Source organism: Geotrypetes seraphini, chromosome 19 (assembly GCF_902459505.1).
Source record: "Geotrypetes seraphini chromosome 19, aGeoSer1.1, whole genome shotgun sequence".
Lineage (NCBI taxonomy): Eukaryota > Metazoa > Chordata > Amphibia > Gymnophiona > Dermophiidae > Geotrypetes > Geotrypetes seraphini.
The window spans coordinates 9,818,792-10,082,722 of record NC_047102.1 but is presented as its reverse complement, the minus strand read 5'-3'; the positions used below and the strand labels follow the sequence as shown (position 1 = coordinate 10,082,722).

Genomic DNA, 263,931 nt, shown 5'->3' with positions numbered 1-263,931 from the left:
AGATTTCCCTGTACAGGTGGTTCGCGATTGTAGCGCTCTCTCTAGTTCCGGGAGCAGCTTGTTTCTGTGTTGTAACTCCAGGAAAGACTAGTCTATTCCAAAGAGTGGAATTTCTCTTTGCCTAGATGTTGCAGACTTCGATGGGTTCATAATTGCCAGGGCGGGAGGTCGGTTTATTACTAAGAAAGTGAAAACGGCACTTAGATTATTATTTTTATTTTAATGCTATTAATTCCTCTTCCCCACACCAAATCAAACATACATTTTACACCCTCTTGTATTTCCTTAGATTGCCTGATCGTGCAAATAAAGACCCCCCCCCCAAAAAAAAATAATAAAAAAAAATCAGTCACTAGAGAAAGTAAGATAAGCAGTACCCTCTGGAAGCTGAGCTGCTCAGATATAATCAAATGCAGTGAATCCTCCAGGTATCAAAACTACCCAAGACATTCACCCAGCCCCGGGATTTATGAACTTCGCAAAATAAAAAATGGGGAATCCCCAGAAAAGAAAAGCATTCAAGACCAGAAAATAGGATGTCGCCTACCTTCCGCCAAGCTGCTTCGCGTTTGATCGGGGCTGCCAGCCTCTCGTTTTGCTTTCATTGTGGAGGAGTTTGGGAGGAGTGAAGAAGGGAGCGTAAAACGTTTGAAATGCACCAGCTCAAATAAGGGGGAGGGGGGGGTCATCGGTGCACCTCACATAAGTGTGTGTGGGGGGGGGAACCTCATCGCTGGTGGTGTCTGCTAGACTAAGAGGCAAGAGAACCCAGCAGAGAAATATGGTCAGGACTTACGAACGTTTGCAAGTAAATTACAATGCTGGGTTTCTCCCCCCACCTCCCCGGAGGAGCTATTTTTAGAGCGATCCTAATGCTGCGCCCTGCATTTTCGCCTATAACGTGTGTGCATGGATTATATACGGTTCTTTTGACAAGGTATGAAGATTTGGGGGGGGGGGGGTTTGCTTGCACAGAGACAGACTGCAGTGCGTCTTTATTGTCTCCCCGCTTCTAAAAACGCCGTGCATCCTACGGCGGGGTGTTTATGGCGTCCTTAGATGGCTGCTGCCTCCTTCTTTCTTTCTGCAGAGCTGCTCGAGCTCTTTGAACACGGTCCAACCTCTGCCTCTCAGTTCCCCCCGTGTGCGATTGACCTGCATTGACGTCATTGCGTCATTAGGGTCTCCCTTAGAAACACTGACTTTCAAAAATAGCATCAAATTAATTCAGCTGGCAAAGAAAGGCTGGCGAGTTGCTGGAATCAGCCATAAAAACTGTCGACTTTTCATCCTCAGACCCTGCTTTTTGCTTTTCTAGGAGCCAAATCGAAATCAGATGCTATGGAAAAGACCAGATTAGATTGTGAAACCCAGACGTGCCTCTCCCTTCCCCCCCCCCCCTTCGGATCTAAAAATAACCTCTGCTTTAGCTGACTGCGGTATCTTTGCTGGTGCATCTTTCTGTTTTTAGCTGCATGAGCCACTGAATGATGGCGCAGGGGCATCAGAAATAGAACATAGCGAGCTAATGAAACCTTGAATTCGATAGCGCACCTTTGAAGTGGGGCATTGGGGTGATTTTAGGTTACCACTCCTATCCTGAGATTAATTCCCTGGCTCTTTATTGGGGGATTATTCTTTTTTGTTGTTGTTGTTGTTATTCTTCTTCTTGATTCATTTTTTAAACCACCATAATTCCCTGCCCACGTGACTCACGTGTCCTGTGTACAGCACATGCAGCTCCATTCACAGAAACCCAGTGCAAAGGGCCATTAATAATCTGCAGTGACACGCATAAACAAGCAGTCTGCATCCGCAGATTGCCTTCACTGCATGTTTATTTGACAGCACACAGAAACTGGATTAGCTGGAGTCTGAAGGATGTTAATGTGCAATCTGCTATTGTTCATCCTGGCATGCATGTGACTTGCAAGAAAAACAAACAAACCCCAGTATATTTTCTCCCAGATCACAATAGGAAAATACCTATATTTAGGAAAGGTGATGGGTACACTTGCCAAGCTGTGCAACCAGGGTAGGACAAGGGTAAAGATAAGTCATGGTTTAGCGGCCTCTTCACCCAGAATACAAATCCAGCTATCGAAATACTAGGGAAATTCATTGAACCTAATGAAATGTTTCTTTTTTTTTCAAAATAACAATTAGACCAGGGGCGTCAAAATCCCTCCTCAAGGGCCGCAATCCAGTCGGGTTTTCAGGATTCCCCCCCCCCCAACGAATATGCATGAGATATATTTGCATGCGCTGCTTTCATTGTATGCTAAAAGATCTCATGCATATTCATTGGGGAAATCCTGAAAACTCGACTGGATTGCAGCCCTCGAGGAGGGACTTTGATACCCCTGAATTAGACAATAATTAGCGCCCTTAAAAGGTATATTATTGCTTGTCAGTACGCTCATCTAGCGGCAGAAGGTACTGGTGTAAGGAAAATTCATAGAGAAAATACTGTAGTTTCATACTAGACCGATATCTCCATCAGTGGAAGAATGGTTATTATATAAGTATACCAGCTATGTTTGACCATTCTGCATTGCAGGCCTCTTGGTCTCAAGAGTTGCACCTGGGCTTGCCAGAGGATGTGGTTTTAAAAGCTAGCAAGAGTTTACCTTCTTTGCGAAAATACACTTCTCTCTCCATATTCACAGTTTCAGCATTCGTGGTTTCGATTATTCCCAGTTTTTAGCTTACTGGCTCCCCCCCCCCCCCCCCCCCCCAATTGTGTCAGCTTGCATAGAGAAATTGCTGATTCCAAGCGTTTACAGAGAAAATCGCAGATTCCCAGCATTTTCTTCACCGTGTTTTGCCTCTCCTTCAGGAACAGGCCAGGTCTCCCACCATGTTATTTGCGGTTTCACCACATTCACAATGGTTTTTAATAGAAAACAGTGAATAACATATGAAAAAGTTATTTGCGGTTTTTCTGTATTCGCGGGTCTGTTAATCCCCTAACACAGCGAATACGGAGGGAGAAATGTACATGCATTTTTTTGGAATTGTATCATAACTTAGGTTTTTGTATATTTCTCCCAGAAGAGCTTACCTTGCCAAGTTTCGCCTCACTTCAGCCTGTCCCAAGTGTGGTCAACTGGATGCGTATTTGGGCCATATGTTTTGGACTTGTACACTTAGTACACAGCCTTTTGGGAAGGTATTTTCACATTTATTGGAACTCTATGGAGGGCAACCATTCGACACTCTCCTCAAGTACTTTTTGGTTTGATACCTTCCCATCATCCCAAGCAGAAGGGCTCGGGTTCCTTTTTCAAGTGGTGCACCTTGGTGGCGTTGAAATGCATTTTGATTAAGTGATGTATATGCGCCTGCCTTATCTTTGTGGGAGACACAGTTGATTTACCTCTTTGTCTTGGGAACGACGTGGCATTACTGACTTCTTTTCTGCCAAGGGCCTGCATTTCATAGCGACCTGGAAGCCATTTTGGAATACTAGGACTCCGTTGGCGAGGAGTCATATTCTGAATTGTTGACTGGCTCTCCTTTTTTGGGTTGTACCATTGCTTTAGTGTTATGCTAGTACTTTCTCATCTTTACACATGAGTTAATATACTGGTCCTGGGACTCCGGAGGAAAGGAAGGCTAACTTGATATGAGAGGATTTATGCCTCTTTCTTCCCTTTACTATGAGCATAAGGACCAGTTTGGAAAAAAAGTGCTCCCAACCTATCATATCCTCTTATTGGTGGAGGCAAAATGGGTGAGGCAGAGGGTGTCAGTAGGGGAATTGTACAGGGTGTAGCTGTAGCTTGATATGGTCCTGTGGTAGAGTTTTCAGAACCAGGGCTGCCTAGAGTGGCAGAATTTGGAGAGCAGTTGTGAAACAGTGACAGAACAGCTTGAAAGCCACTTTCAGCATGGCGGTGAACCATTGAATACACGCATGCTCAAGATATATTGCATCCTGTACTTCCTACAGGAAGTTGAGTTGTAAGCAGCAGGGCACTGCAAGCCTTGAAGGTGTGCAGGTGGAGGAAAGATGCAAAGTGAGGGTGACACAGCAGCCAAGATGGGGAAGAGAAGGAGGGTGATAATGGACACCTTGGAATGGATGTAGGGAAGGAGAGATGGTATCACAGGAGGGGTTTGCTGGTGATGCTGCACCATGGGTAAGGAATGGGTGATGATTGGCTGTGGGGGGAGGGGGAACATGCTTGAACATCTGTCTAGGGTATCAGATATCTTTGGGTTGACTCTATCCAGGATCCTCTCTATGCACCCCACAAAAGGGCTTTCCAAAAGCATCTGAAACTAATGCAATCTTAGGACAGTTTGTTTTTCACTTTCAACTACTTTCAAACAATAAGCACATTAAAAATTGCAAACTGCAATAGAAACAATACAGTGAGGAGGCCTGGTATATAGAGCTGGGTTTATGCATATTGTGGCTTCTATGCTGTAACATTTAAGAGGCCTCTTCCCTCCCTTGGTTAAGTAAGAAGTAAATTTTAGGCTTAATAGGTTTCCATGCTTTTGAAAGTCTAGGCATAAAATGCTAAGTACATCCCAGATAAGGCGGTCCCTTGTAACGTGAAGCTCTAACTCAGTGGTGGTCAACATTGGTCCTCGAGGGCCGCAGCCCAGTTGGGTTTTCATGATTTCCCCAATGAATATGCAGTGGAGCCAACTTTCTCAATGATTGGGGGTGCCAAAGCTGATGGAAAATACTTCTCCCTGGACACAAAAACACCTGAAGAGCTGACTCCTACCTGCCAAGGTCTTACATTATAGCACAATCAGTGGGATAATAAGGGAGGGTGGAGGGGTGGACTGCCCCAGGTGCCATCATGGTAGGGGTGCTGGCACCTCTCTGCCCCCCTTATGCCATGCTCGTGCCCTCCCTTCCTCCTGCTATACCTCTTTAAACCTTCATCAGTGCAAGCAACTTCTCTGGCCTGCTACTTACGCTGTCCTGGCTCCCTTCTGAAATCAGCTGATATGCACGGACAGGGAGAGGGACCTTGGGGTGATAGTGTCTGAAGATCTAAAGGCGAAAAAGCAGTGTGACAAGGCAGTGGCTGCTGCCAGAAGGATGCTGGGCTGTATAAAGAGAGGCGTAGTCAGTAGAAGGAAGAAGATGTTGATGCCCCTGTACCGGTCATTGGTAAGGCCCCATTTGGAGTATTGTGTTCAGTTTTGGAGACCGTATCTGGCGAAAGACGTAAGAAGACTTGAGGAGGTCCAGAGGAGGGCGATGAAAATGATAGGAGGCTTGCGCCAGAAGACGTATGAGGAGAGACTGGAAGCCCTGAATATGTATAACCTAGAGGAAAGGAGAGATAGGGGAGATATGATTCAGACGTTCAAATACTTGAAGGGTATTAACGTAGAACAAAATCTTTTCCAGAGAAAGGAAAATGGTAAAACCAGAGGACATAATTTGAGGTTGAGGGGTGGTAGATTCAGGGGCAGTGTTAGGAAATTCTACTTTACGGAGAGGGTAGTGGATGCCTGGAATGCGCTCCCGAGAGAGGTGGTGGAGAGTAAAACTGTGACTGAGTTCAAAGAAGCGTGGGATGAACACAGAGGATTTAGAATCAGAAAATAATATTAAATATTGAACTAAGGCCAGTACTGGGCAGACTTGCACGGTCTGTGTCTGTATATGGCCGTTTGGTGGAGGATGGGCTGGGGAGGGCTTCAATGGCTGGGAGGGTGTAGATGGGCTGGAGTAAGTCTTAACAGAGATTTCGGCAGTTGGAACCCAAGCACAGTACAGGGTAAAGCTTTGGATTCTTGCCCAGAAATAGCTAAGAAGAAAAAATTAAAAAATTTAAATTGAATCAAGTTGGGCAGACTGGATGGACCATTTGGGTCTTTATCTGCTGTCATCTACTATGTTACTATGTATTTCCGGGTTGCAGGACCCAGGAAGTGACATCAGAGGGAAAGTCAATGCTGGTGTGAGCAACAGTCTGGTGAAGCTGCTCGCACTGGCGAAGATTTAAAGAGATACAGGAAAAGGGAGGACATGACATGGGGGGTGGGGAAGGAATGGGGTGGCAAGGAGGGTGTGGGGGCACTTCCTACCCCACTACGCCATTGCACACAGTGCCCTACTTGACTGGTAAATTCATGACACCAGCACTGGAACCCAGGGCTAAGATTGCCATTCTCTGTGAGCTTCCCCATCTCGGGGAGGGGGGGTGTTGGAATGGAAAGCCCTGGAAAGGGTTTCTGCTGCCCTCTGCTTTGTCTGAGAAATCTCACAGCAGCTTTCCTCTCTTCCAGCCTTGCTGCCTGCTCAGAGGTGGGCTGGGGGCTTCGAAGAGGGGGTCAATCTACAAGAGCAGTGGCCGGGGCTGGCAGAGAGGCAGTCTGTGACCTGAAGTCACTCTCTCTCTCTCTCGCCTTGCAGGAGAGAAGCTTCTGCTGTCCTGAACTGACTGCACAGCCTCAGTGCGGGGGCTGCTTATTACTCACGCTGATGCCACAGCAACTCAGAATAGAAGGGAAAACACTGAAAGGTAGAAAGAATATCACAGAGACAGGGGAAAAGATGACCTCAAAAAACCTTGGCAAGCAAATCTGAAGGTGTGGGGGTGTGGGGGGGAGCCCGTCAACCTTGCACTGCGTTCTTTGTTAACTCGAGCCAGGAGGCTTTCATTCATTCATGCTTTCAAATTCTGGGTGCAGTCGCTACGGCTTCGATGCAATCAAACGCATGGAAGAGAAATCCCCGATTCATTTTTTCCGAAAGCCCCGTGCCAGTTATTGTTTAATGTAAACATCAGTCAGGCCTAAAGGCCAGCTTAGCTCAGATGCTCCCCCCGTCTATTTCTGTTTTTGATGAACAATGCAGACTACATATTATATCTGGCATTTTCACACTGCTGGAAGTTAGAGCTGTGAAGCTCAGGAGGAGAGAAGAGGTGAAGGGAGAGCAGAGGAGAAAGTCAGTGACTCAAGGAAAAATGTTTCTATAATTTGCAACTCTGCTTTCAGCTTCTGTAACCAAAAGAAAACTATTTGCTAATTCTCTCTATTATATGAGTCTTCCTAGTAACTCCTGTACAAGCTGAAATGATTTGTGGTCTTATTACGAGGCAGAGTACACGTCAGCACTGGACAATAAAAACAGCGTCACCGGTACACAGTCATAAAAGCGGAACCTCACTTCTGTAGGTAATAAGAGAAGAAAAGTTCACAGTTGAACGACCACTGAAGAACTTGCCTCACCACCCAACGCACACCGCGAAAAGGGCTCTAAGCCCTCTGGCGCTAATACGATCTCGTCAACCGAACACGACAAAATCCTTTAAATAATTATAAATAAAGAATTCAAAAAAAAAAAAAAAATCCTTTAAATAGCAGTGGCAGGTGTAAGCTGAATGTGCGGAGTGCACACGACTGACGAAACTCACACCCTTTCATAACGCCAATGCTACTTCGACTTCCACTCGGAGAGGGAGACCTCTTGTTACAATTTCCATCCATTTCCTCGCATACCATCTGATGGGCCAAATGTTACGAGGGCCTGAACAAGAGCTGGATATTAAGAGTGTGCAGGCAGCCCTTTTTCATTTTATTTCAATTTGGGGGGGGGGTTGTTTCATTTGTTCCTAGTTTGAATCTATCTCAGCAGCAGCAACACAAGTTCCCTCCAGTACAAAGGCGCTCGGGCCCTGTTGCTCTAAGCTTACTGTGCCTTTAATGATCAACGGTAAAGGGACGGGGCCTTAGGAGTTAGAGCAAATCAGAGCCTTCCAGATATCCACTTATGTAAAGGGTTCCCATAATCATATGTAAACCTTACCCTAACACTAGATAGCAAGTGAATGTCTCCACCCCACTCAAAAAATAGGGTTACTTTGGAACCCTCAAAAAGACAAAGGAGTATCCACCATCAGGGTGCATTTGACGAGTCACCTCAAATCCCAGCGCTGTTCATAAGAACATAAGTAATGCCTCTGCTAGGTCCATCATGCCCAGCAGTCCGTTCACGCGGCGGCCCATCAGGTCCAGGACCTGTATAGTAATCCTCTATCTGTACCCTTCTATCCCCTTTTCCTTCAGGAAATCATCCAATCCCTTCTTGAACCCCAAAACCGTACTCTGTCCTATCACGCCCTCTGGAAGCGCATTGCAGGTGTCCACCACCCTCTGGGTGAAGAACTTCCTAGCATTGGTTTTGAATCTGTCCCCTTTTAATTTTTCCAAATGCCCTCTCGTTCTTATAGTCTTCGAATGGCACAGGGATAGAATTTTGCCCTGTTCCCGCAGTTAACCATGGGAAGCCACCCATTCTTTAACCATTTATTTGGCATTGTTGCTCAGAAGCAACATATGTTTTCTATGGTCATTTCTCCAGATGATGACAAATCATATCCCAACCTATTGGGTCTTCCCTTTTCCCTCTCCCCGTTTCTCTCTCTCTCTTTTTTTTTTTTTAATTTCGATGTAATTTAGTTCTCCTTTCGGTTCTGTGTCAGTCAAGCTCAGTCTGTGAACCTCTGAGGTCACAGGAAGGGCTCTCAACTGAGGCCAGCCCCAGAAATCGACCTCCACTGAGGCCTACATAATAGGGTGATGTCCCCTCCTAGGCTTAAGCCACCAGAATCTTTTTTTCTTTTAAACTGAGGCCTAAAGCCCTAGGAACATTTCACGCCAGAGGCCTAAAGCCCTAGGAACATTTCACACCAGAGGCCTAAAGCCCCAGGAACATTTCTCTCTACTGAGGCCTAAGCCATAGGAACATGTCTCTTTACTGAGGCCTAAGCCACAGGAACATGTCTCTCTACTGAGGCCTAAGCCACAGGAACATGTCTCTCTACTGAGGCCTAAGCCACAGGAACATGTCTCTCTACTGAGGCCTAAGCCACAGGAACATGTCTCTCTACTGAGGCCTAAGCCACAGGAACATGTCTCTCTACTGAGGCCTAAGCCACAGGAACATGTCTCTCTACTGAGGCCTAAGTCAAGTACTCACTGTTCCTGTACTACCGGAAGGCAAATGGAGAGGTGTTAGTGCTGCAGCGCACAGGGAACTGTGCTGGCACCCATGGTCGGGCTATTCTTCATATGGGAAAGGACCCTCCGACCACATCAGCTTCTTTTCTTCTTCTTCTCTCCACTGGCTGGGAGGGTGGGGAAGGGCCCTGGGTGCGCCCAGGTGTTGCCCCTAAAGTTGGCTCAATATGTCCAACACCCCTAGGCTCTACTGAAGCCGCAGCAACAGGAGCAAATAGCCTTTCGTCTTCAGGAGCTGAAACCAGGAACCAGAACGATAGCAGCCATTTTTCAGATCTAGGAAACTGGTGCTGGTAGCTGCAGCCAAGCCTGGCTGAAATCCACTGCAGAATCCAGGAGCTGTAAGAAACCCATCCTCAACCTGATGGAGATAGAGTATACTGACTGGCCAGGAGGATGTGTTGTGCATCCAAGATATACTTGAGATCAATTCAGTGCTCTCTATCGCTCCCCTGCTGGTTGGTGGACGTAATCCCACTAGTCTCTGGATTCATCTGCTGCTGATGACAAGGAAGGGGTATGATTTTTATGTTAGCTTGTTTAATGTGTTTTAATTATATATTTTGTGTGTTATTGTAATCTGCATAGACGTATATGGACTAGAAGTTTTTTTAAAATAAATAACTAAAAATAGTGGAATCAAATCCCACAGCTGAGAAGTGCATACTCTAACCATTGTATAAAGACATGTATCACTGATAGCTTTGTGTGTGTGGTGGGAGGGGGAGGAGGGATATGAGTGTTGATGGAGGCTGAGTGATTAAGGAAATCAATGGGATTAAATTAGCACTGGAATAAATTTAGTTGATTTGGGCTGAGGTATCAACCCTGAATTTACCCTTCCCTGTGGTCCATCTGCTCTTTGCAGGAGATGCATTACACAAATGTAAATGAAGGTTTTTATGCCAGCTTGGACTCGGTGCTTCCCTCCCAATTCATCTTAGTATTCTAGCTTCAGAAACCATGCTATTGTGGTGAAAGAAGACTGGACCTTTGGTCTATCCCAGTATGGCAAGTCTTATGTGAACCAAGCACAGGACAATCAAACCATTGTGACATTAACGATGAGGTTGGCTCTTAGACATTGGTGGAATGAGACATTATGACATCACAATCTCAGCTCTGTAATGTTGCTACTCTTTGGATTTCTGCCAGGTACTTGTGACCTGGGTTGGCCACTGTTGGAAACAGGATACAGGGCTTGATGGACCTTTGTCTGTTCGAGTATGGCAATTCTTATGTTCTTATGAGAATGTCACCCACTGCTCTCAGCCTAACCATCTGAAAGTCCACTCAGGCACTCTCTAGTCTTCCAGTCTCCAGGTTTTCTATCAAGATAAACTTAACAGGGTTAAACAGTTATTCCAACAGTCTCGTAAAACATCTGACCAGGACCTTCCTGACAACTCCTGGCCATCCTGAGGTTCTCTCTGGGCTCCTTATTCTTCCTTGGCCATCACTTGCCCTCTAGATCTTCATCTGGGTCCTCCCTTACCATCATTGACCCTCCAATTGCCAGGCAGCTTTAAATGTGTGGAATAGTCTCTTGGTAGAGGTGGTGAAGACAAAACTGTATCTGAATTCAAGAAAGCATGGGAGAAGCATGTGGGATCTCTTAGGGGAGAGTAGGAGATGGTGGATGGGCATTTGGTCTTTATCTGCTATCATGTTTCTATGTAAAGGAAGGAAGAAATATGTTCTTTTATTTTTGCATGATGCTATAGCTTTACCACTGTTTGTAATCATTTCACCAAAAATTTGCATATGACTTGTACAGTGAGTTGCAGTAGTCCATGTGACTTAAAACTAATGCATGTGTTTGAGGGTACATATAGGCTTCTGAAGAGGTCAGTGGAACGATTTGAGCCCCACATGCCTATCATCTTCATGTGCCATACTTGATAGACCTGAAGTTTCTTTATAACAGGAGAGCCGTCTACAATTTCAGGTGATGAGAAACCTGTACCCAGACAGAGAAAGATGAGGGGAGGAGGACATACAAAGATCATTGCTCTGGTTTCACACAGCCTTTCCTGGATTTATTCTAACAGAGTCACATGTACTGGGAGAAGGTCTGGTGATCCTACTGCTGCTTGCATGTCCATAAGTAGAGGATAGAAAAGTAAGCCTGAATTTGTCCTCTGTACTAGAGTTTCTCCTAGTCTTGAATTACCAGGTCTCGTGTTTGGCATGTGGACATCTGCCCAGTTCATGTGATCAGTGTTTTTATCCAAGGATCCCTTCTTCCTATCAAATTTCTCTTCTCTTACTTCCTTTATCTCCCAAGTTCCTTCTTTATTTTCATCCTTCAATTCCTCTTATTTTTTCTTCGCTATGAGTCCTGAGTTTGCACAGAGAAGTGGACACCAGGAAACCCACCCTCCTAGATTGATTTACATTAGTAATTATACACCACTTGTAGCCTAAGCAGTTTACATTCAGATCTTTCATTAGGTAGTGGGAGCATGTCTACTTTCTTAAAAAAAATCCATGATTTCCGTTCCAAATGTCTGAGATCTGAGGGAGGGATGTTGCTCCTCCGTTAAAAAGAAAATGGGGTTTGCTATGTAAAATCTAGAATATCTATTTTCTCAATTGCCGGTAAGAATCTCTGGAATTCAATTCCAGGTATAATGAGATTATGCAAAGATCACATGTCTTTCAAGAAATTGTTAAAAGCACAAGTGTTTGTGGACGCCTTTCTCTAACTCTGGTTATTATTTGTTATAGATTTAAAGAATTCTGTACTAAGGAAATTTTATGGGGGAAGATTGACTTATTTGTGTACTGCATTTTATAATGTTTGTTTGTGCCTGAAATTGTGGATGTAAATGTTTTGTACATCGCTTAGATTTAAGCGATTCATAAATTTTTTGAATGAATGAATGAATAAATATTATTGATATTATGCTTTCCACCATGGGTGACCTTTATGTATTTTCTGCCTGTCATTAGGAGTCATTTTAACCATTTGTGTGGCAGAAAAGGAATATCCTGTGTGACTCTGCAAATTCTGCATTGCGCAGTCTCACAGAACTCTGCCAGCAGTAACCCTGGGTTACTGTATACTCAGCCTAATTGACCCAGACTGAAACCTGATCAAACCCTCCTCAGAAGGCCTTTTCAATAATCCCCGACAGTGCATCAGACATTAGTCATAACAGAAATGTTACCCTAAACTAGAATGTGGTGTGGGCTATACTCTATAAAAGAATTTAATTTGGACAAGAGGATAACATAGGGGTCCTTTTACTAAGGGCGGGTTAGCATTTAGCCTGCCTTGGTAAAAGGACCCCATAGTTCCTTCTGCAAAAAACAACATAGTGGATGGAGTTCAACCTTTCTTTCCAATGCACGTGTTGTCAGTTTCCTATGGTTTTGGTGCAAGCAGAAACGGATCGCCCATCCTTTTTTTTTTTTTTTTTGATGGTGAAAGTTTTCCAAGTTTTATTTAAGATCTGATTCAAGCGCTTATTTCTAAGCAATGTACAATAAAAAAAAAGGGCTATCCCAAAACTGACCACAAACAATGGTAAGTTCAACTGTTACTTGAAAACTTTGGTGTTTACAAAACTATTTATGAAATAATTTATACTAAAGGGTACTAATCCCATGAATTTAAAATATTTATAAGTTTTAAATATCTTAGATTAGATCCTGTGATGAAGTGAAAAGTTAATCACTGGGGAAATGATTGCTTTGACCCCAGTGTGTTGTCTCTGAGGATCGGGAACTCAACGTTTGAGATTGGGTCCTTAGGGATGGTGATTTGACACTATATATATTTCAATAAAAAAAGGGGACACAATAATATACATGCTCAAACTCACATGAACTAAAACCGAATAATTGATTAACCCAAAAGCTACAAGGGGAAGGGCTACAACATGTATAGGACAGAGTACATTTAAAGTATGAACATAAAGTAAAGATTTGCTTTGAGTGGTTAGTATATTCCACAGATGCAAAGAATCAGACCTGCTCCTTCACCTCCCAGAATATTCTTGTTCTCAGACATCTTCTCTTATCTTCCCCCCCCCCAATATGATCTCAGCAATCTAGCCTACAAGCATCAATTGGACTTTCTTGTTACACATGTCCTGAGGATACAAGGCTCATTCATTCACACCAGGCTGCCTGCTCTGCTTCTGGCCCTGCCCAGCTGCTCCTATAACTGTGGTTCTTACCGTGGAACATCACTATTAATTTCCCAACCAATGTAGAAAGGGGTTAAAAATAGCCTTGTGGCTCTGCTTCTGTTGATACCATTTGGACATGAGCATGGAAAAACAAACAGAGGAAAATCAGTCCGAGACAGAAATTGAAATAATGGTTAAATCTTCACGCAATGCAACAACGGATTTCTGAGAATCTGATTTTATGCTTATGGGAGACTGTGCACACAACTGTGTGTGTGTTAGTTAAGACGGATCTAAACAAGCTATGCACAGCAACTCATCTGTAAATATTTAGGTTCAGTTCAGTTCACTGACTGCACTACCTGGACACACATAACTATATTGACACTGGTTAGATAACATGTATTTTTAATACTGAAGGATCTGGATTGCTATTATTAACCCAGCAATACGTTATAGGAAGGAAACAATCTTCACTGGGACCTACAAACTGTCAGAGCTGATGTTGTGCTCATGATGGATGACCACCCCACAGATAAGGGGCAGGTCTAGGAATACAAATATTTTGAAAGCTAGAAGTGATTGCTTGTATTGGCAATCGTGTTTTGCTTCCCCTGCTTTTAGGTTCAACTTTTAGATTATCTACAGTTTTCCAAATGGAGGTGGGGTAGATAAGAGGGGAGAGGTAGCACTTTTCAACTTCAGCTGAAAAGAGGAAAGGGGATTGGGACTTGTATACCACCTTTTTGTAGGTTTACAACCACACTCAAAGCAGTTTACATACAGGTACAAGCATTTTCCCTATATGGTGGGCTCACTCTAATGTACCTGGGGCAATTTAAGTGATTTGCCCAGGGTCACAAGGAGCAGCATGGGGTTTGAACCACAACCTCAGGGTGCTGAGGCGGTAGCTCTAACCACTGCGCCACACTCTCCTCCAATACAATATCAAAAGTGAGCCAAGTATAGAACAATGAAGCCATTGTGACATCACTGATGACGTTGGCTCTTAGGCATTGGTGGAATGAGGCATTGTGATGTCACAGTACCAGTGAGAATAAACTGCCTGCTTGTCCTGGGATAAGGCTGATATTCTCACAACCCTCCCACCTCCCCTTCTTGGCTTCTTAGCTTTGTTACGGAACTGATGGTCCCGTGAGCTGGCAGCAGGCGGGAAGGCACCCGCACAGATTGAACAGTCTTTTGATTTTTAAAGTGACAGTTCATTTTGGACGGTCTGTGCTGGGTTCCGTGTGCCTGCTGTCCTTGGATAACACCTGTTACAGGTAAGTAACCGTGCTATACTCCTATGGCTGCCATGTAAATATGAACAGAAACATTGTACGGTATGTGGATAATCATGAGCAGTGCAAGAATGCATCTCTTCTAGCTAGTTGTCTTTATTCGTACTCTAAGCATACGACTCATTTGGGCTTATGGCCACACGCCATGAATTTGCATCTATTGTCATGGATTCAGTTTCTATTTCTTGTTGTTCATTCTTTTTCAATTTAATTACATCAGTAGGTAGCAGCATTGGTTCATATGAAAAAGCTCAAAATCAGCAAGACTTTAGAAATAAGAGCATGATGATCAAAATGCCTGTATTCATAAAGCGAAAGGAAGCTCTTGTTCATAGGTGGCTAATGAAATGGGATAGAGACCCCACTGGGGACACAATTGTAATGTCAATGAATCTCGATGACTACTGTAGCATGGAACTCAAGGGAGTAAGAGGGATACTATCATCTGTCCAGGTTCAAAACTAAACCATATAAAAGGCACCACTTCAAAAGGAAACCTTACACCAGGTGCTTATAAAATTGGTCAGTGCCAGAATTTGGCCAGAAAGCTACTTTCATTGTATCTTGTAAAAGAAAAAAAAAAATGTCCTTCCCTCTACTGTGCTTCTACCAGATTGTAAGACTCATTCACCTTTCTTAAATGTCCCATGCTTTTTTGGGGAGATAATATGATGGCGAATCAAAAATTAAAGGAATTGTTAAATTACACGATAACCAGAACAGAGCTAGCAAAATGCAGCATATGTACTCATACATTGCCTATTGGATAGTTTGTCCACTCTTGGCCTTTAATCATGTGGCAGCCAAAAGGTCAGAAACATGGATGCTCCATTACAAGATTGTACCATTGAAGAACAATGTGAAGTAGTGCGCTATCATTGGGCAGAGGAAGTGAAACCTGTGGAAATTCATCGTTGGATATTGACTCAGTATGGACAAAGCACCATGAACCAATGAAAGGTTTATGAGTGGGTAAAAAGGTTTAAAGTGGGAAGAACAGATGTAACTGACGAAGGTCGTTCTGGTCACCCATCGACATTGCGAACACAAGAGCATATTGACAGGGCAGATGCCTTGATTAGAGAAGACCGATGGATAACTGTGTCTCAATTACCTGCAGATTTGGATATCAGCTATGGATCTGCATTTGCTATAATGCATGACAACTTGGGATACAGGCAAGTCTGTGTACGATGAGTTCCCAGACAGCTTACTGATCTGCATAAGCAACAGCGTATGGAGGCTGTGACCCAGTTCCTAAGACTGTATGAAGAAGATATGCTGGAGAATTATCACCAGTGACAAGACATGGGTGCATGACTGCGACCCAGAAAGCAAAAGACAAATCATGATGAAGTAAAGGAAGCCGTGCTCACCTGGCTTCAGGAGTAGCCGAAAAACATTTTTCTCTGCAGGAATGCAGAAGCTAGTTGAATGATACAAGAAATACATCATCTTGCATGGGGACCATGTGGAAAGTGATATGTTCAATTGTTCACAATTACTTCTATTAAAGCCTGATGACTTATTATCCGATGCTGCTTATTCACGTTGGCACTAATGATACTGCCAGGTACCCTGCGAATGTATAAAAGTGACTTTGTGGTTCTGGGAGAGGTGAAGCAGACAGGTGTGCAGGTGGTATTCTTGTCCATCCTCCCTGTTGAGGGTAAAGGCCAAGGCAGAGAAGTTTGCATCCATGAGATGAATGCGTGGCTACATGGATGGTGTCATTGAGAGCGTGCTGGTTTCCTGGACCATGGAATGATTGCCCTAGGGCTGCTGAGCAGGGATGGTGTGCATTTATCAAAGAAGGGAAGAAGTGTCTTTGGCAGCAGGCTGGCTAATCTACTGAAGAGGGCTTTAAATTAGAAGTGATGGGGCAGGGTGATCAAAGTCCCTAGGTGAGTATAAGCCCTCAGGTAAGTCAATCACTGAATACCTCTACATGGATGGGAAAAGGGGCAATGTCTGGAAAGTAGTATATACTAATATTCGAAGTATGGGAAACAAGATTCTGGATCTAGAAGCTGTGATGGAAGATGAATTGGATATAGTGGCGATCACGGAGATGTGGTTCACGGAGAACCATGACTAGAAATAGTGTTATAGTATATGTTAAAGATCATATTAAATTATATTTCAATTTTTCACAGCTATAAATCATTTAAAATCCAAACTTATTGTGATTATAAAAATTAATTCTATAAATAATTTGTGAAGTGCTCAGACCTGATAACCCATATAGTAGTGATGTCACCACAATGAGGTTAACTAGGGGACCATCATTGCCTTCACTTGTCCCCTACCCTCCCTGAATATTGAATACTAAATCCTATCTAATGATGGTACTTATCTTCGTTCAGGGGCAATTCATGTTGAAGATGTTAACTCTCATTGGTGACTGGTGCTAATTAAAGTGCTCGTGCTTCTTTAAAATCTTGTTAGTTCTTTCTTAGGAAAACTCCCGTCCCCCCGACCCGGATTTCATCTCTTCGTCAGGGAGGGACACTAAGAAAAATCGAACAGCAAGCTGATATCGGCTCACTGAGTCCACTTTGAACTTCTCTGACTATAGTGAGCCGATATCAGCTTGCTGTTCGATTTTTCTTAGTGTCCCTCCCTGACGAAGAGATGAAATCCGGGTCGGGGGGACGGGAGTTTTCCTAAGAAAGAACTAACAAGATTTTAAAGAAGCACGAGCACTTTAATTAGCACCAGTCACCAATGAGAGTTAACATCTTCAACATGAATTGCCCCTGAACGAAGATAAGTACCATCATTAGATAGGATTTAGTATTCAATATTCAGGGAGGGTAGGGGACAAGTGAAGGCAATGATGGTCCCCTAGTTAACCTCATTGTGGTGACATCACTACTATATGGGTTATCAGGTCTGAGCACTTCACAAATTATTTATAGAATTAATTTTTATAATCACAATAAGTTTGGATTTTAAATGATTTATAGCTGTGAAAAATTGAAATATAGTTCCTGTTAGCCACAGATTACTAAGTAATTTATCTCTCTATTAAGTAGTTAAAAAAGATCATATTAAAGCCACACAATTGCAGGATCTGCAGGGCAAGGAAGAGGCACTGTGGATCAATTTGGAAAGAGGGAATGGTAAATATATTTACATTGGTGTGAAATACAGGCCTCCTTCACAGACGGAAGAAGTAGATAGAGATTTAATAGTAGACACTCGGAATATATCTAAAAAAGGGGAAGTTTTACTAATAAGTGATTTTAATATGCTGGATATTGAGTGGGGTATCCCTATTGCAGGATCTTCTAGAAGTAGGGAAATCCTAGATTGTCTACAAAGAGAACTGTTCCAGCAATTGGTAATAGAACCCACGTGGGATGATCTCATACTGGACATAGTGTTTACAAATGGGGAAAGTGTTTCTGATGTTACAGTGAGTGATCATCTGGCATCCAGTGATCACTGCATGATACAGTTTAATATTAAGACAGACAGAGAGGGCTCATTCAAAAGTAAACGTTATAGACTTTAAAAAAAAAAAACACCTTTGTTCGGATGGGGGATTACATCAAAGAATTGATGTCTGGATGGGAACATCTGGAAGGAGTAGAAATGCAATGGGCACAACTGAAAGGAGTTATTGTAAGGATGACAAAACTTTTTGTGAGGAAAAGAAAGCCGCATTAGTTCTCAAAAGTAGTAGCTGAGAAAGTAAGGAATAAGGAGTTAGCTTTCATAAATTACAAAAGATCACAGAAAGAGGAAGACAGGCAAAAATACTTGAAAAAGTTAAGAGAAGCTAGTCTTGCAGTCAGGAAAGCAAAGCTGCAAATGGAAGAAAAAAATAGCTGACACAGAAAAACGGGGAGACAAGACATTTTTTAGATATATCACTGATAGGAAGAAGTGCAAAAGTGGCATTGTGAGACTCAAAGGTGAAAGGGAGAAATATGTAGAAGCTGATAAAGAAAAGGCTGAATTGCTTAAATATTTCTGTTCTGTGTTCACAGCTGAAGCGTTGGGAGTGGGACTGTAGAAGACAAACACAAATAGGGATGGTGGAGTGGTAGACCCTGATTGATTTTCAGAGGGTTGTGTTTGTGATGAGCTAAACTAAAGGTAGACAAAGCAACGGGGCCGGATGATGGTACATAGGGAAGGTACATAGGGAAGTTCTGGTGGCTCCGCAGACTGACCTTTTCAATGCTTCTCTAGAGTTGGGAGTGGTACCGGAGGCCTGGAGAAGGGGCAGATGTGGTCCCTCTCCACAAAAGTGGAAGGAAGAAGTAGGGAATTACAGGTCAGTAAGTCTGACTTCTGTGTTAAGCACATTAATGGAAATACTTTTAAAACAGAGAATGGTGAAGTTTCTGGAATCCGGTGGTTTACAGGACTGGAGGTAACATGGATTCAGTAGAGGTAGGTCTTGTCAGACAAATCAGATCAATTTCTTTGACTGGGTGAACAGAGATTTGGATAGAGGGAGTGCTCTCAGGATGGGTCCCAAAGTGATGGGCTTGGTCAGAAACTGGTTGAATGGACGGAATTCTGTTATACTGGGGTCAGAGTCAGAAATTAGCCAGGTTTTGATGAGGAATAGGCATCCTAGCTTCTCGTTCGCTATCCAGTCCTTTATAAGGTCAACATTTGGGCCTAGCGCTCTGATGTTCAATTATGCACAGGCTATTAGGGCATATTTCATACACGTGTTGTTGACCCTATTTGGGTAAAGATTATTTGGCCGGGGATGAGGATTGGAAGGTGGTTTGAATGATGGGTTTCTCTCCCATGTTGGAGGGATGCTTTTATGCACATAGGACGAGCAGTCTACCAGGTTTCTGTCTATATAACTTTTCCTGGCTGGATGGTGAGATCTATAGGTTGCTGGAACTACTGGGATTGAGGATATGTAGTTCCCTGCCACTTGCCAGTTTTGTTAGGAGCACGGAGAGCAGCAGGATGATGTACATTTGTTGTGCCATGGGAGGCTTCATTGTGTGTTGGGGAGGGGGAAGGGTTGTAAGGATGTGTTTCAAAAAGTAAATTCAATAATGTTTCTCCACTTTTGCTAAAACTTCATGGGCTCCAAATTATTTCTAGAGTCTATTTCAAATATGCCGGCTTTACATTTAAGATCTTGCATGGCATCTTTTCTTCCTCTATTTTGGAATTCTACATCTGAGATTACCAGACCTACTCAAAAACTTAAATTGATTATCTTTTCCTAAGCTGAAAGGCCTCATCTATACTGGTAAATTAGGGAAGTCTCTTCGTTTCAAAATTACTGAGCTCTGGAATAATTTTCCTGTCCAATTGTGTGATCTGGGCTCTCCAATTCTGAAAATATCTGAAAGCTTGGCTTTTTTGAAAATTGTACACTTCGCTTCCCTCCATATTATCCCTATTCCTATTGTATTTATTCTTTTTAATTTTCTGTAAACCATGCCAAGCTCTATCTTTACAGAGAAGATGCAGTATATAAGCCTAAGGTTTAGTTTAATTTGGTGAAAGAGAGCCATTTAAACTGAATCCAGGCTACAGTGCTTAGGCTTTTGGTTTGCTGAAGTCCAGAATGAAAGAACTACACACTGCATTTCTTTTTCATTGCATCTTTAATGATATTCATGGACATTCTGTATCATGGATTGTATTGTTTGCTGCTCTGCAAGTTGTTCTTGTGTTTTTAATAAAAAGATTCAACTACATTTGCAGATGACACAAAACTATTCCAACGCATGCAGACTGACAAATTATAGGAAGACCTTAGGAAACTGGAAGACTGGGCAGCCAGGTGGCAGGTGAAATTTAAGATGGACAAATGAAAAATGATACACATGGGGAGGAAGGGAATAAGATCATGGTTACCTGATTTAGGTTCAGAGTTCGTTGCAAAGTGGACAGTTTGAATATTGCTGCTTTAATATGAGAACTGGATATTTGAAAATACCAATTGCTGGAGACAATGATTTAAAACAGAAGAGCAGTTGAATGAAGGCACTCTTGGAAGTAGTGTCCTCCATCCGGATGCTGGGTCCTTGGTTCTGTACAGATTTCCTTGTAAATCTCCCATGTACGTTCCTTGCAAATCTCCAATGTACGTAGGTAGGCCAGACCCTGCTCAGCTTCTCAGATTTTGCAGAATCGGAGGTCAGGTTAATATGGTGACAGAACCCCACCCCCCAAAAAAATATATATAAATAAGTATGCTATAAAGTAAAAAATGAAATGAAACCAATGATGTGAACAGCATAGATCCATGAAAGCAGCAAAGCCAACCTAGTTATCTCTTGGCAGCATTCAGAAGGCGACACTTAAATCGTTGAGACCAACTGATCTGATTTTGAACTATCAGTATGGATGTGACACAATAATAAGTAGTTTTGGAAACCCAAAGCACAACTTTAAAATCCTCTGCTAAACTGACTCTGTGGTTCAGAAGACTAAACACACACCCAGTACAAGGATTTGAAATATCAAACTGGTGTAATAGCATAATGGAATTATTTCATGGAATATATTTGTTGAAAAGCCTAGAATCAAAATGATTTGAAGTCCTGTGAATGAAGAGGATTACTAGGTAATTAGTCAAAAAATGTAAACACAAAGGCATTTCACCTAAGTAGAAGTGGGATTTAAAAGTCAGAGACCGGTCATTTTGATGTGTGGCTGCCCCCTGCAGTATATAGCCAGTACTGCCCTATTCATCTACTACATCAACATTGCCAATATGCAAATAAGTTTTCCACTCTAGTTCATTGGAGGATTTGCTTAAATGTATTAGTTTGTTTCAATATAATCTTACAATGGATAACTAATAATCCCATCAGATTTAAATATTGAGAAGACTATATTGCTTTACATTGATAGTAAAACATATGCTCCCACAACAGGCAAACTTAACTTGAACTCTTGTAATTTCTTTCCCAAAATGTAGCTCAGAGCTTCGGCATTTCCCTTGAATTAAAATATTAAGTCTATAATTTAGTATTTGGGGGTGTTAAAAAAACTACACTTTCTTCTTTCTCCCTCGATTCACAGAAATTAGTTCACACATTTGTGTTCTGACATTTGGACTACTGTAATTCTTTTTACGTGGGGATTTCTACATTTTTGCTTTCTAGACTGCAATTACTGCAGAATACAGTGACTAAAGTAATATTATATAGACCAAAGTTTGACAGTGTGACTTCACTTTTGAAATCATTTCACTAGTTGCTAGTAGAAGCCAAACTTAATTCAAAACTCTTTGTTTAGATTTCAAATTCAAACAGATGTATGGAGAGTGATAATCTCATTTCTACTCATTCAGTACATTTACATAAGTTTGATCTTCCACCAGTCTCTTTTACTAAGTTAGTTTCTTCTCTGAAATTCTTTAATGTAGTTACTCTAAGTCTTTGGTATTCCTTACACACACAATTAGATTCACCTCTAATTTCTAAGATTTTGAAAGCTTAGCTATTTGTTAAATACTCATACTATCAATCACTATGGGACTAATTTTCAAAAAGGAGAAACATTGCATTCTACTTTCTTTAGCAAAGCCTAGAATCAAAATGATTTGAAGTCCTTCTCAACTTAAAATGATCAGATACTTTGAAAGTAACAAAATCACATTATCGTAAAATTCCACTGCTTTGTCACCTTCAGTCATATGTTCATCTAGCCAAGTAGGTATTGGTGGTGTATAAATAAAAATTGTATTTTATCTATCCCTCCCCAGCTTTTTGCCTAGACTCACCGTTATCCAAATACTTTCAGGACTCACTTATAGATTCTAGTAGTGTTGTCTTGAGCTCACTCTGCTCTGAACTGAGGAAGGGGGTTTTACCTCCTGAATGTTATTCCAAAAAATGTATTAAGGGGTTCTTTTACCAAGCTGTAGTATGCACTTATGCATACTTATCACAGCTTTAAAATGGTGTACCACAGAGTGCACTGATGTGCTCACAAGGGAGTGGTTGCACTACTTAGCACAGCTACATTCCTGCACACTGATTAGCACGTAAACTTTTACCACCTACAAAATAGGTGGCAGTAACAGCTCATAATACAAAAAAATTAGAAATGTGGCTATTGTATGGCTGTGTGTGGGAATGACCTGCAGGGTCACACTAAAGCCACTTTTTAACTTTATATTGTTCTGCCATGTACATATGAGCCAATAGAGTGATGAGCTGGATCCAGAGGATAACAAAGAAAGAAAGATAGACTTTCAGATTTTTATTTACACAATTTTTGTTAAAAGTTACATTCATCTTTCCCCTGTTGTATTTCCAAACATTCCCTTATTTATGGAAAGAACATTTCTTTAAACAGTAAATGTCAGGTTACAGTTTCTTGATTAGCCTCTGGTATCTCGGTACGCCTGTTTAAAAATACATTGTCCAACAGTGATTCTATTGGGGGAAAATGCGCACAAGCCCTCCCAGGAAATAGAATAAGGTAGCATCTGCTTAGGGGGATTGTCGTTCCTTCTTCAGTAACAAGTGACACTGGATAGTGCGGATTCGATCCTTAGCTGGTGCAAACTCTGGCTGCAGCTTCAACGTTGACTCGTACCATTTCATAGCTTTTTCAAACTCCTCCTGACAACAAAATGGATTTTAAACGTGAGGCATGCGTACGGAAAACCCAGAAATGCAGAGCTCTGTGTTCTGCTGCAGTCCTACATTCTGAACTCCATTGTAAATCAAGTTATGAGCAGAGAAGATCAGAAAGTGGTTCCTGTGGTCGAGTAGTTCTAGCAAGGAGTCACATGTGATCCTGGAATTCATGTTCTCCCCACCCCAACTCAGTGCATGATCTTAGGCAAATTATTGAATGGACACAGTTATGTAGATAAAGAACTAAAACGGATGGCCATACTGCCCACTACAGAGGGATGTTTTTTTAATGCCTGGTAGTGCTGCATGATTCAGGGAAAAATTTTTTCCTAATTGGGAGTTTTGAATTTTGGGTTTTTTTCCAAAACATCCTGGCAGAAAAAACTAGTTTTTCTAGCCAGTCCCAATGACAAAATTACAGACACGATACTTGATCTTAATGGGCAGAAATATCCAACAGCTCCCTCTATTAAAATTTTGTGAGTTTCATCTTATGGAAGTTGAGGACCATCAGAAAATATTTTGACTCTACATCTTTTACAGTGTTAGTCCAAGCGACAATTTTGTCTATTCTTGATTACTGTAATATAATTTATCTGGGATCCTACAAGAAAATATTAAGAAGGCTGCAGTTAGTTCAAAACACAGCTGTATGATTAATTTTTGGTCTGAAAAAGCATGACTATATGTCAGCCCTTTTTATCAGCAACTACATTGGCTACCGGTTGAGGCAAGAGTTTTGTTTAAATCTGCTTGTATCTGCTTTAAAAGTGACATTCAGATTGGCTCCAATTTGCCTTTCTTCTCAGTACTTATAGGAGCCAGCTGCATTCACCCTCTGGTGAGAACACACCAAATATTTCTTCAAGCGCTTGCTATTCATATTGCCATCAAAATGAAAGAGAAAGTGACAATTCAACTGTGCCAAACCAAAGGAGGGGGGGGGGGGAAGGAAGCAAAAAGTAACCTCGGCAATGGTGATCTGTGCTTAAGCAACTGCGGCATCGCTCTAACTCCTGCTTTTTTTTTTCTTTTAACTTTTCACAATAGGGCTCTCAAGGCGGATGTCTGACAGGCAGAGCAAAAAATGAGGAGGTGGGGGAGTGTAGCACTCCCGAGGCCAAAGGGGACTGAAAACCTCTGCTTCCATCCAGTAGAAGAAAGATGGGAATGGCAAGAGGTTTCTTTTATTTTTTATCTTTTATTGTCTAAATACTATCCAAATGCCTACAACTATTCAGAACCTGAGGCTGGAAGGAAGGGACAGCAGGTCCCATTTTCTGCCCCCCTCCCCGATAGATGCATTCTAGGGAAGGCACAGGCTTACCACCTCCACCTGCTGGAGACTGAGAATAGACTAACTCTAAAGGGGATGGCACAACTAACTTAAAAGTCAAGAATTCTCAGTCTCCATCTGCTGGTAGAGGTGCACAGCCCATTTGTCTGTGCCGGTCTGGAGGGACACTAGAGAAAACACCTATTTAAGATTAAGGTTTATTTCAATTTCATTTAATATGATGCAGTAAATAGAGTCCTAAATTTGTACCTGCAATGGAGGGTAATGTCACAAGGAGCTGCAGTGGGATCTGAATTGGGTTCCATGGTTCTTAGTTCACTGCTTTTAAGTGCTATACTACTCTTCAACTCCTAATTATTCCTATGGTATGTAGGTTTTTCCTTTTCATTTGGGGATGGCTTTTCTCCATAGGTTTATCCCTAGGACAGTAGTTCATAAACCTGGTCCTGGAAGCACCCTAGCTAGTTGGGTTTTTAAAACACCCACACTGAATATTCATGAGAGAGATTTGCATGCAATGGAGGCAGTGCATGCAAATATCTCTCTCATGAATATTCATAGGTCACAGTACTTTATTAAATTGTATGTAGGCTGCACAGTTTTGTACTGGAGCAAAAAAGAAAGTAGTCCTGAATCTTATAATTTGGAACCCAGTGGGCACTCTGTAAAGTTCATTTTCAAAGTGGAGCAACCAGAAGTGTCAGCAGTGTTTACTAAACAGGTAAGTCTAGTGAGTGTTGTGTACAGGATCATCTCAAGCTTCTTCTTTGCTCTCTACTCATCCCTGAAGTACAAACGGAGGGATGTGAACTAAAGCCAAATACATCCATACATAGTAAGCATAAGCCCAGGCTCATATACCACAATTTCATGCTGTGTCTCTACACACATGAGCTTGCTTCCATGTACTCACCATGGCTACATAGACATTGGCCAGTGTGAAATGATTGACAACAAAGTGTGGTGCAATTTCCATGGCCATGGTGGCAACAATAATAGCATCATTCCAGAGCTTGGCATTGTGGAAAATATTTGCCAGGCTTATTAGTGGCACATCCTGGAAAAGTGAGAAAAGAGGTATTGTTTCAAAAGTGATTTTTATTTCTTTGCTTGTCTACACTTCTTAGACCGCTCCTAAGCTTCCACCTCAGTCTTGCATATATTTACCATGGATAGGGTTACCAGATTTTACTTGAGTAAAATCTGGACCCCTAGACCTGTCCCAGACCCACTCAATTCCACCCATCCTCACCCCAGTCCCACCTCCAATCCCATCCCAGTCCCGCTGCTTGCTCTTGCTGGGCAGGAGGGCATCCGCGCATGTCCTCCTGCCCGATGCAATTTCGAGGAAGCTTTTCAAAACCCGGATAAAGTGCCAGGTTTTGAAAAGCCGTCTGGACCCCTGGACATGTCCGGGGAAATCCAGACATCTGGTAACCCTAACCACGGAGAGGGATTAAGCAGCAGAGGAACTTTAGGTCTAGGACTTTGAGACAGTTCGACCTACCATGTTCCCTCTATAACCCAGATAGAGCTTAGACTAGAGGCACAGATTTTTTCAATCCACTTACAAATAAGCTAAAGATTATAATAAAGCAATACACCTAGCTTATATAGTTACAGTAATGAATTTCATCAGATATCTAATATTTTAGAGTATCTTGGAACGTCAGAGGTTGACACTCGTAGGACCAGATAGGTTTTTGAGTGATCTTCCACTGTGTCTTTTCACTAGTTCCGTTTTGTTGTATTTTTTGGGGGTATATTTTTAAAGTGCTTTAGAGTGCCTTCAAGTGCTTAAATATTCACAATATGCACAATTAAATTGCTATTTGCAAAGCCATAGTAGTTTGAAACTTTGTAGCAAAAACTTATAGTCGCGCCAGGGAGGGAAAAATAATGCCGACACAATCATGTTTTGCCGGGTAGGCTGTTTCGAAGCGCACTCCCCCCCTGTTTTGTTACAGCTTGTTAAAGTCTTTAACAAGGAAGTCTCAGGCGTGGAAGCCTTTTCAGCATTGGTGCGCTCAGGAATCGGCGGAGAGGGCACCCGCTCAAACTCAGGGGCGGAAAATTTCATGGCGACATCAGAAAGTATTTCTTCACAGAGAGAGTAGTTGATCATTGGAACAAGCTTCCAGTGCAGGTGATCGAGGCAGACAGCGTGCCAGACTTTAAGAATAAATGGGATACCCATGTGGGATCCCTACGAGGGTCAAGATAAGGAAATTGGGTCATTAGGGCATAGACAGGTGGTGGGTAAGCAGAGTGGGCAGACTTGATGGGCTGTAGCCCTTTTCTGCCGTCATCTTCTATGTTTCTATGATTTCGGTGGTACTCGCCTTTCTCCAGGCCTCACTGTGGCATCCCTTTGGGTCCAAGTGGCTAGGCTCTCTTGTTTTAGAGCTCGGAGTCGTCATTCCTTTTTGGCGTTTCTTCCTGACTTTGCCAGATTTCTAAAAAGGGACTCTTTGCATCAGACCATCGATTCCTCAGCCGTTCCTTTGTGGGACCTGTACCTGGTGCTGACAAGTCTCATCCAGGCTCCCTTTGAGCCCCTTTCTGGGCGCTGTTACATCTCAGATCTCCAGGCTCTTTCTTGCAGGAAACTGTTCCTCTGGCTCTCAGAGACTGGGGTTTCCTTGAGAATGGTTCCTTCCTTGGCGACGGTGGTTTAGGCTTTCCCAGTTAATCATGAAGTCCATTTGCCTGTTTTTCAGTTCAAAGGCACAGAATCGTGTTTTAAGAAACCTAGATGTGCGCAGAGTGCTTCTTCACTATCTGGAAGTCATAAATGAGTTTCAATTTTTTGCCCTTCTGTTTGTGCTGAATCATTCTGTTCAGCGGGGCGCTCCTGCGTCTAAGGCCACGATGTCCAGATGGATCCGTAGGGTCATTTCGTCAGCCTACATTCTTTCTGGGAAATAGTCTCCTGTTTCTGGTGAGGCGCATTCTACCAGAGGTGTGGCTTCTTCATGGGCTGAAGCTAGATTAGTCTGTCCTGTGTATTCAAGGGCCTGGTAATGGCCTACAAAGTCTTCCACAACATGGTATTACATGGCCTCCAAACTAACACCTTACATCCCAACCTGACAATTTCGCTCCAAAAAAAAAAAAAAAAAGACTACGCATATCTTTAGGAGGTTCCCTCTGCCTTGAAAATGCCCTGAAAAGACCCTACTTGCACTACCTACCACACCTCTGGAACTATCAGCTCACATCAGATCACTAGAAATACTACTGAACTTCAGGAAGGCAATAAAAACTCACCTTTTTCTCTAATCTTCTATGAAATAGCTCTAGTCTGAATACCACTGTCTAAGCAACAGGATCCACCATCACTCATACTACCGTGCCTTGCCGTACATTCCATGCATGTCATACTTAACACATTATCATGCGCTGTTATGTACTATCATGCACGGTAGCAGAATATTACATTACATTACATTAGTGATTTCTATTCCGCCAATACCTTGCGGTTCAAGGCGGATTACATAAAAGTTTTCAGAGATTACATAAAAAGTTTATAAGTTGGGCAGCAGCATTTTGAACAGATTGAAGGGGAGAGAAGTAGTTTAATGGGAGACCAGTGAGAGGCAGGTTGCAGTAGTTTAGGTGAAAGGTGATAAAGATGTAGATAAAAGAGTTTTGATGGTGTGGTCAGAGAGGAAGGGTTGGATTTTGGTGATATTACGGAGAAAGAAATGTAAGAAGCGGATTGTAGGGGGCAGCCAGGGTTGGGATTTGGTATGCCTTACAGAACCTGAGGGGCAAGGGTATTTAGGGCAGAGGAGATAGTATTATAGGAAGAGACAGCGACAGACTTACATAGCATAGTATTCGAGAGGAGGGGTGATATAATAGTGGAAAAAGTGCAAGGGTCAATAGACTGAAGATTTCTAAATGTCTTGGTGAAGATTGGCCTGGGGGAGGTGATGGGTTGTGAAGGTTATCAGGTGATGGTCAGAAAGGGGAAGAACTGAGGTGGAGAGATTAGTGATCAAGCAATTGCAGGGGAAGAGAGGACAAGATTGAGGCAATGGCCATTCCATTCCAATGTGTAGGGTTTGTGGAGCACAGCTGAAGTGGTGAGAGTAGTAACCCACCACCTCCATGACCAGTTGGGCGAGAAGGTAACCTCCATGATATAGGGCAGGAGCCAGTTTTCGGTTCGTGCAAGCAGATGGAGAGACAAAGAAGACATGGGCTAGCAAGACTTCCCTGCCCCTACCCTTCTAGAATCCTCCTCCCATATCTTTTACAGATGGACTTGTTTTTCTCTCATTTCTCCTCCCCTTCCTGGAATCTTGGAGGCCATAACTCTTGTACTCTTCTTTGCTTTGCTTTACACTTAGTTTCAATCTCTATTAAATCAACTATTTGGACTGGGGATTCTTGTATTGTTCTGGAAGTTGTTGTTGTTCCTCCTCTTTTAATGTAATATACACTAATGCTTTGGTAACATAGTGGAATAAGTTTGTCTATTGTATTGTATTTGATTTGGCTCACGCATTTAGATTTTTAATGTCTATTGACGTCTGTTTACTGAAACCTGCAGAGAAATATAAAGATAGTGGAGTATAACTAAAGTTAAATAAAAACTTAATAAACTCTCCCCAATATTTGCTCAGCAGGCTTATGGATTTTGTTTTTCCACAAACATTTGGTCTAAAAATTAAAATAAATAAAAGAACATCAATCTCTTTGAATAGGGTGCTTGGTGATGAGGGCAGCTGATCTCCCTGGCAAAACCCCCAAGATTTAAAACTTGTTTGCTGCCTCCCATCCTCTCGCCCCTCATTTTAAGAGGTGCACACAAGCAGTTGTTGAAAAAGTCAGCTCGGCAGGAAGGAAACAGCCTAGTGGGCAGCCTCCAGATTCATATCACATACCTTCATGTGATGTGGAGCGTAGTGCAAAGCTTGTCGTAGGCAGTCTATGGCTTTCCTTCCTTGACCTTTCACCCTCCAGTAAAGAGCTGCCACACTAGACAATACCCAGGATGTCTGGTTCTAAAAGGCAGAAATAATAAAACAAGTTTGAAATACAGATATAGAGCAGAGAAAATGTTTATGAACTCCTGGGGATAGTCTATATTAGCAAATTTATGCTCAAAACATAATTAAATCTAAATCTAAACCTTCATAAAATAACCCAAGGCATGGAGGAGGAGTTTAAATGATAGAGCACTAGGCTGAAACCAGGGAAGTTCGGTTTAAATCTCCCTGCAGCTCCCTGTTATCTTGGGAAAACCTTCTATTACTTTAGGTACAGACTTGTGTGATTCAAGAACTTCCAATTCCTAACGTAGGGGAAGGGATTTCCTTTATTGGAACTTAGAAATCTGTGCAACAAAATTATTCTACTAAAAGAAATTGTTCCTAGCCAGAAATCATGAATTTCAGGCTGTGAAAACTTTTTTTCTCAAGCCTCCCTTTCAACTTGTTTTGTTGGGCTTCTAATTTAAAAAGACCACTCACTTCCCTATATCTCGGCATGGCTGCTTAAAGATGTACATAAAATAAACTGCCAGTGCAGTATAGCGCAGAGATGTGAATTGTTCGTGTTGACCTCACCACACTGGCATTTATTGCATTGACACTCATACACATACCTTTTCCAAAACTTTGGCTATGCGGGTTCCAACTTGTTCAAAGGATTGTGGGGGGTGTTTATCTTTTCCAAGATTCTGTAAGACCTGAAGAAAAAATAAATACGTCAAACAAACTTAGTGGAATTGGATTTATTTTCCTCCCTCTATTTAATTTTGTGGCTGGTAAGTGTCCTTTAAAAAGGAAGAGCCAGATGTGACCTGTATGGCTAGCATGGGCCATATTGGTAGAGTCCTTAAAAGGGGAAGCGGCATAGAGAAAGCAGTTACTTACCTGTCACAGGTGTTATCCAGGGACAGTAGGCAGATATTCTCACAGATGGGGTGATGTCATCCACGGAGCCTAGTACGGACAGGGCTAAAGTGTACTGAAATTCTAGGAGGTTGAATTGATGGTTGAATGAGCAGTATGAAGTGATGACGCCTTGACTAACCAGTCGTCAAGATAAGGGAATACATGGAAGCCTTAGGAGCAGAGCGTTGCAGCTAATACAGCTAAACATTTTGTGAACACTCTGGGTGCTGATGGTGGCGTCGGCTTCAATGCAGATACCCTGTTATGGGCTTCCGATACAGCGGATATCTTTGATGATCTGGATAAGGACCCAAAAAGTTTCTCGTGCTGGAGCTGTCTGGCCTTCAAAGATCTTTTGCTTGCAGGACTCAACCTGGTGGTTAAGTCCCAGATACTGGAGGCACCAACTGTGCACATCAGTGCCTGAGATAGTCCTGCTGCACCGGGTGCACTGCTTGAACCCACTAGAAATCTTAGACACTGAAGGAAAAACCATCAATGGCAAGTCAAAGGACTCAGTGGTCCTGGGGAGGTCGAGAAGGTGAAAATCCAAAAATGGGTCGACTTTCCCACCCTGAAAACAGGCTGAATGGCGCCAAAAGGCCTAAAATATCGACAGTTGAATAAATTGAATAAAATTTAATAAAGAAAAAATGAACAATATACTGAGGAAAATAAAAACGGGAACGCACAAAAGAAAAAAGCTGACGTGCTTTGAAGAAGACTGAAAAAAACATTCCTTCTTAGCTCCACAGAAAACAAAGAACTGACGTTGGGTGGGAAGGCATCGGCGCATATGTGGTACGGACAGTCTCGAGACTTTTGAAGAAGTTTAAAGTGACAGCAAACTTTTGCACTGTCCATCCTGGGTTCTATGGATGACGTCGCCCCATCTGTAAGAATATTCTGTCTCCTTGTCCATGGATAATATACGGCTTCATTATTTATTTCATTTGATAGCATGCTTTGAACTAAGTTCAAACTTAGATACAATACCAAATCAACAAATATATATATATATCTTTCTTAAATCCCTCACAGCAATGAATGATCTTACCTACCTACCTGCTCACCAACCCCTTCCCTTCTTAAGCACAAATCATCCGAACAATCTCAAGCTTGAATTTCAGGCTTCGGTCTGCCACTCCCCATTATGGAGTTATAGAAAGCTGTCAAGAAGCTGTGACATTATTTTGGAAAGCAAGATTTAATAAAAAAACATGCACACCTCTTTCAGTTGGCTCTCCCCAGTGTAGTGTATATTAGCCCGGTTGGACACTCCATGCAGGTGGTCTAGAGTGTGCATACTGGCAGCTAAGTTGGCATTACACAGAGGTTCTATACTTGGTTCCTGTAGCTGTGTCTCAAAATCTATGTGCTCTGTAATACTAGAAAGTAAACAAAATAAGACATTTTTAGTATAAGGAGACAAGGTTTTTATAGTTTGAAAAAGCTTGTTTCTGAAACATTATGGATTTTATTCCCAAATGAGTACAGAAAAGAAATCTTTATTGAATAAGGCCCAATAAATTCCACTTAAATTTTCTTTGTAGATGAGGCAAAATCATGAAAGCTTGCTTTAGTTAGATATGTATGTGGTTAGATATGGATATGGTTTGTTACTCATCATTAACATCAAAAAAGAAACCATTTCACCCTCTCTTTATTTTTACAGTCTTGAATCGACACTGCAGTTATCCTAACATTCACTCAAATATCCTCTCTGGAGGGCTCTGAGGCTGTTTTCACCACAGGAACTACAATGCTATAATCAGATCAATTTTCAAATGATGAACCTTGTGTGATAGAAAACGAGCTAGATATGACATCAACTGGAAGCAGTGGTAATTTTAGTGCTGGCGATACCATGTGTGTAAGATTTCCACAACAGCATTCCACAGGAAAAGCCACACTGGTGCTACTGAGGTTCAAACACCACTCACAGGGGTGGCAGCGATGCTGCTCAGGATGGCAATGCTGGTGGTGTGTGCATGCAACTGTCCCAGTGCAGCAGTATTAGTGATATGTGCAGAGAAAGTTCTTTGCATTTCCTCTGAAATTGAATGACTATAAAAAAGAATATAACTAAATATGGATGCCACAAATTAAAATAAACCTATTCCTCAAACCAAGAAGTTCCCTTTTCTCTTAGTAGCAAAAGCAAAAGAAAGAAACAAAATATAATACATTGAGCAATAAATTATGGATCAATACTTTGTTTTCTGTGAAATTTTTCTTCTCATGATTGAGCATCTCCCCCCCCCTATTTTTTTTTTTTTTTTAAAGACTCACTCCTTGTAGAGTTCAACTACATCATCTAGAATGCCTATAGGAGAAGTGCAGAAGGTACCTATTTTATAAAAGCTTGTTCCAAATCTCATCAAATATAAATATTTAATTCATTAATGGACTTCAATGGCTAACCCCAGGTAACAATGTTAATTATGAGGATTAAACTAGCCAATCTCTTCATCAGTCCAAACTACTTATGTGCAAATTCAGTATTTCATTTTCATAGTTTCCATGTTTGACAATAAAATTATTATTCAACTACTCATCTTATTGCAGCTTCAGTCTTAAATGGAAACTCCCGCCATATCACGTTTCGCCAAAGGCTGTCTCAAGGGATTTGCCCTTAGCAAGTGCACACGCCACTTCGAATACACATATTTTTCAAAAATAAAAACAACATAAATCCAGTCCTTACGCTGCAAAAATTCACATGCACAAATTTCACCTGCTCTACAGAAAGGGGAAAGACCCTGCCTAAGCGCCACCTCTGAGAATGCCTATGTGCAGATAAAAGATGGCATAGTTTCCCTGCACGTGCTTTCAACTGGCATATGCGCTGGCACAATTTCATAAAAGCCCCTTTCTGTGTGTAAAACAGGCTTTACAGTGGGAAAAGCCTTATAAAATTACCTTTGTAAGCCTCCAAAGAAACCACCTAGAATCCAAAGTAGCGTAGAGCACTACCCAGCAGCAGCCCATTCCTCTGCATATCATACAACCATGAGACCCCACCAGGTGAGAGTACCAGGGAGACCTGGGAATTACTGCGTTGCTTTTCAATTGCTGAACCCTGGTATGGTCTAAATCACCGGGGAAGTATACTATAGGTAAATGAGCTTCTGAGAGGTTAGTGTAATAAAACAAATTCAAAAGCAACTAATTTCCATTCAGGTTCAATTCTCTATGCAAATGAGATCTTCCATTCTGTAGGGCAGTTTTAGCAGTTGAAATAATCCAGATCTGAAGAAGGTGCCTCACTCTCTCCATCCTCTTTCCTGTTGGGGCCATAAAGGTGTAAAGGATACTTACTCAATATTCTTAGCAGATACGCCAAGCCAGGTGCTGGCCACTGTAGAGAGCTCTACCCTGCGGAGCTTTAAACATTCATCAGGGCTGGGCCAGCCTAGGCTGTGGTAGTTGGGCTTTATACCTGCAAAGGAAAACTGCAGTGATCAAGCTGTCTCCTTTTATGCAAAATTAGTCTGATCATTAGATCTGTCCTTTTTACATCTCCTCTCCCTCCCCAGGAGATAATTCAAATACTGTAAGTCACTCGCACCAGAAGGACCTATTATTGCCAAGCAGTCTTTCAGATGATGCCCGCTTACAAAACTTGCCCCTGGAAAGGACCTTAACTCAAGCTGATCCTGCTCCCTTTCAAAGGATACCTACTTACCCTCAGCTATAATCATGTTTAGAGTGGAACATAAAAACATTAGAACCAGTGTAATTAAATTACAATTATTTCTCATCATGGAAGAAGACCTTTGCTAACTAGTGATGTCATATGACCTAATGAAATCTCATTTCATGTAGAAGTTTACTTTAATGACATTTAACTTTCTCCTTCCTCTAGCACATGTCTGCAGCAGGCTTGCATTTCAAAGCAAATACGAATAAACAGCTGTATTGAAGTGAAATATTTAAAAGGTTAAGCCTACCATTTTGTAAAGAGAGATCGTCCTTATGTTATGCTTTCTAGAGTGCAAGGGCTACTCAGAGGCATTGGGAGATGTCCCATCATATGATTTGCTTTGGAGAGGGTGTGGTTAGGGATATTCCTGGGGAAAAACCTTAATATTCTTGGAAGTGCATAGAACTTAAGTAATATTTTCTCTTGTTTTGGGGGTCAAGAAAATATTTGAAAAAAAAGAAACCCCCATTTTAAGGGCAATTTCTAAAGGACCTAAATTGCCAAACGTACTATTACACAATTCAAACTAGAATTACATATCAAAATCAAAAATCAGAGGTCACTGGGGCATTTACTTTGAGCACTGCAATCTGCAAAACCTGGCTCCAAATTCTCACTCAAGATGGCAACCATGAGGGACCCACATATAATGCAGAGCTTGTAAAGCTACTACAACTGCCCCCCTACCCCTTTCAAATCTAGAAACAGCATTCTATACAGAAACTGCTGGAATTCTTTCCATAGCGAAACGAGCAAAGAGAGACCAATGTTCCACACAGATTCCGATACAAACAGAAACAAAAACAGTGGAATAGAAGATCCTGGATGTACAGGAGATTTCAAGTGCAAATGTTTATTGTTCTCAAAATATCACTGATAATTTCACAAAAACTCCCTTGAATTTAGAACTTCTGTATCAAAATTGTAATTGTACCATATACTCTTGTCTCACGGGTTATACTGTGAGCACAGGACCCTACATGGGCCGTGTTTTGGTGGTACTTTGCTTTCCTCAGGGGTCCTATGGTGACATGGAGATCAAAGTAAAAGATACAAAAACAGAGTAAGATTAGAATAATACACACATTAAATGTAAGGAGTAAAAAGCTAAAATAACGGCAAAGATAATGTGTGTATTATTCTAATCTTACTCTGTTTTTGTATCTTTTACGTTGATTTCCAAGTCACCTTAGGACCCCTGAGGAAGGCAAAATACCACTGAAACATGGCCCGTGAGCCAAGAGTATATGGTACAATTACTGTTTCAATTTTGACACAGAAGTTCTGCTTTCAAGGGTGTGTTTGTTAAATTATCGATGATATTTTGAAAACAAACATTTGCACTGAAATCTCCTGTACATCTGTTCCACTGGTTTTGTTGCTGTTTGTTTTGAAATTCTTTCCATACCGCAACCCAGAAGGAAGAATTGACAAGAAAGTGTGCTGTAGGATGGCTAAGAGTACCATGACACAGCTTACAGGTGGAAGCCATTGACTTTATATACAATCCCTGCTTGTATAGCATAATTATTGTGGGAAGTAAGAGAAAGCATGTTTCCTTTCTAAACTGCTGCACAAACTCAAAAGGAGAGGCTTTAAAACATTTGGAAAGTGTTTTTTCCCCTTATTTGTCTCATACTGACTGTAGCTTCTGCATTCCCATTCTTCTGAAGAAAAGAGGATAACCAAGCAAACATGAGTACCAAAGGAATTTAGCAAAAACTTCAACCCTACCGAGTGGTCCAGGAGACGGAATCTTTGGGCCACTGATTTCTAGGGCAGTATGAAAATGGGTTTCAGTTTCTGAATTAGCCGCTTCCTCTCCAGTCTTCACTGCTGGCTCCTGAGGATCCTGACTGTTGGTTTTTGGTTTCTTTAAACGTTTCACCTGGAATGTTATCTACAGAACAACATTGTGAGTGAGGAATCCTGAAGACAGAGTAGCTCTGAAAGCAGCGGCCTGTCTAAAATCTAAGCATTCTGGAATGTCAGAGGTATAATAAGTTACCTATATGCCTATATTTACCACATCATAAGGGGTGCGTGTAAATCTAGCAATCTACTCAACTACATGGCAAGTAAACATTTCATCCCGGTTTTCCTGCACATACATTCACTTACTGTAAATCATGCCTGTGAAGACATTAATAGTGGGAATGAAAAGTGGGACAGGAAAAAGACATTGCAATAAAAAATTGCCTATAATTCTGGTATTTACTTTGAGAGTTTCTTCTAGTGAACTGTATCACATAACAATGACCTATGAAGAGGATTAAAATAACTTCTCTGATCTCCATGACACCTATTACTGTGATCAGAAACCCCAGCCCAAAGGGGGAAAAATCCAAATTTTTAGCAGAGTTTACAATCATGCACAGCAATGTTTTTTCAGCAGTGTCTATTTCAGGGGGCAATTTTCAGAAGCCACTAACCAGAGTAAATGCCATGTATTTTGCATTTTCAAACTATGTGTGTTCTTTGAGGGGAAAAAAGAACCTGCAAATATCTAAGAACAATTTTCCCTTTGAAAGCTGGTACAATATCTTCAGCTCTTAAGATGGTTTTGAAAATTGTCTTAGATTTAATGTCCAGTATCTGAAAATCTCTTCTGTGGTGGCAAGAGGTCCACATTATCCCTCATATCATGACAAAGTATAATATATTCTAGGTTGCCAATTCAAATAATGCTCAGGTTGGTAACAACTCAAAAGCAATCTGCCAGGCTATGTCAGGCAGGAATAAATCATTTCAATTGCTAATTGTTAGTTGACACATCGCTGAAATCCGATCTCATGCATAATCATTACAAATGAAATTGTTAGATTTAACAGAGGGGCAAAAGACCAAAGCCAGACTATCTCTTACAGGTCATTTTTCAAGTTACAGAGGCAGGACATGGTCTGTGCTTTGCATTACAAGGGCACTCAGAAGTTCCGTTTTCCTAGGACTGTTAATCTGACCATCTAGTTTGGAAAAAGCACAAAATCAAAGAGGAAAAAATTAAATCAATACAATTGGTAATAACTGATGTTTGAATTGGCTCTTACCCATTCAGCCTCCTCATCATCTTCACAGTCTCCAAAACAGGAGCCCGACATGCCATCCTGGGAACTTTTCTTCAGAACTCTTATGCCTTGCAAATCCATCCGACAGCCTTTTGCCTCTAGTGCTCCCTCAAATGCTTCAAGAGGCCATGTGTTTTCAAACTCATCTACCAGAGCCAGCATTTCTTCAGACATTTGAGTGTCACCCACATCTTCCTGCCCATCACTGGCATTGCTTTCTGCAACAACTGTGTCTGATAATAGAGGATCGAATACCACTTCATTTAGTTTAAACCAAGTTTGTCCACTTTTTTTTTTAAACAGGGGAGGGGAGTCAACATTTTATATTTTGTAACATCCAGAGGGCTCACGTTCATTTGCACTCTTGTTCTCTCATGCCCCTCAGCCTCTCTCTCTCCCCCAATGTACTCTCCACAGCCTTCATTAAAAGAGAATCGGTGGGATTACTGTTTCCCCACTTCAACTTGGCTCCCCTCGGTTAAAGGTTGCAAACGCAAAAAGTATCATGACCATCTGATCTCATTTCAAGCAGCTGCTCATAATAAGGCCTTTCACTCACTGCTACTATCATCTTATTCTTACGAACATTTCAGAAAGCAACTTAAAGCCTTTCTTTTTTCTAAATATCTGATTGACTAGCTGTTCTCGATCTTTTCCTTGTAATTATGCAACTTTTGTAAACTGCATTGAACTTACGGTTATGCGGTATAGAAGCATGCTGTAACATAACATAAGTGAGCCATCCCTGGATATTCATAGGCACTTAACCATAAATGGGGTTGACTTACAAAACACTGCTCGCCATGGGCTGAATATTGACTTGTTATTTCCTAGTAACAAACCTAGGTAGCCATTTGAAACAACACTAACTATACACACACAAAAAAATATTACCTTCTTCCAAGAAATGAAGAACAGGGAGTGAGAGATAATGGTTACTGCAGATGGGCAAACTAGATAGGCCATTTGGCCTTTATCTGCCATCATGTTTCTATGAGGTGGAGAAGTATTTTCTGGAACATAACAGCTCAGAAAAAAAACACACGCACACACACATAGATGCTCACAATTTGAGCTGGCTTCTTAAAATAGCAACTAGAATAGACAATAGAAATATCAAGGTTCCAGCTTAGAAAAGAAAGCAAGAAACAAGGATAAAGATCAAAAAGAGAAAAAAAATGGATGCAGCAGCTCCCAAAACTGCAAATATGACCTACTTCCAAGTCTTAATGAGGAAGACTTCTCTATGACATCATGACTGATAGCTGTGCCTCTCTCCAAGGAGACCTCCTCTACTGCTGTTACCACCAGCTCCTCAGGGATTTGGAAATACTTCTGCTGTTCAAGGTTCCCTTCTAGAGGTGTCCTCTGGCAGTGACCTTGCAGAAACAGAAATGTTAAGATTGGATGATTTAGCGTCCTCTGACTCAAGTCCCTTCTGCAAGAGACATTTGTTTGCAAAAAAGAGGCTCTAACCACCTTAACTGACTAATTGAATGGTTCCACAGTCACTAGGTTATCACCCCATCATTGGAATTGCCTGAAAGCTCAACTTGCCAATTGTATTAAACTCAGGTTACCAAGGGTGGAATGAAGGTAAAAGTGCTCACAGGCAATAACATATATGTCCACTAAAACCATCTGCAATGCCAAGAAATTGTTCCAACAGCCCGACAAAGGCTACTATATCAATTCTGATCTTTGTGGTCCCTACTCATTATTCCTTGTATAACTGTAAAATACATATGTTTATTCCAAGTTCATTTGATACAGCTATTTGTGCAGTTAATAATCTAACCATTTTCTAAGTATTTCCCTCTATCTGTCCCAGCGGGATTACAATCTAGCTATGGTACTTGGGGCAATGGAGGGTTAAAGAGGCTTGTCCAGGGTCACAAGTTGCGGTGCTGGGATCAAAGCCATAACCTCAAGGGTTGGAGGAATCCTGAAAGCCTGACTAACTGGGTGTGTCCATAAGAATAGCCTTATTAGGTCAGACCAATGGTCCATCTAGCCCAGTAGCTCATCCTCATGGTGGCCAATCTGGGTCACTAGTACCTAGCAAAAAGCCAAAAAGGAGCAAAATTCCATTCCATCGATCCAGGGCATCCTCCACATCTCCCCTCAGCCGATTAGCCTTTCTTCACAGGGAAGTCAACCGTCCCCTTTGCCCTTTTCATTGACCTTCTCTGTACCTTTCCTAAGTTCGCTATAACTTTTTTGAAACATAAATACATGACACTTTCCAAGAAGTACAGCCACTGCACTAAATTCAAGAGACATAACAAAACATAATGAGAGATGATGTCCCAAAAGCCCAGGCACTTTGGAGAGTGCTCGATATGGAATGGGATTCAGGAGCATCAGCAAAGAAAGCTGGCAGTGTATGAAACCTTATATTTATTAGTACACTTATATTCCACCTAAGGCTCAGGCTGCTTACAAGGAACATATACAACTGACACAAAAATTAACAGAACAAAATTAAACTGAAATATGCCATCTATCATGGAGATATTACAGCTAAGCCACCGGTGGATGATGGAAGATAAAGAAAAAAATTTTTCTAACCTCATTTTCTCCTAAAAGTCTTCTTAAGCCATACTCGAAATTGTAGAACTCAAAAAAATTGAATGTTTAAGCTTCTACATATCCATTCAGCAGTTTCCCGCTCATTTTCACACTTGGCTACCTCCACCCATGATGCCCTCGCCTGCATTTTTCCTCCTCCCTTCCCTTTTCTCACTTCAATGAAAATTTAATTGATTTTCTGCTTTTAAAAACCTCCTGCTACATGCTAACAGCTTTGTGTGCAATTTATAAGACTTAGTGACGTACAGATAGTACGCAGGCTGCTTTTGATAAAACAGTTTCACGTACTCAAAGGCAAAGGGTGGGGGGGGGAACTACACTGCCTTTGCCCTTGAGTGGGAGCTGTTATGCTTGGACAATTTGCTATCCTGATGAATGTGATGAGCAGAAAAAAGTAGTGGTAAAAAAAATTCTGCAAGAGGGACAAAAATGTTATTTCTTACAAAACAAAAGTATGGCACCAAGGACTAACATGCAAATAGTATGAAGATAATATTAACTTACAACTAGAACAAGAAATTATCCTTCTTGAAATGGAACAGTTACATAGAAACACGATGGCCAAATGGCCCATCCGCAACATTTACTATCTTCTCTTCTCCCTATAGACTAAGGCTCTTTACACCTGTATTATGAGGTCATAGAGCATTATTGTTATAAGCTAAGGCTCTTAACAGTTGCATTGTGAAATCTTAGAGCTTTATGGTTATAGAAGAAGCATCCACTATCTCTTCCTCTCCCTAAGAGGTCCCTCACTTTCTTGAATTCAGACACAGTTTTTGTCTCCACCACCTCTACCAGGAGGCTATTCCACGCATCTACCACCCTTTTATTAAATATGGAAGGCAAGTGTCAAAAATCAGAAGATATGCTTCCCCCCTCAATGATGAGGCTTTAGATGCAGGTGATTGACACCTTTGTTAAGTGTGCAGGAGTCTAAGAGCGATGGTCGGTGGTATCTCACGTACCTTGCTTGGCTCCGGTCAAGGCTAGGGGTGTGCTGGCAGGATTTAGCTCAGTGTGCAACTGCAGTAGCCTGGCTAACCAATTCCACAGCAGCATTTTCAGTACATATAGTGCCTGTTGGCGGCACAGAATGCGCTTGCTCCTGAAGAGATAGCGCTTGTGCGGTACGCAGCACAATTTGCACTTGTTGCTGCACAGATACTGGTACTTTTCACAGAATGCGCCTCTGCAGAGGCATCTGATCTTTGCTTCTTCACTGGAGAAGATGCTTGCGTTGCAGCAGCATTGGAGGGGGAAGTATGCTTGAGCTTCTTAGCTTTCTTATTCGGTTCCCCCAACGGCGGCAGCACCGAAGTAGCTGAAGTAGAGCTGGAGTAGGCTGTGAAGAGGAGACTGTGCCCTGGAGTTGGCCATCCTCAATATTGCTTCAAAATTAATTGGGGGGAGAACGACCCTGAGAGAAAAGCCACCGACACGAAGTTCCTCAGAGAGGAGAAAGAAGCTAGTAGGCCCAGGTCTAAAAGCACTCCTTTTGTTGAAACTGGCAAATAAAATTAATATAGGAAAGCACAAAATATTGGCATTCAGCCTGTGCTTAAGCCTCTGAAAAGTTCAGAAGACAAGCTTGCTCCTATATTTACGGACCCTGAGCTCTGAGGTGGCATACAGCAGTCCAGCATCTCCCTTCTCTCTATCTCCCATCAATCCATCAACTCACCTCTGTCTCCTCCTGTCAGCCACTGCCGTTCGCCATGTGGTCGATCCGCTGCTGACAGGCGGGGTCCAGCTCCGGCGCGTCGCTCGCGCACAGCAGCGGGAGCAGCGCCACCAGCAGCAGCGCCGCCATCGGGAGCCCTTCTCGAGGGGGGCAGGACAGTCTGCTGAGGAGCTTCGGGGGCTGCTGAGGCAGCAGAGACGGACCAGCCGAGCTGAACTGGCATCCCCCCCCCTCCCCGGTGCCAGTGCCGCTCTCCCTCTCAGCAGGCCGGGCCGGAAAAAGAGGAGACTGTTGTGTGGTGACATATAAGCGTGCATGCGCACTCTTGTGGCCACATCGTGACGGATCAGGGAACACGGCTTTAGAGTACACATGCGCGCTTACCATTTTATTATTATAGATGAATTAGATAATACTCTTGCTGCTGCATTCTGTGCAATTTGAAGCATTCCTAGATATTTTTGGATACTCCCACTAAAAAGTCTGTTACAATAATCAAAGACTGGAAAAGCCACTGCATGTCTTTCAGACAAAATGAAAACCCAGAAAAAACAAGATATGCAAGATATGCAAGTCTTAAACTTTTCATATACTTGTATGTAAATGTGCTCAAAGGTGTTCTTGGAGAGACCAAACTGTGGAATAAACCCCCATGAGTAATAATCTCAACTACTTCTCAATCATTGCACATAATGATATGCCCAACAGTGCAAATCTGTTTACGATTTTAAAAAATGTGCACTTATCTCTTATAATGAACTCTTGGGTCCTGACGTGTTTTGCCAGCAGCTGATGGAGGCAGTCAAAAAGACTAAGCTAGTTTTTGAGGAACAGAAGCCTGAGGTTTTGTGATTTCTGCCTCGTCTGTGGTGGGAGTTTTGAAGAGGACGAGGTTGTTGGATAACGCCTCTTGTATGAATAGGAAGCAGGTTTCTGGGAAGATTTAGATGGCTGAAACTTAGCCTTGGATCCCGTTAAGGTGGTTCAGCTTTGTTCATGCTGGGTAAGTCTTTGGATGGCATCCTCTACTTTGTTCCTAAAGACAAGGAATGTTTGCTAAATGATCCTGAATATTAATGTCCATGTCAGAGACTCGCAGCCATGCAAAATGTCTCATAGTAATAGATAGCCGATGCTCTGGATGTCGCATCAAAAACTGTTCTTGCTATACACTTTCTGGTTTGAAGGAGGTTATGAGTAGTCTCCTGAAATTCTGGAAGCCTGTCAGATGGAATATATTGTTGAAACTTAATGAGTTGTTTAAGGTAAAATGACATAGTAGTTATAACTGAGAACCCTATTGGCCAACACAGAATTTTGGAAGAGGCAGAGTCTAAACTTGTTCATAGTGTGACCTTCTCGTCTTGGTGGAGAAGTAGCATATACTCTGGTACTGGAAGATTTTTTTAAGAGTAGATTCCACCAAGAGACTGATGTGCCAGTTGTGGCTTATCAAAGCCAGTACAGGATTGTATTCTATATCAAGAATCTATCTTCCTTGGAACTATAGGAAGAGTGAGAGGAGTCTCCCAATTCTAAAAAAGAGCCTCCTTAAGGAGATTATGTAGAGGCAATTTAAGGAGCTCTGCTCTGGGTTCAATATCAGATTCCAGCTTAACAGGCAAAGCTTTTTCCAACTGCCTGATTAATTTAGTAAAAGAAAGTCCTTCGGGAGGAGATCTATGGTGAAGGAGACAGATCTTATGGAATGCCATACGACTCTATAGCAGATAAGGTGGGTTCAAGATCAGAGTCAGTGTCCCGTTGAGAAAGATCAGAATCAACATCTGCAACTCCAGGAGGTTCTCTATATGAAGGAACTCTAGGAGATTCTCTATACGAAGCAGAAGAAGAATGCTTCCTTGTCTGAGAAGTGTGACAACTATGAGAACGTCAAGAAGGGCTCTATCGACAACGTCAGTACTGGTCAGATAAAGAGGAAGATGAAGTGCATCTATGAGACTATATCTTGATCTGCATCGAGAGGAATGGAAATCGGTACTGTGTGATGCACGCTTAGATTTAGAGGTGCCACGAAGACACCCACTCCCTCCCCCTGTGAAAAAAAGGCAGGAGGGATGCCACTCCTGCCATAAAGGCCTCCAGGCCCCCCTGCCCCGTACCTTAAAAGTTGGAAGTGTGAGGTACCGAAAAAACCTCCAGCTCCTCCTCTCTCAATGACAACACTGGGCCTTAGGCCCCTCCCCGATGTCATTGAGGGAGGAGGAGCAGGAGGTTTTTTTCAGTACCTCCTGGTTTTTCAGTACCTCCTGGTTTTAAGGTATGGGGCAGGGGGGCCTGAAGGGGGAGTGGGCGCCTTTGTGGCAGGAAGGAATGGGAATCCCTCTTGCTGTGGTGGCAGGAGTGAGTGAGCATCCCTCCTGCCTTTTTTTCAGGCATGGGGGAGGGAGTTCTTTCCTGGAAGGAGGGAGTTTGGCATCCATCCTGTCTTTTTTTCATGGAGGGGGGAAGGTCCATCGTGGCAGGAAGGAGTGGGCATCCCTCTTACCATTTGTTTTAGGTTGGGGGGGTGCACGATTGTCAGGGGTTGTTGGGGATGGACGGCGGCGGTGGGGGATTTTTTCATTTTATTTTTAATGGGATAGATATTTTGTGTGTGTAATACATGCAAAGTATCTGTGCCATCGAAAAAAAACCCAAAAAACTGGCAGACCCGTCGGTAACACCAGATGCTAAATAGCCAAGTGATGTTTGTGCATCAGTCACTTGGCTATTTTGTATGGGGTTTTACAAATTTGCATGGGTTGGATCAGATCAGATCAGATCGTTAAATGGGCAATCGAGGGGGAAAAACACGCGGTGGGCAGTTTTGTGCATTGGGGAATCTGATCCAATCAATCGCTAAACTGGTCAAACCGGTTTAGCGACGATTGGGACATGATCGGTAAGTTCTGTGCATCCCCCAATAAGCCTTGGCATTGTCCACTAGATATGCAGAAATAGTACTCCTAACTGCACTTAAAAGGAAGGTCTGAAAACATTCTGTACAGATATTGACTTTACAGGTTTAGGGTTCTAAATCCTTGCATATGCAGAAGCAGATTAAAGAACAAAGACTTCCCCCCCACTGGCTCCTACACCGATTTAAAAATACATAACAAAGCTTGGTTAAAAATAATCTGCAATAATTAATAGAGGATCTGCTTATTTTCAACTACTCCTTTCCCTCCTCCTCCCTGCCATGGGTTGCAGCTGGACCTTGACCATAATGACGTACACTAATCAGCCACAGCACACTCCCAGTGCCACCTGGGAGTGGGGCCCAAACACAGAGGAAAGGCATCTAAATTTAACTCACCAATCGCGTCAGCAGATAAGAGAGACTAGAGAACACAATTAGTGATGCCTCTCACATGCTGCTTTGCTGCTACATATAGAGCAAGAGGGGAAGCAGAAATGTGGCCGGAATTTCAATTATGGCCTCAAATAACTTTATTTTCTTTGGAGAGTGAGAGAGAAGAGAGGTATATACCAGCCTGGAATACTGATTGCTTTCTCTTGGCAGGCTTATATTGAGCATTTGAATGGCATTAACGGCATAATACCAATAATGTCTTTCAGCATTATTTATGACTTCTATTTATTTAAATGTTATTAGCTAATAAGAAAATACAGATGTTTGCCAGCCCTATAGCTTCCATTCTGAATGTGTTAAAACGGAATTTCCTATCCTTGTAAGATGGCAGCAAAATAGACAACATTCAAACCCATAAAAGAAGAACTAGTAGGCAAGACAAATAATTCTGATACCAAATGATGGAGCCATATAACTACAGCAGGTGCGATTTTATAATTTTATTTTTTAGCCTGGAGCATTGTTTTATGAACCAACCCCCTCCTTTACTAACTCATAGCGTGGGTTTTAGCGTCAGCAGCGACAGTAACTGTTCCAACGCTCATAGAATTCCTGCTGGCGCTAAAATCCGCGCTACATGTTAGTAAAGAAGGGGGTAATGCAGGTACTTATAAAAGCATACCTTTACACAATACAAGTGTAGGTGTTTTTTTTTTTGGGGGGGGGGGGACAAAGAATGAGTAGATTAGCACTTATGCCTGCATCTTCTAAAATACAGAAGAGCCTAAATTGTGCAGGAGCTTTTGAAGGTATTTTACAAGAGACACATAACTGCAAATATTGACTTTACAAACAGATACAAGATACAATGCCTTGAAAAAGCTTCAATACTGTTAATATTTTTTTCATATTCTTCTATCTAAAAAATAAAATTCAAACTGCACTGAAGTAAGAATTAGCTTACATACTCTTCACGTCTAATCCGAAAGAACTACAGAAATAATAAAAAATTAAGAAGTCATAAAGTTTTGGTTACACAAGTCTTTATGCCATTTATTGTAAGCTCGGTAGCCATAACTGGCCTTCACAAGGCCCAAAATAAGTCTCTTCCACTCCATGACCAACCACAATTCTTGTCACAATCAAGGCAGCTACCCATACTAGCATGACTATTGTCCAAGTATGTGGGATTGAACGATGGTTAGGTCTTTCTATCAGACTACTGGAGGTCTGTTTTTATGTTTAAGGATTTAGAGTGTGAACCGCTTTGTTCCTACATAGTAACATAGTAAATGATGGCAGATAAAGACCTGAATGGTACATCCAATCTGCCCAACAGTTACTTTCACCATAAATTCAAGATTAAACTAATCATCTTTTTTCTTTGATATTACTGGGTTGATATGACCACTGAAGTCCACCCGTTGAAGTAACCACTGGAGTTACTGTTGAAGTTTGGTACCTTAGGTTCCAACTACTGGAGTTGCAGTTGAAGCTCACGCCAGCTATCTGAACCCTCTCATCATTTGTGGGACACAGACCTTAAAATTCTGTCCAGCACCGTCCTCATGTTCCAAATGACAGGATTTTCCGTCGAAGCCCTCCCCAGCCCATCTTAAACCAAGATGCCATACTTGGGACACAGACTAGTCCTTCAATTTATACTATTTTGTAATTAGAGATCCACTGTGTTCATCCCATGTTTTTTGAATTCTGTCACCGTTTTCATCTCCACCACCTCTCTCAGGAAGCATCCGTCACCTTCTCCATGAAAAATAATTTCCTAACATTACTCTTATGTCTACCACCTTGCAACCTCAATTTATGCCTTCTAGTTTTATCATTCTTCCTTCTCTGGAAGAAATTTGGTTCAATATTAATACCTTTTAAGTACTTAATCGTCTGGTATCATATCATCCCTATTCCTCCTCTAGAGTATACATATTTAGGTCTTCCAGTCTCTTGTCTTTTGGCGCAAACCCCATATCATTTTTATAACATTCCTCTGGACCGCTTCAAGTCTTTTTATATACTTAAGACAGATACGGCCTCCAAAACTGAACACAAGTGGGGCCTCACCAATGACTTGTACAGGGGCATCAATACCTCCTTTCTTCTGCTGGTTACACCTCTCTTTATACAGCCTATCATCCTTCTGGCTACAGCCATTGCTTTGTCACATTGTTCGCCACCTTCAGATCCTCTCACCTCCCAGCAAATAACCACTGGTTGGCGCCTCAAACTAGAAGTGCCAGATGAAGGTCATACTCTCCCTTCTTACCAAAGCACTGGAAATCAGCTACCTCCTAACATCAATTGGACCTGAAACCGCCAAAATCGGAGTTCCTGTGGTCTGCTGTGTATGAAAAACCTGGGACTTTCCTGACGCTGAGGCTGAGGAACCAACCAACACGAAAAGGGAATCCCCAGCCATTCCGGTGGCAAGGGAATCCTTTTCTCCCTGACCGTCAGCGGCTGGGGAACCGTCCGTGTGAGAGTCGGAGGAAGCCCAGGCTTCCCCACGATCCGAAGCCAACTCATGAGGTATATGTGGCGGGGTGCCCTAGCTGCCGGCATCTGCTGCTGACGAGGCTACCCCACCGCTCCGGCTTGCACAGGCCGGCCACGAGTACCTCACGCCTGGAGCACAATGAGCATTTTTTCCCTTTAAAAGTGCTCATTATGCTGAAAACCACCCTAGCTGAAAGAAAAGTGCCAGTTAGATGAGAAAATACAGTAAAAAGGCAGTTTTAAAGGGAAATGAGCCCTTTAGACCGGCACACCTCAGGATTTTGTCTTTTTTTTTTTTTTTTTTTACAGAACAGACTCCACGGCTCTAAAAGATCGAGGGCTGACCAACCAGGGGGCCAGACCACCGGCTGAGGCACCTCTACAAAAATATGGGGAGGTGGAGGAAGGTGGGGAGAGGGACCAAAAACGAGATACGCCGAGTTTAACACCTGAGGTCAGATGGATCCCTAAACAGGACCCGTCCAAGCTCTATCCGGCACAAAAGGGGAACCCAGGAATCCAAAAAAAAATTCCAACACTACTAAGAGGGGAACCGAACTAGTCTTACCACCTGCTTTAATGGAGACTGAGGAAGACTGAGTTGCTAGGCAGATTCTAGCCTGACATACAACTTTGTGCTCAGTCTCCACCTGCTGGTAGCAGTGAGGCATATAACCCATTCGTAAGGACTATACCAGTCTACCAAACGATACAGAAGTTCACAGTTATAAAAGGAAGATTAAGGAAAAGTGTAGACTCTCTTACTCTGCTAAAGTAGAGCATAATACTGTTAACACCAAAGAATTATTTAAAGTGGTAAGTTTAATTTTTGATAATTCTTCCTTTCAACGAACAATTCAAGACACTCCTCCGACAGACAACGAATTAGCTTTTCACTTTAATTCTAAAATAATTAAATTCCGTCGGTTTTGTCAAAAAACATCAAATTTTCTGACTTTATCAATATCTGAATCCAATGAAAATTGTTTAGTAGATTTAAGTTGGAGCGCTTTCAAAAACCCAGAATGGACCGACTTCATGAAACTGTATTAAAAAATGTTGATTCTTACTATTTCTTCAATACGTGTCCCCCCACATGTTCTAAAAGCATCACCACCATCTTTTCAAAAACAATTGTTCAAATGGATGAGTCACATGCTTTATAATGGAGATTTCCTACAGATAAAGGGCATATAATAATAATCACTCCAATAATTAAAAATAGGAAAGAATCTGTTACCCTATCATCAAATTACAGACCTGTTGCTTCAATTCCATTCTTTGTTAAACTATTGGAAGGTCTGGTACATTTGCAACTAATGGACCATTTCTCAACCTGGTTTTCACCTTCTGCATAGTATCGAGACAGTTTTATCATCTATATTAAACTATTTACTCTGTTTGCAAAAGGCTCTTGTACCACAGTTTGATCTAAGTAGTGCTTTTGATTTGGTAATCATTCTATATTGTTGGATTGTCTTGACTGCATGGGTATTTCTGGAAAGGTAATGAAATGGTTTCAAGACTTCTTAAAATCCCAAACCTACCAAGTTTATTTTGAAAACACTCATTCAGGTACATGGGACAACTCCTGTGGTGTTCCACAGGGCTCCCCCTCTTTCACAATTGTTGTTCGCTATACTCTTTAATTCGTCGTATGTACAGTTTCCCTTTATTGTATTTACAGTTTCTCTTATTGTAAACCGCCTAGAAGTCGCAAGATTGCTGGCGGTATATAAGAATAAAGTTATTATTATTATTATTATTATTGTTCAATATATATCTAGCATCTTTGGGGACAAGATTGGCAAATCTAGGAATTCAACTATGCTGATGATATAAACATCATAATTCCTTTAACCTCCCAATTATTTGTAATCACTCAGTTCATATCTTCAGTGATTCTAATAATTGATAAATGGATGAGTGATTTCAAATTGAAGTTAAATCCAGATAAAACTAAATGTTTTCTGGCCTCTCCACATAATTGTGAAGAAAATAGTATAATTTTAAATGGAATCACTTATCCCGTTCTATCCACCATCAAAATATTAGGTGTCTATTTGGACAGGAATTTATCTATGATTACTCAAGTTGATTCATTGGTGAAAAAAAATAATAAAATGCTTCATTATGCTTTGGAAACTCACTGATTAGATCATATTTTGATGACAAATTGTTTAGACTATTGGGGTTCAGACTTTTTTTTCCCGGAGTACTCTGGACTATTGCAATATTGTGCAACTGATAGTCAACCTAAAAAAACCTGGCTTGACTTAGATTAATACAGAATAAAACAATTTGTCTGATTTTTTTAAATTAAAAAAAAAAAATCAGACCACATAACGCCTTATTCCAGGGAGCTGCATTGGCTCCCCATAGAAGCTAGAGTGCAGTTTAAGTTTGGTTGCCCGTGTTATAATGTAATATCTAGTATGACTCCAATCTATTTAGTTGATCAATTTTTTTTTCCCATCATAAGACGTTCTACTCAGATAGCTTCCCTTTTTGATTTCCCATCGCCAAAAAAGTTGCCGCTATAAAAGATATCATAATCCACTACTGTCATTTCAAGCAACTACAATTGTTCTTTATATCCACATCATAATCAAAATTTTAGAAAAATAATAAAAACTTATTTATTTAGGAAATTTTTGAAAGACATGCTTACCATTAGATGTGCCCACCACTAGACGTGCCATGTACCCTGTCCCAGCCTACTACTAGACCACCAGAGGGGGAACAGGGTACAGGGCACACCATTTGGTTCAGAATTATTTTTCTTGTTTTTTCCACCTCTACAGGTGAATACGTCTTATGGTCAGGTGCGTCTTATGGAGCGAAAAATACGGTATTTCCTGACATTACATCTCAGTCTACTACAAGGCAATGAGCAGATTTCATTTTGGGAAAAGGAAGTTTATGGATTCTTTTGTTTTTTAAATTTTATTATTTTGATTTGTGTATGTAACCCACCTAGATCTTTGGATGGTGCAGGCTATAAGTACTGTAAATCAATAAACCTGGTCAACATGAGGCACGAGTAGCTTTCCAGACAAACATAGCTGCATTAGCCTCTGCAGGGACAATATTCAGCTATATAAAGATAGGCAAATGACTTATCTATATGCCTGATCTCCAACAGTACTAAGCTTAAAGAAGATACAGTGCTGAGAGAGTCTGTGAACCCCTAGAACTGTCTGTATTATATTTATATTCCAAACATAGTTAGATCCTAAGCTAAGCGCATGATGAGAAAAACAACCCTATTAAATAAATAACTTGGACATAGGCAGCACACTACTTGCAGACCCACATAAAACTGAAAACAATAAATATCTGAAGACAAAACTAAAACGAGTTTGAAAAATAAGATTAGCAGAGGCAATGCTTATGTGCTTATCAATAGAGAAACACAGCTAAAAATAGTTTGAAGAATGCACACTGTAGGAGTGTTGGAAATGGAAAAATCTGGTCTTACCTGCTAATTTCTTTCCTTCAGTTCTACCAGACCAGTTCAGAACTGGTGGGTTATATCCCTCTGATTTCTATAGGAAGGAGGGGGATCCAGGGCTCCAAAAATATAAACAACCCCTCATTTGAGACCTTCTAATACAGGCCCTTGGTAACTTTCCAATCAAACATATCTACAATCTCTCTTGTAAAGATTTGGTTCAAGAGATTGCAGGCTCAAGAAATCTACTTGCACATTCAGAGATCCTACAATTTGCACTACTGAAATCACTTGTAGGTAAACCTTGGCCTCCTTGGCCACTGGTGTACTCTTCATACCACCCTGATGCTTTGCATAGGCTATTGCAGCGTTCTAGGAGAAAATTCTTACTATCTTGCTTGCTTATAGGAAGTTCTCTATATTACTGTTACATCAGCTGAGCTCACTCTGGCTACTTACCAAAGCAAGTGGATGTGGTGATGTTGTACAGGAGTGGGTAAAGCTGCATACAGCGGATCAGCTTCAGGCTGCTCTCACAATCTGGGCACATTGTAGTCAAAGACAGGCCCTGCCTGAAGGCATGCAGTGCCCCGCTGATGTTCTTCAGAGCCAGGTAGGCATTCCCCAGACTTAGAAATGTCAATGGCTAAAAACAAGTAAAGTAACCACTTATATCAGACAATTTCAACACTGCCAAAAGTTTTGGCATGTTTCAATTAAGAGATTGAATTTTTAAAATTTAAATGTGTTTAATGTGGAAACAAATGAAGCACCATTTTGACATCCATATGTTAAAAATTGTTTTGGAGGTTATAATATTAATAAAACACAAGGAGCAAAAGGGTTTCTGCCAAAGGGTACTCAGCAAACTAATTAAGTAAGCACTTGATCAATATAAAGCATACTCAGATACACATTCAACAGATGAGACAGAATCTTTAGTTTAAATCGTCAGACTAAATTTTTTTTTTCCATAGAAACAAAACAGGCAAACCCTTTACTACATCTGGCCCTTAGAGCCGAATTGCATCTCCTGGGTAGATATTTGCAAGTTGAGAAGATGCATATTTGAAAAAAATTGCTGCTCGGCTCTGCCATTCCAGGAGCATAAATCTTTGCTGCAGAAGCCTGATACAGGTTTTAAAAGTCTCTGCTGAATTATAAGTTGTTTTTACATTTTGACCTTGACTCACCTAAACTATATGAACACTAATATTTTTCTAAAATGTCATGTTAAAATGGATTTACATAGGATTTTTTTATCCAAACACATCAGTAAACACCCAGAACATGATCGTACTTAGAGGGGGTTATGGCCTACAGCATTTTCCCTCTAAGCAGAGCACGTGAGCAATTGCTCATATATTTTACACAATCGCTCAAGAAAACACTCACCCTACACTACTTTCAAATAAAATTATAAACACATTTGTACCCAAAAGCCTTCCTATTAGTAGATGAAGCATCTCAAGACTGAAAGAATCTATGCAAAGATATGTTAAAGCTATAAAATGAATTTGTGCTGCTCCTTGTTTTTCTTTACTGTGCATGCGGGTTATAAATGTGAAAAATAAATAAATATATATTTAAAAAATGAATTAAACTAAACTAAATCAAATTACCAAGTGTGTGATGTTCTTTTGTGCTATATACAGAAATGTATTGCTAATACTGAGATCAAAAATTGTTGGTTCTTAGAACTTGTTGCTCACATGAAGAAAAATGTACATGCAGCTGGCCACTCCTCAGGTAGAGCATTGATTAGACCTTGCCATCATAGTTTGTATGAAAAGGAAAGGCTTATGTGTACTGGGAGTAAACAAAAAGCAGAGGCCAAGTGCAGTGGCTAAACCAAGGCAACAGATCCAGCTATACCAGCACATACGAACAGGACTCAATTGCAAAACTAACCCGGTAACTGAAAACTAATTTATACATTACTTAACCACTACTGAACTATAGAAACTGTATGAGAAAAGACAAATAACATGTTAGCTGGTTGCTAGTTGACCTGCAATGGAAAGCCACCAGTTTAATACTGCCACCACCGATTCCCTTGTTCTTATTCTTGAAAAGTTACAGGTCAATACTCAGCTGGAGATGGCGAGCCAAGAATCTCGGCGAGAGGGAGAATTAGAAGTCCTTGAGCATGCGCAGATGCATGCTCAAGGCAGGCAGAAGCCGAAAGATCTTCTAGGCACCGGCACGATCTGTGCCTGCGTGCCGGTGCCAGACGGGGGGGGGGGGGGAGGGTGTGCCAGTTAGAGCGAGGGGGCCTTTGAGAGCGGGGGGGGGAGCAATGCCGGTTATCGGGGGGTGCTCGCAAATTGAGTCAACACTCAGTTTGCGAGTCAAAAGTTTGCTGAGTGTTTTGCTCGTCTTGCAAAACACTCGCAACCGGGTTCCTCGCAAACCGAGGTTTGACTGTATATGTATATATATATATATATATATTTAAAACCACCTGTAGTTGGTTAAAGTAAGATCTGGATATTCAATGCCAGGTCATGTCTGAGCACTGGCACTGAATATTTTGGGTCAGCAGCGATATACCTGCAAGGCTAACTGAGTAAATGCTATTTAAGCTGTTTCACTTACCTGGTTAGTTATGTGGACACTGGTACCAATTACTTCCAGTACCTGCATAACTTCCGGATTACTCTGGCTCTATTCTGACAGCGCCTCAGTAATCAGAGGGAATATTAACTGGGCAGTACTGCTGAACATCCCCTCCTGAGGCACTTAGTGCTCTGTTAAATCCCTCTGCTTACCAGGCCCTTAAATTATTTGCTCTTCAAAACCTAAATAAAAAAAAGACATTAAACTTGTCTTTGGATCCCCTTTCGGCATCTTCAATTGAATATTTTGATGATGGTGCTACTTAGCAGGCCCAAGTTCCTTTGCCTGGATGTACTCTGGTTTTTATTCTCTCAAAACAGCAAGCAGAGCTCAGTGACAACAAACTGAAAATTACCTAAGGAACACAGAGTTTATTCTATTTTGTTGCTGCCTGACAATGAAGAATGAAAGATGGTGGCTCACCTCAGAGCTATTAATGGCCAAGGCCCTTAGCAGCAGCCTGCTGGCATCCAGAGGAAAGCCATAGTGGATCAGAAGGTTGGCCAAGTTCACAAGTGGGATATCTTGATGTTCTTGAGGAGCCAAACTCAATGACCCTCTTAGACAGGTGACAGCACTCGTGCTGTTCCCCACTGCTCGCCAGTAGAGTCCAGCTTCATTCAACATTAACCAAAGTGGTTTGCTTGACTGAAAAAAAGAAAAGAAATTTAAAAAAAAAACGTTTTCCTTTGACAACAGAGAAAGTTACCTATATATCTGCTTAGTTTATTGATCTGATATATTGCCATTTATTAAAAAAACAAGAAAAATCAAAGTAGTCTACGAATATAAAATAAAAAGCAATGGAGGAGATAGGACAGTCTCCAGTAGCAGGAGTGACACTTGGGCAAGTATGTGGGGCAAAAGAGAAAGAAAATGTTACAATCAGTAAAAAAGTAAATAAAATAGAATAAAACATCAGAGAGCAGCAAATGTCTGCATTCAAACAACTATTCTAAGAATTGAAGTAAAACAGCATAAGTAGCTAGAATTTTAACCCACATTTAAATATGGAGTATGAGCTCTCATCCCTCAGTTCCTAGGGGAAAGCAGTTCCGCAAAGAACTCCAACTAGTGGACTCAAGTCTTACTTTTGGTGGAGGAAGTATATAGAGCACATTCTGCTGGCAGGATCCCAGTGGATAGTAACAGGTGATAGATACAATGGCAGAATAAGATGAATCGTGCCAGAAGAAATCACTGAGAATCTTGAATTTGATCTGAGCCTGAATAGGAAGCCAATGTTCTTTGAGAATGAAAGTGACATGAGCATTCTTTTTAGCCCCACACAGAAGTTTCACTGCAGTAATTTTGGAGAGGAGCAAACGGTTTTGCAATACTTGAAGTGATTTATAATTAAGGCGTGGATAAGAATGCACAAAAATCATTTGATCAAACGCAGATTTTTGACTAGAGATGAAATTTGAGTGCTAAACAAAAGACAATCATCTATGAATTCTAAAATACAGTGCAAGGTCTCTGGACCAGACCGCCACGTGAGCTTAAGCGGAGTGTGTGCTTAATAGGAGTACCACTTTTTAGTCAGGTGGTCGTTTAGCCATTATCGGCAGCTACCTGGGGTGATGGTGGCAACAACAAGCAGTGCTGAGAGGAAGGTGCTGGTGAGTGCACGGCGCTGCCTAGGACGGCTCATGATGCTGTGACATTCCGGGGAGGAGGGTGGGGGGATAGTAAATGTGGTGCAATAAATACAGAGGACCCGTGATTGCATTTAACAGGAGTGAATGTAACATGAAAAAATAGAGGTGGGACCTATGACATCAGTGCGCATAAGCGGATCGTGTGCTTATCAGAAGTGCAAATATCTGGAGTTTACGTCCATTGACTAATGTTAAAAAAAACGGGACCATGGTGGTAGGGTGCGGATAACTGGAGCATGCGCTTATCCGACGTGCACTTAGGTGGAGTCGACTGTAGTGCAAAGCTGTATTTAATGGAATCTGAGTGCCACCAGGTGATTGGGTGAAGGATGGAGACATTTTCCTCCTGGAAAGCAACCAGCTAGTGACTAGTTCTGAAGATGTTTCAGAGTCTATGTAGCAGGCTCGTATTACTTTCAAGGTGTGCACATTAATTTTTAGATTCATTTTTTGGACAGTTGCCTAAATATGTTAGCTACCATATATTTTTACCATGGAGAGTAAGGTTTTTGCATTTTAATTGCAATTTGATTTTAAATTTTCCCTCTCAGCAAGACGTATTAAGTATAAATGCTATGCTAATATTAGATTACCTTACCAAGCTGCTTTAATATGGAACTCTCACTATTGTACATTAGAGCAGAAATGAATTACTTAGGTTTTAGGCCTTCCCCGACTTGCAGGCACAATGTCCCAAAGCTTCCTGGCAGACCCCATAGCGAGAGCATTGCTTCACTGACTCTACAAGAGCCAACATCATGCCGAGCCAAATGGGCACTGTCCCAGCCCAGCGGGAGTCTCTGTGCATGAAACGTACTCAAGCCCAACATGCTGCTTCCAACAGAAGCAGGCACCAGCTGCACATACTCCCCCATACTGCACACTGCCTTGCAGAAGCCCTGGCCCTAAATGGCTTCTCTCTCTCTCTCTCTCTCTCTCTCGTTTTTTACCTATAAAGCAGCAGCTTTTATTTATAATTGGGGAACCAGTCCAGAAGGAGATGCTAAGCCTTGCTTCTCAAAAGGGAGTGGGGAAGGGGGGCTGCAGGCCTCAGGAGACAGAAACCAGATCCCACTAGACAAGTGCCCGCAGAGCTCAGTTGAGCGTCAGTTGACAAACTGAACCAGAAGTGACCTATCCAGGGCTCAGAACTGGAAGAAATGACAATTCATCTGCTGGAGATAGAAAATACTGAAGGGCTGTGTTACCAGACAGGAGTTATACAGCTCACTTCCGTGTTCTCTATTTCCACCTGCTAGTCAATGGACATGATTATCCCATAAGGATGCTATGGAAACTCCTTTTACAACATTATATTATGAGTATTCTGTTATGGAGTTATTATTTTAATTGTATTCCTTAGAAAAGGCTAGTCTTTTTATTGTGATTTGCAAAGAACTAGCTTGGTATTTGGCAAAATATCACAATAAATACTGTATTATATTGCGCTGCACATCAATAGTAAGTTTATTTCACAGCCTTGGATTAAAGCAGCAAGGTAACACAAAGAAATAAAAGAGGGCTGGGGCAACAATGAATCCTTGTTGGGGCAGCATAGGTCAGAGTATAGAGCAGATAGGCAGGAGTTGAAGCCACTCATTGAATGGGTTAACTTAGAAAGAATGGAATCGTTTTAATGCTAATTCATTTACATCAATCTCCGAGTCTGGCTAAAAAAAGCAAAATGCCCAAATTAAAAGCTGCTCTCCATGTCGAGGAAAATTAGAACAATTTTGCTTCCAAAATGCTGTGTGGATTTCATTCAATGTAGACATTATGGCTTTCTCAGTGTTGCATCTTCTACAACCAGACTATTTTGGAAGGTTTTTATTGAGTAGTTGTGAGACATAGCTTTCTCAATAAATTTATCAATGAATAGAACTAGGTGTAATATATTACAAGGTAATATTAATTGTAATATATTACTTTTACAAGTAATACATTATTTTTCCCAGTAACCTACTTATACTAATAATATAACATATTCCCGTTTCCTAATGAAACTGGTGATTGTTTTTTATATTACTTTTGGAAAGAAATTTACTCAACAGTAGTTACTCGTACTTTTAAAAGTATTATATTACTAGTGATATGTTGCCAGTTTGCTCGTGTATTACAAGTAATATATTACTGCTACTATTACATTTCTTACCTTTTTGTTTAATGTGACAATTGGAATTCTTTCCTCTCAGATTTAGATTTGTTTATTGTTCACAGTTTTGTCATCTCCTCAGAAAAGATGGTATATTAAACCATATGATATAACTTAGTAATATATTACTTGCCCAACTCTGCCAATGAATGTCACAGTAGAAACTAAACAGCAATACAATATGTACAATACAACATTTATTTATATACCACAAATACCTTAAAGTTCATTGCAGTTTACAAATGATAAGACACGGAGACAATATCCATAAATACAAAATTAAAATCCATATTAAATTCACTATTCCTCTAACACATATTCATTAAACAAAGAAGTTTTCAGAATGCTTTTAAGAAAACTTTTATAATTACTCACTGAAGTTACATGATCTGGTAAAATTTTTCCAAGATTTTGCAGCTTGATAACGCAACTATGGAAGTGAACAATCTAAAATATTTCATTCCCCTCACTTCTAGAAATCGAAATGGAGAGTTTTGTCTTAAGCCATTAAATTCTGTTTCAGAATAGCATGGCAAAAAGCAGTTACTTACCATAACAGGTGTAATCTGGGGACAGTAGGCAGATATTCTCACATGTGGGTGACGTCATCCACAGAGCCCGGTATGGACGATCTTAAAAGTGAACTGTCACTTTAGGTTTTAGGAAACTTTGCAACTGCCCACACTGCACATACGCAAGTGCCTTCCCACCAGATGTAGGCTTGCGGTTCCTCAGTTCTATACGCAAGCTTAAGAAGCCAACCAGGGGAGGTGGGAGGCATGTGAGAATATCTGCCTGCTGTCCCTGGATAACACTTGTTACGGTAAGTAACTGTGCTTTATCCTAAGACAAGCAGGCAGCAAATGCTCGCATGTGGAACTCCCTAGCTAAACATAATGTTATGGAGGGAGAGTTGGCCATTAAGAAGAAAATAAATTCTGTAATACTGCTTGGGCAAAATGACCATCTCATCTGGAATAGGATTCTAAACAGTAGTGAGATGTGAATGTGTGAATCGAGGACCAAGTAGCTGCTTTGCAAATTTCATCAATGGGAGTAGAACGTAAGAAAGCTGCTGATGCTGCCACAGCTCAGACTTTGAGTGCTGTTACACAACTCTCAAACTGCAGCCCAGCCTGAGCATAGCCGAAAGAAATACAGGCCGCTAGCCATGTGGAAATAGTTCTTTTGGTTATAGGCTTGCCCAATCTGTTAGGGTCAAAGGAGATGAACAGTTGAGGCAAAGTCCTGTGTGATTTAGTTTGTTGTATGTAGTAAGTCAAGGCACATTTACAGTCCAAGGCGTGAAGAGCTGTTTCTCCAGGATAATCATAAAGCTTTGGGAAGAAAACTGTTAGCACAATGGATGAAACTCCGTGACCGCTTTGGGGAGGAATTTAGGATGGGTACGGAGAACCACCTAATCATGATGGAACACTGTGAGGTGCCAAGCTGTGAGGTGTGATTTCAGATTGGGATTTGCAAGGGAATTGGATCCCTGGCACTCAACTGAAGTAGAAGGGAGGACCAAGGTTGTCTGGGCCACTGAGGAGCTATCAGGATCATAATGGCTGACTCTCACTTGAGTTTAACTGACGTCTTGAGAATGAGAGGGATTGGTGGAAATGCACATAGGAACATGTCTATCTAGAGAGCATAGCCATTCGTTTCATTCTAGAAGAGGGTATAGAGTCCCCAAAGATAACCTGCAAAACTTTTCTTTGACTAGATATTTGTTTCAAGTCTCGGAGGTTGAAAATTGGTCAAAGACCTCACATTTTCTTTGGAATTAGAAAATACCTGGAGTAGAACCACTTTTTAAAGCCCATCAACGGTTTTGACATGGACAGAAAAATTCTGGCAGCAAAATTAAACTTAATGATGAAATAGAGGAGAAAACCAACCGAAAAATAATACAAAGGCTGAAAAGTCCCACACGAAGGCTGAAAGGTCCAAGTGAGGAAAATATATATTTTTTTTAATAAGAAAAGAAAATGAGTAAAATAAGGAAAAAAAACAACAGCCAAAGGCATGATTAGAAAACGATATGGGTTGAAGGCAACACCAACTGGACAAAGTCCAGAAAAAAAGCACTTCTTCACTCCATGGAAAATGAAGAACTGAGGAACCTCGAGCCTACGTCGGACGGGAAGGCACTTGCACATGCACAGTGTGGGCAGTCATAAAGTTTTTTAAAAAACTTAAAGTGATAGTTTACTTTTAACACTGTCCATACCGGGCTCCGTGGATAACGTCACCCACATAGGAGAATATTCTGCCTGCTTGACCTAGGATAAATGGCATATAAAGTGGTGCTTCTCCTTGGTAAATTTTAAACAGCATACAAAAAAACAAACCATATTCTGGCTTCCATTGGAAGCCAATGAAACTTTATCAAACATGGTGTAATTTTATCTTATTTATTTTCAATCCAAAAATAAACTGAATCACAGTATTTTGTAGAGTTGAGAGTTCAAATAGATGATGTTACAACAGTCTATCATTGACAAAAGCAAAGACTGAACAATTGAAAATGATGTTCAAAATACTAATTTTTCTTAACTTCCAGAAAAGCCCAAAAAAAGCAGTATCAATAAATTAATATGAGATTCCAAAGATAAAATACTTTAAGGCTCCTTTTACAAAGCCACATAGGCTTTTTTTTTGTCACCGGCCACAGCAGTATTAGCTCAGACGCTCAAAGAATTCCTATGAGTGTCAGAGTTAATACCACAGCGGCCGGATAAAAAAGCCTAATGCAGCTTTGTAAAAGGAGGGGGGGTAGTTTTTTCTTGGTTTAATTTCAGTTGAAATTCAGCCATCCAATGGTCTAATATATTTATGCAATAACTTGTATCATACTACAAAAAACTCCACTTAGGTAAAGCTGAGAGCCTGCTCTAATGGAAGAAAAGCCTCAGGTTTCATCGGCAGAGCTCAAGCTCAAACCACCACCACCACATCATTGGCAAAACACTTCCATAGAGTGACTATCGCTAAGGTTTAAAATTGGTTGAGGACAGAGATTTTTGTGCAAACTGAAACCACTGTGATTAAATTAAAGCAGTATGTAATTCTGCCGACGTTTCACGGCACTAAGCCGTTTCTTCAGGGCTATTCTGACCTTGCTTAGATTTTCACAGAGTGACAGCATTGTACTCACGATCTCACCAGTGTCCTACCACTGGTCACTGTGAAAATCTACGCAAGGTCAGAATAGCCCTGAAGAAACGGCTTAGTGCCGTGAAACGTCGGCAGAATTACATACTGTTTTAATTTAATTACAGTGGTTTCAGTTTGCACAAAAATCTCTGTCCTCAACCAATTTTAAACCTGAGTAGATTGTCACTCTATGGAAGTGTTTTGCCAATGATGTGGTGGTGGTGGTTTGAGCTTGAGCTCTGCCGATAAAACCTGAGGCTTTTCTTCCATTAGAGCAGGCTCTCAGCTTTACTTAAGTGGAGTTTTTTGTAGTATTATATTTATATTTCCCCACTTCACCTTTTGCTGTACAGTGCTCCCCTGCGAATTCGCGGTCCCAGTCATTCGTGGTATTTTCCAACCGCGAATGAGCGGGCAGGAGAGGGCAGCCGGAGAGTGCAGCCGAAGAGGCAGAAGAGGGCAGCCAGAGTGCCAGCGAGTGAGTTCCAATAAAGTATAGTTTCTCTAGACAGCTAGGGCTGTCGTCTATGCTTGTTGAGCATTTGAGGCTGGTCTGAGTAATATTTTCCTATCTATGTGGTGTTTCTGCGGCAGGAAAGCTACTGCTATAATATCTTTACTGTGTTCACACTAAATTTTTTATACTGTATAGGGAGTGTGATCCTCTTTCTTTAAAGTGTTGTTAACAAGCCCTCCGTAATCCTTATCAAGAATGGGATAGAAGCCACTGGCATAGTTGGAAACTTGATCTAATTTTCCCACTGGATCTTTCAGTATTGATGCCCAAACAATTTCTCTCAAATCATTAAGGAAAAGACCCTTTAGTAACATCTCATTTATCCATTCAAAGAATAATGGAGTCTCTTTCAAAATATGTCGGACAGAAATCAAGATGACAATATACTTTAAACATATCTATTATACATCTTGTAAAGGATTTCAATCTCCTGGGCTCTTTTGTAAACAAAGAAGCAACTAGCAGGGAAGAAATACGCCGCAGAATAGCACTGGGTCACTCCTCAATGAAGGATCTTGATAAAGTATTCAAAGACAAGGAGGTAACACTCCAAACGAAGATCAGACTTGTCCACGCACTCATTTTCTCAGTAGTCATTTACGGATGCGAAATCTGGACACTACGGAAACAAGACAGAAAGAAGATTGACTCATTCGAGCTTTGGTGCTGGAGAAGGATTTTATGCGTGCCGTGGATTGCCAGAAGAACTAACAAATTGATTCTGGAAAAGATCACACTGGCTATGTCACTCGAAGCCCAAATGATGAAGTTACGACTCTCTTATTTTGGTCACACCATCAGAAGAGAAAGATCATTGGATGAGGACACATTATGTTTGGGAAGATTGAAGGAACCAGGCGAAGAGGACGACCTGCAATCAGATGGCTGGACATGTTGAAAACAACCATAGGGATGATGCTGGGGAGGACCTTACTGGACTAGTACAAAACCGATCTCTTTTTAGATCTGTAATTCATCAAGGACTTGAGCACGAATTGATGGCACTTAATGTAACAATATATACCTTTAAGAGCTCCTTCTAATCTACTCTTTCAAACTTTGTCCAAATTAAATCTACAGAGACATCTTTGTTTCTGTCTCTAAATATACCCAAAATAATCCAACTTACTCGAAAACTGAGATTACTCATACTTTTGCTTGAAAATAATTAGCCAAGTGGTCTGCTGTTGGAGATTGTTCACTAGAAGTATTAGTAAATTTATCTGTTTTTACTAAAGAATTAAGTAAATTAAATAATCTACTAGTATCGGAAACATCTAATCCAATTAGAATAATTAATTCTTTCTTGTTTCTATCAATTTCTGTTTAGAAATAGCTTTTCTCCAATCGGTTTTGAACTCGTCATTTGGGAGTTTTTTCCACTTCCTTCCTTTCGAGTTTCCTGCTTAAGATCTAAGCTGTGCTGAAAAGCATTTTACACTATTCTTTTGTTTCCTTATTTTCCTCTTTCTCTTTTGTAATAGAGCCCGCTTGTCCAAGACATTTTAACTGTTGTATTCCAATTTAAAAACAAAACAAAACCCACCTTATTATATTATCTACACCCTCCAATTCAATCTGATTCCAAAACTGAGATGGTTCAATTTGTTTTCTAAACTCATTATATTGTCCAACAGTCAAATTAACTCTATTACTCTTTTTACAACAATTAATTATAAAATTCAACATATGATTGAACCATATTCAGTTCACCAAACTCCAGAAAACAAAATAACAGCATCTAAAATTTGTGTAAACGAGACCAAATCTAATTGATAGCCTTTAGAATGTGTCACCTGAGGGTAAAATACAAAAATTCTAAATGAAGATTAACATCACCTAATAATAGATTATATTGAGAATAAAGAGAATTTCTTAAAATAAATTATTGTAAATCATCTTTAACATGATTCCATCTACATTAACACACAGGTTAATGATTCCTCTATCTGACATTCTAATATTTCTAGATCAGAGGTATTAACAAATTCCCAAACCTTAACCACAAAATTATTTTTATAAAGAATAGTACCACCACCATCTTTTTTTCCCCTTTCTACATAATGGTATTATTTTATAACGTCCGGACATAATTCATTTAATACAGGATCTTCATTAGATTTTATCCACCTCTAACCTGGCTGATTATCCTCTAACCAATCCCTAATTAAATGAGTTTTATTTCCTACTGACCTAATATTCAGATAAATTTGGACATCTTCTATGGCTGTCATTTTTAATTCCGAAATAGATCTTATTTCTACTTATAGCTGATTGTTTAGTGATAAAATTTTCCTTCTCTCTTTTCCTTGGTTTCAACAAGACCTCTATATTCCACGGTAATAATTCACTGCAATCTAACCAGAACAGAGGTCCTCCAATAATTATAGTCCACAAGCTTTGGCAAATAACCCTCAAATTCTGATCTTTCTAGACATTGAACATAATATCTCACCATCAGAAAATACCAAACTAAAGATTAATGAGGTAAGGGTCAATTTTTGGAAAACAAATTATAGTTTCCTTTCATGCATACGGAGTAAGCCCCTGTGAAAAGTAAGCCCCTGAAACCTCTCAGCACCATAAAGAGCTAAACACTCTCACAGCAGCTTGTCAAACACAGCCACCATAGCACACAACTTACCTTCTCCATAGCCTGGAAGAGGAGTTCCCCTATTTGATTGTCTGTCAGAGCGCTGCTGGTGATTCGTGAGAACAAAACCTGGAAAGACAAATTTAATTAGCAAGAACATCCCAAGGATCTTTACAAAGAATGCATCTTGCCTGGCTGTGATTGGATCTTCCAATAAAATTTCAAAATTATTTGTATTGTATTTAAAAAATTAGCTATATGCATTTGTACTATTTATATTTTGATTAACTTCACTTACATATTCCTTGATGAGTAGATTATAAAAATTTGTTAAATAGCCAAGTTTTCTTTGGCTATTCCCAGGGGCATCCTTGGGGCAGAATTGTGATGTATATGCAGAATTTATAAATTATGTCTTCCACTTCTAGGCCTACCTTAGAAGTCTTGGTGATCTAATGCTGTTTTCCACTATCAAAATAGCTGCCAAGACCTTCAGGCTCTATCGAGTTGTGGGGAGAGGAGCGAGTGCTGTTTTAGGAGGGGGGGCAGGCCAGCTAGGCTATTCTGTTTTGTCTTTGGCTGAAACCAAGGGAGAATTTTGGACACATATTTGATTTCAGTTGACACTGAAAAACCTGATTTTGGTCGGCCTCTAGAGGAAACCTCATAAATTTTAACAAGTTCTCTACATATAATTAGAGAATGACACGGGAACAAATTTTTCCCCATCCCCACAGGAATTCATTTTCCCGTCCTTACTCCATCCTCATCTGCACAAGCCTCAAACACTTTAAAATCAGCTCTATCCAGACAGCAAAATGGACCAGAAAAATTCCCTAACCAGATCCCAACACAATCTTACCACTCCACCTGCTGGAGACTGAGAAAAGACTGAGTGTAATAGGGACTGCACAGCCCACTTGTACTGTAGCCAAAAGTCAATGTCTCAGTCTCCACCTGCTGGCAGAGGAGCATAAACCCATTCGTTTCTGTGCTGGTCTGGAGGGACGCTAAAGAATATATATTTTTTATACTAGCGTACAAGGCTCATTTCTAATTACAGCCATAATCTTTAAAATCCATACTTTAGCCATTTCTGCTCCACTGCAATGTACTCTTTGTAACAACCATCACATGGAAAACAATCAGCATAGTTTTGTTTACATGGTTGGGGAGCTTTCTGGAGTGAAGTATGACCGAGAACAAATCTTTAAGAATCTCTAAATACAAAGACCTAGTAAGAGGCCAAGTAACTTACACCTTTCGCATGACCATCTGGCATTTTCAGCTTCAAGTTCATCTTATTATCCAAGTCTTTGACTAGCTGATATAGTGTTTCATTGCTATGGACACTGGGAATGGAGCAGTCTGGTGTACGTGGTTCTCCAGCAGCCTCTCCCATCTTGGTCATAACTGGGCCACTACTGAGAAAAATAAAAGAGCTACTTAATAACTAACTGCAGGGACACACAGAACAATTTTCAAATTGGCCATCTGCTGCCAAGTCTGTGGGTATTTTTATCCTGAAAATTTTGCAACAAATTCAAAGGGAAGATACATAGGCACTTTTCCTCTGGTCTTTGAGCCTGCTTTTTTGCGGGTAGATTTTTCATGTAAAGTACCGTGCAAATGTCTGAAAATCCAATCTAAAGCTGGACTTTTACTAAACTGCGGTAGAGCTTCTTACCGTGGGCTGGCGAGGTAAATGCTCCAGATTGAATGAGTGTCAGAGAATTTACCTTGCCAGTCCACAGTAAAAAAGCTCTACTGTGGTTTAGTAAGATGAGCCCCAAATATGCTGTTGGAAGCACCTTCCCATGCAATATTAGAAACATAGAAACATAGAAATAGACGGCAGATAAGGGCCCACGGCCCATCTAGTCTGCCCACCTTAATGTCCCTCCCCTACCTTTGCCCTGTGAATAGATCCCATGTGCCGATCCCATTTGGCCTTAAAATCAGGCACGCTGCTGGCCTCAATCACCTGTTGGCCCAATATTAAAAAAAAAAAAAAAAAAAAAGTTCACCAACTACCAATATTGGTGACCATGCTAATTTAATACTGACCCCCCCCCCATGAGTACTGCCAATGGATTATAAGTCACTTATTGCTGTAGACTGAATCAAATACCCATATTCAAAACTGGGCCATGAAAATGCTTGAATATTTATTGTCCACTTTAGGTTTCCTTTGTTATTTTAGTCTGTACACCACTTTTTATTTTATTTATTCAATTTTCTATACCGTTCTCCTAGGAGAGCTCAGAACAGTTTACATGAGCTTATTCAGGTACTCAAAGCATTTTTCCCTGTCTGTCCCGGCGGGTTCACACTCTATCTAATGTACCTGGGGCAATGAGGGGATTAAGTGACTTGCCCAGGGTCACAAGGAGCAGCGTGGGATTTGAACCCACAACCCCAGGGTGCTGAGGCTGTAGCTTTAACCACTGCGCCACATTCTCCCCTGCCTGGACCTGCTTGCCGAAATGGACAGCAGAGAAAGTTTTAAATACTATACTAAGGTATGTTTAGCCACTCCTACCCTAGCTGAGAATTCTCAAGCACCATTCTAACCTCATAAGCAATTTCTTTAAATTAGTCCTCTTATTTTCTTACTCCTGCTACTCCATCTTATCTACCTATATTTTCCATATTTTGATTACACCCTATGCTGTCTACTAGAATGTTATATTGCATGCTTTGTTAGTAACATAGTAGATAACAGCAGATAAAGACCCGAATGGTCCATCCAGTCTGCCCAACCCTATCCACTCTTTGAATTACTGACTTAATTTAAATTTTCCTTCTTCTTAGCTATTGCTGGGCCAGAACCTAAAGCTCTGCCGGGTTCTATGCTTAGGTTCCAACTATTGAAGTCTCCATCAAAGCTTACTCCAGCCCATCTAAACTATCCCAGCCATCGAAGCCCTCCCCAGCCCATCCTCAACCAAATGGCCATATATGGACATAGACCGTACAAGTCTGCCCAGTACTGGCCTTAAATTCTGTTGACATTGTAATGTAGCATATTATACCATACCTTGTGTTATTTGAATATTTTTACTGCTGTAATTGTTTTTTGCTTATGTTTGACTGTACACTGCCTTGAGTGAATTCCTTCAAAAAATCAGTAAATACATAAATCCTAATAAATAAATAAATATAAATAGGTCTGGGCTCCATTATATGTAGTCACAGGCTGATATTCTGTTAGCTCGGCAGATAAAAAGTAGGGCAGCAATATTTACATCACCATGGGTTAGGTAGTAATGAGATGCAAAGCACGCATATGAATACAAAACAGCTCATTACTTTATAAAAACTAGAGTTCATCCAGAACACTGCCATTAAAATTATATACAAGAAAAAAAGGTTTGATCATATTATGCCGTTATTTATAGACGCTCATTGGCTACCTATAACCCACTAGATATCTTATAAAACCCTCCTTCTCACTTTTAAAGCAAGATCCAAACACACTCCAGCATTCATCGACCAACTGCTAGTACCATCAACTGCCCCCCTACATCACTTTGTTTGACCCAACACAATCTCCTGGGTTTGCCAAATCGTATATGATACCACCCAGAAAACTATCTTCTCAGTCACTGCACCAACCCTATGGAACACCCTTACCTAATCACCTACGACAAGAAGACTGCTTAGCAAAATTCAAATCCAATCTTAAAACATTTCTGTTTAAAGATGCCTTCGTCGCATAATTCCAACCATCAAGACTTACTCCTAATATCTCTTCCCTACTGTGTTGCCCTTCTTTTTATTTTTAAATATAATGGAATTATTTTCCCTTCTTCCCTCTTGTAGTGAGTATTGGTTTAATGTTTGTGCCTATTTTTTGTCAACTATTATTTTTTAACTTAATATTATTAGTATTTTTTTTAGTATTTATATACCACTTATAGTCCAAGTGGTTTACATTCAGGTACTCAAGTATTTTTCCCTGTCTGTCCTGGTGGGCTCACAATCTATCTAATGTACCTGTGGCAATGGGGGGATTAAGTGACTTGCCCAGGGTCACAAGGAGCAGCGTGGGTTTGAACCCACAACCTCAGGGTGCTCTAACCACTCCGCCACACACTCCCATAACTTTGTATGTACACCGCTTAGACTATTAGGTAGGCTGTATATCAAATTAAAACTAAACTTGAAACTTAAATGCCTCATATGAGGAGTACTAATTGTAATAAATAAGCTAAGCTTATGGGGGATACATGATGAAAACTTTGGACAGCCACATGCCGGGCTTAGCATGGATACTGCATAAGACTGCTTCAGCATCCCCTCCATTTGATGGTCCTGCAGATCCTTAAGCACTGCACCACTTTCAACCAAAATGGTCATCTCGGTCATATTTAATAGCAAGGCATCCATCCTAGGCAAAATACAATGTCTCCTGTTCAGCAACTGGTCTCTAGTACAGTCTTGTGATGACCTCTCCACCTTGAAACCAGCATCATGGACCACTGGTCTGACCCAGCAGCGGCAATTCTTATGTTCATTCCTCTGCAGTCATGTCCTTGATCACACTATGAATGGGAAAAGCTCTGGTAGGCTTCTGAATCCCTTTCAGCAACAGATCCTATGCCGCCACAGATTTTGGCAGGCGCTCCTCAAGTTCTGGTGGTTTTGAAGATTTTAATTTGATCCTTTTAAATATTCATACTGCTGCTGTCTGCTGCTGGAACTTCCCCGTCTTCAAGAGGATTATCAGGAAACTCAAGACAGATCCCCAAAGAGCCCTCCAGGCTCTCTCGAGGCTAGGGATCTCCCCTTACCAAGATTATTTACTGAGTCCTTCCTGTGACTCTTTAGACCGTCAAAGAATGCAAAAAGAGAGAAGACCCCCCTTGGTATTCCTAGCTTCTTTTGTTTTGGAGCTCTAAGTGCAGCTTTCTCTAAAAAAACTTTCTAGCCTCCTCCCAAGAGCTGGATAGGGGGAAAGAAACAAGCACAAGGCCCCCAAAGTAGCTCCAGCACTAGAGGGAGATGTGAAAGAGGGAAGGTGAACCCACCACCTCTGAGGTTTGTACCACTGAACCTCTAAATGGCCTTAGCTGAACCAAGCTCTCTTATGTTCTACCAAAAGGGTAGAACAAAGCTTAAATTCTTGACTGTGCCAGAAAACTATCCAGGTCAGACATAAACTGCACAGGTCCCATCTGCTGGAGAGTGAGAAATAACTGGTTAACTGAGGGCTGTAATGTACCTTATATATGGTGATGTCATTAAACGAATGGTTCTTTGTCTCCATCTGTTGGCAGGAGAGTATAAACCAATGCATTTGGACTGGGCTGCAGATATGATAGAGTACTTATGATCCTTCTGTACACAGTCATTAACTTTTCTGTAGAATCAATGTCGAGAGATTTGCAGAAGTTTTGCATTTCAGCAGACACTGCTGCTGTTCCCTTCTCAGAGGTTAGCACTAATATTGCAATATGAGATCTAATTATCCGATGTAGACAAAAATCTTAAGCAGTAGCTGCTCCTGGATTCTGCTATCCAAACCTACAATATCACTATGCTGTCTCTAGATGTTCTGCACTTAAACTACAGTATGTGCCAGGATTACCTGAGGCCTCGGTTTTCTGGAGGTAAGAAATATGTTGGAAGCTCTTCATGGGCAGGGATTGTAGGATAGGTTTTAGCGCAGTCTGGTCTCCTGGGCCACAACATATCTTGTTGATTCTGATGATAAAAGTCAAACACAGAAGCAGCTAATTTAAATAGGTATTTAAGACAGGGGACCAGCAAGACTTCTTGCACAAGACATTTTTGCAAATTTATTTTTAAGTTTCCAATTTGGCAGACAATCGGTACTGTTGTATTTCCTCAAGCATGGAGGTGAATTTCAAAGTAAAAATCATGATGAAAAACAGCATTGCATATTTCTGAGTAGAGGATAAACATTATAATTAAAACATCTTTCAACAAGTATACCTTAAATTCTCAGATGAAGGGAAATACCTACTGTACATGAAAGTAATGTGCTGATAAAGAAGATGCACCAGGTACTAGGACTCTTCATGTGAAATCTATATTATTTTACCAGTACTGCGGGAGATGCAAGGTGTAGGGGTACTTTTATCTGTGGACTTTAACTCAATTTTCAAAAAAATGTGCATGATTTTCCTTTAAAAAATATCTCAGGAAAACCATCCAGATGCATTTATCCACGCATACATATGGGTAGTTTTCAGGGAACCCCCTCCCCCCCAAAAAAAAATAAGCCACACACATGTTCATTTGAGATTTCAAAAGTGTGCATATAAGTGGAAGTTCTTTCTCAGTCCTAATTCCAAGGATGACCCTTCTGTTGGTAAAGTTATGCAAGCAGTGGTAGCAAGCATGCAAACTTACCTAAGCACAAACAGGATAGCTTTCTTAAAGCCCATTTCCATGGGTAAAATAGTTGTTTCACTAACATAGAAACCTAGAAGATGACGGCAGATAAGGGCCATAGCCCATCAGGTCTGCCCACTCTACTGACCCACCCCCAAGTCTACTATCCTAGGGATCCCACTCCTGGTGACAGGTTCCCTTGGCTTAACCCTCTAAGGGATCCCACATGGGCATCCCATTTGCTCTTAAATTCTTGCACGCTGTTTTCCTCGATCACCTGCACCGGGAGCTCGTTCCAAGGATCACCCACTCTCTTGGCGAAGAAATATTTCCTGGTGTCGCCATGAAACAGAAACATCTAGAACTGGGGAATGTCATTGTCATCTAAAACAGGCTTCAGCAGTACTGCTGTCCCCAACCCCCTCTAAAAAGGACCACAGATCTCAGAATAGAGTGGTATCTTGGTTTGTGAGCATAATTCGTTCCAGAAGCATGCTCGCAATCCAAAGCAAATTTTCCCATAGGAAATAATGGAAACTCGGACGATTCATTCCACATCCCAAAAACTTTAATAGAAAATACAGTACTGTATGTATTTGTATTGCAAGATCTCGCTCGTTTCGAACAGTCACTACACTGCGGGTGAATTGGGCGTGATGCTTTTATTACGTTCAGCTGCGCTTAGCGCGAGACGTGCATATGTTGTGCGCACTTGAACTAAGGGGGCATGTACGCGATCAGCGATGCGACACGCATATATTGTGTGTATTTGATGTGACGCACGTATATGTGCTCGTACCGTAAGACAACGCTCGTTTATCAAGTTACAATTTAAGAAAATATTTTGCTCATCTTGCAAAACACTCGTAAACCACGTCACTCGCTATCCAAGGTTTGATTGTACTTGGAAAGCTGGACAAAATAGTTACAGAGTGTGGTGCAGTGATTAGAGCACAACCGAGTCATGAGGATGAGATGTCAATAATTCAGCCACGGGTGTACAGCTCAAAGATCACTTTATCGACAGTAGCACTGCGAAGACTCGACACTGGCAGTGCTTAGAGCTACTGCCTCAGCACTCTGAAGTTGGGGGTTCAAACCCCGCACTGCTCCTTGTGACCCTGGGCAAGTCATTTAATCTTCCAGTGCCTCAGGCACATCAGATAGATTGTGAGCCCACCAGGGCAGACAGGCAAAATGCTTGAGTTCCTGCATGTGAACCACTTTGAATGTGGTTGTGTAACTACAAAAAGGTGGTATACGAGTCCCTATTCCTTATCCCAGTCTTACACACACTGAATTAGTATAACATTACAAACATCAAACAAAACTTACCATAAAAGTCTCTGATTCACGGCCCCACACCTTCAGGATGGAGTGTGGTATTGGCGGTGACTGGACAGCTTCATTATGATCACTCTGATTTGTGGAAATATCCAGGTTCACTGAGGACATTCCAGAAATCGATGAGTCTTCTCCAAACTGAAAATGACAGAACAGAAGTTGAACAAGCCAATGAGATCTATAAAGACACTGCAGTTCTGATGGGATCGTTCTAAGCATGAACAATGTTCTCCCCTATCCCCTCTCTCTAGTATTAGGGCAATAATATTTATTTCAATGAACCTGACATACTGTCATAATTCACAGAGAGCAGATGAAATGTATAGGTAAACCTGGGGAAGACTGGGAGATGTAGTCCCTAAGGGAAATCTAATAGGAAAAGTGCTCCAAATACTGTATGAATTTAAAAGGCAGCCTGGCTGGTAAAGGAAGAGGACCAAGAAAGAGACAGGAGAAAGCAGCTTGGGTCAGAGGAAGTCCAGCCAGCTAGTAGAGTGGGAAATGCTTGTGGCTAAAGATCAGACCCTAAAAGCAAGGGTAAGATCCTAAGGGCACTTCCAAATTGATGTTTGAGAAACTGCGAAGTTGGCAGGGTTCTGCTATGTTGGCATGAGACAATGTGGGGTACTATGCGAGAAGCAAAGTTGCCCAGGGGGAATTAGCTGACAATCCCCCAAATAGGCTAACATAGTAAGACAACTGGAACAGAGCTGGAAAGACAAACTTAAAGAGGCTTCAAATTTGTTGTAAAAGATAGTGTAGAAAACAGCTGATGAGAGCCCCTCCCTGAAATATGTTAAAACTCAGTCTGCAGTTAGGACCAGAAAAAGGGTCCAACAAACATTAGGGTTGAAGGGAAGCATTCAAGGCTGGCTCAACCTATGGATTAGATGAAGCACTGGTTTGGCATGCCAGTGATTACAGGCATAAAATCCCAGTCTGGCATCTCTTCCCCCACCCCTTCCACAATTTGAGGTGGGGGAGGAGGGAGAGAAGAGATGCAATGAACTGTGAGGGGTATAATGCTCTGGCTGTCATAGTCCCTTGAGTCAGCCCTGCAAGCTATTGTAGACTGAGCTACTTAACTAATTATGTAATGTCTGTTCATGGACTTGTAAATAAAAACATGTTTATTTCCACAAACTAGGAGACAACTCTCTAAAGCAGTGGTTCTCGATCCTGTCCTAGGGGACCCCCCAGCCAGTCGGGTTTTCAAAATATCCTTAATGAATATGCATGAGAAAGATTTGCATATAATGGAAGTGACAGGTATGCAAATCTCTCTCATGCATAGTCATTAAGGATATCTTGAAAACCCGACTGGTTGGGGGGGTCCCCTAGGACAGGATTGAGAACCACTGCTTTAAAGGATCTTCAAACAATATCAATAAATACTCAAAAAAAATCCCTCTCTAAATATAAAAACCAGAAAAGATTTTTCAATAAATGAATAACAGTGCTCAGTCATATTAACAATAATTAGCAGCAGCAATGGTGAAGCAACTCAGGAGTTATTAGATACATCATAACACTCCCTTCCTACCTCCTATAATGTGTAACACATAAGCACATAAGCACATAAGCATGGCCTCTGCCGAGTCAGACCATAGGTCCATCGTGCCCAGCAGTCCGCTCCCGCGGCGGCCCCCCAGGTCAATGACCTGTATTGATCTATTACTCAAGAGCATTTTGTCTTGTATAGTGACCCTCTAATTGTACCCCTGGATTCCCTTACCCCTCAGGAATTCGTCCAATCCCTTTTTGAAACCCAAAACCGTACTCTGCTCAACCACCCCCTCTGGAAGCGCATTCCAGGTGTCCACCACCCTCTGGGTAAAGAAGAACTTCCTAGCATTTGTTCTAAAACTATCTCCCTTCAATTTTTTTGAGTGTCCTCTAGTTCTTGTTGCCCCCGCCAGTCTGAAAAATCTGTCTCTCTCTACCTTCACTATACCCTTCATGATCTTATAAGTTTCTATCATATCCCCTCTAAGTCTCCTCTTTTCTAGGGAAAAGAGCCCCAACTTCTCCAGCCTCTCAGCATACGAGAGGTTTTCCATGCCCTTTATCATTTTTGTCGCTCTTCTCTGGACCCTCTCGAGTATCGCCATATCTTTCTTTAGGTACGGCGACCAGTACTGGACGCAGTACTCCAGATGCGGTCGCACCATTGCCCTGTACAGCGGGAGGATAACTTCCTTGGTTCTGGTAGTGATACCTTTTTTGATAATGCCCAACATTCTGTTCGCCTTTTTTGAGGCCGCTGCGCATTGTGCTGCCGGTTTCATTGTTTTATCCACCAAAACCCCCAAGTCCTTTTCTAGGTTGCCTTTTCCCAATGTCATCCCCCCCATCATGTAGTTGTACATCAGGTTCCCTTTCCCTATGTGCATAACTTTACATTTCTCCACATTAAAACTCATCTGCCATTTATCTGCCCACTCACTCAGTTTGTCCAGATCCCTTTGGAGTTTTTTACATTCCTCTACAGATCTAACCTTACCGGAGAGTTTTGTGTCATCCGCAAATTTTATAACTTCACACTTTGTCCCTGTTTCCAAGTCATTAATAAATATATTGAATAGCAGCGGTCCCAGCACTGACCCTTGTGGGACGCCACTTGTGACCCCTTTCCAGTCAGAATAGTGTCCCTTTACTCCTACCCTCTGTTTCCTGTTTGCCAACCAGTTTTTGATCCATCTGTGTATGTCCCCTTCCACCCCGTGGTTCCACAGTTTCCTTAGAAGGCGCTCATGAGGTACCTTGTCGAAGGCTTTCTGGAAGTCTAGGTATACTATATCTATGGGGTCACCTTTGTCCAAATGTCCGCTTATCCCCTCGAAGAAGTGCAGTAGGTTCGTTTGGCAGGATCTTCCAGTACAGAAACCATGCTGGCTTGTTCTCATCAGCTTATTTTTCTCTATGTGCTCACTGATACTGTTCTTGATCAATGATTCGGCCATCTTCCCCGGAACCGAGGTCAAGCTGACCGGTCTATAATTCCCCGGGTCGCCTCTGGTTCCCTTCTTGAAGATAGGTGTAACATTTGCTATCCACAAATCGCTTAAACATCAAAATGAAGGCACTTATCTTATTACAATCTTTTTATGTAGTTCAATCCAAGTGCAGATTTCATGAACATACAGCTAGTATGCAAACTTCACAAGGGTAGTGTTATCATAAACAGCTGACTCCGTTGGTGGAGCGTCACCAGAAAGAGAAACTCAGTGTCCAAACTCAAACAGTTCACAATTCAAAAATCAAAACTTCAAGCCACATCTTGATGTTCTCTTCTTCTCAAAAGATTCTTCTCAAAAAAATTGAAGGGAGACAGGTTCAGAACAAATGCTAGGAAGTTCTTCTTCACTCAGAGGGTGGTGGACACCTGGAATGCGCTTCCAGAGGAGGTGGTAGAGCAGAGTACGATTTTGGGTTTCAAAATGGGATTGGACGAGTTCCTGAAGGAAAAGGGGATTGAGGGATACTATACAGTACAAAATGCTTTAGAGTAATAGATCACTTACAGGTCATTGACCTGGGGGGCCGCCGTGGGAGCGGACTGCTGGGCATGATGGACCTATGGTCTGACTCAGCAGAGGCGATGCTTATCTTCTTATGTTCTCAAAAGAAGAGAAGAATTAGCACAATGTGGCTTGAAGTTTTGATTTTTGAATTGTGAACAGTTTTGTTTTTCAGTTAAAAAATGTTTTTCCATTGTTTGCTTATTTTTCATCTGTGTTCTCTTGTTGTCTCCCAATAAAAATGATTTAAAAAAAAAAAAATGTTTTTATTAAAGTTTTACAAAACCAGAACATAATGAACAAAACTTATGAACTGTTTTGAAGAACCTGCACTGATACCCGAGACTGAGCAGGTATCAATGGTGCGGTAAGATGGCGAGGGGTGGGAGACACTGAGGAGGATGCACGCCCTGAAGGAGACACAGCCTGCACAGAAGGAGATCGTTAGTGTCGGCGTTTGGCCTGCAAAGAACTCGATGCTCTAGAGGCCTGTGGCACTGGCTGGGAAGCAGTTGGCTTCTTAGTAGGCTTCCCCAAAGCAGGGATGTCCGATGTCAATGTAGGTATCGGTGGTACCGAAGATTGAGATTTTTCTAGCAAATCCATGGTGCAGGGGCTTTTCCAAACAATTTTGTAGGGTAGAGAAACGGATTAAGGTATCCACTTGATGTTCAGGGCCGAGGCACTGAATACACCAGCTGTGCGGGTTGGTGAAAGAGATGTGGCGCTGACACCGACAGCACTTTTTACACCCGTTCGGTGTCTTAGACATGGACAGGAAGATTTGAGCGGCGAAGTCGAACTCAATGTTAACTGAGGAAAAGTCACCGAAAGGAAAAAAAAGAGACCTAAAGGCCTTGAATAAGGCACGATGGGAATGGGATAAAAAATAACTATTTTTCTTTTTTTTAATCAAAAGAAAGTTTAGACTAAAATGAAACAAAAGAATATGAGACAAAGCTCAAAATTTTATTGCGCTGAAGGAAAGGCAACATAGCACATGAAAACACAGCTTCTTCACCCCACGGAAAACAAAGAATTGAGGTCGGGCGGGAAGGCACTCGCACATGCGCAGTGAAGGCAGTCTGAAAGCTTTTAAGCTCTTAAAGTGCACTTTTCATTGTCCATGCCGGGCTCCGTGGATAACGTCATTCACATGTGAGAATATGCTGCCTGCTTGTCCTGGGATAAAGTCATTTCTAAGATTTTTCTCTGGGTCCTTCTGCAGGCAAGGCAATATAACCCACTGGTCTGGCCTAGAATGGACAATAAGGAATCTGGCTTTTAAATACCTGTGTCAAAGAATACTTGTATTCTCTCAATAAGAAAAACTGTGACACTGTCTCTTCTGTATGAGAGAGAAAAATTCAAGAGAGAAAGCCTCCTCTCCAGTTAAAATTTCACCTACCTCAGCCATTCTCTATGAGGACAAGACTACTTTTACCTTCCTTTGAGGCAGAATGGGGAGCTGAAAACTAGGAGCAAGAGGAGAGAAAATGGCTGCCTCTCTCATGCTTTCATGTCCCATCATGCACTCCTGTGAAGAACCTCAGGAGCACCTTCCTTTCTCACTAGCAGTCTGTATGATGTCTCCTCTCATGGCTCCGATGCAATTGAGATCCAATCTGAGGGCACCTTCTTGGTAAGAACCGCACTGCCCAAAGCTGCTCCAATGACCTCCACACTGGGACCTGCTCTTAACTCAAGACAGCGCTACCATGGCTCTGCACACCAGAATGGCTGAGAAAAAACAACCACACCGCAACACTGCAAACCACTTTGCGGAGACTGTTTTCATGCTATTTTCAATGTGCATTTTCACACCGCGTACATCCATTAGCTTTATACAAATGATAAGCAGGAGAGCCAAGCTAAGTACAGAAGACAAACCTGCACATATTCCACATTTTCAAAGATATCCCCCCTGTAATAGCGAATGGGCAGGTCCCACTGGCAGTGCAAGCTGTGCTGCTGGTTGCCCAGCCGGCAGATCTGGTGGTTTCCTAGAACATAAGAAGAGAGACAGAGTCAGTATTATGTAAATAGAAGACCGTCCTGGTTATTATTGCTTGCAGTGTGTTTCAAAATTTGCATTATTAAACCTTACAATTTAAACAAAGCCTCTTTCAAGATAAACCAACTGATTTTTGTTTGGATATGGTATACTAGACCTATTACCTAAATCTTTCATTAATTGGGGGGTGGGGAGGTCCACAAGACAAAGACAACGGTAAAGGTTAAGGTGAGGCTGGACTCATTTTAGAGCACTGGTCTGACCCAGCAGCGGCAATTCTTATGTTCTTACATCAGTCATACTGATTATAAAAGTAGTGAAGGATCTTTAGAACATAGAAAACAAATAAGAGAGCAAGGAAATTATAAGAGTTTCAAAAAGATTTGGGGGCCATTGATTGCATATTCTAATGATTGGACACCTTTTTATTACATAGGACTATATTTAATGTGGGGATGAGGAGGGATGTTATGTGATTTAATGGGTTTATTCCTGATGAATGGGATGGGTGGGGGAGGGGTCTTTTTTATATGCATTTGACAATAATTGTTAGAATGTCAAGTGATTTGTATGAATTATCTGATTGAATTTTGTACACTTGTTGCAAGAGTTAAAACTGAATAAAGAATTAAAAAAAAAAAAATCATGACACAAATTAGAATAATATTGCTTTTCACTTTCTCCGATCTCTAACAGTGACAAGTTTTACCATTACTATGGCTTCCTAGTTTGCTCTGCTGAACACCCTGCACTAGTATCACAACTGTTTCATTAGAACAAGGGGCTTCCTGCCTTTTCTCCCAAGAATCACAAATCAAAGCACCTGCTAATCAAATCCCTCCCCTTTCCAAAAGTCACAAAGTGACAAACAGCTGCCCTTTATTTAGTACCAACGGCAGAAGAAACGGCCGCTCTGAAAATGAATCAGCAGTCGCCCTCTAGCGCCAAGGGTAGAAGGAAGAGCTCTTAGAACATCTGTTGAACCAGACAGCCGGTTGACTCACCTAGCTGGGCCTCCTTTGCCATCTGGGTCTCATGGATGATGTTTCTCAGTATCTGTTCCTCCTGGATCAGTTTGTGCTTCTCCAAGATCTCCTGTTGTCTCAGGTAATGATCATGCTGCTTCTGATACTCTTTCAATTCATTTAGTGTTCGCTGAAGAGATCTGGGAAACAGTTAAAACAGTAAATAATGCATTTTTTTGACAGTTCAAGTTCCTCAATGTATTTTTTTTTTACTCAAAAAAAATGGTTGCTTCTAGTTGACATGCGCTGCATGACTTAATATTTAAGCTGGGTGAACCCCCATGCTTGTATCAATCAGGGGCAGTAGAACATAGCTTTGGTTGGAAGGGCCAAACAAACCGATCTCCTGTTCCAATCCCAGACTCTCTAGTTACTCATGCTATATCAGACAAAAGACTGGTGAGGCCATAGTCCTTGTGGCCTACCCCATTCCATTACCCAGTAAAACCACTCAGCACTCTCCTGCCTGGAGTGTCCTGTGCTATATATGTCCTTTTGGGCTGCTTCATTATTCTCCAGCACTAGATCCACCCCCCCCCCCCCCCTCCTGGGTCTCCTTTCTGCAGCGTCTTTTGGTATAAGCTCTCCCGGAGCTCCTGCCCATGTTTACCTGTGCTGTGCCTCCAGCTTTTGCTCCAGTTTTTGTTGGCACAGCACTGCATGCTTTCTTTTCACAGCCTGCTCAAACCCTGGCTTGGCTTGCAGAGCATGGTCATAGCACAGGACAGAGTGATTGTATTCCCCAAGCATCTGAACAGAAGTGGAGATGAAAAAGTTAGTACAACGGCACAGTTCTAAAAAACTAAGTGGTATAAAGCAAATAAAAATGTCAACATTAGTTTAAAGGGCAGGGACAAAAGGATCCAAAGATTTGAAACCATATGTTTATTAAATCTCATGCAAGCTCATTCTACCCAATACGTCCAATGTTTCGACACCACAGAGGTGTCTTCTTCAGGAATCGCCATGTATTCCTCTGCTGTGTTTGTACCGTCTATTTCATTACCACCCATAGACATGGATGTGGAGTGGGTCAGCCCGGTGACGTGACAAAAGCGCGCTGGACAAAGCCGCGCTGACATTTCGGCCCAGACAATTGCGTGCAAGACTCCAGCATGCCGCTGTAAAAGTTAATTTTAAAGAGCTTCGACAGGGGGTGTGGGGGGGACCCCCCCCCCACTTTACTTAATACTGTTTGTGCTGCTGTTGGGGGGGGGTGCAATTCCCCACATTATACAAAAAAACTTAACTTTTTCCTAAAAAAAAAAAAAAGGGAAAAAATGTTAAGTTTCCTCTATAATGGGGGTTCCAACCCCCCAAACCCCCCTCCCCAATGGCAGTGCGAACACTATTAAGTAAACTGGTTCCCCGCGAATGACTGTGAACCGGTCAGCCCAGGTGGTAATGAAATAGACGGTACAAACGCAGCAGAGGAATACATGGAGATTCCTGAAGAAGACACCTCTACGGTACTGGAACACTGGACGTGTTGGGTAGAATGGGCTTGCATGAAATTTAATAATCATATGGTTTCCAACCTTTGGAGTCCCGAGTGAGGGCATCCTTTCGTCCCTATTCTTTATGTGTGGTGTTTATAACATAGGGAACAAGACTTCTCTTTTGTTCAATAACATTAGTCTAAAAACAAATTAGCAAACTGGGAATGGAAATGCAACAAAAGAGCTAGAAAGAGTTAATTTAACAATATATAGGATAAAGTGTCATGAACTCAGATCTAATGTTGTTTTTGCAGAGTGAAAAGCTCTTCATAGCTCCACTATGCTCAAGGTGTCACTGCGCAGATAACTTTATAAAACACTTATCGTAAGTAAAAGGAGTTTTACCTGTGGAAAATGACCCTTATAAAATTGCACGAGTGTCTGTGTGTATAAATGGGTCCATTTTATAACAGGGAGCCTAGCTCAACTGGGCAGGAAGTAACTCTTCTATAAAGGCTCACAGGCACCTGAAACAGCAGCATAAATCACGTCTACATTGAAGGCTTGGACATTTCACCTGTTTGAGAGCCGGCATAAATATTAGCATGCATTTTACACGTATATGCATGTATTTTGTAAAATATGTGCATAAATCATGACTCCATCCGTGCTCCACCTTAAGCATGCCTATTGTACGCGTCTATGCAGGTGTGTCAGCCTGCAATTTGCACACTTTTATAACTACCCATTTACGTGTGTAACAGGGTTTTATATATAAAAACAGTTAATAAAATTATCCCTAAAATGTAGTCATGCAAAAACATAGCATCCACTTTTAGAACAGTGGTTCTTAAACCTGCCCTGGGGAACCTCCTGCCAGTCGTGTTTTCAAGATATCCATAAGGAATATGCATGAGGCAGATTTGTCACCTCTATTAGATGCAAATCGGTATATAAGAAAATAAATTATTATTATTATGTATGCTCAAGAGCAGTATATCTCAAACTGTGTGCCACGAAACACTGGTGGGCCATGAGAGATTCCAGAATTTTACTTTATTTTTAAAAAATTCCCTTCATAAGTATACACTAGAATAGATGACATGTACGTCATGTATCCAAGAGTCTGTTATGAACGTCTGTATGTATAAGGATCAACCGCCCAGACAAGCATCATTCTTTGACGTGATTGGTCCTTGAAAAAATAAGATCAAGTAATTTTAGTTTTTATGCAGTAGTTATCCTAACTTGAGCAATAAAGCAAATCAAGGCTTTGTTACCATTTGGATCTTCTTACCTTTGCAAACTTGGATTTTCAGCTCAGACAGAAATTAAATCGAAAAAAAGAGAACGATTGCAGATGGTGGATGATGAAATATTTGTCGACTATCAAGCTGTATTCTGAGTTAATTTGCACTCAAAAACAAGCACATCCATCGCATTGATTAGCAATTCTATTCTAACAACTTTAGTTTCACCGTTGTTATAATTACCCATACACAGCTTAAAGAACTTTACATAAATAACTCTCAAATTTAATTTTTTGTTGGTTTTGCAATTTTTTAATTTCAATTATAATGTGCCACAAAAAACATTTGCTCCGTTTACTGTGCCAGAGCTAAAAAAGTTTGAGAGACACTGCTCAAGAGATACTGGGTCTCTTCTCCCATTGTGAGCAGCAGAGTCCTATGGCTCCAGTCTAGGTATGGGCTCCATATAGTCATTATTCCAACACAGACCACCACATCCCTTGCTTATCAGAGTAGATAAAGCTGACAATTTTAGAAGTAAATATAAAAGAGATCTGGAGTCATCTTGATGCACAGAAAGCTATGCACTCACCGCATATATATTCCCTAGAGTATAATGATTGGCCAAGAAGTCGCTGGTAACATCCAGAGCTGCATGAGCTAAGATAGCTGCATCTGCGGAGAAATGGGCTCGATGTAAGACATTTGCCATGTTCACGAGAGCCACACCTTTGTTCTGCCTGTATAGAGAGACAATGCACATATTTTTGTCTCTTGCTTACACAGTGTCTTTTGAAGAAACATGCCTACTCCACGTGAGAAAAGCGATTCTGGATATACTACCATTTGAAGATAGCTCTCGCTCCTTTCTCCTATGACTGCTTCTGAATCCTCTCACAGTTTAGAATTTTCAGCATTTAAAACAAACCTTTATCCAAATCATTCTGTCTGAGCAACAGTAGAAACATAGAAAAATGATGGCAGAAAAGGGTGTACTAACAATTCCTTCATTAAAAATAATTAATACACGTCGACAATACATCTTTTCAGTTACAGCGCCCCAAACCTGGAATTCTCTCCCTATTTATTTACGTGAAGAAACAAACTTGGACAAACTCAAAAGTAATCTTAAAACTTTTTTATTTAACGACGCTTTTATCATTTAAATTTATTCAGTTTTTTCTTTTATATCTTTACAAGTTTCAGAATCGATTCATTTTATGCTAGAATAAATTTTTTTAATCTTTTCCCCTTTTATCCCACCTATATGTGTTTTCCCTTATTTGTTTTTTATTCTGCTCAAATATATTGTAATTTCTCCCCCTACTTACCCTAATGTTTCCGATTTGTCCAGTAATGAAATTGTTCTGTCGTGTTTGTTTGTTTTTTTGTAAATCTCATATACTGTAATTTTAAACTTGTGTTAATCGCTTTGAAATTGATAAAGCGATCAATCAAATATATATTAAACTTGGAAACTTGGAAACTTGGAAGTCTGCCCATACCAAAATACCCGCCCCCTGACTTTACTCCCCTAGAGATCCCACGTGAATATCCCATTTTCTCTTAAAATCTGATACGCTGCTGGCCTCAATCACCTGCAGTGGGAAATAAAAACTCTGAAGGCACTCTGGCTGTGACAATACAGCTTTAATGTACTCCTCCCTGATAAAAACCCTCTTTGTAATGAGATTCTTTGTACGTACGTACAGGTAACTCACTAGACTTATTTGGATTAAGGTCCCTTTCCAAAGCAATCCTATGGGACTGCATCACAAAGCACATGGTAGTGCAGATCAGCAACCTCTCTCTTCCCCCACCCCCCCAGTATGCATGTCCTACTCTGGAGGCAAAGACATTTCTTGGTATGTAGAGGTAACATAGAAACATAGAAATAGACGGCAGATAAGGGCCACGGCCCATCTAGTCTGCCCACCCTAATGACCCTCCCCTACCTTTGCCTAGTGAATAGAGCCCACGTGTCGATCCCATTTGGCCTTAAAATCAGGCACGCTGCTGGCCTCAATCACCTGCAGTGGAAGACTATTCCAGCGATCAACCACCCTTTCAGTGAAAAAGAATTTCCTGGTGTCACCTCGTAGTTTCCCGCCTCTGATTTTCCACGGATGCCCTCTTGTTGCCGTGGGTCCCTTGAAAAAGAAGATATCTTCTTCCGCTACGATGCGGCCTGTGAGATACTTGAACGTCTCGATCATGTCCCCCCTCTCTCTGCGCTCCTCAAGCGAGTATAGCCGCAGTTTGTCTAACCTCTCTTCGTACGGGAGATCTTTGAGTCCCGAGACCATCCGGGTGGCCAGACTTCGACGGTGCAGGTTCTTGGCATCCACATACTGAGCATTTCTCATCCCCGATACACCCAGCACAGTTTCTATTCTCCTCCCTTTCTCCTCTGCACTCACATTTCTCTCTTTGATCTGACAGCATGGAAATGTTTTATACCTAGTTGCTTCTGTTGCCTCTTTCAAGTGGTATATCATTCTGCTGAACTAAAAACTAAGATTTTCTGTAAAAAACTTCACAATATGGTTCAAACTGAGGCACTGGGAGCTACCTGGAGAGACAGCAGCGGCCCACCAGACACAAAGTGCTCAGCGCCGACTGGGTTGCCCAGGAAGAGAATCATGGATATGGGCTTGGGGGAAGCAAGGATAGGGGAGGTAGAATTCAAGTTTCTAAGCAGTTTGTACATAATAAAAATAGTAAAATAGGGTAACATACATTAAAACATACCCGACCTACTGGAAAGATAGGATTAAGGTAAAGAAGTACATTATAAAATAGGAAAGAGAGCCATATAGGGGAATACAAAAGGAAGGAAGATCCCAAAGAAATACAGCAGGAAGAGAGAAGATGCTGCAAAGCAAGGAAGTGAAAAAGAAGCCTCATGGTTAGAGCAGTGGGAAGCCAGGATCAAAATCCCTAACTGCTCCTTGTAACCTTGGGCAAGTCAATTAACCCTCAGATACAATTTTAGATTGCAAACCCTCCAGGGACAAGGAAGACACCTCTTGTATTTGAACCTAATTTGCCTTGAACTAGTATTGAAAAAAAGGGTGTCGGGGTGCTGGGAGGAAAAGAAAGAGCTATGTGGTGTCTAGGGCTAAACACAAGAGGGAGTGAGGTACTAGGATAAACTGTGAAATATTATACGTCTCTTTCCTTCCTACTTTAATGCAGCAAAAAAAAAATCTTGTGAAAGACTAGCCAAGCCTCTCTTCTGCCTGGCTGGCACTCCAATATCTTGCAGGTAGATGTTGCAATTTTTGGCAGTCTACCTAAAAGCTTTTCCAAACCCTATACTAGCCCAATTTTCTATCAAATTACTTTGCTGGCTTCTTGCTAGTTAGAATAGAAAGTACCTTGTGTTTTCCAAATCTGGAGAGACAGTATCTTACAGAAGAAATATTGATCTGCTGTTGCTTATAACACAGTATCAGGAAGAATGCAGACCGATGTGCAGGAACATTTCTGAAAAACCAGCCACATACTGAAAACAGAACTGGTCTATGAATTATGGACCTGCCTGCTTTACGACAACAAACTGTGTGATCACCGCTGGATTTCTGCCATGCTGTTCTGAAATAAGAGCCCTGATGTTCCCTCAAGAGCTCTCCTTGTTGCTAACCTGCTCTATTTTTGCAGCATAGGCTGATTGAGTCCCGATCTCAGACTACAACAGAAATGGATTAGTGCTTATAATTGTCGTAGGAAATGCAAAAGCACAAATCCATGAAGACAATGGATCAAAATCCAGGACTAGATCACCCTGCCTGAAGAAATCCTAGGGGGAAAACCCATTAAAGACCACAGACTCACATGCATTAAAAAAAAAAATGTGCATCTACTGACAGACTCTGCAGTAAACAGACCTTTTCCTCACAACTTAAGGGGTCTTTTACTGCTTCTATTTTTCTAGATACATGTTTATACAGAAGCACTTTACATTCTCTGTTCCAACCCAGGGGTGAGAAATCGCAGTCGGGTTTTCAGGAATTTCTCTAATGAATAGAAAGGAGTTCAATTTGCATGCCCTACCAGAACACACAAATGGGTTGCTTACCCCTGCGCTAACATTTCAGATTGCTCACCTGGAAGAGAAATGCAGAGCTCGCATGGCGCATTCCACCACTTGGTAGGGATTGTTCTTTATTCTCCAATAAAAGGAAGCCATATTATACAGGACCCAGGAAGACGTATTCTGTTCGCAAAAGAAAGGGAAGACAAGATTTGAAAAAAACAACAACCCAAACAAAACAAAGCACCTCTTGGCAAACTTTGGACCATCTAAAAAAATAACAGTATGGCCAGACAAGGAGGATCACTACCAGATGCATAATGCTGGTAGTGCAATAAACTTTTTGATTTCTCCCCAGCTGAGGCAACTCAGTCCTGATGCAGAGTCTTATTTTCATCATAGGGTCCTAAATGCTAATGCATGCATTATATTCTATGGATGTGTAAGCATTTAGCTCGCCTTAGAAAAAGAGGAGGGGTGTTAGAAACAGTTCCCTCTCCCCCTACAAAATATAAACCAATACATTTTTATTGGATTAAATTAATCATTCTTTGTATTCTGGTACTTCAGTGAAACCTATGAGGAAACTTTGATTCAGAACACTGCTGGCTAGGCAGATATTTAAGAAAGCAAGGTTTGGTCATGTCACCTCTATGCGAGTCTTCACTGACTTCCTGTTGAGGCCTGTATTTTATTTATACTTTGTTGTTTGGTTTTTAAAACTTTGAATGGTGATACACCCGAGAGGTTTTCTTTTATACTTCAACTTTTAGGTGGTAGTGCTCTGTACAAGCATACCTAAAAACCCTTAATTTAAAACTATAAAAGCAGCAAACCAAAACCCGCCCCTCAAAAAAAACTAGCAGAGTTGTGCTTTTTGGGTCCAACCACTGTGTTTCAGGGATTCTTTCTATCCCAGCAGGCTCGTCTATGAGTTCTTGGATTCAGTAAAGTAATTCTATTCATACTGCCTCTCATTTTTATTCCTTATGTGGTACATGACCACAGATAAGACTAATGTGGTCCAACTAGTCTGCCTAGTAAAATGACTACATTTACCAGTAGCTCACGTTGACAACTATACCCCTCAATGTCAATTGTTCCCTATACATCACGTTGAAGGTTAACTGCCAATACATAATAAATAATCCAGGAGCCTGTGTTACCTCAGGACAAAAGACCAGAAATCATATTTTCAAGACAAGGCAATGAAGTGAAGCACTTTGATTACTGATAAAAACAATGCAGAGGCTTCTTACTCCTCTCATCAAACAAATATAAGCATGCTAACCTTCAGCAAACTTTCATGGATCCTATGACCTATGTCGTCTATGCTTTTTCCCAACTGCTTGGATAAGGAAGATAAGATGGGATCTTCTTTAGGTAACAGGGGGGCAGAGAGATTTATTCTCTCTTGTATACCCTAGGGAAAGAGGAAGAAATCTTACACATCACATGTTATAGGCATGCAAGACCTCAGCTAAGAGAAAACCAAGCAGCGGCATGCAGAAAATGATATACTTCAATGATCAAATTCCAGATTAACATATCACAAATTCACCATAGAATAAGCCCTAGGGTCACAAATGTTTATACACAATCAAGTCAGGGAACTGTAGCAAGCACTGTTACCACTTTACGGAAGATATAGTCGATGCAGCTTTTTACAGTTTAGGGCTTCCCACTTGGGGAATCGGTTTAATTTGTTTCATACTTGTAGCTCACCTACGACATTTCAATTTTGTCTTTTAGTTTTATCCAAACTGGGTAAACAAAATGAGGAAATGTTGGGTTGCAAGTAAGCTCAGATTCTTTTGACCAGATGGAAAAACCAAATCTGCAAAGATTTTTGGACTGAATTAGGCAAGGTGGGACATAACGTTCAGTAAATAAGTAGCTATGGCTAAAACACTAGTGGTCTCCAACTCAAACCCTTTGCAGGGCCACATTTTGGATCTGTAGGTACTTGGAGGGCCTCAGAAAAAAATAGTTAATGTCTTATTAAAGAAATGAGGTAAAACTCTTCATAGTTTATAAATCTTTCCTTTTGGCCAAGTCTTAATAATAATATTGTCATTTATAGCTAAAGAGACATATGATCAAGAAACTGTTTTAGTTTACTTTTGTGATTATGATAAACATACCGAGGGCCTCAAAATAGTACCTGGCGGGCCGCGAGTTTGAGACCACTGGTTTAACTTGTCCTCAAGATATTCACTTTGAATCTTATAGTTGAGGGGAGGGGTAACTGGAGTTTCACTGCATTTAACCACCGGCCTTTATGTTTGATATTATTCAGTCACTTGAAAACTAACTGTGAATCGTATATACTATCCCCATTTTAAGCTCAGTTTGGAACTGCAAGTACATTTTTGCTAATCCAATCAAGAAACCGACTAAAGAACTATGATTATATGAAAGAATAAAAAAGTATCGGATTACTGACCCGTAAGTGCTGAAAAGCGTGTACACTGTAGGAAAGCTCTACAATCTTTGTGCAGTCTGGTTTCTCCAGATCAGGTGGCAAGAGTGACTTGGTATCTAAATAGTCTTCAGGGCTGAAACACAAGATCAAAGAAATAGAGCAAAGCACTTTTCATGCGCCTTTATTCCCAAGAGACCTATACTAGAAACATTGCCGTAATCCGAAATGATACTATCCAACACACACAACTGTAGTAATAGCACTGGTCCAGTAGAAGACTATGGGGATAATTATTACCAAATGTGACCAGATATAAAATGGTAAATGCACTTTGGCAACGGAGCCTGCCTTTGTGTGTGCTACTGACTGAAAGACTATAAACACCTACTGGAAATGAACCGCAAAACCTCCAATTAGCCTTTTAAAATAAAATAATGAACAGTAATGACAAGGAAAGAAAACATGTTTGTCAAGTACTTAAAACAAATGATGATATTTGGGAGTCTGTAGCAGAAGGAGCCATTAACACGCTCCATTCTGCTCATATTTATTGCAGACTGAGAAGGAAGATTAGTTTCTTACCTCAATAATCTTCTTTCTTCTAGATGTGCAAAACTCTGCTGCACGACTCATCTTCTATCAACCTCGCTACGCTCATGTCACCCTTCTCCTTAAATCCCTTCACTGGCTCCCTATCCATCTTCGCATACAGTTCAAGCTCCTATTGCTGACCCACAAGTGTGTTCATTCTGCTGCCCCCTCAACATCTCTCCTCATACACCTTCCAGAGAGCTCCTTTCCTCAGATAAGCCACTCTTAGCGGTACCTTTCTCCTCCACTGCCAATTCCAGACTTTGTTCCTTTCATCTAGCTGCTCCCTATGCCTGGAATAAATTACCTGAGTTTGTCCGCCAAGCCCCTCCCTTTACCCTGTTCAAAAGCAGACTGAAAATCCACCTTTTTGATACCTTCAATCCATAACCCTACTCTCCACTGTCATCCGACTCCAGAAATTTAGTGAGCAAAAGATCTGGAGTCGGATGACGGCGGCGACCTCGAGAGACCCTTGAGAAAGCACGATTCACGTGCGAAACATGTCGGGTCTGGCTCCCCTGGTTGGCTGAGATAAGTACCATTTGCACTTTTGATTATTATCTACTAATATAGCAGAAAGCTGAGGCACTGCAGGAAAGCAAAAAAAAGGCTAAAGCAAACTAATGTTAGTAACAACACTATAGTATGAAAAGACAGCCAATGATGAAGCACCACACTATGCTTCCCGCGAGATAAAAATTATTTTTGCGGTGGAGTGGTGGGGCTGAGGCGTCTTGTACACCAACATAAGATTACATTCTTCAAATAATATCCAGACTGTGTATATTGAAGGGGATGCTATTGTTTATTCATGAGGCTGGATCAATATAAGTAATAACAAGTGGTCATCACAGTAGTGGCTTAAAGTGTATAAAAACAGCAGCAACACTAGCACACAGTGGTAGGGAAAGCTCCAAAACAGTAAGTTGCTGGAATCTTTCCTTACCTGAGATTTTTGCTCTCCAGGGAGATGTATGTGCCATCATATAAGTCCAAGTCCCCTAAGGGCACCTTGGCTTTAAGACAGTCTACATCTTCTTTATAATGCCTCTGCTCCAGGCCAGTGTCTCTGTCCTCATTCTCCTCTATATGAATCTTCTGAGCAACCAACTGTTTCTGTAAGAAGCCAGAAAAAAATCCAGGTTTTATTTTTTTTAAGAAAAAAAAAAGGGGGACATCCAGCAAATAACCAGATTCTTATTTAGATTTAATCTTTGTTTTTGAATAGTTTAATACAATTTGATATTTCACCCTTCATAACATGTCAAAGGTGAATTACAATAAAAACATCTAGTAGAGAAGTGTGTGAAGTTCATTATTAAAATGCTATACTGTACATCTAATTAGGATGGATTTAATTTAAATCACTAGTCAGAAAGACTTGATTTAAAACATAGTTTTCTACAGTCTCATTCTTGCTGGTATGTATAATCTTAATATTTACAACCAGATGTCATCAGAATAGGCCAGTTCTTGATATACTGTCAAAACAGTCCACTACAGAGCTCCATCTAACATCTTGTGGAAGCATTAACTTGATTCCACCCATTCGTTTCAAGAGCTGCAGCAGCAAAATGATTGTTACATAAATATTTAGCAATTTCAACATTAGTCTTTATTTTTGGGACACTGAAAACTTTGGCTAGGAGGTGAGGCAAATGAGCACTGCATCCCTATACTTATTAGCTTGGTATTCTCTTCCAGATTTCTTCTCATCTAGGATACATTTGTAGCATTGTCGTGACTAAATTGCATACTACACATTTGAATTTTTGTTCACATTATAGCTTTTGCTGCTTTTTCCTGTAAGTATTCTGCTGTATGTACATTTCCTGATGTATCAATTGTTTCTGCAAGAAAAAAAAAATTCCCTTCTTCTGATATACAAGAACATACAACAGGATCATTGTGGACATGACTCCACCAATCAAGACTTACCAAAACTTTTATTAAACATTGCATGCTACATAATTAAAAACGAATCCTTATTTCATGATAACTTTTGGACTATAATGTATCTTAAACATAAACTATCTTTAGATGAAGGGTTTTTTTTTTCTAATAAAATTCTTTCTTGAAGAAAAATCTAATTTACATTAAAAAAATCTGATTTAAAAAAAAGAAATCTGATTTTTTTAATTTTAAAAATTTCTTGGTTTTTATCCACCCTGCACCTAATATCCCCAAAACTTAGCAAAGTAAAAAGAGATAGCCCTGAAACTACCTACAGCAATTCTTTCACCGATGAATGAAGTGGGTAGTTATATGTATAGGCATTTGTACGGAGGAAGGTTCTACAGGGGGAAATTCTATATAGAATGCTGGTCTCAGCAGCTGCCTAAGAAGCAGCTGAGAATTGCAAACTGGCAATCTATACAGAATAACGTCTGCCCTAACAGACAGATGCCTAACTAAACCGATTCCCTAACCGACGCCCATGTTACAGGCGCTGGTTAAAGAATCGAGCCTGATCCCTTGCCATTAGCTGATCACAGCAAGGGAATCCCCCTGCTGCCATCAGATGAGTGGCTGTGGCAGGGAATCTCCCTACCCCCCCCCCCCCCCATGAAGTCCCTGGCAGGAGGGATGAACCGAGCTCATAATTGGTATCATTCAAGATTATATATGGAAGATAACCCCTCCCACCCCTTAAAATAAACAGTGGGGAGAGCGTTTTGATAGTCTTCTATAGAGAGCCATCTCTTTGCCAAATCTCTTCTTTCTCCATCTGTAGTTGCATCACCAAAGCTTATCATTGCTAGAGAGTAAAGAAAAGCACACAGAACCAACTGGATGGTACAGGTCTTCACCAAGAACTTACCAGGGCCCTAAAGAGTGATTAAGAAAAGAACCTAATACACAGAGGGTTTATTTGTTAAAGTGCAACAAGATTTTGCAATTACCATAGGTTAAACAGCCAAAATTAATGTGCAGTAACTACAAAGCCTCTATATTAACTGTTCAAGACATTCTCAACATTCAGTTAGGTCAGAGAAAAGTTGACTGCATTGTATTTCTGCCATTATATTAATGCACAGTAAGCTATGTCACTTCAGGTGGTAATAACGACACTATCTGCTATGTTAACTGTTAATATTCAGTAACTGGCCTTGTGGCTAATTATAAGACACATTCTCCACCCCATTTAATGGAGAAATTGCTGTGCATTAACTGCTAAGCTGCCATATTATCTGTTAAAAGCTAATGTAATTTAGTAAATAAGCCATAATATTATGAATTGGGCTTCTATAAACTTCTCAGTGTGATGGTTAAAAGCCTACATGAACTACATCATCTTTCCTTACCTCCAGTTCTTTGAGGTAGTTGACTGTTGTTTCTTGTCGCATCAGTATGACCAGATCATGAGGGTTTTTCAAATTCACTGGCGAATCCACCTGTGACAAACAGTTTAAAAGTCCGTTTGATAAATAATAATTGCTGATACTTAGGTGCTCTAATACATTTTAGATTGGATTTTGTTGAGTAAGAGTCCTCCACTATAAAAAGGGGATCATTTGTTATTTTACATCCGTTACATCCCTGAAATATTTATTTCATGAAGTTGCACTAAGATCTCTAATACATGCTTTATTGATCGCCTCTTGGTTTATGCAAAAATCTGCATTGGTAACATCAGGCGCTTTCAGATGTTGCAAACTACAGCCAAGAGGGTGTTGGGAAATGTACATAAATATGATCACACTATCCATTATATCTGAGTGCTCTAGCCATCCCTTATGTGCCATCCAAGTTTCAAGACCATAGGCTATGATGAAGACCACACGTGAAAGTGCATTCTTTTAGTAGCTCCTATGCTGTGGAATAAGCTGCCAGTATCAGCTCAAGCAGAAAGATATTTGAAAACATTTAAATCTTTCATCGGGACATTTGGTGATCAATCAGATGGTGAGGGAGAAGACACTGATGATATCTACATGATGTAATATTATGATGATTGAATGTGGATGTATTAGGTCTTTCCTATCTTTTAGATTGAGTTTTTGTTTTATTTTATTGAACACTGAATACCTCTGAGATCTGATTTTTTTAAATTTGGCTTAAACCATAAAAGTCAAAAAGGTAAATTCTCAGCACAACATTTTATTGGAATTTCTTTTAGATCTTTATGACAGGAGAACTGAAGCCTATACAAGGCTTGTATGACAAGGCTTGTAAGAGGAAAACAACCTGAGAAGTCTGAAGGCTTCTCACAAACATTTCACATTTTTTTTTCCATATATTTTCTGTTTATCTCTTGGCTTCCACCCACAAAAATGGCTGAGCAAGGAATCCTTCATGAAAGCAACTGCTATCAAGATGATGGCTATTCTATAAAGAGTTGTGCCAAGTGAACATCTCCTATCTTTTTTCCTTATTGTGGAATAGTGTCTTTGAGGTGCTCGGACATAAGAACATAAGCAATGCCTCTGCTGGGTCAGGCCTGAGGTCCATCGTGCCCAGCAGTCCGCTCACACGGCAGCCCAACAGGTCCAGGACCTGTACAGTAATCCTCTATCTATACCCCTCTATCCCCTTTTCCAGCAGGAAATTGTCCAATCCTTTCTTAAACCTCAGTACCGTACTCTGCCCTATTACGCCCTCTGGAAGCGCATTCCAGGTGTCCACCACATGTTGGATAAAGAAGAACTTCCTAGCATTCGTTTTGAACCTGTCCCCTTTCAACTTTTCCGAATGCCCTCTTGTTCTTTTATTTTTCGAAAGTTTGAAGAATCTGTCCCTCTCTACTCTCTCTTTGCTCTTCATGATCTTGTAAGTCTCTATCATATCCCCTCTAAGTCTCCTCTTCTCCAGAGAAAAGAGTCCCAGTTATTCCAATCTCTCAGCGTATGAAAGGTTTTCCATACCTTTTATCAGACGTGTCACTCTCCTCTGGACCCTCTCGAGTATCGCCATATCCTTCTTAAGGTACGGCAACCAATATTGGACGCAGTACTCCAGATGCGGACGCACCATTGCCCAATACAACGGCAGGATAACTTCTTTCGTCCTGGTTGTAATACCCTTCTTGATTATGCCTAGCATTCTATTTGCCTTCTTAGCGGCCGCTGCACACTGTGCCATTTCTTATGCTATTCCTGTAAACTTTTATGTAATCTGCCTTGAACCGCAAGGTATTGGCAGAATAGAAATCACTAATGTAATGTAAGTTGCCTCCATACCTTGGAATTCCAGATGATTTCTGTATTCTCCATAATCCTTATATACAAAGAACTGAATACTCAGAAACTCCCCACAGCCTCGTGGACCCATTAGATTGTGGATTTTGGTCTATCTAGAGCTCATCATTTTTTGAGTGTTGAATCCTATGTACTTATCCTAAACTTTCTTGCAAAAAGACTGGAATTAGTATCAAGATCTGCTGTCTCCTGGAACCTGTATTTTGGGTTTGTTTTTTTAAAATACTTCCTTCACTGAGAACATAAGAATTGCCGCTGCTGGGTCAGACAAGTGTTCCATCGCACCCAACAGTCTGCTCACACGGCGGCCCCCAGGTCGAAGACCAGTGCCCTAACCGAGACCAGCCTCACCTGTGTACATTCTGGTTCAGCAGAAACTTGTCTAGCCTTGTCTTGAATCCCTGGAGGGTGTTTTTCCCTATAACAGACTCCAGAAGAGTGATCCAGTTTTCTACCACTCTCTGGGTGAAGAAGAACTTCCTAACGTTTGTACGGAATCTATCCCCTTTCAACTTTAGAGAGTGAGCTCTTGTTCTCCCTACCTTGGAGAGGGTGAACAACTTGTCATTATCTACTGAGTCTATTCCCTTCGTTATCTTGAATGCCTCGATCATATCCCCTCTCAATCTCCTCTTTTCAAGGGAGAAGAGGCCCAGTTTCTCTAATCTCTCATTGTACGGCAACTCTTCCAGCCCCTTAACCATTTTAGTCACTCTTCTCTGGCCTCTGAGGGGGTAGAAAGATAAAGGAATTAACAGCCAAGGTTATATCAGCAGGAGTGAGAAAAAGAAGGTTTAATATAGGATACTGCTAGCTATGATAACTAAACACAGAAACAGAAAATGAAGGTAGATACAGACTATATGGTGTATTCAATCTGCTCATCCATGCCATCTATTATCCGTTCCTCTACCATAGAGATCTTATGTACTTATCTCAAAGTTCCAAAAGTCTATCAATGACAACAAACTCACTTTTTTTTTATCAAGAGGACATCAGAAACCACTACTACAGACTTTACAAATTTATACTGTATCCGTTAGTAACTGATGTTCCCTTTCATTCATCAGTCCTCAAAGCCTCATGATTTTCAGATTATATATGATGAACATTTTGAGGACTGAAGAATGAAACAGAAACCACAGTTACTACCAGATATAAACGGTAGTCTGTAGTAGTGGTTTCTGACGTCCTCTTTCTTCGGTAAAAAAATGAGTTTGTTATTGAAAGACTTTTGGGACTTTGAGATTGTGGATTTTGGTCTATTTAGATCTCATCATTTTTTTGAGTGTTGAATCATATGTACTTATTCCAAGCGTTCTTAAATTCAGATACAGACTTCATGTATCGGAAGGCTATTCCACGCATTCATCACCTTAGGATACTCCTGAGTCTGTCCCCCCCCCGTTTACCTTCATTCTATGCCTGATCATTCCAGAGCTTTCTTTCACGTGAAAGACGCTCATCTCCTGTGCATTTATTTATGCCATGGGAGTATTTAAAAGTTTCTATTGTCTCTCTCCTATCCTGCCATACTGAGCTCTTAAAATCTGCCCCATATGCTTTATGATGAAGACTACTGGCCATTTTAGTAGCTGCCCTCTGGACTAACTCCATCTTGTTATCTTTTGAAAAGGTGCACTCTCCAGAAATGTACAAGGTATCTAAATAAGGTCTCAGAGACTTGTACAGTAGCCCTATAACCTCATTTTTTTCCCCTGCTGACCACTCCTCTCGCTGTGGATCCAAACATCCTTCTGGCTTTTGAGTGACGGGACTTTTTACTTTAGTACCAACTCTTGTAATAACAAACTTTTTTTTTTTTAGAATCTCATTATCAACTATCTCATTATCAATTAAAGTTTAAGAAATACTGTCTTCTAATAAACAGTTCTCTGTTGTATTTATTGTCTAGAAAAACCTTGAATATCAGAAATTAAGAGCCACGAGTCATATGGCTATTGTACGTAGAACTTCTGATTTTAAGGTTTTACCAATAAAACAAGTGTTTATTGAACAGATATTGTAAAATCCCACTTCCATTAGTACTCACTCACAGTCCTCCAGTCAGTTTTTATGCCCCATCCATTAGATGACTAGACAGTCTTTGGAACTTCAGAAAAGCCGTGAAAACCTTTCTCTTTACAAACCCAGCTCCTTAACAACCCGCGTCTACACCCCGGACGGATGGATCTCAAAGGCACATCTCTAAACTCTCAGGCCACCGCAAATATAACCTGAATTACCACCACATTCTCCGACAAAAAAGATACACCCGTCGCTAGGAAAGCTATGTTACCTCTCTGTTATACCCATACTGTAAACGCTGCAATTTAATCCACCCTATGCCTACTAAGTCTGTATGTTATGTCTTTACTGTAAATGCTGTAAAGTCTGTATTTCTCACTAAAGTTTGTCCTACCCATACTATGAATGTATTCCTGTAACCCATTCTGGGCTCCTTTGGGAGGACGGGCTAAATAAAGAAATGAATGAATAAATAAACATACAAGTTTGATTCTACTAGAAAAAGTACCCAGCAATAGCACCTGTGGTATGAGACTACTCCAATTACCTGAACAATAAAACACCGAAATGTACAATTTATAAACACCTTACAGAAACCCTACTTATAAGTCAATGTTTCAGCAACATGCAGTATTTTCTCTCCAATTCATATTCACAGCACTTCTGTCCCAGGGATGAGAGGCTGGGCAAAGGACCTACATTGCGTGCATCATTCTTCCTTCTTTGTGGCAGTAGTGAATACAGCAAAACAAAAGCCAAATGTCCCTTAAGCTCTTGCTTGGAATATCACACATCAGCCCAAGAATGAAAGGAAGAGATGTGCTATCCAGACAGAAGATAGAGCTGTTTAAAAAAATAAACACACACATAAAATAACAAAGAAAACTTTGGGAAATACCTGCAAAAATATGGAGTTGGGAAACGACAGCTTACAACACAGGTTTTATCTGAGCATGACTATACTGGGATTGAAAACGTGATACAGGCCTATATGAATAGTTCCACCTGCATTGCAATGAAGATGTGTCTACGTCACGGCCTTTATTGACAGAGGTGACTTAAGTTTTGCGACACACAAGCAGAAATGGAAAACAGAAGGCGATTACCTGAGTGGCCAGCTTCATAGTGGTGGAAAGCTATCTACAGATCATGAGGCTGCAAAGTATGGAGACAATTTTGCTCAGGTGGTATTTTATAATTGGGTTCTTCTCATGCAAGCCTACAGTTCGGTTTCCAAGTGGATTGTACTAGAGATGTTTGCCAAGCAACATCTTTTGTCTTCTGCAATGGGGGATTTGTAAGAGAGTGAAGAGAAATAAGGAGAGGCTGTTGCAATGCAGATGGCTCACCTAAGTACAAATTACTGAGAAAAGTGCCCATCCACAAGCTTTTAAGAATGGGAATATGTTTGCCGTTATTTAACGGTTCATCAAGAAAACACCAGTGGAATAATTCTTGGCAGAGTGGCTGGTGCATGTAAAAGAGCAATGTCAGTGATGCAGTATTCTGTATGTATATGACTAGATGGTGCATACTTTGCATGTTGGCATTCAAATAAGCAGAGCGCTCAATTACATACCTTGATTATAAAATATTATCATTTACATACGGTCTTTTGCAATCTAGGCTCTATGACTAGGGTTAAGTGTTTAAACAGATCTGCTGCAAGGGTAGTGGGCACCCCAGGGGAACTCTCACCCCTGCACTCCCCTCCCCCACTAACTCACACATCTCTAGCTTGATCATTGCACAGAAATCCTATAAAAATGCAGATTATGATATCTGCTGATGGCTCTTCGAGTTTAAATGGTTATCAGGATCTATAGTTTGCCTTCAATGGCTGCTGCTCTTTGCTCTCCTTTGATCTAGTGCTTCACTTTTCGGAAATGTAAATGATTTACCTGCTCTGTCTGAGGCTGGGAGCCGCATATGCACCTCCTCAGAGGCCTCACTGAGACTAACAACAGCACAAAGCGTGATGGACAAAGAACTAAAATCATAAGAATGATGTAAAATACTGGTCCAGCTATGCTAGATTGTTGATATAACTCAGTATCTTGCAAACTTTGTGAGCCATGGCACACTAAACGGCAACTTGAGGGCACCTGTAAGTGCGCGGACGTCGACGCGATGATGTCACACCCATACACCCATCATCACGTCAACATTCGCGGAGGTTGTTCAGCTGGAGCCCTGAGCCACCAGTAGGGTGCTGCAAAACAAGACGCGTAGAAAGGAGGAGAGGCACTGATGACGGATGACTATCTATAGGATGTGACTCTTGATGCGAGCAGCAGGTCATGTAGGCAGCCAGTCAGCACTGGCGCCTCTCTACACGCCCTCTTTTGCACACTAGTGGTATAACTCTTTTGCATAGCCCTACATTCTTAGACCTCTTAATAATATAAAAATACAAGAAAAGGGCTCCTGTAAAAGTCTATTTTAACAACAATTCACCAGTGCCCGAAGAAGTGAAAACAAATAAACCGATGACATTTTCCTTCTGACAACAAATAAATCGGCCAATATAGGCCTCCTTTTATCAAGTTGCAGTAGAGTGTTTTAGTGCTAGTCAGCGAGGTAAACGCTCCGATGCTCATTCAATTCCTATGAGCGTCGGAGCATTTTGCTCACCGGCCAGCGCTAAAACGCTCTACCGTGGCTTGATAAAATGGGGCAACGAACATGGTAAGCTCAGCACTGCAGTTTTCCTCCCGGTTAGTGCCCGAGTCTCCCTGCGCTAGGATCATGTTCCACGTAGCAGGGGCTTTACTGTACAAAATCTGTGCCATCCGGGAAGTAACAGCGTGCATTAAAGTTAACACTACAAGCATGGAAGTAGATGCAAATGACTCTGCATAAGGAATCATTACTGATGCAGCAAATTACAATTTTGCACTTCACCTGCAAGGGTGAAGGTGTTGTAAGAGGTCAAGTATGAAGATACAGTCAATTGCTGTACTCTGCATCCATTCCACTTAAGAAGGGACAGATGCCCTGTTATGTTACCAGAGGCCACAAATGCTGCTCTAAGGAAGGCATTCGTGATTGAACAGTTTTGCTTTTCAAGTTTTCCCCCTGACTCAAGACATAAACCAAAAGGGCATCAATCCCTGCCCTCGTTCTGAGACACACGTTCATTTTTGTTATTTGTGGTATCCAGGTTATCTGCGGCAGCTCTAGAAGTCACCCCAAAAGCCACGGATGCCTTGAAAAGTAGAAGGAGCCAAGCATCAAAAAAAACCAAACAAGAAACAGGCATTTCTACTTAACAAAAAAAAACATTTGAACTGAAATGTTTTTCTATTTGCACATTTGGGTTAAAGTCCAGAGTCCATTTGTACAAGTTTGGTAATTACAGTTCCAGTTAACAACCATGGATTTTTACAATCACTGGTATCCATTGTGAGCAACAGAAACCCCAGGAGTGAGTGATGGGGAAGAAAACCAGCTTCTTAGGCATCTGTGATGACGAACAGCATACACAACCAGAGCCTATGGAGGTAGAAGCTCTGGAGAGAGAAATGGTAAGCTAGACTAGTTCCCCAAGCTGAGGGCGAGCCAGACAACCTCCCACTGGATTTTGAATAAAGGGGATTAATCTACACAGGGAAGCTGTTAGTATCAAAGTTTCCTGACTTTTGTTTGTAAGCAGTGGGAGAAACAGAAACACTGCTAAAACAGTAGAGGGGAAAAAGTCTCTTGGCTTTTGTTTGTGAGTAATGTGAGAAACAAGACTCTGCCAAGCCAGCTGATAAATCCATTGGTATGTTTCAATTCAAGTTAAGAAGATTTTTTTGGGGGGGTTTGACACTGCTGGAATTTTGAAAGAAATCAGCTACCAGATAGAACTGGGGGGGGGGGGGGTCTAGTAATTACCAGAGTTGGGTGGGTTCTCTGGAATTGACTGGAATTGGGGTGAAGTTAAAGGTAGCAAAACATTAGAAACTGAATATTCCCAATATAAATTCTGAAGCCAGAGGAAAAAACATGACCTGTGAACTTTATTATTAATATTTGCTAAAGTGACTTGAAGGAAAGACCAAGGGCTCCTTTTACTAAGCTGCGTTAGGGCTTTAACACATGGAATAGCGCGCACTACAATGCCGTGCGCGCTAGACGCTAATGCCAGCATTGAGCTGGCGTTAGTCCTAGCCGCGTAGCGTGGGGATAGCGCGCGCTAAAAACACTAGCGCACCTTAGTAAAAGGAGCCCTAAATTGTTTATTGGGGGGGGGGGGAACAGTGCTCTGTCTCTCTCTTTGCCAGTACAGAAAGATTAAAAAAAAAAAAAAAGAGCCAAGGCTGCCAACTGCAAGGCAACTACAATTGGAAATAATTGTGTTTTGTTGGTTTTTTTTTTAAATTAAATGAGGGAGGGGAATTGTCCCCCGTTTGCACTAAATAAAGCAGAGAGCTAAGAAGTTTTTCTTTGAAGAGTTTTTAAGAAACGACATGTTGGTGCTAATCCTTGGAACGGGTTAAAGTATAATTCTCGTATCTCATGGACCTAAAGGAATTCATTTATGGCCAACTAGTTTCAAGTTTAATAAAGATTTGATTGATCGCTTAATCAGAATTCTAAGCGATGTGCATATTCCTAAAATTACAAAATTTAGGGAATAATTCAACAAATGACAAAACTAAGTCTTACAAGACCAACGAGTAACACTACAGACCCATGAAACACAAGGAGATGAAGGGGAAGGAAATAGAAACTGTTTGATAGTAAATAAGACGTTCAAGGGAAAATCAGAGAAGCTATACAGTGTAGTTAAAATGTGGCCACAAGACTGGCTTACTGATTATTAAATGCATCATTAAAAAGAAAGCTTTTTATCCAAGTTGCGTTCTTCCCTTAAGTGAATAGGAAGTGAGTTCCATGTTTGAGGGGCTGTGACTGAAAAAATGAATTGCCGTCGTGTATTAATAATTTTTAGTGAAGGAATCATCAATAGATGTTGTTCATTCGATCTCAATAATCTATTTGAGGTGTAGGGAATCGGTAGTTTATAAATAAAGGCAGGAGTTTCATAAAGTAAAGATTTGAGTGTAAGCAAACTTAGTTTATAAGTTATCCGGTTTACCTAGTTTCTTTTCCCCTATATAACAATATATCAGTTGTTCTGTATTACATGAGCCAAACTTATTAAAGGGTCATTGAGGAACAATGTACACTTCTATTGGAATAAATTACATTTAGCTAGTGTCTCGTTTATTCAATATCGCAATATTGTTTATAGATACAGCACTTAGACATACCGCTATAGTGCCAGCTCAGTCTACTGATCAGGCAACTGATCTTTAAGACTGCTCAACTCTTCTATTACCCTCCAGGTACTTTAGTTAGATTGTGAGCCTTCGGGACAGTAAGGGAATTTTTCAAGTACCTTTCTTATTTCTAATCTTAATGTATATTTTCTGTAAACCGCTTAGAACCTAACGGATGTAGCGGTATATAAGAAATAAATTACATTACATTACATTTTTTAATACAGGTACAAGATCCTTTATCTGAAATCATTGGGAGCAGACCAGTCAGCCGTTGTACAGATACACCATGCTCAAGTTTCAATACCTCAATTTTCTGTGCTATTGACAGAGATGAACGCTTCTTTTTCCGCTTCTTGCTGCCACCCTGAGTGGAATCTGCAGCTCTCTGCCATTTTTCCAGCACTCCGACATGAATTGCACAGAGAACAGGCGAAACACATGCACCTGTGCTGGTTTCAGCGTGTTGCGTGAGGGAAATTTACTACTTCCAGTTTGTGTCAAATTTTGGTTTTCAGAATTTTGGAGAAAGGATCTTGAACCTGTACTAGCAAATGAGAATTGGATAAACAGCTAGTGAGCAAGAATTAACTGGCCAGGAGAGATGCGAATGATCAACTGTACTAAGATGAAGGAAGGCCTTTAGTTTGTTTGGCCCAAAATGACTTCAAGCCGTCAAAACAGAATCAGAAACAAAAGCAGATGCACAAATTCCAGGAGTACAGCCAATTTCAGGATGCTTTCCTAGAACCAGAAGATTGTACCTCACCAAGAAGGCTGTAGACACAATAATCTCGGATCATCAGAAGCCCCTTTCAATGCCAGCAAGAACAAATTCCACACTCTAACCATCCTTAGGATTTCATATCAAAAACTGAGCTAAAGACATTCAAACAGATACCGGTAGCTTTCAATCATGCAGAATACCAATGAACCATCTCTGGACTCCCATTGCATGATTATATTCTCTAAATAATACAAACTGTCTTTTTATGGCATACATATTATATACAAGTACTTTCTCTGTTTCTTGTGGGCTCACCATATAACATTTTGTATATGGAGCAATGGAGGGTCAAGACTTGATCCCTGTCCCTCTGGTTCCCAGCCTGCTACACTAACCACCCCTAATAATCAGGATTAATATTTTAGGGTTAACAAATAAACAGAGAGGCACTGGAGATGTTAAATCCAACCTTTATTGACTGAAAAGGTAGCTGCAACATAATGTGGTCAGAAAGGATGTAGGGTAGGGAGCAAATAACAATGAATTTGCTCCCTTCAGATACTTAGACAAATACAAATCTAAAAGTGATCTATGAAATATATGCCATTATGCCAAATGTCAAAGGCTTTCAGAACTATTTTAGTAATGTTGGCTGGATTCTCAGCTGAATCATTTACCATGAAACTACATCAGTAAAGGTTTTTAAACACACCCATGTTGTGTCTGAGAAAAAAACAACAACCAACTTTGTAAAATCTGACGCTAAATGCATTACAGTTCACAAGCAGCTTCATCATATCAAATCAAAGCCATATCATGCAAAAAGCTAACACATGAAAGAAAATAAATGCAGATATCCCATGGGTTTAAAGAATCAAGAAATACTGCAGTTCTAAATCTCTAGCTAGGGAAGCTGAGGCATTTTGCAAACTCAAATATGTCACCTTCTCTCAGCATACATTTTTATAAACCATTACACCCAAAAATAGACTTTTATAAATTAGGTCACACTTAAAAAAGCATGAGCAGTAAAAGCCATTACATACGTGTGAAAAGGATATGATCAGTGAAGGGGAGGGCAGAATCTGTGTGCTACAGGTGTATTTTAAGAAATTTATGTAATTATGTATGTAATCTAGATGTGTAATCTAGGTCTGATTTCTGCAGGATTTGTATTAGTATTTTAAAGGCACATAAGTGTCTTTATAAAGCAGGCTTATTAACCTCATACTGTTAAATCTGAATGCTGTTTAGCTTCTGTGTTGCCTATGTGGGAGAACCCTATTGTTAGTCCTATTCTGCTCCCTTGGTCAGTAACTTGGTGGACTATTCTGCTCCCAGATCCCATAAATTTGTGAATCCTGTCAATAATTTTCCTCTTATATCCCATGAGGAAGGACCTGGCAAAGCTTGAAGAATGGTTTGGAATTTGGCAGCTAAAATTTAATGCTAAGAAATGCAGGGTAATATATTTAGGCAGTAAAAACACAAGGGAATGGTACAATTTAGAGGGTGAAGAACTTTTGTGCATGAAAGAGCAGAACTTGGGTTTGATTGATTATGATCTTCCCGCAGGGGCAAAGGGGATGAAGATCTTAAGGTGGCCAAACAGGTAGAAAATGTGACAGCAAAAGCTAGAAGGATGTTTGGGTGCAAAGGAGGCGAGATCTCATTTAAAACATTGTGTACAATTCTGGAGACAGCACTTTTCAAAAAATAATGTTAACTGGATGGAGTAAGTTCAGAGAAAGTCTACTAAAATGGTCAGTGGTCTTCATCATAGAGCACATGAGGGCAGACTAGAAGGATCTTAATATGCATACTTTGGAGGAAAGGCAGGAGAGCAGACATACCACGGAGATGTTTAAATACCTACATGGCATAAACGTGCATGAGGCCAGGCGGGATGCGGAGCTAAACCCGCACGTCCCGAGGTCCGTGCCACTTTTAGTCTCGGCATAGGTTGTGGCTCCGACAGGCCTCTAGGACAATTTAGCTCTGACGGATCCTAATGCTTTCCCTTCCCTATGCCGAGAGTAAAAGTGGCCCGATTAATAATAACAGCTTATATACCGCAATACCGTGAAGTTCTACGCGGTTTACAAAAGATTAAGCAAAGGTACAAATTGACTGACTTCAAGAGGGGAAGAAGAAAGAGAAGTAATTGGACAGGAAATTCATTGCTGAGGAGAAAAGTGATCAAAAGCTATTGAGAGGAAAGAGATAAGTGGACCAGTTGTCAAGATGTTTTAGGAACAGGTGTGTTTCTAGACGTTTCCTAAATTCCTCATAAGTAGAGGGCGAAAGTAATTGTTCTAGGTCTTTACCCCATGATGCTGCTTGGTGTGAGAGAAGGAATTCATGGTGTTTTTTCAGTTTGCAACCTCTCACTGGGGGGGGAACAAAGTGGGAATGTGAATTTCTCTTGTGTCTGCGGTTAGATCCGCCAGGTCCGTCTTTTACCCCCCTTCCCAGGCCCTTTAAACTGAAAGGAAGCTCTAGGGCAGGGGTGTCAAAGTCAGTCCTCCAGGGCCGGCAATCCAGTCGGGTTTTCAGGATGTCCCCAATGAATCTGCATGAGGTCTATGCGCGCGCGCACTGCTTTCAATGCCTATTCATGGGGGAAATCCTGAAAACCCCGACCGGACTGCGGCCCTCCAGGAGGGACTTTGAGATGCCTGCGATCTAGGGTGAAGGGGAAAAAAAAAAAAAGTGAATCTGAAAGGAAGAGAGCTCGGGACAAGTACGTTGGATCTCTAAGGGAGAGGCCTCGCGCTGCTCTTCCGCTACTTTGGCCCGTGACGTTAGCGCGAGCCTGTCAACGTTCAATGGGTGGCGGCGCTGCGCGCGTCTTCGGAGGAAGGGTCCCGTGCCGACCCTGAGAGCGCGCGCGCGCGCGGGAGGGAGGGGAGGGGGGGCTCACCTGCTGCTGGATCTTGCCGTCCTCCGTCACCATCCAGTGCGTGGTGGCCCTGCCGGCCGGCGCCAGGCTGAGGAGCAGCCACGCGCCCAGGAGGCAGCTGCCGCCGCCCCGCGGCTTCCGCCTCGTCGCCATTTCTCCTGACGGCTGAGGGAGAGAGCAACTCACGGGCATTAGGAAGGGGTGACACGCGCGAGCTGGCCCCCCCCCCCTCTCGCCTCGTCTTCGAGGTGGCCCGCGACCGGCCACGCCCCTCTCTGACGCAACTTCATTCCTCGGCCGCGACGTCTCTTCCCGTTTCCGGCAGGGTGATGGAACGCCGCTGGGCGGGTCGGAGGGAACCCCCGCGTGGCCGCACCTTTGACGTTTCACTCGCGCGCGGCCACTAGTGCCTGAGAAGCGTCTCGCGCGCATGGCCTTTAAATGCAGAACTTTAAAACCGCGGGAGCGGCGTCGATCTGCGCTAAAACCCACTAAAGTAATGACTATTTTACTGTGTTAGATTGAGAGATATAAAAATTTAGTTTGAAGGAATGATAAACATTTATTAGAAGTTAATATGGTCAATTTAAATGTAATGACTATTTTACTGTGTTATATTATTATGTATTTATTGCATTTCTTCAATAAAATGTTATAAAGTAAAACCGCTAAAGTAATAAGGGGGATATAGGAAAAAATAATTTAGATATTAAAATATATTTTGGAGGAATGATAAAATATGTATGCATATATTTTGTTTAGAATTATAGGAGTTTGTTTGAGCACAATTAATTTATAACATTTTTGAACTCAATTAAACAATGTTTTACCCTGAATTCAACTGCAAAGAACATCCTCCTACATCACATTTTTCATTTGCATAAACATTTTATCATTCCTTCAACATATATTTTAATATATCTAAACTATTTTTCCCTATATCCCCTCTTATTACTTCATATATATATATATATATATATATATATATATATATAAATCATTCAAATTTCCCTCCCTACCCTAGAATGAAAGGTGACATAAAACATCAATTAATATAAAAAAATAAATAAATAAATTTTATATCTAATATAAAGTATTAAGAATCAAACTTCTTGCTTTCAAGGATAATTTTTGTATATAAGGATCCCAGATTTTTAAAAATAAATCCTGTTTAAAAAATTTATTTTGAAGGAATGATAAACATTTATTAGAAGTTAATATGGTCAATTTAAATGTAATGACTATTTTACTGTTATTATTATGTATCTATTGCATTTCTTCAATAAAATGTTATAAAATAGAAAAAAAAATATGTATGCATTTTTTTGTTTATTTGGTGTTTTGTGTCGCCTTTCATTCTGGGGTAGGGAGGGAAATTGGAATGATTTTAATATATATGTATGGAGTAGTGAGGGGGGATATAGGGGAAAAGTGGTTTAGATATATTAAAATATATTTTGGAGGAATGATAAAATGTTTATGCAAATGTTTTATTGTGAATTTGATTGTAAAGAATGTCTTTTTAATATTATTGTATATTTATTTGATTCCTTCAATAAAATGTTATAAGTTAATGAAAAAAAAAGGGGGGGGGAGGAGGGGTTATTTATTCATTCACCTTTTTTGCCCGTCCTCTCAGAAGAGCCCAGAACGGGTTACAGTAAAACATACACAGTAGGAGTATATGCACAGAGCTCTCACCTTGGGTTCTGCATCCCCAACCCTAAGAGGTCCTTTTAGTAAGGCACACTAAAGATTACCATGTGTTAAATGCTAAGGCATCTATTATAGTCTATGGGCACCTTAATATGTCATGTCTGGCCAAGTTAGATTGTAAGCTCTTCTGAGCAGGGGGCTGTCTATAAATTCCAAAATGTACAGCTCTGCGTACACCGTTCAGTGCTATATAAGTGATTAGTAGTAGCTTTGAGTTAAAAAAGCACACATATAGAGGACAGAGCGGGAAATTAATCTGCATATCAGTAGGAGTAAGTACATACATGTTGATTGAGATAGTTAACTCCGGTGAGTGATGGGGATTGACAGGAAACTGATTGATTCAAGTTTGTGGCCAAACGTCACATAAAAAGGTGTTTTTTGATGGCCTTTCTGAAGTTCAGTATTCCATGTAGTAATCTTATAGGTGATGGGAGGGAATTCCGTGTGTAGACTCAATTATGGGCACTCTCAAGATGGAGAGATCTTCCTAAAGGTATGCATAACACTTCTTTTGTTCCTGTGATTGTAGTGATCAAGCAGGAACATAAATTGAGTTTTCTCAATTTGTAGCCCAGGACCATGTTTTGAAGCCTAGGACTAGGCCTAGACCTGAAAAACTTGGTTTGAGAGTGATAACCCCGAATCAAGTAGGATTTCCAGACTACAAACTTGATCCTTGGCAACCAGCGTGGAACTTCTCCAAGAAAAAGAGGGGTGGGGCAGACAGTTTTCCCTATGTATCCATAACAGTTCAGTTTAGGAAGCATTGAATTGCAGCTGGTTTGTTGTCATCCAGTTTTTGATTTCTGATAGGCAGCATTGTCAATTTTGATCTGGGTGTTTTGGTCTGAGACAAGAGATTCTCTCAGGTTCATTATCTCTTCCCTGCCTTCCCATGTGCTTCTCTCATAGCTGATGTCTTCACAGCTTTAACCATAGCTTCTAGCTTTAGCACTAGTTGCTAAGGTAGCTTGCTCAACTCCCATGCAGTGGATCCAGGAATACAGCAAGAGGAGTCAGTCTGACAAAACAAGGGAATTTCTCACCTAAATTTTCATCTGACTTTTGAGATTCATGATTAAGTTTCTTTAAAAAAATTATTTTTTTTTCAATTCCTGCGGTAGGGGGACAGTTCTCACAGGCCTGTAAGAACTGAATGCTCCTTCTTCCTCTCCTTTTCAGGTGCATTGCAATTCCATTTCATCTTCCTGACCTTCTTATATTGTTATTTATTATGATCTGCCTAGATGTCTTATGAATAGGGAGGTTATATCAAATAAATATGAACAAGTCTATTCCCTTATTTGCTCTAACACATGGCTTTTCTGCATTGAGTCTGGAATGCTGAGCTGAACATTCTCCCTCAGACCATTCCAATCTCACCTGTAAGCCAGCAGCTGAATTTTGTGTTGCATCAGTTTATTTCTCAACCCTGTTCGGGAGGTAAAGCTAACTCATGTTGTTTTCAGGATGTCTGTAATGAATATGCATGAGACAGGTTTGCATGAAGTGACTTTACTGTATGCATATCACAGGTATGTGCCCTAGTTAGGTTAGCAATACTAAGGGCCCCTTTTACACAGCCACAGTAGTGATTCTCCCGCAGCAAATGCACCGACACCCATAGGCTTTGATGTATTTACCGCAGCTTTGTAAAATGAGCCCTAAGTTAATTTTCCTAATTGTTGATGCTGAGTGGCAATTAATTCTGTGTTCTCACAACAGATCAAAGTGGCCATGACAGTTTTGGTTCCTAAGCTCCCACTAAAATAAAATCACATTGGCCAGAGAACAGTATGGACTCTTGTAGGCAGTGGGTATTTGGAGGTACAGTTTCATTTTCAAAATACTCGTATTTACAATTTTATTTTGAAATATTATTCACCCTTGCTCTAAAATGGTAAGATTCATGGTTGGAAGGGGCATGGGCATTAGCCCTTCATTATGGATCAGTAACTTGCCACACAGCCCAACATAAAGTAGGGAAAATTCATAAACCCAGACCATTCCATAATAAGGAGTGACTTTAATGATCTTTCCATGCACAGTACTGCTCCAGTACTGGGCTGCTTTTTTGTCAGATCTCCCTTTTTATGAACTCTGTATTCTCAAAGGCAGTAGAAACAGAAGTAAATAAAATAAGCAATGATGACCAAATTAAAAATAAAATGTTTTGTGGATAACAAAATCTTATGAGGCCATCATGAGGTATGAAGCAATAAAAAAAAAAAACAGCCATTCAAACAAAAATTACAAAATGAATTTATTCCAAAAAAGCACAAGAAAACATTTACAAGTCAACAAGAAAGTAAAAATGAGTCCTGTACTGCATTAGAAAAGGTCCTTTAGCTGGTTATACTTTTGCTGCAGACACACCACTTGTCACTGCCCTACCTTATTTGAGAAAAGGATTCAGTTCTTCAAGAGACAACGCAGGTCATGCCACTATGCATGCTTTGCACCTAAACAAATGGGATCAATAATGCCAATGAAGATACTGGCTCCAAAGGCTTGGGATCGGTCAGTAATATCACTGCAAAGGTCCTAATTTTACTAGTGATCAGGACAACAAAATCACATGCACAGAGCCCTTTTAGATCATGCCTTGATAGTCTGTCAAATGCTATTCCTGTAAATACAGCGACAGCGCAGGCTCTAAATACGAGGCGGTAAGTAAATTGACAGTGTCGCTGCGCTTATTGCGCAATGCAGGGAAAGAGGCAGAAATGCCCCTAACGGTCACCACACAAGCTTGGTAGTTATTGATCATTAAGTGTAAAACTTTACTGCACTTTTGTCAAAGGTCACCGAAGGTGGCAAAGCACATCCATACTATCTACATTGGTAAAAGCACACAGTAAAATGACCACGGCCCATGCTCATTCTCCAACCTTATTCCAGGCTGTGTTGTTAGGATGTGAATTAACATGCATTCTCACTCCAATACAGTAATTGCTTACTGCACTTAGTAAAAAGGTTCCCTACTGGTCAACGGAGTAAAACTCTCATAACCCCCCCACAGAAACTAGGAACATGAAGCGACTTGAGTTGCAGCCTAATGGAGTTGGAACACAGTGATCTGATTAGTTTTACACATGTGCGTTTTCCCTACCAAATCCTAATGCTGCAGCCTAAGTAAGCTTATCCTCTATATTGCTCAGTTGGTACTGTTGTTCCGAAGAGTTCAAAGAGATGGAAAAACTGGGACACAACACTGCACTGAGACTCAAAAGCTATCATTGTGAAACTTGAGTCGGGGATTTATGTGGAGACAGCAGTGAGCATAGGCTTATTATGACGGAAACTAGCACACCAAGACGACAAACCACAAGATAAAGTAATAAGTAAAAGTTAATGAGTAAGAACAGCGTAATTGATGTCATCAAGATCTTGGTGGAATGGGACTGGCAAGTGCGATGATGGTCCCTTTACTAGCCTATGCTCGTTTTTAATTGAGCACTTCACTTTACAATTATAATCACATTGGTATCAATTGAAAGTGATAGTCATCAGTACCATGTGACACATGGAAAATACTAAGAAAATGTTAGCCAGAAATCTGGGAGGACCAGAAGATCATGTTAGCAACAGACAAGCTACACACTGTGAAAGCACAAAAAGCGAGGAGGAGCTGGGGAGAATCCAAGTGATGCCTAAATGGGAACCAATAAGAGAGTGTGAAAGCTTAGACCTTTAGTCTGTCTTTGAACCATTAAGCTTTGTGAATAGTTAAAGGGAAAAATAGACAAAGTATAACTAACATGATACAGGGGATCTCTAGAAGGCAGTGCAGTGATCATAAAAATTGACAGGAAATACTAGAAGCATGACTATCCCATAATTTAAACCCTATATTGCTATGAAAAAAAAAATCGTCATAGCAGCAGATATAATTTATTCTTCAGATTGTAAGAAAGTCTGCAAGGGGAGGATGCTTTCCATAACCTTATACCTGTGCATTCATATATATGTGGTTTAATTTAAAAAAAAAAAAAATCCATGTTGATTCCTACATCAAATCTATTTCAACTGCATTGGACAGATGGAAGTGATAACTTGCTTGATTTTGTCCATTTAAATTAGCCTTTGCTTTCTCTGTAAAACTTTAAAATATCTTAACATGTGCCAGAGAAGATGGGTTGCTTCTGCATTTTAAACATCCCTTGGAAACCAGTAATTAATTTAAACTGTCCTATTTATTTTTAAACATTTCATCTTTTCTATATATGCTGCCACTACAGCTACAAACTCATTAAACATTATTTTGAAAACTCTTATTAAACACGTTTCTAAAGACTCCTATTTGAAAGGCACAAGCTAGGCCTTACAATTACAGATTTTAACAAAGATGGGGATTAGTCTTGGAAAAGATTCCGTGCCAGTCTTTGGCCTGGGAAGAAACCACTATCACACCAAGATATCCCGCCTGGGATCCAGAGTTGTTAAATGGAAACTTGTCATAGTATAAACAAATCTCTTTGACTTTCTCTTGCAGGAAAGCCCATACCATGTTTTAAAACAGAACATATTTACAGCTTTCAGGTGGGGGAGACTTCTCTGACTGCTTAACAATGTGAACTGCAATCCACCAGGGAAAAAAGAAGGGGGGGGGCCAAGATTGTAGAAAAACCTTCCTAAAGCATTTATTAAATTAACCTCTTAGGACTAGGACTTAAAACACAGGACACACACTTTTTCATAAACCTTTACAAAATGCTAAGTTCTTTACAGAATGACCTCAGAAGAAAACAATGCAAAATAAAAGTTATGGTGAAAAAGAAAATAATGAAAATAAATGTATCACAACATTCATATACCAATGGCTCTGGGTACAAACCAAATGTGCAGCCAGTATTTAACTTGTGGGTTCAAACGATAGAAAATAAAAGTGAAAATCTATAATAATCTAAATTTGAGAAACCACCACGGAAAGTCAGCAAGTACTGAAAAAAAACGAAAGAGAGTTCATGCTGGATTGAGGAACACTTCATCCGATATAATTTGAGTCAGATTCCAGATAATGCAGCAGTAATCACCCGAAGCATATTTGACCCTTTCGTGCTGATTTCCTTGACCGACAAATCCAGTCAGGATTGCCTGATCTTGTGGTGCCTGAAGAATGCTAACTAACTATACCCATTTCTTCTTGTAGAATGTTTACAGAAAATCCAGTCAGACCCTTCATTCTTAATTTTTTTCCCCCCCAAAATATCATGTGTGCCTGAAGAATAGTAAAACTGCACAAAAAAAACCCCAACCTGAGCTGAAAGCGTTTGCCCTGCATTACAACCAGTGATTCTATTCTGAATCTTAATGTTGTAAACTTTCTGAACTAATTTCCTTAGAAACCTACAATTCTTGCTGCCTTGGCCAGCAATCTCTATAAACTAATTAAAAATTATTGGCAATTAGATTAAAAAAAAAAAAAAAGTTTAACCTTTCTCTGTGTTTTTATACTCTTTCCCAGGCTGCAAAGAGACTGTGAAGTTGTTAATCAGATCTGTATCTCTCTCATTAGGTGCTTTTCTTACTCATATTAGGAACGAATCATGTTAACTGCAGCTGGGACACTTGAAAGTGTGGTATAAGTGACTCTCTGGAAAAATATCAAGCTGCTACATCTGAAAACATGTTCTGCTAGACCTAATTTGTCCACAAGTGCCCGGTAAACGAAGTGCATCTTGAAAGCTAATCAGAACTCCAGCTATATAGATTTCCGCAAAAGCAGCAGCTTCTCTCATTGACAGATCAAATCTGAAGTAGATGCCAACCAATCAGAAAGCAGTGCCAGCTTATGTTCCCCAACCATATGCGAACGTATCAGCTGCTTTCTATTTGGTTGATATTTGGCTCCTAAATTTGATTCTGCATGGCAGAGTGTGAACTATGGAAAGCACTCTACACACTTCCTCAATGTTTTCTTCTGATTTAAGCATGTGAACAGCTAATACAGACTTTTACTCCAATATTTAAAATTACTGTCACATTTTCTAAGATAATAGAACACAGAGACCTGTCACCACCAGGCTATAGGCTTCTCTGATCACAGTAGACAGCTGATCATTTTTAAGAGACTTCGTCCATAGTACATACGTTACAGAACAATATGGAGCTGCTTCTAAACAAGTGATGTTATACAGTGAAATCTGTTTATCTGAGAGGATTAATCCTATGCAACTGCCAAAACTTCTCCCATAATTCTTAGAGACAACTGCAAGCATTGAAAAATGAGTGTAGCTGGGCATGGACAAGCTTCTAGTCCAATAGAAAAAAGTGGATCATACGTACGAAGGTACAAACAACAATTTTGTTGCTGCAAGTCTTTAGCCAAAGGCAGTCCTTGGAAAGTGTACACCAGGTATATCGCAAAGAAATGATTCATTCCACACATTCTGCAGCCTAAAACAGCGCTGGAAGGCTGATTCTGCTTCGTCAGTAGGTCCGTCCCCTGCTGCGGTTTCCTCGACTTCCCCAGCCTCTGCTACGACCTCCCCGGAAGCCACCTCTTTGCTCTAAGAAAATGCACAACACAGAAAGGATTTAGCGGAAACATTTATGAAAGAATCCTTACCACTTTCCTCATATCTACTAAGAGTAATTTTGGGGTTGTGGAACCAATCGTCTGAGTTTCCATTATTTCCTATGGGGAAATTCGCTTTGATATACGAGTGCTTTGGATTACGAGTATGCTTCCGGAACAAATTATATTCGCAAACCAAGGTTTTATTGTACTTTGTTGAATCCTGTTTGATGGATCTTTGGCCTGACCCCATAAGGTGTGTCTTACCATAAGAAAAGTTACTTAGATTGCTGCTGTATTTGCCGCTGGGAGGGTTGTAAATTTGTCTGGCATCCCTCTTTGGTCCTGGAATTGGTTTCTTCGGTGGTGAACTGGAGGTTGTATCTTCACTTGTTCTCTTTTGCCTGCCATAAAACAAATTATTAATCTTCATTTAAGCAGTTTCATACCTTGAAGGAGGAGATGAGTACATGTGGGACTTACAATATTCACTAGTTTCCCCCCCCCCTCTGTGCGTCTGTCTGTCCTTTTGTGCATGTTTTGACGTCCATGCCTGTTTGATTATGTTGTAAGTATTATCCCATTTTAATTCATTGTACATCGCTTAAAAGTCTGATAAACAATCAAATCAAATTTTAAATAAACTTGATGATTATAATTAATTAAATTTTCTATACCTTTCTCCCAAGGGAGCTCAGAACGGTTTACATGCACCTTCAAGGCACATTAGTGCACCAGTTTTTAGAATGCCCTTCCTTACAACCTTTTTGGACGGGAGTATTATCCTTACTGGAAGTGGGATTGGGGCTGTCAATCGAGTGGACCTATAAGACCCCACTGTTGGGGATAGATACGGATTTGCACAACCAAGGGGTGGCAGACCCTCAGTGTAGATTTATCTTTCTTGCTTTATTATTGGCAAAGAAGGTAATTCTTCAGTGCTGGGGAAGAGACTCTGCCTCAAGTGCCCAGATGGAGTAACCTTATGCGGCAGATGGAAACTTGGGAACAACAAAGGTTGCGGGGACTGCCAAGCAGTGCATCCAGCTCATATCGCTCTCTCTGGTCCACTTTTCCTTTAGGCTCTAGCTAATATTGCTTGGCTGGACAATTAGGATGTCATCGTGTTACCTATTGATCATTAGGTTCACGACAAGATATGAATCTGTGGATAAGATGTGGGATGGTGGTGGTGGTGAAACGGAGGGTGTCAGGAAGAGGAGGGGCTCTTTCTTTTCCTTCTAGTGTGTGTGTGTTTGGTGATAAAAAGGGGGGAGGGGGAAATGGAAGAATGGACCATGGACAGTACCGCACAATAGTCTTTCTACTGCTAAGAATACCTAGTCCATTGTTTTCTTATATACACAGTGAGAGGCTGTTTTCCCATGTATGGTTATCAATTGTACTGGTTATGGTATTGGTGTGTTCTTTTCCATTGTATAAGTTCTTACCAATGTACTGTTGTGTGTTCCATTTACCAATAAAAAGATATACAAAAAAAAGATACAGATTTGTTTGAGTTGGTTCATGTCACTTGGATGGAAGGCAGCAGCAAGGGAGAGCTGCTACACCACAAGGCACGAGTGGTTGGGTCTTGTGCCACTCTTGGGGTGGATGGCATAGCTGATGGTTCATCTAGACCAGTGTTTCTCAACTCGGTCCTGGAGTACCCCCTTGCCAGTCAGGTTTTCAGGATATCCACAATGAATATGCATGAATGAAATTTGCATATAACGGAGGCAGTATATGCAAATCAAGTTTATGCATAGTCATTGTGGATATTCTGCAAACCTGACTGGCAAGAGGGTACTCCAGGACCGAGTTGAGAAACACTGATCTGGGGCCCCACATACCCTGGTATTGGCCCTGAAGATACCATTGATTTACTTAAATGCAGGTTTTTGGAGGAGTGTGGCACAGTGGTTAGAACTACAGCCTCAGCACCCTGAGGTTGTGGGTTCAAATCCTGTGCCGCTCCTTATGACCCTGGGCAAGTCACTTAATCCTCCACTGCCCCAGGTACATTAGATAGATTGTGAGCTCAATAATACGGGCTAAAACACGGAATAAATAAATATATATAGATTTCCATGGACTATCTTACCCTGCCTCAGCCTTCTGCACAGGTTTCCAGGACAGAGTTACTGTGCTCTTGTATGACGGAGGGATGTGAAATAGATCCTATGATGAAAAATGAATGAAATTATTACAAGCAGGTCCAGTGGCCGGTATTCCATGGCAGGCCAAATTGTTAGAATATGTGGTATATAACAATTTTCCGATTACATATTTTCCAAAGGTGGTTTACATACAACCCAGCAAGCTTTCCGCCCACTCCACAGTATGGAAACCTTATTGTTAATTCTGGTTTCTGAAATTAAAAAAAAAAAAAAAGTTATGAGGTTTGCTAAACGAACATTGCTGCTTCAGTTTGATATATCTGCAGCATTTGATTCGATACAGAGGCTGCTATAGGGGAAAGCACCCTCCAGGGATTCAAGACAAAGTTAGACAAGTTCCTGCTGAACCAGAACGTATGCAGGTAAGGCTAGACTCAGGGCACTGGTCTGTGACCTAAGGGCCGCCGTGGGAGCGGACTGCTGGGTGTGATATACCACTGGTCTGACCCAGCAGCGGCAATTCTTATGTTCTTAATGTTGAATAGACTTGAGTGCTATGGGTGGTGCTTTGTTGAGTTGTTTTTTTTATTTCTTGACTAGAGGATGACATGGGGACAAATTTTCCCCATCCCCATCTGCACAAGGCTGAAACACTTTAAAATCATAAATGTTCAAAGCTTGCGCAGTTAAGGCAGAGCTTACAGGAATGAGGCAGGGAAAGCGACAAAACACACAGGGATGGGACGGGGAATTTGAATTCCTGCGGGGACAGGAACAAATTTGTCCCCGTGTCATTCTCTATTCTTGACTAAAAGAAAATATTGTGTCAAAGGAGTCAGGTCAAATTCTGATTTTTTGTTGGCAAATTGTGGGGGTTTCCCCTTTGGGGGAACGGCTGACTTGTTTAGGAATATTTGTCTTATCTTATGCGTATGATATTTTGAGTCCAGCTTTAGAAAATTTTGAGGCGGCTTATTGTTTTCTCTTTTGTGGTGAATTTTATATATCCCTGCTTGTCCCCTTCTCCTTACTTTTTATTTTTTTTATTTTATTTCTTCCATTTGTGCGTCGAACATACCTATACAAGCTCTAGGCGACATTACAGAGGAGGGGGTTAGAAGAGGGTAGGGAGGACTATGGAGGGCAGGAAGGAGTGGAGAGGAGAGAAGCGTGTAGAATATTTCATAGAAATTCCAAACTTTATAGATAGGAGCACCATCTATGTGAATGATAGCTAAATGAATTAAAGGAATATGTGAAAAGGAATAGAAGGGAGGAACCGTTAAACAATAGAATTCAGTTAATAAAATAAAAAGAATAGGGGTAAAAACAATGGAATAAAAGGTAAAATAATTCATAAACCGGAAGAAAAAATTGAAAAACAAAATCAAATAAGTCTGGCAGAAGTCCAATTAATGAAAATTTTGTTGCGGTCTATAATGTTGGAAATTACTGCTCCTGTAGTACATTTCTGATTTGTAAATAGCTTTTTCCACACAATAACTGAATTATCTATAAGCTGTGTAATATTTATGAACTGGCTTTCTTGCTCTACCTTAAAAACAAACTTATTGCATCTCACATTCCCACCACATGACTGTATGGTTTACTCTTCAGCCCCAAATTACAGGGTGTCTGCTCTAAATATTATAGGTTCAAGAGTTCAAGGGAACTCCCTACCCACTGCTACAAGATTATGTAGGAATTGTTTAGAGGTTTGGAAAATGTTAGTAAAAAACTCATTTGTTTTATAAATTTGGCTTATCCAGTAATGCCTGAAGTTTTTATCTAGTTTTCATGGCTATTTCCTCAATAGGATTGTTGTTTCTAGATATGTAGATCTAGAGGTTGTATACTGGGATTGTTTTTTTCAAATTATATATATGGACAAAATACTGTATGGTTTACTTATTACATTGAAATTGGGGGGGGAGGGGGGTGAAAATGTTTTTCATGAATATTATTAAAAGATGGTAGTGTTGTTTTTCATGTAAATTGTATGAATATCTGTATGCACTGATTTTAATTTAAAAATGAATAAAGATATTTAAAAAATAATAGATATGTAGATCTAGCTTCTTAAAGCTGTAATCTGCCTAGAACTAACAGAAAATTAGAATGTAAAGCAGGGATGGTCTTCTTTGTGACTCTGTATAGCGCTGCACATGTCTGTTAGCGCTATAGAAATAATTAATAGTAGTCATAGTATAAAGAATCCTAGCAGCCACAAAACTTTTAAGATTAAAAATGCAAAACACTGCCAAAATTCAAATAAAAAGTAGAGGGTCTTGCTTCAGTTATGTTTTTGCATAGCATGTATATAAAAAGGTCTGGGTATAAGCTCTCTACATCAAATATCTATTATATTATATACTGAAAGTTTCTATATTGCTACCGTGTTCCCCCGAAAATAAGACAGTGTCTTATATTAATTTGGGGTCCAAAAAACGCACTAGGGCTTACTTTCGGGGATGTCTTATTTTTTTCATGTACAAAAATCATCCCTCCCTTCCTCTCCTTCACCCCAATTATTCCTCTTTCCTTTCTTTCCCCCCCATGTGCAGCATCTTTCCACCCCTCCCTCCCATCCCCCTGTGCAGCAGAACCCCACTGACCCTGACATACCTACGCTCCGAGGCCCCCCTAAAGCAGCAGGGGTGGTAGTTGCTGAATTGATTTTTTCAGCAAATCAGGCAGCACTAGTGTCAAGGATGGAGTCAGGGACATTCGGGGGGGGAGGGGGGGCTTTGGGGTCAATTTTAACTAGGGCTTATATTAGGAGCATCTTTAAAAATCATGCTAAGTCTTATTTTCGGGGAAATAGGGTACTAATGACTGGGTACTCAATTCAGAGTGGTTTATATGAGCTTTTATAATGGTGTTACAATGCTCGAGCCTCAATAATGATGTTACAATACTTGAGCTAAGATACATGAACTTTAGTACAGAGTTAGGGTGTTTCTGTGATGGTTATCCATACCATGAGCTTCAGAAGTGCTCTATTGTTGGCTTAATTGGAATAAGGGTTTGGAATCATAATTAACCTCACCCTTTTTTTTTTTTTACAAAACCGTAGCACGGTTTTTAGCACCAGCCAACAGCTCTGATGCTCACAGGAATTCTATGAGTATCGGAGCTGTTACTGCGCTACAGTTTTGTAAAAGGTAGGGTTAATTAATTAAACAAATTTGTATTGTGAACTATCAATGTTTCTGGGTGGATTCCAACAAACATAATCATTTAAAATAATAACTAATGTTACTGAACGTACTGAAAACAGAAAATTAACTTTTTGAGTGAGGGTACATAGGTTCCATAAGAACTGGGAAACTTGCTCTAGTAATAAAAAGTTCTCCTTCTGCTCTCTGGGAGCACAAACTGAATCAATGAGTCACGCAGATCTGGACTAGGACGGCTTCGCATACTTGCTCTGTTCAAATATTTTTGTACCTTGGTTAGAACACATAAGATTATGATACGAATGCTATAAAACCAACAAGAAGAAAACGATAAAATTACCTTGATTAAGACATTGATGTTATTGGTTATTTTCAAGGCAACAACTTTAATTTTGTTCTGCAAAAAATAGAAAAGAAACATTCCGTTGACTTATGATATAGTCATATGTGGGACGTTATTAAATCTTAAACCCCCTTTGGACCAATATAAAGGCAGACTGCTCCTTCTTATGACTGGGATAGCCATGTAGATGATCACTCGCAACTGGAAAAATTATGATCGCCTTAATTTTCCTTTCTGGTGGGCAAATTTATGCTTATGCTATAGGTATGAAAAGATGAATGCTAATATGTTAGGGCATAGTAATGCATTTAAATTGGTGTGGGGCCCCTTGAAGTTTTATTACTTCATCATAATTGTCTCTTGATATTACTTTTAATGAATTTCTATACACATCCAGGGTAGGGTGGGAGGTTGGCTGGGGAGGGATTTCTTTGTTGTATTCTTTGTTTATATATACATGCATAAGTAGGGGGAATTATTCTTTATGTAATTTTATTGATTGAAAATAAGTGCTTTCTGTTATGGCTACTGGATGTATAGTGTTCTGTACTTTTTACTATTTTGAAAATTAATAAAGATTAATTAAAAAAAAAGAAAAGAAACACATGAATTAGTTTTTTTTGCCATTATTCTAGTCTACAAAGGACTTCCCGAATTCCAGGTTCCAAATGTTCTCATCTCACTCTACCCTGCTGCTATATGGTCCTTCTCTTCAATTTGTTTTGTTTTAACTACCAGCTTCATTACCGCTAGCCCACGTCCACCTCTGGGCTCTCTCTCTCACACTGGCCCCTAACCTTGGGGGAACAATTTTTTTTCTATACCTTTGCAGAGATCAGGGATACAGTGCATCTCTAGGGCTCTTTCCCCTCTTAAGCCTTCTAACACCCTACAGGCTGTGAATGCTTGTGCACTGCAATGTAACCTTGAGAACAAGCAAAGACAGGTCTTTCCAGACATTTAATATCCTCGTAGATGACTATCATGGTATGCCTTTCACTTTAGTTATTTATAATTTTATTAAAACTTGATATTCTGTCCTATCACAAACAGCAACTGATGGCTTACAATAATAATAATAATCAATAAATTAATGTACACAATAAAATATATCAAATGATTTCAAAAAAAGAGAAGACCAAAGTTCACATCTGATGCCTCTTTTCCAAAATGGAAATGCACAAACAGTGGATAAAAGAAGTGCCTTACTTGCACACATTACTGTAAAAAATTACTGAACTTCCTGAATTACTGACTAGAGACTTAGGGGCCCTTTTACTAAAAATTCAGGAAGTCCTTTGTAGACTAGAATAATGGCAATAAAACTAATTCACGTGTTTCTTTTCTTTTTTAAATTAATCTTTATTAATTTTCAAAATAGCTTACTTCATAATGCGTTGTTGTGATTATAATTTTATCACTGTGCATTTTAAGATTCCTGATTATTGATTTAAAGTTGGTACATCGTCTATTCTCTTTTTTGGTTTTTTTTTGTACGATTTACTATGTTTTTTGGAAATTGCTCAGAACTATGAATGATGCAATACATTTTAAAAATAAACATGGTAGCAGGGAGCTGGCAAAGGAAATCGAGTTTCACAGTCTTATTTTTATTCCTTTGCCATAAAACCTACAAAAATTTCCAGATGCTCAAGTATAATCAGCGTATCCTTCCACGTATTTGATATCATGGGAAAAATACTTCTAATCAACAATGTGCAGAGTGGTTACGCTCTGGGGACACCAACTGGTTTGACAAAATAGGAATTTTAAACCATTTCGTCCACCCTCTTGCCTCCAGACAGGAATTACTGAACTTGAAAACCTGGCTAGAAAGATTAACTGTCTAAACAGCTTTAAAAAAAGCCCCTTCAGCTGGAAGTATGTGTTTCACGCACAGATGCATCCAAGAAAAAACCCACATGCCTGTGTCAATGTAAATGAAAGGGTCGCTCTTACCTCTTCTGTCTTCAAGGCTTCACCAGTTTTGCCCTGGAGAGCCAATCGAAGTTGTCGGATATAAACCTGTAGCCCACGTGCAAAATACTGTAACCTAAAAACCCAAATACCAACAAGTTACTGATAGATGACCGCTGCAGAGACACCGAGAAACGTTATACAAGTCTATGCAAGACAATGAACCAGCGAGAAGACTTATAATGGTTGCTATTGGTCTATATGACTTTGCAGAAATGGTGTATGTGGTCTTAAGAAATAGGATCATGTCAGACTGCATTGGCTGCCTTTTGGGGCCAGAGTGTTTTTTAAAGTCTGGGTGTGTTTGTTATAAGGCTCTCTTTGGTCTATTTTACCCTCTTATTTGCTATCTTACCTGAAATTGTTCAATTCAATAAAATGTACCAGAAATTCAGGTATATTCATCTTCCCTACCCAAAGGGCCGGTCGCTATAAGACTTTTTGGAACAGGACACTGGAATATCAGGCAGGGAAGATGAATTCCTGGATGAGTCTGTTGATTGCCCAAGCCTATTCTTATCTTACATTTAGGAAATTACTGAAAACTTATCTATTTGATAAACAAGAATGTTGATTCTTAATTATATATTTACGATGGTGTTTTATTGGGCTATGTATTCTAATTGTACCTTTTAACTGATGTTATATTTATAGTAGTAGTGTGTTTTTGAAATTGTATTTTTTAATTTAAATGTTTCAGTTTTTCTGTTGTCAACCGCCTAGAACTGTTGGTGGGCCGGTATACAAGAAAATAAATTATTATTATTATTATTAATAAATAGTCCTGTACTATTTAGGGCTCCTTTTACAAAGGTGCATTAGGGCCTTAATGCGCGGAATAGCACGTGCTAAAATGCCGCAGGCAGTAGTTTTTCGGGTAGTACGCGCTATAGCGCGCACTAATCTGGCGCGTGCGCCAAAAACGCTAGTGCGCCTTTGTAAAAGGAGCCCTTAACCTCAGCATAACTGCTCAGTTTCTTCATAGATCTGATGGAGAAGAAAGCTCGTTACAGATATATCAAGTTAGTCCAAAGAAACATATATGGGGCAATTCTGAAAGCTGGTGCCTAAAGGTATGCACCACATATGCACGTCAAAGATACTAACAGGTAGGCACTTATGTGCACTAGAAGCTATTTTAAACAGGTAGCGCTAATTACAACAGCACCTAAATGCAAAGGGAAAGGGGGGGGGCATAGGCGTACTGTGAATCAGGGGTGTCAATTCTGGCCTGCACCAGGATTTCCCCAATGAATATGCATGAGATTATATGCATATAATAGAGGCAGTGCATATAGATAATTATGCATTAAATCTATTAGGGAAATCTTGAAAACCCAACTGAGTTGTGGCCATCGAGGACCGAGGTTGGACACCCCTGCTATAAGTTATGCACCTCACTTGGGGCAACTAGGCACACCAACTTATGCCTGCTATTGGCACGGCACATCCTCATGTGGATGCAAAAATGCCGACTCGTTTTTATAATGGAGTCTTGGCACCAAGACACTGTTCTATAAATTGGGACTCCAGTGCCAAGTGCTTAGCACCAATTCTACTTCTGTCCTGCAGCCTGTGACCTGTCTGATTATTACAACATATACCACAGAACTGTTTGTTTGTTTAAAAGAAACACAAAAATCGCTCAAACAAACAAAGCCCCCATACGTCCTACTTTTAACATGGCTTCCCAAAAATCCATCTGCAATCTTAATTCCTGCTAAAGTGGCAGTGCTCAAAACTGCATTTTCTGTCTGCTTAATTCCAATGTTGAGAATGTTGCCCGTCAAGCTCCTTCCCTTGTTTAAAAGCAGACTGAAAACCCACCTTTTTGATCTAGCTTTCAATCCTTAACCCTATTCCTCTGCCCTCCAACCCAGCCAGCAGATTAACTGTTCCCCATAACTGTATACATGACATCTTGTTTGTCTATCTTGCCTGTTTAGATTGTAAGCTCTTTTGAGCAGGGACTGTTTTCTTACTCTTTGTGACTGTGCAGCGCTGCGTCTGTCTGGTAGCACTATAGAAATAATTCATAGTAGTAGAACAGCTCTGATTCTCTGGACAGAAGCCTAAACAGTGCCAGAAGTATTTTCTCATGAGCTGTTTCTGAAACTGACAGTACCCCGGGCTGTGCTACTCTCTCTCTCTCTTTGTTTGCTGTTGAGCTAAAGGCTCTGTATCATGAGCATAAACTATCTTTACCCTCGTTAAAAGACGTCATCTATCCGGGAAAATTAGGGCAATTTCTTTTCTTCAAATTCACTGAGCTTTGGAATAACCTTCCTGCCCTGCTGCGGAATCTGGGCTCCCTCCAATTATTCCGAAAGCATCTGAAAACTTGGCTATTCTCAAAAATGTAAATCTCTCTACCCTCTTTATAATCACTAATTTTTATTATGTTTTTCCTTCCTTATTTTAAAGTTCCTGTAAACCGTGCTGAGCTCTATCTTTGTGGAGAGGATGCAGTATATAAAATTAAGGTTTAGTTTAGTTTAGACACTCCCTTTCATGCACACACCTGATTTTGAAGTCTTTTAATTTCTCTGCATTCAGTCTGTCTGTTAAGAAGTCAGGAAGTTTCCGGCCCAGCTGGTGGAAGCTGAAGAGCAGACACTCCACATAACTGAACTGCAGCTTTGGTTCCTCATTCCCTGCATTTTCCCCATTTTCTGCTTCTTCTGGAGGAAGTGGCATGTATTCCTGAAGAAAACAAATGAAAAAAAAAATATTTTGCAGGGACTACTAATGGTGAAAACACAATTTCTAACAACTAAGGTTAGAAATCTGTTTTAAACAAAATAGCACATTCTAAATCCTTACCAGTAATTTGTCAAACAGTTTCTTTAAGTTGGACTCAAGCTTCTCCATGTCACCACAATAGGAGCTCATCTCTGCAAGCAATTTCAACACCTGGACAAGAAAAGTTAAGAGAAGCAGTCAGATCTATCGGCTTATTCTATGACACAGCACTAAATGATACGGCCCTCACAAGAGCACAGTAAGTTGGAATAATCAAACAACCTTTATTCAAATTAGTGAATTTTTACGATTTTTGTAAAGCTAGATTGCTCACTGTATATTTTATTTAAAGCAGGGATCTCAAAGTCCCTCCTTGAGGGCCGCAATCCAGTCGGGTTTTCAGGATTTCCCCAATGAATATGCATGAGATCTATTTGCATGCACTGCTTTCAATGCATATTCATTGGGGAAATCCTGAAAACCCGACTGGATTGCGGCCCTCAAGGAGGGACTATGAGATCCCTGATTTAAAGGGAGTGCTAACAAAAGACAGACACTGTAAAAGTGAAATCCAAAGTCTGTACTAAGATTACATGCAGAAAGCACTACCTACAACAATTAATACCTGACACTCACCCCCTCTTTACTAAGGGTGCGCTAACCGCTAACGTGTCCATAGACTAGCATGCATGCGTTAGCGTTTTAGCGCACCTTAGTAAAAGAGGGCCTCAGTTTCTCGGTAATGGCTCCCACTCTTTGGAACTCTTTACCGCTATTCCGAAGGCTGGAAACATCTATTAAGAATTTTAAGTCACAGCTAAAAGCCTACTATTTTAAAAAGGCACTCGATCCATACACTTTGTAGACCTTTTATTTTCGAACAACATGATTTTTATATTTTATCCTTTACCTTTTTCTGTTTCCCTTCATGTTTTTCCCAACAATACACTGTAAATCTTTCCCTTCCCTTGTTAACCAAACAGTGGCCTGTGTATATATATATATATATATATGTGTGTGTATATATATATATATATATATATATATCTATATCCTAGTTATGGCATACTTGTTATGTCAGATTTTTGTGGTTTTTAGTTTGGTTTTTCCCTTTTTTTACTGTAAACCACTTTGGTTTATCTTGTTCTATTAATTGTGGTTTATCAAATAACTAACTCAGATACAGAGAAGTCACACAAATTAACAAAGGCTTGTATAAACTCTAGTTTTCAGTTTTACAATGCAGATCTCCACTTGGTTCTCCCTTCTAACCAGAGTATCTGCATTTTCAACTAAAGAGTTTGTTCAAATGAGGGGGGAGAGGGAATGGAAGATGGTAGAGGAAGGAATAACCTGTTAGTTCAGCAGTGCTAGCATTCCGTTTCATGTATAGAACATGGATGTTCCTTGTGTTAGATGGATATATTTTCAACAGTTATAACTGGTAAAAGACATACAAGTAATATTGCTTTGTATATTGATTTGTTTGTAAAAACCAAACCAATTTATAAAAAAGCAATGGCATCATTTAGGGAGGGACAGAAGAGCCTGCCCTCAACATTAAGGTCCCAAAAGCGGCATCAGAAAGCACCACCACATCCACTCAAGTATAGAATCCGGAAGGGACGTACCAGAAAAGTACAGATACTTCATGCATCTTGAAATATCTGGTTGAGATACACTATGGCCCAGATTCTTTAAATGGTGCTGATTTTTTAGGCACCGGTAGTGCCCAAACACAGTAAAAAAAAAAATGCAGTTGAAATAATGTTTTTAACTGAGTTTCAATTGGTACCAGAATCGCATCTCTGTAGGTGCTTTAGGCCGCCTAATGCCACTGTGGGCTTGGCTAACACCAGAAGAGGCATTAGGTGGCCTAACGCCCCTGCAGAACAGTAATTCACAGGAACTGGTAATGTAGGCCAGGAAAACCATGGATTACATTTCCAGCGTCTAACTTTGCCAGGGACACGATTCTGTACCTGGTGAAGTCGCGTGATTGACAACAGCGCCGGTTACAGAACACAGGCCTATAGGTCTCTCTTTAATGTCAGATTTTTTAGCTGGCAAACGAGGCAATCCTCCGCCTTGAGAGCAGCGACTTCTCTTACCTCTAACTGAATATCGATGCCTTCTGCTGGGCTGGTCAGAGAACTTAGGTTGGGAAGCACATGCTCGCAAAAGTAAGTCACAAACTTCGTGGAGTGAACATTTTTCTGTACAACACAGAAAAAAGAGAAAATGAAAACTTGTAAGAAATAAAGGTTAGAAAGGTGTTCACGTTGGAGAGAGGGGAAGGACCGATGAGCAGTTGAGTTACCAAAAAAAAAAAAAAGTTGTTCACAAAGTAACACAGTCCTTAACAGGAGATTTCAACTTAAGTTCACTCGAAATGCATTCATTAATATTTCTGTGTATAAATCTTTTGCTTTGCAATAAATATTTTATGCACGGTAAACTTACCCCCTCTTCTACAAAGCCACGTGGTAACGGCCCTGAAGCCCATAGAGATTTAAAGGGCTTCGGGGCCGTTACCGCACGACAGCTGCTAGCGCAGCTTTGTAAAAGAGGGGGTTAGTAACATAGTAGATGACGGCAGATAAAGACCCGAATGGTCCATCCAGTCTGCCCAACCTGATTCAATTTAAATTTTTAAATTTTTTCTTCTTAGCTATTTCTGGGCAAGAATCCAAAGCTTTACCCGGTACTGTGCTTGGGTTCCAACTGCCGAAATCTCTGTTAAGACTTACTCCAGCCCATCTACACCCTCCCAGCCATTGAAGCCCTCCCCTGCCCATCCTCCACCAAACGGCCATACACAGACACAGACCGTGCAAGTCTGCCCAGTATCTGGCCTAGTTCAATATTTAATATTATTTTCTGATTCTAAATCTTCTGTGTTCATCCCACGCTTCTTTGAACTCAGTCAGTTTTACTCTCCACCACCTCTCTCGGGAGCGCATTCCAGGCATCCACTACCCTCTCCGTAAAGTAGAATTTCCTAACATTGCCCCTGAATCTACCACCCCTCAATCTCAAATTATGTCCTCTGGTTTTACCATTTTCCTTTCTCTGGAAAAGATTTTGTTCTACGTTAATACCCTTCAAGTATTTGAACGTCTGAATCATATCTCCCCTGTCTCTCCTTTCCTCTAGGTTATACATATTCAGGGCTTCCAGTCTCTCCTCATACGTCTTCTGGCGCAAGCCTCCTATCATTTTCGTCGCCCTCCTCTGGACCGCCTCAAGTCTTCTTACGTCTTTCGCCAGATACGGTCTCCAAAACTGAACACAATACTCCAAATGGGGCCTTCCCAATGACCGGTACAGGGGCATCAACATCTTCTTCCTTCTACTGACTACGCCTCTCTTTATACAGCCCAGCATCCTTCTGGCAGCAGCCACTGCCTTGTCACACTGTTTTTTCGCCTTTAGATCTTCGGACACTATCACCCCAAGGTCCCCCAGTGATCAATAACTGGATAGATTGTGAGCCCACTGGGACAGACAGGGAAAAATGCTTGAGTACCTGAATAAATTCATGTAAACCGTTCTGAGCTCCCCTGAGAGAACGGTATAAAAAATGAAATAAATAAATAATTTTTAAACCACTCCCAACCTTTTTTCTTGTAGATTCGGAGCTTTGTACTGGTGCTCTAATCTTTCTTACACAGAAAGTAGACTTCATTCAAATTCCCCAGTGGGTGAACAATGTAATGGTCTCCCTTAAAAAGGAAAAAAAACATTTCAACCCCAAAATGATTTTCATGCGCAATTTGAGGCTTTGAGCTCAAACAAGAAATCTGGTGTTTCCTTTGACTTGTTCCAATTCCCTGGAAAGCCTATCAGAGAGCAAAATGCTCTCACAAGAGTTTCAGTGGGTCCACAGAACCCAAATGAAAATCTTGCAATCTACCAAGAACATAACTTAGAGGAAAAGTTGCCCCTTTCGTACTATACTTTCCGAGAAGGCATATTAACCTGATCAGTGGAGTCACCAATTACTGTAAATCAGTTATTGTATTTAGCGTAATTGTATGTGTGTCCTAGTAAATATGAAACCTAACCAGGGTCATGGACTAGAGCCACGATTACTTTGATCTTTTGTAGTACACAGTATCTTTATTTGTAGCTGTGCGTTACAGATTATGGAATGTTTTGATCTATTTCATATAAATTTTCTGTCCATGGATGCAACAAACTTAAAGATTAATGCAATCGGACTACGGTAATATGATTGGCGGTTACAATGAAATACCTACAGAGAAAAGCGGCACTGCCTGTCGCATGCATTGCAGGAGTCTATCAACTGAATCTGGGTCCGCTGGGTTGAACGTCTGCTGAAGGCCGGCTTGATCAGACACCAGCTCCACCAGCTGTTGTCTCCCACTCACTGTCTGCAAACTCTTCAGTGCAGACAAAATCTTCATGAACAGAACAAACTCCTCACCCGTCACGTCATAAAGGACCTAAAAGCAAAGATGAAACCTCAGAGATGCAACTAAATGTCAGTTTAGTTTATTTACCCTCAAGAGGATGATGAACTCAGCTAAAAGATAACCAGCAGGTAAGTAAGTGCTTAGGTTTATTGACATACAAGATTCATCTTCTTCTTCAGACTGTCAGAAAGTTTGAGGCCCAACCATCCACCTCTGTGTGCCAAAAGGTTCCTATGCCAAGTATTCCGCCACTTCAAAACTCTAATTTATTCCAGTTTATTCCACAATTTATTCCACTAAAAAGTGTTGATAAGCCATTATACATTGTCATCTTCCTGACCAAACACCCACATCCTCTGCCTGGTGTTGCAAATTCACATTCTTGACAACTACAGGCCCGGGCACTCAAAGAAATTTGCAGTTCACCAAAATTTTCATCTACAAAAGCCTCAGTCCTTCCAACTCTAGACCCATCATTCACACAGCTTACTACTATTTGCCCTAGAAAACATTTACATATAGCATCGGAAGTAAAGAGACTGCAATCAGCTGGGCAGGAGATGCATAAAGCTCACCTTTTTTGACTCGCCGAGTATGAAGTCCTCCACCTCTTTCGTGAGCACATCCTCTGGCAAGGTTCGGAGTTTCGTAGAGAGGAATTTAATGGCTCGTTCTCGGACAATATCCTCTCCTTGCAGAATCTGGCTAAACAAGCCCCCCAATGTTCCTAAACATTTACAGAAATTCCATTAGAGACAACCCATACCACAATGTTTGACAGTGAGCACGATTCATTTGGCATGAACAATTATTATTCAAGCCACATTCCATATGAAGAGTGTTTGCAGTATGTGTTTTATCACAAGACACATCGTGCCATAAGTAAGGATGCAAACACATGTTGCAGAGAAACACTACTACACTGTCCTGCTCATGGCATGGAAAGCTGCACTTATCTGCAGAAGACAAAAGTATAATACTTAAAATTACTCAGTATACGGGAGAGGGTGCCATGGTTGTTAAAGGTGAGTGCTAAGGCCCAACCAAGAGAGCGATTTATGCCTCAAAATTTCAGCGTGGTTGTTCTTTTGGATAGGTATAAAACAGATAATTGCAGCCATCCTGGTAGTTCTTTTATTCTGTTTAAAAACCTTTTGTCTTCAGGCAAGACTGACTGTCTACAAAAGCTCTCTTCAAAACTGTGATCTCATGTGATCTCAAAGACAAAATATAGCAATTGGTTTTTAAGATCGATTTTTCACTCTTGTCAAAAATGAGAAAGATTAGGGGACACTCGATGAAGTTACAGGGAAATACTTTTAAAACCAAGAGGAGGAAATTTTTTTTCACTCAGAGAATAATTAAGCTCTGGAACGCGTTGCCAGAGGATGTGGTAAGAGCGGACAGCGTAGCTGGTTTTAAGAAAGGTTTGGACAAATTCCTGGAGGAAAAGTCTGTCATTGAGAAAGACATGGGGGAAGGCACTGCTTGCCCTGGATCGGTAACGTGGAATGTTGCTACTATTTGGGTTTCCGGAATCTTGCTACTCTTTGGGGATTCTGCATGGAATGTTGCTACTATTTGGGGTTCCGGAATCTTGCTACTCTTTGGGGATTCTGCATGGAATGTTGCTACTATTTGGGATTCCGGAATCTTGCTATTCTTTGAGATGCTGGAATGTTGCTACTCCTTGGGTTTTGGCCAGGTATTAGTGACCTGGACTGGCCACCGTGAGAATGGGCTACTGGGCGTGATGGACCATTGGTCTGACTGAGTAAGGCTGATCTTATTTTTGTATATATGATAAGCTATACTAAAGAGAACAATCTTTACCTTTAGCATCCATCTTGAATATACTCAGTAGAGCATTGTTCACCAAGTTAAATTCCGCAGAATCATCTACAAAGAACATAATACACGGTTAGTAACCATCAGAGTTAAGAGCAAACCACAGAATTGGAATTCATATTTCCTAACCAAATGCTCAAAATAGTTAAATTGGGTACAAGGAAAAAAAAAAAAAAATCACTGCCTTCAGTGAAACAAAAGAGTAGTTTCATTTGGAAACATGAGTGCAGCAACGAATTATAATATTACATTTTTTTACTTCTATTCAGCCCTAACCTTGCAGTTCTAAGCGGATTACAATAACAGGAAAACTGGACATATCCAGCAAAGTTACAAATTCATTACTTATTATAACGCAGTATTAACACATCCTGACATATTTCTGAACAGCATATATACGTGTTATAGAGCAGCATTAACATGTCCCAAGTTTTTTATTTCCTTACGGAACGTTCTATAGTCTGACACTATAAATAGAAGTCTAATATTGGGGTCCAATTTTGCTGCCTGAAGTGACAATAGACCCTCAAACATTCTCTTTCACTTTATACCCTTTAGTTTATACCCATTATAGAGTGAATTCATTATTTGCTTCAATAGAGTACAATATAAGACTTATCATCCCTACCAAGTGGAGGGAGCTGCTGCAAAACTCTCTCCAACCTTCAGACAGTGAAGACGACTGTCACCTGGGAATTCTGCCTTTGGTTGTAGATAGTGCTATAACTAAGTACTGATGCCATGAGGGAAAAAGAGATCCACTCTGTCAGCTATTCAAAGCAACTTAGAAGTAGTATATTTATTTATTTATTTGGATTTTTATCCCGTCCTCCCGGTAGCTCAGAACGGTTTACAAATGAACATACACAGTGGGGAGTAATTAGACATATATACGATCACAGTTTATTGTTAAGTTTCAAGTTTAATAAAAGTTTGATTTTATCGCACTATCAAAAAAAATTTCAAAGTGATGTACAAAATTTTTTTTAAAAAAAATTGTATATGACAAAACAATCTGTTTAGGTGGACAAAAGACTTAACAACAGACAAACAGTTGGGTTCCTCTCTTACATATATTGGCAATAAGTTCTACGATTGAGGGGCTGTCAGTGAAAAAAATAGTTCTTAAGGAGGCTTGCATCATAATATTTCATGTTTATTTTTTAATTGAGTCCTTTATATTCATAATTTGATGTACTTTTATCTGCTTTGTTATGTACCAGCTTCATTTATTGTGAACCGCCTAGAACCATTTTGGTCTGGCGGTATTTAAGAATAAAATTATTATGATCTTAATGTTCTCGCGTGCGCATAAGGAGTAAGTATTCTTTTGAGGAATAGAGGGGCTTTGAATATCTTGACTTTAAAGGTTATTAAGGCTATTTTGTAAGTTATTCTATGGTTTATGGGTAAAGAAGAGTGGTACGACATGATCTAATTTCTTCTTTTTGGTAATAAAATTTAATTGCAGTATTTTGTATAATTTGAAGGCATCTTAGTTCTTTAAGCGTAATTCCCTTGTATAATGAATTCCAGTAGTCAATTATCGATATAATCAGAGAGTGGATTAAAGTTAGTATTTAGAGAAGATGGGTTGAGGAAGTTAGCCAGTGATCTGATCATCCGCAACCTGCAAAAACAGCTTTTGACTACAGCACTGATTTGATTATGGTCACTACCTCAGAATCATTCAACACACACAATCTTCTTAGACTTCAGTGATACCAAACACTTCACTGCTGATGGGGATTTACATATCTAATTGTCAGAGACCTCTGTTACTTTTAATATTCCAGCTCATTTTCTTTATATATCTTTAACACTAACTTCAAAATATTTTTTTGAATATGTTTTCACTTATCTTAAAAAATGTAGATTCTCTTCAGTAAGAATTTGATCACAGTTGGGTCAGGGATGGAAGGAAAAGAGTGACAACAAGATGAGGAAAGCAGAAACCAGAGAAGACCAAGGGGACAGCAGTTCTGTTATCCCTGACCTGACTGTGAGTCTGAGGTAGTGACATTGGATCACGAGGGAAAAAAAAGTCACAACAGGAACCTGTATTCCCAATTAAGCAGGGCAGGATTTAGGATTTTGGTGTGGGTATTTGGTACCTTCAAAATGTGGCACATCCTATGCAAATACCTATGTTGTCAATGACTAAATTTGGCCCTAGAAGTAAAGAAGGCACTTGAAAATATATTTTTTTAAAGCAATGAGAATAGTTACGATGACTTTAAACAGCTAAATCCTTTGAAAAAAAACATGTAGGATCTGGCTAATAGTTTTTCCATAGCTATGCACAAATGCAGTAGAAAAACTCATGTTCTGTTCAATTTCTCTTCTGTAAAAGGTTGCAAAAGCAAGAAATTCCTAATCACTCTTTAGCATCTCAGGCAGCTTCTCATGAAAAAGAATTTCGATCATTGTTGCTCACAGCTGATTCTTACAGACATTTTAGAAAACAGCTAAAAACCTATCTTTTCTCCAAATACCTGACTAGCTGACTCATTCAAATATACAATTATGTTTAATGTTTATAATCTTTTGTAAACCACGTAGAACTTTTTGGTAACGTGGTCTATAAGTAAAACGTTATGTAGGATAGACAACAGTTTTACAATATAGAGATAATAAGATTACTACTTAAAGTAGAGAAAAATAAACAAGAAACCAAATCAACCAGTCTTTTCTTGTGTATCTTCTCCTGTATGAGTGATATACGCACTAGTTATGAGCCCTCAAACTATAAACACACGGAGAAAGTTTTGTACACTCATGTAAAATTGCCAATATATAAAGCATCTTTGATTTTAAAATTCTCTACTTAAAATCAAAATAGTAGGAAAGAAAACATGTAAAGAACACATATGCCAAAGTGAAATAGACGGGACAGTACTCAGACCATCATACCTGACTGTAACAGCTGGGCAAGTATATCTGCAACCCTGGGAAGGTTGTCTCCCATGGCAAATTGAGGCAGTTCTTTGATTGCTTGGCGTCGGATCTGATAAAGTCAAAGGACATCTTGACAAATCACAGCTTAGAATAAATTTGTATGCATTCTTATCACAGAAATGGATATATATATATATATATATATATATATATATATATATATACACAAAACGTACTACATATCACCATCATCCTTGTTTACAAAAGATCTCTTCAAAATAGACAATTCTACTATAGGTTTTTCTCTAAAACTATATTGCTTAGAGTAGCATGGCATTGCCCTCAGTATTTCTATATCATATTCTTACAGAAACATCTTCATCCTCACAAAGATCCAGTTGGGCATTGATTGCAGCATCTGCCAGCTCAGGAAAATGCTTGAAAAATTTCGGAATAAACTGTGCCGCTAATCTTTTCTCTTTGGGCCCTCCTTTTACACCATCCAGGATCACTTGGTAAGCATCTCGGTGCTGCCAAAAAGAATTCAAAAGCACAAAATTATATACCAGGAGTTTAGGTTCAAAGGCAAAGATCATCCTGCACTGACTTTCTTTTCTGCAAAATGAAGTAATCTAGGCTAAAAGTTAATTTATAAAGGCTTAGGCACAAAAAACTATTTGCCAGCATGCCCATTTCAGTGCTAGATAATACCAAGAGAAAAACTTATTACCTCCTCCAGAAGAGAAGGGATTTAGCTTATGCTTTATTTCCCCTTATAGATCAATAAGAAACTTTACGACAGCCTTCTAGCAACTCAGGCAGCGAAAATGGACCCCACCATCACCAAACTGATGATCAAAACAAGACATCAAAGTGTTTCGGAAAGAAATCAAAACATTTCTTTTCAAAAAACACGTCCTTACTTAATATTCCCCTCCCCAATCGCACATGCACTCTCCCCAGCAAATAACACACTAGTCATCCCCTTGAACCTCATTTACCCAAAATATCCAAACTCCTAAATAAGTATCTCCCTTAGGTATCCATTTAACCTTCTCCTAAAAAAGCATCTCCCTTAGGTATCCACTCAACTGATTCCTTCAAAGTTAGGTATCTTTCTTCAGTTGCCTATATTGTTTTCCCCACTGAACCTTGTAACTACTTGAACCCTGTCAAGCTATTCTATCGATAAATCCAGATATCTTATACTTGTATTTCTATACCACAACATGTAATTTACTTAAATCGTTGTAATGTAATTCTCTCGGTAATGTCCTGATCTCTTTTAACCCTTTCAGGACCATAAGGATCGTAGGCCAATTTTTGTGGTTTTGACGACATTTTTATGGTAAAAAGGGCTTGCAGATGCCAAAAAATTGATTTTTTTTGTGAAATATCATTATTTTTTTTTAAAAAAAATCAAACTTCTGGCTTATGGACAGTGTGGCAAGTGAATCTTCTCGTCCATCTGGCAACGACGCTAATGAATGAATGTCGGAACCAGTTTGTTTACATAAAGGCAGTATCCTATGGAATCCGTACATATCAAATTTAGAACTGTAGACTATCCCAATCAAAATTGATAGGATTTTAAAGTTATGGGACAAATAGGTCCCTTGGTCCTGAAAAGGTTAACTGTAATCCGCTTAGAACCGCAAGGCACAGGCGGAATAGAAATCACAAATGTAATGTAATGTAATGTAAAGTGAGTTACAGTCACATACAGGAGGTATCTCTCTGTCCCTAGAGTGCTTACAATGCACCCGAGAGAAATGATATGGCAGTCCACTCTTAAAAAGATAATGGGCTCCTTTTACTAAGGTGCGCTAGCATTTTTAGCGTACACAAGATATTACCGCGTGCTACAGCACGCGATACGCGGCTAGAACTAATGCCAGTTCAATGCTGGCGTTAAGGTCTAGCACGCGGGGCGATTTAGCAAAGGCTATTCCGTGCGTTAATGCCCTAAAGGAGCCCAATATGTAGAAATAAAAAGAAATAAAACAAAAAGAATCAAAGTAATACCTTTTTTTTTTTTTATTGATCTAGAGTCTGGTTTATAGTTTATTACTTATATTCTGCCTTTATTTAAAGTGGATTACAACAGTGCATTCATAATTAAAACAATAACTTAACAGGCATAATACCACATACATCACAGTAAAACACCATCATAACATAACAATAAGGTTTCTTTATAATTTCCTGAAAGGATCATTAAATCTAATCTTTCTGACAAGTAACTCAATGCTTATCTCTGATCTGAAGAAGGAGGATTACCTTGGAAAACTAATCTAACCGTGCCCTAGTTAGTCCAATAAAAATGCATCACTTGGATTCTTTTTATTCCATTTCTTTTTTTTAGTTCAATAATTTTTATTAAGTATTTTAAAGGATACAAGAATCATTTAAAGTACATAGAAACAAAATAAAGCTTTCTGTATATAGAGTATACAAATCTATGTTTAACTATAGAGGAGCAAAGGCTCCAATTATTGAAGATGCATGTAAGGGATATGTAAGATAAAGATGAGAGAGAGCAGTAAAGGAAAAAGGAAAGAAAAATGAAAGAGAGAAGAGAAGAGAAGAAAAGGATAGCAGGAGTGTCTAAGAAGATGAGCGCACATAGGAATCTAAGAATGACCATGGAGATTTGTTATATTTCAAGTTCATGCAGGTTCTGAATGTAACTCTTTTTATTCATTTCTTTTTATTTCTACAACGTAACCGAGATAATGGAAAGTTAAAGTAGGTTGCTCAAGATCACACGGAGGATAGGATCAGGGGTGTGATAATATGGGGGTGGTGGCGGTCTGCCCCGGGCACCGGCATCCATCCATCTTCCTCCCCAATACCACGCGTGCCCCTTTCCTTCCCCCGTAGCTCTTTAATGTTCTCGGCGCAAGCAAGCAGCCTAGGAAATGACGTCAGAGAAAGAGCCTTTGCAGCTCAAATTGGGAACGTCAAAGAGGTACAGGGAAGGGCGTGTGGCATGAAGGGGCGGATAGGATGGAGGCGGGGGAAGGGGCACTACCAGCCCAAGTGCCTCTCACCCTCGCTATGCCACTGAATAGGACTTAATAAGCAGTTTTTCTGTGGCTACAATCAAAGCGGTTTACATATTATATACAGGTACTTATTTTGTACCTGAGGCAATGTCTAAGACCAAGCTCGTTTTCTTTCCACCTAAACCCACCCTCACCTCTCCCCTATTTCTGTGGACAACACTCTCCTCCTACCTGTCAGCTCACAAACTCAGGATCATTTTTGACTCTCTTTCTTCGCTCAGATCCAACAAACTGCTAAAGCCTGTCACTTTTTCCTCTATGTTACCAAAATCCGACCTCTCCTTTCTGAGCACATTACCAAAACCCTTAACCACATTCTTAGCACCTCTCATATATAGAGCAATGGTCAGACCACACTTGGAATACTGTGTCCAACATTGGTCTCCCAACCTAAAGAAGGATATAAAACTGTTGGAGAGGGTGCAGAGACGAGCAACGAAGTTAATAAGAGGTATGGAGAACTTGGAATATGAGGAACGACTCAAGAAACTGGGACTGTTCTCCCTTGAGAAGAGGAGGCTGCGAGGGGACATGATCGAGACGTTCAAAATGCTGAAAGGCATCGATAAAATAGAGCAGGAAAATAAATTATTTACATTGTCCAACGCGACACGGACAAGAGGACATGGTTTGAAGCTAAGGGGGGACAAGTCCAGGACAAATGTCAGGAAGTTCTGTTTTACGCAGCGAGTGGAAGACGCCTGGAATGCTCTCCCAAAGGAGGTTATTAAAGAATCCACTGTGCTGGGATTCAAAGGCAAATTAGATGCACATCTCCTTATGAGAGGCATAGAGGGATATGGGTGACTAAAACTACATCAGGTGTATACCTGACTGGGCCTCCGCGTGTGCGGATCGCCGGACTCGATGGACCATGGGTCTGATCCGGAGATGGCAGGTCTTATGTTCTTATGTTCACTTAAGACTACTGCGGTTTGCTTCTCTTAGGTCTTCCACGCAACCATCTGCCCCCCCACCCCCCTTCAATTCATTCAAAATTCTGTTGCAAAATTTATATTCCACCACAGCCGCAATACTCACATTACCCCCTCTTCAAGTCACTTCACTGGCTCCCCATCCATTTCTTTTTTTTTTTTTTTATTATTATTTATTTATGAGTTTTCAATATAACAATCAAGTATAAACTTGTACAGAAAAGCAAAATTTCAAGAGACAAATAAAATTTTTTAAACATAATATAACACAAGAAATAATTGTATCTTTAATCTCACTCAAGTCCTCTATTTTGGATCCAAGATTAAAAATAAACGGAGTTAAGGTAATCAATTAAGGAAGAAAAAAACAGTTATAGGTAAAACTGTGCTAACAGTCGTCTATCTCTATCCATCTTGAGCTTTCTCCAGTCTTGACAGTGATAGGAATGTTGTCAGTTGAGACGATTCAAAGAAAACAAACAAAGAATTTTTGGGACTGAAAGTTCAAATGTTTCCTGATTTGGCCAGAGACACACAGAAGCGGAGAAAAGAATTTCTTCTAACGAGACCAGCAGTTATAGCCCTGGGTGCTACTTTTTTCCTTCGGTATCCTTGTAAATGCATAGTCCATTACAAGTTTCCCCATCCATTTCTATATCCAATTCAAACTCTTCTTACTGACTTACAAGTGCATTCACTCTGCAGCCCACCCTCCCCAAAACAAAAACTTTCCTCACTTATCTCTCCTCCTGTAAATTCCTGCAAGCCCATCTTATCTGTACCCTTCTTCGCCTCTGCTAACTCTAGACTCCTCCATCCCTTCTTGAAACCAGGGCTGTGGAGTCAGTAGATAAATGTTCCGACTCCGACTCCTCAGTTTTTTGTACTTCAGACTCCGACTCCAGGTACCCGAAATTTCCTCCGACTCCTCGACTCTGACTCCACAGCACTGGTTAATTTTCAGATCGTTAAAATGGAATGTCAAGTTGAGAGAAATGAGCATTTTCGACACCACCTTCTTTTTGCTTTTAATCAAGGTTCTAAGGCCGCAGAAGCTGCTCGCAACCTTTGTGCTGTGTATATAGTGGGTGCTATAGCTGAAAGAATCGCTCGTGATTGGTATGCCAAGTTCAAAAATGGAGTCGGTAGATAAATGTTCCGACTCCGACTCCTCAGTTTTTTGTACTTCTGACTCCGACTCCATAGCCCTGCTCAAAACACACTGTCCCATTTTTTCCAGGCTCCTAATTCTCACTTACTATATGATATCTATGCTCATCCTATCATTCTCTCTGCAAGAAACTAGAGAATGTCAGGGGGACAAATTTTCCCCCGTCCCCGCAGGAACTCAATTTCCCCAATCCCGTCATATTCCTGTAAGCTCTGCCTTAACCGCACAAGCCTCAGATGCTTATGATTTTAAAGTGCTTGAGGCTTGTGCAGATGAGGACAGGAATGGGGCAGGGACAGCAAAAGAATTTGCCGGGATGGAACGGGAAAACAAGTTCCCGCGGGGACAGGGAAAAATGTTGTCCCCGTGTCATACTCTACAAGAAAACTTGCCAAGCCTACGTTGTCCTGTCTATCCAAACTAGAGTGTAAGCTCTATTGCATATACAGGGGGAGCCTGGCTGTTTGGGGATTTTGTCACAAGGAGTTGCGAGTGAGAATCGAAACCGGGGTCCCAGATTCCCAGGACCGCCGGACTAACCACCAGGCCACTCCTGCACAAGGACAGCGCTAGGAGCGTGCCACTCCTCTCCCTTCTGCTCTCGTCGAGCCAAAATCTCCGAACAGCCATGCTCCCCCTTCAGGCCACCAACCTGTGCAGATGAGGATGGAGCAGGGACAGAAAAAGAATTTGATGGAATGGGAAAATGAGTTCCCGCGGGGACGGGGAAAAATTTTGTCCCTGCCTCATTCTCTATAAGACCCTACATTGTCCTGCTATCCAAACTCGATTGTAAGCTCTTCTGAGCAGGGACCGTCTATTGCATATAGCCTTTCAGCGCTATAGACGCTATATTCTAAACACAGAGGGTTAAGTGACTTGTCCATTGCCACCAGGAGCTGCGAGTGAGCCTCGAACCCGGGGGTCCCAGATTCCCAGGGCCGCCGCTGGAGCCACCAGGCCACGCCTCCACCAGGCCAGCGACGGGCGCGTGCCACTCCTCTGCCGCGTGCACGCCTCGAGACAAAAATCTCCGAAAAGCCGCCCTCCCCCCCCCCTTTTCAGGCCAGTTAACACAATCGCGGCCCGCCCCCCCCCTTTCCTCACCTCCTCCACTTGGTCCTTGGCGTCGGCCAAAATCCCATAGTTCCGGTAAAGCTCTTCCACGGTGGGCATGGCGGGGGGGGGAGGGGCGTCAGGCGCGAGCTGTGCGGCGCTCCGGATCCCTGGCCCCGGGGGGGAGGGGGGTGAACTCGGTGCTCGGGAGTAAGGCGGTGGGGGTGGGGTGGGGAGGCCGCTGCGTGATTCCGGCGCCCTGCGTCCAAACGCGCGCGCGCACCACTGCCAGGCGGGTTCTGCGTGTCGGGCGCCGCCGGCGGGATGCAAGAGCGGCTCCCGCCGCTGACCTCCCTTGCCCCACAGCGCCCTCTGCCGCCTCCCGCGGCCAATGGGCGACTGCGTCTGCGCAAGCTGACGGGTGACTACGTCACGTCGGGGACGCAGCGGTGGCGGCGGGTTTTTCACGTCACGCCCGCTGTTAGCGGTGGAGCGTTCATTGCAAAGTCTATTAGTCCAGTGGGGATTTTGTGTAAGAAATGGATTTGTCATCTCGTGCACAATTGCCCCCCCCCCTTAGAAAAGCCAGGGCGGGAGAGTGTGGTGCAGTGGTTAAAGCTACAGCCTCAGCGCCCTGAGGTTGTGGGTTCAAATCTCACTCTACTCCTTGTGACCCTGGGCAGGTCACTTAATCCCCCCATTGCCCCAGGTACATTAGATAGATTGTGAGCCCACCGGGACTGACAGGGAAAAATGCTTGAGTACCTGAATAAATTAATGTAAACCGTTCTGAGCTCCCCTGGTAGAGCAGAAATGAATGAACTTTATAGACTTATCTCCCCAAGCATGAAATACTACAACCATCATCAACATAGCAGGTTCCACCCTCTCCATTTCTCTCTTAGCTTGTATCTCCTTCCTCCTTCCTTTGCGGTGAGAGGCATGTCCTGTAGGCAGTCAGTCTGTGCCTCTCCTCCCCAGTGTGCCACAGTAACACAGAATTTCCTCAGTACATAGTCTGGTATATAATGAAACATACTAAAGCCTCGTAAATATGTAGAGGTAGATCAAACCAGAAACAAAGAGTTGTTCCTGCCTCAAAGGGGACAAAGTACCACCAAGCCTTATCAGCAGCCAAAAAAAAAAACTTATTTCAGGCTGCCAGTTCAACCAAGCACCTGTTCACAGTAAACAGCCTACAGCAACCCCCATAACAGGGCCAGCCTGCCTAGTCGAAACGTAATTACAGTGATTCTGATGCATACTTTGCCAACAAAATTATAAGTCTCTGCCAGGATTTATAGGTAGTCTCAGCCAGTTTCCTGTACAACCTTGCCCTTTCCTCACAAAGACATATGGGACTCTTCTAACAAAACAACAGGGGGTCTTGAAAAAATCCTAAGAAGCCTTCAAACAGCTACCCACTCCCTCAATCCCTGCCCATCAAAGATAGTGCAGCAGGAAATCAGAGGCCACACAGAAGGGGCTACAACAAATTATGAACTCCCCTTTTCCTAATAGGCAATGACCAACAGCATTAAAAAGGGGCAATCATATATAGTTTGCTAAAGAGCAACCTTGAAATTTACTGGCCAGTATCTTATCATACACACAAACAGGCGATTCTACCTCAGGGTAGAATAAAGAGAAGCAAAAGAGGCGAACTTAGTGCTCAATCATTTTATTCATTCGAGACCCGACATGTACGTGTTTCAGCCGTATGGCCCACCTCAGGGGTCTACAAGGACATAAAACATGAAAACCATATTTATAAAAGCACAAAATCAAAATTAAATGTTAAAATAATGAAACATCAGTTCAATAAAACAATCTAAAAACATATTAATATGATATTAGACATATATATAAAAGTCAAAAGACTGCATATGTTAAAGAATAAAATAATTATGAACAAAGTAAACATCTTATCTTAAAAGAAATGTGGAAAAAGAAGGGAGAAAATGGAAGGGGGAGGAGGGGAAGGGGGAAAAAGGGAAGGAAGGAAAAAAAGGGAAGGGGGAAGAGGGAAAAAAGAGGTGTGGGGCTGGTGGAGGGGTATAGGGGAGGTAGGGGAAAGGTGAGGGGAGGGAAGTGGGAGGAAGAGAAAAGAGGGAAAAAAGGCAGATGAATAGGAAAAAGGGGAAAAGAGAGGGGGAAAAGGAAAGAGAGGGGGAAGTAAAGGAGGAAGGAGGGGAAAAGAAGGGGAACAAATACCTATGGTAAATAGCATAAAACAATACTTAATACCATTAAAAATAATTATAAAAACAATTATAGAAAAATTAGACACATTTGACACCATAAACAGAAACCATAAATAGATTTCAGCTGATATCTGGGGCCAAATAGAGCAATAGAGTTGCCCCCCCCCAGGGGTATTTTCTCTTTAGCACACATAACCTCACACTGAGGATTCACTTACTTTGGGTTACTTATTCTTTTTCTGGTATCTTTTTAAGTACTCATTAATACTTTGACTAACCCAACATCAGCAACTTGAGAGCTTGGGGACTGAAGTCTTGACAAATTAGTTTGTTTTGCCCCTCCATCGAAAAAGATATTCTACTACATCTACCTTTATTAGTGATAGGAAGAAGTGCAAAAATGGCATTGTGAGACTCAAAGGTGAAGGGGATAAATATGTAGAAGCTGATAAAAAAAAAAAGGCTGAATTGCTTAACAAATATTTCTGTTCTTTGTTCACGGCTGAAGTGCCGGGAGCAGGACCGCAGAAGACAAACGTGAATAGGGATGGAGGAGTAATAGACCCTGATCGATTTTCAGAGGGTTGTTCATGAGGAGCTAGCTAAAATAAAGGTAGACAGAGTGATGGGGCCGGATGGTATACATCCTAGGGTGCTGAAGGAACTTAGGGAAGTTCTGGTAGCTCCACTGACTGACCTTTTCAATGAGTCTCTAGAGTTGGGAGTAGTACCGGAGGACTGGAGGTTTTGTCGCTGTCCCTGCCCCAGCGCCATTCCTGTAAGCTCTGCCTTAACTGCACAAGTCTCAAACACGTATGATTTTAAAGCGTTTGAGGCTTGTGCAGATGAGGATGGAGCTTAGGCATTGGTGGAATGAGGCATTATGACATCACAATCTGAGCTCTAGAATGTTGCTACTTATGATTTTAAAGCGTTTGAGGCTTGTGCAGATGAGGACAGAGTTTGCAGGAACAAGGCAGAGCCAGGAAAATAACTCGCAAGGACAGGACGGGAAAATGAGTTCCCACAGGGACGGGGAAAAAATTGTCCCCCATGTCATTCTCTATTTTAAAGCAAAATACAGAAAACCCAACAGACAGTTTAGGATCCAGTGGCTTTTGTCCCTGAAGACCCGCCAAATCTGCATTCTTGTCTCCCTCCGAGAAGTGTAAAATCTCTTGCATTCTTTGTACGTTGCAGGATATCATTCAAAACACTGTATGAAACCGTCAAGTAGTTCATGGGCTTTATAGTTACAACTGCCTTCCCTGAGAACACAAACACCAAACTGTCACTAATCACCAGCTCCGATAGATGGTGCCAGCTTCCTACCTACTAACCGAAAAACCCAGGCTGCCTGGCTGAAGTTGTCCTTTGATTGTCTTACATTTTGTTAACATGCTATGGGATGTGGCATGACCGGGGAAGGAAGCAGTTTAATTATTTTGTTGCAAAGGGCTTATACTCTGTGCAGAAAGCACTGTGATTAACAGAGGGGCACAGGCAGGCGTGTCAGCAAACATCAGCTCAAGGCTTCATTCACCAAGGTCTCTGTTCTCTCTGGGGGATTGAGCCTGGATGAACTGTTCCTCAGACGAATAGCCTAGATCTTTAACAAATTGAAAACATCGTGCCATAGAAAGAGGTGGTGGGGAAAAAAGGCCAAGTGATTCAGATCCTATCTACTATCACCATGTGCTAAATTTCAGGTTTATTTAGGCTTAATATACTGCTTTAATTACCAAAGCGGTTTATATTATACAAAATTTAAAAACAGGGTAATAAAAAAAGACAAACCACAACATATTACTGACAAGACATGCTACAAAAGGGAAATGGATGGGATACTTTGCATAAAAATAAAAAGAAAGGGGAATGACAAGAAGGGGAATGTCTGATATGTTTTTGTCTACTCTGAGTCTCATAAGCATTTAATCCTAGGTATAGATCTCGTAGGCAACCTTAAAGAGAAAGGTTTTGAGGCTAGACTTGAAGTTTTGGGAGTTAGTTTCCTGTCTCAGAGTTAAAGGGAAGGCGTTCCGCATTGTGGGGGTTACTACTGAGTAGATAGTCTTGAGCGTTGTATCGTAGAACAACTGATGGACGGAAGGGACCGTTAGAAGATGCCGTGAAGAACGGAGTGATCGCAGAGATTCAAACGGGACCAACAGTCGGTCTATGAATGAAGGGGTGCGATTAAATTGAACTTTGAAGGCAAGGAGAAGAATTTTGAAGGTGACTCTGTGGGTGATAGGTAACCAGTGGGCTTTTTTCAAGAGCAGCATGGTCAAACTTCTTTGCATTAAAGATAATTTTTATTGCAGTGTTTTGGATACGTTGCAATCTCCTAATCTCCTTTTGAGTAATACCCTGATAAAGAGAATTACAATACACTTCCCCCTCCCCATTCGCGGTTTCAGAAATCGCAGTTTCACATATTCGCGATTTTTTGGGGAGGGGGAAAAAAGAAAAAAAACCAAACACCTCATCCTCAAGTCTTCCCCCCGGCATCCCGGCCTTACCTGGTGGTCTAGCGGGCTTTCGGGGCAGGAGCGATCTTTCTACGCTCCTGCCCCCTGCAGATCGCCATTAGGAAATAGCTGTAGGGAGTTCCCATCGTAGTCTCGAGAGGCTACGGGAACTCACAGCAGCCATTTCCTAAGCCGCGGGGACGGGAACGGTGATGAATTTTGTCACTGTGTCATTCTCTAGTGTTAAAGCACTTGAGTAGAGCATGGGATTTAGGGCTCCTTTTACAAAGCCGTGCTAGCGGTTTTATCGCACGCCCTGGATTAGCGCCCGCTAGCCGTAAATCTACCGCCTGCTCAAAAGGAGGCGGTAGCGGCTAGCGCCTGCGGCAATTTAGCACGCGCTATTCCGCGCATTAAGGCCCTAGCGCGGCTTTGTAAAAGGAGCCCTTAGTGGCATTAGGTATTTTGGGTTAGTTGTCTACGGTGTGTATGCTTTCAAAGAAGAGAATTTTTACACTTTTTTTTTTCTCTGGAATCTGTTGTAGAATGTTTCCATCCTGATGTCAGTCGGGAGGTTGTTCCAAGACTTGGTGCCAAGATATGTGAAGAGCGAGTCCAATATGTGTTTGCATTTATTTTAACCCCTTTGGGAGGATGGGAGGAGCAGTTGAAGCGATTTTAGTTTTCTGGTTGATGTAGATCAGGAATTGATAAATACGTTTATGAGCCATTCAGCGTTTTTTTGTGTATAGGATCTGGAATATTATGCATGATAGTTTGAAGACGATACGAGTTTTGACAGGCAGCCAGTGTAAATTCTTATAGTAAGATGAGACGGAATCAACTTTTTTTTAGCCCGAATATTAGTCTGGCTGCCGTGTTTTGAATCATCTGTAGTTTGTGTAGGAGAGTAGAGTTTAGAACCGCATAGAGGGAGTTGCATTAATGCAGCTGGGACAGTATAAGCATTTGTGTCAGTGTGACAAAGTAGCGCTCTTGAAAAAAAGATCTAACTTAACTGGCAATAGCGTTCAAAAACACACTGACTGCTGTTGGCCGAGTATTGACCCGTTGCAGTCTGAGCACACACCTGAGACAGCGAAGGGTGATGTGGCAAGGAACATCACGGAGAGATCAGCCCGCTATTCTGATCACAAGGCGGTTCCTTCTACGGAGCATAAGATGGCGACCTGTTTTCAGATATAGAACTTTGTCCTGACAACATGGAACAAAGCCAATAATTTTATTTTTCAAAAATTTGTGAATTTTGGGATAAAGAAAGTTCAGATACAGTAAACCCTTGCAAATTCGCGGTATTTTCCGACCGCCTCTTCTTAGTACTAAAGTCATGGTTACACCAATCAGGAGCTGCTGTGATATGCCAGATAGCATGTCCAAGCAGCTCCTGATTGGTGTAACCATGACTTTAATACCAGAAAGAGGCGGTCAGAAAATGTGCCTGGCTTCGTAAGTACAATTTAAGCACCTGCCAGCACCCCAGCTGCCCTCTCCTGCTTTCGATCAGCTGAAAAACCGTAGTCGCAGTTTTTCAAAATTCGCAGGTGTTCCTGTAACGGAACCCCAGTGAATTTCGGGGACATGGTGCTGTGCCTTATCTACAAATTCTGCATCACTTACCCCTGGTTAGAGAGCTTGGCTAGAATCAGTGGTGTAGTAAGGGGAGGGGGGGATGATCCTCCCTGGGTGCTGTCTTGATGAGGGCACAGGTTCCCATCCTCCTCTCCATCCCCCTACTCCTTCCCCGCCCTCCCCCTGTCACGCGTGCATGCCTCTTCTCTTTTCCTGTACATCTGTAACGTTCCTGGCGCAAGCAGCAACCCCCAACCTGCTGTCACACCAGCATTGGCTCTTCCCCTGACATCACTTCCTGGACCAGCGCATAGGAAGTGATGTCAGAGGAAGAGCCGATGCTGGGACGACAGCAGATTGGGGCTTGCTGCTCGTGCCAGGAACGTTACAGAGGTATGGGGAAAGGAAAGCTGCGCATGCATGGCAGGAGGGGGCGGGGACGGAGCGTATGGAGGTGGGGAGGGGGTGGAAAAGAGGGAGGGGAGGGGGTACCTCTAACCCTCGATACGCCACTGGCTAGAGTGAAAATCAGAAACTGTTAAGTGGGAGAGTTTCCCAGTGACTAAGAATCATGATTTGATCTTTATGATTTATTTTTCTTCAATTCCTTTTGTTCTAGGAAAGGTGCTGTAGGAGAGGAATGGAAGGTGATGGTTTTATGAGTCATTCCCATTAACTCCAGCAGATGGCACTAGATGTACATATTTTTATTTTATTTTTTTTCCAATCATGCTCAATAAATAACATACATTTCACAGTTCACGTTTATGTGCTGTACTGCAAATCAAGGAATAATATCTATGCAGTTTACAATAATTATAAAATGGGGGAGTGAAAAGGAGGAGCTAAGTGAGGAGGCTTAGATTACAATCATAGAAATAATAGTAGCTTAAAACAACAAGGTTAATTGCCTAATTATCAATAAAAGAATAAAAAGAAGATTATTAAGACATAGAAGGTGGGTAGGAGGGCAGTGAAAAGTCAGACAGGGCAATGACCAGGACAAGGAATGCCACTCAGGGACACCCAAGAACACAACCAGAGGCCAAGAGGGAGTATGATTTAAAAAAAAAAAAAAAGGACTCATTTTACTTTTATTAAATGGATATTTATTTCCCATATGCACAAAATAGAGAGAAAGCCTTTCTTAAAAAGCATTCCGGCGATGCAAACGATGCAGACTGAGACATACAAGTACAAGACAACACCCCTTCTCCCCCCCCCCCCTTGAAAGGGTGAAATTCTCTGCCTTTCACTGAAAATAGAATGGAGCCAATTTTTCAGTTTCATTAAATTTTCCCATTGAGGGAGTGAAATAACCAGAGAATGTAAGGGACAGAAAAGAATCCAAAGGAAGAGAGTCAGGAGACATTCCCAGGCAAGGGATTTGTATTTTTTTAAGATTTAGCTCACTCCTTTTCAGTCTTTTAGATTCATTAGGTATTTCGGCCTATGTTCTTTAAATGGCGCCTAAGTTACAGTAAGTGCGTAATGTGATTTAAAAAATTTAAGGCGGCTATTGGCGCCTAAAACAATGGCATCCGCATCGCACCTACGGAGGTGCTTTACGATGCCTAACGCCACTGTAGGTGCGCGGGAAATGGCGTTAAGCATTGTAACGTGCCTCTGTAGGCATGACTCATGTGACAGGAGGTGCCGGAAATGTGGGCCTTGAAAACCTGGCCTACCTTTCCCCAAAACTGCAATTCTATAAACGACGTTGTCGCCCGATTGGCCGTTTTCAAGGCAGTCCCCACCGATGGGGGCCATTTATAGAATCCGGGACCTTCCTGTCCACAGAGGACATAACAATGAAGCTCATGCCGAAAACCTTGTGGCAGTGGTACAACCAGCTGTCCAAGTTTCCAAGTTTTATTTATATTTGATTAATCGCTTAATTAAATTATTTCTAAGCGAGTTACAGTTTGTAAATAAACATAATATTAAAACAGTAAATAACATAAAATAATAAAAATTTAACAATTTATACATTAAGTTAAAAAAAAAATAGAGGATAAAACATGTTAGTAAAATATAAAATTACGAATTATATATTATGAGGTACAAAGATCATAAAATTACAGAAATTTTAACTTAACAATTATATACTAAAATAATAATTCAATAATATCACGGATCTTGACATTATAGCTATAATCCTGCGCTATGAAGAAAGCTAAAGGAGCAATTATATGAAAGGCACCTAAATAGTCAGAGCGGTCTCAGTGACAGAGACGGTAATCAAAGAAGGGGAGTCGTGAGGCAAAAGATGCCAATTAGAGAATGACACAGGGACAAATTTTTTTCCCATGCCCCGCAGGAACTCAATTTCTCCATCCTGTCCCCACAAGTTTTGTCACTGTACCCCATCCCTGCCCCATTCCTGTAAGCTCTGTCTTAACTGCCCAAGCCTCGAACACTTATGATTTTAAAGCATTTGAGGCTTGTGCAGATGAGGACGGAGCTTAGGTATTGGTGGAATGAGGCATTATGACATCACAGTCTGAGCTCTAGAATGTTGCTACTTAGGATTTTAAAGGGTTTGAGGCTTGTGCAGATGAGGACAGAGCTTGCAGGGATGGCAGGGACAGGGACAGGACAGGGATGGAGATAGATCCCGCAGAGATGGGGGAAAATTTGTCCCCGTGCCATTTTCTACTTGGGAGAACAGTATAAAAAATTGAATAAATAAACAATGTGAAATGTTTCTGTCTCTGGCAACCAGAGCTGGTATTGTGACATCATGATGCCCCATTCCACCAATAAGAGCCAACCTCATCAGTGATGTCACAATGGCTTGATTGTCCTTTACTTGGCTCACTTTTACTACATTTTGATTTCTAGAGTGGTGCAGGGTAGAGAATGACATGGGGCCAAATTCGTCCCTGCTCCCGTAGGAACTCAATTTCCCCATCACGTCCCCGTGAGTTCTGTCTCTGCCCCATTCCTGTAAGCTCTGCCTTAACCGCACAAGCCTCAAACACTTATAAGAACATAAGAAGTTGCCCCCGCTGAGTCAGACCAGAGGTCCATCTTGCTCAGCGGTCCGCTCCCGCGGCGGCCCATCAGGCCTTGTGCCTGAACAGTGGTCCCTGATTAATTTTGTAACTTACCTCTAATCCCATCCCTATAATCTACCTCTACTCTTATCTGTACCCCTCAATCCCTTTGTCTTCCAAGTACCTATTCAAAGCTTCTTTGAACCCCTGTTGCGTGCTCCTGTTTATCACATCCTCTGGTATGATTTTATAGTGTTTGAGGCTTGTGCAGATGAGGACAGAGCTTGCAGGAATGGGGCTGGGACAATGAGTTCCCACGGAGACGGTGATAAATTTGTCCCCGTGTCATTCTCTAATGTCAATGTAACAATTGGCACTCCTTAAACTTATTAAAATGAAGAACACTCCAATATCTGAAGTCATCAAATGCAAGAATTTATCTCACATTCATGCCGTACTTCATTCATCCAAATTTGCAAATCGTCTTACTGGTCCTCAGGGTGACTCTACCCCCGTTGAAAAGCGCCTTTTACACAGCTAAGTACTTTTAGTACATATTTATTTAAGATAAATATTAAAGTTTATTTAAATATATCTATCGAAAATATTAAGTATTTAGAAAACTGGATCCGATGACGAGTGGGAACATAAAGTCCTGCACAATGAAAGCAGTTTGAGTGCCTGGTGGCCCGCTGAGGACCAGTAAGATGATTTGCAGATTTGGATGAATGAAGTACGGCATGAATGTGAGACAAATTCTTGCATTTGATGACATCAGATTCTCTAATGTCAATCACTCAGCACCGGGTTATCCAAAGTGTACTTTTATTAAAGAACAGCACGGTATCAACAAATGGACTCGACACTGGCAGTGTTTCGACCATCCTGTCTTTGCCAAGAGTCTACGGTGGCTGTTATTTATCCTTATGGCGCTGGGTACACCACCGGCGCCAAACGTGTGTGACAATTCGTGAATGTGGCTGTGGTCACGAGATAACCCAGCACTGAGTGATTGACATCTTTTGTCTCACGACTTCCCTTCTTTGATTGGGCACCTATATGGTGCCAGCTCCCAAATTCTAATACACGGGGCTCAAAATTGTGCATGCATTGCCCAATTTAATTGAATGGAGCCAGGCATAATCAAGAAGGGTATTACAACCAGAACGAAAGAAGTTATCCTGCCATTGTATCGGACGATGGTGCGTCCGCATCTTGAGTACTGCGTCCAATATATCTATAAAGATGCAAGCGGGCGTTCTTATGTGTGGATCCGAAAAGGAGGCGTTCCTAGAACTTGAACGCAGTGTAGAATATGGCGGATGTAAATCCTCGCGCCCCAAATTGGGCCCAGATCCTGGAGCTAAGCGTTATTCTGTAAATGACGACGTTGAATCTGGCAACTTTATACGGTCATTGCAGACTTTTTCTCTGTACGTAATTGAATGCTGACAGTCTGTTTTTGTATTTTTATTGGTTTGAGAAGAACTTTTGTCATTATTGTTAATATATACCAATTTGTATATGTTTCTTCACCTCTGACTTCATTGGAATTTTATTGGCTGTCCTCCACTTCTTTCCTTGAAAGTTGTTTTTAAAGAAACCGGGACCCGAAAACACACTCCTTCCTCAGGGGGGTCCTAAAATGGAGTTAAACCCGCTTTCAAGAGAACCACTTTGCACTGTGGAGGAGTTCAATAGTTTCGTTGTTCTGTCCACGCGACTGGAGCCATTTCCGGTTCTTGTCCTTATGGTTCTCTTGAGAGCGGGTTGGACTCCATTTTAGGACCCCTGAGGAAGGAGTGTGTTTTTGAAACACGGACCGTGTCGGGTCCCGATTTTCCACACAATCGGACCACACTTGGATACAAACTGTGCAATATTTTAAGGATTGCGATTAAAGCTTTGCTTTTTATCAAGAACTTGCCCTAGTTACATTCCCTTCGGTTAAGTGGTGTAAAAGTAAGAAACATCATGGTCGCTGTCTTATCAAACAGCTCAGTACGATAAAGATTTTCACCCATTATTGATTAGATCTACATCTTATACTTTTTTCCAAGTTTTTGACTAACTAATCTCTGTGTATTACATTTTCTTTTTTTGTATTTTTTTCATAGCATAATCTTTTGTTAAACGCATTGAACTTAGGGTTATGCGGTCTAGAAATTTGTTATTATGTTATGTTTTTGTTTGTTTGTCGACATGTTTTTATTGTACGTCTGCTGGATTTTTTTTTTTTTTTTTGCTTGTGTTTATAAACAAACCATCATAAAGAAATGTTGACAGATAATCTGGGCAAAGTTACGTCGGCCTGGCAATACTAAATAGTGTGATTTCCATGTTTTTCTGCAGGACACGTGGTTTGTTTCATTATAAACAAAAAGCCCCAGGGGTGGGAGATCGGAGAGACTGAGCAAGCTGGGACTGTCTGTCTCTTTTTAATGCACTGCACATACTAATAAGACCGGTGACATAGCCCCAAACTATTTCTAAAAGGTCTGAAGTGGCTGCAGGTGTTGAACCTGGGTAGATGATCCAGACATGAAGTGACCTTTCTGCCAAAGATAAGACATAATTTAATCTTTCTGGCTGCTGTGCTGTGACAGGCTGAACATTTGCATGCCATTTCTAAAATGAATTCTTTGAGATAATTTCAGACATGGGGAAAGATAACTAGATCACGATGCACACAGCATACACACAAAGGGATGACTCTACTGATACATGCTTAGGACATGTGAAAATGCTTCCCTTAAGAACAACCATACTGGGACAGACCAATGGTCCATGTAACTCAGTATCCTGCTTCCAACAGTGGACAATCTAGGTCACTAGAACCCAGGCAGAAACCCAAATAGTAGCAACATTCCAGAGCTGCGATTGTGATGTCATAAATGCACTCGGCCAACCCTTAGAGGGACCATTGGATGTAATGCTATATTTTAAGGGTGGGAGCTTTTTTTTGGGTGGGGGGGAGGGACTGTCCTTTGTTGATGTAATTCCTATCTATTCTTTTTCATTAATATTTTGCTTTTATTGTACACTGCTAAATTAGCCGCCTATTTGGTGTTTCGGTGGTATATTAAGTTAAATCAACTTCTAAATAGAGAATGACACGGGGAAAATTTCTGTCCCCGTCACTGCCCCGTCCCCGGACCACCATCCTCTTCACCGCCCCGTCCCCGCCGTCCCCTTCACCGCCCCGTCCCCGTCTCTGCTGTCCCCTTCACCTCTCCGTCTCCGCTCTCCCTTTCACCGCCCCGTCCCCGTCTTCAGCGTCTTCTCCTCTCCATCCCCCCACCCCAAGCACCCTTCACGTGGTCCAGCAGCTCCCTCCCGCCGGCCAGCCGTGCATTTCTCTCCCTCCCTCCCTCTTACCTTCTCTTGTGGCGAAACTGGCAATTTGTATAAGGCTATGCGCTGTATTACAGCCGGAGCCTTGAAGTCGCGTCGGATTGCCTGCTAGAAAAGTCTCCTCCGATGCAACCGGAAACAGGAAGTTGCGTCAGAGGAGATTTTTCCAGCAGGCAATGCGACGCAACTTCAAGGCTCCGGCTGTAATACAACTCATAGCCTTATAGAAATCGCCAGTTTCAACAAGAAAAGGTAAGGGAAAAGGAGGGAGGCCAGCAGGAGAGAGGGAGCTGCCGGATCGAACGCTCGTTCACCGCGTGTGCTAACCATTCACCGCTCCACGGGGCGGTGATTGGCCTTGTCCCCGATCTCATGGTGACCTTTTTTTTTTGGTCACCGTTTTGGCGGGTTACCCATAGCTAGCCGCGGGTAACAACCACCGTGTCATTCTCTACTTCTAAACTTACACTGTATCTTCTTTGTAGTCAAGCTCTTGAGTGGGACTTCTCTCTCCTTGATTCTGTTGGACTGAGGGTCAAGCTCTGGCTCCACTCCTCAAAAAAAAAAGCAGGCAGAGGGGTGGTCCTTGACCTGGGGGCCGCCGCGTGAGTGGACTGCTGGGCACGATGGACCACTGGTCTGACCCAGCAGCAGCCATTCTTATGTTCTTATGTTCTTCCATCAAAAATTACAAAGCCTAGGGGGGGGACACTCGATACGGGGAGAGACTTTTAAAACCAATAGGAGGAAATATTTTTTCGTTCAGAGACTAGTTAAGCCCAGGAATGCATTGCCAGAGGATGTGGTAAAAGGTTTGGACAAGTTCCTGGAGGAAAAGTCCATAATCTGCTATTGAGACAGACATGGGGGGTGGGGAAGCCAGTGCTTGCCCTGAGATTGGAAGCATGGAATGTTGCTACTTTTTGGGTCTTTGCCAGGTACTTGTGACCTGGATTGGCCACCATGAAAACAGGCTACTGGGCTAAGTGGACCATTGGTCTGACCCATTAAAGCTATTCTTATGTCAAGAGCTCAGAACGGATTACAGGTTAAACATGCATAATATACAGTTAACAGGCTACGATTTGCACTGGATTTGCCATCATTTCAGTACAAGTTTACAATACAAATTTTTATCCCAATGACACATACTAGGGGGGGGTCTAATACTAATATATACAATATACAGTTTACAGGTTACAATTTGTAGATTAAGAACTGGTTAAAAGATAATTAAAAACCAAACAGAAAGGAGGGTTAAATAGTCAATAGTTTCAATGGAGAAGGGTAAATAGTGGGATTCAAAGAACCCAAAACTCCTAATTGCCTTAATCAATTATCTATCCACTGCCATATACATAAGGCTGAGAGCAAAAGGAAAGAATCTACCACACAGACATCCCACTCCCATTCACACTGGAGGGGGAAAAAAAAGCTCCAGAACCCCATCAGGGGAAGCCACCCTTCAATCCAAAAGGCTGGAGAAAACTAAAAAAGGTGAAAAGGGTCACAGATTGGATATACAGTATAATCTCATTCTAACGGACTCGCTTGTAACGGAATATTGTCTATAGCGGACGAGGTCCGCTGGTCCCGGCCGTGTGCCTTTACAAACATGCAGAAAGGCAACGCATATAACGGACAAACAATTTGGTCCCCAGAGCTGCTTTTAGCTGTAGTTTTCTTCGGCTATAATGGACATGTGGCGTGCCGGTGATATAGCACCAAAATGCAGCCCAGAAGAATATTTTTCTTTCCAGTACAGAACGACATAACGCTTTAGAACATCTTTTAGTGTTCTGGTTTTGCAATCGTTTCGTGCCATACCAATGTTTTGCTGAGTTTTGTTATTGATGTTGCTGATATGGTTGTGCAGTGACCGTTCTTCATTGATTGAACGTTGTTTCAGGTTGACCTAAATAAAGTTTTAAAAAAATGCAACTCTGGATATAACGGACTCTGGTTATAACGGACCGTTTTTCCAGGTCCCTTGAAGTCCGTTATAACGAGAATATACTGTACCACCTTTCTATTGTTACAATCAAAGCAGCTTATGTATATTTATTTTGGACCTGGGGCAATGAAGAGTTAAAGCGACTTGCCCAGTAGACATACCCCAAAGATTCTCATGTACGTAAAAACTGGTGTCATAACACTAATAGGAGAAATTAAACTGGTAGAAACTTGGAACAGACTTCCTGACTCTGTTAGATTGATAGGTTAGCTACAACAATTTCGTAAAGCCCTAAAAACTGTTGTTTACGCAATATCTTAATGGCTTACCTATTGAACTGATGAATTGATCGTACTTTAACATTCTCTTTTTCACCCAGAGAGTGGTAGAAATCTGGAACGCTCTTCTGGAGGCTGTTATAGGGGAAAGCACCCTTCACGGATTCAAGACAAGATTGGATAAGTTCCTATTGAAACAGAACATACGCAAGTAAGGCTAGACTCAAATAGGGCACTGGTCTTTGACCTAAGGGCCGCCGTGTGGGCGGACTGCTGGGCACGATGGACCACTGGTCTGACCCAGCAATGGCAAATCATTTGTTCTTATGTTCATGTTTGCATTCTGGTCTTAATTATTTGTGAACCAAGTCGAGCTCTGTTAGGAGATGACCCGGTGTATAAACCGAAGACTAGACTAAACATGCTCTATAATTTTTTATTTTTGGGGGGGAGGGGAGCGGTTCTCTATTATGAATGCTGATGGAGGTACCCACATTAGGAACCACCATTAATCTCAATGTGGTTTTGAGGCAGATTGCAGAGCTAGAAAAAAAACTCCCGAAGTGTGCTCAGAATACCATCATAGCACCGAAAGCAATGTTGTCAAGATGGCAAAACTTCCGGAACTGAATAAAAGTCCAATTAGATCTAATAATGAAATCATTAGCAAACCCTACCAGAGTGGAACTAAAGCATAATTAGTTTTCTAATACATAAATATAATTTCAAAATGCAATTTGTACGTTGTCTGTGTTGTTGATTTGCGTTATAGAATTTATTACACTAAAGTATTTAATCTGAGTTGTTTAGTGTCCGTAAGACATTGCAAAAAAGTGTCTGGGAAGTTCCAGCTTTAAGATCTGCTGCTGTGCTTCCAATATTTATTGCCAGTCACCATAGCACTTGCATTGATAAATAATACCATTAATGATTTGTTTTAGTGGGAGGTTTAATCCTTCTCATTAGGCCAAAGGCAAACAATTTCAAGTCCCTATTGAGTTGGGTAGAACGTCAACATCCCTCCTCCTCCTCCTTCTTCCCCCATATTATACAGGTTTTCAATCTCAGGCAAGAAAGGGAGTCTTTTATTATTATTATTTTTTAAAAACCACCCAAACAAATAACTCAATGACACCAAGTAATCATTTCTGGGTCAAGGTGAACCTTCAGCTATGCATCCTTCCCTCAAGGGCAGCTTAGGATCCAACCTCTCTAAAATTCTGCATTTGCCCTTGCCTACTCCCCTACAGGTGTCCAGAATTTCCCTTCCTTACGCACCCCTTCCTCTGTATTCAGCATCCCCCTCAGGTGTCTGCTTTTCCCCTTCCTATCCCCCCAAATGTCCAGCATCATCTCTTCCCTACCTCCTCAAGGGTCCAGCGGTTGTCCTCCAACTGTATGTTTATCAATACGAGGTGGTGCATCAATATTGTGTTTTCAGTTACTCGGGACAGCAGGTTCCCTGGAGTCCTGCAGAACATGCCTGTCCCTCACTATTGAAAATGTGATCGTGAAACAGCTCCCCCTCCCCCACTACTGACAGAATTGTATCTGAAGGACTCCTGCTCAGCTTAGAGTAGGGTTACCAGATTTTCCAAACAGATTTAAAGAGGTACTGGGGTGGGAAGGGAGGGCATGAGTGTGGCATGGGGGTGTAGATGAAGCAGGGGGGGGAGGGGGTTATCGCAGAAGGAGAGGAGGAGGTGGAGAGGGGGACACCAGGTGCCTCCTACCCACACTACGCTACTGCCAGTGCAATGGTTAAAGCTACAGCCTCAGCCCCCTGAGGTTGTGGGTTCAAATCTCACACTGCTCCATGTGACCCTGGATAAGTCACTTAACCCCCCGTTGCCCCAGGTACATTAGATAGACAGGGAAAAATGCTTGAGTACCTGAATAAATTCATTTAAACCGTTCTGAGCTCCCCTGGGAGAACGGGATAGAAAACTGAATGAAAAAAACAAACAAAATAGCTTAGATGATCTACAGAGAATCACCTCCAAGAACCCCAGGATAAAGTGGCAGCTGATAGATTCTGCGGCAAGGGTTAAAAAAGTGTTTTTGAACTCTGTAGTGTATTTGAAGACATTAGCAAACATTTTACATTCAATCCACACATGAGAAAGTCAGGAAATAATTGCAATTTGTTTGCTCTATGTGCAGCCTTTAATTTTTAATATTGAAAATATTTCTGGCTGTACTTGTAAATAATTAAAACTGGTTTCGGTCTTGGATTTATTTATTTTTTTGGACCTTTATCTGCTCAAATATAAAAGACTAGGTCCGAGTGCTACTGGATGGTCAGAGGAGCGAGTCATGGCCTGACCCCTGTCATTTATCATGGGGGAATCCGGGAGATGCCAAGTTACCCAGTTCCAGACCTAGATTTTGGATAGATCTTAGATAGGGTTACCAGATGTCCGGATTTCCCCAGATATGTCTTTTTGAGCACATGTCCGGGAGTCCGGACAGCTTTTCAAAACCCGGCACTTTGTCCGGGTTTTGAAAAGCTTCCAATAAATCGCCGTCGGGCAGGAGGGCGTCCACGCATGCACAGATGTGGTGCCATGATGTCATCGTGTCACATCCGCGCATGCGGTTGCCCTGCTGCCCGACAAGAGCAGGCTGCGGGGGGCGGGTCTAGGTCAGGATTGGTGGCGGGACTGGGGTGTAATGGGCCGGGGATGGGTGGAACTGGGTGAGCCCGGGGGCAGGACTCAGAGTCTGGATTTTCCGTTTGGAAAATCTGGTAAACCTACTCTTGGATTTCTGACCACCCCATCCTGCTGCATTATGGGACTTGCAGCACTGATTTCAATGGGCAGGACCAGGTACTACAAGTCCCAGACTGCTTTGCGATGTAAGTTCAAAATCAGGACTGGCCAAAAAGTCTCCAGCGTGGAACTGGGTAACTAGGAAGGAGAGTGTGGCCTAATGCAGTGGTTCCCAACCCTGTCCTGGAGGAACACCAGGCCAATTGGGTTTTCAGGCTAGCCCTAATGAATATGCATGAAGCAAATTTGCATGCCTATCACTTCCATCATATGCAAATCTCTCTCATGCATATTCATTAGGGCTAGCCTGAAAACCCGATTGGCTTGGTGTTCCTCCAGGACAGGGTTGGGAATCACTGGCCTAATGGATAGAGATATTACCTCAGCACCCTGAGGTATACATTAGAGAATGACACGGTGACAAAATTCATCACCGTTCCCGTCCCCGCGGATAACCGCGGGAAATAATCCCATGTCATTTTCTAGTGTCTATTTCAACCTCGGTCCTTCTACACCAGCATTCTTCAAAGCAAAGCTTGTGGGTCAGTGGTTGTGGCCATTCATACTCCGATTCTTATGGGAGCCAAGGATAATGAAGCCATTGTGACATCACTGATGTGATTGGCTCTTAGGCACTGGTGGAATGAGGCATTATGACATCACATTATCTGCTCTGGATACCAGAGACTGTCATTCTGTAGTGTCTGTTTCAACCTCAGTCCTTCTACACCAGCATTCTTTAAAGCAAAGCTTGCGGGTCAGTGGTTGTGCCCATTCATACTCTGATTCTTATGTGAGCCAAGGATAATGAAGCCATTGTGACATCACTGATGTGATTGGCTCTTAGGCACTGGTGGAATGAGGCATTATGACATCACATTATCTGCTCTGGATACCAGAGACTGTCATTCTGTAGTGTCTGTTTCAACCTCAGTCCTTCTACACCAGCATTCTTTAAAGCAAAGCTTGCGGGTCAGTGATTGTGGCCATTCATACTCTGATTCTTATGGGAGCCAAGGATAATGAAGCCATTGTGACATCACTGATGTGATTGGCTCTTAGGCACTGGTGGAATGAGCATTATGACATCACAATATCTGCTCTGGAATGTTGCTGCTCAATCTCAGCATTCTTCAAAGCAAAGCTTGCGGGTCAGTGGTTGTGGCCATTCATACTCTGATTCTTCCCTCTCTCCTTAAAGAATGACATGAAGATGGTTTACCGCGGTTATCCGCGGGGACGGGAACGGTGATGAATTTTGTCACCGTGTCATTCTCTAGTATACATCCAGTGCCCAAAGTTAAGCGTGGATCAGCACTATTCTATAACTTGGCAGCCAACGTTTGGGAACACTCATGACCTGCCTATGCCTCTCCCGTGGTCATGTCTTCTTTTGGGTTGTGCATGGGAAAAGCTAAGCGCCAAGTGAAAGAATAGTAGACAGGGGAGATTAGCAGCAATTAAATGGCCAATCAGTGCCCATTTCCTCATTAAATTGGGCACAGATCTCAGATCTGCATAACAAATTCCGGCAACAGACCTTCGATGATCTGTATAGAATCTGGGGGTATATGTCACTGCTTACCCTGGGATCGGTAGCATGTAATCTTGCTATTCTTTGGGATTCTGCATGGAATATTGCTAATATTTGAGTTTCTGCCAGGTACTTGTGACCTGGATTGGCCACCGTTGGAAACAGGATACTGGGCTTGATGGACCTTCAGTCTGTTCCAGTATGGCTATTCTTATTTGAGCCAAGTATAGGACAATCAAGCCATTGTGACATCACTGCTGAGGCTGGCTCTTAGGCATTGGTGGAATGAGGCATTATGGCATCACAATCTCAGCTCTAGAATGTTGCTACTCTTTGGGTTTCTGCCAGGCACTTGTGACCTGGATTAGCCGCTGTTGGAAACGGGATGCTGTGCTAGGTGGATCATTGTCCTGAATCAGTATGGCTATTCTGATGGTCTAACTTAGAGAATTTAGGAGCGTGTATTTACACCTGTTAATGATATGGTATAAGTAGTCGTGTCTAAATGTAGGTGCAATAAATGCGGAATTATGCTAATATTCTATAATGGAATCTTGTCACCCAGATGTCATCATAGGATTGGCATTCAGCATGTTGCATCTAGGCCCTTAAATTGTGGCACCCAGTTGTAGAGCTGCCTCCAAATGGGATGCCTTTTTCTATGTAAAGAATCCGAGTATTCTTTCTTGCTGCTTTCTGTTCAGGACTGGGTCAGTGGCGATGGCTGTCACTGAGCTGAATTGTGATGAATAAAGTACTTCTCCAACCTTGAACAGTTCCCATCCCTCAGACTTCACTTCCCTGATGCAGTTTGGCAAGCTGACAGTCAGGTTGTTTTCCTGAAGGAATTAGTGTCACAACTGTCTTAGTAAACCAAGCAGAAGTGGCCACTTCTTCCTGTGGAGCTCAGCTGCTGGACACGCTGACCTCTCCTGAGCTGCACCTCATGGAAGCCAGAAAAGGTTGCCAACCGGCTGCTATTTGTACTTGGCAGGCTTGGCCGGTTTTGCTAAAGGGAGGCCGGTGGATAGCACGACCTTAAAACTGGCAGAGCAAGAGTCGGCCATTGGTAACCCGTCAGCCTCCCTTAAGGCGGTTTTCCCAGGCTGCAGACACAACCTCACCTCTGATTCCACTCTGTCATCACATAGTAACATAGTAGATGACGGCAGATAAAGACCCGAATGGTCCATCCAGTCTGCCCAACCTGATTCAATTTAAATTTTTTAATTTTTTCTTCTTAGCTATTTCTGGGCTAGAATCCAAAGCTTTACCCGGTACTGTGCTTGGGTTCCAACTGCCGAAATCTCTGTTAAGACTTACTCCAGCCCATCTACACCCTCCCAGCCATTGAAGCCCTCCCCTGCCCATCCTCCACCAAACGGCCATACACAGACACAGACCGTGCAAGTCTGCCCAGTAACTGGCCTAGTTCAATATTTAATATTATTTTCTGATTCTAAATCTTCTGTGTTCATCCCACGCTTCTTTGAACTCAGTCACAGTTTTACTCTCCACCACCTCTCTCGGGAGCACATTCCAGGCATCCACCACCCTCTCCGTAAAGTAGAATTTCCTAACATTGCCCCTGAATCTACCACCCCTCAACCTCAAATTATGTCCTCTGGTTTTACCATTTTCCTTTCTCTGGAAAAACCTAATCCCTCCTAAATCAGTTTCCCTTATTAGCAGGGACAAGGGGTAGAAGTGAGCCTACAGTTTCTCAGTTCAGCATGCTCTGTGGCCAGCGGTCATTCTTCATCTTCTGCTGTGCGGCTTTTCTATTTGAGAGCTGGAGTACGGGCTTGTACATACACGGGGCGTTCGATATGTTATCTACCTCAGTAGGAAAGAAAAGATTTTCCCACCCCCAAAAATGTTCTTTTTCAATATAGTCCCCTGATAGCTCCATATACTTCATCCACTTTTCCTGCAATGACTTTGAAGCGACTTTAACCCCTTTGAAAAGAATTCTACCGTTTGACCTTCAAACCAGGACATCACAGCTTCCTTGACATCTCCATCACTTGAAAACTGCTGTCCACGGAGAGATTTCTTCAAAACTCTGAACAGGAAATAATCTGAGGAATCCAGGTCAGGACTGTACAGTGAATGATTCAACTGCTGAAACCCCTGTCGTGACCAGCGCATTGCCGTGAAGAAACAGCACGCCTTCTGTGAGCTTTCCTCCTCTTTTCTCCTTGATTGACTCCAGCAAAATGATCATCGCGTTGACGTAACTGTCCCCGGTTATGGTTGTCTTTTGTGGCATGAACTCCAGAAGCAAAAGTCCTTCATCATCCCAGAAGACAGTTGCCACGACTTTGCCTGCAGCTTTTGGGAGTGGGGGATGGCTTGTGCTTCCACTGCATTGACTCCATTTTGGACTCGGTAGAGTCAAAGCTTTTGCTGTCTACTGGCTCTGATTGGCCAGGTGTACTTCGTTAAATATATATTTTTCTGCCAGCCCTTTTAACTGGTTTTGGTTTTCCATACCTGTGCTGGAGAGGAATGAATCTGCTCATGGTCTGACAAAGTAGACTGACCAGGCAAGGAACAAGAGTTTGATGCCCCTGGGCAACTTTTAAATAGGTGGCTCTCCTCTCACTCTCCTCCCTTGTCCAGCATCTGTTCACTCCCTCCCCAGTCCTGTACACCTCTACTCTCCCCCTCCCCCTGTATCCAGCATCTGATCACTCCACTCCCCACCAGTCATGCATGTCTCTCCTTCACTTGTTCCCCCTTCACCCCACTGGACCTGCATGTCTCTCATCTCCCCATTCCCCCCATGTGTTCACCCTTTCGCCCCCTCCACCAGGCTGCTCTCACTGCCACCCTACCTCCTCTGAATCCCAGATAATCAGACTGAAAGCAGGACAAATATGTATAGCAATAGCACCACCGATATTTTTTGTATATAAAAAGGTTTTCCTAGGACCAGTTAATTATACTGCAAATCCACACATCTGCAAAAAAAGATCAGCGGAAAAGCGACGACTCAGGGGAGACATGATAGAAATCTTCAAGATCATGAAGGGCATAGAAAAAGTGGACAGGGACAGATTTTTCAAACTAAGGGGAACCACAAGTACAAGGGGGCACTCAGAGAAATTGAAAGGGGAAAGGTTTAGAACAAACGCCAGGAAGTTCTTTTTCACCCAGAGGGTGGTGGATACATGGAACGCGCTACCAGAGGATGTGATAAGCAGAAGCACGCTACAGGGCTTCAAAGAAGGTCTGGACAGGTAACTAGAGGACAAAGGGATTGAGGGGTACAGATAGGAGTAGAGGTAAGGTTGTAGGGACAGGATTAGAGGTAAATTATAAAATTAGTCAGAGACCACTGTTCAGGCAGTGGGCCTGATGGGCCGCCGCGGGAGCGGACCGCTGGGCGGGATGGACCTCTGGTCTGCCTCAGCGGAGGCAACTTCTTATGTTCTTATGACAAATAAAAAGTTGAACTCAAATTTCCATTTAAAGGGATATCAACTGGGATGGTGGTGGTGGTGGTACAATCGCTTTCAAAATACTGTACCAAAATGCCATCATTTGGTCTAAGTCCTCAAAACCAGTCCCTTTTTTAATCTCATTTTTAATGTTGCAAATAAAACCTTTAAAGTAGAAAAATGTCACTTAGCTTTTATCCGTCAGACAGATCACTCAGCATCTCATATGGGCTTCATTTCAGAGACGCTGATTCTGTCAAATGGATCCCTCATAGGAATTAATAAAACTTGGTGCCTGACTTGGTCTGCGTTTTGAGCCTCAATTCTGATTTGGGGTATTTCAAAATCTGCTTCAGAGATGTCTGGTGTGCAAACCTGATTCGTATGTATTGAAAGTTCCTTAGAACATAAAACCATAAAGAGTTGCCATAGTGGGACAGACCGAAGGTCCTTCAAGCCCATTATTCTGTTTCCAACAGTGGCCAACCCAGGTCACAAGTACCTGGCAAGATCCCAAAGAGCAAAACAGATTTTATGCTGCTTATCCTAGGAATTAGTAGATTTCCACAAGTCTATCTTAATAATGGCTTCTAGACTTTTGTTTTTAGAACATTATCCAAACTTTTTCTAAACCCTGCTAACTGTTTTCACCAATTTTTAAAGAAACAGCACACACTTACTCTCCCTTTGAGAACCGATGCATGATCCTCAGGGAAAAGTACCCACATAGTTTGAATTTTTGCCCCGTTACCCCTACAAGCAATGTGGGTAATATTCAGCATTTTGACTCTGTAAGTCTTATTGGACCTATAAAATAGTTTGTTCTTTGGCTTGATCATTTCTGTAAGAAGTGAACAGGCTGCTACTTTCAAAGTCTGACCAGTGATGTGACTGGAAAGCATTGCCAGAGGCTGTGTTAAGAGTGGATAGCGTAGCTGGCTTTAAGAAAAGTTTGGACAAGTTCCTGGAGGAAAAGCCCCATAGTCTGTTATTGGGGGAAGCCACTGGATCGGTAGCATGGAATGTGCTACTCTGGGGGATTCCGGAATCTTGCTACTCCTTGGGTTTTGGCCAGGTACTAGTGACCTGGATTGGCCACCGTGAGAACGAGCTACTGGGCTTGATGGACCTTTGGTCTGACCCAGTAAGGCTGTTCTTATGTCTTATGACTTCTTGGGAGGGAACCTCGTCAGTTTGCCCCTGATTGGAGATTTCAGAGTGATGAATCCATTGTGTTACTCTGTGATCAACAAGTGTGATTAAAAAGCCCCAGAACCTCCTAAGAAAACTGTCTTCTGCTTTCACAAGGGCATATGAATGACTAAGCAGGCCAAAAGTCATTATTCTCCGCAGCCCTTCACTATGATCCCCGAATGCCTACCAATAATTTTCACTGGAATGCGACATCTTTTAAAGATTCATATTTATTCAAACAGATTTAATGAGGAGGTAGCATGCTGATCGGTGGAAATTAGACCCAGTAAGGGGTTTTGACATGCAGTGCTTTAAAGTAATTTGCTTGGATCATTAACAAGGCTTCTCCTTACTGCTTTGACTGCTGTTTTGCTTGCGATGAGTTGCAAAAAAAAAAAAAAAAAAAGAAAGTGGCATTTAAGTCTGAGAGAGTGTCTTTTCTTGTGGTTTCTCTGGTGCTTTTCTCCATGAGTAGAATAATGGCGGCACAAGGGCCCATATTCTGTAAACGGCACCATAAGCTAGGCGCCGATAGGACTCTAGATCTTGCCTACCGATGCCTAACTTAATTGCCTTAATTGGCTTTCATCGGCGCAGTAGTTGACCGTGCCATTTAAAACTGATTAAAAACTCGTTAAAAAAGTAGTTGCTGGGAGGTGCCTATCAGGGTAGGCGCTGGAATCGCAGTGATCCGTCAAAAGCGCGCTGGACTTTGGCGCGCCGACAATCCCGTGACGACATTTGCATGCAGGACGGATGCATGCTGCCGTTTCCGCCACTTTGAAACCTTTCTGTTAGCGCTGTGAGGGTATGTGCGGGATCCCCCCCACTACATTTACAAGTCCTTATGTTTCTGTTGTGGGTGTGTGGGGGGAGCCTCCCCCCCACTACACTGATAACTCTCGAACAGCGAAAACGGAAAGGAGAATGGTTGTTCTCAGTGTACTTGGGGGGTTTTCCCCCACACACACCCTCACAGCGCTAACGGAAGGCTTCAAAGCAGAGGTGCGCATGTCCTGTGTGCAAGTTGCCGCGGGATTGTCGGCACGCCAAAGTCTGGCGCACTTTTGACGGTGTACCGGAATCAAACCTACAGGTCAAAGGAGGCGTGGTTAGGGGTGGAAATGACCTTAGGCACCGCTAGTCACGATTTTCCCCAAAATAGGGTTGCCAGATTTTCCAAATGGAAAATCCAGACCCAAGGCCCCGCCCCCAGGCCTGCCCCATTCCAGTCAGCCCCGCCCTCTTCCACCTCATGCACCGCCCCTTGACCTACACGAGCAACGAGCGACATAGGACAGCATTCGTGCGCACGTGCTGTGTGTGATGTGATGATGTCACATGCATGTAAGGGGGAAGGTGTAGTTCGCTGGTTTAGCCACTGCCTATGCACCCAGAGGCCATGAGATCAAATCCTATTGCAGATCCTTGTGATCATGGGCAAGTCACTGGGATCTAGATGCCCTACACAGGATCAGAAAGACACACAGATCCGCTCCAACCCACTTTCTGGTCGATTCTAAAAGAGCTATTGATGCACTAAAAGTGTTGTATGCAAATGATTCATGTGGAGGTTCATTGTAATTCCCATCTCTCCCGTCCGACTGATCGCTGTGAGAGCAACTCTCACACATGCGCAGAGCCAGCAGGAAAGCCTCCTGCCACTCAGCTGTTCAGGGCAGAAAACCTTTATTTTCTTTTTTAATGGACAGATGTGGGTATGTTACACATGCATAACATCTGTTTCAAAAAAGAAAATAGGTCCCCCCCTCCTGATGATGGCCCTCCCTGACATCCCCTGACAAACTGGCACCCCCCCCCACCTGCAAAAATGGCAGGGGGGATGCCCACTCCTTTCTGCCATGCCAACCCCAATCGGGGAAGAAAAAATTGGCAGGAGAGATGCCCACTCCCTCTTGCCAAAGGAGGCCTCCCCCATGCCAGGTTAGAGCTACAGCCTCAACATACTGGGGTTGTGGGTTCAAACCCATGATACTCCTAATGACCCTGGGCAAGTCATTAATCCCCCCCCCCCACATTGGCCCAGGTACATTAGATAGATTTTGAGTCCACCGGGACAGACAGGGAAAAATGCTTGAGTACCTGAATAAATCCATGTAAACCATTCTGAGCTCCCCTGGGAGAATAGTATAGAAAATTGAATAAATAAATAGTGTGAAAAGTTTCAGCCGATAATCAGAGCTGGTATTGTGATGTCATAATGCCTCATTCCACCAATGCCCAAGAGCCAACCTCATCAGTGATGTCACAATGGCTTCATTGTCTTCTACTTGGCTCCCTTTTACTACATTTTGATTTCTACGCTGCTCTTTGTGACCCTGCGCAAGTCACCCCATTGCCCCAGGTACATTAGGTAGGTTCTTCTGAGCCCGCCAGGACAGACAGGGAAAAATGATTTCGTACCTGAATAAATTCACGTAAACCATTCTGAGCTCCCCTGAATAAATAAAATACCTGGCACCATCGGACAATTGACATGCAATTGGCAGCCACTTTCGAGGCAGCCACCTACAACGGCGCTGGTTACAGAATCCGGGTCTTAGTGCCAAACTTTTCCAGTGCCCATTTCTGAGTGCCATTTACAGAATTTCCCTCTTATTGTATTTGTAGTACATAATTCACGCTAGCAGTGACTTCCTGGTTGGATCTGCGATCTCTCGTTCCATAGGTGAACCATAGGTGATAGAGAAATCCGCTCTGGCTTCATTCCCCTAATCACATGCCCTGACCCTGCTGGTCATTTCTGATGATGAGGAGGAGGAAGAGGGTGTGATGTGCTGCTCCCCTGTAGTCGGGGATCCTGTTGTTGCTGGCTGGACTTTTTGGACACAGCCATCGACTCCTTCTTTCCTAGTGAAGTCCAGGGCTAGGTCGATGATGGGCCTCTCCAGAGTCCTCCTTGCTACAATACAGGATTGTTTTTCTTTGTTTCATTTGGTTCTTACTGAATTCAACTGCTTCGTCGTTCGGTTGGCTGATTGTCCAGCCTTCTTTTGTGTAAACCGCCTAGAAATTGTTTGATTATGGCAGTATAGAAGAATAAAGTTATGTTATGTTATGTTGACTGGATTTAAAGGCAGGCCTCTCCAGAAACTATTGTTTCCTCAGGACTATTTTCTGAGTTTTGGTTTGTTTGTTTTTTAACTTTAATTTTATTCTTATTATTTCTTTTTTATTAATTGAATTGCACCTTTCCCTCACCATTCTTGGAATTTGGTTATATCTTTTCTATTTTAATAAATTGTTTACTCAGGTAGACTTTGAGCCTTCGAGACAGGTAGGGAAGTTCTAAGTACCTGGATTTTATTGTAAACCGCTTAGATCTATAATATGCTTCAGTGGGATATCAAATGTTAATAAAACATAAACATTCTCTGTACCCCTTCCTGCAGAGCATAATTCTCCATCTATGGCTCAAGAGCAAATAGTCTCTGTCCTTCTCTCTCTGAGAAAGCATCCTCTGCAAGGGGGGGAGGGGTTAATATCCTCTTACAAGACCCAATGTCATTCCTGACTGAACTCTGCATTCATCCCGTTAGACAGATATCACTTTTCCATTAAAGTTTAACTTCCACCCCTGCAATATTTCAGAATCCATCTCTCTAGTCACCCCATATCCACTCCTTCAGTTTGGCAGCCTGTCAGCCAATTGATCAGTTTCAAGGACCCGTCCTGCCTGCCCAGAACTCTTGATGTTCAGCTCCCTGTATGCCGTGAGATTTCTGCTTTCTCTCAGTTGAAAATTAAGAATGTGAATCTTCCTTTGCCTGTTAACTTTTTTGTAGCTGACTGTTTGAATAACGCATTGTTATACATTGTGAGAGGAACACCCTTGAAGTGACATGCACCTCCTTTCTAGCACTCGTTCCAAGGTGATTTTCTGTAATTTTTTAAAAAGTTTCTGCACTAATATGCATTTAGACCCAGATTCTCTAAAGGGCGCCTAATTTAATCGGCAAAATCTCTTTAATAGCTCCAATAATTAAAACCAAAAAATTAATTGGGCAATAGATACCTACCCGATTCTATAAAAGGTAGGTGCCTATCGCAAGCCTATGGCCTGAGGAGTGGTGAAAATGTAAAAAAAAACCAAAAACCCTTCTTTGGAGATGTGCACTCAACCTTTCTAATCTTGTCTGATTTGGGAGACACACCCTGTGGGAATGAGACCTGTGATGTTCCGCTTTCTGATTGGTCCCAGGCATCTGTACTACGTAATTACAAGTGAACTCATGTTGCTGCCGTCTGCACACGCTTCATCCCTGCCCCAGTGCACACAGCCAGTCTCTCATTTCAAATGACACTTTCATTTCTTCGTTTGCTTATTTTCAACACCATCAAGTGCTCTTGAAATTTTGCCCTTTCTGTTTACCTGACCTTTACAGCTTGCCGTTTCTGCAAACCCATTTTCTCAAAGCAATCTTGGCAAAAGAGGAAGAAAATAAAAAGCAGGACAAGCTGGATCCAGGAGGAACACAGAGGCCGAGATGAACCGTGCATGCAGAACAAATGTTCCAGGCAATGGCTGCTGGTGGAAGGGGTGGGGGCTGTATTCTTGTTGCTTAGTCAAACAAATGGCAGAGTAATCATAGCATTCAAACCTCTCCCTCAAGAGCTCGGCAGCATGAAAGAGAACTCAGGCTGAAGCTCAACGCTGAGCTTGTACTTTTATGGTGGAATGAGCAAGGCGGGCTGATGCGGTGAGACAGTGAAGCACTGGCCCGGGACTCTGAAAGCCTTTCACCACGGCCCAACAGCGAGAACTTCTTTCTTTACTTCTGCTGCTCTGCCCTTCTACAACCAGTGCTGCCGCCGGCACTGCCATGGGGTTTGGAACTCGAGAGCAGACACTGTCTGTTTTCTTGCAAGAAATATACTCTGCTTTCCAGTTTCAAGCTTGCTGTGATGCCAGTGACAAGAACAGAGAAATGGCTGGAGTGAAGGAACTTATTTTCACCTCTAGAAACATAGAAACATGATGGCAGATAAAGTCCAAATGGTCCATCCAGTCTGCCCATCTGCAGCATCCACTATCTCCTCCTCTCCCTATTGGCTAAGGCTCTTAACATTTGCATCTCCTCTTCTTATAGGCTAAGGCTCTTTACACCTGCATTGTGATGTCACAGAACGTTAGTATCACAGAAACATAGAAACATGATGGCAGATAAAGGCCAATTGGCCCATCCAGTCTGCAAAATCTGCAACATCCACTATCTCCTCCTCTCCCTATTGGCTAAGGCTTTTAACACTTGCACTGTGACATCATAGAGCATTATTGTTTACCTGACCTTTAAGCTAAGGCTTAGCTTGCTTTGTGAGGTCATAGAACTTTTAGAAACATGATGGCAGATAAAGACCAAATGGTCCATCCAGTCGGCCCACCCGCAACATGCATTATCTCCTCCTCTCCCTAAGAGATCTCATGTGCCTGTCCCTCTGTGGCATGAGGAACAGACTCGGTCTTTGTTGTAGCTTCTCATGGCGATTCTGATGCTTTTGATAAAAAAAAGCTCCAAACTATGGACATTTTGGGGGGAATTCTCTACAGGTCACCAAAATTTAAGCGTGTGAAATTTGCATCAGCAAGTATGCGCATAATTGTTAGGACAGAACATTAGTGCACGCCAGTATTTGCATGCTATCATCTAGGCATGGCTACCCAATGGCCGGTGAATACATTTTCTGTGACTCAGTGTCACAGTTGCACACATAATTGTGTGTATTCTGTCACTTTAGCACGTAAGTTCTGGCCACACCCCCTGACCCTCCCATTCTCCTCCTACATCCCTACCTCTCTTGCAGTGACGCACTATAGAATTTATGCGTTAAAGTTATAGAATCCAGCTAAGTGCAGTTATGGGCATAGCTGCAAACTAGTGCCAGTTAACACTGTTTGTCACTAATCAGTGGATGTTCAGGTCAATTAGCAGCTAATTTGTCAAGTTATTAACATAATTGTAAATGCATTTTCCTTCTCTCTCCCTTTCTTGAATCTCTCTGCTCTCATGCAATCTGACTCTGAATTTCTCCCACTATATTTCTTTCTTCTGTCTTTTCCAACCCTGCCGTCTGCTAGTCAGATTGCTTGTTTTTCTCTCTTGCTTTAGAAGGTAAATTAGAATCTCAAGCCTGCGCGGTATCACGTCTGTGACTAACTGCCTGTGTAGACAAATTGCTTGACCTAATACGATTGTAGTAGGGCTCGATATCACAGCACTTGGACGAAGACCAGGCTTCCCTGCTCCTCACAGCCAAAGGCCCTAGTTTGCATGCTCCTGCATCTGGAACGGAAGAAATGCAATTACGGGTGGATGTGTTGGGAAACCGAAGAGAATGAGAGGAAATGCTCCATAGCAGGGCCATGCCAAATGGTTCAATGAGACAAAACAATTAGTGTAAGTATAGAAAGCAAGACGGTAGATTAGTACATCAGAGAGTCAGGTTATAAGCGGAGGCATTTATTAACCAGCTCTAAAATCCCTGATGGGGAATTTTCTTATGTTTGGGTTGTCAGCAACCACTTAAAATCATTTTTTTAAGAAATCAATACTTTTTCCTTTTTTTTTTTTTTTTTTTTTTGCAGAGTGCCTGGAAAAGATCTCAAGACTCTGCCATGTTCTGGCAGAGAGAGCATTTCTTTCCCTTTTTGAGCTTTGAAATTGCAAGCTCTCATGAGGGCAGTGTTTATGATGCCTATTTACTAAGCTGGAATAACATAGCAAATGCATGTTAAACACCGAAGGATAAATAATCACCCAGCAGTTGTGTGTATGGAGGTTTGGGGTTTTTTTTAAAGAGAAGAACAAGTGGGGAGTGGGACAGATCATGTCAACCTTGGGGTGGACAATCTTTATATGTGTAAATGGCCTCAAGAAATCGGACCATGTAAGCCCGTACTACAAAAAACTACACTGTGGATGCAAGGGTCATCTTAAAGTTTGCTTGCCTTTGCTTCAAAACCATAACAGGATCATCCCCCAATCTATCTGTCTCATCATTTCAAATTTCCAGGCACAACCTGTGCACGCAGTGCCTACCTGTTCGCTTTTCCATCCTTGAACCGCCTAGAACTGAAAGGTATTGGCGGGATAGAAGACACCAATGTAATGTAATGTAATGTATCTACAAGAGATTCCTTGACAGAACATTGTCGTTCCAAGCAGGCAAATGGAACAAATGTTTAACCAACTTTATCTCAAATGCACTTTCTTATCAAACTTTCAGGAAGTCAATCAAAACGTATCTCTTTGATAAATTTCTCTGACCCCACTCTTGCCTTGAGGTACTTCTAGACCACTGGTAGATAAATTTGGCCAATCTTAACTTCGAAAAGCTTTCTGTCGCATCGCTGTTTGTATTCAGTCTCTTCCTCTGTAAACCGCTTTGAACTGTTTGTGGTATAGCGGTATATAAAAATAAAGTTATCATTACTATTATTAAATCAACTTACAATTATAATACATATAAAATCACATATAAAGTCCAAATGTACGAAAAATCCTCTAATCAATGTCTTGCCTCAATTCACAAATTTTAATCATTATATGCCACCACACTGTTCTCCACATGACTCTCTATTTATTATACATAGGACATTTCGGACCCCTGAGGAAGGAGTGTTTCTCCGAAACACGGACCATGTTGGGTCCGTACTCCATGTATAAGAGTGTCATTCTTTTGGATTACAATTTTACATCGTTTTTGAATAAACATTTCTGCACCTTGTACATTCCACTCTGCAGTCTTTTTTTTTTTGTTCTTTGTCTACTAAAAATGGCCTTCTTCAACCATGACTAATTGTACGCGGGCTGCCATAACTTGTACACATTAAAACCTCAGGGGAAAAAAAGGGATGTTCTTGTCATCCTTAGGTCAACACAAGAAAGCAGCCAATGTATGTTAAGATTTTGAAGTATATGTGTAATTTGTCCCCCTCCCCCCAAGCCCCATCTCCTGCACAAGTACCAGGTGCTAAGTACACAGACACCTTTAGGGGCTAATTCTATAACAGGGTTCCTATATTTAGGTATCCATAGAGCTGGCCTAAGTGCTCATGTCTAAACATCAGAAATATGTATGCATTCTTTGAGTTATCCCATGGATTCTATAAGGGTCACTGAAATCTGTGTTTGGACGTGATCCTGAAATACACATGCAAAATAATTACTTAACAAGCCACTTGACACCAATTATTGGAACTAATTGGAAATTATTTGGGATTTGCACGCACTTCTATAGAGTTTCAAACCGACATTGCCTTGTGAGCTCCCCAAAAGGGGGCATGGCTCAGAATTCTATATATCTTTGTACTGGTTAAAATTAGAGCATCTTTGTATACACAATAAGGCACCGAAACATTTGATGGATAGCATTCTGTCCTACGAACCACAGCGCATGTTGTGCTTAGCAACTCGCGATGACCTACATAGTCCAACAGTGAAACAGCCGCGTCTAGAGCTAGCATATTGTCGTGTATGGGTCCTCGGGAGTGGACTAAGCTTCCGAGGATATTTACGACAGCAAACAAGTTTGAGTAGTTTTAAGAAAATGTTAAAGAAACACCTCTTCTGTAAGGTGAAATATGGGACTTGATTTATAGTTGTTCGATGTGAGGCGCTGGTAGCCTCTTTGTAATTTTAGGAGGCTTTACATTATCACTATTATGTTTTATTCATGTTCGATTTGTTCTGTTGTATGTGATTCTGTTTGTGTATATACTCTATTGCGACCCACCATGGGAAAGGCGGGGTATAAATAAATAAATAAATAAATAGAAATACAAAATCTGATTAGCTGATGTGTCAGTTCAGCACTCCTTTCTGAAATGGCAGAGAGCTCTATGTCAATGAAAAATCTCAGCACGTGGAATTTGAGACTACTTTTAAAAACCTAAGGGTCAGAGCTATTTAACTGGCCAGGAATAGTCCTGGCAGCTTAAATCACCTGTGTGTGGCTATCCACGGATGTTTAATGGCACTTAACCAGTTACTATCACAGAATATCACCACAGAACCCCCTATACTGAGAGCTGGCAATTTTGTGGGTAGTCTGGGAACAGAATTGGCACGTATGTGGTTAAGTGCTAATATTCAGCACTTAACTGCCTAATACCCCTTTTTATCAAGCTGTGCTGCCAAGAAGTGCGAGCTAAATGTCGAGTCGCCGGTTCTATTCCTATGGACGGGTCAGCCTTTAGCTCACACTGCTTGGTAGTGCGGATTGCTAAAAGGGGTAAGTTACCTAAATCAGACTGCATAAAATACGGTCCTATCTTTATGCAGTGTTACTTCTGTTATGTAAGCCACCAAATATACACTTATTTTTTTGGGAAGTGCTAGGTTCTTATGTGTACTTTTGAATCCAGGGACTACTTTACAAATCCTATAGAAAGTCATTCTCCACCATTGTTACAGTTGTAGCTGTCTATGGTGCTGAAAAATTAAAGGTGTTTGTAGTATAAACTGTGATGGGTGCTATAATAACATTAAGATATTAATGTATATAGGGATCAATTTTTAATGGAATTTCTTTGAACAAACTAGAGCTTACCCATAGAAATAAAGTGCTCTAATAATTAATCACAACCCTAAGTAGGAAAATATGTGCTATCTACAGTACAGTGTCTTTCTCTATGCAGGAAAAGGTGTGATGCTGGCAGTAGGGTTGGGGCAGTGTGCAGTATCGATGTTTTGTATTTTGTATGTTGATTGTACACTGCTTTGGTTTACAGTGGTATATAAGTTTTTAAATAAAAATTAATTATTATTTTTTTTTTAAAGTATATGAGATGAGGAAATACCCTCAACACTATAGATTTTCATGCAATGGGAAGATTCCTTTTGAAAATTGGTTTGCAGACCCAGGATACTTTTTATCTACAGGTCAGCAATCTACACAGAGGGTGAACATAGCACTTGCAATGTATACAAGATGCTTCATGTTCAGTTTTTACTGAAAATTTTTCATTGCTTATTACAACAGAAAGGAGTAAGTTGGTGCAAAAATGACTCATCATTTTTTTCTGGCACAGTAGGAATTATTTTCATAGACGGATTTATGAAGTACCACTTAATCCCTTTTGCGCTGAAAATGTTGGAGCCAGGATGGGCAATAACTGGGTTCCGGGAATCTCAATGGAGTGTGAAAGTGGATGACTTGGTACCAGAGGTGAGGGGAAGTTCAGCCAGTCATGAATTGTTTGTGGCCAAAACAAAATTTTGCATATTGAGATTTACAAAAGTAGGGTGATAATCGGTACCAGACAATTGGCTGAAAGTTTAGATTGAAGGTGCAGGTGTATGCCTTACAGTCTGCAGTTTCAGCTAATTTGGATCTGTAACATTAGATTGTGCATGCAATTTGTTCCACGCAACTCCATTAGGTTGAATACATAGAAACGTAATGGCAGATAAAGGCCAAATGGCCCATCTAGTCTTCCATCTTCAGCATTCACTATCTCCTTCTCTCCCTATAGGCCAAGGCTCTTAACACTTGCAATGTGAGGTCATAGAGCTTTATGGTTATAAAAAAATAGAAAAATCACTTCATCACACAAAATATATTCAGAAACCCCACTGTGCCTGAGGTAATCCGAGATAGTTTCCTCTTTTTTAACGGAGAAAAGACCTCAGTTCTTTCCAGGGATTATTGTCACCTGGAAAAACTATGTTAGCTGTTCAGTTCAGCTACATAGGAAAAAACATCCTTGGTCTGCAAAAACTCCATATGAAAAGATAATATATTCTTTTAAATAGTATTCTTTATATATTTTTAAATAATTTGAAAATTCAATTATAGTTCAGAGGAAAACTTATCTTCAAAAATGCTCTATCCTCCGGATGTGGTTTAAATCCTATCAGTCTGCGACTGTGCCCAACCGTATACCTACTCAGTCACCTATAGGTCAGTGCAGTAGGTTTTTGGTGGGTTTTGTTGGACTGACACTTTCCACCACAAGTGTACTAGTTAAGAGTGGGATATGGGTCTTTGTCCCTATCCCTGCAGTCCATTGCAATGACCACTAGGCTACTCAAGAGACCTACTTGCTGCTCTAATAGGACTGGCTATAAAGCCGTCATGCAGGCTGGTAAGCACTGTTTCATTCACATCTTTGAGGGTGGAGGGGATCGATGACTCCTGGGGGAGTAAGACGGTGCCATTCCTTTTTGTCTCCAGCGGCCATCTGGTCAGTTTAGCCACCTTTTTGGCACTTGTAGTTTAAACAGGTCTAGTCTCAAAGATCCAAGTTTTGCCCTGGATGCTTTCTGGAATGTTCCATTAATGCAGAAAAACGTCCAAATCATAAGCGCCCTAATCCCACCCCAAAAAATGTCCCCAACACGCTCCCTTGAGATTTAGATGCACTTCAGAGAAACAGTGTAGAAAACCATCCAAAAATGTGTTTTGAAAATGGTAATTTGGACATTTTAGCAAAAAAAAAAAAAAATCCAAATGCCACTTTATGCCATTTTTGGGACGTTTTTCTCTTTTAAAAATGAGCCCGGTATTATTTTGGAAACATTATATGGAGCACTGTGTGGCAATGTTCTTTCTCACTCCCCATGGGAAGTTCTCGAGAGAAATATGTGTGTGTTGGGGGGGGGGGCTGAAACTGCGAACTAATCATTTAGAAAGAAGAAAAGGAATGTGAAACGATTCCCACCCAAATTATGCAAAGCCTTGTACCATTTCTTTTATCAGAAACGTTCATTAGGAATGTTTTCTCCACGGTACGATGAATCCCATTCTCACATTCCTTTGATCGTGTGCCCCTCCCCCCCTCCCCACTGCTACTGAAATGAATCATGCCTTCTCATTTTCTGTTTTTCTTTACATTTTTGGCACCAGGATGAATTGCCCTAGAATTGCAATGCCCGGGATAGTTTCTGAATTATAGGACCTGGTTCAGCTTGATGAGAAAAAGCTATTTTCTGTGCTGAGAAATTTGTCCTTAAAATTACCTTAGTCTTTGCATTTCCTTTCCAGGCTGGCAGAAAGTAATTACTCCGTCACAGGTGAATACTGTACAGACTGCATCGGGTGCTTTTAAGAACTCTCCTCCCCCTCCTCCCCTTGGTTCTGTCCCCAACCTCTAGTTGAAAAGCTAGAGTAGAATCCAGCACGCTAATAGATCCTCGACTAATGCGGGTTGCAGTTCTGCAAGATTAACTGGCCCGTTGTTTATGAGACTCCATTAATTTCTACAAGAGGGCGGCCAGCGACTGACCGAAGAAAAAGGCCAAATGCTGAAAAGGTCAGGAGCACTAGAGCAGGCAAGACTAATTCTTCACAATCTGAAAGGTAACAAAATGCAATACACCATTTGCATGCCAAAATGCCACATAATGGTTACGCCCAGCCGTAATGATACAAGAAACTGAGTCTAGATAAACGGGAATGAGAAAGTGGGCTAAACCGTACCAGGACCTTGCTTGAGGTCACAAGAACCTCCCTTGCCTTACCCGAAATGTGAGTACTAGTAAGTGAACAGATTACAGGTAGTATTTCACTGGGCATCGGAAGCACCACTTGCTCTTATTCTTTGAATCCTTGTTTTGTATCTCTCTACATAAGAACATAAGAATAGCCTTACTGGGTCAGACCAATGGTCCATGAAGCACAGAAGCCCATCCTCACGGTGGTCAATATAGGTCCCTAGTACCTGGCCAAAACCCAAGGAGTAGCAACATTCCAGGATCTCAAAGAATAGCAAGATTCCGGAACCTCAATGAGAGCAACATTCCAGAGCTGAGAGTGTGATGTCATAATGCTTTAGTCTACAGTGCCTCAGAGCCAACCTCATCAGTGATGTTACAATGATTGGCCTATACTTGGCTCACGTAGGAACATAAGAACAGCCACCATACTGGGTCAGACCAATGGTCCATGAAGCCCAGTAGCCCGTCCTCACGGTGGCCAATATAGGTCCCTAGTACCTGGCCAAAACCCAAGGAGTAGCAACATTCCAGCATCTCAAACAGCAGCAAGATTCCGGAATCCCAAATAGTAACAATATTCCAAGCTATCGATCCAGGGCAAGCAGAGGTTTCCCCCATGTCTTAATAACAGACTATGGACTTTTCCTCCAACCTTGTGCTTAATTTTCTCTAGGACAAGCCAGGCATTCACCGACACTGGGCATCGCTGTAGTTTGCCTGCTTATTTTGAAGGGGGATGGGAGTGCAAAGAATAAGGAAGTCATATTGGCAGTAGAGAAGGCAGCCAATTGAACATTGACAGATGAAATATTTGGCTCTGTGCTCTTTCATAATTCTGCTAAGCGTGGCTGTGCACATCACCTTTTCTGGCAGAAGTCTTGCTGAATCAATACTAATTTTCTTTGCCTTAAATTAGAATGGCCAGAGCATCTTGTCCACTCTTAAGCACCGTGGCCCTACCCATGCCATAAAGATCCCGCACTGCACCTCAATCCAAAAGCGCATTTGGAGTCTTAATATAGCCTCAAGATTAAAACAAAAAGAGAACTGGAGAAAAGGTCATAGGATGGACGGCAGGGGGGGGGGGGGAAACAAAAATACCACATGGCTTGCTTACTATCATTTTCATAGAGTAGGGTGATGTTAAGCTCAAGGACTTTGGGGATAAATTGGAATAATGTTCCTAATATTGAATTTTGGTTAAGCTACATCACAGCTGATCTCTGTGCCAGATGGTTAACTGCTGCTCAGATGATTTTGGAGTTATCAGAGGTTTCCTGTTCGTATATTGTTATTAAGCATAGGGCATTTAGGAGAAAACAGAGGGAGGTAAAAGAAAGACTTGATGGAGAGGTCACATATTGAATAATACACTACGTGACCTCTTCAGTCTACTGCTTCTCGTAGCCAATGGGTGGGGGAGGGGCAATGTCTCCAAATGGGTTCGTTTTGAACATAAGAAAAATATATAAAGAAAGGAAAGAGTAGGAATTCATTCAATGCAAAGCAAAATCTACTCTCTGCTGATACTCAGGAAGGTAATTTAGGCACTCTATCAGAGACAAATCACAATAAGTGGTGAAAAAAGACCTCATTACAGCCAATAATGGCTAGAACATCACTGCTAAAGCAGGTACTCAAGTACAAGCACACGCAGTGGTCCTATAACAATCATAGGTCTTAAAAAAAAACTCCACTTGCCAATGACCATTTTCGGCCACAGCTAGTGCGGAGCATTTCCCTAAATAATTCCCCTAAAGATGAATCCGGCAAAAACAGGATACTCCCGTCGGGATTTCAACTATTTTGGACGCAGTCCCCCCTCTTTTACTAAGGTGCACTAGCCGATTTAGCGGGCGCTAAATATTAGCACGCGGTAAACGCTAATGCGTCCACAGACTACAATGGACGCGTTAGCGTTTAACACACGCTAAAATGGCTAACGCGCCTTCGTGAAAGGACCTTGAGTATTTGGATGATCAGCACAAGATAAGTGGCCAAATACTTGTGCTGTTTAAGTTTATGCTTATTAAGATTTTTGATGTGCCGCTCCCGCATTTTACGGACCTAAGCGGTTGAATACTGAAAGGAAATCCATTAAACATATTCAGATAGAAAAGATAAAAATAGAGATAGAGACAAGATATGTACAACCCAACAAGTATTCAGTGAGTAAATTAAATTAAAATAAATTTTAAAATTAAATTAAATTTAATTTAAATAAAAAAAAATAAATCAAATATATCGTTGTATATTATATGTGACTGTGCCCGAATAATTTTTGAATCGAGGGTTAGGCTCTGCATTTCCTGATACTTGGGGAGAACTGGACCACTACTTTGAATTGAGCAAGTAAAGTTTTTTTTAAAGACCAATGACTGTTATGGGACCATTGCGTGTGCTTATACATGGGTACAAACCTGCTTTAGCAGTGACGTCCTAGCCATTATTGGCTGTAATGAGGTCTTTTTCTCCACTTATTGTGATTTGTCTCTGATAAGAGTGCTTAAATTACCTTCCTAAGTATCAGAAGAGAGTAGATAGATTTTGCATAGTTTTGAACATCCAAGAATTCCATAAAACTGTTTTAATATATGTCCATCGGAGGGTTGCTCATTAGAGAAAGTATGCACGCCAATTACAAGACGTAGAGCACAAAGCTCAAATGTCACGGCAGCACATTACTACATCAAAAGGAGCAGCGGTAGATTTTTGATTTGAAAACAGTGTGGCCCCATGGGTTGAATCAACGCATTGAATGGCAGGTGGGTTTTAAAAACATGTCTGGTCTTTTTTGTGGGGTTTGCAGTTTTGGATGCCCAGAAGTGAGATCATGATGGTAAGCTGAGCAAGAGGGTGGGGTTTAAAAGCCAAGAGTTGGCATCTCACTCATCTAAGCCGCCATTGTGGGTTGTCAATTGTATTTTGCGATTTCCCCTGAGGCAGCCGATGAATTTGGTGAAAAACAAGGTACCCTGTTGGGATATTTGTGAGTGTTGGAGACATGCGGTCAAAAGTGGACTACATTACAACGTGGGACGTGATTGGAGACGAAGATGAAGATTTCTTGGGTATAGCTTGGCGTCACCAGATAAGTTTTATACTTGTACACATGGGGGGGAGGGGTGTTGTTTTTTCATTTTGAGAAAGGTATGCCAAAATAATAGTGGAGTTTTTTTATGCAGATGATATAATGAGGCAGCTTTGTTTACCTTGTAGTATTTATTTATTTATTTATTTAGGTGTTTGTATACCGCCTATCAAGGTTATCTAAGTGGTTTACAATCAGGTACTCAAACATTTTCCCTATCTGTCCCGGTGGGCTCACAATCTATCTAATGTACCTGGGGCAATGGGAGGATTAGGTGATTTGCCCAGGGCCACAAGGAGCAGCGTGGGGTTTGAACCCACATCCTCAGGGTGCTGAAGCTGTAGCTCTAACCACTGCATTACACATAAGAACATAAGGATTGCCGCTGCTGGGTCAGACCAGAGGTCCATCGTGCCCAGCAGTCCGCTCCCACGGCAGCCCTTAGGTCAAAGACAAGTGCCCTAACTGAGACCGGCCCTACCTGCGTACGTTCCGGTTCAGCAGGAACTTGTCTAACTTTGTCTTGAATCCCTGGAGGGTGTTTCCCCCTATAACAGACTCCGGAAGAGCGTTCCAGATTTCTACCACTCTTTGGGTGAAGAAGAACTTCCTTACATTTGTACGGAATCTATCCCCTTTTAACTTTAGAGAGTGCCCTATCATTCTTCCTACCTTGGAGAGGGTGAACAACCTGTCTTTATCTACTTTGTCTTGAATCCCTGGAGGGTGTTTTCCCCTATGACAGCCTCCGGAAGAGCGTTCCAGTTTTCCATCACTCTCTGGGTGAAGAAGAACTTCCTTACATTTGTACGGAATCTATCCCCTTTTAACTTTAGAGAGCGTGCCCTCTCGTTCTCTCTACCTTGGAGAGGGTGAACAACTTGTCCTTATCTACTAAGTCTATTCCCTTCATTATCTTGAACGTTTTGGTCATGTCACCTCTCAGTCTCCTCTTTTCAAGGGAGAAGAGGCCCAGTTTCTCTAATCTCTCACTGTATGGCAACTCCTCCAGCCCCTTAACCATTTTAGTCACTCTTCTCTGGACCCTTTCGAGTAGTACCATATGCGCAAGGGATGAAAATCTCTTCAGTGGAAGCCTGAAAACTGAACCTTGCAAAACAGCAACAGGGAAGAAACAGAAAACTTTGGAAAAAGTGACATCTCGTGAGGCACCTGTTCCTAAAAAAAACAGCACTGTCTCTTCACTGTAGCACTGTGGGTGTAAATACGACAGCGCCGCTCAATTAGAATGTTTCCACTAATTATTAAACAATTGTCAAACTTCATTATTAAAAGCACAACATAATCATTACAATGGCTTTAATGAGCTGCTGATTATTGCTGGAGGCCTATTACAACTTACTTTTTAAAGCCATTAGTAAGCAAACATTATTATTAGAAATTGTGTCATTATATCCAAAAAATCTCAAAATAAACACTGTCAGTTTGCACATAATTAACTCAGATCCTTCAGGAAGCATTGTGCGGTCTTCCAGTGGCTCAATTTAATTTCATGACAATGTGAAGTTTGTTTAATGGAGTGACCGTAAAATGTGAGGTGGCAACTGAGCAGGGAATATTGTTCTTGAGTGGTGACCCTGCTTGCTTTATTTAAACATTTTATAGCACGCTCCATCCAAAGTTCTGAGTGGGTTACCTAAAAACATTCGTAATAGCCAACGTCAAACAAATATTCAACCTACAATTAAAACATACTAAAACGCACACTTTTTCTTGTATTTACTTTATATACAGAAACTTATAAAAAAGGCTTGAATGCCAAAAAAATCCATTCATTTATATTCCCTCTCAAATAACTTGCATAGCGCTGGCCGCAGTGGTAACAGCTGTGACGCTCAAAGAATTCCTATGATGTAGGAGCTGTTACCCCTGTGGCTGTTGCTAAAAACCACACTACCCCCAATAAAACCCCCCGATAGTTTTTATGCGTAAGACGCAAATAGTTCCAAAAGGCATTCATTCTCAGAGTAAGAAAACAATGTCTGAAACATTCTCAAGAAGCAAGCTTTCTTACAAATAGAAGCACCAGTTGACTTTGCAAACAGAGTACGAGGGGCTACTGAAAAGTTCTCAGCCCAACCACGAAGAGAATGACGTGGAGCCATGAAAATTACAAGTCATTCCACACGTGTCTTGACACTTTTCGTTTCAATGAGGCAAATGCATCTAGTAAATGGGCACAAGTATTAATAATAATAATAATAACTTTATTTTTGTACCAGTCATTAAGCCCGTTACATTAACGGGTGCTAGAATACTGTTCACCCTCTATGTTGCCCCTTCCATTCACTGCCCTCTCTTCTCTTTCCATCCAGTGTCCGCCCTCTCTCTCTCTGTCCCATATGGCCTCTCTCCATCTCCTCCTTCCTTTTGCCTTGATCTGGCAAACCTTCCTCCTTCCCTCCAAGCTATTCTCTCCCCCTCTGCTCCCTTTCCTCATTTAACTACTTCATTGGGCAGCAGCAGCATTCACAATTCATTGCTGTTGCTGGCTTCAGGTCTTTCTCTCTGGCCGGTCCTGTCTTCATGAAAACAGGAAGTAGGCAGGACCGGCCAGAGAGGAAGGCCTGAAGCCAGCAACAGCAGCGAATTGTAAACGCTGCTGCTGCCTGAAGCACCCGAGGCAGACGCTTCTCTCTCCTCCCAGCCCAACCCCCGCTGACTCTGCGACCCTCCCAGCAAGATGACTTTAATATCAAACCTCCCTCCAGCGTTCGCAGTCGTTGCACGTTAAACAGGCTGCTTCTGCTTTCTTCTGCCGTTGAGGCTCTTTGTTGCGTCATTGATGACGTAATCAGTGAAGCGGCAAAGGGACTCAACTGCAGGAGAAAGGCCGAAGCAGCCTGTTTAACGTGCAGCGAGTGCCAACGCTGGAGGGATGTTTGTACCGGTGCAGAAGCGATATGTCTCTCCCCCTCCAGTACCTGTGCAGCACTTTGCTGCGGCGCATCCTCCCATGGGGGGGGGTGTTGCACAGTGTGAGCGGTGAGAGCGGCGATCTCCAGTTGGGGGGGAGGGGGGTGAAAGCGGCGATCTCCAGTTGGGGGGGGGGGTTGCACAGTGTGAGCAGTGAGAGCGGCGATCTCCAGTTGGGGGGAGGGGGGTGAGAGCGGCGATCTCCAGTTGGGGGGGAAAGGGGGGGAGAGCGGCGATCTCCAGTTGGGGGGGTTTGCACAGTGGGAGCGGGTGAGAGCGGCGATCTCCAGTTGGGGGTGAGGGGGTTGAGAGCGGCGATCTCCAGTTGGGGGGGGGTTGCACAGTGGGAGCGGGTGACAGCGGCGATCTCCAGTTGGGGGGGGAGGGGGTTGAGAGCGGCGATCTCCAGTTGGGGGGGAGGTTTGCACAGTGGGAGCCGGGTGAGAGCGGCGATCTCCAGTTGGGGTTTTTTTTTATTTTAAGTTGAAAGCCTGCGCTGCAGCTCCTCTCTCGATCCTGGTGCAGTTCGAGAGAGGAGCCGGTACCATTGACAGTGAGAGGCGGGGGTGAGGAAAGCCGCTGCAGCTGTGTAAATTTTTATTTTTATTTTTATTTGAAAGCCGCCGCGAGCAAGTGGTGACGTAAAACCCGCGCATGCGCAATCGTGTTTTCGGGACGGATCAGGGAACACGTTTTTTTTAGTGCGCATGCGCGGCCTACCATTTTATTATATTAGATACCGCCATACCCAAGGAGTTCTAGGCGGTTTACATTAGATTAACAAAAAATTACAAGTGGTTTAAAAACAATTGAACACTATTAGAAGCAAGCAATAAATAACAAGTGGTTCGAAAACAATTGAACAATATTAGGAGCAAGGAGGTAGAATGAAGTTAGGAGAGAGAGGGGGGTAGGTTAGGGGGGGAGGGGGTGGGTAGGTTGGGAAAAGAGAGGTGGAAGGGGGCAGGAGGAGATTGTTGTTCATTGGAGAGGGGTGTTAGGTGTCTTGTCCATGGAATAGGTGAGTTTTGAGAGATTTTCTAAACCCGAGGTAGGTGGGGGCCTCAAGGACAATTTGGGCTAGCCATGGGTTCAATTTGGCAGCCTGGAAGGCAAATGTTTTATCAAGTTTTATCAATAAGTATGGGGAAACCAAGCCATTGTGACATCACCGATTAGGTTGGCTCATAGACATTGGTGGAATGAGGCATTATGACATCACAATAAGAGGGGCTGCAGAATAGTTCTCAGCCCAACCATGAAGAGAATGACGTGGAGCCATGAAACTTACAAGTCATTCCACACTTTTCTTGACACTTTTTGGTCCATTTCATATCATTGAAACAAAAAGTGTCAAGAAAAGTGTGGAATAACTCGTAAGTTTCATGGCTCCACGTCATTCTCTTCATGACTGGGCTAAGAACTTTTCAGCGGCCCCTTGTATCTAAACAGAGGAACATTCAGAAGATTTATTACTAATTCTAACATTAATCCATAAAATATTTGTGTACTGGCAGCCAATACAACTTCACCATATATGCTGCAACACTAAAGTTCATAAATCAATCTAGCAGACATATTTTGAATAAGTTGAAATCTGTACATCAGTTTTGCAGACAGATCTAAGTACAAAACATTGCAATAATAAATATGAGGAAGAATCAATAGCTTATATAATAATGCAAAGGAAGATTGATCAAAATAAGACCTGACAAGACTTAACTGCCTTAGTTTAAAAAAATAAAAATGTTTTTTTGCCATAAGTTGTTCACTTGAGGTTCTAGGGACATAGTTGAATCTAAAATGACACCCAATACTCGAGCTTTGTCCTCTACTTGCAAAGAAATAGAAGCTGGAATATTAATACCCTGATTCTTAAATTAGAGAATCTTAGTTTTCAAAGAGTTTGACTTTAATCTCTCTATCTCTCATGCCATTGCCAGTGGCGTGAGAGGATGTCTAGATATGGGTGCCCCAACACTGAACATATGCTAGTTTTCCATAATGGACTCTTGGCATCAAAGTGCCGTTACAGAGTTGGTGCACAACACAGAACAGTGGGGCACCTAGACTGAGATACAAATTTATAGAACTGCTCTTCATGTTATTGAATATTGATGCCTAATTGATTTTTATGCTAAAAATATGTTGATGGGAGGGAAGGGGTCATTCTGTAACTTGTTCTGAGCTCTAAATAAATAACATTCAGTGAAGAACATAAGAATTGCAATACTGGAACAGACCGAAGGTCCATCAAGTCCAGTATCCTGTTTCCAACAGTGGCCAACCCAGGTCCCAAGTACCTGGAAGAAACCCAAAGAGTAGCAACATTCCAGAGCTGAGATTGTGATGTCATAATGCCTCATTCCACCAATACCTTTGAGCCAACCTCATCAGTGATGTCACAATGGCTTGATTGTCCTATACTTGGCTCACATAAGAATATAAGAATTGCCACACTGGGACAGACCAAGGGTCCATCAAGGCCAGAATCCTGTTTCCAACAGTTGCCAACCCAGGTCCCAAGTACCTGGCAGAAACCCAAGGAGTAGCAACATTCCAGAGCTGAGATTGTGATGTCATAATGCCTCATTCCACCAATACCTTTGAGCCAACCTCATCAGTGATGTCACAATGGCTTGATTGTGCTATACTTGGCTCACATAAGAACAGCCACACTGAATCAGACCAGTGGTCCTTCTAGCCCAGTTTCCTGTTTCTAACAGTGGCCAACCCATGTCACAAGTACCTGGCAAGTTACCAGAAGAGTAAAGCAGATTTTATGCTGCTTATCCTAGGAACAAGCAGTGGATTTCCCCAAGTCCATCTGTATAATGGTTTACAGATTTTTTGTTTTAGGAAATTATCCAAACCTTTTGTAAACTCTGCTAAGCTAACTGCTTTCACCACATTCTCCAAACTCCTACCAGTTGTACAATGCATTCTTGCATAATATAGAAAAGAAGATTGCTTTGAAAAAGGAAGTGAAATAAAAGCCCAGAATGGTGTGGTAATAAACCCTAGTGTAAAGCTACTTATGCTGGTTTTCAGATTAGACCAATTTTGATTTATGGGGGTTTTATTAAAAATGGGCTGAAATCCCCACTGCTCTCCTCTGCTTAAAAGCTTATTCCATTCCGATCAGCGGGTAGAAAAGCCTGGAGCATAAGCTCGCTCTACTGCCGTTTTCCTTCACACTTTCGTCTTCTTAGTTCAGTTTTACTGATCTGTCTCTCTAGACATAAAGCTGGATTATCAGATAATCCAGTCTAGAAATCGTAATAATTGCATTTAAAAGGCAGATGCCTGTGGTTTGGTTTAAGATAAAAGTCACCATCCTGAACTGAAGAAAAAAAGCAAAGAAGGAAGGAATTTAAAGGTGCTTAATTGGCTAGGAATGATGCCCTCACTCACACCCATTTGAGAATAAGTTCCAGAGAAAGGGAAATGGTAAAACCAGAGGTCAAACAGAAAATTTTGGGGCAACACACTTCTTCTGGAAGCCCTGAATATATATACCCTAGAGTAGGGGTGTCAAAAGTCCCTCCTCGAGGGCCGCAATCCAGTCGGGGTTTTCAGGATTTCCCCAATGAATATGCATGAGATCAATTTGCACGCACCGCTTTCATTGGGGAAATCCTGAAAACCCCAACTGGATTGCGGCCCTCGAGAAGGGACTTTGATACCCCTGAGGAAAGGAGGGATAGGGGAGATATGATTCAGACGTTCAAATACTTGAAAGATATTTACATAGAACAAAATCTATTCCAGAGAAAGGAAAACAGTAAAACCAGAGGGCATAATTTGAGGTTGAGGGGTAGGAGACTCATGTGTAACGTTAGGAAATTCTTCTTTACGGAGAAGGTGGTTGATGCGTGGAACGCGCTCTTGAGGGAGGTGGTGGAGAAAAAAACGGTGACAGAGTTGAAACAAGCGTGGGATGAACACAGAGGATCTCTAATCACAAAATAATGGGTGTGCATTGAAGGAACTAAAGCCAGTACTGGGCAGGCTTGCACAGCCTGTGTCCCGTATATGGACATTCAGTTGAGGACGGGCTGGGGAGGGCTTCGATGGCTGGGATGGTTAAGATGGGCTGGATGGAGACTCCAGTAGATGGAACCTAAGCACACTACCTGGCAGAGCCCGGAAATATCTAAGAAAAAGAACCATTTAAACTAAATTATGGAGCATGTATGGTTGGGCAGACTGGATGGACCCCGCGGGTCGTTATCTGTCATCGTTTACTATGTTACTATGATTACATGTGGGTGTCCTTAGCATTCATACATTTTAGCCGGGTCAGTGTGTGTTATGAATGAGACTAGAAAATAAAATGCACAAAATACGGCGTATTTTCTAATCTGTTCACATTTCTTTGTAAAATAATTTCCTGCTCTCATACATAAAAAGCAGGTGCAAAGTACAGTATCCAAAGAGAAAGGATGCATGCAGCTTCCCTGTGAAAATGAAGTATACAGTTTGCACCTGAACATTTTTCAGCTAGGTGCAGAGTTTGAAAATTGCCTCTTTATGCGGGACTCGCAAACCAGAATCCTCCATCCCAGGAGTACAGACACCACCAGCAGAAAACAGGATATTGGACTAGATCAGGGGTGTCCAATGTCGGTCCTCGAGGGCCGCAATCCAGTCGGGTTTTCAGGATTTCCCCAATGAATATGCATTGAAGCAGTGCATGCACATAGATCTCATGCATATTCATTGGGGAAATCCTGAAAACCCGACTGGATTGCGGCCCTCGAGGACCGACATTGGACACCCCTGGACTAGATGGACCTGACCCAGTATGGACATTCTTAAGCGCCCTACTGTGGCACTTAATTTGAGGTGCTAAGCTATAGCAGAATGATCCTTAACTATGGGGAAGATTCTCAAACGTTCATGGTAAAATCTGACGGGCTGCTACTGTAATGATTTAAAATGAGGTTCGTCGAGAGTCGCAGGGGGGGGGGGTCGCTATATTTGCGTGTGCCGATCGCAGGTGATAGCGATCGGCACATGCACAGAATAAATGCACAAATTATTAAAAAAAAACAAAAATAAAAACAAGACCCCCAAATCGAAGATTGGCAGGAGGGATGCCCACTCCCTCCCGCAATCCCCCCTGGGTAACCTCTAAGGGACATTTACTCCGATTAAGAAAAGTTACCTGCACATTTTCATTCTTGGTGTGTCACCGGATAAACTTTCAGATGCTGAACTTGCTGATTCAACCACATATTCTTTCCTCAGTCTGGATGGTAATAAATAGTAATAAAAGAAAGGAAAATAAGGTGTTACCTTTTATTGGAGTAACTTAATACATTTTTGACATGCTTGCCAAGAAATAAATTAAGTTAGTCCAATAAAAAAGGTATCACCTTCTTTGCCGTTGCTATGCTTTATTTCTGTTTGTTACCTTCAAATTGGACTAACACGGCAGCCATATTGCTTAATTCAATTTGAATGGTCACTCGTCTTTCTCAACAGGAAAAGGAGTACTGTAAATTGTAGATCTGTACTTCAAGAGCAGTAATGATGCAAGAATCAGAGAAGGGGAAATCGAGTGGGAAAGAAATACATTTGTGAGCCTTGCCAGACACAGGGTTCTAGTCTAATGCTGTCGCCTTTCTTGGTAATTAAATGCTTGCTAAGAAAGCAAATAGGATGTTAGGAATTAGCAGGACAGGAACGGAAAAGAAAGATGAAAATGTTATAATGCCCTTGTATCTCTCTATGGTACGGCTGCACCTCGAGTGCCATGTGCGGTTCTGGTCATCGTATCTCAAAAAAGATATAGCGGAATTAGAAAAGGTACAGAGAAGGGTGACAAAAATATGACAAAAGGGATGGGACCACTTCCTATGAGGAAAGGTTACATGGCTAGGGCTCTTCAGCTTGGAGAAGAGACAGCTCAGGGATGATATGATAGAGGTCTATAAAATAGTGAGTGGCGTGGAAAGGGTAGATGTGAATCACTTCTTCACCTTTTCCAAAAATACTAGGTCTAGGGGACATTAGATGAAGCTACCAAGTAGTAGATTTAAAACAAACTAGAGAAAATATTTTTTTACACAACACGTAATTAAACTCTGGAATTCGTTGCCGGAGAATGTGGCAAAATCAGTTAGCTTAGCGGGGTTTAAAAAAGGTTCGGATAATTTCCTAAAAGAGAAGTCCATAGGCCATTATTGAGATGGCTTGGAGATAAGCAGTATAAAATCTGTCGTACTACCTGGATCTAGCTAGGTACTGGGCTTGATGGACTTTTGGTCTGTCCCAGTATGGCAATTCTTATGTTCTTAATCAGAGACTTGAAGGGTATATAGCAGGGCTTTCCAAATCTGTCCTGGGGACCCTACTGCCAGTTAGTTTTTCAGGATATGCACAATACATATGCATGAGATAATGGGCCAACATTGGAGTCCCAAAATGTGCATCTCATACATAATCAATCATTGTGGGCGTCTTGAAAACTAGATTGGTAATGGGGGTCATTAGAACAAGTTTCAGAAAGCCTTGAGGTGGAGTCTCACAGCTGTGGGCAGAGGTATCCAGAGGGTAGATGAGAGGCATAGGGCAGTGGTTCTCAAACCTGATTCTGGAGGCACCCCAGCCAGCTGGGTTTTCAGGATATCCGCAATGAGAGAAGGGCTCAGATAGGAGGGACTTACCAGCTGAGTGGAGCTTGTGGTGGTGTTGGTGGGGGAAGGGAGGGGATATATGTGTAGATAAGTGAAAACAGATAGTGAGGGGGGTAGCTGAGTGAGTACATTTGTAGGCAGCCAGAAAATGTTTATGTTGTGAGTTTTCCTCCAATGTCATTTCCAGGAATTTTAATTTTATTTATATCTTGTCAGTTTCTGACAATGGGAAAGAGGAGTGGGATTTGATGTCTTTCTAGGACTATAATCCAAAATGCTTACACATTATATACAGGTACTTATTTTGTATGTGGGGCAAAAGAGGGTTTAAGTGAGTTGCTCAGAGTCACAAGGAGTCTGGGGTGGAAAATGAACCTGGATCCAATCTGCACTGTTGCAACAGTATACACCCTTTGGAAATACTGTGCACAAAAGTATATGAAAAGCATTGGTAACGACACTGTATGATATGTTGTTGACATTCCCTGGGTCCATAGGGAGCCTGGCAACATGTGCAAAGAGCCACACGTCAAACTAAGCTGGAACTAAAAGCCAAGTCTCACAGCTGGCAGGACAGACAGCTAAACAATGAATCATCAGCAGGCACGTATCATGGCCGTGAGACAAAGTAGCTGCTTTATTAGAGAATGAATCCATATTAAATAGGAACACCTGTTGGATTCATTGTCTGACCAAGGTATCAAGGCAGAACACTGTCAAAATGTAACAGAGTCTAGCCAAAGATATAGAAACATAGAAACATGATGGCAGATAAAGGCCAAATGGCCCATCTAGTCTGCCCATCCGCAGGAACCATTATCTCTTTCTCTCTCCGAGAGATCCCAGACACTGAGCACTGGAAAAGATGCCCCAGTATCAGGAAATGATTACATAAGTCCTTTTCATGTGTAGAAGGCAGCTATCTGTCAGATCTCGGAGCAAAAGTAATAACAGGCAGGAACTGGAAAGCATAGATACAGCCAGCAGACCGCCAGCCATCCTGCTGAAGAGGTCAAAACCCCGCTCTGCAATATGGAGAGGATTTAGAAAAAAACCCAAACAACAGCCAGTGGAAAGGACAAAAAAAAATCAGACAGTTAAAGTGAATGTGGAAGGACTTTTGTGAGTACTGATGTCTTGAGGCTCATAACAATGCATCAAATCTAGATGCAAACAGCTACCCTCTGCCAGGTTCTGTCCAATCGGGAATATCAAGATGACGGTAATGCGGCCAAACATTATGTGCCTGATTCTATAAATCCCAGTGTCTTTTTATTACAAGTGTCTTTTAATTCAAGGTTGGTCATGTCACGCTAGCATCAATGGCCACATCCACCCTAAGTCACTTTTTTTTCAGATTCGCACTTCATCACATCTCAAAAAGCCTTCGCTATTTGAATCACGAGCATCTCACTTTCTCATCAGATCGCCTATACCTCAAGTTCGTATACTTACAATTACATTCATATCCATACGACCCCTGAGGAAGACATTTTGGTCGAAACACGGACCGTGTTAAGAAAAAAAGGATTATTGTTCTACCTATTTTATAGAGTCTATTAAAGCCTGCGTCAGGAACATCTGTCTCCACTGTTACTTTTGCTCCCAATTCTATATGGCGCCCTGAAGGGCAGCGCCTAGCTGATTTCCCCAAAGAACTTAAAAATTTTTGAATTTGGCTTAAATGGCGTGATAATTGAAAATGCCATTAAAAGCCAATTCAAAAACGATTCGTTTAAGTTCCGCATGGAATTCTGCCCTGGCGCCTACCGACGCTTAGACAAGCGCCTACACGAGAAGTAGGCAGAGTTAGGGGCAGAGTTTGCATTAGGATGGGGAATTTTATTTTGCTTCCCCCTTTGGTCTCCAGAAAATTAGCATCCCTTAGCATTCCTGAATTAACACCTTGCCTTTATTGCACCCTGGAGTTAAAAAGGTCATTAAGTTACAGCGTGTCATTGCCAAGTGCCTCAGACGAGGTGCTGAATATTTCCGTCTGCCATTTCATATTATCAAGAAAGTTCAAGTACAGATGTGCTCAAGTACAGGTGCGCTCTACTTGAAAGGTAGAGATGTGTTCACGTTATAGAGCCAAAGGATTAGAGTGTAAGTACTGGAGGCTATATAGAAGCTATCCCCTTCATGTCCAAGATTCAAATTAGCACTCAGGAAACATCACCAAGTAACAGCATTTTAATATTCAATTAACTATCTGCATAGGAAATTAAGCAGAGAGGACAGAGAGGAGCTTAGGAGGGAAGGATATAAAAGACAATTTCCACTGGCAGATCTTTCAGGACTTTTTCAGTATCGACCTGATCATTTCCACTGAGATAAGGGAGTGTAACAGAACAAGGGGAATAGAGCAGATACCAAGACACACACTGGCTGCCTGTACAAGCACGAATGCTTTTTAAATTTTACTGCATGCTCTTCAAAACCCTACAGGGCAATGGACCATCCTACCTGAACACTCGCCTAACTTGGAACAACTCTTCCAGACCAAGGAGAACTCAGACACCCCCCCCCCCCCAATCAAAGGCATTCAGCGTAAAAAAAAAATACATGATGGACCACTTGCCACGCAAGCAGCAAAACTAGACAGCTACATCTCCAGTTTACTGATCTCGGCGCCGAACTACAAAAACTTCAGGAGGGGAATAAAAACCAGGTTGTTCATGAAATATGTTAAGCTAAACTCCCGATTCAACCATTATCCAACCAATAGCCTCCCTGTAATCTTCTAGAAATGACCAGAATCTCTTCCTTTTGTAATCCACCTAGAACCACAAGGTATTAGTGGAATAAAAGAAACTGAAGTAATGTAGATTCATGTGGACCTAACTGACTTTCTCTGCAAAGTCACGTTCAGAAGCTTGACCAGTGGGCTCTCTTCTGTACCTCAGCATGCTTGGTAGAATCAGTGCTGTGTTAAGTTGTATCCCTTCAAGATCTTTTGTAGCACTGGCATAGGACTCTTTCCCAAAAAATACTAGGATTAGGGGCACGCAATGAAACTTCTAAGTAGTAGATTTCAAACAAACTGGAAAAAATATTTCTTCGTTCAACGTGTAAGTTAAACTCTGGAGTTTCTTGCCAAAGAATGTGGTGAAAGTAGTTAGCTTAGCAAAGTTTAAAAAAAAAAAAGGTTTGGATAACTTCCTAAAAGAAGAATCCATAAGCCATTGTTAAGATGGAATTGGGAAAATCCGCTGCTTATTCCTAGGATAAGCAGCATAAAATCTGTTTTACTATTTGGGGTTTTGCCAGGTTCTCGTGACCTGATATTGGGCTTGATGGACCTTCGGTCTATCCCAGTATGGCAAGTTCTTATGTTAAATGCTATGGCAACAACTCAAGGGCAGCCTAAGTTTCCTGGGGAATAAAATGGAAGATAAGGTTCCTTGCACAGAACCAGTCCAAGATGGCAGACATTCATTAATTAAAATACCAGTGAGTAAACAAAATATTTATTTTGAGTAATTTTCCAATTTACCCCATGGTGTACTTAATGGAAGGAAATAAACAGTTTTGTAATGGCTCTGAAGTGTAGCGAGCCCAGAGAACTAATTAGCAAGGTACTGCAGTAACACATGCTGGATCTGGTATAGTTGACGACATGTTGCTTTGGAAGATTCAGTCGCACGGTTTCTTGTCAAATAATTAAAAGTGTTTTACTATTTGCATAAATATGCAATACAGATACTGTTTCTTTTGTCAAGTTCTCTGAATTTTCAGGAGGTATGACCAGTATTGTGCATTAAAACTTCCAACTCTAACACAAAATTTACATGGGAAGCAACGATTCAGGCATTAATTGTGTTAAACATAATGATTTCGGGATACTGTCTTGTAATAATTAAAATGAACAGCGAAAAAGAGAGGAGATGACTATCCCTTTTCCGTATGTCTTAGTTCAGTGTTTTTCAACCTTTTTACACCTATGGACCGGCAGAAATAAAATAATTATTCTGTGGACCGGCATCGGTCCGTGGACCAGCGGTTGAAGAACACTGGGCTAAGTTGTGAGCCAAAACCCCCCCATCTCTACCCAATCTCCACCCCCAGACGCTGCCCCCATAATAGTACTAATTGCACCTTGCACGTCCCGTGCCTCATCTGGAAGCCTTCCCTCCGGTTCAGGCGCAGAATGCCCGTGGCTTTGTGCACTGAATCAGTTAGGAAGAAGGAGCTGGCTCGAAGATAACGCCGCATCGATCGCACCGTGGACCGGTGGTTGAAGAACACTGTTTTGGGCCTGATGCACGTGCTGGCCCTGTGGACCGGCAGGAAATTTCTGTGGACCGGCACTGGTCCATGGACCGGTGGTTGAAGAACACTGTCTTAGTTGACAAGAAGGAAGGAGTGGCCTAGTAGTTAGCGCTATAGCCTCAGCACTCTGAGGTTGTGGGTTCAAACCCCACACTGCTCCCTGTGACTCTGGGTAAGTCACTTAATCCCCTTTGCCCCAGGCACATTAGATAGAGTGGGAGGCTGCCGGGGCCGTTAGGGGGAAAATGCTTGAGTACCTGAATAATTTCTAATCCACATAGATTATAAATTATTAAAATTAAAATAAATAAGCCTGAACGATGGAGGAGGTGTCTTTCTTTTTCTTGAGTGTGGCTTCTGAAGAGCAGTGAATTTCCTCTCTCCGTTTTCTCTGCTGGCATCCCACACTGTCCCTTTTACACCACAGTACGCTTCACTTAACACGGTGACATGGATAACATAACCCCGGTGACTTGAACAAGGTTACGTGCTGCCAAACTGATTCCCCAAACCCGGTAAAGCAAATCGCAGGGATTCCTTAACAACACACTGTGACGCCTTCTTGAATGTGACATATATAATCTGTGCTACGAAGCTCCGTGGGAGACGCCATTAGCTGCGATAGAAAAATAGCTATAGAGCATGAACCCCTGACGCGTGAATGCAAGGAAGAAGACTTTTTAAAACATGGACGATTACAATAAAAGGCCCATAAATTTTTTGTTTACAAAGACTGAAATTATAAGAAATACAATAAGGGGGGAAAAGAGCAAACCGAAGGGCAGTCTTGTGCAGATGAGGACGGAGCTTAGGCATTGGTGGAATGAGGCATTATGACATCACAATCTGAGCTCTAGAATGTTGCAACTTATGATTTTAAAATGTTTGAGTCTTGTGCAGATGAGGACGGAGCTTAGGCATTATGACATCATAATGAGAGGTAATATGGTGAAATCTAATGTTATAGAGATGGAAGTACTAGACGTGAATAAGGCAGGAAATGCACAGTTGAACAGTGTGTTTTTAGGTGGAGACAGTTTCTGTCTGATAGTCATAAGGAGAATGGGGGGATTTGTATAATGTCTTTTTGTTGCTTTGGCATTTCAAAGCTGACATTCAACGTGGTAAGCACTGGAGGGTTAAGTGACTTGCCCAAGGTCACAAGGAGCAGCACTGGGATTTGATCTCACAACCTCTGGGTGCAGAGGCAGCAGCTCAACTTGTGATCCACCACCCTTCCTCCAGAGTTGACCTACTGGGACAGACTGAAGGTTCATCAAGCCCAGTATCCTGTTTCCAACAGTGGCCAACCCAGGTCCGAAGAACCTAGCTAGATCCCAAGTAGAAAAACAGATTTTATGCTGCTTATCCTAGGAATAAGCAGTGGATTTCCCTAAGCCATCACAATAATGGCCTATGGACTTCTCTTTTAGGAAATTATCTGAGTCTTTTTTAAACCCCGCTAAGCTAACTGATTTTATCATATTCTCCTGCAATGAATTATAGAGTTTAATTACATGTTGTGTGAAGAAATATTTTCTCTGCTTTCTTTTAAATCTACTACGTAGTAGCTTCATCGCATGCCCCCTAGTCCTAGTATTTTTGGAAAGAGTGAACAAGCGGATTCACACCTACCCTTCCCACTCCACTCAATATTTTATAGACCTCTATCATATCACCCCTGAGCCGTCTCTTTTCCAAGCTGAAGAGTCCTAGCCACTTTAGCCTTTCCTTATAAGGAAGTTGTCCCAAACCTTTTCAAAGCAATTTAACAGGGCAAGAGAAGCTCCTGCCTAGTTAAATCACTTGTGACTGCCTAAGAGTTGATATTTAGTGGCATTTAACTGGGACTGTGCTGCTGAATTTCACATTGACTGTCCTTGTGCTGTTTGATTAGTGCCGGGGCAGTCTGTGGGTGGAACCTGAGAGGTAAGAGCCTGGACTTAACCAGTTAATGGCCATATTCAGACTACGAATCAGTTCAGTATGCAGCTAAAGTTAGGGCAGCCAAAAAGCTGTCTTAACTTGGAACTATCTTAACTGGGTTGTGCCAGAGAGGTTCCGGCTGCCTGCCTGTCTTAGTCTCCCCTCCTGCCTCTTTCCAATTCTCCCTATTCCCTCCTGAGTCCTCCTCTTATTCCCCAAAATTAGGGTTGCCAGATTTTACAGCAGTAAAATCCAGACATGTGGTCCCACCCAGTTCTATCCAGCCTCACCCAAACCTCTTCTCCTTGAGCTCAGAGCCATATTTGCAGGGACTCCTAACATGCGCGGGCGTGACGTGATGATGTCACACACATGCACACATGCATGTAACATCACTTTGTTGCATCTGCACATTGGGCAGATTCCCTCGAGATGTGGCCTTGAGCTCAAAGCTTTTCACACCCGGACTATTTATGCAGTGAATTGCTGGTAAAAAGCAGAAGGAACTGTGTCTAGCGATTGCTCAGAAGAGCATTCGCTAAGCACATCTCCTCCCTCCTGTCAAAGCTGTTCTCCCTGCCCTGATCAACTGAGCCGCAGGCCTCCCCAAGAGCTGCCAGCTCAGCTGATTAACCGGCAGGGAGAGCAGCAGAAAGAAGAGTCCCCCCTCCCACCGACAGCTCTCACATCTGCCTTTGCCTCTGCCCACTCCCTCCTGCCATCGGGATCACCTGTCCCCCGACACCCCCACACCTTTCTGGTGAAGGCCATCTGGCCTTCATTGGAAAGGTACCGGGGGGGGGGGGGTGTCTGGGGGATGGGGGCCTTGGAGATGGGAGGGAGGGAGCATCTCTCCTGCTGGGGTTGTCGGGGATCACAAGTGGCAAGAGGGAGTGGGCATCCCTCCTGCCGTCCTTCAATTTGAGGGTCTTTTTAAAAAAAAAAAAAAAAAATTTGCAGGGAGCTGGGAAGGGGGTGTAGTCTTGGCTCTAAAGCCTTACTTTCCTGTCAGTAGCTGAGCCAATCAGCGCTGAGACACTGACCTGAAAGTAAGGGTATGACAGTTCAGACCCTGTTGGAAAATTTTGCCCGCAAAAGTGGCACAGAGAGGTAAGAGAATCACCCGGCGATGATAGAGAATCACCCTGAGGTCTCCTTTAAATATTGATGAGTCCGTTTTAATACCATTTTAATATTAATGACTTCGTTGAATGGCAGAGTCGGAGACTGCGAGGAAGCTTGGAAAAGGCTGTTCTGATACTCAGCCGGTAAAATACTGGCACTCTGAACCAGCTGGAACTAATTTAGTGACCATCATTAAGGACACGGTAAGTTTTGAGAATCCGGCTCTCAAGGACCACCCACCCAGCCTGCTTGTCAGAACATGCATGCACTGCCTCTGTGGTATATATCTCATGCATAGTCATTCTGGCTGAGAGGTCTCCAAGGAATGGGCTGAGAACCAGTGTTTTAGTTTATCACATTGAAATACAGCTGCTTCCAGTGGGATTCTGAAATTCCCCGCTTCACATGCATCAAATACACTCACGCAACCTGGCCTGCTTTCTTCATGTACGTAGTACAATTTGATGATTATGTGTTGGTCAATTTCTATTGACATAATCATTTTCTCTTTCTACGAGGCAATGCTCATCAGTCATGAAATGGCTCACTTATCCAGTGCTATTTGTTTGGGAATTCAAACGTGTGAGGTCTAGTGGGATCAAAATGTGAAGCCATTTATCCTGCTAAGCATCTCCTTAAAGATAATCGATAAAATCCACAGGATGAAGAATCACATATCATTAGCAGACGCTCCTTTCGAAGGTCCAAATAATGCATCGTCGCTGGTTCCTTGAAATGACATAAAACTTTGCAAGCCCAGGGAAAGTGGCGCAATGGATAAATTCCCAGCCTCCGTTTTCACGCGTCATACTGTATGCCAACTTATCCAATACTACTTGTTAAGATTATGCAGTTGGCGGATGAAAATGAAATTGATTGTATTAGCAAGCTGTGTAGTTAGGCCATCAGAATGAATATTGAGAGCAGCTGCCAAGGGGGGTCACAGACAAATCACTTCACCCTCCTGTACGCTTGTCAGTGCACACTGCGGTAATTGTCTTTGTCATTCATCTCCGGAACGCAAAGAACCGTTGATGTCTACTTTTACCTGCAAAGAGGGTAGGCATTTTTTCAAGTAACATAGAAACATAGAAATAGACGGCAGATAAGGGCCCACGGCCCATCTAGTCTGCCCACCTTAATGTCCCTCCCCTACCTTTGCCCTGTGAATAGATCCCATGTGCCGATCCCATTTGGCCTTAAAATCAGGCACGCTGCTGGCCTCAATCACCTGTAGTGGAAGACTATTCCAGCGATCAACCACTCTTTCAGTGAAAAAGAATTTCCTGGTGTCACCTCGTAGTTTCCCGCCCCTGATTTTCAACGGATGCCCTCTTGTTGTCGTGGGACCCTTGAAAAAGAAGATATCTTCCTCTGCCTCGATGCGGCCCGTAAGATACTTGAACGTCTCGATCATGTCCCCCCTCTCTCTGCGCTCCTCGAGCGAGTATAGCTGTAATTTGTCAAGCCGTTTTTCGTATGGTAGATCCTTGAGTCCCGAGACCATCCGGGTGGCCATTCTTTGCACCGACTCCAGTCTCAGCACATCCTTGCGATAATGCGGCCTCCAGAATTGCACACAGTATTCCAGGTGGGGCCTCACCATGGATCTATACAATGGCACAATGATTTCCGCCTTACGACTGACGAAACCCCTTCGTATGCAGCCCATGATTTGTCTTGCCTTGGACGAAGCCTGCGCCACTTGATTGGCAGACTTCATGTCCTCACTGACGATTACCCCCAAGTCTTGTTCTGCTACCGTTTTTGCTAGGATCTCGCCATTAAGGGTATAAGACTTGCATGGATTCTGGCTGCCCAGGTGCATAACTTTGCATTTTTTGGCATTGAAGTTGAGTTGCCATGTCCTAGACCATCGCTCCAGTAGGAGTAGGTCGTGCATCATGTTGTCGGGCACTGAATCTTCGTCTGTTGCTCATTTACCCAGGAAAACAAATACGAGGAAATATTTTTTCAGTCAAAGAAGAGTTAAGCTCTGGAACTCGTTGCCAGAGAATGTGGCAACAGCGATCAACATAGCTGGGTTTAAAAAAAAAAAAGGTTTGGTCATGTTTCTGGAGGAACGGTCCATAGACTGCTATTGAGATAGACATGGGGGAAGCCACTGCTTATCCTGGGATCAGCAGCATGGAATGTTGTTGCTATTTGGGATTCTGGAATCTTTGCTATTCTTTGGGATTCTGCATTCAATGTTGCTACCGTTTGGGATTCTGGAATGTTGCTACTCTTTGGGTTTCTACTAGGTACTTGTGACTTGGATTGGCTGCTGTGGAAAAAGGATATTGCTCTAGATGGACCATTTGTCTGACCCAGTATGGCCGTTCTTATGTTAAAATAAAGGGGTAGATATTTAAGGCCATTTAAACAGCCAGGAGAGGCTTGTATGGGTCTATCCAGGGATATTCAGTTGCACTTAAGTGATTAGTGCCACTAAACATCTCTGATAACCGACTAGGTGAGGGGTGGGTTGGGGTGGGTGTAGTGCTAACTTAGCCAGTTAGCGGCATTTTTCAGTCACTTATCTCCTCCTATGCTCCACCCCGCAAACTCCATTTGTTGGGTAAGCCCTTATCTTCTCCTCCACGGTGCGGCGAATCCAGGCGCCACTGCCCTGGACGTCATCTTCCCTCTCTCTACCGCTGGCTTCTGTCCTTCTCCGCATATTGAAAAGAAACAACACGGTATACAGGTGTAACCTTCTCTACCACTTCCTCCCCCAGATTAAGCAGTCATGTCCTGCCTGTGCTAGATCTATCCAAATTCATACCTAAATGCACCCGGGATGCACGATTAGGCACCTATGAAATGGAGCGAGCTCTTTGCATGCCTAAAGATTAGCATCAGATGTTCCCAGACAATGGAAATGAAGGAACGGTTAAGTTACAATAAATCCTCGTGAGTGTTGTAACATCTACATGTCAGATAGAACCCGGAAGTCATCGGAATTAAAAATACTGAAAATTGTCACTTAGAAGCCTGTAATTCTAAGGTCGCGAGGTAGGGAACTCCGGTCCTCGAGAGCCGTATTCCAGTCGGGTTTTCAGGATTTCCCCAATGAATATGCATTGAAAGCAGTGCATGCAAATAGATCTCATGCATATTCATTGGGGAAATCCTGAAAACCCGACTGGAATATGGCTCTCGAGGACCTGAGTTCCCTACCCCTGACCTGGTAGCATTATAGAAATAATTAATAGTAGTGGTACTATAGGACAGTGATTCCAACCCTGTCCTGGAGGAACACCAGGCCAATCGGGTTTTCAGGCTAGCCCTAATGAATATGCATGAGAGAGATTTGCATATGATGGAAGTGATAGGCATGCAAATTTGCTTCATGCATATTCATTAGGGCTAGCCTGAAAACCCAATTGGCCTGGTGTTCCCTCCAGGACAGGGTTGGGAACCACTGCTATAGGATACTGTTAAACTTTCTACAAGGGGGGTTGAAAAGTTTTGATATTGTTTCAGATCATTAATTGAATCATATCCACATCATTCTCCTCTTGGTTGGGCTCGTATGATGAAGCATATTTGATTACTGGTTTTGAGCCAGTTGGATTATTACAATATTGTTTACTTTGCTGGCTATCAAAAAAATTTATGTAGATTGCGCATTGTCCAAAATTCTGCCGTTCGACTGATCTGGAATCTGAAAATTTTGACCATGTCACCCCCCCCCCTTTTTTTTTTTTTTTTCATGAATTGCCAATTGAGGTTTGCGTGAATTTTAAATTTGGTTGTATTTGCTATAAGGTATTGTTCGTTCTTGCACCTATCTTGTGGATCGTTCACATTTGTAAATTCAAAACGCTCTCGACACATACACGCTGTATTTACCTTTCCTTCAGTTAAAGGCTGTCAGTATAAAAATTGTCATCAACGTCTTTTGTCATTTCAAGCTGCAAAATGGGATAAAGATCTGAATTCTCTAATAGCAACTTCTTGCTATCAGCATTTTAGGAGATCACTGAAAATGTATTTGTTTGCAAGATTTTTAGGAAATTAATGTATTAAATTCAAATCCATAAGTTCAGTTTTCTTATTTTATTTCGGAAACCGCATAGAACTTAATGTTATATTATATTATTTGAGAAGGGCTAAACACAGAAATTGTACATGGTATATCCCTTATAAAGGCCATCTCAAGGCATGGACCGTCAGGCACAGGGCCTTGTACCAAGGGAGAATCAGCCTAGAGAATGACAAGGGGACAAATTATTTCCCAGCCCCGCAGGAACTCAATTTCATCCCATCCTCCCGGGTTTTGTCAATGTCCTTGTCCCTGCCCCATTCTTGTAAGCTCTGCCTTAACTGCACAAGCCTCGAACACTTATGATTCAAAAGTATTTGAGGCTTGTTCAGATGAGGACGGAGCTTAGGCATTGGTGGAATGAGGCATTATGACATCACAATTTCAGCTCTAGAATGTTGCTACTTAGGATTTTAAAGGGTTTGAGGCTTGTGCAGATGAGGACGGAGCTTAGGCATTGGTGGAATGAGGCACTATGACATCACAATCTGAGCTCTAGAATGTTGCTACTTAGGATTTTAAAGCGTTTGAGGCTTGTGCAGATGAGGACAGAGCTTGCAGTAATGGGGCAGGGACAGGAAAATAAATCTCCGGGGACAGGAAAATGAGTTCCCACGGGGATGGGGAAAAATTTGTCCCTGTGTCATTCTCTAAATCAGACTATCCACCATTCCTTAGTTTTTTTGACAGGAAAACCCTTCCTTTCTGCTCCTTCCTCTCATCGGGAGAAGTTACAGGGAGATACTTTCACAACCAATAGGAGGAAATATTTTTTCACTCAGAGAATAATTAAGCTCTGGAACGCATTGCCAGAGGCTGTGGTAAGAGCGGAAAGCGTAGCTGGTTTTAAGAAAGGCTTGGACAATTTCCTGGAGGACAAATCCATAGTCTTTTATTGGGGGGAGGCCACTGGATCGCTAGCAGGAAAGGGGTACTCTGGGGATTCCGGAATCTTGCTACTCTTTGGGGATTCTGCTACTCCTTGGGTTTTGGCTAGGTACTAGGGACCTGGTTTGGCCACTGTGAAAACAGGCTACTGGGCTTGATGGACCATTGGTCTGACCCAATAAGGCTATTCTTATGTTTATTTCCCAATGGCAGTGTTGTAGCATACAGAGACCCCCCCTTAGCTCTCATTCTCCAGTTTTGTTAGAGTTGGAAGGGAACGCTTTTGTCCCAGGTCCTCAACACAGGTTCCGATTGTACTGTCTGAGATCTAGATGATAAACAATAAGGAGAGACGTTTCACATGGAAAGCCCCCCCAAATGAGATACTGATCAAAGTGTAACAGGAGAGACCATGCATGGTGGTGTCCTGTTGAGTGCAAGAGAGAAAGTAGAATGGAGAAAGGTTGTGTATTCTGGGACAGAGAGATAAGGACTAAGGTGGAAACCTAGCTTAATGCACAAATGCAAAAAGAAAGGATACTGATTGATGAACTGAACCGACGCCTGTAAGAGAACTGAAGAGGTTAATACAAAAGAACAGCCAGTTGTTGGCAGAGAGCTAAAGTCAGATCAATACTCATTTTCCTTCTGCTAGATCAGGAAGGCCAGTTAATTTAGATAGATTAATGGTTTCCATGACAATTACTCCAGGAGTCGCTCTGCTGTAAAACTCCATAAAGCTTTTCGGCAGTCCAGTACAGGAAACTTCCAAGTTATTTAAAGCTGAAATTAACCATCCTTAATTTGAATTTGGAGACCCCCAAATGAGCAGGTCTGCATGTCCCTTCCGAAGTCTCGCACACGTTCGCCTGTGATATTTTATGCTTTGCTAAACATGAGAAAATAGCATGGCCTGGCTCGATTGAGACGGAGAAAGTAAATCAGGTGGAGCTAACACATCCCCCAGGTCTGGCATGGGAAGGCCAATATATACACTACCATTCTATAACTGCAATTCAAGGCATAATTGCTTTTATAAAATTAGAGCTGGATTCTGAAAAAAATTGCCAAATTTAAGGCGCAGGCAGGTGCCTAACTTAATTATTATTATTATTATTATTATTATTATTAGGTTCTTATATCCCGCCATACCCAAAGAGTTCTAGGCGGTTCACATCCGTTACATTAGGATCCGGTCGGAACACGGATTTACAGAAATTTTGTCGGAATTGCAGGTAGCGCGGAAGGAGGCAAAGTAGTTTTAGCACAGGTTTGTCATAGTTGGGTTAGGAGATAAAAAGGAGGGAGTGGGAAACCAGGGGAGGGGGGGGGAGAGGAAGGTGGGGGTGGGGGGGTTGGAGTGTATGCGGGGAGTAAGGACTAAGGGTCTTGTTCGCGGAAGAGGTGTGTTTTGAGAAGTTTTCTGAAGTCTAGGTAGGTCGGGGCCTCTAGAATCATTTGGGCTAGCCAAGGGTTCAGCTTGGCCGCCTGGAAGGCGAAGGTTTTGTCGATGAATCTTTTTAGCTGGCATGATTTTATGGAGGGGAAGGTAAACAACTGGATTCTGCGGGATTTCTTGTTGGTGCAGTACGTATTGAAATGTGGGGAGAGATATTTTGGTGAGAGACCAAATACTGTCTTGTAACAGATGCAGGCGAACTTGAAGAGGACTCGGGATTCGAAGGGTAGCCAGTGCAATTGGTGGTAGAAGGGGGTGATGTGTTCCCATTTGTTCAGGCCGAAAATGAGGCGGACAGCTGTATTTTGAATCAGTTTTAGTCTTCTGGTGATTTTCTTTGTGGAGCTTAGGTAAATGATATTGCAATAATCCAGTATGCTGAGGATAGAGGATTGAACTAATAGTCGAAATGCAGTGTCATCGAAGTATTTCTTTATGGTACGGAGTTTCCAGAGTGCTGAAAGGCCTTTCTTGACAGTGAGGTCGGTGTGATTTTCTAGGGATAGATGTTTGTCAAGCGTGACTCCTAGTATTTTTAATGTTTGTTCGAGTGGGAAAACCAATCCTTTCACCTGGATTGTGGTGTCTTTGATTTTGTCTTTGGGGGTGGCTAGAAAGAATTTTGTTTTGTCTGGGTTGAGCTTTAGTTTGAAGGAGAGCATCCAGAGTTCTATCTGGCTGAGTATGCTAGTTATGTAGTTGAGAAGATCCTGGGATAGCCTGGTTAGAGGGATGACAATTGTGATGTCATCTGCATAGATGAAGAATTTGAGCTTAAGTTTGTGAAGGAGGTTACTGAGGGAGGCGAGGTAGATATTGAACAGGGTGGGGGATAAGGGGGAGCCTTGTGGTACACCGCAGGAGTTCACCCAGCTGTAGGAGAAGTTGTCATTTTTGTGTACCCTGTAGGATCTGTTTCGTAGGAACCCTTGGAACCAGCTGAGTACCCGGTCAGAGATTCCAATGTGGGCCAGGCATTCCAGGAGAATAGTGTGGTCAACTAGGTCAAACGCACTGCTTAGATCAAATTGTAAGATCAGGGCGCTGGAGCCCCGACTGAAGAGTATGTGCAGGTGGTCTAGTAAGGAGGCGATGATGATCTCTGTGCTGTGGTCCGTGCGGAAGCCCGATTGATTGTCGCTTAGGATATTGAATTTTTCCAGGTATGCGGAGAGTTCTGCTTTTACTGCCCCTTCCGCGATTTTGGTGAATAGTGGTATGTTAGCTATTGGTCTGTAATTGGAAGGTGCGTTGGAAGAGTCCTTTATGCTTTTTATGATTGGGGTTATTAAGATATGTCCTTGTTCTGGAGGGAAGTTTCCTGCGGATAGTAGGGAGTTGACCCATAGTAGCATGTTTGCTTTGAAGTAGATCGGAGCCGTTTTCATCACATTTGGGGGGCAAGTATCTAGTTTGCAGAAGGATTTGGTGTATTTGTTATAATATTTGTTGAAGGTTTTCCAGTCGATTGTGGTAAGTTGGTTCCAGTTTAGGTCGGATCTAGACCCTTGGTCTGGTTTAGCTATGTCGATGTCGGGGAGGATGGGAAAGAGCTCCAGGGGATTGGTCTTGGTGGGTAGTGCTGATCTTAGTTTTAGGATCTTGGAGTTGAAGAAATCCGCTAGGGTGTTGGCGGTTAGTGTTGAATCTTCCTGGTTGTTAGTGAGTGTTTCAATGTTGTAAAGGTTATTGACGAGTTTGAAGAGGTTGCTGCTGTTGGATGTGGTGTTTCCAATTAAGTGTGAGTAGAATTTTTTCCGTTTTTCCTTATACCTATCCTGGGGAACCCCAAGCCCGTCGGGCTTTCTAGTGTATGCATGAGGCAGATGGGCGTGCCTGTCACCTCTATTATATGCCCATCTGCCTCATGCATATTCATTAGGGGTATCTTGAAAATCCGACTGGCTGGAGGTCCCTCAGGACAGGTTTAAGGACCACTGTTGTAACTGGTTTTAAGCGGTGCGGTAATTGATCGCACTATTAAAAAAAAAAACAATGAAAAGCTCATTTAAAGCATCGCTAGGTGGCCTGTGGGACTGGCGCCTGGTAATGCTGAAGCCCGGATGTGGGTGTGTTTAGGGGGGGGGGGGAGCGGCACTGGACTTCGTCATCAATAGACGCCGCTGGCTGTAGTTCTGCAAAGACCCTAGGCACTGAACAAAACCCTGGCCTACATTTCTGGTGGCTAGCGTCCTTGCTAGCTGTGATTCTGTAAGTGCTGCCTGTCCGTGAATGACACGCAGCAGAGTCAGCCCCTTAGTGCTGGAAAATACTGGCACCAGGCGATGTTCTATAGAGGGCACCTTTAGCGCCAATTTCAAGTTTCAAGTTTATTTAAAATTTCTTATACTGCCTAATGCTAGGATCCAGGTGTAACCTGCTGAAACCTGGTGCAAATATGGTCACCCAAGTTTGGCGTGGTTTTCTATAATGGGTCTAGGACGATACAGCATGGCTAGTTCAGCACAGCCAGGTCAGCATGGACGTTTCAGCAAGGACATTTAACCGGGGCTAAAAACCGTGCTACGGTAAATTTGTATCATCTAAGGGCACGTTCAAGGCTGTATTTATTTCGTGGGCATCCCTATGCATGAGAGTAGGGGTGTCCCTCCCTGAAGGGGGTCTCCCATTTCTCAAGATACATCTCCTCTTCCAACGACGCATTGTGCAGAACGAGGCAATTCGTCCAATGTCTGGACGATTCTCAACCTTCACACTGTGTGGCCTCTCTCATAATGCTATCAATATCAGTTCATTCTCCTCAGGGTCTTTTGTACTTTTGGTTTATTGTATGATATCGCACTTAATAAGCACCGTCTATGTATGATGCGGGCCATTACCACCTGCTAATTCTGAAGGATTTCCCAGCCTGGCAGATCTTAGGCGGAGGATATGTCAGGGAGCCAAGCTGCTGCTTTAGCCCTGGAATGATAAATTAAAAATGGCATTCACCCTAACCTTCATCACATTATGAGGCGCTTTTTTTTTTTTTTTCCGGCTGATCCCAAATGCCGTTCAGGCGGGTCTCTTTGTAGATTGCAACGGATGGCATAATGCTCTGAGCAGGCATTTCTAGAGGAGCTGTCAGAAGCAGTTAAGCCGGCTTGGTAAGTGAGCCAAAACGCGGTGTGCCCAGAGGAGGACAAGGAGATAAAGGATGAGAATGAGAGAGACAGAGAGAGAAGGCTTGTGAAAGGCTGAAAGAGAAAGAGAGAGCATAAAGGGAGAGCCCAATCCAACGTGAGAGCCCAGAGAAGAGAATGAGAATGAATAAGAGGGTGGGAGCGTGGACAAACGTGAACTGCAAGAGGGCAAGAGCAGCAAACGGGAGCAGGTTTAATCACATTTCAGTAATTAAATGGCTGGGGTTTCCCCAGGACAAGGTTGGGAATTTAATACATGCTATAATTTATCATTTTTAATGCATGTTTTTATTGTAATCTGCTTAATTCTAGGTGGAATAAAATTAAATTAATAAATGCAGTAGAATGAAATATATATAATTTCTACAGCACTATTAAATATACCGGTATGGTACATAAAATGTGCATGAGATATCCCTGTTCAACAGGAGTTACAATCTATTCAAGACAGAGAAACAGGACAAATAAGGGATTGGAGATTTATTGAGGGAATGATTACAACTGGCATCAAGAGTTAAAGCTGCTTCAAAATGGTGGGCTTTTAGCTTAGATTTGAATATGGCCAGAGATGCATCTTCCAATCCTCCAAAAGGCTTAGAGGGGCATAATAGAAAGGGACGTCTAAGTCCATTTGCGTCCAACTCGCAAGTCGTCCAAAGTAAAAAAAAAAAACAGCCTAAGACACATTTTCAAAAAATACATCCAAAATTTTTTTTGTTTCGAAAATCGTCTAATTATATGTCCTGTCGAACTGATCATCCAAGACGCTAAACTGTCTATCTTTATACCACATTTCTGTCCAACTTTTCATCCAAGTCCAAAACGCCTAGAACAAGCCCTTTTGGACGTGGCAGGGGTCTGCAAAGTGATGGACTGAATACCCAGGCATGGCACCTAAATAGTGGGGTACCTTACAGGGCAGTGCTTTGAACTTCACAAAAAGGGTGAAGTTCACTACACTACAGCTCCCTCACTACAGCTCCCTTATAGGTCATGATGAGCCCCCCAAACCATCTCCAGATACCCTAGACCCACTTATCTACCATCCTAATAGCCCTTATGGCTGCAGGAGCCACTTATAAGAACATAAGAACATAAGAAGTTGCCTCCACTGGGTCAGACCAGAGGTCCATCCTGCCCAGCGGTCCACTCCCGCGGCGGCCCATCAGGTCCGCGACCTGTGAATTGGTTACTGACCAATTCAATAACCTACCTCAAGTTCTATCTGTACCCCTCTATCCCCTTATCCTCCAGGAACCTATCCAAACCTTTCTTGAACCCCTGTACAGAGTTCTGGCTTATCACCTCCTCTGGAAGCTTGTTCCATGTGTCCACCACCCTCTGGGTGAAAAAGAACTTCCTAGCATTTGTTCTAAACCTGTCCCCTTTCAATTTCTCCGAGTGACCCCTAGTGCTTGTGGCTCCCCACAGTTTGAAGAATCTGTTCTTATTCACTTTCTCTATGCCCTTTAGGATTTTGAAAGTTTCTATCATGTCCCCTCTAAGTCTCCTCTTCTCCAGGGAGAACAGCCCCAGCTTTTTTAACCTGTCAGCGTATGAGAAATTTTCCATACCTTTTATCAGTTTAGTCGCCCTCCTCTGCACTCCCTCGAGTACCGCCATATCCTTTTTGAGGTACGGCGACCAGTATTGAACACAGTACTCCAGGTGCGGGCGCACCATTGCGCGATACAGCGGCATGATGACTTCCTTTGTCCTGGTTGTGATACCTTTTTTGATGATGCCCAGCATTCTATTTGCTTTCTTTGAGGCTGTCGCACACTGTGCCGATGGTTTCAGTGATGTGTCAACCATAACTCCCAGATCCCTTTCAAGGTTACTCACCCCTAGCTGTGTTCCCCCCATTTTGTAGCTGAACATCGGGTTCTTTTTCCCTACATGCATGACTTTGCATTTCTCTACGTTAAAACTCATTTGCCACTTATTTGCCCAGTCTACCAGTCTCATTAGGTCCCTTTGCAGGTTTTCACAGTCTTCTGTGTTCCTAACCCTGCTGCAGAGTTTGGTGTCATCAGCAAATTTGATAACCTCACATTTTGTCCCGGACTCCAGATCATCAATAAATATATTAAACAATAGAGGTCCCAGCACCGACCCCTGTGGAACTCCGCTCGTGACCCATTGCCAGTCTGAATATTGGCCCTTTATTCCAACCCTCTGTTTCCTGCCTGCCAACCAGTGTTTGATCCATCGGTAGATATCTCCTTGCACCCCGTGGTTCCACAGCTTTTTTAATAGCCGTTCGTGAGGTACCTTGTCGAAGGCTTTTTGGAAGTCAAGGTAAATGATGTCTATGGATTCCCCCTTATCTATCTGGTTGTTTATTCCCTCGAAGAAGTAAAGCAAGTTTGTGAGGCATGACCTTCCCTTGCAGAAGCCATGCTGGCTCGCCTTCAGTTGTCCATTTTTTTCTATGTGTTCGCAGATTGTGTCCTTTATCATTGCTTCCATCATCTTTCCCGGAACCGAGGTCAAGCTCACAGGCCTGTAGTTTCCCGGGTCACCCCTTGATCCCTTCTTAAAGATGGGCGTGACATTTGCTATTTTCCAGTCTTCTGGGATCTCTCCAGTTTTTAGGGAGAGGTTACATATTTGGCGGAGTGTCTCTGCTATTTCGTTTTTCAGTTCTTTTAGTACCCTTGGGTGGATGCCGTCTGGGCCTGGTGATTTGTCGCTCTTCAGTCTATCTATCTGTCTGAGGACCTCCTCTTTGCTTACCTCTAGTTGTACCAGTTTTTCGTCGTGTTCCCCGTTTATAATCACCTCGGGTTCTGGGATATTGGATGTGTCCTCTCTGGTGAAGACTGACGAGAAGAATTTGTTTAACCTGTCAGCTATCTCTTTTTCCTCCTTTATCGCTCCTTTCCTGTCTCCGTCGTCCAGTGGTCCCACTTCCTCTCTGGCTGGTTGTTTCCCTTTGACATACTTGAAGAAGGGTTTGAAGTTTCTTGCTTCTCCTGCCAGTCTTTCCTCATATTCTCTCTTTGCTTTCCTGACCTCTCGATGACATTCTTTCTGGTGCCTTTTGTGCTCTTCCTGGTTCTCCTTTGTTGGTTCTTTTTTCCATTTCTTGAAGGATGATTTCTTGTTGCTTATCGCCTTATTAACTGCAGTTGTTATCCATGCTGGGTTTCTAGTTCGATTTTTTTTGCACCCTTTCCTGAACCTTGGGACGCACAGGTCCTGCGCCTCGAGCACTGTGCCTTTAAGCAGTGTCCAGGTTTCCTTTACGGTTTTCATCTTCCCTGAGCTGTAGCTGAGCTTTTTTCCTACCATTTTCCTCATGTCATTGTAGTTTCCTTTTCTAAAGTTGAGTGCTGTCGTTGTGGTTCTTTTCACCTTTGATGTTCCCATGTTTAATTTGTACTGGATCATGTTGTGATCGCTGTTCCCTAACGGTGCTAGTACCACCACTTCCTTTGCGGGTCCTTCTAGCCCGTTGAGGATTAGGTCTAGAGTGGCATCCCCTCGTGTTGGTTCTGTGACCAGCTGCTCCATGAAACAGTCTCTTATCACCTCTATGAATTTAGTTTCTCTCGTGCAATTTGAGTGCCCAGTGTCCCAATCTATTCCCGGATAGTTGAAATCCCCCATAACCACCACCCTTCCACTTTTGCACATCTGCCTCAGTTCGGCCTCCAGGTCCAGGTCGTTTGCTTCTGGCTGTCCTGGTGGGCGATAGTAAAGTCCCAATTTGATGTCAGCTCCTTCCCCTCCTGTTAGCTTAACCCATAGTGACTCCAGCCTGTCTGCCCTTATTGTTGTTTCTGATCTGGATGAAGGAATGTAGTCCTTTATATACAGTGCTATTCCTCCCCCCTTCTTGTGTGCCCTGTCCCTCCTGTAGAGTTTATACCCTGGCAGGGCCACATCCCATTTGTTGTCCTCTGACCACCATGTCTCTGTGATTCCTATTATGTCTAGGTCCTTATTTCTGGCTATAACTTCTAGCTCCCCCATTTTAGTCCCTAGGCTCCTAGCGTTTGTATATAGGCAATTTAAGTCCCAGTTAGTTACCTTTTCTTTTGGGTCTACTCTTGATTTGATGCTCCTGCTGGTCTCCTCACGGGCTACCTCCTGTGGTGTGTCTATCCCGTCCTCCGCCCGCTTCTTTGATCTTTGATAGTCCTCTGGTTCCGGCTGTGTCCTCCATGTCTTGCTCTTTAGCTCTACTTGCCTCTCGGGTCCCTGTACTGTATCCTTGGGTTTATGTCCATAAAGTGTCCATTTTGCCTCTAGTCCACTATCTTCCTTTCCTGTTTCAGTATCCTTGCTCGATACTGTGGTCCGATGTGTCGAGGTCAGATCGACTCTCGGCTTTCCCCCTGTTATCAGTTTAAAGTCATGTCTATGCAGGTCTGGATGTTACGTGCCAGCATCCTTGTCCCAGCCGTGCTCAAGTGCAGTCCGTCTCTCCTGTAGAGCTTGTTTTTCCCCAGGAAGGTTGACCAGTTCCGTACAAAGAGGAAACCTTCCTCGTCACACCATCGCCTCAGCCATCCATTTGTTGCTTGCAGCTCGGTCTGCCTCCTCGCATTATATGCCTCCTCGCATTATATGCCAGTAAAAAAGAGTTTTGGGGGTGTATAGGGGAGTGCACATGTTTAAGTATCAATGCAGTGATTGCAGGGGCTTATGGGCATGGGTCCTCGGGTCCCTAACCCACCCCCAAGATGACTTAAGCTGCCTCTGTGCTGGACAACTAGGCTTTCCTATGCCAGGCGGCCAGGTGATGATGGTCTGGAGGCTGAATTTTAAAGGTATGATTAATATTTATATGGGGGTGGGGGGAGGGGTCGGTGATCACTGGGGTAGTGTGTGGGTGTCTGTATTATGTGTTTGCAGTGCTTATCTGGTGACTTTAGGTGGGTTTTTGTGACTTAACCATGTTTAACATGGTCTAAGTCACAACGTCCAAGTTCCGTCAATCCCAGCCTGTATAACTTTCGGTTATACATGGTGTACGACTACCGTAAGTCTAAGCCGGCCCACGTCCCACCCAACTCCCGCCCTCGACACTCCTCCCGAAACGCCCCATTTAGCTTTGGTCGTTCAGCGGCACTATGAAGGCCTAGGTTGTTTAGAAATAAGTCCAAAACCCATTTTTAGTATCGTCACTTGGACGTATTTGGGAAATGTGCCGACTTAGGCTGTTTTTTGGACGTTTTTCTCTTTCGATTATGAGCCCCTTACTCTTCAGCTCAAGATTACTATCAAATAATAAATATCATTTACCAATCCCCAAGCTCTAACCTTTTATAGAGAGAGAGATAAATACCCCAGGACTTCAGCGACACCACTTAAGGCTTAAGCATTTCATTGCCCTAAGTTTTATGTGCCCACTCATCATCGGTCCTTTAATTCAAGCTTTTTTTATTGTGAAAAAATTTCATAAGGTTTTAAAAAATTTTTTCTTGAACTTTCAATCTTGAAGTTCCCCGACCTTGTGACCATTAAGTACAAAGTTAGAAAAAAAAGTTTTAGCGTGTCAAAGCAGCTCCTGATTGGTGTAACCATGACTTTAGTACCAGGAAGAGGTGGTCGGAAAATACCGCAAATTCTTGAGTCTGTGATTCATGAATTCGTGGGAGGGCTACTGTATAGTGATATAAGCCTGATGATCAACTGTGCAGAAGTCGTAAAGGTCGGATTCATTTTTATGAGCCACTAAATTACCTAGATAGCAACCATGATGAAATGAAGGGGAAATCAAATGTATCTTCTTGGTCTCCAAAACTGAAACGAATGGTTAGAAAAGAGAAATTTCTGTTTTGTAGCCTTCTCTGGTTTAATCGACTCTTTCTGAGGCTTCGTGACCAAAACAGCTTTCACCTTTAGCATCAAGTAGACGTCTCTGTGATTCATGCAGCTTTTAGTTCCGGATTTCAAGGCAGAGTCAGACCAACAATTCTGCAAAGATATAAGGAAAAAAAAAAAGGTGGACCTGGCTCTGATTTAATAGCAAGAAACCACTTAGAGAAAGACATGTGTGTTCCTATACAGTAGAAATTACTCTCTAATGAAGCCCTGGCTCACAGGATACACAACTCTGGGTTTCTTTCGTTAGAGTTGTGTGTTCAATAAAAATAATGAGAGAACATAGCGGTTAACAAGGGCTAATGATGAACTGAAAATGTAAGTCTTTCCTGTTCCATGTCCAGCTTTTGACTAGGTCAGGGGTAGGTAATTCCGGTCCTTGAGAGCCAGAGCCAGGTCAGGTTTTCAGGATATCCACAATAAATATGCATGAGGGTACGAGAGGCTTAGAGAGATATGGGTGACTAAAATTACGCCAGGTGTACACCTGGTTGGGCCTCCGCGTGTGCGGATCGCCAGACTTGATGGACCGAAGGTCTGATCCGGAGATGGCAGTTCTTATGTTCTTATAATACCTCATTCCACAGTGCCTCAGAGCCAACCTCATCAGTGATGTTACAATGGAGTAGCAACATTCCAGAATCTCAAAGAATAACAAAAGATTCTAGAACTCCAAATAGTATCAAGATTCCAGGCAGAATCTCAAAGAATAGCAAGATTCCAGAACCCCAAAGAGTAACAAAAGATTCTAGAACCCCAAACAGTATCAAGATTCCAGAACCCCAAAGAGTAGCAACATTCCAGAGCTGAAATTGTGACATGGACAAGAGGACATGGACTGAAGCTAAGGGGGGACAAGTCCAGGACAAATATCAGGAAGTTCTGCTTCACACAACGAGTGGTGGACATCTGGAATGCTCTCCCAGAGGAGGTTATTGCGGAATCCACCGTTCTAGGATTTAAAAGCAAACTAGATGCACATCTCCTTACGAGAGGCATAGAGGGATATGGGGGACTAAAATTACGCCAGGTGTACACCTGGCTGGGCCTCCGCATGTGCGGATCGCCGGACTTGATGGACCGAAGGTCTGATCCGGAGATGGCAGTTCTTATGTTTCATATACACAACCTTAGGTACAAATATTATTCACCGTTTAGGACCTCAGCAGTGCAAGCTGTGAGAGCATTTCATTCACAGAGTTGTTTGCACTAAAGTCTTCATCGGTCTTATTTTATATATATATTTTTAAATATTTTTAAATTAGTTTTCAATTTATAGAAAAATTAGAAAGGTACTCATCTTTTAGAAAAGCATAGCAGGGGCTCTTCACCAACATAGGCTATGTTTCGCCCAGGGGGCTTTATCAAGGTATTTTCCCGACAGAAAAGAAAAAGAGTCACCATAAAATATCTCAGTCATATCACTTTCACCTCTAATTTATAGCTAACCCATACAGACAAATCTTAAAGCCTATATCAGTAGCCAAAAAAACAATTTTGTAGAAAGAATCAAAAAAGTTTTTTACATATACCTTTGTTATGCCAGTTCCATGTATACTGCCGATAGTGTTTAAAGCAGAAACATGGCGGCGGCGTTTTTTTATCCCGATGGGTCAACGTGATGATCTCATACAAACGTGCCCAATCAGAATCAGAGGACGGCAGAGGGGAATTTAAACTAATGTCATCCATTCCACCTCAGAATTCAGACCATTAGGTTTAACCGTATTTAGAGAAAAAAATCAATTGTTGTTCTTTAAAATTTAGACGTTCCACATGGTTCCCGCCCTCCCACCCTAACTCAATACATTCAAAGAGGCAGTGGGACCCCTGGACGACCAGGGAAGAAAAGGGTACATCAAGGAAGATAAACAAATCGCAGACAAACTAAATTCCTTCTTTGCGTCCGTCTTTACGAAGGAGGACACCTCAACAATACCTGAAGCGGAGAAAGTGTTTGCAGGAGAAATAGAAGACAGCCTCACCACAGTTGAGGTGGACTTAGACCAGATATACTATCAGATCGACAAACTTAAAAGTGACAAATCCCCTGGACCGGATGGGATTCATCCGAGAGTCTTAAAGGAATTGAAGTTTGAAATCGGAGAGTTATTGCAAAAACTTGCAAACCTGACAATCAGAACTGGACAGATACCGGACGACTGGAGGATAGCGAACGTCACCCCAATTTTCAAAAAAGGATCGAGAGGGGAACCGGGCAACTATAGACCTGTTAGTCTTACGTCTGTCCCTGGCAAGATGGTTGAAGCACTGATCAAGGATAGCATAGTCCGGCACTTGGACGCATACGACTTGATGAAACCCAGTCAACATGGATTCAGGAAAGGGAAATCATGTTTGACTAATTTACTCCAATTTTTCGAGACCGTGAACGAGCAAATTGATAGTGGGAAGCCGGTGGACATAATATACTTGGACTTCCAGAAAGCGTTCGACAAAGTTCCACACGAAAGACTTCTCAGGAAACTACAAAGTCATGGCATAGAGGGGGATATACAAAGATGGATAGGCAAATGGCTGGAAAACCGAAAGCAGAGAGTGGGCATAAATGGGAAGTTCTCCGACTGGGAGAAAGTGACTAGTGGTGTACCCCAGGGCTCGGTACTTGGGCCGATCCTTTTCAATATTTATATCAATGACCTGGAGGAAGGAACATCCAGTGAGATCATCAAGTTTGCAGACGATACAAAACTATGCCGGGCAATCAGATCGCAGGAGGATAGAGAGAAACTCCAGAGCGACTTGTGTCGGTTAGAAACATGGGTGGAGAAATGGCAGATGAAGTTCAATGTGGAGAAATGCAAGGTAATGCATTTAGGCAATAAAAATAAGGAATACGAGTATACAATGTCAGGTGCAACTCTGGGGAAGAGTGAACAAGAAAAGGACCTAGGTGTACTGATAGATAGGACCCTGAAGCCGTCGGCACAATGCGCGGCAGCGGCAAAGAAGGCAAATAGAATGTTGGGCATGATAAAGAAAGGAATCTCGAGTAGATCAGAGAAAGTTATAATGCCGCTTTATAGGGCAATGGTCAGACCACACTTGGAATACTGTGTCCAACATTGGTCCCCCTACCTAAAGAAGGATATAAAGCTCCTGGAGAGGGTGCAGAGACGAGCAACAAAACTGGTGAAGGGTATGGAGAAACTGAAATACGAGGACAGACTTATAACACTAGGATTGTTCTCCCTTGAGAAAAGGAGACTGCGTGGGGATATGATCGAGACCTTCAAAATACTGAAAGGAATCGACAAAATAGAGCAGAGAAGATTATTTACATTGTCCAATTTGACACGGACTAGAGGACATGTAATGAAGCTGAGGGGGGACAGGTTCAGGACTAATGTCAGGAAGTTCTGCTTTACTCAGAGAGTGGTTGACACCTGGAATGCCCTCCCAGAGGAGATTATGACAGAATCGACCATCCTAGGCTTCAAGAGCAAACTAGATGCATATCTCCTTAAGAGAGGCATATAAGGATTTGATGGACTATAAATTACGCCAGGTGTACACCTGGCAGGGCCTCCGCGTGTGCGGATCGCCGGACTTGATGGACCGAAGGTCTGATCCGGAGAAGGCAGTTCTTATGTTCTTATGTTCTTATGTAACTATTCTCCATCTTAAATCCGTTATTTTATGCCTCGTGACCTGCCAGTGTTGAACCAGCGGCGCTTCCAGACTTCCAGAGTTCTTATGTTTGACAGAGATGGCAAAATAGTTAACAAAGCATGGTAAAAACTATAATATGGCAAAACCTGGTATGGTGAGACACAGCACGGCGAACAGAGTTTGGCAAAACATAGCACAGTAAACATAGGGCTCCTTTTACTAAGGTGCGCTAGCGTTTTTAGCATGCACTATATCCCCCCTTTTATTTGAACGCCGGCGCCCCGGAGCGCCGTTCTGATGCTGTCGGTAAACGCGGCCCGCGGCCTGGGGGGGGGGACGTTGGCCCCCGAACGTTGTCGCAGCTCCAACGCGACCCGCCCTCTGGGAGGAGGGAGTCGCTGGCTCAGAAACGCCGGCGCGGCGGACGCCGCGACTCCTCACAAGCCGATCCCCCCTTTCCCTGCACCAGCCACACGTGGGGAGAGCCGGCCCCAACTTCAAACCCGCCGAGGGCAGGAAGCAGAGCACAAGGAAGGCGCGATGCTCCCAGGCAGGACCCGTACGCTCGTGCGGGGCGGACCACCCACCTCCGACCTCCCTAACATCGGGAGCCGAAGAGAAAGCCGCACAAACGCGAGGGCGGCAAGCATTAGCTGGGGCGACGCGCCCCTTTCCCCCTCCCGCCGCGGCGGTCGGAACCGACGACGAGCCCTACGAGGTCCCCCACCACGCAAGGAAAGCCCGGCCACCATGCAGGGCCGAAAAGCAAGCATCGGGCGTCGACTTATCTGGGACTGGAGCCGCGAGGCCCGTGACGCCGAATGTGGCCCGCTGCCGCGTGGCCGCAACAAAACGAAAATTCTTACCTAGATAGTTGGTTAGTATATTTATATTGAGTAGTAGTTTGTTCAACAAATTTATTTATTTATTTTTTTTGTTTGTTTTTAAGGAAGCTGAGTGGCGGTGGAGCTATATTGAGCAGGAGATGCTGCCTCCTTCTCTAAGCTCTTGCGTCGCCGAAAAGGGTGCGTCCCCCCTCCCACTCCTCTCTTATCTACCCCCCCCTCTGCCCCCCCCCCCTACTAGTGGCAACGGCTTTCGGCCGATTTGCCATCGCTCCTCCCTATGGGGATCGGAGCTGATTCTTAAACATAGGGCTCCTTTTACTAAGGTGCGCTAGCGTTTTTAGCATGCCCTGCGCGCTAACCTGTGCTACGTGCCAAAAACTAACGCCAGCTCAATGGAGGCGCTATCGTCTAGCACGCGGGGCATTGCAGCGTGCGGTTAAAACCGCTAGCGCAGCTTAGTAAAAGGAGCCCATAGTGTTACAAAGCTGTAATGATGAACACAACTTCAGCAAAAAATGCAGAAGCAAGGGATGAGCAAGATGTGTGGGCCAAGTACGGCATAATGGAGTAATGATGCTTCATTCTCTGTTAACAGATGAAACGTAGGATTGTAATGCCGACCAGACTGTGGAGCTAAAGCTCCGTCGTGAACAGACCTAATAAATAAGGGCTTTGCTTTCTACACACTGTAATAGATTTGTTTTAACAAATGGAAGCAAAATATTACTTTATTTTGGGTTCATTAGCAAGTATTAACCTCTAATTTATTTGATTCAGGGTAAAATGGCAGAAGGATAACGGCTTTTATGGGAAAAAATTAGCAAAACCGTGATTTCAGTCTCTTTCCTACATCTGGATTTGATGCATAAAATCCAGTTAAGGTTTTATTCTTGGAGCAAAAAAAACAAAAAGGAATGACGATAAGCTTGTACCAGAATGGATGTAGTGTGCAAACAAATCTTTTCGCTCTTGTAAGCAAATATATATTTAAAAGATTGTATCGGTACCTCTTAAATGTCATGCCATTTAGAATTTAAGGCATGGTATTAATCAGAGTTGCCAACACTGGAAAGCTGCGATTAGGGACATTTGAAAGGATTATTAAAGCAACCAGACTGTGTAATTATTTTGTTACGAAATGTAACTGTATTTTTAGTTACTTTGTATGTTCTGCAGCCTACGTTCACCAAACATACTCGCGGTATATAATTGGCAACACGTTTCAAAGGCTTTTGCTGAAATCCAAACACCTCGTGCCCGGCACTTGCTCCTTTTCTCTGGTCTCCTAGTCAAAGAAATCAATCAGATTCATTTGGCACAGTCTACTCTGGATATGGTTTTGGATCTTGCAAACGTAGCCTTTTAACCTCAGTGCGAGCAGCTTACTGCCTGCATCTGCTTCGCCGCTCTCTCCCGGAAGTGACATCAGAGAGAGCGCGCCGAAGCCCACGCAGGCAGCAAGGTGGTGGCTGCTCGCGCCAAAGTTAAAAAGATATGAGGGGCGGGAAGGGGCACGCAAGCGGCAGGGGGAGGAGTGGGAAGGGGGGGGCGAAGAGGAGGAGCAAAATGGTGTCTACAGCGGACTGCCCCCCTCACCCCCATGCTACGGTACCATGAGCATCCTTGAGACTCGTGGCACAGCAGAGAAGCCCGGCTGGCGGATACCTTTGAAAGGAAGTGGAGGGCTCCGCTCCCAGGATGAAATATGCCTCAAAACACCCCCTGGTCCTGCCCTTCAACTGCAAACTGCCAAATGACGTTCCTACTCCAATTTCATACCGAGCCACGGGAATCAACTGCCCTCACTGATCAGATCCCTTAAAGAACTTCTCAACTTTAGAAAAGCAACAAAAACATACCTTTTTTACCTAAACCCCTGCCTAAGGCCAATAGATTACAAAGAAATATTCACGTATATTGGCACTAGATTCTTGGTATGTGTCACATTACGATAAAAACTTATATAGAAAAAAATCTTGCACTGTAAATAAGTCAAATTTATCCTGTAAACTGTATATTGATATTAGATTCGTAGTATGTGGGTGACATAAGAACATAAGAATTGCCACTGCTGGGTCAGACCAGTGGTCCATCATGTCCAGCAGTCCACTCACGCGGCGGCCCTCTGGTCAAAGACCAGCACCCTAACTGACACTAGCCCTACCAGCGTACGTCCTTGTTCAGAAGGAACTTGTCTAACTTAGTCTTAAATCCCTGGAGGGTGTTTTCCCCTATGACAGACTCCGGAAGAGTGTTCCAGTTTTCCACCACTCTCTGGGTGAAGAAGAACTTCCTTACGTTTCTACAGAATCTATCCCCTTTTAACTTTAGAGAGTGTCCTCTCGTTCTCCCTACCTTGGAGAGGGTGAACAACCTGTCTTTATCTACTTTGTCTTGAATCCCTGGAGGGTGTTTTCCCCTATGACAGACTCCGGAAGAGCGTTTCAGTTTTCCACCACTCTCTGGGTGAAGAAGAACTTCCTTACGTTTCTACAGAATCTATCCCCTTTTAACTTTAGAGAGTGTCCTCTCGTTCTCCCTACCTTGGAGAGGGTGAACAACCTGTCTTTATCTACTTTGTCTTGAATCCCTGGAGGGTGTTTTCCCCTATGACAGACTCCGGAAGAGCGTTTCAGTTTTCCACCACTCTCTGGGTGAAGAAGAACTTCCTTACGTTTCTACAGAATCTATCCCCTTTTAACTTTAGAGAGTGTCCTCTCGTTCTCCCTACCTTGGAGAGGGTGAACAACCTGTCTTTATCTACTTTGTCTTGAATCCCTGGAGGGTGTTTTCCCCTATGACAGACTCCGGAAGAGTGTTCCAGTTTTCCACCACTCTCTGGGTGAAGAAGAACTTCCTTACGTTTCTACAGAATCTATCCCCTTTTAACTTTAGAGAGTGTCCTCTCGTTCTCCCTACATTGGAGAGGGTGAACAACCTGTCCTTATCTACTAAGTCTATCCCCTTCAGTACCTTGAATGTTTCGATCATGTCCCCTCTCAATCTCCTCTGTTTGAGGGAGAAGAGGCTCAGTTTCTCTAATCTTTTGCTGTACGGCAGCTCCTCCAGCCCCTTAACCATCTTAGTCGCTCTTCTCTGGACTCTTTCGAGTAGTACCGTGTCCTTCTTCATGTACGGCGACCAGTACTGGACACAGTACTCCAGGTGAGGGCGCACCATGGCCCGGTACAGCGGCATGATAACCTTCTCCAATCTGTTTGTGATCCCCTTCTTTATTATTCCTAGCATTCTGTTTGCCCTTTTCACTGCTGCCGCACATTGCGCGGACGGTTTCATCGACTTGTCGATCAGAACTCCCAAGTCCCTTTCTTGGGAGGTCTCTCCAAGTACTGCCCCGGACATACTGTATTTGTGCATGAGATTTTTGTTACCAACATGCATCACTTTACACTTGTCCATGTTGAACCTCATCTGCCATGTCACAGCCCATTCCTCGAGCCTGATTATGTCACATTGTAGATCTTCGCAATCCCCCTGCATCTTCACTACTCTGAATAACTTCGTATCATCCGCAAATTGTATCACCTCGCTCGTCGTACCTATGTCCAGATCGTTTATGAAGATGTTGAAGAGCACGGGTCCAAGCACCGAGCCCTGCAGCACCCCACTGGCGACGCTTTTCCAGTCCGAGTATTGTCCATTTACCCCCACTCTCTGTATCCTATGCTCCAGCCAGTTTTTAATCCACGTAGATTCAATTGCCTCTTTGACGTATATGGCAATGCCTCCTCCTTTTTGAGTAGGACAATGACACGCTGACAATGGTGCGTCGGACATTTGCATGCCAGGACGCACTGCACTGAGACCCAACAAATAGTGGTCCCACCAACCTGGTGCCTGAGGCAGACCACCCCCTCGGAGCGACTGGTTTAGCTCTGCTTTGTTGCCTCGCCTCAGAAGGTAAGGATAGTTTTCTTCACAGTAAAGTTGGATCTGGAGTTCTTTTCTGGATCCAACTTTGTTAAGAATCAGTCTGTCTGGGACAGTTCAGAGACAGACCAAGACAGGATCAGGAGAACACCTCCAGATCCAACTTTTATATGAAGAAAAACCCCAAAATCCCAATATTTTAAAATAAAGAGAGAGAGAGAAAAAGAAATAATGGAAATAAATATATAAATAAGCAAGAAAGCAGATTAAATAAATAAATGGAAATGTGGGCAGGGCCAGGGATTGGAAGGGGCAGGCCCATGGGTGGAGAGGGGACAGGGCGGGATGGGGTGGAGCAGGGGCAGGGCCAAGGTTCCCAGTATATTTCTGTGCCTGGGGCCCACTGAAGAATTAATCCTGCCCTGCTGCAACCCACTGAATGTAAAAAAAAAAAAAGTACTGTCCTTTTCATCAGCTGTGTCTCCATTACTTTTCCCACCACTGAGGTGAATCATACTAGCATGCAGTTCCTCATTTCGTTGTTGCTACTTTTGTGACGAGGGACCACATCTGCCTTCCTCTGATCTGTGAAGCATATGCTACGCGGGATCCACCAGACCTTTCTGAGCTCCCTGAGTATCCTTGGATGAATCCCATTTAGTCACAGAAGCAGAAGAACAAAATCCATTGCGGACAAGGTCATCACAAGGAAACAGCGATGGAGACCAACAAACTGGATGGGGCAAGAGTCAAGTTCAATTGCCTTTATTGTGCAAACCAATGGACGACGGTTTGTTTGTTGTTGTTTTTTTTAATTGCCAGTGCTACCGAGCGTTTGCTGTGTACATGTCATCTTTCTGATACATTACAATATCCATGACATTTCCAGTTGTTAAGGATTCCATTATGGCTCCGACACAATACCGATAAGTGAAGCCAGCATAGCATTTGGACTCCTGATGCAGGCTTTAGGGACCGAAACACGATTTGTGTCGCGTCTTTTTAACGTCATCCATTGGTTTGCATAATAAAGGCAATTGAACTTGACTCTTGCCATCCAGTCTGTTGGTCTCCATCGCTTGTGTGAATTCCATTTAATCCCGTGACTTTGTCCATTTTAAGCTTGCAAGTTCTTCACAAACCACCTGTTCTGTGAATGGTACTATATGTATTTCATCTTGATAGGTACTTTTGCTAATAACCTGTGGTCCTTTTCCAAGGATTTGTTCTTTGAATACTGGACAAGAAGTATTTGTTTAACATTTCCGTTTTTGCCTTGCAATCTCCACATATCGGTGTTCAACTGGAAAATTCCACTTACGGTTCTCTTCTTTTCCTGAATATACCTGAAGAAAATTTCATCAGCTTGCGTTACATCTTTGACTTTCCTTTCGTCTGTCCTCACTTTTGCCTTCCTGGTTTATCTCTGTTCCTCTCAGCTTTACCTGATACTCCTTTTCTGATTTGTAAATAGTGGACACTAGGCTTATGTTATCAACCACCTCCTTGGAAAACCATAAGAGCACATTTTGATGGCGGCAAAGGCTTGAAATGATCTTGCTCTTGCCAGCTGAAACTCCAATAGTCTAAGACACTTTGATTGTGTAATTTCTTGCCCAGCTAATACATGCAGTGACCTTTGAACATGCCATATGAAGGTCTGATCCTTAACGGAGTTCTGTCAGCATGAACTTTGCATAGGCCAAAAAAAAAAAAAACCCAACAACAAGGTACGCTTGAACAAAGAAAACCCACACCTCCTTTCCCTCCGGAGATAGCCAAACTCATTTTTAGATGCCGCTTCAGAGCAAATGTTACAAAAATGGTATTCTGATAAGGAGATTTTCAGCAGCATTTGCTGTCTTCACAAATCCTATATCGCACAGGCTGATAAGCAGCCAAAATATAATAGGAATACATTAGTCTTTCGAAGAGCTTCCATTCAGGCCAACACATCTAAACGGCATCTCTCCGAGGCGATAATGCCTGATGCTATGGATAACTGGTTTTATTTGAACAAAAAAGTGAATCTCCCATTAAGAAATAGCGCAAGGTTTGTAATGTGTTTACATACCGACATGGCAATGAGAAGATTTAGCTCATACTGCAAACCAGACTGACAGGAAACTGAGGTAGGAGGCAAGCCTAGGAAGGGCTGTTGTTTTTCTGATGTTTAGTTTGAGTTCATAGTGGTCTTCATTATTTTTAAGTTGTGTACACTTTGGATGGTGGGTATTATACCAGGAGAAAAGAATAGGGGTCAGGGAATATCCTTGTACCAGAGTTACAGCTATTTCCATAGCCAGAGTGAATCTATAGAACAATTCGGTTGGACAATTGAGATTAGTAAATAATATCCCATACCTTACCGTACAATTTCTTATATCCTGCAAATTTCTACAAGGATTCACTGCAGCTAACAATAAGATTTGCCAGAGATTCCGGCGTAACTACAGTAAGGTTCTGGATTACAATAGGAAAGAGATCAGGAGAATGACAGAGAAAAGAGATGGTTTTTAACATTTTCCTGAAATGGCTCTAGGACAGTGGTCTCAAACTCGTGGCCCGGGGGCCACATGCAGCCCGCCAGGTACTATTTTGAGGACCTCAGTATGTTTTAATCACAAAAGTAAAATAAAACCGTTTCTTGATCCTATGTCTCTTTAGCTATAAATTACAATATTATTATTAAGACTTAGCCAAAAGGAAAGATTTATAAACTATAAAGAGTTTTACCTCATGCAAAACTTTCAGTTCTTTAGTAACGTAAAGCAAGAAGTGGAGATGTCCAATGAAGACTGGTGAACTTAATCTTTCTTAAAAAGTCCTTTATTCATCCAAAAACTCAATGACATGTACATGTTTCGGCCAAATTGGCCTGCATCAGGAGTCTTAAAAGTCTTCAGAATGAAGTAATCTTAAATGAAAGGGCTTCCTAGTCATTCATATAATATCTTCTTGTGGAAATCATATACCAGATAAAAGAAACATTCTTGGTGTTTATTCTGAGGCCCTCCAAGTACCTAAAAATCCAAAATGTGGCCCTGTAAAGGGTTTGAGTTTGAGAGCATTGCTGTAGGATGAAGTCTGTCGAAGATACAAACATAGGTTGTTCCAGGTTTTAGAGCCCTGAAATTCAAAAGTGGTCTCAGTTTTTCCCCTGGGGTGAAGGAAAAGACAGTTTAAAGCACTTCGTTGTTGTGGTGTTGTTGAATTACTTTGATGTTAGATATTAGTTCCTGAGAGCTGTCTCCATATATGGCTTTGTGGACCATTCAAACCATCTTAAATTGAGTTCTTTTCTTCATTGGCAGCCAGTGTAATTCTCTCAAAAGTGGGCTTGCCCTCTCGAAGTGACCAAGTCGAAAGATTAATCTGGCTGCCATATTATGGAGAAGTTATAGCTTTTGTGTTCCTTCTCCATGATACCAGAGTACAAAGAGTTGCAGTAATCTAGGATTGGCCTAAGATTCCAATTGGCCAGATCCCTGCTTAGAAGACTCCCTATTTTATACAAAGCTATCTCATAGGATGTATACGTAGGAGTTTCGTCAGCCGTAAGCCTGAAGTCATTATGCCGTTGTATAGATCCATGGAGTACTGCGTACAATTCTGGAGGCCTCATTACTGCAAGGATGTACTGAGACTTGAGTCAGTCCAACGAATGGCCACCCGGATGATCTCGGGACTCAAGGATCTCCCGTACGAAGAGCGGCTGGATAAATTACGCCTATACTCACTCGAGGAATGCAGAGAGAGGGGAGGCATGATCGAGATGTTCAAATACCTCACGGGCCGTATCGAGGTAGAAGAGGATATCTTCTTTTTCAAAGGTCCGACGGCGACAAGAGGACATCCATGGAGAATCAGGGGCGGTAAATCGCATGGCGACACCAGGAAATACTTTTTCACCGAAAGAGTGGTTGATCGCTGGAATAAACTTCCACTTCAGGTGATCGAAGCAAGCAGTGTGCCTGATTTTAAGAAGAAATGGGATCGTCACGTGGGATCTCTACACAGAGTTAAATAGGGGAGGGTCATTAGGGTGGGCAGACTAGATGGGCCGCGGCCCTTATCTGCCGTCTTTTTCTATGTTTCTATGTACATTCACTGTGGTAATCCTGAAAATCCGAATAGCTAGGAGTGCCTCCAGGAGTGGGTTGAAAAGTTCCTTTTTTTTTTTTGTTGCTGTCAGGTGAAAGGCTTACAAATTGGATGAGTTAGGAGCCCAATACTGCTTTGTTTGTCTCATCAAAAACATCCACAGCTTTTAACCCTGAGTTTCCGCAAGGCAGAGACAGAGTTACATAGCAATATTATAAAAAGCCAGACATTTCCATCATACTGTTGAAATCCAAAAATGCCTTGCATAAGTCTGGGGGAGATGGAGGGGGGGGGGAAAAATCCTCCTCTCTAGATCAGTCAAGTAGTAAACATGCCTTAGAGAAAAAGTAACCTCAGCAGCTTTTTGGCTGAGAAATTTCACTTGTAAATTAAACTGTGTCACTGTATTAGAGAACCACATGCCATGTTTTGTTAACGAAAATCAGAAAAATGGCACTGCAGCCCGCTATTTTTCCATCTGCCACTCATTGTACTAAATGCTTCTGCAGTTTTATTAGAATTCTCTGTCTCCGCAAATCCCACTCAGCTGTGAAATTGGAAGTGCAAACAGAAATATTACATTTCCATCTACATTAGTTGCTGAAAAAGTTCAATTTTTGATGCACATAGCAGTACAGTGAAAGGAAAAACTTGTTAGACTTGTTAAGGCAGAAGGGGAGGACAGGAGAGTGGAGGATGAGTGATATGGAACAGCAGAAAGGTTTAACCTGTGCATTTGCCGCAAGAAACCCCAAGCAGGGTATCATTTATAAAACCGCAACTTGTGATTCATACAACTAAGAACATAAGACTAGGCTTACTGGGTCAGACCAATGGTCCATCATGCCCAGTAGCCCGTTCTCACGGTGGCCAATCCAGGTCCCTAGTACCTGGCCAATACCCAAAGAGTAGCAACATTCCATGCAGAATCCCCAAAGAGTAGCAACATTCCATGCAGAATCCCCAAAGAGTAGCAACATTCCATGCTACCGATCCAGGGCAAGCAGTGGCTTCCCCCATGTTTTTCTCAATAACAGACTATGGACTTTTCCTCCAGGAACTTGTTCAAACCTTTCTTAAATCCACTCTAAAATCCGCTCTTACCACAACCTCTGGCAACGCGTTCCAGAGCTTAACTATTCTCTGAGTGAAAAATTATTTCCTCCTATTGGTTTTAAAAGTATTTCCCTGTAACTTCATCGAGTGTCCCCCAGTCTTTACAATTTTTGACGGAGTGAAAAATCGATCCACTTGTACCCGTTCTACTCCACTCAGGATTTTGTAGAATTTAGTCATATCTCCCCTCAGCCGTCTCTTTTCCAAGCTGAAGAGCCCTAACCTATTTATAATGGAAGAATTAGACTCTGATTATCCATGTCACTAAAAATTGTTCATCTTTTCATGGGTTAATTCAGTGGTTCCCAAACTCTTTCCTGGGGGGACCCCCCAGCCAGTTGGGTTTTCAAGATATCCCTAATGAATATGCATGAGAGAGATTTGCATACCTGTCACTTCCATTATATGCAAATCTCTCTCATGCATATTCATTAGGGATATCTTGAAAACCCGACTGGCTGGGGGGTCCCCCAGGACAGGATTTGTGAACCACTGGGTTAATTGAAAACAATTTGTTAATTCTATAAACCCAAAGAGTATTAGATCAGCGTGTTCAAATTCTCCAGTAGTTGCGGATTCTTAAAATTCTGTCACAGGCTTCACTCTGCACATCCTCTCTGAGGTCACTACTACTACTGCTAATCATTCCTAAAGTGCTGCTAGATCAGGGGTGGGCAACTCCGGTCCTCGAGGGCTGGAATCCAATCGGGTTTTCAGGATTTCCTCAATGAATATGCATGAGATCTATTTGCATGCTTTCAATGCATATTCATTGGGGAAATCCCCAAAACCTGACTGGATTCCAGAGTGTAAATAAACAAACTTTTCACAATCACCTCCAGCTAAATAATTATGCTGGGAGCAAAAACTCTCACTGTTACCTGACCCCAAAAGCAGACACTTGTTATCTATACAGGGTTTCATAATGAAGTATAGAAAATGAGTATCTATTATTGGGGTCAGGTAACAGTGAGAGTTTTTGCTCCCAGCATAATTATTCAACTGGAGGTGATTGTGAAAAGTTTGTGTTGTACATTAAAACATTCAGGAGACAGTCCCTGCTCAGTAGAGCTTACAATCTAATGAAACAGACAAACAGGAAAAGTAGTGGGGTCAGGGAGTTTCTCAGGTATGGATGCTTTACAAGTGAGTGGGGGCTAGGAGTTAAAAGAAATCTCAGAAAAGTGGGCATTTAGCCTGGATTTGAATACTGCCAATGATAGAGCTTGACGTACTGATTCAGGCAGTCTGTTCCAGATGTATGGTGCAGCAAGAGGAGTTAGCAGCAGAGGAGAAGGGTACAAAAAGAGAAACTTGCCCTAGCTGCTTACATCATCAAGGAGAAAGCGGGAAAGCAGGTTGGAGAGATGACATCAGGAGTTTCCAACCTTTTGGGCTATGTGGACCCCTTATCAGTCTCCCATCCCCAGTTCTCTGCCTCCTCCCTGCCTGTCCCTATTAGTTTCTCTCTCTCTCTTGCTCTCTGTCTCCCCCCCTTGGCCAAAATATGACTCTCACTCTCTTTCTCTCTACAAACAGGATATGGACTGTAGCGAGGGCAGCACAAGATCTCCATCTCCCGGAAATGGGAGAATGTCAGATCAGGGGCTCCTTTTACGAAGGTGCACTAGCATTTTTAGGGCACGCATCAGATTAGCGCGCGCTAGCTGAAAAACTACCGCCAGCTCAAGAGGAGGTGGTGGCGGCTAGCGCGCGGGGCATTTTAGCGCGCACTATTCCGCGCGTTAAGGCCCTAACGCGCCTTCGTAAAAGGAGCCCCAGGTGATGGAAGCCACAGACCATCTGCTCCTTGGGTGTAATGACAGGAACATTCAGCTTCAAATCCAAATAAATTCCTGGATCTGGCTCCTAGTCTTCTTTCTCTCAGTGATGCTATGCAGGAACATAAGAACATAAGCAGTGCCTCCGCCGGGTCAGACCACAGGTCCATCCCGCCCAGCAGTCCGCTCCCGCGGCGGCCCAAACAGGTCAAGACCTGTCTGAATCATCAGAAGGGGCTCCCTTGCCACCTTGGTTTCTCATTTAAGTCCTGCCTTCCTATCGAAGTCCTAGCCCTCCGGTCTTGCACATGCACGACCTGGTTGGTTTATACTCATTACTTGGTTAACTTCCTATACTTGTGTTACATCCCAGCTCCTCCCTCAGTATCCCACGATCCCTTTATCCCTCAGGAATCCATCCAATCCCTGTTTGAATCCTTGTACCGTACTCTGCCTGATCACTTCCTCCAGTAGCGCATTCCAAGTGTCCACGACCCTTTGGGTGAAAAAAAACTTCCTTGCATTTGTTTTGAACCTGTCTCCCTTCAGAACAAATGCAAGGATTTTTATTCTGTTCCTTTGCACCTCCGGGTTCTCAAACTGATATTGGGTGAATTGTTCCTTCCTGCGTACCCCTTTTCCGGAAACGCTTTGCCGGTGTGCTCTTGGGTGGCTGCGCGTATGCTTCTGAGTTATTAAATTCTCGCGCGTGTTAAGAAAACTGTTGCGATGGAAGGGTGAGAAAGCAATCCAATTCAAGGCTCATTGTACTTTCTGTTGAGTAGAAACATATCACTTCAGAATATTTATCCTCCGCTTTACGCTGATGGAAAAATATCTGGAAACTTTGCTCCAGTCTTCCTCCAAGAAACACATTTTTCCTTGTAACAGCAATAATATTTTGTAGCCGAGCCATTAACTGCCACTGAATGTCCTGTTCAGTTGGATTAATGCATAATTCTACGATGCTGTCGCATGCAAACCAAATGCTGCTGATTCTAAACATGTGTTGTTGTAATTATTTTAATATAAAGTTACATTTAGCTGTTCTATAATAGTTTATGCCCTGCGCCAAAAATCACAGCCTCATTCATAAAACTATTCCGTCTTTGAACTCAAATCTGTGTGCAGTAATGTAATTTCTAGGGTCCTGCTGCTTTCAGCGGAGGCCAGCTCTAATAATAATAATAATAATAACTTTATTTTTCTATACCGCCATAGTCAAACTGGCTTCTAGGCGGTTCACATAGAAAGAAGGCTGGACAATCAGCGAATTACAAAATGCAGGAAGAATGAAGTTACATCATGAATTGGAGAAGCATGGTGAAAGAACACATGAGAGAAGAAAGATGTTACATACACTACAGACACTGAGGCACCCCCTTCGCCCTCCTCCCTGCCCCCCCTGCCATGGGTGCGCCCCCTTCCCCTGCTTAGTTTCCCCAAAGCGAGCAGCATCTCAAAGTTGCAGCCCGCACCGGCGTCGGCTCTCTGCGGGACCCGGAAGTGGCATCGGAGGGGGGGTGCCGAGGCCAGCGCGAGCAGCAGGTTAGAGCTGCCGATTGTGCCGGCGAAGCACCAGAGGTACGGTGGGGGGAGGGGAATTGAAGGCGTGCATGTGGTGGGGAGGAGTGGGAGGAGGGCAGAAAGGAGAAGAGGTGCCGGCACCCCCTCCAAGACGGCGCCTGGGGTGGTCCACCCCCCACCCCCCCCCCTTACAATGTCACTGTCTACAGATACCAAAAATTTAGCAGAAGGGGAGGCAGCTCTGCCCCATTTCCCCCTAAAGAAGAAATTCGGTGGAGGGAAGCAGGGATAGTTAGGGCCAAATTCTTTTTAAAAAAAAATTTATTTCTTTATTAATTTTCAAATTTAAATATCAAGTATTACACTTCTAGCAATAATAGTACGCATAATTTGATTAAACAAACCAACATCCAACAAAGAAAATAACATTTAACTCTTTATATTCAAGTCCTCGTTTGGAGCCAAGATTTTCAGAAACTGCGAAAATAAGAAAGAAAATGCAAAACTGTGCGTTTAAGGATGCTAAAAGCTATAGCGCTGGGAACAAGGTTCCATACTTAACTCAAAATCTATAGGGCTCATGATTTTTCTCCCTCCAGATGAGATAGTGTCCAAAAAGTTGTCAATTTACTTGGTTAAAAAAAAAAACAACAAACCAACATATTTAACGGTATGGTGGCACACAATACATTTACAAGGATGTCTCAAATAGAAAGCAGCTCTCAAAGATATAACCCCAGGTTTGAAACGAAAAAATTCACAGCGGCTCTTTTGCGTCTCTCGTGAAAGATCAGGAGGGGCCACGTTCTAAAGGTGGCACCCAGCTAGGCAGGCGCCTGGAAAATAAGCACTTACCGCCTGCCAAAGTTAGGCGCTGCTGCCTGTAGAATCACGCCTAGTGGCGAATAAATCAACTTAGACGCCGGTGGGCACGTACAGCTTAGGCGCTGGCATATTAAACCAGGGTTCTCTTGGCCTAAAATCCTGGAGCCTAAATCAATCCATGCCCAAACTCCGTCCCACATCTGCCTCTAACCACGCCTATATGCAGTAGGCAAAAGTAGGCATCTCGGTATCGAGGAGTTAGGCCACTAAGGGCTGATCCAGGGATTAGCGCACAATTTTTTAATAAGAATGCACTGCCTTTGCGCATAATTCCCACCTGTAGCAACATTTGTTTCTTGAAACAAAAAAGGAAAAAAAAAAAAAAAAACAGCTGGGAAAAAAATGACATGAATATTTTCTAGCTGCTCAAGCTTAGTTGGGGATATTTCCTTACATCACTGGAGCACCAGTAAAAGCTCCCTTGTAATCCTCAGATCAGAGCTCTGCTGCTCAGGCGATTCTCCGGGTCTGCGTTAGGTAGATGCAGAGAACAGTCTGTTTTATGCAGAAATAGCCAGTTTGTTTCTCAGGCTGATTCAGGGCCTTGGCACACCGTCATCCTCCCTGGCCAAAGATTTCCATCTCAATCATGTTACTAGCCTACAGAACGAGGCTGTTCTAAATATAACTCACTCTTTGACTAAAGCAAAATTATTATAATCGTCCTTCATTGTTTCCTGAGGAGATATTAGCATTTAAAGTTTCTGAAAGCTCCCTCTACATAGTTTCTCTCGTGGATATGACCCTAAATGAATCAGGAGCAGTGTCACTCTTCATTTGAACCCTCTGTGAAGGTCATAGTGATATATGTAAACCATGAATACAGCATAGATAGCTGAACCCTATGTGGGTGGCACACTAATGCATGTACAATATGAATACAGCACAGACTACTACTTAACATTTATATAGCACTGCTAAGAAGAGCTTACAATCCAACTTGGACAGACAGACATGACATAGAGGGTAAGTGATGTAGAACCCAAGGTGAGAGGAGGCACTTGAAGAGTGGATTTTCAAGGTCTCATTCAGGTGTTAGAGCAAAAAAAAAAAAAAAAGTAAAGCGTGAATACAGCACAGACAGCTGAAAAATGGATCTTAATCAGGGCCTCATTCAGGAATCAGATCAATAATTGTAATGCATGAATACAGCACAGATAGCACAACAGCTTATTCATTTAAAATAATGCTAACATGTGAGACAGATAGGCACACGCAAAAATAGGGGCGCAAATATTGTGGGAGTGGGTGGTGCAGTGGTTAGAGCTACAGCCTCGGCATTCTGAGGTTGTGGGTTCAAATCCCACACTGCTCCGGTTGATGTGGACATTTTTTTTTAACATTGAAAAAATAAAGGAAAGTGAAAAACATTGTGTTTCGTCCACAGTTTGTTTTGTCACAAGCCACTTAATCCCCATTGCCCCAGGCCGGGACAGCTAGTGGAAAAATGCTTGCGTACCTGCATAATTTGTAATCCACATAGAATTGTAGGATATGCAGACTATAAATTAAAAAAACCTAAAAACTATAACCCCCCCAGGAGTTGGGGGGGGGCAGAGATAACTGCTGGTCAACACTTTAAATAATTTTAATAGGACCACTGCTTGATAGAATTGGGTCTTGATTTGAACTCCCCACTTCTCTCCCTCTCCTAAGTGCCCAGCATCTCCTCTTCCCTTCTCTCTCCAGGGTAGCACAATTTGGTGGTGACAGCAGCACAGAAGTCAATGTTTCTAGGCAAGCCAGCACACCTGCTGAAGGCCTGCCATGTCCCACCTCCTCAGAACTTCCTGTATCCACATCAGGCTTACAACCAGAGAGTGTCAAGACTCCATGCTGTGTCTTCTTTACTGATTTGTGTTGTCGGCCCGCTATCATGGGCCTACATCCAATGAGAGACCTCACACTCAATATACTGTTCTTAAACAATGAATATATTTATTAAATCAATAACAGCTTACAAGAACAAATCTTTCAGCATATAGAGTAACAGAGCGTGATCATCAGGCCTGAGGATCCACTGGTGTCTGTTCTGGCTACTTCCTCTAAAAGGCCTGATTTTATACATTTCTAGGTGGCCGGCACCACGTTGGTCTAAATCACATGATTAGTTTTTATTGGTTATTTCTTACACATCATTACACTTGTTAATTCACTAATTGGTTTATAATATTTGTGTCATGCTATACGGGAGTCCTGTTTACCAGAAATCTATCTTTTCCCGCATATGCCGTTTTAACCATCACTATCAGCAATTTGGCCAGTAAATCCTGTTTGCCACATGGCATTCTTGCAAAATAACGTACTTTTATATTCTATTCTTGATCAGGATGCTGATCAGGATGTGTCTTAATCCTTTTATGATATCATAGCAGATGTAGTGCCTGTTGTCACGCAAACTGGTTGTTTTGCTTATTTTGCTTATCATAAGTTTCGCTTATCTCAGCAGGTTATTTCCCAAATACTGTATAACAGCTGACCAATATAGTCTGAATGTTTTATGAATCATTCTTAGGCCTTTAATACAATGGTCTATTATAACAGGGATTGGAGGCAGGGTAATTCTTCCATTTTTCTTCACCTTTAGTTCTACCTAAAGGGCTTATCTCATTTCACCTGTATCAATACAAGGACTTACTGCTCTTCCTCCTCCTCTCATTTTGCTGCCAGCCTCAGCACCACCCCAAAATTGTGTTGTCCTAGACCAGGGGTAGGCAATTCCAGTCCTGGAGAGCCAGAGCCAGGTCAGGTTTTCAGGATATCCACAATAAATATGCATGTGATAGATTTGCTTCTCAAGGAGGCAGTGCATGCAAATCCATCTCATACATATTCATTGTGGATATCCTGAAAACCTGACCTGGCTCCGGCTCTCCAGGACCGGAATTGCCTACCCCTGTCCTAGACAGACAAGTAGTTTGCCTATTGGTCAAACCAGCCCAATGTTTAATAAAGAACGGCAAACTGCCCTTTCTCCTCAAGGGACCCAGACAACCAAAGCCTCCAACTACTCCTTGATCTCTCCTCCCAGTGACTCATGGAATCATCGATATTAGCTTATGGATAATGACCTCACATGAGCTTGTTGCAGGTTTCTGGGTCTTGCTGTGTCTTGTCAAGTAAAAAATGACGTTTCAGCCATCATGCTGTGGCTTTCTTCAGGGTATGCTTCGAGGTCTGTGGTTTGTCTTTGCAAATAGTGGGTCCACTGGCCTGAATCGGAACAGGGAAGGCCGTTGGTCATCAATTTGAATTTTGGTGGGAAAGTCAGTTGGCCACAAATTTGAATTTTGGTGGGAAAGTCAGTTGGCCATAAATTTGAATTTTGGTGGGGCAATCAGTTAGTCTCTTTTTTTTTTTTTTTCTATAAAATGGAAAAGTCTGGTGAGTTTAATGATGTTCTCCCCATGAGGCTAATATATTCAAAGACAAACCACAGACCTCACAGCATACCCTGAAGAAAGCCTCGGCATGATGGCTGAAACATCGGTTTCTACCTGATAAGATGCAGCGAGACCCGGAATCCTGCAACAAGCATGATGCCAGCTGCAGAAACCCTGAGGGAACATATGACCTCACATGAGGATGGAATACTTGCATAATTCTCAATCTATTACACTCCCCTGGTTACTCCCACTGCTGGAAGTTTCCTCACTTTATCCTATGGTTAAAGTTCAGAGAGTCTGACAGCAGATTGGGAAATACAGAAATGAATTCGAGAGGATGTGTGAAGAAGGGCACGGTAAAGACACTTGAACAGGCGTTCTGACATGACCGTTTCATGCTCTAATTTCTGGACATGTTTCAGCTGAACGTTTCCAGTTTTCTTGGAGAGATTTCAGGGATGCCTCAGACTGCTTTCTTTAGGTGCTAGTCATGATTTTGTTTGATTTTCTTAATGTTTAGCTGAGCAAGACTTGCTTTAATCTGCAATCTAAATGCAAACGACGCAGGGTGTTAACCCAGATCTTGACATCTACTGTATAATATCATTGCTGTGCTTCTGAAAGGCAGGAAAGGCTCTGTGTGAGTCCCGAATTGAGTGTCATTAAGAGAGAGATCCCATCTGATATTTAGATAATAATAAGAGCGTGTGGCACAGTAGTTAGAGCACCCTGAGGTTGTGGGTTCAAACCCACGCTGCTCCTTGTGACCCTGGGCAAGTCACTTAATCCCCCCATTGCACCAGGTACCTTAGATAGATTGTGAGTCCACTGGGACAGACAGGGAAAAATGCTTGAGTACCTGAATAAATTCATGTAAACCATTCTGGGCTCCCTTGGGAGAATGGTATAGAAAAATGAATAAACAGTATGACATGTTTCAGCCTCTGATAACCAGAGCTGGTATTGTGATGTCATAATGCCTCATTCCACAAATAAAAGCCAACCTCATCAGTGATGTCACCATGCCTTCATCGTCCTATACTTGGCTGACGTTACTACATTTTAATTTCTAGAGTGGTGCAGAGGTTAAAACTACAACCTCAGCACCCTGAGATTCGCCTCATGCCTATTTATACCACTAAATAGCTCTATCATATCTCCTCTTTCCCGCCTTTCCTCCAAAGTTGGTCCCTGTATGCCTTATGACGTAGACCATCAACCATTTTAGCTGCCTTCCTCTGGACCGACTCCATCCTGTTTATATCTTTTTGATAGTACGATCTTCAAAATTGTACACAATATTCTAAGTGGGGTCTCACATACTCTCACACCTGTCCCACTCCTCTTTCATGCACAAAAATTCTTCACCCCCGGTCTAAACTGTACTGTTCCCTCAGGTTTTGCAGCCCAAATGCATGACCTTGCATTACTTAGCCATTAAAGCTTATCTGCCAAATTTCAGACCATTCATCAAGCTTCACTAGGTCCTTCCTTATGTTACCTACACCATCAGGGGTATCTACTCTATTGCAGATTTCTTACCAAACAGACCTTCAGCAATATCACTTACAAAAATGTTAAAAAGAACAGGCCCAAGAACCGAACCTTGATGTACACCACTGGTGACATCCCTTTCCTCACAGAGATCTCCATTGATCACTACCTTCTGTCATCTTCCACTCAATCAGTGGAATTCCTGACCCAGTCTGTCACTTTGGGGCCCATCCCGAGGGAACCCAGTTTATTTAATGCCTGTGTGGGAACACTGTCAAAGGCTTTGCTAAAATCTAAATACACTACTTCTAGCGCTCTCCCTTTATCCAATTCTCTGATCACCCAGTCAAGGAAATTGATTAGATTTGTCTGACAAGAACTGCCTCTAGTGAATTCATGTTGCCTCGTGTCCTATAATCTACTGGATTCCAGAAACACCACTATTTTCTGTTTTAAAAGTGTTTCCAATAATTTACTTATCACAGAAGTCAGACTCACTGGATAGGTGAGTCAGGGGATTGGGGAGTGGCAAGATGGCGGCGGTGTGAGGAGCCGGGAAAGACGCTCTAAGATTTCTCTCTGATGCTGCGGGAGTGTAGCGACTGCTCTAAACACGCCAGGTCTTGCAATACGAGTACATACGGTATACGCGTGTCACATCATCACAACTGAACCAACGGCTCTTCTCTCTCTGACACTGCAAGAGAGTAGTGACTGTTCTAAATGAGCAAAGTCTTGCAATACGAGTACATAAAGTATACAGGCTTCACATCACAACAACTGAGCTGATGGTTCTTCTCTCTCTGATGCTGCGGGAGTGTAGTGACCGTTCTAAATGAGCGAGATCTTGCAATACAAGTACGTGTATTATTTTGTATTAAAGTTTTTGGGTTGTGGAAGGAATCGTCTGAGTTTCCATTATTTCCTTTGGGGAAATTTGCTTTGATATAAGAGTGCTTTGGATTATAAGCATGCTTCTGGAACGAATTGTGCTCGCAAACCAAGGTTTGACTGTATATCTCTAGACTATATGCTTATTCCCCAAGAGGAACACCTGCTATATTAGGCTCCCTTTTAACAAACTGCGGTAGAGCCTTTTTTTAAGCAGAGGTCGGCAAGGTAAATGCTCCGACGCTCATAGGAACTGAATGAGCACTGGATCATTTACTTCATCAGCCCACAGCAGAAAGTTCTTAGTTTCTTTGTCACCTTCCTGGACAGATCTTGTTATGGCCTCGCACTCGTATTATCATCTTTTGCATTTTGCTTTCTTATCCGATAGGAAAGAAAAGAACATTAAAACCAAAAGATATATATGAAAACAAACCTTACTGGGAGCCAGCATTCTTTCTGATAGCCCTTAAGCACTTTCAATTATAATCCTCCATTATCCAGTCTATAAATTTTAAATGATTTTTATTAAAATTCAGCACTTCGCTGATTATTAAAGGTTACATAAACCGTGAACCAGTCACAAGAAACAACAACCCAAATGGAGAAAAGGGGAAAAAAATAAAAGTCAGCTTTTGTAATTCAGGATGCCCGAAAGGTGTTTTTATATTAAGAGCCAGGGGTTACAGGTCCAAGATTAGTCTGTGAAATATTTGCCTAGAAAGTCTCCTTGAAAAACCAAAAGGGGGTAAATAATTTAGCATTGTTGAGAGATACTGAAAGAAAATGAGGCTGGAGCAATATTTACGCCTGGTTCAAAAAAAAAATGGAATAGAAATGCAAGAAGGCGCTCCAGAAACTTTGCAAGGCAGAAACACTGAATCGAGAGCAGAAGGCTTGTGGAAACGAGGCTTTAACCTCCAAGGCAAGCTTTTCCTCTTTTTGATTTTCATTTTGTGCTGCCGATGTACAAAACAGCCAAGTTTCATCTTATTCCTTGTTAGGTGGATTACTGTAGCACACACGAAGGCACATTTTACATAAAAATTGGTGACCGAATCTATTCTACACAGGGTGCTCCGGGATGAGAACATAAGAACATAAGATTTTCCTTTGTTTTCTCCGTTTATAATTACATTTTGGATCTTTTGTGGACTTGAGCTGATTTAAGTTAATTGGTATTCCTGAATTTATAATATTGTTGTGGTTTTATTTTCTTGACTTATAGCTTTCTGTACAAGTTTAATCTTGAATTGTATTTTGAAAATTGAATAAATAAAAAAAAAAAAAAAAGATTTTCCGCTGCTGGGTCAGACCAGTGGTCCATCGTGCCCAGCAGTCCACTCACGCGGCGGCCCTTAGGTCAAAGACCAGTGCCGTATTTGAGTCTAGCCTTACTTGCGTATGTTCTGTTCCAGTAGGAACTTATCCAACCTTGTCTTGAATCCCTGAAGGGTGCGTTTCCCCTATAACAGCCTCCGGGAGAGCGTTCCAGACCTCCACCACTCTTTATAGAATACCTTCGGCCACCAAATTCTGCACCCAACTGTGAATGCCTAAGCGTTTATGTTAATGTTTTTATCTTGGACGAACGCAACAAAATGGTTTACACTAAAAAAAAAAAAAATATGGTTGGAAATCAGAAAGGCACTACAAAATGTCACCATAGGAAAGAAAAAGAAGATTATAAAAGTGGAAAGAGTGGTAGGGTAGAGAATGTGTCACTGATAGGCAGCAAAATCAGTATCAACATAAATCTTCCCCACTCAAGTAGTTGATGTCCAAAATATCAAAAACTTATAACGAATTCTTGGTTCTCTCTGATACAATAATTTATTTATTTATTAAAAAATTTATATACCGCATACAACTATGCGATTTCCATATCACATCCATAAAATCTTGTTTCCCTACGATTATCAATTATAACATAGACATGTTTAAACAACATCAACAACCGTCCCTGTTATAAACTAAACTAAAACTAAACTAAACCTTAGGTTTGTATATCGCGCCATCTCCACAAGTGTAGAGCTCGGCACGGTTTACAGGGTTAGGTTGAAAAGGAGCTACAATAGGTTATAGGAAAGGAGCTAGGAAGATAAAGAGGGACAGGGAACCAAAAAGCGGGAAGTGTTAGATTTTTGAAAAGAGCCAAGTTTTCAGGTGTTTGCGGAAGGATTGGAGGGAGCTTGAAACTCTGAGCGGGGATGTGAGGTTGTTCCAGAGTTCTGTGGTTCTAAAGGGGAGGGATGTTCCTAGTTTTCCTACGCGGGCTATACCTTTTGTAGAGGGGAATGATAGTTTCAGTTTTTGGGAGGATCTAGTGGAATTAGGGTTAGAGGAGTTCCAGAAGAGTGGGATAACGGGAGGGAGGATGCCATGTAGGATCTTGAAGGCTAAACAGGCACATTTAAAGAGGATAGAGCGCAAATTCAATCAATTCAGAAATACAAGCAAGCTTTAAATCGTACATTGCTGTCAAAAGGAATTCTAAAAGGTGATTATCAGCTGATATATACCTTAGCATAAGAAGGCATTGGCAAATAATTGAGTTTTCAGCATTTTCTTAAAAATTCATCCTCCCCATATAAAACCGCAGGACACCAGGCAAAGGCATTCCATAGTTCTACGCCAGCCACGGATATCATTGATGCTCTGATCCTAGCATGCATGGTCGACATTCTACCCTCCAAACTTAATTTCATCCCATTTACATCTCTAAGCTCTCTTCTCGGTTTATAGATCTCAAAGAATTCTTGTAAGATCTTTGGGAAAGCAGAATACAATGTCTGATGTATAATCGCAACCTTCTCAAACGCGCTCTTTGTTGTAACCAGTGTAGTTTCTTCAACACAGGCGTTATATGGGTACTCCTGTGATTAATCTTGCAGCGGAGTTGATAAGCATTTGCAAAGCCCTCAACTTCCCTTTCACAACTCCCAAGTATAGTGAATTACAATAATAATAATAACTTTATTCTTCTATACCGCCACAATCTTGCGACTTCTAGGTGGTTTACAGTCAAGAGAGCTGGACATTCAGCGAGTTACAATATGCAGATAGTCAGAGGAAATACAGAGTACAGAAACTTTAAGAAAGCGAAAAATAAAATATACAGTTTGCTAAGAAATTTCCCAGAGGACCTGTTTGAGAGAGGTCGCGAATTACAAAATCCACCCTACTCAGGATCAACGTCCGAACCATAGTACAGAAATTTCAAAGCAACTCTAAGCAGTAATGAACTTTTCATTTCACACGTTCAATGATAAAAGGAGATAGACCTCAGCGACTACATCTGTACCAGAGTATATCTATTGTGATACAGATTTCAGTGTAGCTAGCCTCCTCATCGGTCACACTCCAACCACCACACTATTTATATTATTTTTTTTTAAGTTATTTAATTTTGTTTTATTAAAGTTTTTAGCATTAAATATTTTCATTTCGTTAGTTAGTTAGATCAATAACTTAGCTTTAATGCATAGCTGAACGGGGCTCCGACACAGATCCACGTTTCGCTGGGGCTGTTTCATGGAGTGAACCCCTAGATAAAATAATAACAGCAGTGCATCAGAGAGTAAATACTAAAATTACAATTTAGAATCATTATTGTAAGCAATCACAAAAATCATTATATAGAAAGATTTTCTTAGCTTAGCTTCTCACCGTGTTATCAGACCTGCTGCCAGCCTTATATCATTCTCAACATGGCGTCGTCGTCAGAACGATCATTTAAATATCCAAATATCATGTGACTTTTAAAGACCAATCAGCAAGAGCACTATGCTGGTCGTGGGAAAATTTGAATTAGATTAAGGACATCCATTCTACCTCAGCATTCAATCCAGGCGGACTAACAGTATTTAAATACATTTGAGTAGGGTAAAGACAATTAAGACAGAATAACAGAATTACATCAAATATTTAAAAAAAAAAAATCAAAGTTTTAAAAAACAACAACAGCAACAACAAAAAATGAAACTTTAAAACAGACAAATATACTGACACAAAAAGGAGGGGGAAGAACTACAATATTTTGAAAGGAAAGAACAGACATGGAAAGAACAAAAGGCAGGGTGGACACTGCAGTTATTTTCTTGAGCATAAAGGCTGGTCAGAAGAAAATTCTACTATTTAGTTAAAAGAAAACATCCTTAAAAGGACGATTGCATTGCAGAAGCATCTTCAAAAAGCAGTTTTTAAAGCTGGATTTAAATTTGCCTGCAAAACAAATGTCTCTTCCGTGATTTCTTGAAGTCACGCAAATTTCCCTGCTTTCGTATATACCTTGGTATTCGATTCCATTCCTGAGGACCTGTACAAGAGAACAGGCTAGTTCTAGAACTCACCAGCCTCATGTATTTAAACGGAGGAATATACAGCTCTGCGTGATTGACAGAAAGTAGACCACGTCTCCCCACTCCTGTCCAAACTTCACTGGCTCCCAGTTCACTCCAGAGTCCTCTTTAAATGTGCCTGTTTAGCTTTCAAGATCCTACATGGCATCCTCCCTCCCGTTATCCCACTCTTCTGGAACTCCTCTAACCCTAATTCCACTAGATCCTCCCCAAAACTGAAACTATCATTCCCCTCTGCAAAAGGTATATCCCGCGTAGGAAAACTAGGAACATCCTTCCCCTTTAGAACCACAGAACTCTGGAACAACCTCACATCCCCGCTCAGAATTTCAAGCTCCCTCCAATCCTTCCGCAAACACCTGAAAACTTAGCTCTTTTCAAAAATCTAACACCTCCCGCTCTTTGGTTCTTTATCTTCCTAGCTCCTTTCCTATAACCCTTCATTGTAGCTCCTTTTCAACCTAACCCTGTAAACCGTGCCGAGCTCTACGCTTGTGGAGATGGCGCGGTATACAAACCTAAAGTTTAGTTTAGTTTAGTAATGGGACACAAGGCAGAATAGAACTCATCAAACTTGCACACACTAACAGTCTCTAGCAAATGCGATCTTCCCGTTTTAACCAGTGAAACTTCACGTAAAAATCAGTTACGTGATCAGGTTTTGCGCAGCTTGCAACGCCCTTAATACAGCAAAGGGTAAACCCAAAATAACTAAGCTACAATAAACCATGGCCTACAAAATAATCTGAAAGTACCAACCCTCAAATACGGTCTGAGTTTGCTTAGCAGACACAGCCTGAAGAAAATTTTCTGTCTCATCATCTGGACGTTTCTCTGGGACTGTTGTCTGCGCGGTCCAAGCAGGCGTGCCTGGGGAAAACAGAAGTTAGCCATGGGAGTTCTCACAACCCGCGCAGAGCGCAAGAATTGAGCGGTTCTGGCACTAGCCTAATGCCCGACACTGCCTCGCTCTGGAAAAACAGATGCAGGCAAGTAAATGGAGTCTACCTTTCACGCGGCGGTGGCTGACTCACGCAGCTAGGCAGACTTTAGCAGTGGGAGAGACTGGGAGGGCCTGGGCCGAGATTGGACGGGCCAGGCCCGTCTGTAGTGATGCTCCTGGATCTAAACGTTCATTGTGTCTATAGTCAGCGATTTCCAATAATCAGTCAGCTGTTGATTTGGGCAAACATTACTGCAATAGTACTGAGTCCGGTGAAGCCCCCTCCCCCTCCCGGACAATTAAAGGGACAGCCCTCCTTTTAACCCTTTAGTTGGCAGAACGGTGAAACGGCTGCTTTACATAACTCGATGTTGAAGGAGAGCAACAGTGCCAAGTAACAGGCGTTTGGAGATGCGGATCTCCCGAAAGAGCCACGGAGGACACATGTTGCTTCTGAGCAACAAATGCCAAATAAAGGGTTAAAGTTTTATTTTATTTTTCTTTCCAGCTTATGATTTATCTTTAATCTTATCTATTGTTTTGCCTTTTGTCTTTGTTTTGTTCTATTTCTATCATTTAAATTTCTCCAGAATTCTACTGTTCAACGGCTCCCCCTTCTGCATCTATTCCTTTCTCTCCTCTCTTTTACCTTCCAAAGTATTTAGATCAATGCTGTCTTGTTAAAATGTTTATTTTATTTTTATTTTTCCTCTAACTCTACTTTTCACTTCTCTATTACCCTCCAGGTACTTTAGTTAGATTGTGAGCCTTCGGGACAGTAAGGGAATTTTTCAAGTACCTTTCCTATTTCTAATCTTAATGTATATTTTCTGTAAACCGCTTAGAACCTAACGGATGTAGCGGTATATAAGAAATAAATTACATTACATTACATTAAACAATAGCTAACTTGCCATAAATCCATTTCATGGTTGGTTACTGGAACAGACAGCTGGCTGCCTTACTATTCAAAAAATGCATTGCACTGTTCCTCTCACTCTTTAAAATAATTACCACACAATATGACACCAGGTATCACATGCTCTATCAGTCAGTATGATCACACAGAATTTCTCACTCATCAAAATGCCATTATTAAGGAAGCAGTGCCTGCTCTCAGAACCACTTGCAATTATTACAGCTCCCAAACAAATAAATAATAAAAGCCAAGCGATTTGCATTCACTCTGCTCTTAATTGAATAATAACGGGTGACATCTGTTCTTTTAAACAAAAATAAACCAGCAAGATTCTATGGACTGCTGGTTCAATGAGCAGGCACCAATAAGCCAAAGTCATTTAATTCAAGGTTGCCAGTTCAAGCCCGGCAACGACTGAATATCTTTACCATCTGAAAGCCGCCTTTACAATTTCCACTATTGTTTCTCATTTCTACAATGCCGCTAATCATACCATGCACAGCAGTGTAGGGATCCTTATGAGAACATAGGAAAGCTGGATTGGTGGCATGGAAGGCTGCTATTTGACTTGGATTGCCTTTCGTGAAGACGGGATACTGGGCAAGATGGACCATTGATCTGACTTAGTAAGACTATTCTTATGTTCATACCAAACAGAAAAAAAAAGCACCAAGGGCCAGCTAGAATCTGGGAAAAACTACATTCTTGGACACAAAATGGTCCATGTTTTGGCATAAAGATACCATAGAGCCAATATGGAATACCAGTAGGTCTCTAAAACAAACCTGAAATAACAATAAGATATAAGGGTGGCTGTTGCTCATAAGACATTCAATATTGGGTCATACCAAAAGGTCCATCAAGCTCAGGATCTTGTCTTGACATTGGTCAATTTGCAAGACAAGTACCTGTCAGGATTACAGTTGCAGAAGGACCCATCCCCGATGGAATCTAACCAACCCCAATCCCCACCCATACCCTCTAGGATCCGTTCCATCCCCACCTGTATCCACAGGAGTCAGTGCTATTATTTTTCTTGCTCACAGACCTCCGTTTCCTCCCAACCCCAAAAGCCTCCCTTGGGGTTTTTTTGGATGGGATTCACTATACAACCAATATGGGTTTTAAGCCTCAGTCTGATGATCTGGTTGCCTCTCTGGGCATCCTAATACCCATTCTAGCACTCCAACGTCCTTGCACCATGTGTTCCAAGCCTCATTCTGGTGTTCAAACTGCCTCTTTGTACCATCCAAGCCTCATTCTGGCATCACCAAAGAATTTGACTACAGTCCCATAGGAATCCCATGGCAACTTCCTCCATCCCCATGGGAATCCTATGGAGTTTCTTCCATAGAATTCCACAATCCCCATTCCTGTGCAGTTCTCTGGTCAGGATCACAAATAATCCTGCTTATATCCAGTGATTATCAGCGGTCTTCACAAGACTGCCTGCCTTTTTCCGCCAGCTAGTTTATCTTACTTGTTTAAATACCTAATGAAATGCAGATATGTTTAAAATGTCAGGAATGCTGTGCTCTAGTGAAAGATGAACCTGGAGACAGTTTAAAGGCAGGGAGATTCATAGCATTTCCTAAAGTCACATAGAATTAGGTAGAATTTTAATCCAACAAGCTTGTTTTACTGTGCAAAGCACACTGGCTGAAAAGTCAGCATTGCATTAGATAAATTACAGACCTGGTAATTACTTTCCATAGGATAAAAAAGAAAATGCTAAAGGTTTTGTCTGAACAATGTTGTTATAACTTTCTTTTCAGCTAGAGAATTAACAACATCAAAACAAACCCTACACATAAAACAATAATAATAATAATAATAAAAAAAATGTGAAACCTTCACAAGTATTAATTTTACCAGGTTACTTGCACACTGGAGTTTTAGCATTTGACTGCAACCTGGCTGGTTCGGTTCAGCACATACCCCGCACTCGTGAAGAATGTTGGGTGTGGTAAATAGCAGATCCCACAGAATCAATCAAACACAGTAATTATGCAAGGAAGCTTGCCAAGCTTTATAAACGCATCCCCAATTTGGAAGAGCAGTGAGAATAAACAGCCTTTCAGTCGTTTCCTCACGTTCAGATGTGTGGCTGCATCATGGTCTCCGCTGGATAACTGATTTCCCCTAGAGTAGACGAGAAAAGCAGAAATGATGCATCTTGTGTTAAAAGCACTTCTGTGCCTGTTGAAAGAATGTGTCCCGGAGCAAAGCTGTGTTGCAGTGAGTGAAGGAGAGAGGATCGAGGTGCCTGTTTTTTTCCTTGAAGCCCTTGCAGGCAAAGGTCTCAAAGCACAAGTTTCTTTGTCTTTAGCTGTTCTTTCTTCTGACCAGTTGCAACAAATAAAACTTTGCACAGAAGATGCATGGTTTCAAAACTAGGCCAGCACCACTTTTGCTTAGTGCTACCTCTGCTATTGCCTGCATGTTTACTGTATTTTTTGCACTATAAGACGCACCTGACCATAAGACTCACCTAGGTTTAGAGGAGGAAAACAAGAAAAAAAAATATTTTGAACCAAATGGTGTACTAATATATTTAATAAAATATAGAAGAATAATATTTCAACCATGTAAAGTCAACAGCAGTATTAAGAACCATCATCACTGTCATTAATGAATGAGGTCAGACTTTAAGGTTCAAGGAGGAAAAATGGTTGACTTAAATATAAGACGGGGCTTAATATTCAAATGCCATGACCTAACAGATTCTGCACCAAGTGTCCCCTTCCTCACTCCCATAGTGTCCCCTTCCTCACTCCATCCCCTGCCAGGCTCTGCACTCAGATCTCCTCCCTGCCAGTCTCTGAACCCAGCCCCCTTCCCTCCCTTCCCTACCAGGCTCTGTACTCAGCCCCCATCACTCCCTGCCAGGCTCTACATTCAACCCCACACTCCTTGCCAGGTTCTGCACCCTGTCCCCCTTCCCTGCCAGGCTTAGTACCCTGTCCCATCTCCCTGCCCTGTACCCACCCTCTGGTGGTCTAGTGGTAGGCTGGGATAGAAGGGATTTATCCCAGCCAACTAACAATATTTTAAGCCTCAGTCTGGTGATCTGGCTCCGAACAGTGCAATATTCACTTCATAAGATGCACAGGCATTTCTACCCACTTTGTGAAAAAAGTGTGTCTTATGGAGTGAAAAAAATGGCATGTTTATTTAATGTACCGTTTTCACTAACCAGCAGACCAAAGCAGTAAACATTAAAAAAAAAAGACCTAATCATCAGTGAAAGGAACGCAATCCAGCAGAAGGGGAGGGGGCAGGTATTCTTTGTCATTTAACACAATAGACTCCTCAAGGCGTCTGGCCCAGGAATTGCTCAAAGAAACGAGTTTTCAATAGGGCCTTACATGTAGGGAAGCAGTATAGAGCGAAGTCTGGTGGGGGTGACCATTCCGGAGCAGAGGCGCTAGGAAAAAGAAACCCGAGTGTCTTGTGGATTCCCAGTGTACAAGACGAGAAGGAGGAAGTACCACACGTAGTGAGTCCAATGATCGCAAAGTACGTGAAGGAGTGTAGGGGATAAACAGTGAAGACAAATACTGGGGGGGATTTGTATAGTAGGAAAGGGATTGAGACTCGTATACCGCCTTTTTTGCAGTTATACAACCACACTCAAAGCAGTTTACATGCAGGTACTTCAAGCATTTTCCTAATGTATCGTAGGATTTATGAGTGAGGCAAAGAATCTTAAACTTAATTCAGAAAAATATTGGAATTCAGTAAAGTTTCAAGTTTCAAGTTTAATACAGATTTGATTAATCGCTTTATCTAAATTCAAAGCGATGTACATAAAGATAAAATTACAATATAAAAACAGTATCATAGTAGATAAAACAAACAAGGTTAATGACAAAACTGGAAACAAAAGGGAAGTATAGGGAAAAAGTTACAATTTAAGTTAAAGAAACATACGTATAGGGAAGGTACATAAGGAGAGGGGAATAATAATAATAAGATTTAAAAGAAGGATTTTTAAGAGAATCTCATGATTGTTAAAAAGGTTACATTGTAGCTAGTTAGTTAATGAAGGCATCGTTAAAAAGAAAAGTTTTAAGTTTACTTTTAAATTTTTCTATGTTAATTTCTTCCCTTAAATGACTAGGTAAAGAATTCCAGGTTTGGGGTGCAGTAACTGAAAAAATAAATTGACGACGCGTATTTATTATTTTAAGAGATGGAATCGTTAATAAATGCATTTCAGTAGATCTTAATGTTCTATTAGCTGTGTATGGGATTAGCAATTTATGAATGAAAGCTGGAGTTTTAAAAAGAAGAGATTTAAAGGTGAGTAAGCTAAGTTTATATATTATTCTATGGGCTACTGGAAGCCAATGGGCATCCTTGAGGAGAGGTGTTATGTGATCGAATTTTTTGGCTTTATAAATAAGCTTAATGGATGTGTTTTGTATGATTTGTAAGCGTTTAATTTCCTTTTGAGCTATACCTTTAAACAAAGCATTACAGTAATCTATTTTTGAAATGACAAGAGAATGAATAAGGATATTAAGAGAATTGACACTGAGAAATTTTGAGACAGAGCGAATTTGACGGAGCCTGAAAAATGAAGACTTAATGATGCTACTAATATGATCATGAAAGGAAAGTGTATGGTCAAAATCTAAGTAAGAAGAGGTGATACTCGGTCAGAATGTTTTGTGTTAAAAATAAGATGTTCAGTGGTATTCTGAAGTGTTTGTGTGCTGAGTTTGGGGAAGACCAGCATAGATCACATTGCAGTAGTCAATTTGAGAAATTAGGAAAGCATGGATGAGGGTATGGCATGCTTGGGTATCAAGGACAAAGCACAGTGGATGGATTTTACATAAGAACATAAGAATAGCCATACTGGGTCTGACCAAAGGTCCATGTAGTCCAGTAGCCTGTTCTCATGGTGGCCAATCCAGGTCACTAGTTCCTGACCAAAACCCAAAGAGTAGCAACATTCCTTACAGAATCCTAAGCAAGATTCTGGAATCCATAAGAACTGCCGCTGCTGGGTCAGACCAGTGGTCCATCATGCCCAGCAGTCCGTTCACGCGGCAGCCCTCTGGTCAAGAGTAACACGATTCTAGAATCCAAAATGGCAGCAATATGCCATGCTACCGATCCAGGGCAAGCAGTGGCTTCCCCTAAGTTTTTCTCAATAACAGACTATGGACTGTTCCTCCAGGAAATTGTCCAAACCTTTCTTGAAGCCAGTTATGAGTAATAATCAGCACTGTGCGATGGTTGGAAATCTGCTTGAAGCTGTGTTACCGCAATAGTGTTAAGAGACTGTGAAGACAAATTTAGTGGCCATGAAACAATGTTTTATATCTCTAAGGGCTTTGCCAACTGGTGATTTTGATCATAGGCCGAACAGGATCTACAGAACGAGAAGAAACACCCCGTCTTGAGAAGTGAGAGCCATGATCCCATCACTGGTACACTCATATTCCTTCTGTTCTAGTAGGCCGTAGTTTTGGAATTGTGGATCTCGTCACACAGGGATCACAATGTCTTACAATTATTTTTAAAACATTAGAAAATAAGACTCCAGCATTTTTATTCAGATTACTTATCCCATATTCAATTAAAAGAACGTTAAGATCTAGTGAACGGAATCTTTTATCAATTCCTTCATTAAAAGTTATTAACACAAGAAGACAATTTATCTTCTCATGTACAGCTCCCCAGATCTGGAATGCGCTTCCCATGTTTTTACGGGAGGAGAAGGTGTTTGGGAAATTTAAAAGCGAATTAAAAACCTTTTTGTTCAAAGATGCATTTGCAAATTAATTAAATTTTATTATAAAGTGTTATTCTAGTGAATTATTTTGCTTTCTTTTGTTTTTTTTTAATTTCCTTATGTATTTTCCTTGTATGTTCTTTCTTTACTATAAAAAAATGTATTTCACCCCCTCTTACCTTCTGTTTACGTTATAATTAATTAAATGTATGTAATGTTTTTGTTTCCTTACATGTATATTTTATTGTACATCGCTTAGAAATCCGATTAAGCGATTCAACAAGCCAATTAATAAACTTGAAACTTACTGAAAGCAGATAGCCCCTTCCTTCTCATCCCTTACTAGTGTGCATGGAGGGGATGAAGGGATAATGTGCTTTCCGACATTCAATGAAGATATTCAAGTGCCTGAGACTTGTATTCATGCGTTTGATCACAGGTGTTCTACATTTGTCTTTGACACCTTGACTCCAGGTGCTGGCAACTCATTTTTCAAAGTCCCATTGCACGATGAATATTTTGATTCAAACAGTGTGTTCTTCTTTGTCATTTAACAAGCGGTAGCTTTGTGTTCTCTCAGGGTTTCAGCAGCTGGCACTGTGCTTGTTGCAGGTTTCCAGGTCTCGCTGACAAGACGCAGCGAGACCCGGAAACCTGCAAGAAGCACAATAGCTTTCTGATTTCCACAGTACTTTCAAAATCCCCTTTTTGAAAAGCATCCATCTCAGAACCGTTTTCTGAAGCCCCCGTATACTCCTTACCTATTTCATGAACACCACGGCGGCAGACTTGCATCTTTGAACTGCCAAAATGTCCTTGCTAAAGGACTAATTCTCGTAAAGAACTAGTCAGACGAAGGAAAGGTGCGCTTTTTTTTTTTTTTTTTCAAAAAATTATCAAAACAGCAAAAAAATTTCACAAAGTGGAGAGAAAATACCTCAATAGAAAATGTTTAACCACAACGAGTTTGCTTCAAGGTTAAACTTGAATAATCATAGGTCAGAAAAAAAAAAACCCTCCACTGAAAAAAAGGAAAAAGCAGGAATTCTTCGCAGATTTTATATTGATAAATATAGGCCCTTATTTTTACTAAGCCGCGGTATATCTCACACAAAGCACATGATGCACCGGGGCGGGGCCTACGGCCCAGTGGCGTCATGGCCGGGCGGAAGAGCAGGAGCAGGAGGTGTTTGCAGTTCCTCCTGCTCCCAACAAAGGTATGAGATGAGGGGATGGACGGGAAGTGGGCATTGCGGGGGCAGGAGGGAGTGGGCATCCCTCCTGCCATTTTGGCACAGAGGGGGGGTGTTCGGCATGGGGGAGGGGTATACGGCATGGGAGGGGTGTTTGGCCAGCGGGCGGGGCCGATTGCAGAAGAGAGTTGGCTTCCCTCCTGCCATATTTTTTATTTTTGAGCACGGTGGGGGAGCACTGGGTTCAGGAGGGGGTGGACAACCCTCCTGCCATTTGAGGGTCGTCATGTGCCGGGGGAGGGGGGGGAGCCGTTTTTTGACAGATCTGCCTGGATTTTTTTTTTTCCTTTTTTTATGGGGCAGATATTTTGCGCAAAATATCTGTGCCATAGAAAAAAAAAAAAAAGAAAAAAATATCTGTGCCATAAAAAAAACCCCAGGCTAGATTGAGCAAGCTAAGACACATCATAAATAGGTTAGAAAAAATATATATACAGACACCACTGCAATCTAACTATGGGATAGTCATCTCTGAGGTTTTGTGAGTGACTTCTCCCTTACACAACTATATTTGCTGCATACAAATTATCCCCCCTTTTACAAAAGCGCGGAAGAGGTTTTTAACTCTGGCTGGTACGCTGAATCCTATGCGCTGCTACGATATTCATAGGAAATCTTTGACCATCAGAGCAGCGCAGAGAATTCAGCACGTTGGCCGGCGCTAAAAACCTCTTCTGCGCTTTTGGGGTATATTAGATGCATATAATTTGTGATCATTTAATTTCTTAATAAAAGATAAATTTTCTTATACGTGTACAGGTTTCTTTGGTGGTCAATTCTCAGCTGAGTGGGGAAGTAGCCCTTCACTCAAGCAGGCAGCCTTTTCAACCAGTCAAACTGCATCAAGCAAAAAGTAACCTTGCCCCCCCCCCCCCCACCCAAAAAAAAGCAGGGCTCTAGAGCTGGGGATTCACTCAATCCCCTGAAGGACCTGACAGTACTGATTTGAATTTTATTGGTTGAGCAACTTCTGCATGCTGCCTGCTAAACCAATCAAATTCAGGGCAGTGTCTTCAGCCCCTTCAGTGGGTTGGGTGAATCCCCTGAACGCCCCGACCACATGCCATTGGTGATTTCAGTCTCTCAAATTTACTGCTAATGCTTGCCATGGTACTTGCATTGTGCCAAAGAGATTTTTCTTCTGGAGTTAATAAGATGTAGAATGGATAGGCAATTTATCCAGGTGTGCTTGGAAGTTCCCTTTGATCAAGCCTGTGGCACCCAAAATGATAGGAAATAGTTCAGTATCTTTCTTCCATATTTTCAAGGTCTCAGACTGCATCTCTTGGTCCTTGTGGATTTTCTCTCTCTTCACTCAATGTACTGAATGATCGCTTGGGACAGACACCTTTATATCTGATTGAAACCTTCTGATTTCCTCTAATGAGCACACATGATCTGTCATTGAGTATTTTACCATCAAAGGTTAATTCTGATTGGCAGCATGGAGGTGTTTAATGGATCTTGGAGCTTTATTTGTGCATCTCTTTCTTTAGATCATAGTTGGGTCACTTTATCATTCGGTGACTGAAATATTAAGAGAAAAAAAATTAATGGTTGCAGTGAGTCACAGCTTTCATTTACAATAATGATTTTTTTTCTTTTTTTGCTAGCTTTGAGTAATTTAGATAAATGCATTTAGTATTTATTAATCTGTCAGGAGAAGGAAATCCTTTCTGGACAAAGTTTTTCAGTCTCTCACTTACCGAATGAAGCTTTAAAGAATTATGGGACTGATAGGTAAAGGTAGCTGTAAATTTTGTTTATCCTTTATTCTTTTTTAAATTTTTGTTTTTATTTTTCACTGCATAGGAGGAGAAGGTAATGTAAATTCAAAGGTTGCATAATTGGCTGATTTTCTAATTCATCTAGATCCCGAGTAGCAAAACAGATTCTATGCTGCTTATCCTAAATTAAACTAAAACTTAAGCTTATGGGTAGGGGTAGGGGGAAAAATTGGTTTGTTATGTATATTTGAAAGTTAAATGTGCTTATATTGACTTATTATATATGATATATTTATGTATTGCATTATTGAAGATTGTAAAATCAATAAAGATTTAAAAAAAAAAAAAAAAAAAGCTTATATACTGCATCTTTTCTATAAAGATAGAGCTCGGCACGGTTTACAGAAAATTTAAAGAAAGGAAAATATAATAATAGTTAGTGATTATATAGAGAGTAGCAAAATTTACATTTTTGAAAACAGCCAAGTTTTCAGATGTTTTCAAAATAATTGGAAAGAGCCCAAGTTATGCAGCAGGACAGAAAAATTATTCCAAAGCTCAGTAATTTTAAAGCAAAGAGATTTCCCTAATTTTCAAATATAGAAATAAGCAGTGGATTTCCCCAAGCCTTCTCAATAATGCCTATGGACTTCTCTTTTAGGAAATTATCTAAATCTTTTTCAAACCCTGCTAAGCTAACTGATTTCACCACATTCTTTTTTTTTTTTCTGTTAAATGCGTGTTACCAATCCCAGTGTTAGTGCTGGACTCCTGAGTGTGCCCTGTGGTGAGGCATTATGGTATTTGCTACAGTAAGCATGCATTATTCTTTACTGCAGCTTTGCAAAAGGGCCTCTCAGACAGCGAGATACCTGGATATTACAAGACTTTCATGTAATAATATGTACTATGAGAATGCAACAAAGAAAGAAGATATGAAAAGTGATGGAAAGCTTTGTGCTATTAAAATGCATCAGGGAAAGAAGAAAGGGGGGGGGGGGAGCCTCTGTACTATGAGTTCTGTTACACAGGTCACATCATTAACCCTGTGGAGAAGGGCCACGCTCCAGCTTGCCGAACCTGTCCACTTCTACGCTGATTGTGTGACATTTGTCTAAGGAGGTGGGAAGCCAAAGCATTCTAGTTATGTTTTATGTGATCAGGTTAACCTCTTGGTCTCCTTCCATGTTTGAAGTTACCAATTTAATCTGATAATTTTATTACTCTTGATAATAGTATTTTAAAAGTAGATTCATTCCATTTAGGAAAAAAAATCCCCTTTAGGAGGTATGAATTGCATTTAAGATAAGGCTGCCACATGGATCCAGATTTGCAGGACAGGGTGGATCCAGTCCTGGGTTTGCTCCAGTGCATGCTGGGATTTGTAATCCTGCTTTTCTGCAAACAGTTAGGTGTCAGCATTTATATCAGCGTTTAAAAAAATAAACTTTATTTAAAGTTTATTTCAGAACATAATACAATCCAAATGAATAAGACAAAATAACATGTGAGCATAAGCAACAAGATGACAGAGCCGCAAGCACCACCGCCCACTTGGCACATGCAGCAGGAGCCGCTGCCGCCATCCCTGAAGCCCTCTCTCACCTCTGATCCCCGCTCCTCTTCTGCATCCAATAATCACGTTTTTTCACAATTCGCGGTCACTCCAAGAATGTAACCCCCGCGAATTTCGGGGGAGTACTGTATATCACTTGGTGTAAGGGCAAACAGATGGGTCTCTGGGAGTATGACTTTTGTGTGAAATCCACCGCTTATTCCTAGGATACGCAGCATAAAATCTGTTTTATTACCTGGGATCTAGCTAGGTGTTTGGGACCTGCGTTGGCCACTGTTGGAAACAGGATACTGGGCTTGATGGACCTTCGATCTGTCCCAGAATTGCAATTCTTATATTCTTATGTGAGCCAAGTAAGGACAATGAAGCCATTGTGACATCACTGATGAGGTTGGCTCTAAGGTATTGGTGGAATGAGGCATTATGACATCACAATCTCAGCTCTGGAATGTTGCTACTCTTTGGGTTTCTGCCATTGTGACATCACTGCTGAGGTTGGCTCTTAGGTATTAGTAGAATGAGGCATTATGACATCACAATCTCAGTTCTGGAATGTTGCTACTCTTTGGGTTTCTGCCAGGTACTTGGGACCTGGGTTGGCCACTGTTGGAAACAGAATTCTGGCCTTGATGGACCTTCAGTCTGTCCCAATATGGCAATTCTTATTAGTGCTGGTTTACATTGCAGTTAGATCATGGAAAAGCATTTATATATTGATATATTTAAACTAGAAATATCAACCATTGCTTTGAAGACATAGGAACCCGTGGTACAGTCTCACAGCATCTGATGGCTCTGTGCACATTTCCATTCGAAACGAAGGAGAGAAATCATTAACCATGCTCCCTGGTGCTGCCACTTCAACAACTTGTCAAAGCTGACTGTGTTCTGTGAGGTTGAAAATGAAATGCAGAATGAAGTGAAGTCCTCCAAAGGGGAATTGGGCTAAATTTGTGGCTTTCAGAGATGACCTCAGAAAGAGATGACGAGCCTATTACGTAAGCTTGTCCTGCACTGTGTGTCCTCTGTGCATAAGCCCGTGACCCTTAAAATAAGCCGTTCTAATGTCAGATCCTTAAAATGCATTTGTGGTTTTATTTATGCTGGGACCGTAACTCCTCAGATGCAGGTGGAATAAATATTTCAAAGAACTGGAGGCCTCTGACAAGACAGAAAAAGTCACTCAGATGCAAGGTCCGTGGCCACTGAGAAAATGGAGATGCCCGTCTCAGGGTTCCGATTAAGCCCCCCTCTTGATGCGAATCTATCCCTGGGTTGCAAAATGGTTCTAATCTCCATTCACAGATTTTCACTGCATTTCACTGCATTTCACTGGAAAGGAAACGTGTTCCTTCACAGCTCCTGGTCAATGTGCCAATCTTACTTGCCTTTCATAATCAAAGGCTCCCATGCTGCATTTTTCTCACCTTTATCCGTAACTCCTCTGCACACATGCATCACTACTCCTTGAATTATTTTTGGCTTCTGGCTATCCAAGTTTGAAAAGCAGGATGAATAATCAGCAGGCTGTTGATTCAGTGCCTTATTGTCCTTAAGGGGCTGTTGTCGAGTCTTTGGCTAGCTGTCTCTGACAATAGCTACCTATCCTGGAATGCATAAAATATTAACTTTCCTGTGCCTCGACTGTTTTTTTTTTTGTTTGTTTTTTTTCATTCTTTGTTGCCCTTTTTCTTCTGCCTTTCAATATTTGGGGGGATGAAAGGCATGTGCATCTGTTATTATTATGGCCAAACTCTTATGTGAAAGCTCTCATCCGACATGTTCACTTTTCAGTCGTCAGTGCTGCATTCATACATTTCCATGCCCCACTTAACATCTGCATGGGGCCCTGGTGTGCATCAGAACAGAGGTAACCTGATTTATTAGGCTCACAGTTAAGGGGGCAGCTCCCCCAGAGAATTATTTCTACTATTATTTCTATAGCGCTACCGGATGTATGCAGCGCTGTACAGAGTCACAAAAAAGAAGACAGTCCCTGCTCGAAAGAGCTTATAATCTAAACAGCCAAGACAGACAAATATGATGTCATGGATGCAGTTAAGGGGAATGGTTAATCAGCTGGCTGGGTTGGTGGGCAGAGGGGAGTGCAGGACAATCAAGCCATTGTGACATCACAGATGAGGTTGGCTCTTATTGGTGGAATGAGACATTATGACATCACGATCTCAGCTCTGCTTCCCAAAGACTGAAACTCTTCACACTACTATTACTACTATGAATAATTTCTATAGTGCTACCAGATGCACGCAGCGCTGTAGAGTCACAAAGAAGACAGTCCCTGCTCGAAAGAGCTTACAATCTAAACAGCCAAGACACACAAATATGATGCCATGGATACAATTAAGGGGAACAGTTAATCTGCTGGCTGGGTTGGTGGGCAGAGGGGAGTACAGGACAATCAAGCCATTGTGACATCACTGATGAGGTTGGCACAAAGAAGACAGTTCCTGCTCAAATGAGCTTACAATCTGAACAGACAAGACAGAAATACAGGATGTGATGGATACAGTTAATCTGCTGGCTGGGTTGGTGGGCAGTGGGGAGTAGGGTTATGGATTGAAGGCTATATCAAAAAGGTGGGTTTTCTGTCTGCTTTTAAACAAGGGAAGGGAAGGGGCTTGGTGGACATACTCGGGTAATTTATTCCAGGCATAGAGGGCAGCTAGATAAAAGGACCTAAGCCTGGAATTGGCAGTGGAGGAGAAGGGTACAGCTAAGAGCGGCTGATCTGAGGGACGGAGTTCTCTGTGAGGTGTATAAGGAGAGAGAAGAGAGGAGAGATATTGAGGGGCAGAAGAATGAACACACTTGTAGGTCAGCAATAGGAGCTGGAACTGTATGTAAAGGCAGATAAGGAGCCAGTGAAGTGATTTAAGGAGAGCGTAGTGAGGTTGGTTGAAGATGAGTCGTGCAGCAGAGTTTTGCACAGATTGCAGGGGGGGGGGGAGAGGCGCCACCGCGGGAGACCAGTTAGAAGTAGATTGCCATAATCTAAGCGTGATAACATAAGAGCATAAGAATTGCCGCTACTGGGTCAGACCATTGGTCCATCATGCCCAGTAGTCCGCTCACATGGCGACCCTTAGGTCAAAGGCCAGCGCCCTAACTGAGACTAGCCTTATCTGCTTACGTTCTGGTTCAGCAGGAACTTGTCTAACTTTGTCTTGAATCCCTGGAGGGTGTTTTCCCCTATAACAGCCTCCGGAAGAGTGTTCCAGTTTTTTACCACTCTCTGGTTATGAAAGCGTGGACAAGGGTTTGGGTAGTGTGCTCAGAGAGGAAGGGGCAAATTTTGGTGATACTGAAGAGACAGAAGCGACAGGTCTTAGCAGCTTGTTGGATGTGCGTAGAAAACGAGAGGTTGGAATCGAAGACAACTCCAAGGCTGCAAGCAGAGGGGACTGGAGCAATGACAGTGTTATGTACCGAGATGGAGAAAGGAGGAGCAAAGGGTTTAGGAGGAAAGAGCAGCAGCCCCGTCTTTAACATGTTTAGTTTCAGAATGACGGCAGGACATCCAGGCAGCCATGTCAGCCAAACAGGCAGAGACATTTTCTCCAAGAAACTTAAAACACTCGTTGAGAAAGACATGGGGGAAGCCACGGCTTGCCCTGGATCGGTAGCATGGAATGTTGCTACTGTTTGGGGTTCCGGAATTTTTTGTTACTTGTTGGGATTCCGGAATTTTGCTATTCTTTAGGATTCTGAATGGAATGTTGCTACTCCTTGGGTTTAGGCCAGGTACGAGGGACCTGGATTGGCCACAGTGAGAATGGGCTACCAGGCTTGATGGACCATTGGTCTGACCCAGTACGGCTATTCTTATGTTATGTTCTCATATTTTAGTTGATAGCAAATGAAAAACAGAACTAAAGTAGGATGAATTTGATCTTATTTGCTTTGAATGCCAACTGAACTTAAGCATTTTTTTTTTTTTTTGCTAGTGTAGCTGCTTTAAATCATATCAGTATGTCGAGAGGATATATTGTACTGACTCCTGCTTTGAAAAATGATAATTTGGATGTTAGCCAATGCAGCAGCTATTGGCCAATGGTAGTAGAGGTGTTGGAGGCTTCAGTATACAGTTTATTCAGCATCTGAAATGCTCCCAAATGGAATTACAAGCACAGTAGTTTACAATATATGTCATATTACTAATTAAGCACTAAAAAAAGAAATAAAATTCAAATGATTAGAATAAGTACACAATCTAACCCCCTCTCCCTTATACTAAGCCATGGTATAGGTTTTTACTTCGGCCCAGGGTGTTATATTTAGCGCTCCGGCCAATGGTAGAAACCTCTGCTGCGGTTTAGCAAAAAAAAAAAAAAAAATGGGGTGGGGGGGTGGGTAAGTTTTGTATCTGGGGCAATGCAGGGTTAAGCGACTTTCCCAGGGTCACGAGGAGCTGCAGAGGGGACCAAACCCAATTTGGCCGGATCAAAGCCCTGCTGCCTTGGCCGTTAGGTTATTTCGCCACTCCAGCAATGTGTCTCGGAATCGTTGGCTGGTTTCGTCTGGCTTCTACTGCCACGCTGCCGGTGCAATTCAAATGCATCTGTGAAGGCTTTCAGTCCTTTCCTGAATGCCCAACGCAACGGCTCCATCCATAGGTATCGTGATGTTATTCCAAAGAGAAGGACCATCACACTAAAAATAGAGCTACAGATAGAATCTAGCCGGAAATGACATAATGTTCAAGTTCAAGTTCAAGTTTATTTATTCTTGATGAATCGCCTATTTAAATTGCTAGGCAATGTACAATAATAATAACATATTAATAAATTAAACAAGTACAATGTTAATGGTGACATAAAAACAAATTTGTTGTTAGTTAAAATTTAACACACTTAACAAACTGAGTGTAGACATAAGTTTAAAATAATTTTGTGGGTAAGACATACAAGACATGTGTGGTTAAGAGGGGGAATAGTTACAATTTTTGATAGAAGAGAAGAAAAAACATAAAAGGAAAGAACAAAAAGGGAGGTTATAATAGCTGTTTTAAAAAAAATAAATAAAAAAAACAACAACCAAGTAACGGTTAAAAAATAATCGATTTTTTCTTTATCCTAAGTTCCATACGCATCTTTAAAGAGAAAGGTTTTTAACGTTTTTTTAAATAGTGTTAGGTCTTTTAGTTGATGTTGATGTCAGTAGATTCTGCCTAGATGAGTGCAATACCTGTGGCTATGAGTACGGTATGATGCAAGGGCATTGGAACGGGGGGCGGCCACTGGGACCATGCATTATGTATGTGAATCTGTAACCCGTTCTGAGCTCTTTGGGGAGGATTGTATATAAAATGGGAGTGGGATTGTGTGGTGCAGTAGTTAGAGCTACAGCCTTGGCACTCTGAGGTTGTGGGTTCAAATCCTGCACTGCGCCTTGTGGCCCTGGGCAAGTCACTTAATCCCCTTCCCAGGTACATTAGATAGAGTGGGAACCCACCAGGACAGTTAAGGAATAATGCTTGACTACCTGAATAATTTGTAATCCGCATAGAATTGTACGATTATGCAGAATATATTACATGTGCCCTTATAGCATAGGGCTTAGATACTTTGCTTCAAGTTGCACAGAAGTGGCATGTAAATGCAGATATTCAGGCCTGAATTATCAAACAGTGCTGTTCAGAAGACTTCCGGGGCACGCCAATGGCAGCAGGCTCACTCGTTACCGCTTGCGGCTGCCCAAAGATTTAAAATCAATAACGGAGAAATAAATACCAAACAGGTATCAACGAGGGATGCAAAAAGTCAATAAAAAGGACATAGTACTACTCGAAAGGGTCCAGAGAAGAATGACAAAAAGAGTTAAGGGGCTGGGGGAGTTGCCGTACAACGAGAGGCTAGAGAAACTGGGCCTCTTCTCCCTTGAAAAGAGAAGACCGAGAAGGGACATGATCGAAACATTCAAGATATTGAAGGGAATTGACTTAGTAGAGAAAGAGAGATGGTTCACCCTCTCCAAGGTGAAGGGAACGAGAGGGCACTCGTTAAAGTTAGAAAGGAAAAGATTCCGTACAAACGTAAGGAAGTTCTTCTTCACCCAGAGAGTGGTGGAGATCTGGAACGCTCTTCCAGAGGCTGTTATAGGGGAAATCACCCTTCAGGGATTCATGAAAAGTTTGGAACAGAACATACGTAGGTAAGGCTAGACTCAAACAGGGCACTGGTCTTTGGCCTAAGGGCCGCCGCGTGAGCGGACTGCTAGGCACGATGGATCACTGGTCTGACCCAGCAGCAGCAAATCTTATGATGCAAAAAGAGAAACGTCCCTCAATCATCAAATACATTGCTCAAAATTCAAAAGCTTTACACATGGTAGGAATGTTGATTGTTGCATAAGTTAAAAAATGTGGAGAATCATGCAATGATTGGGTGGTGAGGTGGTTGGGGGTTTCACCTCCTTGAGCCCCTCCAGGTCTCTGAGCACAATCCCACCATGTGTAAAGCTTAAGAATTTTGAGTCATGTATTTGATGATTGAGGAAAATTTCTCTTTTTGCATTGAAGATTTAAAATTACAGCGGCCAGGCAGGAGATGGGTAGGGGAGGCAGGAGAGCCTAACTCTTCTGAACTCCAACTGCCAGTTTTTTTTTGGGGTGGGGGAGGGGCAAGGCCTTTGTGGCCACTCCCATTCTGATGCCCATGGATATGGATTTTCTACAAATCACATGCAATTTTCATCAATATTAAGGCATTACAACTAAGGGGTCTTGACTCCCCCTCAGGTAGTATGGCAAAGATGATTACAGCTCTCAGATGCTGAGAAAACCAGAAGTTGAGCCCTGGAAAAAACGAGTACTGCTCTTAATTACGGCAATAGTCTCCAAGGGCAGAAGTGGACAATCTATGTTCTCAAGAGCCACAACCCAGTCAGGGTTTCAGAATTTCTTCAATGAATATGCATCAGATCTATGGGCATATATTTAGGCAGGGCCCTTGAGGACCAAGGTGGCCCATCCCTGTGCTAGGGCATTATGTAAACCGAGTTCAGGAAGTATAAGTTACTGGAATTTTCCAACCCATTCACACAAATAGCAGGTGCAAAGCACATAAACACTTTTAACATGTGTTCTTTGCAGTTACTCATTTTCAAAGAGAAACAACGCAAGGGCAGGTCATTTCACTTTGAAAAAATTGCCTTTGAAAATTGCTCCCAATTATTTTAGCAAAACTCTGAGCCAATGTGCGATACCAACCGTCATTTCGCACAAACCCACAGCCACCGTGCCAAACCGGAAGATCTCGTTCACCATTTTGATGCGTTCTCAGAAGGCTATTGATGGAATGACCACAGATCTCATCTCCTTGGGGAACAAAAGGTTGAGCCAGTCTTCTGAGACTTCTGCTTTCATGTGCTACTTCTCAGAAAGCCTAACCAGGAACAATAGTGGAATTCTTTTACGGAGCTGCTTTGAATTCTGCCCTGGCGTGTCACTGTTTCAAGTGTTAAAAGCTGCCTCACACATTTCACATCCAGCTGTGGACATGGGATATCACTTTAGAGACCCTCACTGCATATCTGAAAAAAGTCGCACATAACACAGGCCGCTTTAATCTGTTCTATCACTGTCTGTAGAGATAATTAATTCTGTAATGATTCAGCTCAACACTGCACATTTTAATTGCTGCTAAAATTAACTTGAGGATAGCTTGCTAGTATACACAGAGGGATTTTTTTTTACTAAAGTATGGATGCACAATTTCAGAGCAAGTAAAATGGAGAATGAACAAACAGTTTCTTTCTGATTATCCAGTCAAGAATATTCAAATTTCTAGCATTAGAATTTAAGTATTTGATTGTTTACATGCATAATTTTAGAGAGTTGGGGGAGGGGGATGGTATCAAAACAGGCTAACATTAAGATCAATTATTTTACCACAAGTCATTCATTTTTGGCATAAAATCTCATTTTATGCAATGAGACCCTGCGCTAACATAGCACAAATTCGGTATAGCACTATGTCCTAATAGTAATACACTCTGATAACTTCCCCACTTACACTGACAACCAGAGCTGGTATTGTGATGTCATAATGTCTCATTCCACCAATGCTTAAGCCTCATCAGTGATGTCACAGTGGCTTCATTGTCCTATACTTGGCTCACTTTTATTACCCAGAGCCGTGATTTTAATTGCTAGAGACATTTATTTTTCTTTAATTAATGAAGGAAGTCATCAATGTAGGTTACCGTTAAAACATGTCATTTTACTGTTAACCTCGATTATTAGTAATTAAGTCTCATTGCATAAAATGCTTATTAGGTCAAATGCTTGCAAATATATGTCACGAATATTCATGATGGGTATCCTCAAAACCGGATCTGTTGGTAATTTTCAAATACCCAGTTTGGAAGCCAATGACCCAGATAATAAGAAAGCGCTCAGGTTGAATATTTACAATTTGTTTTTCGTTCATTTTTAGACTTTCAGTTCATTTCATACATTTTTTAAATTAGAACCTTTTAACACACACTAATTAACTACACCTTGATTCATAGGCTAATGCGAATTAAATCAACACATCCCAAACTAAGAGACCCTTTTACTAAGAACATAAGAATAGCCGTACTGGGTCAGACTAATGGTCCATCAAGCCCATTAGCCCATTCTCACGGTGGCCAATCCAGGTCCCTAGTACCTGGGCAAAACCCAAGGAGTAGCAACATTCCAGAACCCCAAAGAGTATCAAGATTCTGGAACCCCAATGAGAGCAACATTCCAGAGCTTAGATTGTGATGTCATAATGCCTCGTTCCACATTGCCTCAGAGCCAAACTCATCAGTGATGTTACAATGGCTTGACTGTCCTATACATGGCTCACGTAAGAACATAAGAATAGCCGTACTGGATCAGACGAATGGTCCATCAAGCCCAGTAGCCCATTCTCATGGTGGCAAATTGAGGTCCCTAGTACCTGGCCAAAACCCAAGGAGTAGCAACATTCCAGCATCTCAAAGAATAGCAAGATTCTGGAACCCCAATGAGAGCGACATTCCAGAGCTTAATTGTGATGTCATAATGCCTCGTTCCACATTGCCTCAGAGCCAAACTCATCAGTGATGTTACAATGGCTTGACTGTCCTATACATGGCTCATGTAAGAGCATAAGAATAGCCATACTGGATCAGCCCAGTAGCCCGTTCCCATGGTGGCCAATCCAGGTCTCTAGTATCTGACCAAAATCCAAGGAGTAGCAACATTCCATGCTTCCGATCCAGGGCAAGTAGTGGCTTCCCCCATGTCTTTCTCAATAACAGACAATAGACTTTTCCTCCAGGAACTTGTCCAAACCTTTCTTAAATCCAGCTACGCTATCTGCTTTTACCACAACCTCTGGCAACGTGTTCCAGAGCTTAACTATTCTCTGAGTGAAAAAATATTTCCTCCTATTGGTTTTAAAAGCATTTCCCTGTAACTTCATCGAGTGTCCCCCTAGTCTTTGTCATTTTTGCCATAGTGAAAAATAGATCCACTTGTACCCGTTCTACTCCACTCAGGATTTTGTAGACTTCAAACATATCTCCCCTCAGCCTACACCTTCAAAGGAGCTAGGCGGTTTACAATAACTAAAACAAAAATATGTATAAAAGAAAACGAACACCATTAAAATTGATAGGAAAGAGAATCATTCATAGCAACATTTACACTTAAAACTGACAGAAAATTCTTGCGTTAACCTTCCACCCTTCATGATACCATCAATTGATTAACTTTGGTTTCACTCTTATTATCGTTCATTTGCCAGACAGGTATGGCTGTAGATCATAACAGATTATTTCCCCGTTACAGAATTCTTATGAATCCTATACGAAATGATTCCTAAATGTTTGTCAATGGATTATTGCAACAAGATGAAGAAACCCAAGGTAAATAACAACAGAGAAAGCCAGATTTCACATTAAGTGACCTACTTGCCTGGTTTTATGCAATGATACATCTGAAATTAAATTAGCTGCATAATCAAATTTTTTTAATTGCACGTAATGCCAGGGCAAATGGGGAAAAATAGTCATTTAGAACTGGAATGAGGATATAATGAGTTCACTCTCCTCCACAAATGGCTTAGATATGAGAACCTAATTATATTGTAGTTCTGCCTGAATAATATGAACAATGGGATTCCTTAATACTTTTAATAAGAAATGTATTTAATTGTATCAAATATGATTATATGGTAGTTCTGCATGAGTAATAGGGACAATTGAATTTATTATTGTGCTTAACAGAAATAAGTATTTAATTTTCAATTAATTGCTCACCAAATGGGCCACAAAACTAAACAACCAAGTTTAAGCTTAACTTTTTCCGGAAAATAGAAATGAGGCACACTCAGCTGAGTTAATTTGGGTTTTGAGCAAACACAGGGAAAATTATTTTTTGCTTTGTTTGAAGTCTGAATATCATTCACCAACAACAGATTTATCAACAGAAATTCAGGGTTCTTTAAGGGCATTTTTTAAAAAAAATAATGCATCCCCCTTTCTATGCAAATAATTAGAGACATGAATGCTTTTCAACAAACCCAGCTTTTGATTTTTGGATCGCCAAGATCTATTAGGTTTATAGAGTGCCAGAACTTGTCGAAAGCGTCACGGCGTTTGATGGTAAATAGTCTGGTGGACCACAGAAACAATGGACCACACGAATGTTGCGCACGAAATACAACTGGCAACCAATGTAATTGCTTCAGAATTGGCATAATATGTGCCTTCGTGTCAACTCCCATTACTAACCTAGTTACGGATTTTTTAGCAGTTGTAATGCTCTATAGCAGTGGTGTCCAATGTCGGTCCTCGAGGGCCGCAATCCAGTCGGGTTTTCAGGATTTCCCCAATGAATATGCATGAGATCTATTAGCATACAATGAAAGAAGTGCATGCAAATAGACCTCATGTATATTCATTGGGGAAATCCTGAAAATCCGACTGGAGTGCGGCCCTCGAGGACCGACATTGGACACCCCTGCTCTATAGGGTGCTAATTGCTTATTGGCACCAATTAAGCTTTTTAAATAATTAAGGCCCCCTTTTATTAAGCCACGTAAGGGTTTTTAAAAAATTTTTATCGCCGACTGCTGCAGTTAAAGCTCTGACGCTCATAGAATTCCTATGAGCGTTGGAGCTTTTACCGCAGTGGCTGGCAATAAAAAACCCCTAACATGGCTTGATAAAAGGGGAGGGGCCTAAGTTAGGCGCTCCATTCTAGGTGTCTACGTTTAGGCATCTTTTTTAGAATTTGGGCCTAAGTCTATTCACTGAAAGCGCCTCTGACTTTAACAGCCCTCTACAGATTTGCTGTTTCTCTCCCAACACCACTGAGTTGGCTTCTCTTTATTTATTGACCTAAATAACAATAAATCCTTTTCATTTCAAATTCTCCAATAATTTACTGTGTGAAAGTGTGGAGCGCGGTGCAACTTTACCCCAATATATTTACCAGAAAAGGAATCAAGGACTTTGGCAGTGGGAGTTATTGCTTCTTGAGATATAGCGATAATATTTATTGCTGGCCATTGGCTATAATTTTAAAGCGAACTACGAAATGGAGGGCAACATGTTGGTAACCAATTAACATACTACTGCCTGCAGGCTGTAGTTTAGCTCAAAAAGTGTACTGGATGTGGCTTATTAATGTGCTAAAGCCAGTGTTGCAAAACTATATATATATATATATACTGCAAAAAAAAAGTGCTGGTACTCTAAATGCCAGGCCATCTTTCAGGAGTAGGAGGTCACTGAGGGACCCCCCTCCACAACACCCAGGTCCCCTGTAACCAGTCACAGAAACTATGAAAAGGAAGCAGAGCCCAGGACCTTTCATTCATACTTGGGGAACCTTTGGTCAGTTTTAGCAGGCACTGGAAAAGATGCAGGTTCTTGGTACCCCCAAGTACCCCCTGAAACAAAGCCCTGTATCTCTCTCTATATGTACCATACCAGTTTTCAAATGAACATCCAGTGATGTCTGATAAAATGCCCGAAGAACAGATTTAAGTGCATTTTCAACAGTGTTATATGTATGGGGACAGTTCTATAACTGGTGCCTCTGTTTGGGTGGCCCGAAAAGTCTGTTCTATAATGGAACCTAGGTTCCATTATGGAATACTAATGTCATCTGGTATTGGTATGTCTAACATATGGGTACCGGCACTTAACCAGCCATAGAACTGTTGTGTGGGTGTCTAAACATGACAGAGACACGTGCAATTTACCATAAATTGTAACTTGTAAACTGCATTATTAGACCTCTAGTATGTGTCATGTTAAGAAGAAAACTTGTATCGTAAACTTGTACTGTAATTATGGAAAATCTGTTAACTGTAAACACTTCTCCCTCCGTATTCATGGGGGTTAGGGGCAGAGCCGGCCCACGAATATGGAAAAATTGCGAATAACTTTTAGGACTGACTCTGGCCCACCCCTACCTCCCGGCCCCCTCCACACCTTGCCTAGTGGTCTATGAAGCGGGGCAGGAGCGCTCTTCCTAAGCTCCTGCCCCATGCAGGGCCACCAATAAAAATGGCTACCGTGAGTTCCTGTGGTCTCACAAGACTACAGCGGGAACTCGAGGCGGCCATTTTTTGTTGACGGCTCTGCATGGGGCAGGAATGTAGGAAGATTGCTCCTTCCCCGCTTCATCACTATGCCACCAGGTACGGCGTGGAGAGGTCCAGGAGGTGAGGGTGGGTCAGGGTTGCGAAACTCACGAATAACCGAAATCGCGAGTCCTAAACTCGCAAATTTGGAGGGAGAAGTGTATTATGTTAACCTGGAACCTGTTCAGAGCTCTTTGGGGAAAACTGGATGGAAAATGAATTTACTAACTAACTAACTAAATGTGTATTAGTAAGTTAGATCCCTTCCTAAGTTCTGTCCATGCTTTCACCATGTGTATGGCTCCCTCTGCAAGATAGTCACATATCGTCATACATATATGTGAGCAGCTAAGCACCTACGCATCTATATGCAAGTTTTCTTAAATATTTAAGTATACAATGTCCATGTAAATATTAGCACCGAGGGCCAGATTCAATAAATAACACCACAAATTAAGCACTGGGTGGTAAAATGCACTCGGTGTACGTGGGGTGAGCAATCTTTACAGAATAGCACTTAGCATGAATTCTGATCGCGTGCAATCTGTCGATACACCCCGAAGCTGTAAATCAGAGTTGATAATCTCAAGTGTGCCTAAAGCATACGTCAATGAGCGAACTGCTTTCTTAATTACCTTTTTTGTTCAAAAACAATGTTCAAAAATCACGAACTGTCCCCCCCTCTATTACAAAGCTGCGCTAAGCTTTTTAGCGCACGCTAAGCGTTAACGTGTGCATGTTAGCCTATGCTTAGTGCACGCGCTGATTTAGCACGCGCTACATCTGTGCTAAAACGCGTAGCGCGCATTTGTAAAAGAGGGCCTTAGTATTTGGTTTGCTTGATCTTTAGGGGAAGCTGGCATAGCCGTAAGTTCATTCAGTACCCCCCGCTATAGCGGTTATTAGCGCAGGGAGCCGCACTGAATGCTCCGCGTGGCTCCCGACAATCATACCCTCCTTTTTCTAAAGCGTAGTGTGGGTTTTAACGCCGGCAGTGGCGGTAATTGCCCCGACGCTCATAGAATTCCTATGAGCGTCGGAGCAGTTATTGACGCTGCCGGTGCTAAAATCCACGCTACGCGTTATAAAGGAGGGGGGATAGAGTTCCTATGAGTGTCGGGAGCAGTTATTGACGCTGCCGGCGCTAAAATCCAAGCTACGCGTTATAAAGGAGGGGGATAGAGTTCCTATGAGTGACGGGAGCAGTTATTGACGCTGCCGGCGCTAAAATCCAAGCTACGCGTTATAAAGGAGGGGGATAGAGTTCCTATGAGTGTCGGGAGCAGTTATTGACGCTGCCGGTGCTAAAATCCAAGCTACGTGTTATAAAGAAGGGGGATAGAGTTCCTATGAGTGTCGGGAGCAGTTATTGATGCTGCCGGTGCTAAAATCCAAGCTACGTGTTATAAAGGAGGGGGATAGAGTTCCTATGAGTGTCGGGAGCAGTTATTGACGCTGCCGGCGCTAAAATCCAAGCTACGCCTTATAAAGGAGGGGGATAGAGTTCCTATGAGTGTCGAGAGCAGTGCGGAGCATTCAGTGTGGCTCCCTGCGCTAATAACCGCTATCGCATTTTAGTAAAAGGGGGGGGGGGGAAGGGAAGAAATAGTTCTCAAAAACTTTGTCCCTGTCTAAGGATTTTAGTCGAAATATATTTTACTTTGTTGACCTAATCACATTTTTTGTAAAAATCTGTCTGACTTCATCACTCTTATTTATATTCCTCAACTCTACTGCCTGCCATTTTTGCTCTAATCTCTCTCTACTCATGTTTTCATTTAGACTCTTGGCCAGTGATGGTCCTATATCAGCCCTGACAGGGCCCCTGTGGTGGTTTTGGTTCCCACTTCTCTGATCTAAGTCAAAGTGTTTTTTTCTGAAGGCTCGAACTATTGGAGAATACGGTCACTGCCACTCAACCTGGAGACAATTATGAGTCTTCATCGTGTGCATTCTCATTATGTTTATTAAAGCTCATCTTTATTTTCGCTGCATCATAGAACATTGTCTCCTTAGCCAGTTATAGTAACCTCAAATCCCGGGGATCATTTCCCCCAGTAGCCAATCATTGTAATACAGTTGAAAGCTGTCGTACTGAAAGAAGATTATCTTCCCTCTGGCTCTGTCCTCTAGAGCAAAATGGAATTATTTGCAAT

General features: G+C 41.9%; 2 protein-coding genes and 1 long non-coding RNA gene across 4 annotated transcripts in view; all 3 read right to left on the bottom strand.

Annotated features, from left to right (window-relative positions):
* LOC117352025 overlaps nucleotides 1-675 on the bottom strand; it is a 6,591-nt gene extending 5,916 nt beyond the window's left edge. The window contains exon 1 of the long non-coding RNA XR_004537559.1: nucleotides 548-675. This is a non-coding gene — a long non-coding RNA (uncharacterized LOC117352025). The remainder of the gene's footprint in view (nucleotides 1-547) is intronic.
* Nucleotides 676-22,645: 21,970 nt separating this feature from the next.
* On the bottom strand, nucleotides 22,646-103,708 carry TTC17 (tetratricopeptide repeat domain 17). Of its 2 annotated transcripts, none has more exons than XM_033928004.1 (25): nucleotides 103,439-103,708; nucleotides 90,598-90,687; nucleotides 88,239-88,408; nucleotides 86,720-86,831; nucleotides 85,565-85,696; nucleotides 84,347-84,456; nucleotides 80,830-80,977; nucleotides 78,159-78,298; nucleotides 77,528-77,688; nucleotides 76,400-76,512; nucleotides 70,980-71,126; nucleotides 68,875-68,990; nucleotides 64,540-64,702; nucleotides 63,333-63,410; nucleotides 53,620-53,844; nucleotides 51,037-51,223; nucleotides 38,238-38,399; nucleotides 37,003-37,253; nucleotides 35,690-35,855; nucleotides 33,571-33,691; nucleotides 31,478-31,637; nucleotides 29,958-30,041; nucleotides 29,236-29,355; nucleotides 25,254-25,397; nucleotides 22,646-23,025 (listed from the first exon to the last, which is right to left on the bottom strand). In XM_033928004.1, the coding sequence occupies exons 1-25, from the start codon at nucleotides 103,607-103,609 to the stop codon at nucleotides 22,894-22,896; spliced, it is 3,603 nt and encodes a 1,200-aa protein (XP_033783895.1). In that variant the 5' UTR covers nucleotides 103,610-103,708; the 3' UTR covers nucleotides 22,646-22,893. The 2 variants fall into 2 exon arrangements, with proteins under 2 accessions (XP_033783895.1, XP_033783894.1); XM_033928003.1 differs by having other exon boundaries at nucleotides 64,540-64,705; nucleotides 103,439-103,707.
* A 3,666-nt stretch (nucleotides 103,709-107,374) lies between these two features.
* Nucleotides 107,375-137,836, bottom strand: API5 (apoptosis inhibitor 5). The gene is made up of 14 exons (XM_033928418.1): nucleotides 137,484-137,836; nucleotides 131,571-131,732; nucleotides 131,218-131,311; nucleotides 128,290-128,355; nucleotides 127,032-127,183; nucleotides 126,280-126,486; nucleotides 124,129-124,233; nucleotides 122,099-122,188; nucleotides 121,797-121,978; nucleotides 119,258-119,351; nucleotides 117,296-117,352; nucleotides 113,761-113,837; nucleotides 111,924-112,060; nucleotides 107,375-111,648 (listed from the first exon to the last, which is right to left on the bottom strand). Exons 1-14 carry the CDS (start codon nucleotides 137,550-137,552, stop codon nucleotides 111,569-111,571), a joined length of 1,572 nt encoding a protein of 523 aa, XP_033784309.1. The 5' UTR covers nucleotides 137,553-137,836; the 3' UTR covers nucleotides 107,375-111,568.
* Nucleotides 137,837-263,931: the final 126,095 nt, after the last annotated feature.

Excerpts from the sequence above, each read along its gene's own strand:
- TTC17 (XM_033928003.1), bottom strand. The coding sequence starts at position 103,609 with ATGCCCGTGAGTTGCTCTCTCCCTCAGCCGTCAGGAGAAATGGCGACG. Across the intron at positions 76,513-77,527 it reads GGCAAAGGAGGCCCAGCTAG|GAAACCACCAGATCTGCCGG; the intron begins GTGAGTCAACCG and ends CTTATGTTCTAG. Across the intron at positions 53,845-63,332 it reads TCTTCCAGGCTATGGAGAAG|TCAAGCAAACCACTTTGGTT; the intron begins GTAAGTTGTGTG and ends TCTTTTTTTCAG.
- API5 (XM_033928418.1), bottom strand. The coding sequence starts at position 137,552 with ATGCCCACCGTGGAAGAGCTTTACCGGAACTATGGGATTTTGGCCGAC. Across the intron at positions 131,312-131,570 it reads GTGAGGATGAAGATGTTTCT|ATCCGACGCCAAGCAATCAA; the intron begins GTAAGAATATGA and ends TGACTTTATCAG. Across the intron at positions 122,189-124,128 it reads GCATCGATATTCAGTTAGAG|GTGTTGAAATTGCTTGCAGA; the intron begins GTAAGAGAAGTC and ends TTTCTTGTCCAG.